This window comes from Balaenoptera acutorostrata, chromosome 16, assembly GCF_949987535.1.
Source record: "Balaenoptera acutorostrata chromosome 16, mBalAcu1.1, whole genome shotgun sequence".
NCBI lineage: Eukaryota > Metazoa > Chordata > Mammalia > Artiodactyla > Balaenopteridae > Balaenoptera > Balaenoptera acutorostrata.
In genome coordinates this window covers 64,242,953-64,454,539 of record NC_080079.1, presented here as the reverse complement: position 1 = coordinate 64,454,539, position 211,587 = coordinate 64,242,953, and the positions used below count along the sequence as shown (strand labels likewise).

The window sequence follows — 211,587 nt, the reverse complement described above, 5'->3', positions numbered from 1 at the left end:
ATTCACATACCATAAAATTAACTTTTTTTTTTTTTTTTTTTTTTTACTTATTATTATTTATTTTAGTTTTGGCTGCTTTGGGTCTTCGTTGGGTCTTCATTGCTGCGCGCGGGCTTTTCTCTGGTCGCGGCGAGCAGGGGCCACTCTTTGTTGCGGCGCGCAGGCTTCTCGTTGCGGTGGCTTCTCTTGTTGCGGAGCACGGGCTCTAGGCTCGCGGGATTCAGTAGTTGTGGCTCCTGGCCTCTAGAATGCAGGCTCAGTAGTTGTGGTGCACGGGCTCAGTTGCTCCGCGGCATGTGGGATCTTCCCAGACCAGGGCTCAAACCCATGTCCCCTGCATTGGCAGGCGGATTCTTAACCACTGCGCCACCAGGGAAGCCCAAAATTCATTCTTTTAAAGTGTAAAACTCAGTGGGGTTAAGGCTATGCAACCATCACCGTTACCTAACTCCAGGATATTTGTATCCCTCCAAAAAGAAACCCCATAACTCAGTAAGCAGTCCCTCCCCACTCCTCCCTCCACCCAGCCCCAGGTAACAACAATGATTGTTTCTGATGAAACAATCCCACCAGTACTCTTAGAAACGTAATAGCTAATATTTATCGAACACAGACTAAGTGCTTTGGATAGCTTCTCAAATTTACTTTTCACATGGGTCCTCCAAAGTAAGTTTTATTATCTCCATTTCACAGATGAGGAAACTGAAACTCATAAGCTAATAACCTAGCCAAAATCACACCGCTACTAAAGGAGAGGAGCTGGGCTTTGACCCTAAAGCCAGAAAAGCTGGCTCCTAAGGGAGCCGGAGGTCACTGAGCAGGCAAAGGAGAGTCTCAATGGTGTGTCAAGCAAGCATCAGAAACTTACAGAACATATGCCCTAGCCCTGTGGGAGACAGAGAGGTGAATAAGAGCGCTACAGCCTGCCCAGGGCAGGGACACAGCCCTGGGGCTTGGGAAAGTCAAGGGGAGTTTTGCAGAGGAACTGGGCCGAGACAGATGAAGTGGATTCCAATCGGCAGGGTACAAGGGAAGGACTCTTAAAATTGCAGCACAAACCTGAAGCTGGGAGGGAGGAGAGAGAGGCATGCAGTGGCCCATACTGGGCTTGAAGCATGGCTTGTAGAGCTGGTGTGGCCCATCTCCAAGAACCTGCCCCAAACCATGAAAACCATGGAAAGCGTCTGATTGTCATTCAGCACCTTCTTGGCAACCAGAGGACACCTTGATTCAAGAGAGGGGAGAGGATCTCAGTGCAACCCCTCTTGGCCCTTTCCCAGACACACCCCACATCACTCCTCCCTTCCCACTCAACAGTGTTCATAGCTTTGGCACCGAAAATCAGGGCTCCTTGCCTAACAAGGGACTTTCATCTTTGAATGTCCAGGTGCCAGGGGTAGCAGGGAGATACAGTTCGGATGCTGTAACGTTGGTAGTTCTGTGGAACTTTAATGATTAGTAGGAATGGCAGGCAGATTGTCTAACATCACAGAAGCTAAGAGGAGGAAACATTGCTGGCACTCAGCCAGGCCTGAAGACATTCCCTGGCAGCAACAGGTGACTCTACTGCTGGCTCCCAGGGCTGGGAGGAGCTCCAAGGTAGTGGGATCAACTCAGGGGCCCAGAGAAATAGAAGCTGTATGCCCACTTGAGGAAGAGACAACTCTTAACTTCATCTGAAGAGCCTGGTCAGTTTTAGCGAAATTCATAACCCTCAAACGACAGGGGGGCATTCCCCTGTTTCTTCTCTCCCTCTACATGTGGTTTGGCATAGTGCTCCCAGCTAGGGAAAAACTATACTCACGAGGATAGGTTCTACTGCTGTGACAAATGGACCCCCCCAATCTAATGGCTCAAATACAACAGAAGTACATTACTTGCCTGGGTTTCAGTACAGGCTAGTGAACTGGTTAATGAGGCTGCCCCATCCACACCATCATCCAGGGACCAGACTGAAGAGGCCATCTTTAACAAGTGGCTTCCAAGGTCTCTTTTAAGGGATGCCTCCACTCCCACCAGGGGCAGGGGGTAGGGTGCAGAGAAGGCCAGGTAGAAGGTTCTTATGGGCCAGGCCTGGAAGTGGCGCACCTCCCTTCTGCCCTTTGGAACTCACAGACACTCCTGACCGTGAGGGTGGCCAGGAGATGCAGTCTAGTGTATTGCCGGAAAGAAGAGAGGAAAAGAGTCTGGTGTCTGCCCTGCTGACCTAGGTCTTAGCTTCCCTGGTTTTCTTCCTGTGCCTCTGCTTGTCTCTTCTCAGCCCCCTTGCAGGCTCCGGCTCTGCCTCTGTCCCTTAAACACCGGTGGCCCCAGGCCCTTCACTGCACTTGCTCCCACAGCGGCCCCAGATGTTGCACGGCATGAGAAGATGATGGGCTCAAGCAGGTATTTGCTCTCTGGGCATTTAAGTGAGGAAATCTGATAATGGGGCATGTGACAAGGAGATCTAGAGATAAAAGGTCATGGAGAGAAGGGCCAGAAAGGCCAAACTGCACTTACGAGGAAGGAGAGACTCTGAGCGCCCAGGAGGCCAGAAGAGAGGGAATAAAGCAGAGAGGGATGCTGAGGCATCATTCACACCTAGTGGCCCCCAGAGCTTCCCCAGGCCAAGGAGCTTTCTGGCACCTGTGCGGGAGGGTCTGAACACTAAACCTACTTTGATTTTGGTAATACGAGTGAGTTTTTGTTCTTAAAGCAGCCCTAAAACAAGACCCAGCTTGGCACAGCCAGCCAGCTCTCCACAAAGGTCATTCTCCCCTTCTATGGCATCGGGGTCCTGCTGAGGAGCAGCTGCCCTGCCGGGGACTACGTTGCCCATCTCCCCCCACCCCCCCTTGCTTCTGGCCGGGGCCAAATTCTCACGGAAGGAACATGAGCAGGAGTTATATGTGTCACTTCTGGGCTGAAGCAGTTAAGAAGCAAGGGTGGCTTTCTTCCCTCTTCCTAATGAAGTCAAAAAAATCACGAGGCAGGCTTGTGCGGAGCAGTAATGGTGACCCGTATAAGGGCAGCATCAGAGCAGGGTGGCAGGGGCAGCCTGATGGGGTCAGAAGACTAGCCACATGCAAGGGATGGAGCAAACAAGCTAATATATTGAGGATAATGCAGCCGTGTTTCTCACTGACAGGAGGGAGGTACCCATATGAAAAGGGGAAAGCTAGAATGAACCTTATGGTATTGAACTTGTGGTATCAAATTGGAACTATCAGTGTTAACGCATGGCATGGCTTGCAACATATAGAGATAGAAATACATATAGATGTAAGGTCTGTCTACCGAGAGGGCCTGGGAGCAGCAACACCTCAGAGTAAGAAGCACACCTAGTACCTAGATCTTTGCTTCTAAATACCGTTCTCTAGTAAAAAGGACCCTGGAGAAGTGGCTGATTCCAGGGAAAGTACAAAGTAAGTCTAGAACATTTTGTTTTGAAGGAAGTGCTCAGAGAATGATGGGGAGATGTCAAAAGAACACAGAAGCTAGTTTGAAGGAGCTCTCACTGGCCAATATGGACAATTGGAGCATCAAAATAATGATAACAATAGATTATAATCCATTGAATAAACTATGAATCCATGATTCCACACAGATATAATTAAACAGAGAGGAGGGAAAGCTTTTACTTACAATAGAAAGCCAGTGAATAAATGTAGGAGGAAAAATGAAAATAAATATTTCCGTTTGGCAAACATTAAAGTTATTCAGCCAAGGGACATCAGTGGGTGATAAGCATAGTAGATGAAAGTGGGGTAGGGATATTTACATAGTCTCCAAATATTGCCACACAAATACTTATTAATTACAAAGAAAAAAAGGAACTCTACAGTGGAGAAACCTAGCAGGCACCGTCTTACTCAAATGATCAAGGTTATCATCTGTAATTTGACAAGTAAAGATCATGCGCCACCCAGTAGAACATGATGATAAGACAACATCACTAATGTTATATTCCAAAGATGTGTATCCCAAATCTAATCATGAGGAAGTGTGGACAAACCCAACCTAAGGCACATTCTGCAAAATGGCTGCCCTGTTTTCTGCAGGAAGGTCAAGGGCATCAAACTCAAGGAAAGCTTTAGGAGCTGCTCCAAGTCAAAGGGGAGAGAGCCATGGCAAGTGGGTAGAACTCATGATCCTAAATGAGGTCTCTTTGTTAACAAAGAACGTCTCTGGGGCATATGGCACAAATGGTATGGGGTGTCTGGGGGAAGGGTGTGTGGGGATTCTTGCTACTTTTCTGTAAGTTTAAAACTGCTTCAAAATAAAATCATTTTTTTAAAAAGAAGCAGGAATGTCTTCTCCTCTCTCTCTTCCCCCATCCACCATCCAGGTACAGAAGACCTGGCAGAGGATCTGAGGTCCCAGACCCAGTGACAGAGCCGCAAGAAGGAAGGAGCTCGGTCCCTCAACCACAACTGCACGGGAGCCACCCTCCCCTTCCTGGTCGGGTGCATGACTTTGGACTTTACGTGAGCAATAAACAAACTTCTATTGTCTTAAGCCACTGAGATGGGGAAGAGGGGACCTTTTATTGCGTTATTCTAACTCATCCACTTAACAGCCTGCTGTGCCTCTCTACTTGAGATCCCATGGACACCCAAGGAAACTTCTCGTCCCTAAATTTGTCAGCCACTCATCACTATCCTGGCTAGAGACCCAGCACCATTTGACCCTTTTCTCTCTCTCTGCATTGCCCCACATCCAGTCAGGTCCACCTCCTGTGTCATGCTTGATCTCTATGCCCACCAGGCCTGCTTTGGCCATCTTCCCCGTCACCAGGGCCATTGTCACTGGTTCCCCAGCCTCCATTCCAATCTCTTCTCCACTTAGCATGGCCAGACACACATGTAGTTTCACATTTCCTTGTCCCAGCTCCCACTGCCCTCAATCTGGACACCCTCCCCGTTTCCTGTTTCCATCTGGTAAACACCTACTCTCCCCTCAGGGTTCAGCGGGATGTCCTTGCCTGATCCTCCCTGCTCTGGGCCCCTGGACATGGTCTTCCACCTGAACAGGACAGAGACGCCCTGCTCATTCCACTAATGGGGTGACACACCAGTCTCCCCAGAATAGCCTGAGCTCCTCGGTACCCACACACGCTGGAATAAATCCTCCCCTTCCCACTTGCAGCCAAGTCAGAACTCAGCTCTCCCTCCCCACATCCATAAATTTACTACAGGATTTCTCTCAAGCTAACTTTGCCCTCTGGCCCCATTCCTAATCCACACAGAGGAGAACAACTGTCTCAGGGGTGTTCTGTGGTTGCCCAGAGCTGTGGGCGCTCAGCAAACAGATGTTAGAAACAAAGTACTCACAGCAATTCTCTCTGCTTAGATTAGCCCCCTCTCCCCCAGTCATTCCCAAACGGCATTCAACCTGTCAGTGATTTAACAATCATTTCTTGACGGCCTGCACAGGCGGGGCCCTGGACACACAGTGCATGCTCCTGACTCCCAGGGTTGGTCTTAGCTCCTAGGGCCTGCCTTGGCCTCATTCACCCTTGAACTCCCCAGCTCCCATCCATCCCAGGACCTGGCACAGGCCTGGGCCCATCCGGGCAGCCTGTAAACAGTTGCTGCCAGGCCAAGGCCACCACCATCTGCGATCTGCAAGCCCCACCCAGTGCTAACTGGCACCACGACCAGCTACCAGGACTAGTTTGGCGCAAGAGTGTCCCGTGAGATCAAACCCCCCTGAGAAAGCAGGACGGAAAGGTATATTTCTGTGCCTGGTGCTTTCCTATTCCCCACTCAACTCTCAAAACAAAGAAGGAAAAAAAAGAAGCTGATATATAGAAGTAGGTCCTGTCCCTCGTAGGTCCTGTTTATTCCCAAACCCCAACCAGACACATTCTACCCCTCCCCCCACGTCCCCACCCCCGACCCCTGAGAGCTACTTTACGGGCCAGAAGATTAAGGCACTGTGTCAGCGTGCCCCTGCAGGTCAGGGCACCTGACATATGAATAGCCGGGAGTCCTGGCTTCCGGGGACGCCACCGCTGGTCCAGCAGAACAGGAAGATGCTCTTTTCTTTCCGCCTCTGGTCTTCAGAGCAGGGCCTCTCTGCTGAGGTGTTCTGAGGAAGCCCCAGTGCTCTGTCAGCCCCATTCTAACCGAGAGCAGAGAGGAGCCAAGGCCCCAGGGAAGCCGCCGCTGCAGGCGGCCAGTGACCGTCAGGAGACAGGGAACCATGGCCGGGCCTGCCTTCCAGCCAACATCTGTCTGTCAGGACCAGATCTGTCTGTTGTACGGTTGGACTGGGCTCCCCAGAAGGGAAAAGAACAGAGCTGAGCCTAGTGTCGGGGGCAGAGAGAGGCGGCGGCTCGAGAAAGCACCCCAAAACCGGCTGCCAGGTAAGAGATCCATGGGGGCTAAAGAGAAGCTTGGTCCAGACTCCAGAGCTGAGCAAGGTGGGTGGTGATGGGGATGTAGCCTGGCTGGGGTGTGCCGTGTCAGGGTCCTCAGGCCACCAGCCCCCGCACTCCCCATGGCATCAGATGGTCGCTCTTCTCTCCAGAGGGGCGCCACAGCTTCAGAGCTTGCTCCGCGGGGCCTCTGCCAGGGGTCGCTGCAGCCGCCACACCACCCTCACCGGCTCGGGGGCGCGGTCCAGCTGGCGGAGGCCGCCCAGGTCGCCGGCCTGGCTGTACCGCTGCAGGGCCGGCTGGAGCACCGTGATGGGAATGCTGAAGTTCAGGTGGGGGTAGGTGGCCCCCGTGTTATTGTCCCGGGTGTTGCTGGCGACGATGCCTGTTCAGGAGCCAGAGAGGAAAAGAGGGTGAGAGCCAGGGGACAGGGGAGGGAGGCTCACCTCCACCCTGGAGGCCCCAGACCTGCCTGAAGCCCCCCTCGTAGTGACAGGCACCAGGCTTCATTCACGGACACGGGCTCCTCATGCCTCAGTCCTCCCTCCTGGCTTTACTTTCTCCCCAACACTATCAGCATCTAATACCCCATGTTTCACTTGTTTTGTTATCCCTCTCTCCGACTTCTGTTATCTTTCAGCTCCATGAGGGCAGGACTGCTGTGTTCTGTCCATGCAGTCTCCCCAGTACCCGGAACAGTGCCTGGCAGAGGACGACCTCAACAAACACTAGCTGAGTGACTGAATAAATGAATCAGACCCACACAGAGCTTCTGTTTGGCCTGCTCAGTGCGTGTGTATGAATTTTTTGAAGACAATTTTCGACTTAACAGAAGTCTTGCCAAAATAGTACAGAGTTCCTGTATACCCTTCACCCAGCTTTTCCTTATGTCACCATACAGCTTTCATCAAAACCAAGAAATTAACCTTGGTGAAATGCTATTAACTGAAGTACAGAACTCACTTGGATGTACCAGTGTTTGCACTAATGCTCTTTTTCTGATCCAGGATCCCACATGGCATTTAGTCGTCATGTCTCCTAGGTCTCCTCCCATCTGGGTCACTTCCACGGTCTCTCCTTATCTTTCATGGCCTTGACACTTTGAAGAGTACAGGTCAGTTATTCTGTAGAATGTCCCTCAATTTGGGTTTACCTGATGCTTTCTCATGATAAGATTGAGGTTATACATTATTGAGAAGAAAACCATAGAAGCCATGTGTCCTTTTCAGTGCATCCTATGAGGAAATCTGTGCTGACTATAAGCACTGCTTGCGATGTTAACCTTCATTACTTGGGTGGTATCTGCCAGGTTTCTCCGCTGTAGACTTACTATTACCCCCTTGGTAAGTACGAAATATTTTAGGATTATGCAGTTATCTTGTTTCTACTTAAACTTTTGCCTACTGATTCTGGCATCCATCGATGGATCCTGTCGGCAGCAGTTCCTACTGGGGTGTCCTAATAAGTGATTTTCTACTTCCCTCATTTCTTCTACATTCATTAATGGGAATTCTTCTGAAAACCAAAACTACTACTATTTGTTTTGCTGCTCAAGTTGTTCCAGTGGGAGCTCCTTCACATCAGCTCCTGATTCTTTCAACATTTGACGTGCCCATCATTTTGCTGCTGCTGCTGCTGTTGTTGTTACCCCTCCCTCCTTTCCAGCACCACAAGGCAGCCCTAGAGAATGACTCTTAGAAACCAAGATCTGAACTCTCGCTGTGTTCATTACAAATGGATGTCACTGCTTCTAGCCCCTCTCAGCAGACTGAGCTAGGAGTCACATATATATAACACATACACACACTAAGTCATGCATACACACATCTATGTTTATTTCTGTGTCCACTTATCTGTATATATCTTTTAAAAGGTCAACCAGTATATGGGAGAAAAATGGAATGCAGACTAGGACAAATGTACCTAACTGTATTTCAAATGAATCACATAACTATACTGAAGGGGAAGGGGAAGGAGCTAATTTAAGAAACTTTGGAAAAGAGCGTTTTGACTGGACACTTTAAGGCTAAAGATAAAAAGAACTGTACATGCTCAAACACTGTTCTCTAGCTGGTAAACTCGTTTCTCACAGGGGTGTGGTTAGGAATTCTGAAAAAAAAAAAAAAAAAAGGTTCACAGCTCCTTGTGAAAAATTGGAAAGTCAGCCAGCATTAGGCCCACATATCTTTGTAATGAGGCAACAATGTGCTAGAGCTGAGTGGTGTTCACCCCAGTTCCCCCTTGCCCTCCACTCACTGCTGTCTTCACTCACTCACTCACTCACTCACTCACTCATTCACTTTACCAGCCCAGCCTCTGTAGGCTTTTGAGTTTGTGACCCTTGGACTAATCCAACTCCTGAGTCTCACAGATCAAATGACATTAAGTGACTTACCCAAGGTTGTGCAGTGGCTCAGTGGCAGAGAAGCGACCAGAACCCAGATCTCTTCCCCACAAGCTCAGCATCTGACCCTCTCCACCCTCAGAAGCACAAGAGCCTGAAAACCTTGGCTAACTACCTCTGGGCATAAGGCTCACCATCTTTCCAGACAGAGGGGGGCTCCCAGGGCTGGAAACCAAGCACTCCCAGGATGGGACTGAGGCTCTGGCAAGGGGAAGGCTGGGAGAGGACCAAGGAGCTGGTTACCCAGGAGGTCCCCGGAGCAGGTGGAGAAGAGAGGTCCCCCACTGGAGCCACCATGCACAGCACACGTGGTCTGAAGCATCACTGGTGTGTCATCCACCTGCACCACAGCTGACAGGATGCCTGAGGTCACCGAGGGCCCGCAGGCCTGGCCAAAGACACCGAAGCCCACCACACTGACAGCCTCGCCTGTCAGGGAGGGAAGAAGGGTTAAGCTGGGGAGCCTCCTCTGTCTGGCAGGACTCACACACTCCCCAACCCCCTCCCTGTCCTCTCCAAATTTCCAAACCCTCTCTGCCCTTTGAGTTTCTGCTCAGATACTCTTGCCTCCATGAGAACTTTCCCCAGGCCCCCCACAGGAATAGGCCGGGACCTCCACTGAGCTCCCAGCACTGTATCTGCTCAACCACTTCTCTTCAGCATCAGGCTGTTCTCCAGCCCTCATTCCCCTGCTGGACTGGGTAGTCACTTTTCAGGATTCCCAGCACCTAGCCAGGGGTTCAATAAATGTCTGTGAAATTAACACCCACCTCCTGAGACTAAGAAGTCTCTTGGTAAAAATAAAATGGTGATGACGACTACAAAGCGGGCACCACCTTCCTTCACCAAGTGCTTTACAGACAATATCTCACCCACTCCTCACAAGGCCCAGGAGTAGGGAACATTATCCCCATTTTACAGATGTGGAAACTGAGGCAGAGTTCATTAAGTTGCCTAAGGACACGGGGCTAATAAGTGGCAGAAGATGCCAACGCAGAGAGCTTGTCATCCTTGTTATTACGTTATAGCATACGACATCCACAAAGCGAGACCTCTGGTACTTCTGTGGCAGCCGTCACAAAGCCTTTTACTCAAATCATGCCATTGGAGCCTCAGAAGTACACATCTCTCAGACCAGCCTGCAGTGTTATAAGGAGCCCCCAAGGCTCAACACACTACACTGCTGTGGGGCCTCAGGAAAAAGGCGTGCCTTACCCTTCGCTGGGAATTCCACATGCCCCCCAGGACCCTGGGCATGCTGGGCGTGAGCAGGGAGGCCTCCAAGAGCAACTCCAGCCAAAGCACTGTAACCAGGATGTAACAAGGTGCCAGCCTGACTCATTACTCCAGCAGGGGTGGGGAAGGGAGCTGACCTGGGGGACTGGCCCCTGATCTGCAGGGTTAGAGCGCCCAACACTGACTTTCCTTCCTGAGGTCCACCCCAGACCAGAGAACCCCTCTGTCCTTTACCTTCATGGAAACGCTCAGCGGGCACAGGTACAGGGACACCATCTAGGTCCTCCTCCAGGCTCACCACTGCTATATCATAGGGAGATGTCTCCTGGGTGGCAAATACCACATGTCCCCAGATGACGGCACTCCTGGGAACAAGGGAAACAAAATGACAGGCTAGCTTTCCGAACGTTCAGCACTGGGAGGAAGCAAAATAATGAGAGTGACAGTAAAAGTCATGAACTTGGGACTCAAAAGATTTGGTGTCAGCCCTGAAACATACCAGCATGCAACTCTGGGCACATCCACAGTGGAACTTCCAAACATGCTCTACCAACTGCAGGGTACTTCTATGTAAAGCTTCCTGTGTCTCACCGTCATCACAAACACCTGACACCTAGGGGGCACTGTGGGCCAGGCCTGGCGTTAATGTTCTATGGACATCATTTCATTTAGTCCTCACAGCTGCCCTATGAACTAGGCACTGGTATTATCTCCATTTTGGATGGTGCATTTGAGGCCCAGAGAGGTTGAGTAATTTCTCAAGGTCACACAGTTAGTGGCAGGAGCCAGGGCAAGCATTCTCAGCATTTTCCTTTACTGCCTCATTTGATACCAACAATCCTGTCAGTTGCGGGGGCAGACATGATACGAATTCATCCCTCTGGGTCCCTGTTTACATAAATGCCAGCACTTCTATAGCTCTTACTACTTGGCAGGCTGTTCCAAGACTTTACATGTCATGGGAAAGCAGCTTAGACAGATTCAGCAAATTGCCCAAGATTACACAGGGGCTTCCTACTACACACTCTGCAGGGGTAGCTTCCAGCAGACCTGTTGGGTTCCCTAGGACCAAGAGTACGCGGGGGTAGGTGGAGGGGTGAGGAATTGGGGACCACACACAGAGGAAAATTCTCATCATCAGTCTTCCCTATAAAGTCATGGCTGTCCAGGTGGCTGCCAGAGGGGACTCTATGGCAAAGCCGGGCTGGGTTAACCTCAGGAGTTCAATAGAGGCATCTGGAAAGGTCTGGGCTGAGAGGCTAAGCCAGGTACAGAACAACAGGCATTAACACCAAGGTGCTATAGTGTTTGCTTTGGCCTAAGTCAAGCACCTGGGACTACAGAAGAAACAGAACATGTATTAGAAAACCAAACCAGGAAGCCAAGGCTGCTGTCTCCACTGTCACAGCAAGTGAAAGTAAAGGAGGGCAACAGTGCTCTCCCTGCAGAGAGGGAACAAATGACTGTCTGAAGTCCCAACCTGGCTGCCAAGAGCATTCAATGATTGTTCAAACTATATTTGCCTGGCCCCCACTCCCATATTCTAATTAGGTGGAACCGCATATCTGTTCATGTTGATCCAGAAGGGAAGCTGATTAAGATCTAAGAGATAAATCAAGTAAGAGTAACAGGCTTCTCTCCTAACCCAGGAGGGTAGCATCCTGGGCCCCTGGGGCTTCACTACGGCATTCAGGGGCAAGAGGGCAGGGTTAGGAAGACTCTGTTCAAGGGCCTCTGGTGTGTGGGTGCAAGGCTGAGACAGAGAAGTTGCCCAGAAGGAATTCAGACTGGGAGGGGGGGCTCAAAGATGCCTAGCCAGGGATGCTGGACCACCCCACAGTTCCCCAGAGTTGCTTGTCATCTTGCCCAAGCCCCATTCACCCCTTGCCAGGAGGTCCAGAACCCCCTACTGTGGGGTTCTGGGTGCCAAGGATGAGGGGAGGGTCCCAGGTCTCTATCCACACTGCACCACCAAGCACGAGCGTGAAACCAGAAGGCCTCCATAATCCTCAGGATTATGACCCGAGACCTGGGATCCAGATACGACAGCTGGTGAGGGAGTGGAGTGGGGGCAACCTTGTGGGCCTTACTTGGGGGTGGTGGAGCGCACCAGGACCTTGGCCGCCTCCCGAGGGGCCACATGCCGGCAGGTCACCACGAGGCGGGGTGCCACGGCCACTCCGGAGCCCCAAACGGAACCGCACTCCACCAGCACGGCCGCAGCTGCCCAGGGGGGTCCGGGGTCTCGGAGAGGCAGGCCCCACGGGGCGCCCATCTCATGCGGTAGGAAGGCGGCCAGGGAGGCGGCGCCGGGGTGCAGGCGGCAGAGGGCCGCTCGGGCGGCGCAGAGGAGAGGGGCGGCGGCGCAGAGCAGCGTGAGGCCCACCCACTCGCGGGCCTTCCAGCAGAGGGGCGCCGCCACCAGCGCCACCAGCGCCCCCGCGGGCCGCGCCTCGAACACGCCGCCGCCCTCGGTGCCTGGCAGGCAGCGCGCGTCGGTGAGCAGCAGCGGGCCGGCCGAGTTGCTGAGCACGCCGCAGCTGAGCGTGTTGAGAAAGATGTCGGGGCAAAAGGCCCCGAACGGGGAGCCGCAGGCCAGCAGCGGCTCACCCTTGGGCACAGCCCCGAGAGGCGCCACGGCCAATACCGGTCCGCGCTCCTCCGCCTCCGCCTCCTTCTCCGGGTCCGGCCGCACGCGCAGCAGAGCGAACCAGCCCAGCGCTCTCAGCTGGTCTTCCTCCTCCTCCTCCGACACCTCGTCGTCCGGTGCGGCGCTCGCGAAGCTCCACTGCTTGGCCGTCTCGCCGCCGAAGAGGCGCGCGAAGTGGCCCCGGAAGGCCGGGCAGCTCAACAGCAGCAGCAGCTCGGCGGGGCGCGGGGGCTGCAGCAGCCGCCCGCGGAACCGGGCGGGCGGGCCGGGCTCCAGGCCGGCGCACTGGGGCGTGCACAGCCCCGGGCGGCCCCGCTCCGCGCGGCCTGCCGGACTCGCGGCCGTTGGGCCCCACTGCACGTGCAGGCGCAGGTCGTCGCCGCAACTGTCGCCGGGCAGGAAGGCGGCGCCGGCCGCGGTCAGCGCCCCGCTGCCGGCCCTCAGGAAGGGGGTGAAGATGCCCCCGTGGCACAGCACCAGGCCCAGGCGGCGGCTCAGGATCACCCCGCTGCAGCTCCACGAGCCCGCCTCGGGCTGCCCGGCCCGGGTGGCGCTCACCACGCAGCCCGCCTGCTCGGCCGCCCTCATGACTGGCCCCCACTGCCGCCCCATGGCCTCGGGGACGGCACACCAGGGGCTTCCCGTGGAACAAGCGAGCGAGCAAGGACCGCGGCCGGCACCAGCTGACCCCACGTAGCGCCACCCAAAGCTGGCAGCGAGAGGCGCAGGCACTATCCCAGGTCTTCCTCTTCCGGCCGGATTGGCTAAGCCCCAACTGGCCCGGCCCGATTGGCTGGGCTAGGGGCCGAGCCCTGATTGGCTGCTGAGGCTGACCCCGCCTTTCCGCGCCCTAGATGGTTCAGGTCATCTGTGCGACGTTGAGGGCGAAGCGGGACCGGAGGACGAGCCCCGGGAGAGTGATAGTAATGTGGCTTTACTGGGAGATAGGGGCGTGCTGGTCCCTCGGAGCCTAGTCTCGTCTCTGTTCGCTGAGCTGCAGGAAAGGGAACAGAAATGCGCCCTGAGGTGGCTAGACTTGCCCAGGCCTTGACAGGACCTGTCAGTATCTGCCCAGGTGTAGGAGACATCCGACCTCTGATCCCTGAGATAAGACAGGCAAAGAAGCCGTTCAGGGGACTTCCCTGGTGTCGCAGAGGTTAAGAATCTGCCAGCCAATGCAGGGGACACGGGTTCGAGCCCTGCTCCGGAAAGATCCCACATGCCGCGGAGCAACTATGCCTGTGCGCCACAACTACTGAGCCTGCGCTCTGGAGCCTGCGAGCCACAACTACTGAGCCCACATGCCACAACTACTGAGCCCGCTCGCCTAGAGCCCGTGCTCTGCAACAAGAGAAGCCACCGCAATGAGAAGCCCGCACACCGCAACGAAGGGTAGCCCCCGCTCGCAGCAACTAAAGAAAGCCCGCGTGCAGCAACAAAGACCCAACACAGCCAATAATTAATTAATTAATTAAAAAAAAAAGAAGCTGTTCAGTATTTTGAAACTTTGTAAGTAAACCGTACAGTAATCCACTAGGGGGGATAATGGAGCTCGTAAGATTACACCTCTGGTCTTCTGATGCCAAAGCCACACCCTACATATCTCATGGAAACTGGATTTGCTCCAAAAATTGCCTTTTAAAACTATGATAAACAGTAGCTGAAGTCAAAGTTTTAAATTACACAACCCTATAGTTTGCAGTATGCACATTTCATATAATGATTTATAACCATCACCCAGGATTTATCTAGATCAGGGGTCACTTTTTCTGTAAAGGGCCAGAGTGTAAATAAATAGCTGAGGTTTTGTGGGCCATACCTTCTTTGTCTTAAATACTCAGCTCTGCTGTTGTAGCATGCAAAAGCTAAAGAAATGGGGTGGCTGTGTTCAAATAAAATTTTACTTATGGGCCCTGAAATTTGAATTTTATATAATTGTGGCATGTCACAAAATTGCATTCTTTTTTAAAATTTTTCTCACAGGCCATACAGAAACAGACAGCAGGCCAGATCTGGACCACGAGCTGTCGTTTGCCATCCCTGCTCTACCCTGACATAAAACATCCTTACTTTTCCGATGAAGTCACCCTGAGGACAGAGGAACACGAACAAGTATGTTTTGGGGGGCTGCAGGATATCCCTGAAGCAGTCACCACAAGCTAGACATTTTATGAAGGTCTGTTTATCACAATGTCAACTAAAGTAATTTTAATAAGATTATTTTAATACATATTTATGTCAGCATTAATGAAAATATTCAATTACTACTTAAATTACATAATCTTTCTGCCTCAAATTTTTGAATAAACTAACACTGCTTGGTGTATCCCAAGCACAACACAGCGTAATGCTCAATGCTCCCAGTGACACAAACCTGTTTGAGAAAGGGAAATGATGATCCCTTAGAGTACGAGGCAGGACCGAAATCAGCAGTCTTCCTATAGCAGGTACTGTCTTCTTTTGGTTCTGTGACACAGAAGATGGCTTGATCGCAGTAAAACCTATTAACTATCCAACTTCCTAGCAATTGCTTCTCTCTGGAGTCCAGTGATTCTCCCTTAATGACGCCCAAGCCTCCAGCATGAACTGTTTGCGTGTTTTTCTGTTTACGGCACATCGCAGTGGAGTCCCAAGTCACAGTCAACAGCCAAGGTGAGACCCCCTAGTGCTGGGCTCATTGACTCAGCCTTTAATTTTCATGTTCCGCTCTGACTCAAATGACACAAACGAACCCATATAAGCGTAAAACCCATGGCATCATTCCACTGTATTTGTTTCAATCTCGATGCCTCCAGTAATTTAATACTCAGTCAAAAAGAACCTGTTGCATTTTGCTTCCCATTCTATTTTATTCCAGTACTTTAGTTTTAGAACTTCATTTGGGTTTTTTAAAAGCAAACCTTCCTACAAGCCTAGTAAATGCACAAGCACAGGTTTCATTCCTTCTATTTTGCCAAATGTAGCATTCAATGGATTCTCTCCAATTTTGTATCAAATGATGAAACACAGCTAAACTGGACCCAGTCCTTGCTAGCATGTTAACAGATTTTATTCAAAAGTTTGCCATGTCCTTCCTGTTGCAGAAATGACCACCAATCCTGGGACCAGTGCATGTTCCAAGGCTCTCAAACGGTACTAAATTTATTACTTCCAGCAGGATGTGTAAATTGGCCTGGCCTTTCCACCCACACCCCACGGCCCCCCGTAGCAAAGTCTGTCTCTCACCCCCATTGTAAATATTTCTTCCCGTAGTATGGAAGAACTTTTGCCCACCCCCCCCAACAAATGCCATGCTATGTTCATACTCAGAACAAACCAATGCCAAAAAAAGGGAGCAAGATAGCAAATTTGTTTTAACTTTTTATTAAAACACTTAGGATACAGATTGACTTTCTTTTGTAAATGACTGTTTTACTTTTCCTGAAATAGGACATATATGCACTCTGATAAAACAGAATGAAAAGTCTCAATTCATGGGAGTTCCAGTACAAAGCTCTGATACTGTCAGGAGCCAAGTTCCTCACAGCAGCTTCTTTCATCTATATTATTTCTGTGGGGCAAGAAATAGACTGCTGCCACTTGATTATTCAATCCCGACTCTTTCTCCAGTGGCCAAAATAAACCACCTTCACAAAGAGCTGCCCTGTGTAGAATCCACAGTTTTCTAGCTTGCTAAAAAGTGATTAGGGACAATATAAAAAAAAAAAAAACCCCAGAAAACTAACACTAAAGCAATCATACCTCTCGTATCTCTGGATAGAGAAGTATGGGTTACCTTTAGCCAAAGAAAATTAAAAGTATGCAAGTTAACTACCTAGTTCATTCACTGTTAGCTAGATTTGTTCACTTAAGGCTTTAACCCCTTTCCAAACCAGCTATGCTTGCTAATAAATGAAAGGCATGCTCTTCCCAGCTTTATACTTCACTGAGCCTCTGCATTTGGTACCTAGCAGTGAAAAAGTATGCTTTCCCAACAGGTGAATACTGAAGACTAACAATGGGAAATCCAACTAAAGAACGATACTCTCTCACCCCAGGAATACATTATCCACACCTTCCCCGCCCTCACATTAGAAGCAACAATCCACTGAATTTAGTTCAGGCCTCTGCAAATACGCCTCGGCATTACAATTTTCAGTTTTGAGGAAGATACCTCTTATCTTTCATTAAAGGAAAAATGAATGAAGATATCCTCCCACATGAAGACCATCTCCTATCCCTTCAACCTTTACTACAAGGGTAAAATATTGGTTAAGACCATGAAAATCCAATTTCACACGTGGCATTAGGAAAATGGAATGCTATAAAAATAATCCTCATCACACTACTGGGGATGCTGAGGCTTTTATACCAGGTGCTTACTGACAAGTGATGCTGGCCCAAAAGAACAGCTCGACACAAAGTTCTTGGCTTAGAGTTTCCCCAGATTATTTCTGGACTGGAGAAAGGCAATTTCCTAACACCCCCCACCCCACCCCAAAAAATCTGGAAAAGCTACAGATGTTAACCTTTAACACCAAAAATAAGTTGATAACCAATAAAAAAAAACAGAGCTCATGAAGAGTCCAATAAAGAAACCAAATTCTGAAAGTGGAAATTTTAAAGCCCAATGAGTGAATCTTTCCTAGATTCAAACAAATGCTACAATACCAGATTTTTAAGTTCTCAACTCACAGAATTAAGAGCCCTTAAGCTGTTAACTTCATCCTGTGTGACTCTCCTATCAGAAAAATTTCCCCTAGAATCTGCAAAAATGGCTGAGACACACCTGCAGTGTGTGACAACAAGGGATGTGTTCTCAAGTCTTTCATGAGGCAAAAGTCACTTTTTACAACTGAAAATGAAAAAGGTGCTAGAGGGAAATGAAATTTCACAACTGCATAAAAGTAAAGACTGGCTGAAATTTGTAACTTTATGAGTAAAAATAATAGCAATAACCCACTCTACAATTAAGTCCTCTGCAGTCAACAATCTGCTATGCATGCTGGGATGAGGAATGACGGTAGCCCGAGACTGTGGGAACTGGCCTCAACTGCAAGGCCGGGGTTCTGCCCTTTCCTAGTGCTCAGTGCACAAGGTGGTGCTACCTACTACAAGGCAGTTAGGGAGACGGGAGCCTCTCTCACCAGCCTGCTGTTCATTTGACTGAGCTCTGGCCTCCAACGTGTATCTGTGCATAATTTTATGAAGTATCTAAATGCCATTCACTAGTTAAAAAAAAAAAAAAGCAAACTCTGGACCAAGTAAATTGTGAACTCAAAAAGTTATTAGGAGGGTCACCAATTACACTAATAACACTTTCTTTAAAAAATAGAATCACTTTCTTTTGAAATCAACCACAGTGGTGAGACGTGTTTTTCTTTCCAGGTGCTCCATGATGGCACACAGCTCTACCCGGCAAATCCTGCCGCTTCCAAGTCCCGGGGTGCTGACCTGCACCAGCACGTGGGGCAGCGTTACCTCCCAACAGTGTGGAGAAGAGCACATGTCACCACTGGGCGATGAGAGAGCTGACAGAGACTCTTGGCTTCTCAACGCCAGACATGGTCGGAGAGCTTTCCTTGTTCTATTAGAAAAGTTCATGAGGAAGCTGTGAATAGGATCAGTCCAGAGAAGTAAAACTCTTTTATTTTCACTGTCCAAACATCAGTCAATATACTGGGAGAGCCAACGGAAGCCCTCGCCATAGCCTTGCCTCTTGAGCACACTGCACATGAACACTTCCATGGGGCGGGCGTTCAGCTCCTTCAGGGTCACATTCCCCTAGGGGAGGCAAAATCAAGAAAGGTCCATTAGCGTCTCCACGTGGAAAAGCTTGAAAGGTGACAACAAAAATCACTTTCTCTGTCCCTCAAAAGCAAATCTGAGTAGGGATTAATTACAGAAATGTGGTCAAGGCCATTGGGGTTTGTGCTTTCAGGACAGGTAAGCAGCACAGTCCTATTACCAGGTTCTCCCTCTCATTGTGAAGAGCCTTTGCTTTGAACACACCAACATGCATCTGGAAAGCTATGGCAGCAAACCAAGAAAAAGGCCACTGGGACCCACAGAACCAGCAGGCTCTTTCATGGACAAAAGAAGTCCAGGACTTCTTAGAAATAAGGACATCCTCATTAACACAAGCATTCAGAAATACACACTAATGACAGGTTACATTAAGAAAATTAAAAATTCATGTGCATGTAAGAGGGAAAACTTAATTAAAGGAAGCATTTCTAGAAAGAACCAGATAACCAAGAAGAGGCAAGACTAAGGAGCCATGCAAAAAAGTCACGAAGTTAAAGATCCCAGAAAAGGGCATTTTAAAAAATTAAATATGCCAAAACCCCAAGCTCAAAAGACCAGGATTCCTGTAATTATGGCCGATCTAGATTTTTCTCTCCCAAGCATACTTTTCTGCAACAGGGTTCTCCTTCCTACTGGAAACAGCATAACCTACTGACCTGGAAGACTTGGGTTCTATTCCTGATTTCATCACTGACTTGCTGTGTAGACCTGAGCCAGTAACTCTCAGAGTTTCCTCATCTTCAAAATAGGGGTAACAGTCCTACCTCTTTCAGCAAGGAGCACTGAGGATAACCCAGTGCTCTGATTTCAATGCTTGGAAAGTGATATAAATGATCACTCTTCATAACCTGAAATTTCCAGTGGAAAAAAACTTCTGGCTAAGGAGGCTTTCAAAATTGATTTCTCAGAACTGGATTTGAAAGACAGTCAGAAAATTCTTAAAATGACAAGTTTGCTTTTTCTACCATTTCCTTCATCCTTATATACCCGAGGAAACTCTCATTAGAAAACAGTTAAAAAAAGAACACGCTCCTGCCTTCAGAGAGTCTACAAATCACCTCTAGTTAAACAAATATTAAGCCCAGTTACTTTTGAAAGACAAGTAAAATCTAGATAGTACAACATGAATGTTTCACAAGCTGTGAATTTCCATTATAATATGTCCCCTGAAGATTTTTCTCTTGCCTTTCCTGTGGTCTGTCCATAAAGCCCAAATATCTCACGGAGTTTTTCTTCACTGATTGCATCTGTTCTGTCAATTTTGTTACCCAAGATAAGGATTGGCACGTTGGATATTGTTTCATCAGTCATTAAAGCCTAAAGACAAGATAAAAAAATGAGTTGAGTGAGGAATCTATAAAAGCCCACCAAATAATGAAAACAACTTTGACTTTCACTTGTCTATAAGGTATCAAATGTAAAGTGAAAATCTGACCATATTTATACCTGAGTGATTAACTAAAAGTTAATCTTGACATTATAGCCCCTAAAAATTACCTTGACGTTAGTTAGAAATCCCCTAACAGCTTCAAAACAATTATAATGTAAAGCTGTGTCTATTTGCAAGGCAGCAAAACTGCCCAACCTCAACTCTCAGCTAAATCACTCAGCCACAGGCCATCCTCAGCTCTCCCCTGAGCACTGTCCTAGAATAACAAAGCTCTGGCTACAGAGCCTCAAAGATGACTACCGGAGTCCCCAAATATCCACTAGATGCCCCATGTGTGCAAAGCACTATCTCCGACACTGAGAGGAAGACAAAAGGAAAGGTAAGACATATCCCTGGCTCAAGAAATCCTCACTCTATATTCATCTGTTAGCAAAGCAAGGCAAGTGGATGATTAAGTGTCGCAATGAATAGGAAGAGAATATAAATACTAAAAGACGTTCAGGAAAATAAAATGGCAATGTGGGCTTGAGGAAAGTCTTAGCAAAGATGTGGAAACAAAACTGGACTCTGAAGGAGGGGCAGGGTGTGGATAGGCAGAATCCAAAGAAGGAAGAATATAAGCAATGGCTTTACGGCAGGAAAAGAATTCAGGAAGCCACATGGAGTATCACCTGGCTGGATTAAAGCATTTATGGTGACATGTGTTGACAGAGTAAATGGGTTGGGAAGGGATGACAAGCATTATGGTGCCAGTCTGAGAAGTCAGCTACAATAGATCCCAAAGACCCCAAATCCAGAAATTATTAGATAGAATCTACACTTTTAGTACAATGAATTTGCAAATAGTATCTACCTGTGGTGCTCAGGTAAGGGATGATGATCTAGCCTAAGCTAGCAGCAGGTAATGAATAGTGCAGCAGGCATTCTGGAGAAAGAAGTGAAGAGACTGATATCTAAATGATAAGACAGACAACACAGGATTCGAAGCTGGCAGAGATTTCAAGCCTGGGAATCTATTTCACTGACAGGAAAAACTAGGAAAGAAGAGCAGAGTTGAAGAGAAACCTACTTTGAACATCTCAAGTTCCAGGAAATGTTATACAAAATCAGAGTAAGAATGTCATTCATTCATTAAATACTAACAAAGTGCGTATTATGTGCCCGAGGCTTTACTAGGTACAGGGGTTTCACAAAGAGATAAGACAAGGTCCCTAGCATCTAAGTTCACAGTCCGATGGGAGAGACCCTAAAAGAAAATCAGCAAAGACAACAGACACTGATAAGATGGAGAGTTTAACAGTCTGAGAGGTCAGAGAAGGCTTCCCAGAAGCAGTCATACCTGAACTCTGAAATCTCTTAAAAGGACATTTAGAAATTTACCAGCAAAAGGGGGTAAGGGTCAGGTGAGAAAACCAGGCAGAGACAGTTACTTCTGCATACGCAAGGGAGAACAAGTTGTTATCTATGTTTGGAATGTAGTTCAAGGTAGGCAATAGAGAGAAAAGCTGAAGAAATAAACGAGGAAAGATCAAGAAAGATCTTATGTGCTAAGCAAAAGATCTGTGGATTTTATCCCCAAAGTGGTAAGAGATCTATTCAAGGATATTAAGTAGGGCAAAGAAGTCTGAGTAAGTTCCTTCCAGAATTATAGTATTTGGCAGGGTGGTGGTGGAATCTACAGTAATTCACTGCATGTCCACGTAGATGAGGGAAAATGAACAGTTCCATTCTGGGAGAGCAGAAATGGTAGGTAGAGTTTCTAATAAGTAGCACTATGTATGAGGCTGGAGCACAAGAGAGGTTTAAACAAGAGAAATCCGTCTGGGGGTCACTGGCATGTGGGTTGCAGATGAAGGAATGGGAGAAGCCTGGACCAGCCTGGGAAAGCACCAAGATTTAAGGGCTAAGCAGGGGAACAGGTGCTTGTGAAAGACTCTGAGAAGTATCAGCCAGAGAGAAAGCACCAACACCAAGAATGTAAAGGGAAGTTTAGAGAGAGAATGACCAGTGCCAAGGGGTCAAGTAAGGGAAGGACTGCCCTGTAGGTGATTCTCCATGAGACTAGAGCTTCAACAAACATACTTAAACCTGAGAGGTTCAAATTGCCAGGAACAAAAATGCAGAGAGACAGTTGTAAATGAAAGAGAAAGAAGAGGCACAGGGTAACACAGTAGGCATTACAAAGGCAACATTACAGAAGTTATCAAGCCAAGAAAATGCAATGCTGAGAAAGGAAAAAACCTGAGGTGAGTCCTAGTTATTATCAAACACTGCACGTGACTGAAACTGAAGACAGAACAGACTATTAAGATCTGACAAGTCACTCAGTGCAAGAGTGGGCAGACACAACCTGAGAACACAGATTCAAGAACGCAAAGAATACTAATAGCTCCTTTAAGGTTTCACTATGCCAACACTTCATAAACAGTAAACATATGTGATATGTGAAAGGGAAAGACATTAATTATGCTGGGAAAACAGGCATTAACTGAGGAGTGTCCTGAGCAAACTGCACAAAGAGTCACCCTATGACAGATATAAGCAAAGTTAATTTACTCATGTTCGAGCCAAGTTTCCTCAGAGCATTGAAAAGCAATGTCTTAGATTTTAAAACACTTTCTTCCTGTAACTAGGACTTTTACCAAATGTTAACTGGAATGATTAAGTATTAGCACTACTGAGCTGTATTTCTTAAATAGAGGCCAAGAAAGGAAAAAAATATAAACATACATTAAGCTCAACTTTGGATTCCATGAGTCGAGGATGATCTGCACAGTCCACCAGAAAGACAATCCCATTAATTGCAGGGAGATAATTTTTCCAAACTCGACGGGCTAAAAGACAAAGTTTGCAGTTGCATCAATTTAAAAACATATATACTGAAAATGAATAACCTTATGGTCTATAAAGTAGACAAATCCTGGCCAGGTTTCAATAGCATTAGACTCTGTATAGATTCTCCAAGTCCTAGCCAGTATTAAGTCAGACAGAGGATATAAACTGATGGTCCACGAACTGAATCTGATGTTTTAAAATCTGAAAATCAGGGTTTTCTGCCTGACTTTCTGAAAAAGTACAACATCTGGCAATCCCATGCCTACCTATCCACATGCTGGATGGATAATAATCAGCTGGAACTGAGTGGTGGCTACCCTTTTAGATGAGGTCTCAGTTCTTCAGTCTGAAAAAGTTACCACCACTCCCTACTTACTCCCAATTTCACTCACTTAAATGACCTACCTCACCCCTGGAGCCATTTTAGTTTGCAACCTCTGAATTAAAATATCAGGATGCAAATTACTTTTCAATATAACTTTCGTCCCAAGTAACCAATGTGTTCCTAAGTAACCAATGTGTAAGCGTACTGACACATTCATCCACGCAGCCCATAGGGAGACTAGGCTTGACAGGTGGTTGAAGTTCCCAGGCCAGTTACCTCAGTTTCCTTATTTAACCCAGTGTGCCCTATAAATTTTATTTTTTTGTTTATGACATGAAGTGATAATAGTCTGGGAAGTAATGCTTTAATTGTATTATAATTTCTAAGCCATTCATTTCTGGTCCTTTCAATGGGATGATTAAGGAAGCATCTCTAGGTGTCTAAAATCATCAAACATTTAACAATGGTTACCTCTGAAGAGTGGGACTGGGAAGGGGAGGTCGGGGAATTTCACTTTTACCTCCCATATTTGAATACTGATTGTATACTGAATTTGTGACATTGAGCCTGGACTACTTGCATAAGTTAAAAATTTTTAAGTTATACCAAAAAAAAAAAAAAGGAAACCTCCAAATGTATAGCATTTTAGTAATTTGTGTAAAATGGTGGCTAGGTTATTATGAAAAAGTGTTTCTGTTAAGTAAATTTTCCTCAAACAAAACAAAACTATGTACAGATTTTTCTTGACTAACAATGGGGTTATGTCCCGATAAATCGATTGTAAACTGAAAATCTCGTAAGTCAAAAATGCATTTAATACACCTACCAGAGCTTAGCCTAGCCTACCTTAAAAGTGCTCAGAACACTTACATCAGCCTATGGTTGGGCAAAATCAACTAACACAAAACCTATTTTATAATGTGTTGAATCTCTCACGTAATTTATTGAACATCGTACTGAAAGTGGAAAACAGAATGGTTGCATGGGTGCAGAATGGTTGTAAGTATATCAGTTGTTTACCCTCGGGATCACATGGCTGACTGGGAGCTGCCCCGCATGATGAGAGACTATGTATGGTACAATACTATACGTGGTTAGCCTGGGAAAAGATCAAAATTCAAAATCTGAAGTACAGTTTCTACTAAATACGTATCACTTTTGCATCACCATAAAGTCAAAAAATCTTAAGTCAAACCATTATTAAGTTGGGGACCATCTGTACATAAACACATTTCCCTTCTCTATCAAAACCTGAAAGCTAAATTTATCACACCAAATAATACACAATTCCCAGTTCAGGTGTCTAAAAACACCTACTCCTTCTGCATTCTCCAGATGGTCTCAGTTCAGCTTATAACCGCGTTATCTCTGAATTTAAATTTGTAAGTAGTTACAAATACTTTTGAAAGAAGCAGAAAAGACACCACACACCCATCCCTACCCAAATGGAAATAATACAAGCTCATTACAGAAAAAAAGGAAGCAAGATAATCTATAATCCTCCATCAATACACAGCCACTACTAATGTTTCTGTGTATTTTCTTTCAATCTTCCTTCTGTATAGGTATTTTATGTGATGGTGAGCATACTACATAAATGATTTTGTAGGATGTAAATAATAAATATAAATGTAATTATACGTTAATGAAATCACTGACTGTAAAATTATTTGCATCTCTTCTCAGCCTTCTAGCTAAAATTATCTGACTTTACATTTACAATTACCAATATTCTATTTTTTTAAAACTATACTTTAAAAAAAACTGTATTAGGGCTTCCCTGGTGGCGCAGTGGTTGAGAATCTGCCTGCCAATGCAGAGAACGCGGGTTCGAGCCCTGGTCTGGGAAGATCCCACATGCCGCGGAGCAACTCGGCCCGTGAGCCACAATTACTGAGCCTGCGCGTCTGGAGCCTGTGCGCGGCAACGAGAGGCCGCGATAGTGAGAGGCCCACGCACCGCGATGAAGAGTGGCCCCCGCTTGCCACAACTAGAGAAAGCCCTCGCACAGAAACGAAGACCCAACACAGCCATACATACATACATACATACATACATACATACATACATAAAAAGAATGTAAGCAGACAAGAATATCATTAAAAAAAAAAAAAAAAAACAACTGTATTAGATTCAACCTAATAACATAATGCTCCAAAAGGAGACATCTCAACTCAATTTAATAACAAATGAGTAAACCTGACAGAATCTCAATAGGTTCTTTCTTCTACCTTCCCAGAATATTTATTCCCACATCTTAAATGTTTTACTCCTAAGCCTAGAGTCTTGCCAAATGTAAAGTGGGCATTGATCGGATAAAGATGCCCCATTCTGCATATCTCCAAAACACCTGACAAGAACTGGGAACCAAATGGAGAGCAAGAAGGCAGAAGAAAATGTTCCACCAACTGCCCCAAATGGGGAGAGTATACAAAAAATCAATTCAGATCACGGTGGTCACAAATAGTCACTGTATTCTTTTTGCTTTTATTTTTACTTCTGACAAATTTAAAATTACTTACAAATAACTTAATTTCCGACATACTTTAACTCCATTGAATAACTGATACAAGAAAGACATGATTAAATTCAATATGTGATATTGTAATGGATCTTGCATAAGAGGAAAAATGCTATAAAGGAGATTAGAACAAATGACAAAAAAAGGGAATATACACTATAGAGTAGACAAATAAAGCTTCCTGGGTCTGATAATTATTATGATTATACAAGGGAATATTCTTGTTATTAGGAAACATGCATTAAAGTATTTAAGGAATAAAAGAACATGATGAACTCACAAAAGGGTCAAGAAAAATAAATATTAACGAGTATTACACAGAGAGGGAGACTAATAAACTTGGGCAAAAGTTATAAAGGAGGAGAGTTCTCTGTATTATTTATGCAACTTTTGGCAAGTTTGAAATTACTTAAAAATAATAAGTGAATAAAACAACTTCATTAAGTAAGATCTCAAGCAATTTAAAAGGTATATATGACACACTGCTTTAAAAAAGAAGGGGAGGGACTTCCCTGGTGGTCCAGTGGTTGAGAATCTACCTTCCAGTGCGGGAGACGTGGGTTCGATCCCTGGTCGGGGAACTAAGATCCCACATGCTGTGGGGCAACTGAGCCCGTGTGCCGCAACTAAGACCCAACGCAGCCAAATAATAAAAAAATTTAAAAAAAAAAAAAAAAAAAAAAAAAAAAAAAAAAAGAAGGGGAACAAAATGAACCAGAAGTCAACCACCCTTCCACTGAATCATCTCTTACCTTGCTCATGCCCACCAAGATCAAAAGTTGTAAAAGTCATTCCAGCAATTGTCAGCTCTTCTGATGCTGAAAAATAAAGGAAGGAAATAAACTTCTCCATCCAACAAGGCCCAACTACCAGTATTCTAATCCAATACAAATGCAAAACCTAATGAAGCTTTCACTATGTAAAGAAAAGGATACAAGGGTGAAAACACTCTTAAATAATTCTAAAAAGCCAAGTCTCTTTTCCTCCAAGGTGTTTGCTGCTCCTTAGAAGTAGATATGGGAGATGTGTCCCATTGCAGGACTAGTGAGAACAGATAGTGACAAAGTTCCAGAGGTTTAGATTTATGGGTGTTTGACCTGAGTGTGTCCTATAAGGAATTTTTTTCAAGTAAGCTGTCTTTTGGGGCTTCAGTTAATAACAGAACTGAATCAACTTGGGATTCATCCTACAGCCCTGACACTGACCCTCAAATATCAAAAGGTCACCAGGTATTTTCAAACCTACTCGGATGTAATGTTGGAACATGTTGGCCCAATCTGTCATCTTTGAGCATGTGTAGAAGAGTGGTTTTGCCTGCATTGTCCAAACCCAAGAATACAAGTTTTCCAGATTTCTTGTAGAGTCCTAAAAAAGAAAAAAAAAAAGTTAACTTAATGTGCTCTCTACACACCAAAGCCTACTTGTATCAACATTTAAATGGTTACAGGAAATACACATAGTTTGAAACCTATGATATATTTCAAGGAAATGGCTTTACCTAGGAACTGGAGCACACTGCTGAAGCCATTGTAGAGCCACTCAAAGATGAAAGACATTATTAATGCTTACTACCTGTATAAAATAGGAAAGCAGCAAACATTAGCTTTCTGAATGCTAGTATATTTCTGGAGAAGTTAACTCTCATTTGCTGGCCCTGATGCATGTTTACAGTCCCATGTTTTGTGGCATAAGAAAACAAAGGATTGTGCACTCTGGAGGGAAGTCTCTGGGGTCCTCAGATCTGCACAAACTTCTGGTTTTCTAAGTTTTCAATCTATGATACTCAGAGACTAGGAGTTAAAGACATACTTTCCTCTTTTACTGTGTGATTCACTCCTCCAGGCAGCTGCTCATTTGCATTCCCTAGATACACCACTGCTGTCTACCAGTTAGCAAAACTTCTAGGAAATCAGCCCCATCAATAATCTGGATCAAACTGTCACACTGATGAACTAAGTAGAAAATAAGAATAAAGGCATATTAACCTGAATGAAAAAGCATATTAACCCAGCCTTGCAAACAACTCTAAAAAACAAGGTTACCAAAATCCTACTGGCTGGCACAATTTGCACTGCTCCATTTACCAATGCTATCTCTTCTTAATATTTGTTTAACCCCTCTTATAATATGTATCTCAACTTAAAAAAAGATGATATCACTATAATGGAGAGCCATGAAGAGATAAGAGAATCCGATCATAATGTGAATAATCAAGACCGACCTAACCCATTTTACAAATATGGACTTTCTTAAAATAAGAATACTCATTCAGGGCATAGAGGTAGGTTCCTAGACAAGTACATACCTCAATACTGATATTAACACCACTTTTTCTACTGCTTCCCATAAGCCTAGACAATACAGATGATGACCTGAAGCTCCTAAAAGGTCTACATACACTGGGGAATAAGCAAGAGGACCTCTGAATGTTAAGAGGGTAGGATCTACAGCCAATGGTGGGTGTTAAGGTCTCTCAGAGTCAGCATGTCCTGATCACACTGAACTTCTGTCTCAATATCTCAGATTTGGTGCAGAAAAAAGAATGATCCCCCATTTTCACTCCTCTCCATCAGCAAGAACACCTGAACACAAGGTGGCCAACTGCTATTAAACAAATTTGCTTAAGTTTTGTTTTTTTAAAAAAGTACACAGAAGTTTACTGTAAAAGGGTTAGACACAAAAACCCACCTATATTCTTCATTCAAAGAATGCTAGATGAAGAAGAAATTGAAAAATGGAGACAGTATGTGTTAATTTTCTTTTTCATCCAATTACTGCGTTTTTTTAAAAGCAGCCCTGTGGCCTGACATGTAAACTTTAGGGACTGCTTTAATGCTTATCTTCTATGGCTCTTACCATAGAAGGGCCAAATGAAGCTTGGGAGTTTGGGTGGGGTGGAGACTGAAGGAAAAAGCTTTTATAAAAAGATCCTAGGACTTCCCCAGTGGTCCAGTGGTTAAGACTCCATACTTCCACTGCAGGGGCACGGGTTCAATCCCTGTTCAGGGAAATTCTGCATGCCGCGCAGTGCGGCCAAAAAAAAGGATACTAAATAAGGTTTTTTTCCCCTCTTCAGTAACATCAAAATATATTTTGGCAGAAAAACCAAATTTAGTATGTTAAATAATAGTTTTGTCTGGAAACTTCGTCTCTACTTTAAGAAGTCCAATGACTTAAGTATACTTACAAAGTTCCTGTGCTTAAGTTTCCACTGTAGGTTAAGTAAAAGAACAATGTGCCTCTCCTCTGCAATCCCACCAAACCAGTCATCCTTCCCTATTTTCTCCGTCTACCACTTGGAGAAGCAGGGCTCGCCTTTAGAGAGCACCTCTCATTAAGGTCACTCCCAATGATTACGACTTTAAAACCCAGCACTTATATATTCATTTATACTACACTGGTTTGCAGTCATTACTTTCTAGATAGTCTGTAAAGTTTTACTACATCATTTTAGAAGTATTCCCAACTAGATAAATTCTCCCAACGTGACAAGGGGAAAAGCCCATTTTAGGGAATTTTTCACAGTTAACTGAACTACTTTGACTTTCCAATTTATTTTCCCTTGACATCCCTGCTTTAAAAGTCCCATAATTCTTCCCTCCAAAATGATACATGGAAAGTACTTGAAGAAACTCTTCAGGTGATGTTAAAAAATAATAAAGCCCCTTACTGGACCCAAAGAGTTGCACTGTATTGTTACCCAAAGTTAAGGAAATGTCTGATGGCTCCTCCATCCTTGAGATCTTAGGCTTCGTACCCCCTCGTGAGTAGTTTTTCAGTTTATACAGTGCCTGCACATGTATCTCATTTCAGCCTCACACCAACCCTATGAGGTAGAAATCCTTAGCCTCATTTAACAAGATGAGGATGCTGATGGTCCTAGATTAGCTAGCTTAACCAAGACTGCTCAGCTGAAAAAGTAACAATGCCAGGACTTAAACCCTCCTCTTTTAATGCCAAAGCCAAAGCTCTTCCTGTTAATATCACATAAAATTCCAACGCAAATCACAAAACTGCTTTATAAAAACATAAAGCTTCCTTAAACCACCAACTACACAGATGATAATCTACTGTTTTCTTCCTTACAACTCATCACAACTTCTGAACGATATGTTAATAACTAGCATTTTATTCCTTTTCTATCCTTGATCCACTTTACCACCTTATGGCAAATTAGACTACAATCTAAGGGCTCTAACTACCAACAAAAGCACTGCCAACGTACCTAAAACTAACATTTGCAAATTTCAGGACTGACTGATTCAAATAAATAAAAAGGAGGAGCACTAGACTGACAATTAACCAATAAAAAATCTATGCATCACGTCTTATACATACTCATTACTTCTTATTCATGCTCAGAGCAACTTGAAGACACCGTTTCAGACAGATCTGGGGGTAGCAAGCCGCTGGTTTTTAGCTAAGAAACTCTGCTTGGCTGCAGGGTAAACGTCAAAGGTCAGCCCCATTGCAAAACTCTGTAAAGCCCCCTGTCACAACCTAAGCAGATGCACCGCGGTAAAGGAGAAAAGACGAGAACAAGGGAGAATACTAACAGAGATTTTTTTCCATGCACTGAAGAGAAAGGGGAAAAAGGGGGAAGCGGAAGAAGAAAACACGGGGTTCGACCCAGGACAGCAGCAGATGATAACACACAGCTGAAGTGGGGATGGGGAGAGCCCTGGACTAGGAGCCAGGAGATCTGGTTCGAACGCTCACACTTGCTATCTGCGGGGCCTTGGGCAATTCACTGTGCCTCAACGAGCCTTAGTCCCCGAATCTGTAAAAAAAAAAAAAAAAGGATAATCATCAAGGACTTCAATCCACCCCACCGAGGGCTGAGGCTCATCTGAGACAGGGGATGTGAAGCCGATTCGTAAACCGGAGCGCACGGTTCCGACAGGAAAACTGTTATCCTGCAGCTGCAAGACCCCCGAGCGGAATGCTATGGACCCGATACCCGAGAGGCCGGCAGGGGACCGAGCAGACCCGGCCAAGCCGGCCCGTCCCCGCCCAGAATGAGTCCCGCGGCCCCACAGAACCGCCTGCGTGTCACTTCCCCCCCACAAACCCGCCTGCGCCGGCCTCCGCCCCGACCCTCTCCCCCGGCCACCCCATCCCCTCCGGCCCCGGCTCCCTCCTTCGCCGCGGCCCCCGACTCACGGCCTAAGGGGCTCCTCCGGCGGCGGCAGGCGGCTTGGACCCTCCCTCAGAGCACAGAGCCCAGAAGCACCCGGGACCGCCACCTACTCGCCGGATATACGTCACACCCCCTCCCCCGGGACTTCCGGGCGCGTGCTCGCCCCCGCCCCTTCGTAGCGTCACGGCGCTCTGACACCCGGTGCCGCCCTACCAGCGACTGGGACCGCGGAGGGGCGGGCCTCAGGCAAGACGCAGGCTCTCGGGGGCGGGCCCGACTTGGCCCCGTCTCCTCCCGTAGGGAGTGCGGGATCCGCGAGACGTGGCAGCGCCAAGGCCCGGAGGGTGGGGGCATCATCCTGGAGTCTCGCGGGGGACCTAGACGGCTTCAAATCCGACCGAGTGCGTTCCCAGACGCTGGGGGAAAATCAGAAGTGGCGACCAGCAGGTAGGTAGGTTCTCGGAAGGAAGAGTTGACCTCAGAGCCCTCGACCTAAGATGGAGCCCAGCGAGCTTCTGCGTTAAATCGCAGTTCCCTGGGATAGCCTGTTTTCTAGAAGAACAGCTAATATTCATTGAGTACTTATGTTCCAGTGCACTGAGTACTTTGCAGGCCTCATGTCATTTGACCCTTTCATTACGGCCCTGTGAAGCAGATACTATTGTTATCCCCAGTTTACAAATGAGGGAACCGAAGTTCAGAATACTGTGGTAACCAAGCCCGAGTTCATACCCTAGGAAGTGGCAAATCACTTCCAAACCAAATCATTGGTTCCTTCACCTGCATTTGCTCATTTAATTCTGAGGACAGCCCTATGAGATTGGTATTATTACTCCGATTTTACAGATAAGAAAACTGAGTCAAATGGAAAGATGAATGATGCTTTTGGATGGGAAGACTCAGTATCATAAAGATCTCAATTTTCTGTAAGTAAAATTACAAATTTAACATGATTCCTGTAAAAGAACTAATAGGATTAATTATTATGTGTGTGTTTTTATTACAATTTGTTTCCTCTGACAGGTTATGAGACAAACACCCCGTTTACTTGAGTTTTAAAAGGGTATTTCCTTTGCCCCACTTGAATGACCAATAAAGACAAGTCCAGTTGGCAAAGTGAAAGGGGAGTGTTATGTGTGTGTTTTTTAAACTACCCTGTTTGTTCCTAAAATTCAAATGGAAAAATAAACAAGAATAGTCAGAAAACAGGCTCTGAAGAAGAACAACAACGAGAGGGATCTAGCACTATCAGATATTAAAACATTATAGATCCTCAGTAATTAAAACAGTTTGGTACTAGTGCACAAAAAGGCACACAAACCAATGGAATGAAGTACAGATATAAACTCAGATACATGCAGAAATAAAATTAAGGTGGCACCTGGGTAGGGGGAGGGATAAACTGGGAGATTGGGATTGACATATACACACTACTATATATAAAATAGATAACTAATAAGGACCTACTGTATAGCACAGGGAACTCTACTCAATACTCTGTAATGACCTATATGGGAATAGACTCTAAAAAAGAGAGGATACATGTATATATATAACTGATTCACTTTGCTGTACAACAGAAACTAACACAGCATTGTAAATCAACTATATTCCAATAAAAGTTAATTTTATTTATTTTTTTATTTTTTGCCCACGCTGTGTGGCATGTGGGATCTTAGTTCCCCAGCCAGGGATCGAAGCTGCGCCCCCTGCATCGGAAGCAAGGAGTCTTAACCACTGGACCACCGGGGAAGTCCCCAAAAGTTAATTTTAAACAATAAAATTTTAAAAAGATAAAATGGCACCTGGCAACTCCAACAATACTCAGAGGGGGCTGGATAGGCAAGCTCACCACCTTCCCCCTCCTTTCATCCTTCTTCTTCTGCATTGAGTGTGAATCCCGCCCAGACACATTTGAAAGGGGTCGGGCTATGTTCTGAGGCCTCTCACCAACTTTGACTAAACCAGGGGAACTATGTCCAGAGGGCTTGGAACCCCGGTGTGCACACCTGGAGGCACAAGTTGGCCCTGTTGCAAGTTAATGGTGCAAGTTAATGCGTTGGACTACCGGGCCTTGTTAGAAGCCTGGCTGTAAGGTAAGAGGCTTCCAAACCACAAGGATGATTTGGGGGACTCAGGAGGAAGGAGGGAGCACATAGGCAGATTCTCAGGAGAGCTGCAAACTTCACTTACCAGCTGGGCAGCCTTGGTCAAGTTGACAAATGCCCCAAACCACAGTGCACCCACCTCTAAAATGGGTGAAAGAGGCATTGTTGTGCACGTAAGCAATTTTTTCAGAGTACGTTTTCAAGAAGTGTTTCAATTATGTGCTTAAAATAAATAAATAATAAAAGGGTTGGGACAGTTGGGTTGTCAAGAAAACGTAAAAGTTGAATTTATAAGTCACATGCCACATCAAGTAAGTTCCAAATGATTCAAAGATATATATGTTTAAAAATGACACCCTAAAAGTACTAGAAAAGTAGAAAAAAAGCATGGATGAATTCCTTATAATCCTGGAATAGAGAAGGCCTTTCTGGCTATGATTGAAAATCCAGAAGCCATAAAAGAAAAGATTGATAAATTTAACCACAGAAAAATAAAAATATTTTATATGGCAAAACAGCAATAGTGATGACACTGTAAACTCAAGACAGATGACAAGAAAAAATATGTGTAATCACATCATAGGCAAGTGAAAAATTAATATGAAAAAGACTGTTGTTAAAAAAAATAGACAAGGAGAGAATCAGATGATTATCAGGAAAGGAAATACATGGCTCTTAATCATAATAAACTCAAATATAATAGATACAGAAAATAACAAAAGTTAATAAATTTTTTTTAAAATTAATTAATTAATTTATTTATTTTTGGGTGTGTTGGGTCTTCGTTTCTGTGCGAGGGCTTTCTCTAGTTATGGCAAGCGGGGGCCACTCTTCATCGTGGTGCGCGGGCCTCTCACTGTCGCGGCCTCTCTTGTTGCAGAGCACAGGCTCCAGACGCGCAGGCTCAGTAGTTATGGCTCACGGGCCTAGTTGCTCCGCGGCATGTGGGATCTTCCCAGACCAGGGCTCGAACCCGTGTCCCCTGCATTGGCAGGCAGATTCTCAACCACTGCGCCACCAGGGAAGCCCCCAAAAGTTAATAAATTTAAAGCTCACTGAGATACCATTTTCACCCATCAGGTTGGCAAAAGTCGACCTGTTTATTGGTGGCGAGGCTGTTGTAGAGAGTAGTCAAGGAAGGCCCCACCAAGGTGCCATTTGGACAGGACCTGAAGGACATCTGGGGGTAAAATGTTCCAGGCTGACAACACAGCATGTGCAGAGGCCTCAAGGAGGAGTGTTCATGGCAGGTTCCAGGAACAGCTGGGAGGCCAGCATAGCCAGGCAGGGTGAAAAGGGAAGTAGTAGCAGGAGGTGAGGTGGGAAAGGTGTGGGGTAGGTGGTTAAGAATTGGGAAAGTTCTGAGACTTTACCTAATGAGTTAGCCAGGCACACTTCCATGGATACTGGCAAACACGAGACTACTGGGGCAGAGACAAAGGATTTTATCAAGCAAAGCATGAGCTTCATGTTTGTGTATTTTGCACTTGCCCCCCGACAAGTCCTCTGGGGTGATGCAGAGCAGCCCAGGTGGATGCTGCCCATAGAGTGGATTTGCATCACAGCTGAAGAACCCAGAGCTTAAGGAACGCCAGTCTTTCATAATAGACTGCAGGCAAACCTGGCTGACTTTCGACCCAGATGGAGACAGTATTACACTGGACAGCAGACAAAACTATCCCCTGCCTCAGATGGAGAGTCTCTTCCAAGGCTGTTCTTTATATAAACGTCCTTGAAAAGATAGTCGAAATAAAGACCTCCAGTACCTCTGCTCCAAGAAGTGCAGAAATACAAGAGATTCATAGAGAACTGTCTCCCAAAGGGGGCAAATCTTTAGAGCCTTGTAGGCCACTGTGAGGACTTTAGACTTTCTTGTGAGTGATCTGGAGATGGAGGGTTTGAGCAGAGGAGTTTTATGTAATTCTTCTCCCCACTCTATTCTTATTCCCCTATGCATGCTCAACATTAGGTCGACAGGCACTCAGAAACTGAAATGGAGGCTGAAAAGCAACTGTGTTAGGGTTCTCCAGAGAAAGAGAACCAATAGGATACATAGATTTGTATAAGAGGAGATACATTAAGGAACTGGCTCACTCAGTGATGGAGGCCGAGAAGTCCAACGAGCTTCTATCTGCAAGCTAAAGAGCCAGGAAAGTCGGTGGAATAGTTCAGTCTGACTCTGAAGGCCTGAGAATCAGGGGGCTGGTGGTGTAAGTCTTGGAGTCTGAAGGTCCTAGAGCAAGGAACTCTGATGTCCAAAGGCAGGAAGGTGGATGTCCCAGCTCAAGAAGAGAGAATTTGCCCTTCCTTTGTGTTTTTTTTGTTGCATTTGGGCCTTCAACAGATTGGATGATGCCCGTCGACGTTGGTGAGGGCACATCTCTTTACTCAGTGTACTGAAGCAAATGCGCACCTCTTCCAGAAACACAAGACACACCCAGAAATAATGTTTCACCAGCTATCTGGGTGTTTTTTATTCCAGTCAAGTTGACCCATAAAATTAACCACCTATTGGAATTGTCAACATGGGGGCCATGGGGACCCCCATGCAGTTTCAGGGGAGTAATGGGGATGGATGCTTTACTGGAGTGACCTAAGGAGAGACCGTGAGAGGAGGAAAGGGGGCAGTGACCCTGGCCAGTGCCATTAGAAATGTGGCTGTGAAGGAGAGGAGAGACCAGGGAGCCAAAAGGGCATGGATGCTGAAAATTAATGATCCCTTCCTGCATTGAGCATGGTAAAAACTGGAATACCATCTGTGTTAATACATAAAAATTCATTCAATTCTTGAGAAGAATGTAAATGTTTAGCCTTTTATCAGCTAGAGGATTTCATAAAATGTTGATTAGAAAAATCATTCTGAAAAGCAATCCATCTAAAATTTGAAGAGGTAAAAGTCTTAAGATTTCTAAATGTTTTCCCTTTGACATAATCTAGAGTGCAATTAGGAAAAAACCTTAATTCTTCTTAAACTAATTGTATGTTTCCTAGTTTGTGCACTGTTGGTGGGAATGTAAAATGGTGCATCCCCTATGGAAATCAATACGGGGGTTGCTCAAAAATAGGAAATAGAATTATCATATGATCCAGCAATTCTACTTCTGGGTATGTAACCCACAGAATTGAAAACAGGGTCTCAAAGAGATATTTGTATACTGATGTTCACAGCAGCAATGTTCACAACAGCCAAGAGGTGGAAGCAACCCACGTATCCATCAATGGATAAATGGATAAACAAAATGTGATATATACATGCAATGGATATTATTCAGCCTTAAAAAGGAAGGAAATTCTGATACATGCTACAACATGAATGAGCTTGGGGGACATGCTAAGTGAAATAAGCCAGTCACAAAAAGACAAATACTACATGATTCCACTTGTACCTAGAGTTCTCAACTTCCTAGAGACAGAAAGTAGAATGGTGCTTGCCATGGCCTGGGAAGGGGCGGAAATGGGGAATTGTTTAATGGTTATAAAGTTTCAGTTCTGCAAGATGAAAAGAATTTTGGAGATCTGTCGCACAACATTGTGAATGTACTTAACACTACTAAACTATACAGTACACTTAAAAATGGTTAAGATGGTAAATTTATGTTATGTGTATTTTACGACAATTAAAAAAAACAGGGGACTTTCCTGGCAGTCCAGTGGTTAAGAATCCGCCTTCCAATGCAGGGGACGCGGGTTCCATCCCTAGTCAGGGAACTAAGATCCCATGTGCCGCGGGGCAACTAAGCCCACGTGCCGCAACTACTGAGCCCGCACACCACAACAAAAGAGCCCGTGTGCCGCGACAAAGATCCCGAGTGTCGCAACTAAGACCTGATGCAGCCAAATAAATAAAAATAAATATTTTAAAAAAATTAAAAAAAAAAACAAAAACAGTTTTTGGTTTCACTTGGCACCTCCAGCACCTTCATCTTTCAGTTGTGGCATGCATGTGGGATCTAGTTTCCTGACCAAGGATCGAACCCGGGCCCCCTGCATTGGGAGGGTGGAGTCTTAGCCACTGTGCCACCAGGGAAGTCCCTCCACTTTTCTCTTTGGGTCCCTGCTCTCCCTTCTTTACAGGGGTCTTTTCAGGCTTGGGCTCTGGCTTTGGAGGCACAGGTTTAGCAGCTACTCTTGTATCTATTCATATTACAGGGTTAACCCAGCACCCACAACATACTCCCTTAATATTAGTAGAATAATTAATAATAGTTCGTAATTTAAAAACATTGGTCGAGGTCCCCAAGAAGCATTAAGGATGCAACAAAATAAAGATTCTTTCCTTACATTGCAGAAATTCCAACCCCCTCCATACGTGCAAAAAAGGAAAAGAAAAGAAAAAAGCCTGAATGTGGAAGCTTTACAAAATTTTTGACTATTTTGAATATTGAATTAGAGTTCTCAGGGAAGTCCAAAAATATACATTTTAGTTTGTGAATACCCAATTATAGTCATATTTTGCTACATATTTATTTCCCTTTAGGAAGCAATGAAAGAATTTGTATTTTTTAGATTAATTCATTCAATATTTATGAAGTACATGCTATATGTGAGGACATATGCTAGGTGCTCGGAATACAGAGGGGAACAGAAGAGATAGGGCTCCTGCCCTCATGAGTCTTGCAGTCTAGTGGTACTTGGAAATCATCTCCTAGATTTTTAATGGTCCCACTGGAGGGTGCTCTAGCACCTCCAGAGAGCCCTGGACCCTGCTTTGGAAGCCACTACACTTTGTACTCCCCTCCACTGCCTCCTATAGGGCCACCCAGCAAATGCTTGTGGAACATGTTCAAATGGCATATCACACCATGACCATTCCAGTATTTATAGAGGAGTCATGCATTCAGTAAATAGGCTTGGATATTTCCTAATGAGAAGGGTATGGCGGGGAGGGGGAGATATTATCAAACAGCATTGCAGATCACCAGGATTCCTTGAATACTTCTGTACCCATTACGGAAATAAGATAATAGTTCTTTCCAGTTTTAAAAACTGTTGGTGCCTCTTGAGGGCCTCCTAAAGTCCAGGGTCTCCTTAGCAAGGCCTTTCATTATCTGATCCTTGCCTACCTTTCTTGCCTGGCCCCCTTCTATTCTCCAACTTGTAATCAGCATCCCAGCTACCTACAACACATTAGATTTCAGGAACATGTCTCATGGAGTGGATTAAGAATATGTGTTGAACAATACATCTGTATTATCTTTACACCAGTTTAAAAGAATTAGGTAGCATCTATAAATAATAACATGAAATTTCAAAATGTATATAACTATGATCCCATACATGCTTAAAAAATACTAAATTGTATATTTATGTTCAGATATATGTGTGTAAAAGCATAGAGAAAAATCAAGAAAGATTCATACCGAACTGATAGTGGTTAATCTCTAAGAAGGGAGTAGGACTGACAGCAAGCAAGGAGGACTTTATCTGTAATTTTTGAATTTTTAACATTAAAATTTGTGTATCTTCTTTGGAGAAATGTCTATTTAAGTCTTCCACCCATTTTTTGATTGGGTTATTTGTTTTCTTTATATTGAGCTGCTTGCATATTTTGGAGATTAATCCTTTGTCAGTTGCTTCGCTTGCAAATATTTTCTCCTCCTACACTGTTGGTGGGAATGTAAATTGATACAGCCACTGTGGAAAACAGTATAGAGGTTCCTTAAAAAACTAAAAATAGAACTACCATATGACCCAGCAATCCCACTAGTGGGCATATACCCAGAGAAAACCATAATTCGAAAAGACACACGCACCCCAATGTTCATAGCAGCATTATTTGCAATAACCAGGACATGGAAGCAACCTAAATGTCCACCAACAGAGGAATCAATAAAGATGTGGTACATATAACAATGGAATATTAGTCAGCCATAAACAGGAACGAAATTGGGTCATTTGTAGAGACGTGGATGGACCTAGAGAGTGTCATACAGAGTGAAGTAAGTCAGAAAGAGAAAAACAAATATCGTATATTAACGCATATATGTGGAATCCAGAAAAATGGCGTAGATGATCTTATTTGCAAAGCAGAAATAGAGACAGAGATGTAGAGAACAAATGTATGGATACCAAGGGGGAAGAGGGAATGGAAGGAATTGGGAGATTAGGACTGACACATATACACTATTGATACTATGTATAAAATAGATAACTAATGAGACCATACTGTATAGCGCAGGGAACTCTACTTAATGCACTGTGGTGACCTAAATGGGAAGGAAATCCAAAAAAGAGGGGATATATATATATGTATAGCTGATTCATTTTGCTGTATGGTAGAAACTAACACAACATTGTAAAGCAATTATACTCCAAAAAAATTAATTTTAAAAATTTTGTGTAATTTTAAAAATAAATAAAATACATTAAATCGACAATATATTAAAAGGATCATACACCATGATCAAGTGGGATTTATCCCTGGGATGCAAGATGGTTCAACATCCACAAATCAGTCAGTGTGATGCACCACATTAACAAATTACAGAATGAAAATCATATGATCGTCTCAATAGATGCAGAAAAAGCTTTTGACAAAATTCAACATCCATTTATGATAAAAATTCTCAATAAAGTCGGTATACAGTGAACATAATAAAGGCCATATATGATAATAAAGGCCATATATGATAAACCTACGGCCAACATCTGTAGGTTTATCTGAACATAATAAAGGCCATATATGATAAACCTACAGCCAACATTAAACTCAATGGTGAAAAGCTGAAAGCATTTCCTCTAAGATGAGAAACAGGACAAGGATACCCACGAGAAGAAGCACATAGAGCCTATAGCATAGGGCCTGACGCTTAGGAAGTGTTCACAAATGGGAGCTATTATCATTTGCTGCTGTTGCTGTGATAGATGTTTGCTGGATTATCTCATGCTGATCATAACTACAACCCCATGAGAAATTTTTCCTGATCTCTGAAATTTATGACTAGAGCAGTGGTTTCAAACATAGGGGTATGTTAGAATCACCTGGGGAACTGGTTAAAAATTAGATTCCAGGGCTCAGTCCCTCCCAGTCCTTATTCTGTATGTCTAAAGTATATATATAATATATATATATGTATATATTATATATATACACATGTGTATATCCATATATAAGTATATATATTATATATATCATATATGTTACATATATATTATATATCGTATATATGTAACATATGATATATATAATATATATATTACATATATACACATATGTATACATATATATATAGAGAAAGGGAAGCCCCCTGCCACTAGCTGTGCTGAGCACTGTCCACTGCTGTCCTTCTCCTACTTCATTTGATTTTCTTTAAAAAAATTTAAAATTTTATACATGCTTTTAGAAAAACAATTCAATGAGCATAGAAGCTTACGGGCTTCCCTGGTGGTGCAGTGGTTAAGAATCCGCCTGCCAATGCAGGGGACATGGGTTCGAGCCCCGGTCCGGGAAGATCCCACATGCCGCGGAGCAACTAAGCCCGTGCACCACAACTACTGAGCCTGCACTCTAGAGCCCGCGAGCCACAACCACTGAGCCCATGTGCCACAACTACTGAAGCCCGTGCGCCTAGAGCCCATGCTCCACAACAAGAGAAGCCACTGCAATGAGAAGCCTGGGCACTGCAGCGAAGAGTAGCCCAAGCTTGCCTCAACTAGAGAAAGCCCGCACACAGCAACAAAGACCCAACACAGCCAAAAAGAAAAACAAATAAATAAATTAAATTAAAAAAAAAGCATAGGAGCTTACAAAGTGGAAGGAAACTCCATGGGCCTGACTTCTTCCGCACGTAACTCATTCCCACTCCCTGAGATAACCATTGTTGGCTGTGGTTTATTTTTGTTTGTTTGTCCCCAGAAATTGTCTATACCCATACAAGCATATCCATTAATGTGTCTCTTTCCCCACAGTGCTCCCTTTGTAAAAACACAAATAGGATCATAGGATAGAGCAGGGATTGGCAAATGGTTTTGGTAAAGGGTCAAATAGTAAATATTTTTGACTTTGCAGGTCATGTGGTCTCTATCCCAACTACTAAATTCTCTCTTCATTGTAGCTGGAAGGCAGTCAGAGCAATTCATAAATGAAAGGGTGTGACTGTGTTCCAATAAAGTGTTTTTACCAAACCTCTGGCAGGCTGGATTTGGCCCACAGGTCATAGCTGGCAGCTATAGAGTACTACAACTTTTTCTCTTTTCACTTAGGTATTTTGAACATCTTTTCCATATCAGCCCATGCAGTGACTTCATTGACTGCTACATGTACGAATATTTAGCCATTCCTCAACTGGACTGCTAGATATTTTTCCAGGTTTTGCCATACTTAACAAAGCTGCCATAGGCTGTGTGCCCGGTTGACTATTCTTAGTCAACTAGAATGAATTCTTAGAGCAGAATTGCTGACTCAAAGTATAAAGACAAATTTAAAATTTTGATAGAGATTGCCAAATTGCTCTCAGGCTTTTTTAAAAATTCAGATTGCCACATACCCTTGTGGTGTTCATTGCTTAATCTTATTTCTGGTGAATATTTTCTGTTAATTTAAAGGTTTTGTAATAACTAAGGGAAAGATCCCAAAAAGAGACAGAGGGAGCAATAAACTCTGTGGCAATCGACTCGAGTTAGTAACTCTTCAATAAATACTTGCCATCATGAAGCAATTCGCACAGCATTCTTGTCAGTGTAAAGGCAAATTCCCTTTGGCCTAGACTCCCAGAAAGCAGTAAGGGCAGCTGTTCTAAATGTAAAGAACATTCTGTGCAAAAGCACAATATAAGCTGTTGCGTAGCAAATATGCTGATTAGATTGGACATAATTGCCATTAGAGCTGCACCACCTGGGCTCAGGGATGGTGAAAATGAATTTTGAATTTCTAATTGGAGTTCTCATTCAGACCCTTTATACAACTGGGCCAACGCTTCAGATTCCCTTACCTGAAAATCTGCATTGATCATGCAGTGTTGCTGAGATTACATTTAAAAATTTTTTTTAATTTAATTTTTATTTTATATTGGAGTGTAGTTGATTTACAATGTTGTGTTAGTTTCAGGTGTACAGCAAAGTGATTCAGTTATACATATACATATATCCATTCTTTTTCAGATTATTTTCCCATATAGGTTATTACAGAATACTGAGTAGAGTTTCCTGTGCTGTACAGTAGGTTGTTGTTGATTATCTGTTTTATATATAATAGTGTGTATATGTTAATCCCAAACCCCTAATTTATCCCTCCCCTCCACCTTTCCCCTTTGGTAACCATAAGTTTGTTTTCCAAGTCTGTGAGTCTGTTTCTGTTTTGTAAATAAGTTCATTTGTATCATTTTTTTAGATTCCACATATAAGTGATAACATATGATGTTTGTCTTTCTCTGTCTGACTTACTTCACTTAGTATGATAATCTTTAGGTCCATCCATGTTGCTGCAAATGGCATTATTTCATTGTTTTTTTTTTTATGGCTAAGTATATTCCATTGTATAAATGTACCACATCTTCTTTAGCCATTCCTCTGTCAATGGACATTTAGGTTGCTTCCATATCTTGGCTATTGTAAATAGTGCTGCAGTGAACACTGGGGTGCATGTATCTTTTTTTTTTTATAGGAAGAACCATTGTGTCGTATACTTTATTTTATTTTTCAATTTATTTTATTTTTTAAAATCTTTGGCTGCGTTGGGTCTTCATTGCTGCGCACGGGCTTTCTCTAGCTGTGGCGAGCGGGGGCTACTCTTTGTTGCAGTGAGTGGGCTTCTTGTTGTGGAGCACAGGCTCTAGGCGCGTGGGCTTCAGTAGTCGCAGCACATGCGCTCAGTAGTTGTGGCTCGCAGGCTCTAGAGCGCAGGCTCAGTAGTTGTGGTGCATGGGCTCAGTTGCTCCGTGGCATGTGGGATCTTCCTGGACCAGGGCTCGAACCCGTGTCCCCTGCATTTGCAGGCGGATCCTTAACCACTGCACTACCAGGGAAGCCCTGACTGATGTTCGTATTTTTTTCTTTTTGGCCGTGCCACACAACCTGTGGTTCCCGGACTAGGGATTGAATCCGGGCCCACGGCAGTGAAAGCACAGTCCTAACCACTGGACCCCAGGGAATTCTTTCCCCTGATGTCCTTATAAGGGGAAATTTGGAAACAAGCACACAGGGAGAACACCCTGTGTACATTAGGGTTATGCTGCCACAAGCCAGGAACTATCAAAAGCAGGGAGAGGCCTGGAACAGATCCTTCCCAATAGCCTTCAGAGGGAGCATGGGCCTGCTGATACCTGGATCTCGGACTTCTAGCTTCCAGAACAGTGAGGCAATACATTTCTCTTGTTTAGCCCATCCAGTTTGTGGTACTTGGTTATGGTAGCCTAGCAAGTGAATACAAGAGTATTTCACATTCCTTACCTGAACAGAGGAGCGGAAGCTTTCTACAGAGGATCTCACACAGGAGAACTATTGCTGACATTTCTTCTGACTAGTGTTCTATCCCCTTTCCTTTCCATAAATTTGGGCGGATGATTCCTACTTATTGGACCGATACTTGTGAAGTCCCCCACTTTGTATAGTCTTTCATTAGAAAACATATTTCTTTTTTTTAAAAATTTATTTATTTTTATTTGTGGCTGCGTGTGTCTTCGTTGCTGCGCGCAGGCTTTCTCTAGTTGTGGCGAGCGGGGGCTACTCTTTGTTGCGGTGCACAGGTTTCTCATTGTGGTGCCTTCTCTTGTTGCGGAGCACGGGCTCTAGGCACGTGGGCTTCAGTAGTTGTGGTGCATGGGCTGAGTAGTTGAGGTGCACGGGCTCAGTAACTGTGGCTCGCGGGCTCTAGAGCGCAGGCTCAGTAGTTGTGGCGCACGGGCTTAGTTGCTCCGCGGCATGTGGGATCTTCCCGGACCAGGGTTCGAACCCGTGTCCCCTGCATTGGCAGGTGGCTTCTTAACCACTGCGCCACCAGGGAAGTCCCTAGAAAACATATTTCTTATCCTAACAAATCACTTCAGAAATCACATATTACAATGACTGAGGCAGCATTTAAAAACAGATCTTATAAAAGGAATAAGAGAAATATTACTACAGTCTGAATGCTGATGTTTCTGGTGCTGGACCAGACAAGAAGGCATAGACCTGTTTTTCTCTACTTCTCCTGCTAAGCACAGCTATAAACCCTGGAGATGACAAGACACAACCAAGAACTCTGAAAGGTGCTAAGAAGGTGAGCTGGTTTGGGCCCCCAGGACCAGAGAACAGCAGTGACAGGGCACATGCATCCTACCACCACCAGGAGGAGGAGCAGAGTCCTTCCCAACCCCTAACCTAGCAACAGAAGGCAGTCCAGATAGGCTCATTCCTCCACCTCCCCCATAGGGAATGGGGGTCCCTCTGGTGGGCATGACACTACCTGGCAAGGGGGCTCACTGGGAGCCCAGGCAGAAATAAACAACCAGGGAGGCACTCTCCTTCCCCACAAGGCCTGAGACTCCCCTTTTCCACCAAGAGTTACCTAGGTAGGCGGGTGAGCTGAGCCTGAGGGAGAAATCCAGCTATAATGGGTAGACCAGTTCAGGAAGCTTCTTTATCCCTGTAGCCTAAGACTCTCCTCCTCCACCAAGAGATACTCAGCCCCCCTCAGGCAGCACCAGCAGGAACCAACAGAAGCCCCAGTGGCACCAGATAAACCAAGCTGACCAAAATAACACTGCAAAGCTGCTGAAAATTAAACTGCCATTGAAACCACAGTCCACAAAAGCAGGCCAAGACCCATGTGCTAACCCTAAATAGAGTGATGCCTGGTAAAAGATTTAAATGGATCCTAGTGTCTCCTAACATAACAGACAAAATGTCTAGGATATTATTAACAATCACCCATCATACCAACAACCAAGAAAATCACAACTTGATTGAGAAAACACAGTCAGTGGATGCCAACGCTGACCTGAGATTATAGAGCTAAATAAGTAGACGGGCTAGGATTAAAAACTCAGGTCTGCACAGCTCCAAAGCCACGAATTTAATCACAAAACTATCTTGGCTGATGGCTCACAATGGGATGATAGGAATTAGGTAAGAGTATAGTATCAAGACTGCTGTAAATATAAGGGATTTCATTTTCAGGTGCCTACAAATAAAGTCAGTTTTAGTCTAATAAATAAAAGTGAATTATAAGATCATTCACAGAAAACAAATACCAAACAGCACCCAAGCCTGCTTGGTAGTGTTAGGCTTCAGATTAAAATAAAAATATCATAAACCAAGTTTCAACAAAATAATTTTATTTCCTAACACATGGCAAACATATACATCCAATACGTATTTATCTTGGACATTTATTCACAGATGACTTCCAAACTACAACTGTCTTGATATTTAAGCAGGAACTAAAAGTTATCTTAGTTGATATGAAAGATGCTTTTAGATGGATAACAGTATGGATATATTGGATTGGTCACAGCAGAATTTGATTGATTAGTTCTATAAATTTAAAGCTTGGAAAAGTTACTACTTTTGCATCTAATGCTTTCAGACGAAAAGGATGCAGCAATATCAGCTTGTATTCCAGAGAAATTTCCTTAGTTTTTCTGGTGATGGAACCATTTATCCACTGTAGTCAGAGAAAAGAAAAAATTAGAATCCCTGTTAGGAATCAAAATTACACCCAACATATAACAATGAATAATATATTTGCTTTAAGGTATCCTCCTATGGATTACATTAAAACAAACCTACATACATACAAAGCTTCACTACACAAAACCAGGTAATTTCCCAGTGTTTTCTTTTGGGCTTCTTTACTCTTGATGCTGATCCTATGGACATGCAATTCTCACCAGAGGAACCTTACAGAGAATTCTAACATCTAAAGGTGGAAAGAACTGTTTCCTGGGTGAAGCAGCCTGGGGCCAGATGGGGACGAAGAGCCCAGCCTGCTCCAACCTCCACAAGGCATCTACCAGGAGCTCTGAGAACAGTGGGTCATGGTCATGCTGTCACATGGGTGGCACTAAAGGTGGTATGTACAGCCATCTTTCTTCCCACATGTGCTACAGAACTCTAAAAATGCTTCTTCTCCCCGTCCTTCTCTTTCTCTGTATGTATGTGGTATGTAAGAGGTATCTATAGATATAGATGTAATTTTCCCACACATATGCATAATGTTTAATGTAATTTTACTAGATATAGATCTTACCATCTGTTGGTATTGTGCAGGCAGATTCACATGGTGGTGGTAACTAAAATAAAATGTTAAAATGTATTAGTCTAATCCCAGAAAAAGAATAAGCTAAGAAAGTATACTGATACAAAAATTAAAAGGAATCTAAACAGAAGACAAGTATCCCAATTTTTAGGTTCTAAAAATAATTTACAATAGATAGTAACAATGCAAAACTTGCTCTGCTGCTAAGAAATGCTAACAAATTCAAACCTCTTAGCTTTTAATGACATACAGGAGAATAAATAATAAAAATAAATTTGTTACAGCAGAAACTAACACAACATTGTAAAGCAACTATACTCCAATAAAAAAAAACTGCTTTTGAAATAAAGAATTAAAAAACCAACATATGTATATATAAAGGTTTTATATATACACACATATATATAAAATGTAGGCAGAATGTTCTCATTGAAAAGTTATGATTGTTAACTAATGGCTTTTCCCTTCCAATTTATCTTATTCATCTCAACTTTGTCAAAATTCATATATAAATAAAAATAAATGTAAATGTATTGGCTTCATCATTAAATTGTCCTTTTCCCTTGTATTACCCTGTTTACAAGGCTGTAAAGTCAGACCTCATTTTCTTTTGTTTTCCTTATTTAATATTGTAAATGAGAATAATTTTAGACAATCTTCAGTCTTTAGGTTAATACAAATCAGATCATTAAAAATAATACAAAAACAAAATTATTTCTTTGATGGACAGTTTACTTCCTCACATGAAATTCTCCTCTAAGACTATAAACCACTCCTGCAATGGCACCTGAAATTTGGTAACTTTCTCATTCCTTGCTATGACCAAGTCAAATAAGTTCCCATTGGTACTTCTGTGAAAAATGGCTTATGATAAGTACCCAGGCACTTGGGTTACTTAGAACATTCTGGAGTCATTTTGATTTTTACAAATTGTCCTACTTTATTATCTGCCCAGTATAGTGTTGGCTAGGACCCTCCTCAGGTTTCCCCTCAGTCAAATGTCTACTTGTATTTATGGTTTGTAATTTCAAGATCTCACATTGTAATATGTGTATAGGACATCCTCAAATATTTATTGAAGGTACTTTCCCTCCCCATTCAACACCATATTTTTTGGCCACCAGGCGTGTTCTTTTTCAAGGAAACCTTTACTTACAGCCTCCACAATGGCTTTGGCGGCATCAGGATCACACTGGAAGGGGCTCTCAAACACTGTGGTATTCATGCTGTTGAACAAAGGAAAGTTGTCATGAGTCACAGTAACAAAAACTTCTCTCTTATTAAAACTCTCTCTTGTTAAAAATAACAAGTTGAAGGTGGTAGGCCAGATGAGATTCAAGTCTGGCTTAGTTGAAAGCTTTCTCACCTATATTAAATATTCTAATTATTTAATATACAGCTATTCTTGTGGTCAATTTTACTCAAATCCCTTAACAAGTTCAGATTTTAAAGTATGTGATTGAATGCAGTGTAATTCTCAATGAAAGAGCTAAGATGCAAATGAAAATGACAAACATATCTTTCCTAATTAGATAAAATGAAAAAAACAAAAAACAAAAAATCCAGTTTCTGTTAGTGTTGACATCTGAGATAGACACTCCTGGCAGGAGTAACACCTGGTTCAATATTCCTGAAAAATAATCTGGTAAAATGTGTCCACAACAAAATAATAAAAGAAAAAGTAAGAGAAAAATATAAAAAAACAAACAAAAAAATGTGTCTAAAACCTTTTAAAAAGCACATACTCTTTGACAGATAAATTCCACATCTCGGAACTCAGAGATTTAAACTATGATGTACAAAGATGTTCAACATACACGATTTCACTCTTGGTAAGAGTGGAAACTTGGAAGTAACCAAAATGTCCAACAACAGGGATGACTAAAAATGATTTATTCATGAGATGGAATATTACACTGATGGAATGTTATATAGTATAAAAGTATTATATTCTTAATGACATGAGAAATGCTTATAGTGTTAACTTTTTTAAACCATAAAACAAATTGTATATACAATATGATCCTAATTATTTTTGAAAATAGTATACTTGTACACAAAGGACTGTAAAAAGAAAAAACTAAATGTTAATAAGAGTATCTATTACTCTTATTAACTGTGATTAATAAGAAAAACTGTGATTAAAATGATTTTTTAAAAACATTTTTGGTTAACTATAGTTCAAAATTTCCTATGTATTAAATTATTGTGTATTATTATAACATGGGTATGAACAGAAATATTCTATTAAAATGAAAAAGAAATATCTTCAGTTACCTGCCACTTAACATGCATTAAGCCCATTTCCATAGAAATAATAGGACACCACAAAATAGAGAAGTTATTAAAAGCAAAGTCTCATGATTGTACATTTTCACACAAATGTGTAAGTGTGCTCAGTTTTTCTTATGTTTGTGGAGAGACAATGTTTGCATTTTACAGGACATTATCCTGACTTACAGAACAGAAGATTCCTGAGAATTATTTTTACATTAGGATTTTCTCATAATCAGAAAAAAATCTTACTACCCAGATAAACTGACATTTATAAAAAAAAAGTAATACACATATGTAGTTAGAAAATTCAGAAAGTCACAAATTGAAAGCCTCTCTCCCTCCCATCTCCAAATGGTTGTCTCCAAAGGCAATCATTATCTATAGTTCGTTTCCCTCCAGAAAAAAAAATTTAAATATAAACAGATGCTGGGGTGTGTGTGTGTATCTCACCTTGCATAAATGGGATCATACTAGATATACTACTATGGACTTTGCTTTTCTCACTTAATATATTTTGGTCGTCTTTCCTTATCAACATATAGAGAATTTTTTTTTTTACTGTGACATATACTGTTCTATTATATGGATATGCTTAACCATTTACATTTTGGTTGTTTCTAACTTTTTGCTATTATAAATGACACTGCAATGAACATCCTTATACATAAATCTTTTGGGACTATATCTATAGAATACATTCCTAGTAGTGGTTCTACAAAGAAATACATGCATTTAAAATTTTGGGCTGAATATTGTCAAATTGCCCTTCACAAAGGTTGTACCCATTTAAACTCTCACCAACCATGTACATAGATAGATAGATAGATAGATAGATAGATAGATAGATAGATAGATAGATAGATAGAGATAGAGATATTCTTGCCATCCCGGCTATCATTTAATTTTTAAAAATTTTGCAAATCTACTGGGGGATAACACTATCTTTCTGAGCTGCATTTTAAATTATAAAATGAGGACTTCCCTGGTGGCGCAGTGGTTAAGAATCCGCCTGCCAATGCAGCGGACAGAGGTTCAATCTCTGGTCTGGGAAGATCCCACATGCCGCGGAGCAACTAAGTCCATGCACCACAACTACTGAGCCTGCACTCTAGAGCCCACGTGCTGCACCTACTGAGCCCGCGTGCTGCAACTACTGAAGCCCACATGCCTAGAGCCCATGCTCTGCAACAAGAGAAGCCACCGCAATGAGAAGCCTGTGCACCGCAACGAACAGTAGCCCCCGCTCGCCACAACTAGAGAAAGCCTGCGCGCAGCAATGAAGACCCAACACAGCCAAAAAAAAAAAAAAAAGAATAAACTAATTCCACTACTAATGAAATAAACAAATCTTGAAAGATTTTATTTTAAAAAATTACATAAAATAACACCACAAATAAATCTTTCTTTTATGGATTTTGAGTTTGTCTTCTGTTTGGAAAGTTCTTCCCTACTACAAGCTAATGAATAAATTCACCTATACTTTTTCTAGAATTTTCTCACATTACAATTTATCTGTCTGGAATTAAATGCTGATGTAAGACTAGGGTTACAAACCCTAGTTTGCAGCCAGCACCCAGTTAACATGTGGATATAAAGTAGTTGGAGGTAAGAACACTGGTGCTGGGTTGCTTGCACAGGGCCCTCGTGGAGCACCGGCCCGGTTACAGCACCTTTCCAAAATGAAACGGCCACAGCCATGAGGGTGGTTGCCAGTGTGTATATCTGGCATAAGGCATGTAAGGAGCAAGAGAGAGATCTAGTCTTATTTTCTTCCTAAACAGGCAGTTGGTCCAAACACTCATTTAAAATACCTTCTTTATTATAAATTGAATTCCCATACATCTTTAGATCTACTTTAGGTCTATCAAACTCTAACAGAACTGAATAATTTGACTTTCTTCTTCAGTACCAAATTCTTAGTAAAACAATACTACTAAACAGTACCAAAATAATTAACACTCTTCCTCACCACAACTACCCTTACTTTTTTCAGAATTTCCCTCGTTATTCTGAGATGCAGATTTTTTCTAGATGAAACTGAATGTTATTCATGAATATATATTATACCTTTCTATTTAACATCTTTTATATTTCTCAATAGAGTCTTAAACTTTTCTTCTGGGACCTTCAGTTTTCTTATTTATACTGTGTTTTTTGTTTTTGTTTTTTAAATTAATTAATTAATTTTTGGCTGTGTTGGGTCTTCGTTTCTGTGCGAGGGCTTTCTCTAGTTGTGGCAAGCGGGGGCCACTCTTCATCGCGGTGCGCGGGCCTCTCACTATCGCGGCCTCTCTTGTTGCAGAGCACAGGTTCCAGACACGCAGGCTCAGTAGTTGTGGCTCACGGGCCTAGTTGCTCCGAGGCATGTAGGATCTTCCCAGACCAGGGCTCGAACCCGTGTCCCCTGCATTAGCAGGCAGATTCTCAACCACTGCGCCACCAGGGAAGCCCCTGTGTTTTGTTTTTAAATACTATTCTACATGAGATCTTTTCCTCCATTATAGTTTCTGTTACACTTCATATAGAAAGCTAGCAATGTACATATATACTCATTTTGTAATCATTCACCTTGCTGAATTCTTTTTTCTAGGGTTTTCTGGGTACACAATCATATCATCTGCAACAATTTGCTTCCCCTTTTCTAATATTCCTGCATCTTCTTTCTCTTATTTACCTCATCAACTAGTATTTCCAGAACAACACTAGTTAAGTGGTAATGGTGGGCATTCTCTTATAATCTTTAAAAGAGGAAGTACTGTACTAAAAATGATCTGGGGCCAGACAGACTTGGATGCGAGTCCTAACTCCAAAACGCTTACTGTGGTATGACTTTGGTTAAGTTTAATCTCCCTGCATCTGTGTTGCAGGCTTGGCAAATATTAACTGCTCAATCATATTAGCTATTATTATTAGTAGTAGTTAATTCAGTGTGCATAGTAGATCCTGGTTTAGTTGTAATGAACCTTACGTGTTCACATCAGAGAATACCAACCCTTGAACTCAACCTGATTATACCCATCCCATTCTGAGCACCCTGATGCTAGGCAGGTTTTCCCAGTTAGCCTTACAAAGCTCTGATCTCACTGTGCCCTTTATAGTTTTAGTTTGTACTTATTCAGAGAGTATCTTGTGGCATTTTTCAGTTGTTTATATAGTTACCTTCTGTAAAGAAAAAAAATGTTGCCTGCCATTCCAGTTCTACAAGGATCAAGCCATTAGCCACTACAGTCACCCACGGACAGTGAGCCCTGAGGAGAATTCAGGATGGAGAAAACCAGGAAACATTTGGGTATATTGGCCCCTAGATAGTTAACATGCATTTCTAAGAAAAAATTTCACATGACCCCAGATTCTTGCCTCTTCCCATACATAGAAAAACACTAAAATCATTAACTTGAGAGGTCTCTTCTTTATGAATAGCAGTAATCTTTTTATGCTTGACTACATGTTTTCCCAGCAAAAAAGTTCATATATATCTTGGCTCCTCCCTTATCTCTCCGGAGCAGTTCCTCAGAGCTATCTGAGAGGCTGTCTTCCAGGCTATAGTCCTCGAATAAAACTTAACTCACAACCTTCCCGTTGTGTGGTTTTTCTTTCAGTCTACACTTCCTACTGACTTAAGCACTGACAAAACCAGTCTCTTTCCCTAAGTGAATGGAACGGTGGAGTATGTTAAGGTAATTAAAACCTCTGGAGTAAGCTAGTCTGCTTTGTGTGTTAAACATGCAGAAAAGAGTTAATGCTTACCAACTGATTCCTTTTCCATCAGTTTTCTTAGTCACTAATGCTCTCCAATAGTCATGAGTGCTTTTAATAATATCAATTGCAAAGTCCTATAATTTGAAGAGATATACGTTAGAATAATAGAAACGTGTTCTTTTCTTATTCTCAATATTTTCCCAAGCCTGATAACTTTGTCTCTTTTGAATCACTTCTTTGTATCAAAAATGGAAGAAAACATTTAAATGAATAAATCAACATCAGGCCTGTGGTGTGTCTTTAGACATCTGTTTTACGATCATATTGTCTTTAGATGGTAACAATATGGTTAAATTATAAGTCTCAATACAAATAGGCCTAAAGCTACAGTTCTGAGTGACACATTACCTTATCTTTAAATTCTGCGTTGAAAGCAAACTGGTTCTCAGGTTTTCCATCAGGAACCTTGTACCTTCTAAACCAGTCCACAGTAGCTTCCAGGTAGCCAGGTTTCAGCCGCTTGACATCATTAATATCTAAGAAGAGAATAAGATTCTCTTCTCAGATTGCAAGATGTGTATGTAATTATTTATGCATTCAATAAAAATATCAAGTGCTTACTTTGAAAGAGCTACGGGATGGATTATCAAAAACTTTCAAGACAATGTTAGAGCTAACACCTTGTTAAGAAGAGAACACATACACACATTAAAAGGAAATCGGTGGCGCAGTGGTTGAGAATCTGCCTGCCAATGCAGGGGACACGGGTTCGAGCCCTGGTCTGGGAAGATCCCACATGCCGCGGAGCAACTAGGCCCGTGAGCCACAACTACTGAGCCTGCGCGTCTGGAGCCTGTGCTCCGCAACAAGAGAGGCCGCGATAGTGAGAGGCCCGCGCATCGCGATGAAGAGTGGCCCCCGCTTGCCGCAACTGGAGAAAGCCCTCGCACAAAAACGAAGACCCAACACAGCCATAAATAAATAAATAAATAAATTTAAAATTAAAAAAAAAAAAAAAAAGGAAATCATCAGGGCTTCCGTGGTGGCGCAGTGGTTAAGAATCCGCCTGCCAATGCAGCGGACACGGGTTTGAGCCCTGATCTGGGAAGATCCCACATGTCGCAGAGCAACTAAGCCCATGCACCACAACTACTGAGCCTGCACCCTAGAGCCCTTGAGCCACAACTACTGAGCCCTTGCACCACAACTACTGAAGCCTGCACGCCTAGAGCCCATGCTCCACAACAAGAGTAGCCACCACAGTAAGAAGCCTGGGCACTGCAGCGAAGAGTAGCCCCCATTCGCCTCAACTAGAGAAAGCCCGCGAAGCAACTAAGACCCAACGCAGCCAAAAATAAATTAAATAAATAAATAAATAAATAAAAGGAAATCATCTAGTGTCTTAAAATAGCTCTGACATTAAGTATATTAAGAGAACAATCAGTACCATAGTGACTCCTATTAGATAAGAGAAGGGAGAAATAACTGGCAGCTACATAATGAGAATAGTTTGGCAGGTGTACATAATTTCTAAGAGACGGACAGAAGATACCAAAAGACAGGTTGAGGCTGTATTCGAGGATCACACCCAAATTACATACAAAAAGACAAGAAAAATGCATTACACATATTCATTGATAGGTTACATATTAAATGTGAATAGGCTTTTCTAACTCTACAGTATAGGCATTCAGTATCACAATACTTTAGTTCTGGCCAACAAAAAAAAGTGTCCTGTGTAAAAAAACTTTTAAAAGTTTCTGTACAGCCATTAACAGTGCCTAGCCTCAATGTCATCAAACTCAAGTTTAAATAACTAAACTGCTTCTCCATGCAAACAAATATTAGATACATGTGCAAAAAAAAAAAATCCATCAGGAAAATTGTAATTGGAAGGAGGGATACATTCAACAACAGCTTATTTATATTTCTATAAAATAACTTTGCTTAAGCCCAGTTTATAATCTACATAGTTAAAGAATACCATGCATTTTATTATCAGGGTACCACTAAAAGTATGGAAAGGTTACAAAGTGAACTGGGAAATGTTTAAACACTGATAAATTTCAAGGAACTTAGAATTCATATAAAACGTATCACCTGATACAGAAATAGTTTGAAAATCCAGAAATCCAAAATACAAGTGTAGGGTATCTTCCAACAAATTTTCCATCCAGTTCTATTCCTTAGGAATACCAACTGGGTGTCCGACAATTCAATTCAATAATGACACTATCTAACTGGAGTTAGCATCAGGTCCCACAGTCAGAACGTTCAGTTCCACAAGACTGATCCCACTTCAGACGCTGGTCGCAAGTCCCTGGCCACCCACACTTCTGACCAACAGCTATAAATCAGAGTTTCCTACAACTCTCTCCTCAGGTTTGATAATTTGCTAGAAAGACTCACAAAGCTCAAGAAAACACTGTGCTATGTTTACTGGTTTAGTATAAAGGATACAACTCAGGAACAGTCCAATGGAGGAGATGCATAGGGCACGGTATGCGGGGTGCATAGTTTCCATGCCCTCTGGTGGGGAGGCGTGCCACCCTCCCAGCAATTCAGTGTGTTCACCAACTTACAAGTGCTCTACATCTCGTGACTCCAGACTTTTTATGGAGCCTCCCCTCCCGATCCCAGAGGTCAGTGGTTGGGGCTGGAGGTTCCCACTCTCTAATCATTCAGTTTTTCTATTGACTGAACTGGTCTGAGGCTAGCTAGGGGCCCCACCGTAAGTCACCTTATTAGCATAAACTCAGGGGTGATGAAAGGGGCTCATCATGAATAAAAAAGACACTCGGCACTCAGGAAAGTCCAAGTGTTTTAGGAGTTCCTTGCCAGGAGCTGGAGAAAAAGATCAAACATATTTTTGTATTATATTGCAGCAAGGAAAAATATAAGAGTTGATTAACTCACTGACTGTGAACCAGGTACTGAAAGGTATGCTGGATCCTGACTAGGGAACCGTGAACACCAGACCCAGAGGAAAAAAGTAGGAAAAAAGAACTCAGTCAATTTTTGTTCCTCCAGTTGTACATTATACACATACAGACAAAGCCAGTGGTCTGCAGAGCTCCCTGAACTGCCTCCTGATGCCACATCAAGATCCTACCAAAGACATGGACTTCCCTGGCAGTCCAGTGGTTAGGACTCTGCTTTCATTGCCAAGGGCCCGGGTTCACTCCCTGGTCAGGGAACTAAGATCCCACAAACCACATGGCAAAAAAACCCACAAAAAACAACCCCAGGATTAAAATATAAAAATAGCCCCCCCAAAAGTCATTGAATTTCAGAATAAAATAAATTAAAAAAAAAAAAAAGATCCTACCAAAGACAGCACCAATTCTGTGCTGTTCCCTGGGTTCAGCCTCTAACCAGCCCGCAACCATGAGCATAAAATGCTCAATTTCCTGATGCCCACAACTGAGGCAGAAGGGTTACTGGCCATCGTGGGCCCACAATAACAAAGGGGATCAACATGGCCAACTTGGTTGCTTTACCGGGTAGGCCATCCTCTTCCATGGCTCTGTGTGTATCCCTCCCAAAGCTGTGGCTTGTCAAGAGTTCTACTCTTAGTTAGTTCTACCTAATACTCTTCCACTTATAACTGATGACGGACATTGCCTTAGGTTGACATTTAAGGAAAGCTGCATACTGCTTGCATCATGGGGCCAGCCCCCCAGAGAAAATTTTAGGGTCCTAATAACCTCTACTGCAGGGAAATGACACCCAGAAAATTGTGCAGATGTAATGATGGCGTGGCTTCATTAACTGTGGCCAAAGCATGCTATTTAGCATGTGCACTCTTGTGTAAATAGCACATGTGAAAATGGACACACATTCCTACATTTAGAATCAGAGGTAAATGTAGGAATGCATTCTCATTGTACAAAATTTAGTCAATACAGAAGTATCTGAAACAAAAAGTCAGACTCTTTTCATCTTTCTTCCCATTGTACTATTAAAGGTTGGTGTTGAGTCCTTTTAAAATGAGTTTACATATAAATTTGCATATATTTAAATATACATGAGATCGTACTCTGTAAAACAGCAGAAAGAAATAATGTAAGAGCTATATTTATAAAATTCTTAGAAGGAAACGTAACTAAATCTTTGTGACCTTGGATTAGGCAATGGTTTCTTAGATAATGATAGCAAAAGCACAAGCAATAAAAAAATAGACTACATCAAAACGAAAAACTTGAGTGCTTCAAAGGATACCATTAAGAAAATGAAAGGACAAATCCACAAAATGGAAGAAACTACAGACAAATCATATATCTGATAAAGGTTTAGTATCCAAAACATATAAGTACTCTTATAACTCAAAAATAAAAAGACACACCCGACTAGAAGGGTTATAATTTAAGAAGATAAATAACAACTAGTGCTGGCAAAGAAGTAGAAAAACTGGACCCTTATGCACTGCTGGCAGGACTGTAAGATGGTGCCGCCGCTTTGGAAAAAAGTTTGGCAGTTCCTCAAGAGGCTAAACATAAGAGTTTCCATATGACTCAGGAACTCCACTCCTAGGTATATACACCCAAGAGGATTAAAAACACACGTCCACACAAAAGCTTGTACAGGAATGTTCATAGCAGCTGCATTATTCCTAACAGCCAAAAACAATCCAAATGTCCATCAACAGATGAATGGATAAACAAAATGTGATATATATCTATATAATAGAATATAACTCAGCCATTAAAAAAATGAGTACTGATACATGCTACAACATGGATGAACCTAGAAAACCTTATGCTAAGTAAAAGAAACCTGATACAAAAAGACCACATATTTTACAATTCCATGTATATGAAATATCCAGAATAGGCAAATTCATAGACACAGAAAGCAGATTACTGGTTGTCGGGTCCTGGGAGGAGGAGGGAACAGGGAGTGACTACTTAAAGGTACAGAGTTTCTCTTTGGGGTGATGTAAATGTTCTAGAATGAGATAAGTGGTGAGTTGCACAACACTGTGACTGCACTACATGCCACTGAATTGTACACTTTAAAATAGTTCAAATGGTGAATTTTATGTTATGTTAATTTTACCACCAAAAAAAAAAGGGAATGAAGTACTGATACACGTTACAATGTGGATGAACCTTGAAACCAGTTTTCTAACTGAAAGAAGCTGGATATCATGCGACCCCATTTATGTGAAATTTTCAGAATAGGCAAATCCATAAAGACAGACAATAGACTGGTAGTTGTCAGGGACTGAGCGATGTGGGGATAGGGGACTGCTAATGGATATGGGGCTTCCTGTCAGAGTGGTGAAAATGTTCTGGAATTAGACAGTGGTGATGGTTAACAGACTAGTGTATGTATCAAAAACCATAGAACTGTACACTTTAAAATGGTGAATTTTATGGCATGTGGATTATATCTCAGTTTTCAAATTTTTAAAAATAAATAAATAGAGCAACTAAGTGTTAGCATGTGGGGAAGGAAAGAAGAAAACAAGAAATACAAACTACCAGATTTTTAATACAAACTACCAGATTTTTTCTTTCCTGGAATGAAGGAGAAAGTTTACTTAGTTAGCCACAGAAGTTCAGTAGTAGAAATAACAATGCTTTGTCAAATGTTTTGCTCCTCCATTCTTTCACAGTTTGACGGCATGGGCTTACAACTCTGTCATTACAGGTTAAGTTTGGTGCTGGGTAAGATTTAGGTATAAAGACTTCAGACCCTACAAATATTTCTTACCATTATAATTGGCTGCATCAGGATCATCCACATTAATGGCAATGACTTTCCAGTCGGTTTCCCCTTCATCGATCATAGCCAGTATGCCCAGAACTTTCACCCTGATTATTTCCCCTCTTGCACATACCTGAAAGTCAAAAAACCACAGCCAGGTCAATACTACAGAATGAAACTTTGGAAGAAAAGTTTTACTTGGTGGATAATAGGAAATGAGGAGGATGCCAAATTTCTGCAAACTTAAGATTGTTCTTTAAGCAATTTTTAAAAAGCTAGGAGGGACCTTCAAGATGGCAGAGGAGGAAGATGTGGAGATCCACCTTCCTCCCCACAAATACATCAAAACTACATCTACATGTGGAACAACTCCTACAGAACACCTACTGAATGCTGGCAGAAGACCTCAGACTTCCCAAAAGGGTCTCGGTGCTCCAGCCAGGTGTCAGGCCTGAGCCTCTGAGGTGGGAGAGCTGAGTTCAGGACATTGGACCACCAGAGACCTCCTGGCCCCACGTAATATCAATCGGCAAAAGCTCTCCCAGAGATCTCTGTCTCAAAGCTAAGACCCAGCTCCACTCAATGACCAGCAAGCTCCAGTGCTGGACACCCCATGACAAACAACTAGCAAGACAGGAACACAACCCCACCCATTAGCAGAGAGGCTGCCTAAAATCATACTAAGTTCACAGACACCCCAAAACACACCACCAGATGTGGTCCTGCCCACCAGAAAGACAAGATCCAGCCTCATCCACCAGAACACAGGCACCAGTCCTCTCCACCAGGAAGCCTACACAAGCCACTGAACCAATCTTACCCACTGGGCGCAGACACCAAAAACAACGGGAACTACGAACCTGCAGCCTGTGAAAAGGAGACCCCAAACACCATAAGTTAAGCAAAATGAGAAGACAGAGAAATACGCAGCAGATGAAGGAGGAAGGTAAAAACCCACCAGACCAAACAAATGAAGAGGAAATAGGCAGTCTACCTGAAAAAGAATTCAGAGTGATGATAGTAAAGATGATCCAAAATCTTGGAAATAGAATGGAGAAAATACAAGAAATGTTTAACAAGGACCTAGAAGAACTAAAGAGCAAACAAACAATGACAAACAACACAATAAATGAAATTAAAAATTCTCTAGAAGGAGTCAATAGCAGAATAACGGAGGCAGCAGAACGAATAAGTGACCTGGAAGATAAAATAGTGGAAATAACTACTGCAGAGCAGAATAAAGAAAAAAGAATGAAAAGAATTGAGGACAGTCTCAGAGACCTCTGGGACAACATTAAATGCACCAACATTCGAATTATAGGGGTCCCAGAAGAAGAAGAGAAAAAGAAAGGGACTGAGAAAATATTTGAAGAGATTATAGTTAAAAATTTCCCTAATATGGGAAAGGAGATAGTCAATCAAGTCCAGGAAGCACAGAGAGTCCCATACAGGATAAATCCAAGGAGAAACACACCAAGACACATATTAATCAAACTATCAAAAATTAAATACAAAGAAAAAATATTAAAAGCAGCAAGGGAGGGCTTCTCTGGTGGTGTAGTGGTTAAGAATCCGCCTGCCAATGCAGGAGACACGGGTTCGAGCCCTGGTCCAGGAAGATCTCACATGCTGCGAAGCAACTAAGCCCGTGCACCACAACTACTGAGCCTGCGCTCTAAAGCCTTCGAGCCACAGCTACTGAAGCCCGTGTGCCTAGAGCCCATGCTCCACAACAAGAGAAGCCACCACAGTGAGAATCCCGTGCACCGCAACAAAGAGTAGCCCCCACTCACCGCAACTAGAGAAAGCCCACGCACAGCAACAAAGACACAACGCAGCCCAAAATAAATAAATTTATTTATTTTAAAAAAAAGCAGCAAGGGAAAAGCAACAAATAACATACAAAGAAATCCCCATAAGGTTAACAGCTGATCTTTCAGCAGAAACTCTGCAAGCCAGAAGGGAGTGGCAGGACACATTTAAAGTGATGAAAGGGAAAAACCTACAATCAAGATTACTCTACCCAGCAAGGATCTCATCCAGATTCGATGGAGAAATTAAAACCTTTACAGACAAGCAAAAGCTAAGAGAATTCAGCACCACCAAACCAGCTTTACAACAAATGCTAAAGGAACTTCTCTAGGCAGGAAACACAAGAGAAGGAAAAGACCTAAAATAACAAACCCAAAAGAATTAAGAAAATGGAAATAGGAACATACATATGGATAATTACCTTAAATGTAAATGGATTAAATGCTCCAACCAAAAGACATAGACTGGCTGAATGGATACAAAAACAAGACCCGTATATATGCTGTCTGCAAGAGACCCATTTCAGACCTAGGGTCATACACAGACTGAAAGTGAGTGGATGGAAAAAGATATTCCATGCAAATGGAAATCAAAAGAAAGCTGGAGGAGCAATTCTCATATCAGACAAAACAGACTTTAAAATAAAGACTATTACAAGAGACAAAGAAGAACACTGCATAATGATCAAGGGATCAGACCAAGAGGATATAACAATTGTAAATACTTATGCACCCAACATAGAAGCACCTCAATACATAAGGCAAATGCTAACAGCCATAAGAGGGGAAATCGACAGTAACACAATAATAGTAGGGGACTTTAACACCCCACTTTCACCAATGGACAGATCAACCAAAATGAAAATAAATAAGGAAATACAAGCTTTAAATGATACATTAAACAAGATGGACTTAACTGATATTTATAGGACATTCCATCCAAAAACAACAGAATACACTTTCTTCTCAAGTGTTCATGGAAGATTCTCCAGGATAGATCATATCTTGGGTTACAAATCAAGCCTTGGTAAATTTAAGAAAACTGAAAATGTATCAAGTACCTTTTCCGACCACAACGCTGTGAGACTGGATACCAATTACAGGAAAAAAACTGTAAAAAATACGAACACATGGAGGCTAAACAATATGCTACTAAATAACCAAGAAATCACTGAAGAAATCAAAGAGGAAATAAAAAAATACCTAGAAACAAATGACAATGAAAACACGATGACCCAAAACCTATGCGATGCAGCAAAAGCAGTTCTAAGAGGGAAGTTTATAGCAATACAATCCTACCTCAAGAAACAAGAAAAATCTCAAATAAACAACCTAACCTTACACCTAAAGCAATTAGAGAAGGAAGAACAAAAAAACCCTCAAAGTTAGCAGAAGGAAAGAAATCATACAGATCAGATCAGAAATAAATGAAAAAGAAATGAAGGAAACGATAGCAAAGATCAATAAAACTAAAAGCTGGTTCTTTGAGAAGATAAACAAAATTGATAAACCATTAGCCAGACTCATCAAGAAAAAAAGGGAGAAGACTCAAATCAACAGAATTAGAAGTAACAACTGACACTGCAGAAATACAAAGGATCATGAGAGATTACTACAAGCAACTATATGCCAATAAAATGGACAACCTGGAAGAAATGGACAAATTCTTAGAAAAGCACAACCTTCTGAGACTGAACTAGGAAGAAATAGAAAAAATAAACAGACCAATCACAAGCACTGAAATTGAAACCGTGGTTAAAAATCTTCCAACAAACAAAAGCCCAGGACCAGATGGCTTCACAGGCGAATTCTATCAAACATTTAGAGAAGAGCTAACACCTATCCTTCTCAAACTCTTCCAAAATATAGCAGAGGGTGGAACACTCCCAAACTCATTCTATGAGGCCACCATCACTCTGGTACCAAAACCAGACAAACATGTCACAAAGAAAGAAAACTACAGGCCAATATCACTGATGAACATAGATGCCAAAATCCTCAACAAAATACTAGCAAAAAGAATCCAGCAGCACATTAAAAGGATCATACACCATGATCAAGTGGGGTTTATCCCAGGAATGCAAGGATTCTTCAATATACGCAAATCAGTCAATGTGATATACCATATTAACAAACTGAAGGATAAAAACCATATGATAATCTCAATAGATGCAGAAAAACCTTCTGACAAAATTCAACACCCATTTATGATAAAAATCCTCCAGAAAGTAGGCATAGAGGGAACTTACCTCAACATAATAAAGGCCATATATGACAAATCCACAGCAAACATCGTTCTCAATGGTGAAAAACTGAAACCACTTCCACTAAGATCAGGAACAAGACAAGGCTGCCCACTCTCACCACTATTATTCAACATAGTTTTGGAAGTTTTAGCCACAGCAATCAGAGAAGAAAAAGAAATAAAAGGAATCCAAACCGGAAAAGAAGAAGTAAAGCTGTCACTGCTTGCAGATGACATGATACTATACATAGAGAATCCTAAAGATGTTACCAGAAAACTACTAGAGCTAATCAATGAATTTGGTAAAGTAGCAGGATACAAAATTAATGCACAGAAATCTCTTGCATTCCTGTACACTAATGATGAAAAATATGAAAAAGAAATTAAGGAAACACTCCCATTTACCATTGCAACAAAAAGGATAAAATATCTAGGAATAACCCTACCTAAGGAGACAAACGACCTGTATGCAGAAAACTATAAGACACTGATGAAAGAAATTAAAGATGATACAAACAGATCAAGAGATAGACCATGTTCCTGGATTGGAAGAATCAACATTGTGAAAATGACTCTACTACCCAAAGCAATCTACAGATTCAGTGCAATCCCTATCAAACTACCACTGGCATTTTTCACAGAACTAGAACAAAAAATTTCACAATTTGTATGGAAACACAAAAGACCCCGAATAGCCAAAGTAATCTTGAGAAAGAAAAACAGAGCTGGAGGAATCAGGCTCCTGGACTTCAGACTATACTACAAAGCTACAGTAATCAAGACAGTATGGTACTGGCACAAAAACAGAAATACAGATCAGTGGAACAGGATAGAAAGCCCAGAGAAAAACCCACGCACATATGGTCACCTTATCTTTGATAAAGGAGGCAAGAATATACAATAGAGAAAAGACAGCCTCTTCAATAAGTGGTGCTGGGAAAACTGGACAGATACATGTAAAAGAATGAAATTAGGGGGCTTCTCTGGTGGCACAGTGGTTGACAATCTGCCTGCCAATGCAGGGGACACGGGTTCGAGCCCTGGTCTGGGAAGATCCCACATGCCGCGGAGCAACTAGGCCCGTGAGCCACAATTACTGAGCCTGCGTGTCTGGAGCCTGTGCTCCGCAACAAGAGAGGCCGCGATAATGAGAGGCCCGCGCACCGCGATGAAGAGTGGCCCCCACTTGCCGCAACTAGAGAAAGCCCTCACACAGAAACGAAGACCCAACACAGCCATAAATAAATAAATAAATGAACCCAAAGTTTAAAAAAAAAAAAGAATGAAATTAGAACACTCCCTAACACCATACACAAAAATAAACTCCAAATGGATTAAAGACCTAAATGTAAGGCCAGATACTATAAAACTCTTAGAGGAGAACATAGGCAGAACACTCTATGACATAAATCACAGCAAGATCCTTTTTGACCCACCTCCTAGAGAAATGGAAATAAAAACAAAAATAAATGGGACCTAACGAAACTTAAAAGCTTTTGCACAGCAAAGGAAACCGTAAACAAGACGAAAAGACAACCCTCAGAATGGGAGAAAATATTTGCAAATGAAGCAGCTGACAAAGGATTAACCTCCAAAATACAAGCAGCTCATGCAGCTCAATATCAAAAAAACAAACAACCCAATCCAAAAATGGGCAGAAAACCTAAATAGACATTCCTCCAAAGATATACAGATTGCCAACAAACACATGAAAGGATGCTCAACGTCACTAATCATTAGAGAAATGCAAATCAAAACTACCATGAGGTATCATCTCACACCGGTCAGAATGGCCATCATCAAAAAATCTACAAACAATAAATGCTGGAGAGGTTGTGGAGAAAAGGGAACCCTCTTGCACTGTTGGTGGGAATGTAAATTGATACAGCCACTATGGAGAACAGTATGGAGGTTCCTTTAAAAACTAAAAATAGAACTACCATATGACCCAGCAATCCCACTACTGGGCATATATCCTGAGAAAATCATAATTCAAAAAGAGTCATGTACCACAATGTTCACTGCAGCACTATTTACAATAGCCAGGACATGGAAGCAACCTAAGTGTCCATCAACAGATGAATGGATAAAGAAGATGTGGCACATATATACAATGGAATATTACTCAGCCATAAAAAGAAACGAAATTGAGTTATTTGTAGTGAGGTGGATGGGCCTAGAGTCTGTCATACAGAGTGAAGTAAGTCAGAAAGAGAAAAACAAATACCGTATGCTAACACATATATATGGAATCTAAAAAAAAAAAAAAAAGGTTCTGAAGAACCTATGGGCAAGACAGGAATAAAGATGCAGACGTAGAGAATGGACTTGAGGACACGGGGAGGGGGCAGGGTAAGCTGAGACGAAGTGAGAGAGTGGCATTGACATATATACACTACCGAATGTAAAACAGATAGCTAGTGGGAACCAGCTGCATAGCACAGGGAGATCAGCTTGGTGCTTTGTGACCACCTAGAGGGGTGGGATAGGGAGGGAGGGAGGGAGACTCAAGAGGGAGGGGATATGGGGATATTAAGTATACATATAGCTGATTCATTTTGTTATACAGCAGAAACTAACACAACAATGTAAAGCAATTATACTCCAATAAAGATGTTAAAAAAAAAAAGCTAAACAAGTGTCCATTAGTCCCATCAGAGTTGAGGGTAATTAATGTTTTTTAAACTGTCATCGATTGTGCTGAAGAATAAGTCCTCCATAATTTATTTCAAATAGCTATTTTAATGTACTTTCTTTACCTTTTATTTTATAGAAGTCACTGAGTTAGGCAAGTCATACAATATGCCTGAACTTGATGACTTAAGCAACTGAATGACAACTTTCTTTTCAGTCACTTAATATTTTCTTGAGCCTGGGAAAGATCATAAAGAAAATAACTATAGTCAGAATCTTAGAGCAACCCTACTTGAGAGAGGAATCCCTACCATAAATCTCCAACTCATGAGGTTACCTGGTTTGGGCCAATTCACTGGTCACTCCAAATCCTTAGGCAAGGTTTGCCTTGTTGCCTCCTGGTAGCCTTCATCTATTGACTACTCATCTGCCTTCTAAAGCAATGCAGAACATGTCCAGTTTTTCCACACACATGCATACAATACACATTTTTTTCTAGGCTAGGTTTAAATGTACAAATTATAATGTAGAAATGCTTAGAATGGAAAGGAAGCTTTTGTCACCCAAAGAGACCCATCATTACTTCACTAATATTCATATATTTTATTTACAGTATTTTTAAAAGTATGAAGTTTGTATATTTCATTGATATTGTCTCAACTCTACAGAAAAATATTTCAGATTCCGTTACCTTGCTTCCAATTTCACACACATCAATTGGGTCATTGTCACCACAGCAGCCGGTGTGTTCGTCATTGTGTCTTGGGTCTTCCCAAGTCTAAAAAAAAAAAAAGACACAGTATATCATTCCTGTATATGCTAATGACAAAGTGGATCATGTTGGCATTGAAAGATAACATCCCACGATATTTCTGCAAAAATATGAATCTTCAGCTATTTATTCTCATTAAAAAGAATTCTTTTTTTTTTTTTTAAAGAATTCTTTATTCACATCTAAGAATCTTAACTACACACAATAATCTTAACTAAACGCTGGGCTCCTATTAAGCGCATAATGCGGAACTAAATTTAATCTTTAAAATGGATAATGATGCTATTTTAAACAAACAAAACCCAACTAGCTAATAACTGAGACAATATGCAAACACAAATGTAGACCCAGATGTTCACTTAAAAAATATAGTAAAAGAAAACTGCTTTGATGAACTTTTAGTACTTACTATCTTCTACTAACCAGATTTTCTTTAAAATAAATCTCCAAGCAGAGATGGGTAGGTGGTAATATTAAGATGGAAATGACGTGTGCTGGTGGCAAAAATGTCATCGCTGACCAGGAGCCAAGAATAAAAAGTTTAATCAGGATTTGCTGAAGCTTTAAATTGCTGGGTTTCTTCCCTGCTAAACTGCAAGACAGAGTCCTTGCAGAGCAGCTCACAGAAGAAGCGATGGCCTGTGCCTGCCAGGAAGTTCAGTTTAAAGTGTAGCTGTTGTTTTGGTTCTTTTCCCTCCCAATCTGGAACATATTTCTTGGATTTGTTTGCTTACTCAGCTGGAGTAAAGGCAGAGAGATAAAAGTAAAGGGGGAAAAGGAAGACTGGACCCAACAAAGCCAAATCCAACCTACAGAAGAGTAAGTATTTCAGCAATGTGTTCCCAGAGGGATGATATTTCAAGGCTAAATAGTGAATCAACTGAAGCTCAAGGTGAAGTGCTATAACGAAAGCAAACGACTTTGTGACTACCTAGCAAGCTAGATGGGTTTGACCTATGTTTTAGTAACTTACAGATTGTTTCACAATAGATTCCACTTAATAGACTTAATGGTTAATAAAAACAAACCATTTATCAACAGGAAGAAAATAAATTGAATATTTCATTTAAAGATCCTAAGTGCCACAGCATTAGCTTAACCAAACCAGAATTAAATATACGTTATTTACTCATAGTAGACATGATTCTAGTGATTCTTCATTCAGATATTAAATAAGAGTCTACTACACACAGGTATTGTGCTGGGGATAAATTGGTAAACAATGCAGATATCCCCCCTCCTCAAAGCTTTGACTGTTTAGGAAACAGAATCCCATTATTACTTTACCACAAAGAGCTTGGCACAAAGAAAGTAATCAGGACTATAGAGATACTAGTCAGCAGCTGTGAGAACTTACATGCGCCAGGTACTAAGTGCTTTATTCCTCAAATAGCCACACAAGCTATGTGCTAGGAATATCCCAGGAGAAAATATTAACATCTCAGGGAGGAAGAAGCAGAGGCAAGTTAGATAAGCTTTCGCAGACAGTTTAGATTTATTTCCAGTTTTAGTGAGGGCCACTGGTAGGTTTTAAGCTGGGACGTGATATCGAATCTGATTTAAGCTTTAGAAGGTTGCAGCTGGGACTTCCCCGGCAGTCCAGTGGTTAAGGCTTTGCCTCCCAACGCAGGGGGTGCAGGTTCAATGGGGGAGTTAAGATCCCACATGCCTCCCGGCCAAAAAACCAAAACATAAAACAGAAGGAATATTGTAACAAATTCAATAAAGACTTTTTAAATGGTCCACATCAAAAAAAATCTAAGAAAAAAAAAGAAAGTGGCAGACTTGGGATTTGCACCCTCATCTGTGTGGTACCATAGGATCAGTGCTTTTAAGCACTAGTCTACACGGCCTCTCTCAATAGATACGCCACTCGTTCTGTAAAGAAAGAATTTGTGTAGTTTATAACCAGTCCATATAAAAAAATATTCCAGAAGAGAACAGACTTTCAAATGTGAATTCAAACATTGTAAATATTTACCTTTTAGCTCATCTTGAAAATAAGTTATTTAAGGAAGTATTAAAATGAGTTAATTACCCCTTATGTTTTTATAATCTACTACAGCAAAAACTTTTTGAAGGTGTTGAAATCTTTTTTACTAACAGTAGTAGGTTAAATTTTTGTAAGCTGAAAAGTACATTTCTAGCAACTGCACAGAGACATACCTGAGGGATGGCACCATAGTTCCAGATATATCCTTTATAAGGGAACAAATTTGCAACATAACGGAGTTTTCCTTTTTTCACATCTTGTTTAATTGGGTTTAAAGGATCCTTTGTAGCAATCTGAAATAAAAAATTTCAAATCATTGTATATTTGTATGTGAAATACTATTCAAATAGGGATTTAAGGAAATGAATTATGAAATGCACGAGTTCCACTTTAATGATATATTTTTACCCCTAACACTTTTATAATTTGAAATAAGTTTCTCCATAATCAGCCTTTAAGTGGAAAACATTTGAGGTATACAGGAACTATCAAGAAGGGAAAAAGAACATTTACTAATTCCAGAAAGCAAAAATTAGCTGGAATAAATCCTAACATTTGAGAAAATATCTAACTTCGGCTTTCCTTTAAAACATTTAATATTATTCAAATATTTGACTGTCTATTACATGTGAAGTGTTGTTACTGTCAGAAAGCATTATTACGTGACAGAAAATGTTACAAATATCCATAACGAAAAGTCAAATCTATTAGGTATCATCAGAAATAAATTAACAGGGACTTCCCTGGTGGCGCAGTGGTTAAGAATCCCCCTGCCAATTCAGGGGACGTGGGTTCGAGCCCTGGTCCGGGAAGATCCCACATGCCGCGGAGCAACTAAGCCCGTGCTCCACAACTACTGAGCCCTCATGCCACAACTACTGAAGCCCATGCGCCTAGAGCCTGTGCTCTGGAACAGGAGAAGCCACCGCAATGAGAAGCCCGCGCACTGCAACAAAGACCCAACGCAGCCAAAAATAAATAAATAACTAAAAATTTTTAAAAATAAATAAATTAACAAAATGTGACAAAAATTCCAATAAAATCATTTATGGCTGGAGTGACTGAAGCAAGCGTGTTGACTACATGGAGGAGTCAACAATGGAATTAAAGGGAAGAAGACAGAAGAGAAAAAGGTAATTCTAGGCTTTGGGAATGCCGGAAGGAAAGTCTGTAGCATATTTGTAAATAGTAAATGGTTGAGTTTAGTCGGAGCACAGAGAGAAGACTGGCAGGCAATGGGAGATACAGCTGGAAAATAGATTGGGACTAAAAAGAGGACAACCTTGGACATTAGTTGTTTAACCCTTGAGCAAATCGGTGCAACTAGATCAAAACTAATATCCTACATCTGACTAGCAAAGGTGAAACATACCTCCATTTTTGCATTCGACCAGCGTGGTACTTCAACCACCATGTGGAACACATCCTGAAAAACACAGAGAAGGTGAGATGGTCACAGGAGTTCATTTATTGTATTACTTCATTGAGTATGCCCCAGTCCTTCCAAAGTTAAACTGCTCATTGTATCAAATCTTTGAAGTCACGGACTTTCAACAAAATGCATCAAAAAGTAAGGCAGGCTGATGGATGAAGAGATAAAGCAAATACAGCAAAATAATTGTAGAATGAAAGTAGTGGGTGTATGATTGTTCACTGTATTTTTCTTTAAAGTTTTTGTTTGTTTTAATAAACATAGTAAATTTTTCATAATAAAATGTTGAGAGGGTGGGGTGGAAAGAATGTTCCTATAAAGAACGGAAACAGTTTTAAACATAGCAGAACTTGTATCTCTGAGGAGGGCCATCTTCAAAGCAACTGTCTCCAAAGGCTACGCATATCCTCCAGTGACAGTGCATTTACTCAGAATGTTTTTGGAACTTCTATTTCAGAGGTGGTTTATAAGACAAACCCCAAATCAGAAAATTTATTTGTCATACTTTAGTTTTAGCCTCAAACAAAATCAATCAGCTTGATTACCCACATTATTCTCCCAATTAGGCTGTTTTTAAAAATCAGGTACTCCTCAAAAAGATAAGAAGTTTGATACTGAAGATAAAATATTATGTTCCAAAAATATTTTAACCAATGGCAGTTCTATTGTAATTAGTTTACAGCCTTAAATTGACTAATTGAAATTGGATGACATATTAAAAAATTCTCAGATGCTTACTGCTTAAAAACCCAATTAATGAAAAATCACACTTTGTCATCTCCTTTGCACACCAGAGTCAAATACCAAGTTGAAATACATTTTGTAATTAAAACTGAGCTTTAAATGGTCAGAAAATTATTTTTGCCAAGGAATAAAACTAAGTTCAGTTTTTCAGTTTAAAACCCCTACAAAGGGCACACATGAAGCCAACTCTGCCATTACTTTTATAAAATGCATATTTTAAACAGTTGATTTAAAATGAAAATCACTTAGTTACACACTTGTTAGAATTACTTCTTTGCCACTTTGCATCAAAAAACAGGGACTGATAAGCTACTGAATACAAGGGAATAAGTCAAAGGTTTCCAGACAATAATTAGCTTGTTGCTATTTTAGCCAAGCAGAAAGCTCCACAGATTTGCATTCAAGAGGCTAAAACTTCTGTCACTTACTGAGGGAGACTATAGTATTCCATAGTTTCTGCTCCAAGCCTCCTGACATCTGCCTACTCCATACAACATAAAAACCACAATGAATGGAGACATTGTTTAAATCCAGGACTGAATAAACTGCTCTATCCCTGTAAAGTCATAACTGGGTGGTTTTAGAAAAAGTAACACATTGTTCATGGGTAGGAAACCTCAGACCCAATCTTCGATTACATTTCATTCTACTCACTGTAAGCGAGACCTGTGTCTATCTAGCACCACCCCTACGCCTCAGGTGTTAAAATGAAAGATCTGCACGTCCACCAACAAGTCAGAACTTAAAAGCGTACAGCAGTAATACCCTAAAGGTCCACGAGATAGAGCTGTTACTACATGAAAGGTCACCTGAGAAGAGAAAACCAAGGAAACTGGCTAGATGTTTAAAAGAAAATATTACCAAATGAATAAATTGCCTCAAGAAAAAAGTAGCAAATAAAGCTAAAGTCACTGATTCAAAGTTTGGAAACTATACTGAACACTTTAATGAAATTAAATGATAAATACATAGAGATCCTCAAAAACCACATTACCTAATATTACAAACCTACATAACTAATAGGAAAGCAGAAGAAAAGAAAAGAAAGAGAAAGAGGAGAAAGAACCAACATTACAGGAAAGAAAACATCTTTCAGGAAAACACTCTACTGCAAATAGAAGAACTCCGAAAGCCTGAGGGTTTGGTACTTTTTAGAAATTAGCTGGGCCAAAAATAGCAAGGAGTATCCTGCAAGGAGCCTCAGAGACAATTCATTCATTTTTGCCAACATATATTTATTCAGCACCACTGTTTTGTGCCAGATACTAGCAGTGAACAGAATTAAAGCTCTTTTAACTCCCTAAGAGTTGGATCGCCAAACCAGGTCATTTCAGCTTGCAGGCCTCAGGCTGTAGCCTGGGGTCCACAAATCTAGGTGAGGGATTAGTCTGTAAAATGAATGTTTAGCATATTTTCAAGTGTATGTAGATACCGTAGTGATTACTGGATCTTTTTAAAAATTAATTAATTAATTAATTAATTATTTTTGGCTGGTTGGGTCTTCGTTGCTGCGCGTGGGCGTTCTCCAGTTGTGGCGAGTGGGGGCTACTCTTCATTGCGGTGCGCGGGCTTCTCATGGCGGTGGCTTCTCTTGTTGCGGAGCACGGGCTCTAGAGTGCAAGCTCATTAGTTGTGGCGCACGGGCTTAGTTGCTCTGCAGCATGTGGGATCTTCCCAGACCAGGGATCGAACCCATGTCCCCTGCATTGGCAGGCAGATTCTTAACCACTGTGCCACCGGGGAAGTCCCTGTATCTTTTTTTAAAGCAATGAATGTGTAGTAATTTTGTCACTACTTTCCCCATCAATCATTATCAAAACAGAGGGTTTTTTTTTTATTATTTTGATATTAAAAAGGGCGGATGTTCTTATTCTTTAGAAGGAACTACTAGTAAAGGACAGTTTATTTCTCCTAGACACCATGGCTACAATTCAGGGAGTTGCCACTAGGTACACAATGATACTTAGGATTTTCAGGGCAACTGACATGAGAATTTCAACCAATCACTCCATTGCTACTAGAAAAAAAACACCTTTACTGTTAAAACATTATGCATTCTATTTGGAACTCTTGTGCACTGTTGGTAGGAATGTAAAATGGTATAGCCACTGTGGAAAACAGTATGGTGGTTCCTCAAAAAATTAAAAATAGAATTACCATATGATCCAGCAATTCCACTTCTGGGTATATACCCCCCAAAATTGAAAGCTGGGTCTTGAAGAGATATCTGTACACCCATGTTCATGGCAGCATTATTCAAAATAGCTAAAATGCAGAAGCAACCCAAGTGTCCATCAAAGGATGAATGGATAAGCAAAATGTGGTACGTACATACAATGGAATATTATTCAGCCTTAAAAAGGAAATGCTGACATGTGGTACAACATGGATGAACCTTGAGGACATTATGCTAAGTGAAATAAGCCAGTCACAAAAAAGACAAATGACTATATGATTCCACTTACATGAGGTATCTAGAGAAGTCGAATTCATAGCGACAGAAAGCAGAATGGTGGTTGCCAGGGGATTGGGGAATTAATGTTTAATGCATATGGAATGTAAGTTTTGCAAGATGAAAGGAGTTCTGGAGATGAAGGAGGGTGATGGTTGCACAACAATATGAATGTACTTAATACCTCCAAACTGCATACTTTAAAATAGTTAGGATGGTAGATTTTATGCTTTATGTATTTTACATTAAAAAACTGGAAAAAATTATGCATTCTAATATTTCCAATGTTTATGGCATTTAAAAGAATGAGACAAGATTTTAGGAAATTTAGTACTACCTAGTTAAAAATTCATGCCTTCTTTCTCTAATCCTAACTGGTTTAAACTATTACTTAGCTCAATCCTGGATTTAGTGTCTTATTATTCCCATTGTTAGGACTTCTCAGAACTGTTCTCCACTTCTACTATGCTCTGGATTCTCAATCCCTGCTCTGGCACCAAGCTTTCAGCTCCCTGTTTACAGTTTCAGAGAAAGGAAGGAAGACGTTGGTATCCCTAGAAGGATGATGCTGACAAGGCTGCAGGAGGCAGGGGAAAGGCAAAGCGTAGCTCTAAGCTCTGACTTCCAAAGTCAGAGACACAGCAATCAGTCTGACTTCCCAGATTTACAGTCATTTCAACAGGAAGACAAGAATGTTAATGTTATAGATGTCCAGATTCTAAGGAGATTAGAAACTTAAGTCTAAATCATAGCATTCCGTTAATCAAAAAGATTTAAAATAAAATTGTTTTACCGATAGAAGAAATATAACCTATATCTTGATCGAGCTTTTAACTTCATTGATGAAACAGGAGTATCACAGTAGTACAGTGATCAATAGGTCTCATCTCCAAACTGGTTAGTTTCCTTGTGGATCAAGTCAGTAGTCTGACAAGTCATTTACTAATGAATAGGCTATGGCTACTTGGTAGGCTATTATTTCTAATATCATTAAGTACATATACAGGGAACATACTCTTAATTACATCCCATCTCTGAATCTTAGTAGTAAAGTTAAATGTGTCTTTATTGGGAGACTTATGAACACCTCATGACTTATGATCTTTTCCCAACACTGGAAGTTGACTCTTCATGTGTTTCTCTAGATAACTTCAGAAACCAAGTAAAATAAATACCAGACTTACGAAGAAATACAAAATCATCCTGATTTCACCATCCTTTCTTTTATTTTTCCATTTTGCAATAAAATTTGGAGAAAAACAGTGGTGGTAGAGAGGATTTTCTTCTAAATTTATCTAGAGATTAGATATAAAGCAAGAGGCTAATAGAAAACAAGGGCAGCTTGCCTTTTTTTTTAATCTCTAGAGTATTTTTGGAGAATAAAATTCCTATCAGAAGAGCTCATGTAGTTAGTAAGGAAATGCTCTACTCCTGTAAAGGTGCTTTTGTAAAGATTTAGCAGATTTCATCATTTCCAAGAGTATTTTTATCCTATTAAGTGCTCACCAAGTAACACTTGGTTTTAAGTTTTGGCTTCAAAGCCAGTTCTATGATAACAGGACATATTCTAAGTTGTTAAAAGCAAATGGGTTCCTCCTGTGCAGTGTCAATGGGATTGTAAATTGGTGCACCATTATGGAAAACAGCATGGCAGTTCCTCAAAACACAAAATAAGAACTACCATATGATCCAGCAATCCCACTTCTGGGTATTTATCTAAAAGAAATTAAATCAGAATCTCAAAGAAATATCTGCACTTCCATGTTCGCTGCAGCATTATTCACAATAGCCAAGATACGGAAACAACCTAAGTGTCCATCAGTGGATGATGGATAAAGAAGACGTGATACATACATACACACACACACGCATGCACAAACACACTGGAATATTCAGCCTTTTAAAAAAAGATAAAAGGAAACCCTGCCATTTGTGACAACACGGATAAATGTGGAAGATATTATGCTAAGTGAAATAAGTCAGACAGAGAAAGACAAATACTACATAATCTCACTTGTATGTGGAATCTAAAACAGTTGAACTTATAGAAACAGAAAGTAGAAAAATGGTTGTCAAAGGCTGGAGGGGTGGGAGAAATGGGGGGATGTTGATCAAAGGGTACAAACTTTCAGTTATAAGTGATAAGTTCTGGAAACCTAATGTACAGTATGGCTCTATGAAAGTTGCTAAGAGAGTAGATCTTAAGTGTTCTCACCATACACACAACCAAAATAAATATGTGAGGTGATAGAGGTTAACGTGATTAGTGGGATCATTTCACAATGTGTACATATATCACAACATCACACTGAACACCTTAAATACAATGACTATTTGTCAATCATACCTTAATAAAGCTGAAAAATAAATTTTTAAAAAAATTTTGAAGAAAAAATAAATGGGCTCCTGACTTCTTTCAGTGAGAAGTGACAAATGTCTATTGGAGAAGCTGACACAGAAGAAATATGATGACCGAAGTTCACACTGTGTGCTTCTTATTCATTTAGAATTATAACTTCACAAAGGAAAACATGATTTATACCAACCCCCCCAAAAATTGCTCAACAAATTGTTGAGCAGGGGAGATAGTTAAAAAACAAACACCTTTCAGTAATGCTCATTTGTTTTCCAATCACACAGATGTTCTACTCATGGCAGTTTCAACAAACTATTTTATTTGGTAATGCATACTGCCATATGCCACATACACAGAAAGTAATCAAACTTAATTGACACGTCATAACTAAGAATAAGCTCCTATTTTTTCCCCTCAGATGAGCTTTAAGATGACTCAATTTTGAAAATAGATATTCTAACCATAATCTGTTTACTTTCTTATCTTTATAAAATCAAGCAAGAGTCTGCATTTCCAGCTGTCAACATCTTCTATGATCTGCAATGACTAAGAATTTTCACCATAGAACCTTTTCCAAGAAAAATGCACATTTACACCAAATTGCAATTTCAGAGAGAACTCAGAACCTCAGAAACCCATCGATGAGTACTCCAGGGTCTCGGGGCCACCAAGAATTCCTGGACTAGAAGACTTTATAGCTTTCCCGAATGAAGGAAGTTCTTACTCATTTCCCTTGAATTCTAAGCGTTAAAAAAAAAAAAAAAAATTATAAGCAAGCCTTTTTTTTTCTTTTTTTCTTTGTAAATATCAAAGAGATAGTTACTGTAGAAAATTTGGAAAATACCAAAAAGCACAAAGTAAAATCCACCACCCTTTATCACTCGAGGCAGTGTGGCTCAGTGGCTAACACCACAGGTTCTGAACCAGAATGCCTGGGTCTGAATCCTGCCTCTACCGCTTATGAATTCTAGTTGGTAATCCTGGATAATTAAGTTACTGAAAGAACCCAGCTCACAGATTGGAATGATGGCTAAAGGAGAAAATCCACATAAGGGCTTTCGCATAGTGCTAAATGTAATCTAAAACACCCACTAAGACCAACAGTGCTCAGAGGTAAAGCAACTTGCTCAATATGGCAAAGCCAGTTAGTGGTAAAACCAGGACTATAACCAAGGTTTCTTACTCCCGGTTCAGTGATCTTTACTCTACACAATAGAGCTCTGAAAGGCTTCAGACACAGCCAGTCTTGTGGTTAACATCATCATCCTAGTGTGGGGGTTTTTTTGTTTTTTGTTTTTGGTTTTTGTATACTGAGACTTTACAAGCCAGGCATTGTGTCTGCACATTACATGCATATTTAATCAACACAACTTTTTTTTTAGTCAAAGCTATCCAAAAAACTTTTGCCTTTTTACTTATTTTTTGATTGAAGTATAATTGACTTAAAATATTATACAAGTTTCAGCTGTACCACATGGTGATTTGATATTTCTATACATTACAGAATCATCACTACAGTAAGTCTAGTTACCATCTGTCACCATACAAAGTTACTACAATATTGACTATATTCCCCACGCTGTACACTACATCCCCATGACTTATTTTATAACTGGAAGATTTACCTCTTAATCTCCCACACCTATTTCCCTCATCCCCGCCTCTGGCAACCACCTCTGGCAACCACCAGTTTGTTCTCTTTACGTATGAGTCTGTTTCTGTTTTGTTAAGTTTGTTTTACAACTTTATCTTTTTGACAAAATTGTTAAACCACAGATATTATGGTTAGAATATCTGTTTTCAAAATTTAGTCACCTTAAAGCTCATCTGAGGGGAAAAAATAGGAGTTTATTCTTAGTTATGACATGCCAATTAAGTTTGTTATCAGTTTTCATCTATGCTGCCAGTTCTAACTTTGGTGTGGAAAACATAAAACAAAACCCCAACCATTCTATATACATATAAAGTTGGAGAAAACCAACAGTATTTAAATGATTAATTTGGTGACATTTTTTTAAGTTCCATTTATAGAACTGTCTACAAAAAGAAATAGAAAATTCAAAACAAAGCAAACCCTGTAGGGAAGTGAGTACTGCTGACCCCTGAACAACACAGGTATGAACTGTGTGGGTCCACTTATACATGGATTTTTTTCAATAGTAAATACTACAGAACTACATGATCTGTCGGTTGACTCTCCAGATATGGAGTAATCTCAGATACAGGAGGCCAACTGTAAATTATACGGTAGTCAGGGCCCCTAACCCCCGCATTGTTCAAGATTCAGCCATAATTTAAAAAGCATCTACTTGGGTGGCATATCTCCTCTAAAAGTTTCAGGTACAGTAAGATAGTATCTTTAAAAATTTAAGAAGGATACACAACTGCAAAAGATATCCTATTCAGTTTCTGAAGCACCCACCTATTTGACTAGTAGCTTGACTTTTTTTTTATAGGAGAAAAGTTCCATATTTATATATTCCCCCAACAGTCAGCTGAAAAACATTACAGAAGCCTATATTGTTAGAACTAGTATTTAACATGGAAGTTTAAGATATAGAATAGAAAATACTAAACTTCTAAAATTAGAACATCAAGTCATGATACTTGAGTACTCTAAGATTTAGATAAAGCTTTTAATCTACCCAGTGTTTCACACTGTTTATGCTCATTATGTTCTGGATTCTTAAATTTTCTGTTATCTCAGAAGTTTTATGTCAGAAGACACTTTGAGCTACAGGTGTTTTTATATTTGATTCCAAAATAGACCCAAAGAAAAGAACAGCCCTACAATATATATACATCCAGTGAGTCCTTGCCTTTGCCTTCTTTCACCCAGTGGATTTGGAAATAACCCAAGTAGGGTATCTGAGTCACAAGGATTTCCAGAACTGGCTGGATGGATTACCTAATAACACATATACTAAATCAAATGCTGTCCACATTGAAAGGTTCTGATGTGGAGTAGAATATAAGCCTTTGGGCATTTTTTCCTTATAGAGCTGAGTTGTGTTAAAGGCACATTCCCTCATTATCACCCCTCAAATGACTGACCATATTAGGGATAAAGTCGATGGCTACCCACACAAAAATGTATTTACATAAACTTAATCACATTGAAATTTCTTTTTTTCAAAAACCATACTCTTCTGTAACCAACGGAATTAATCAGATCTTTTATTTAGGCTAGAATCCAAAATAGGTTATGTGTACCACACCCTTATTTGTGCTTTGTATAAACTAAACTTCCTTAAAAACAAAACAAAAAGAACTCTTTCCTGCCTCTGAGGCAGGAATCTGAAGTGCTGAAGTTCACTGAGGTCTGGACCACTGGTGAAATCCAGAGTCATTGCAAGAGCTTGTACTTTTGAGCCAGCCCAATGTGGTACAAAGGGCAGATTCTTCATTTGAGTAATCCCAGATTACAGATACAACCAGTCCTGTAAAAGACTTCAAGGAGTTGCAGAGTAACCTGAGTGAAGATGTTTTACACGACACCAAACTGTAGTCTCAGCTTCCTATTTTGGGGTAACTTGCAGCAGCAACAAGATTAGGCACCATAACTGCTATGATTCTTCTGGTCCTTGGCTAGAATATTGTCCAATAACTTCAGGCTATGGTCTGAATGTTTGTGTCCCTCCAAAACTCATATGTTGGAATCCTAACCCTCAAAGGTGATGGTATAGTAGGTGGGACTTTTAAGAAATGCTTAAGACGTGAGGGTAGAACCCTCATAAATGGGATAAGTGCCTTATAAAAGAGGCTCCAGGGAGATCCCTAGCCCCTTCCACCACATAAGGAAACAGCTAGAAGTCTGTGACCAGAAGAGGGCCCTCACCCAACCATGCTGGCACCCTGATCTCAGAGTTCCAGCCTCCAGAACTGTAAGCAATAAATTTCTGCTGTTTATAAGCTACCCAGTCTATAGTATTTTGTTATAGCAGCCCAAACAGGCTAAGACACTTATGAATGCAAAGAAACCCAGCTACAGGTCAAGAAAATGTTTCCCTTCCTTAGTACAGCTGTATGCCAAGGTACCATCAGTAAACTTAGGGTCATCATTTTATACCTCTTCATTATTCAAAATGGTCTGAGATGTTACTGCAAAGTACTTTGATATACATACTAATTATACAACAGCTAATTTAAGCCAACCAAATGATGCCAATTCAAGAGGAAGGAAGGATTCTGCAGTTCTTGTCAACTCCCAGGGAATCAGATGTAACAAATTAAAAGTTTCTGAATAAATACAGCTTTGAGAATCCCACAGGACAACACATGCCAATTAGTGGTCCCTCCTGTAACTGTGGCACATAACTGCCCTCGGGCTGTTTGCTCCACTGTCTCCAGCTAGAGCCCAGCTCAGGCAGGCTGCTCAGAAGCAACATTCAGGTTAGATTTTCTGCCAGTGTCCAAGTGTCAGTGCAGAACTGTAGCAATCTTCCTGGTAGAAGTACATGAATTTATCTATTTCTGATAGTCAAGCACAGAAAAAAAGTAAGACTCAGCACACACAAGGATAAGATTTCATCTTTATTATTCTAGACATGCACTGGAATGTGATATTCACATGTATTACATATTGACATCTAGCTAAGGAAGATCAATAACCTATGAAGCTTTTAAGACTCAAAAAGATTTGCACTCAGTGTGGATCCTTCCTGGTTGAATGAAAAAAAATTTTAAGGTATAAAAAAGAATCAGACATTTGTCCTTGTGTCAGTTCCTAAATATAGCACAAACTTCTCTTATTGGGAGGGAGGCTAAAAGAAGCAATGGCTTTTTAAAAAAATAACTATTTAAATTTGCACCAACAATGCATGATCTTTGTAAAAAAATATAGGAAATATAAAAAGGCAAAAATGAAAATAAAAACAAAAAGAGTTACCAGCAATTCTGGGTGATTCTTTTTTAACCAAGGCAGCTTTAAAACATTTGTTTCTGTTCCTCTACTCCTTCTCCAAATTATAGTTGCTTCTTCTAACCAAATAATCTGGATTTAAGACTGTCTCCTTATTTAGTCAATGCACCTTTAACTCACAGCACAATGAGGCATTTTAAGCACTTGTTAAGACATATAAGAAAATCCGTATGTGGAACTAACTGATCTGAGCAATGAGACTATGGTCAGAGAAGGATGTCTTACCTTATCTGCATAAATTGGAATATCATGAAATGGAGATATATATTGTCCTTTTTCATTTTCTGCAAAATTAATTAGAAAAAGTTATTGCTTCTATTGGTTAATTATATTTCCAGATGCATGAAGTACACATTTTTTAAGACTTTTTTTTTTTTAAGAGAATTTTTAGGCTTACAATAAAATTCAGAAGGTACCAAGATTTCCCACATACCCTCTCTCCTCCCATTATCAACACCACTCACCAGATTTTATTCCCACCCCAGAAAAACTGGCTATATACGTCACCTTCCTGACTGCTCCAAGATCAGGTTAGGTTTTCATCCTACATGTTCCTTAGGGGTCTAAAAGGTACTAACCTCTATGGTGAGGGTGGAGACTGCCTTACAAGCCTTTGTATCACAGAGCCTAGCAGTGCCTGGTATACAAAAGGCAACCAAATTGTTTGATTTTATACCGGTTAACAGTTAACAGAGCTAATGAAATACTTGGGCTCTGGGAGAAGGCAGGGGACCAATTTGCCAAATTATAAACCATGTTGCTTTAAGTGGTGTTCCAGGGAGACAGAGCCATCTTAGATTAGGATTTTTCTTAAGGATAATCTAGCTGTAACAGCACTTTCACAGGTAATTTCTGTATTCTAGAGACCTAACTACCATATCCAAAAAGTAATTTTAAAACTTCCTTACTATTCTTTAGGAAACCTTAAGGGTCAGTCCACATTGCATCCCTTCACGATTAAAACTCAAAGTGGAGGGAATTCCCTGGCAGTCCAGTGGTTAGGACTCTGTGCTCTCACGGTGAAAGGGCCGGGTTCGATTCCTGGTTGGGGAACTAAGATCCTGCACGCCGCAGGATCTTAGTTTTTGGCGTGGCCAAAAAAAAAAAAGACAAAAAAACTCAAAGTGGAATAGGCAAAATTGATCTGTGACCATCCCCAATGGCATACTGGTCCCTTCAGTGTCAATAGTGACTTGCGATCCAACCCACTATCAGTTTTAAAGAGATTGGCAAATGTAACATTATAGAGGTAAAAATCTTCTATTAAGGAAGGATATTAAGAAATCTATGATTTTTAAATTAAAATTATATAGTACTCACTACCAATACATAATCTAAGTAAAAACTGTATTTGTTCTGCAAATATAGCTTGAAAACAATTACCCTAATCATCCCCCCCACACCTACAAACTAGAGGGTCACCTCTCTAAATCCCTCCTACAGAGAAATTCTGGAGCCAACACTAACTCCAGAAAAACAGTTCAGGGAACTATTTGTCAAAAGTTCCTGCACTGCCCTTGTTGCTGAATTCTGAAATTAAATAAAATGGGTGGGGGAGGTCCCACACGTCACTGGATTTTAAATGGCAATCTAAACTTTAGTTGTGTAACTTTATAGTTCACTTTCCTTTTCCTCTCACACCAGCCTATTTTTTGCTAGGAGCTTTGTCCTTTCAGTATTACCATTCATCCCCTCCTCCTCTCTCTTTACTGCCCTTCATACATCAGAACTCATAGAATTCAAGGCACCTGCCCATTTCCTTGGGAACAAAATTGTAAAGAAGTTAAAATAGAAACGCCTCCGTTATCTCTAATAATCTTTTGGGGGCGGGGGGCGGGGAGGTGGTAAGAGGATAAAGATAAACCCGATGTAGCTTTCCCCCATCTACAAGGCTAAAGGTGGTGCAGCAAGGAAAGCGGAGCCTGCGGCCTCCTCGGCTCTAAACGCAGACTTAGGGGAGGTACCCCTTAGACGCGATCCGCTGCACAGGGGCCAAAATTTGGCACTTTCTTATTCATGCTTCCCAGATTGACGTCACCTGTTTAACTGGAGGGGAACAGATTTCTGTTTCAAAAGGCGTTTTCCCAGCATCAGTGCTACTGGAAAGCATGCGTCAGGGAGGCAGGAGCGCTACTGGGGCCCCAGAGGGATGGGTCCAGTCCTCCACCGATCGCTCCAGACCTGGGCCTCAGTTTCCCCGTCTGTCGGACGAGGGCCTGGACTTGACCCCGCGACGTGCCCACAATCTGAGCTATAGTGGAGGAATTAAGGTCTTAGGGAGTCACCACCATCACCTCCTCCCCCTCGCCACGCCGTTCCTCCAAACTGAATAATCCTCTTACGGGGATTAGTTTACCCCCAGACACCTTTTCTAGGGTGACTCAGTGGTTTCCTTTTCCCATCAGACACTGCCCAAGCCGGACACCTGCAAAACTAGCCTGGCCCAGGTTCAGGTCCAATCGAGCATGTGAAAGAGGAACGCCGACCCACGCCGTCCTGGCCGCGAGCGGGACGTGTGAAATGAGAGGGCCAGGCCCGCCCAGGCCCCCGGGACCGGCCCGAGGAGCCCGGCCGGCGCCCGGGACAAGGTGCCGAGCGCGGGCCGCAGCCGCCGGGGCGGGAGGGGAGGCGAGGCCCAGGAATGAATGGGCGGGCGGGCAGGGAGGGACCGCGGGCCTCCGACACTCACTGAGGAAGACTCGGTACTCGAGGGTGAAGGGCGCGGCGCGCTCCTCGCTGCTGAAGCCGCTCATGATGCCGGAGACCAGCCGCCGCTGCCGCCGCTGCTACAAAGCCACTAGCCAGCACGCGACGCCAACTGACAAGGAGTAAGCTCTGCGCCTGCGCACTGCGGTGACTAGACCGGCCAGCAGGGCGGGGAGCAGCCTTTAACGCTGCTGGCGCTCGCGAGCCCACCCCGCGCGCAGGCGCACTCCGTAGGGCCCGCGAGTCTCAGCGCCCCAGCCCCGCCCCCTCGGGCCGCGCCTCCGCGAACCTCCCCTCAGCTCCCAGGCTGGGCCACGTGGCTGGCGGCCGGCTCTGGCTGAGTGATCCGTCTGGGCTGGCGGGCTTTGGGGCTCTGACGGAGGTGGGTAACACGTTCTCAGCTTCGACAGGCTAAGAATTGACCGTCGACCTTTCGCCTCTCACGCACACTGGGAATTCACCTTTGCCTCACACACCCTTCTCCGCAGAGTAATTCCTTATCTCAAAAGACGTTTAGGAGTCGGCTGCTTTACCTGGCAATCCCTGCCAAGCAGTCTTAAAGGTGAGCGGTTTTCTGATCCGTTTAAGCAAAGTTAAGACATATTACTGACACCTGTAATGGCTACCGGCTAGGTAGCAGCTCCCACTTTGTAGTGTATGACATCAAGCAAATTGCTGTTAACCTCTGTGACTCAGTTTCTCACCTGGGAAATGGAGATGTTAATAGTAACGATTTCAAGGGTTGCTGGGATGATGAACTGAGCTGATACACGTCAAGAGCTGGAGGAAGAGCCTGGCTTGTTGTAAGCACTCGGGAAGTGTAAATTGTTATTCCCACTCTCCCCAGTGGAGGATTCAGTCTGCTCCCCCGGCTTGCCCAACCCTCCCCACGTCCCCTAGGACTTTAGATGGAAGCATTGGGAAAGTCCAGGCGTGAGCTCAGAGTCCCCTGAGGACATTTCCTCAGGTGCAAGCTCCTTGAAGCTTGTTTTTATACCACTGTTTCATGGTGTCAGGCCAGACCCCAAAAGCTAAAGTCGGTTGAGGTTGTGGGCAGATATTTGCATCACTTACTTCCCCAGTTCTATGTGTTTTGTTTTTTTTTACTGTATATTTCAGAATCCTCAAATTAGGCAATTATTATTCACGAATTTGATTACAAAATTATTTCGAAAAATGCCTAGTTTTATTTTAAATTTTTGATGGGCTGGTCTTCTTTAAATGATCTTGATTTTCTGGAGCATTAAAGATAATGTGCCTCTATGACATTTTGACTTAAACTCTTTTTTTTTTCAAATCAATATCTATTATATAAAATGAGGTGCTCCCTGTACTAAATGAAAACGTAGTAAGATAATTTTCCAGTTAGAGTGTTCCTCCCTTATCTCCAGCCAGACTCCCATTAATCTTCAGAAGGTCATGACTCACTGACCTTTTGAACACTACACCACACATCTTTACTGTAGTTAGAACACAAGGGCAGGAAAAAAAAAAAAGTAGAGCAGTAGTTTAGTCAGTAATGCAACACATTACTGAAAGCTAAGGGAATCTCTGCAGAGTGAACACTAAGTAGGCTCATGTTCGGAGAGTTTCTTAAAAGGATGCGCTTCCAAAAATAAATAAATAAATAAATAAAAGGATGCTCTTCCGACTGAACTGTGCTGTCAGTTTTCTACCTTTGAGCAGATGGTGCTAGTTTTCTTAGAAAACCCCAGAATCTCATCTGTGACTGACTTGTGAACAGACAGAAATGATGCAATAGTGTGTGACACGCACTTTCCCTTTTGCTTCCTGCCAGCTCAGAGCAAGCAAATAAAGTCTTGCTGACCTCTGGACTTGCATGCTAGCTCTTATATTGAATGTATTCAGAGAGCCAATAAGTACCAACTCCAGTAAAAAGCCAAGCCCTGCCTAAGCTGGGGCAGAAGTCAGTGCTTTGTAACTTTCCCTTGCAGGCAAGGTTGGTGAACCCCACAGGACCTTTGGACCTTGTTCTCTTTCTCATGTCCCCCTGGGGCCTAGCACAGTACCTGGCCTAGAGTAGGTGTTTAATGACTCTTTGCTGAACCAATAGATAGAGGAATTAATGAAAAAGAGGGCAAAAATACCTTCTTAAGTATAACAGTTTGACAAAGGATGAACCCAACTGTTCTCAAAGGTTGTCTTTCTTGCTCTGTAACCAAACCAGTGGCACTTTTCAGTCCATATCCTTTTTGCTGTGGTGGACCCTGTTAGGCACTTCCAATTTCCTGATGCAGTCTCTCTTCCTTGGCTTGTGACTACATGTCCTTCTGACATCCCTCCTACTTCTCCGGCCACTCATTTCTCATTTTCCCCTTTAGCCTTCTCTGCATCCTTTCATCTTTTTTTTTTTTTCTTCTATTTTTGGCCGCACCGCACTGGTATGTGGGATCTTAGTTCTCCGACCAGGGATCAAACTGGTGCCCCCTGCAGTGGAAGCTTGGAGTCCTAACCACTGGACCGCCAAGGAAGTCCCATTCATCCCTTCATCTTGATCATCACTGTCTTTCTAACGTCTCATGTTCTCTCTCTCTAGAGATACCCTCTCCCTAGGTTACCTTATGTATATATTTGGTGTCAACTACCACCTCTAGGTCCTATAACAGGAAAACTTTCAAATCTGTAACTGTTTTATTTAACACTTGTGACTATTGTCTGTGCTAGGTGGTAGGGATGTAGTGCTTCGAAAGGTATGGTTTGGGCCCTCACAGAACTTATAGTTTGAAGGGAAGACAGTCTTCAGCAAATACGTCCAAAAAGTTTGGATAAGTAGAGGGAGTTCCCTGGTGGCCTAGTGGTTGGGATTCCAAGCTTTCACTGCCGCGGCCCGGGTTCAATCCCTGGTCAAGGAACTGAGATCCCACAAGCTGTGGGGTGCTGCCCAAAAAATGGTTTGGATAAGTAGAGTGATAAAGGAAGTACAAAGCATTGCCTTGTGGGAGCAGAGAACCTCTCCAAGGAAGTGACCCTTAATCTGTGACCTGAAAGATGACAAGGGGTTAATAAAGCAAAAGGGACAAGGTAGAAGACAGAAAGAGACTATGAAGAGATGTGGTCAGAGTTAAATGGTGGAGGGCCTTGGAAGGCATGACATGAGGGTTGAACTTTTTCCAAAAGAGAAATGAAAAACCTAGAAGGGGTTTTTAGCAGGAAAGTGACATGTCAGAATTGCTTTTAAAAGTGGCTCTGTTAGCAGCTTGAAGCCTGGATTGAATTTTAGCAAGAACAGAGGCAGGGAGAACAATGAGAAGGCTGCTGCAGCGGCCCAGGTAAAAGATGATGGTGGTGCCCTGGACTTGGGTGGCAAAAGACATGAGTGATTACAGAGCTATGTTCAAGGTAGAATCAATGGAATTGATCATTGGTTAGACAGAGTAGAAGATGAGGAAGATGGATTTGAGGATGATTTCTAGGTTTCTGGCTACGACAACTGGTTGAATGGTGTGTCATTTACTGAGATAGTTTGGTTAGGATGGAGGGTAAGCAAAATGATGGCTTTAGTTTTGAATATTATAGCAAACACTGCTAGTTGCCTGCCCAATAACCATATTACCTCCTCCTTTCTAAAAGAATCCTAAATGTGTTCAGGAATCTACTCCTCTATACATACCTTTGCTTCAGGGCAGCCAGCCCCTCCACTGTCTTCAAGGAATGCATTTTATTTTATTATTCTTTTTATTGAAATCTAGTTGATTTACAATGTTGTATTAGTTTCAGGTGTACAGCAAAGTGATTCAGTTATACATATATGTCTATTCTTTTTCAGCTGCTTTCCCCTTATAGATTATTACAAAATATTGAGTATAGCTCCTCGTGCTATACAGTCTAAATCCTTGTTGGTTATCTATTTTATATACAGTAGTGTATATATGTTAATCCCAAACTCCTAATTTATCCCTCCGCCCTCCCCCTGCAAAGGAATGCATTTTAAATAAGCTAAGACAATCATGGTTGTCAGTACTTGTTTCAGGCATGCAAATGTGATACAATTCTGTCCAATGGGATGAAGGGAAGGTTGCCCAGTGTTTCCAGAAAAGGTTTTATCTTAAAAGGAGAGTATATTCCTGAATGCTTGTTGTTTGAAGCCACAGAAATTTTAGAGGTTGTTATAGCAGCATAATCTAGCCAAAGCTCTGCTAACACAAATAACTGAAACTGCTGCAGCCCTCTTATGAGGCATTAACCACCAAGAGAGTTTGCCTGAGAACCAAGCTGACATGCAGAGATTAGCAAAGCAAATGATGGAAAGAACTTGAATTCTTAAGATATCTTTGAGCTATTGACTTAACCAAGCCTGGAGTTACTTTTCCTCTGAATCTCTTATTGCATTGGATAACAAATTTCATAGAGTTTAAACCAGTTAAATTGGGTATTTCTGTTACTTGAAGTCAAAATATCTTGGCTAAAATAGACTAATAGCCTGAAAAAGGAATGAAATCCTAACACATGCTACAGCAGAGAGGAAGACAGAGGGCAGTGGGGAGTGATTATTCCTCAAACAGAGAGTGATTTAACACTACCACTGGCTATGTGACAGATAAGCTAATTTGCCCAAATCACCAAGCTTGGGTTTTTCCACCCACATTCATTTGGTTGCTTGCACATGACAACAGCAGCATTTGTTGGTTATGGGATTCAAAGGCCTGGGCATTGCAGTTACTAAGAGAACACAAACAACTCAAGGTGGGACCTGACAGCCAGTTCAGCAACTTTCACCTCATCAGTGACCACAAGGCAGAGTCCAAAGGATGATTTCTTTCAGCCCATGGCTGCCAGGAAGGCTTGATGTGGTATTGGATCAGACTAAATGCACATCGTTTACTTAAACTGCTGGTATTCCTTCCATCTCAGATCTGTGGAAGCCACTGAATGTGATGGAAATGTGGTCTTATGGCTAAAACAGCAGTCTGGAGCCTGTGGCTGGCTGGTTTTATTTTTAGGATTAAAGGGGATCTCCATCAAGCCTCTTTTATTCTGAACCTCAGTTTCCCAAATATAGGAAGGAGAATTCACAGCAGCTTGAGGGAGTGGCAAAAATCTGGGCTTCCTGGTCAGACACGCCAAGATTTGAGTCAGCTTCAGCACCATCTAGTTATATGACCTTCGGTAAGTTACTTAACTCTTTGAGACTTGGTTTTTCCATCTATAATATGGGAATAATAAGAAATACCTGTTTATGTAATTACTTCATTCATTCAACCGACATTTATTGGGTGTCTCCTACTTACGAGGCAGTGTCCTAGATCTGAGTCCACAAAAGTGAGTGAAATAGACATAGCTCCTGTTCTCATGGAGCTTATGCTCTGTTGTGAGAAATAAATAACAGACACAAAGCACTTAGTACTGTGCCTGGCGTTTAACAAGCACTCAGTAAATGTTTTGAGTTGACCAGAAATGTAATTATTGAAATTCAGTACCATTTTGATGTGCATGACCTCCTTTCTCATGCTCCCTCTCCTATCTCAGGGCCTTTGCACATGATATTCTCAGTCTGGGTTGTTCTTTCCTCAGCTATTCACATGCTCCCTCTCTCACTTCATTCATATCTATATTCAGATCTCGCCTCCTCAGAGAGGCCATTCCTAATCACTTATTAAAGTAGCCCTCCACCCCTACCACATTCTATCCACAGGATCCTTTCAAAGGATCTATCTTGCTTTAAACCCATTCTTTTTTTTTTTTTTTTAAATAATGTGAGTTGTTTTTTTTTAAAATTTTATTTATTTATTTATTTATTTATGGCTGTGTTGGGTCTTCGTTTCTGTGCGAGGGCTTTCTCTAGTTGTGGCAAGCGGGGGCCACTCTTCATCGCGGTGCGCGGGCCTCTCATTATCACGGCCTCTCTTGTTGCGGAGCACAGGCTCCAGACGCGCAGGCTCAGTAATTGTGGCTCACGGGCCCATTTGCTCCGTGGCATGTGGGATCCTCCCGGACCAGGGCTCGAACCCGCGTCCCCCGCACTGGCAGGCAGATTCTCAACCACTGCGCCACCAGGGAAGCCCCTTAAACCCATTCTTGATGGGTTTAAAAATCCTCCATTAGTGATAAATTCCTCTTAGATTCAGGGCAAAGTTTTGTACTAAAGTCTCTACAATGTAATCATATCGTATAATTACATTTCAATATAATCATATTTCTAAAGATAGGTTTCGAAACACTTTAAATAAAATAAGAATGACCAATAAGCATATGAAAAGATGCCCAGCATCCCTAGTCATCAGGAAAGTTTTTTATTTTTTTTTTAATTTTTATTTATTTTTGGCTGCGTTGGGTCGTCATTGCTGCGCGCGGGCTTTTCTCTAGTTGCGGTGAGCGGGGCTACTCTTCATTGAGGTTGCGCGGGCTTCTCATTGCGGTGGCTTCTCTTGTTGCGGAGCACAGGCTCTAGGCGTGGGCTTCAGTAGTTGTGGCTCGCGGGTTCTAGAGCACAGGCTCAGTAGTTGTGGCTCATGGGCTTAGCTGCTCCGCGGCATGTGGGATCTTCCCGGACCAGGGCTCGAACCCATGTCCCCTGCATTGGCAGGCGGATTCTTAACCACTGCACCATCAGGGAAGCCCCAGGAAAGTTTTTCAAACACTGATTCTATTAAGTGTTGGCAAGAACAGCTAGAATTCTCATACACTGCTGATGGGAATGCAAAATGGCACATCAACTTTGGAAAACACTTCGGCAGTTTCTTGCGTAGTTAAACTATACACTTACAACGCAGCCAACCCACTCCTAGGTATTTACCCAAGAGAACCGAAAACATATATACATATAAAGACATATATGAATGTTCATAGCAGCATTATTCATAATTCATAAATTCATAAAAACTGGTAACAACCTAAATGTCTATCAACTGATGAATAGACAAATAAAATATCATATAGCCATACAATGGAATACTACCCAGCAATAAAAAGGAACAAACTACTGATTCATGCTGCAACATGGATGAAACTCAAAAGCATTATTCTTAGTGAAAGAAGCCAGACTCAAAAAGCTACACACCATATTGTTCCAAGTATATGACCTTCCAAAATCAGATGAGTAGTTATCTGGGGCAGGGAGGAGGGGAGACGGTTGACTACAAATTGGCACAAGGGAATTTTGGGGGGATGCTGGAAGTATCTTGATTGTAGTGGTGATTACACAACTGTATACAATAGCTAAAACTCATCAAAATGTACAGTTAAGATGGGTGAATTTTATGGTATACAAATTATGCCTTAATAAAGCTGTTATAAAATTTTAAAACATATATATGCATAGAAAATGATTCCCTACTTACCTCTTGTGGTGGGATTTGGGTGCTTTTTTTTTTTTTTTTAAAGGAATTCCTTTACTTTTATTTTTTATTTATTTATTTATTTATTTTTGGCTGTGTTGGGTCTTCGTTTCTGTGCAAGGGCTTTCTCTAGTTGCGGCAAGCGGGGGCCACTCTTAATCGCGGTGCACGGGCCTCTCACTATCGCGGCCTCTCGTTGCGGAGCACAAGCTCCAGACGCGCAGGCTCAGTAGTTGTGGCTCACGGGCCTAGTTGCTCCGTGGCATGTGGGATCTTCCCAGACCAGGGCTCGAACCCGTGTCCCCTGCATTGGCAGGCAGATTCTCAACCACCGCGCCACCAGGGAAGCCCTTGGGTGCTTTTTATTTTCTTCTCTTCCCTTATCTAAATTTTGTAAAATTTCCACAATGGAGTATTTGTGTAGAGAGAAAAAAACACCAACAATAAAATTCCAGAAACATAAATAATTGGCTTATTCAACAAGAAGTCTATTGCTGATTCCACATTGTTTGCTTGCAGTGAAGCCCATTTGGGTCACCTCCTTCTCATCTATCTTTCCTCAGTGGCACTTCTGAGGGGTGAGCTGAGGAAACAGATGCAAAAAGGTACAGAGCTTAATAGGAATGCTTTGTCCATCCAGCTCTCAGTTTGGCTGTCACCTGGATTTTTGGATGAATACACAGTAGACTAATGATAGGGGGGCTCTCATCCTAGTTGCCAGCTCTGCCCTCCATTCCAACCTAAGTCAACTCGTGTCCTCCAGGCCCCAAGAGAAAGTCCTCGGCAGAGGGCTGGGCAGATTGTGGTTTGTGGGGTCCAGGCCGGGAGTCCACCTCCAGCTCATGGTCTGTTGAGTGCTGCATGGTCTTGGTCAAGTCAAGAGGCCATTCCTCAGTGGAGACCCATGATTAGAATGATCGCTCATGCTGCAAATGGCAGGACAGGACACGGAGTCCCTTCAAGAGCTTCGCTGGGGTGGGGATGCTCAGGGTCAACAGGCCTCTGGCCCTTTTCCCCTATCACACATCCAATTCATTTCCAAACTTGCTGCCTATGAAAGGGCAGTCACCTTAGGCGACCCAACCAGCTTGTAGGCAAAGGATGGCACATGGGGTGAAGTCCATATTGCTTGCCCTTGTGTGCCTTGGGGTAACTGGACAAGGCCCCTGACAGGGCCCAGGTGTTGGGTCACAGGATTCCAGCCAGGATAATAAACCTACACTTATAAAAATACCTTCATAAAATATGACCTCATGGAGGGAGCATACAATTTTCTAGCTACTCTAGTCAAGAAGTAAAGCCCAACAGAAGCTCAGAGCAGCTGGGTGGGCACAGGGGAATGAGACAAATCATAGCTTTCCCTGAGCCTCCGCTTCATCACCCATAAATGCCAAGTTGGGAAAGATTCTGGGTCCCAACCTGCGGCATCTGTTCTCAGGGCTCACACACACCCTATTTTCAGGAGCTACTTCCAATATCTTAAAACTCCACACATTATTCACTATAGTCAAAATGAGGAAGCAACCCAAATGTCCATCGATGGATGAATGGATAATGACTGGCATATACATATAATGGAATATTATGCAGCCTTTGAAAGGAAGGAAATTATGCACCTACTACAATATGGATGAACCTTGAAGACATTACGCTAAGTGAAATAAGCCGATCACAAAAGAACAAATCCTGTATGATTTCACCTGCATGAGGTACCTAGAGTAATCACATTCACTGAGACAGAAAGTGGAATGGTGGTTACCAGGGGCAGGGAGGAATGGGGAGTTATTGTTTAATGGGTACAGAATTGCAGTTTGGGATGTTAAAAAAATTCTGGAAACGGATAGTGATGATGGTTACACAGCAATGCAAAGGCACTTAATGCCACTGAACTGTACACTTAAAAATGGTTACATGGTAACTTTTATGTTGTATATATTTTGCCACATACACAAAAAACCAGACATTCCACAGGTACCCACAAGGCCTCACCCCTCATGAAAGCATCAAATCAATGCCTAATTCAAATCAAATCTGAACCAGCAGGCATAGCCTTTGACAGATTTTTTTTAAAGAAATAAAAATAACGGCAAATGTATGAATTATGGCCTAGTGCAGGTTTTGTTTTTTGTTTTGGCAGGCCCAATCTTTCAAAGCATGGCATCTTTGGGGGGAAGTAAAACAAAGGGGCCTTGATAGAAGTTTGGCTTGGGTGAGTGCCCCGGTCTCCCCCCAGCTGTAAAGGCTGTGATTTTGTGGTTGGGGAGACCATGCGAAGGGAGAAACACACCAGAGGAGAGACCAGACAGTGTCTCCCAACAGATTCCCCCCTGCCACAGGGACAAGCATTTGGGTTTAAGAGGGCCCTTGCTCTGGTCTATTTTTAGAGCCTGGAGTCAAGAGTTCTTTACAGCAAGCAGCCAGGAATCCTCTGGCCTATGTGACACAGAACACTGATACAGCACCAGAAATGGGGCCCACACATGCACTACCTAATGAGGGACAGGATAGCACACGCTTTCCTAAGACCCTCATCCATCACTCCCAGACACCGTGACCAGGGTGGGGTCATGATGGATCTTGGCAGCCTGCTCAATACATGGGTCATAGAGAGCATACACAGAACAGCTCAGGCCAGATATTACGAGAGTAAATACAATAGACTCTCATTTCCCAGACCAAGAGCTTGAGGGTGGGGATTCTGGTTCTGTGAGCATTCTGGTCCACCATCAGGCAAAAAGTCTTTGTGGGTATTTCCAGCTCTCCTCCCCAATCCACCTTCCTTGAGAGGAAGGAAGGGGCCTGGGAAGAAACCAGAAGACAAATTCTAACCCAAACCCTGCCCCTCTGTGGCTCGTGACCTTGGTCCCTTTGAGCCTCAGTTACTTTGTAAAACAGCAACATCTCCTTCAGCCTCATTTGTATGGATCAAATGAGACAGTGTCTGGCGACATGCTTGGAGAACACACTGTACAGTGGCTTAGGAATTTTCTTCTGCCCCTACATCTAGTACTTAGAATGGAGTAAACAGGGTTAAGTCTTAAGTCATCGTGTGTCGATCAAGGAGACTACTGGAGCCTCAGAGTCACATTTTCTCTGCCCTGGAAATGTTTCCTTTTTATTCACTAAAATTCTGGCAGCAGTGCATTTTCTATAGAGATGAGGGGGAATACCCAGTTAACTGCAGATTACTGGAGCCGTGCAAGGATCACAAGGTGATCTCAATTCCTCCCGCCTCCTGGAGAGAAGCCTCTGTCTTCAAGGTGATGCAGATATGCTGGGTGAGAGCCAGAGCAAACAAGGGATGGTCTCCATCCCTTTTTAGGGCACACAAATTATCCATGCCAGGGAGAGGTTTAGTGTTTGTCATCCCAGAGGCCCCAGAGGACACCATAGCTTTGGTTGGCCAACTTCTCCCCTGCAGTCCCCTGGAGGGAGCAGGGGAAAAGGCCTTGGGGAAGGATTATACTTGCAGCTCCAGTGAGCAGATGTGTTTCGGAAGGCTGAAAGTGGGTGCTATGCCCTCCTTTCCTCCTGTCCATGAATAAATAAACTGATGCCTCTTGTGGCCTTGCAGCTGCCTGTCCCACTGTGAGCTCTCACCTGGGCCGCCGTGATGGTGGTGGGCCCTATGAGGAGAGGAGGGAGGACAGAGACCCCCCCTTCTCTGGGCTCAGACCCAGAGCCTGCAACTGATGCAGGCTCCCCAGGGCTAGTTCCGCAGCTGCTCAGGCATGACGTCCTGTAAACGGTACTTTGGGGAGAAAAGAATGGCCCTGGACACTTCTGGAACAAACAAGACAAACCTACACAGAACACACTATGTTCTCCTGGGAAGGGGTCAGGGGAGCAGCTTCAATCATACATACAGGACACCAGGACGTGGACACCAAGCATCCAATGGACAGGCCAGCCTTGCTGTTCGCTTCTTCCCAGCTGCCTAATTAGGATTTACACTTTTCACTGTGTTCGCCTTACGGGGGTCCTTCTGGAGACAGCTGGAGATGGTCAAAACCATCAGGCACTGGAGTCACACAGACTCCTGTAGGGTTTCCAGCTGAGACTGGGCTAGCCTCATCTCTTCTAGCCTCAGTTTCACATCTTTAGAATGGGGATGAAAAACCCCTGTTCCGAAAGCGTTTTGAGAATTCAGTGAGATGATGCCGGCGGCTTCTACCACACAGAAGGGTTTTGGGGGAACAAGGCTCCTCTCCCCTTACCCGCCTTTGCCTCTGTCTGAGGGGGAGGTGGCAGAGAAGATTCCACTAGCAACTAACTGCTCACTGCCTTGTATTTGAGAGGGAGGCACATGGCACCCTCTCCCAACACCACACCAGGCCGCTAGCATGCCTGGGTGTCACGTGTCCAGCCGGGGCCCTCGGGTTCAGGGGCCTGCCCTCCATGTCCCACTCAAACGTCCCAGGCTGGTATGGTGAGGGGCATATGGGAAAAGCCGGGACCCTCGGCGGCCAAGCCAGGGGGCGCCACGCGGCCATTGTGCAGCGGGAGGTGGCCGGGCCTGGGGGCCCCGCTGCTCGGGCCCGACTCGGAGGCTAGGCCCGAGTCGCTGGGCTGCACCTCCACGAAGACCCGCGTGCGCAGGAGCCCGCTGGGACGCCTCCCGGTGGCTCCCCCACGGCGGCGGGCAGAGCTGGGCGCGGAAGGCGGCCTGGAAGCCGCGGCGGAAGTTCTCGTTGAAGTAGCCGTAGATGATGGGGTTGGCGCTGCTGTTGAAGAAGGCCAGCCAGTGGGCTAAGGGGAAGGCGTAGACGGTGACCAGGTGCAGCTGCGGCTCGCTCAGCTGCCCGTAGTCGATGAGCAGCAGCAGGGCCCAGAGAGGCAGCCAGGACAGCGTGAAGAACAGCGCCACCATGACCAGCATGTGCACCACCCGGGCCCTGCGCCGGGCGCCGCGGCCGCCCTCCCCGGCCGCCTCCTCGCCGGCGCGCGCGGGCCCTGGGGCCTTGCACAGCTTGCGGGCGATGCGCGCGTACATGCCCACGATCAGCGCCAGCGGCGCCAGGTAGATGTGCGAGAAGAGCACGGCCGTGTAGACCCTGCGCATGCCCTTCTCGGGCCAGGCCTCCCAGCACGAGTAGAGCGGGTAGGAGCGGTTGCGGGCGTCCACCATGAAGTGGTGCTCCTCGCGCGTAACGGTCAGCGTGACGGCCGAGGGGCACATGATGAGCAGGGCCAGGGTCCAGATGACCGCGATGGTGGCCAGCGCCTTCCGCAGGGTCAGCTTCTCGCGGAAAGGGTGCACGATGCAGCGGAACCTGCGGCGACGGAGGAAAGAGAAGCGGGGGTCTGGGCGGGTCCCAGGGGTCCCAGTGGCCCCAGGGATGAGAGCCATCCCCGACTGAGGGCGGAGGGCTGGGAGCGGGGTAGGGGCACTCCACCTTCGACGTCGCACCTTAGGTGGCATCAAAGAAGGCTCAGATGTTAATTACGTTCGTTTGCAAGCAAACTGGTTTCTCACCTGTTGGGGAGTCAGCTCCTCAGCTGAGTAGCCACGCAACAAAGGCAAAAGGAGGGTTTTACAGGAGCTGAATCCTGTTTGTGCCCTTCTGGGGATAAACATTATCTGGCAGGTAGCAGAGCCATAAGTCCACACATTCTGTCCTTGAGTAGGCCGATCGGGTAGGTGTATCAGAGAAAACAATTTTTAGCTGTTTATGGCTTCTCCAGAAAATCTTGGGAGTTCACGTGTAGAGTCTACGTGACAGGTTGTCCCTATGTCACCTTGGCCAGCGTCCTTCCCACAGTGCCTCCACAGAATTAGGACAGACCTGCGCCATTTCCTCATTAGGATGTCTCAGCAGTGATTATTATTACACCCTTAATTTACATCTGAGGAAACTGGGATTCAGAGGTGATAAGTAACTGGCTCAAGGTCACACAGCTAGAAACTGGCAAGGACCAGCCTTGAACCCAGATTTGTGTTGCTCCACTGTGCCATATAAACCTGCGGCTGTAAACCCTCGCTGTGCATTAGAATCTCCTGAAGCATTTTAAAAAATACCTGTGCCCAGTTCTCCTGGTCGAAGATGCCAATCTAATTAGTCTAAGAAAGTCATGGGGCAGTTTAGGAACTGAACCTAGACTAGAACACAGGCCTAGAGCTGACTCCCAGCCATGTTGCTCTTTCTACTTCAGCAGACTGTGTCCTGCTCTCCCGACTCCCCACCCTTTCCCCTGCCTGACAACACTTTCTACTTTTCCCACAGCCAGTCTCAAGCCTTGTTTTCTCAACCTACCTGACTTTGGCCTACTGGTCTCATAGCATCACATACTTAAGGAATTGCCAGAGAACAAATAATTCTTAAAGCACATAGTACTGGCTGTAAGTGCAATAGCACTTAATGGATGGAGGGGAATCCTGGGGCAGACCAGGAAGGCTTCCTGGAGGAGACAGGAACTTGAAGAATACTCCAAACACTACTGGGAGACACTGCACACTCACCTATCGTTAACGATGACAACAAAATGAAGATCAGTGAAGGAGGACTTCCCCCACCATCAGTGGCCTTGCAGACAGGAACCCAGTTCTATCTCCCCAGCTGCCTACTTCACTGGGTCACAAAAGACTGGGTTTGATGAGGGCCAAAGTGGAGAGAGGATGAAGACACTAGATTCTAGAAAGGGTGGAGCTAGTAGGTGCCCATGTTGGGAAGAGGACAAGGAGGAGGGTGTGGGTGTAAGGAAGAAATAGAATAATATTAACAGCTGACATTTGGTCTCTGTGCCAGGTGATGTGTATCAGCTTTACAAACAGAAGTTCACTGAAGCCTCCCAGCCACCCTGTAGGATATTTACCATTTTACAGATGAGAAAACTGAGACTCAGAGCAGTTAAGTGACTTAACCAAGGTCATGCAGCTAGGCAGCCCTCCAGCTTACCTGCCTGCCTCCCTTACCCTGGGGGAAGTGCCTGGAGTGAACCCTTATTGAAAGGGCTCACTGAGAGGGAGGATGGGGAGGAGGACCTATTGCAGTTGGGTTAGTTGTGTTGCCTGCAAAGAAAGCCTCCTTGGTCCCTGGCTCCGTTCCATTAGCAGACCCATGCTTATCAGAGAATCTGATGGAATCTGAGGCGGAAAGACCAGAAGTAGCTGGACACGGTGGAGATGGGGAGTCAGGGACCAGCAAGGAGGCCTGCTGCTCAGGAAACAAGGACTGCCCCCAAGCTCCTCTTAGGGCCCAGGAATCCCTCTTAAACCTCCTCAGGAGCTGCCTCCGGGCCTTCCAGAAGGAGGTGGCAGTGTCCTCTGCAGTCCCCCAAGTCTAGAAGGCAGCCAGCCCCACAACCCTTCCCTCTGTGGCTCAGGATTCAGCCCCACCGACCACAGAGCAGCCCCGGCCTCCTGGCAGGCCCAGCAGTGGAGACAGCAGCTTGTCCTAGTGCCAGGCCCGGGATAACCAGACAGGAACCTTCTCACCTTTCCACGGCAATGGCCACCAGTGTGAAAACAGAAGCTGACACGGACATGCCCTGCGCCAAGCCGCTCATCTTGCACGTGGCGTTGTCGAAGGGCCACCCTGCAATGACAGAAGCCACCAGAGTGAGAGATGCCTCATTCGCAGAGAGCCAGAGACCTCCGGCCATCGGGGCCAGTCCCCTCTGGCTTGCATCTTTCCTCCATGTCCTGCCAGGTCGTCATCCTGCCTCTGCTTACACACTTCCAGGAGTGAGGAACTCAGCAGCCAATACCACCGTGGACAGTCCTATTACAGACAGTCTTTATACTGACCAGCGATTTCTCTCTACGAACTTTAGATCCATCCAGCCCTGCCTGGCTTTCTGCTCCCATAGCCCTGTTCCAGGTTCTAGGCCAGTGGTTCTCAACCCTGGCTGCTCACTAGAATCAGCGGAGAACTTGGAAAAGGACCAGTGCCCAGGCTCACACCAGACAACCGTATTTTCCAAATCTACCCAGGAGATTTGAGTGGCAGCCAAAGTTGGAAACCACCAGCACAGATCAAGCCTGACTGTCAAGTAGGGGGAGGTATAAGCAGCTCTAGCCCCTCCTACCTGATGTCCTCACTCTGATCCCCAAGCTTCTGCTTTCTCATGAGACCTGGGTCCCACCTGCTCTCAGGACTAGTAGCCAGGTCCACATCTTGGCTACCTGAGGCTGTGTGTTGGTAACTGCCTAGTGTTTCTGCCCCGCTAGGCCTGGGGGCAGGGCGGTGGGGGGCCCACCTTGTTCTTGTCTGTTGTGCCTGCAGACAGGAGTCATCTTCCAAGGCTGGGGTCTTCTTTCACCAGCGGCCTCCCCCATGTTGATTTTCTGCCTGCACACTTACTAGATGCCAGGCACTGGCTCACTCAATCCTCACAGCAGCCCCATTATCCTTTCCTTTTTACAGATGTGAAGAGGGGGAGACTAATTGATTTACAGTCTCTTTGTCCCTAAATCACTATGGATTAGTGGTGAGAGTTTGGTCTGGGTGCCAGGGAGTTTAAATGTCATGGAAAGTCAATATCGCTGTAGAGAGCAGACTGAGAAACATATGAAAAAAATGTTCAAACCTCATTCATAATTTTAAAAATGCAAATGATATTTGCTGTGGAGAAATAGGAGCTCTCAGACATCGGTTGTGGGAATGAAAACCGATACAGTCCTTCTGGAGGGGAACTAGGCGATGCCTAACCTATGCACTTATCTTTTGATCTTACTCTATCCTGAATATACACCTCTGATGACACAAAATACATATGCACAGAGTTATTCATTGTAGCATTGTTGTAACTGCAAAATATCAGAAACAATCTAAATGCCCATATAAAGAAGTTGTTGAATAAATTATGGTACATCTACACAGAAGAGTATTATACAGCTGTAAAAAAGAATAAGGAAGACCTCTATGAACTGATATGAAGAGGTTTTCAAAATATACTGCTAAATGCAAAAAGCACAGTGCAAAGAGTATCTATAGTATATTACCCTTCATGTAAGAAAGAAGGGGATATAGGAAAATATACACTTATCTGCTCTTTTGTACAAAGGAAGTGTAGGAAGGTAGATCAGAAAATAACGAGATTGGCTACCTATACAGGGAGGCGGTAAGAATGAGGAAGAATCGGGTAGTAGAGATGACAGAGGAGTGACTCTTCTCTGAGTATATCTTTTTGTATGGATCTGACTCTTTAGAATTATGGCAATGTTTCACATCCTCAAAAAATAAGTTAATTAACATCAGGATGTGGGGGAAACCCAAAGTGGGACACAAACAATAACAAATGAACCTAAATGCATTACAAATGAATAAAATAACCACATTGAAGGGGAATGGGGAAGCAAGAAACTAACCTCAGTAATTTTGGAAAACAGTATTTTGACCGTATACTATAAGATTACAAAAAGAACTATACACGTACACTGTACTCTCATTAATAAATGTGTTTCTCACAAGGGTATGGGTTAGCAATACTGAATCTACCTTATGTGTATACCAAGATTGAACAAATAAGTAAATATACTGTGGATAAATAGAGTTAGATTTCTCACTGTTAGAGAAAGAAGTTACAGGTGAGGAAAAGAGGAAAGTTAAAATGATCCTGTAATATTAGATTGGAATCAGAGGCATAATAGTTTTCAATATACATACAGATGGATAGATATAGAAATAAAGATGCACATGTTAAGTATGTGTGTGTTAGCACACATATATTTCCTAGCTCTGTCCCTCGAGAGGGCCTAGAAGCAATGAAACCCCAGTGCCAACGATCACATCTAGTGCCAAGGTCTTGGTTTCTAAATGCTATTCTCCAATATAAGGAACCAGACCTTCTTAGAGAAATTGTTGATTGATTCTAGGGCTGGAGCAGGGAACATACAAGGTGAGCCTGGAACACTTTATGGTGCCAGAAAGTAAGGAGATAACAAAAAAATCCATGGTGGCATGTCAAAAGGACACAGGAGCCAAATTGAAAGAGCTCCCAATAGTCAAAACTGGGGGAAATTTAAGCAACAAAATAATGATAAAACTGGGTTATAACCCATAGAGTAAAATAAATGTAGGAGGAATGATGTTAAGTAGAAGATCAACACTGAGGAAATATAACAGTAATAACTGTTGCAGGTAGGAACCATCCAATGGATGCTTTTAGTGAGTAAAACTATAGTGAGAAACAAGGCATTTGCATAGTCTCAAAGTATCTCCCTATGAGATACTTATTAATTATAAAGGGGAAAATGGTAGCTTTATAATGGAAAAATCTGGCAGACACCACATTAACCAAGTGATCAATATTAACACCACCATTAATACATATTGATAGTGTGTGCCTTATCAGTATGTCTTCTGGAGTATTCTCATCAAATATGCATAAACTAAATCTAATTGTAAGAAAACATAAGGCAAACCCAAGTTTCTGGGGTTTCTGCAAAATAACTGATCAGTATTCTTAAAACATGTCAAGGTCAGGAAAGTTGAGAACCAAGGAACAGTCACAGGTTGGAGAAAACAAACAAACAAAAAACAAATACAATGTATGGCCCTCGGTTGGATCCTGGACTAGAAAAGGACTCCAGGGGACTCCTTTGTGGGGAAAGGAGTGAAATTCAAATAAAGTCTGCAGATTAGTTAATAGTATTGTATCAATACTAATTTCCAGGTTTCAATCATTATACTATGGTTATTTAGGATATTAACATTAAGGGCAGTTAGAATGGGCATCATCAGCAAATCTAACAACAAATGCTGGAGAGGGTTTGGAGAAAAGGGAACCCTCTTGCACTATTGGTGGGAATGTAAATTGATACAGCCACTATGGAGAACAGTATGGAGGTTCCTTAAAAAACTAAAAATAGAACTACCATGTGACCCAGCAATCCCACTACTGGGCATATACCCAGAGAAAGCCATAATTCAAAATGACACATGCACCCCAGGGCTTCCCTGGTGGAGCAGTGGTTAAGAATCCACCTGCTAATACAGGGGACACAGGTTTGAGCCCTGGTCCGGAAAGATCCCACATGTCGCAGAGCAACTAAGCCTGTGAGCCACAACTACTGAGCCTGCCCTCTAGAGCCCGTGAGCCACAACTACTGAAGCCTTCATGCCTAGAGCCCGTGCTCCTTAACAAGAGAAGCCACTGCAATGAGAAGCCCGCACATGGCAATGAAGAGTAGCCCCCGCTCGCCACAACTAGAGAAGGCCAGTGTGAAGCAACGAAGACCCAACACAGCCCAAAATTAATTAATTAATTAATTAATTTAAAAAAAAGACACATGCACCCCAATGTTCACTGCAGCACTATTTACAACAGCCAGGTCATGGAAGCAACCGAAGTGTCCATCAACAGAGGAATGGATAAAGAAGATGTAGTACATATATACAATGGAATATTACTCAGCCATAAAAAGGAATGAAACTGGGTCATTTGTACAAACGTGGATGGACCCAGAGACTGTCATACAGAGTGAAGTAAGTCAGAAAGAGAAAAACAAATATAGTATATTAACGCATATATGTGGAATCTAGAAAAATGGTACAGATGAACCAGTTTGCAAGGCAGAAATAGAGACACAGATGTAGAGAACAAATGTATGGACACCAAGCAGGGAAAGCAGGGAGTGCGGGGGGTGGGTGGTGGGATGAATTGGGAGGTTGGGATTGACATATATACACTAACATGTATAAAATAGATAACTAATAAGAACCTGCTGTATAAATAATAAATAAATAAAAGAAATTTAAAAGAAATAAAAGCTTAATCTCCAGAAAAAAAAAAAATAACATTAAGGGAAGGTAGGTGAAGAGTATATAGGAACACTCTACCATTTTTGCAACTTTCCGGTACATCTATCTAAAATTATTTCAAAATAGAAAGTAAAAGAAAGCAAAACAAAACACACCCAGATTCAAAAGGCTACATACTGTATGATTCCATTTATATAATATTCTTGCAAAGGCAAAACGATATTTTCTGTCCCTACAGGAAAACAGACCAATGGTGCCAGTGAGTAGAGGGAAGAAGCAACTACAAATGAACAAGGGGGACTTTTGGGGGACAATGAAGTTGTTCTATATCTTGATTGTAACTACATGACTGTATATGTTTGTCAAAACTTGTGGAACTGTACACTAAAAAGGGTGGATTTTTTGTATGTTAAATTATACCTTAACAAAATATTTAAATATAAAACATGCACACATGTACAATGCACATTTTGTAAGAATGCATGCAAATCACAAATCACAAACATTACATTTAATAATATGTTTGCCTATCAGTGGGGGAGGGGGTTTGGAGTGGGGTAAGGGTACAGAAGGGAATGAATAAAGATAAACAAGGGGCTTCCCAACACAGTGAAGTCACATAGTGCCAGGAACAGTGGATGCGAATAATTCAACTCTCTGCCCCTGAATTCAAAAAAACAGAAACAAAAACAAAGAAGGAAAAACTATGTGAAGTTTTCTTTTCTTGCAGAAGATTCTATTAGAAACAACGTAAATACCCATCAAAAAGAGATTGGTTGAATAAATTGTAGTACATCTATACAATGGAATTCTAAACAGTTGTAAAAAAAGAATAAAAACCTCTTTCATTTATTAGTATGGAGTAACTTACTCTACGTAAGTTAATTTTAATGAATCCTATTTACAAATTACATGCTACATTTTTTTTTTAACAAATTTATTTATTTTATTTATTTATTTTTGGCTGCACTGGGTCTTCGTTGCTGCGCACGGGCTCTCTCCAGTTGCGGCGAGCGGGGGCCACTCTTCCCTGTGGTGCGTGTGCTTCCCACCGCGGTGGCCTCTCTTGCTACGGAGCACAGGCTCTAGTCATGCGGGCTTCAGCAGTTATGGCTCGCGGGCTCTAGCGCGCAGGCCCAGCAGCCATGGCGCACGGGCCCAGTTGCTCTGCAGCATGTGGGATCCTCCCGGACCAGGGATCAAACCCGTGACCCCTGCATTGGCAGGCAGATTCTCAACCACTGTGCCACCAGGGAAGTCCCACATGCTACATTTTTAAGCAGGAAAAAAGTAAAGGTGCAGAACTGACCAGTTAGAAACTTAGCATTTCCTTAATTTGCTTGTACTTATATAAAATATTTTTGGAAAGTGCTTGTACTTACACTAAGTATTTTGGGGAAGAGATACAAGACACTGGCAGCATCGGTTCCCTCCCAGGAGAGAGCCGGAAGGCCAGAGCACAGGGGTGGAAGGAACACTTTTCACTGGATACCTTTTGTTAGCTTTTGACCATTGAACCGTGTGAATGTGCTGTCAATTTAAACAATTTTTAAAATTTACACATGTGAAAAGGACCGGCAGACACCACCTTAACCCACTAGTGACCTCACCATATCATTGTTAACTGGTGTGTGTGTGCGTGCGTGCACCTGTGTGTGCACCTCTGCACATGTGTGCCTGCATGCATATGTTTGCCTATGTGTTTTGGGAAGAAGGATGCAGTTTCTGTTCAGCAGCCCTGAAAGAACCTGGGATTCAGCTGTGATTAAAGATGCCACCAGGCACAGCCAGTACAGCCGAGGGGAAGCTGGCAGCCCTGGCTCCACTTTCTGGGTCCTGGAACCTACAGAAACACAGGCTACTAGTCCCCCAGCCTCAAGTTAACTAAGTCACTCCAAATGGGGCTGTCCGTTTGAATCCTGAGCTCCTGGGAGCTCTGAGCTCAGAACCTGCAGGCGCAGACCTCTAGGGGTCTCCACAGCTCTGGAAACTAGTCCTTCCCACCAGTTAGTCTGTGGAGGCTTATTCTGAAATAAGAAAGGCGAATCACAGGAGAGAGAATAGAAGACGGTAGGATCCTTCTGATATTTGCAGGATGACAGGCAGGAATATAGAGGTCGGGTGGTCTAGTTCTGCTTGAATCCCTTCTACAAAATCCCTGCTAAACAGCCAGCCACTCCCTACTTAGACACTCCCAGTGACAGCGAGCACAATACCTGTACGAGAGAACACTCTTTTGTTGGAGAACATCTCAAATAAGTTTTTAGGTCCTTATTCAAAGGAAACCTGCCTCCCTCCCACTTCTTCCGGTTGGTTCTAGTTCTGCCCAAGGGAGCTCCCTGGGAGAGTAGGATTGAACAGTGTAGTGGTTAGAAATATAGATGTGAGAATGTGGGACTTGACACTTAGCCATGTAAACTACACACCTGCCCCTTTAATCACTCTGAGCATCAGTTTTCTCATCCATAAATTGGGGATAACAACGCATACTTCATTGGATTGTCGTGAGGATTAGTTAAGATCATGCAGGAAGAGTAAATCACACAATGCCTGGAACATAGAAAATGATTAATTCGTTATATCTATTATTGCTAGTCTAATCCCTCAGCCACAAGGCTGTCTTGAGATTCTGAGACAATGGTATCTTGGCCAAGAGACCAGGCCAGCCGTGATTTCAGGGGTGGGGGCACTCCTGCTGCCTCTAGCGCTGCCACTCACCAGTGATGAGGTTGTCCACAAGGGTGGTGGGCATGCAGAAAATGCCCACCAGCAGGTCGCTGACGGCCAGGTTGAGGATAAACATGTTGGTGACGGTGCGCATGTGCCGGTTCTTGAGCACAATGAAGCAGACCAGGGTGTTGCCCACCATGCAGAGGAGGAAGATGAGCACGTAGGCCACAATGAACATGGCAGCCACCAGGGAGGAGTGCTGGTAGTAGGAGCAGAAGGTGAGGTTTGCAGCGGGGTTGGCCTCAGCATCACTCCCATTCTGGCATGGGGGCCGGCTGCTGTTGGAAGGCTGGGAGGGCTCCCCTAGGAGCAAAGGAGCACACGGGTCAGGACCCTAGGCGAAGAAGAGATGACTGCCTTCTCACCGCTGGCGAGATCCTTCTGTGCTCCAAACCCTGCCCCTGCCCTAATACCCAGATCGTGTACTCAACTCCAACTGCAACTGGATGCACTGATTCAAGACTTCCATCCCACAGCCACTCAAACCCTGATCTCACACCTCCCACCCCGTCTTGTCCACCACTCATTTCATTTCCCAATGTTGGCTCTTCTCCATTTGCACACAATCCCCCTCTGCCCCATATAGGCTCCATCCTTCTCAGCCCCGCACTCTGCCCCAGAGGCTGACTTCTCAGGATTACATTACATCAGGACTATATGACCCAAGTTCTCTTGCCCTCTGGGTTGTTTGCTTGTTTGTTTGTTTATTGGCATATAGTTGATTTACAATGTTGTGTTAGTTTCTGCTGTACAGCAAAGTGAGTCAGTTATACGTATACATATACCCACGCTTTTTTAGATTCTATTCCCTGCCCTCTGGTTTTTGACTGGGTTCAGCCAATGGGAGGCACTGAAGGAGCTTGAAGGAATGGAGGAGAGAGAGGTCAGGGTATTCATCTCCTGACTCCGTCCCTGCCTGGACCAGGTCTCCTGTGGGACTGTCTTTATGGGCACAGCTCCTGCTGGGTGACTCCTCTCCCACGGCGCCAGCTCTTGCAGAGCCGCAGTGACACCGTTGCCTCTCTGCACTGACTGCTTCCTGTGACTGCCAGTCGCTGGGTGCGTCACCATCCCATGCTGGTTCTCTTGCCTTCCCCTGCCCACTGTAAAGTCTCTCTATTAAACTCTCTTCTGTTAAACCCTTTCTGAGTGCACCACTTGTTTTCTTCTGGGATCCTAACTATGAGACCCTCAAAATCTTTGATGTCCCTCCTCATCATCTCCACAGAACTTTAGTTGGGGAGGCAAGAAGGCAGTAGAGGGAGAGAGAACGAAAGGGGACTCTGAACCAGGGCTGAGGATCAAAGAAGGCACACGTTAAATTCTCCGGAAGACCATCCAAAGCCAAGGCCACCACCCACCCTTTACCTCCTCCCATGGTGGTGTCAGCTGCCTCATTTGCACAGCATTTAACAAAGCGCTTCCGTGTCTATTATTTGATCTAACCCTCTCCATTACCCCATGAGGTAAACAGGTTAGGTACTAGCCCCATTTGAAATGGGTAGAACTGGGATCAGAGGGGTTCCCAGACTCTCTCAAGGGGGCACAGGTGCCTGCAACAGAGTTGGCCCTGCTCTGTGTGTCTCTAATTCATCCCAGGCTTCAGTGTGTGTCTCTCTAGACACGTATGGAAGGGAGCGGCTGAGTGTCCAACCACAGCTCTTCTGGGAAGTCATTAGTTATGGTGACTCATGATGTCATCTTGTAAACTCTCCTCCTGCCTTCCTCCGGGATTGAATGTGGCCTGTTCCAGGAGATGAGGAGTTTTTGGGGGAATCTTCTGTTGCATCCAGAGCTCAGCCACTGGCCTGGAGGCCGGCCAGAGGCTTGGGACCTGGAGGCTAGAAAGACCCTGGGGGAGCACAGGCCGATGACCTGGCACAGTGGGGGCCCCAGGGACCAGCAGGTGCAGCGGGGCACTCGGGAGGGGGGTGGAGGGACTGCCAGTGGAGGGGGAGAAACTGGAAGATTTGGGTGCACAGTGAGAAGAGGAAATAATATTCCCCTGCTTAGGCCCTCCAGGGGCATCCAGTTGTACCCAAACATCTTTATTTTAATATGTCAAACATGTACAAGAGAGAATGTAATAGTGAATATATACAAGAGTATATAGTTTAACGAACCATGACAAGAGAGAAGAGTATAAAGAACCCCCATGTATACATCATCCACCTTCAACAATTACCATCTCAAGGCCAATTTTGTTTCAGCCATACCCACACCTCTCTTTGGATTATTCTGAGGCACAATCACATCACTTCCTTTCATTCATAAATATTTCAGATTGTATCTCAAAATTAGGACTCAAGAAAAATCCATAACCCAGTATCATTATCACACCTAACAAAATTAACCATTATGTCACAATATTATCAATTATCCAGCATTCAAAATTCTCTCATTGTTACAGAATTTTAAAAATAATTGGTTTGTTTGAGTGAGGATCCAAACAAGGTTTCTGTTTCTATTCCGTATTTTGTGGTGAACCACCCCAAAATCTAGTGACATGGCACTGTGGTTTAGTAATCTGAGTGGCCCTTATGCAGGTCTCTCTTGGGATCACTCATGCAGCTGTGGTCATCTGATGGCTCAGCTGGGGCTGGCAGGTCCAAGATGACCTCCCTCACATGGCTGGTGGTTGGTGCTATGGTGTCTTAGTTCTCCTCCATATGGCCTCTCATCTTCCAAGAGGCTAGACTGGGCTTTTTCATGAGAGGCTAGCTTGGCGGTCTCAGGGTTCCAAGACAACAAGGGAAGAAGCCACAGGCTTCTTAAGATCTAAGCTCCAGAATTTTCATATCATCACTTCTGCCACATTCTGTTGGCCAAGGCAAGTCACAAAGTCAGTCCAGATTCAAGCCAAAGGAGAAACATTTTCCACCTCTTGATAGAAGGAGTGGCAACATTACATTGCAAAAGGGGTGTGGAGCAGGAATCGTGATTCATGGAGGTCTGTTATTGTAAAATCTATCACCATCTCCACATTGCATTTGGTTAATGTGACTCTTAAGTCTCTCTTAGTTTCTAGGTTTTCCCTCTGTTTCTTTTTGGCCCCCTGCAATTTATTTGTCGTATAAATGTCTGCATCATTTGTCTGTAGAATTTCTCACAGACTGGATTTTGCTGATTGTTCCCTCTTGATGTAATTTTACACGTTCTACTCTCTGTCCCCTGTATTTCCTATAAATGATAATTAGATCTAGAGGCTTGATCTGATTATGTCTGGTGGTCTCTCTCTCTCTATTTTTGTTTTTTTTTTTGGCCACGCGACTTGCAGAATCCTGGGCTGCGGCAGTGAAAGCCCGGAATCCTAACCACTAGGCCGCCTGGTGGTCTCTTTCTTAACGCTAAGATTGATCAGTGGGCTTAGGTGATGTCAGCCTGATCCCTCCACTGTCAAGTTCCCCATTTGCTTTTCACCAATGTTTTCAGCAGGAGCCACTAACAATTATTGCCTAGACTCCTCATCGCATCTCGAATACAATCCAAACTCTTTACTGCATGGTCTGATTCCTGTTGTCATCACTGGCCTCACCCCCTGCTACTCTCCCCTTTGCCCTTTGTGCTCTGGTCACCTCGTGATGCCTCCAACACATTCTTGCTCTTTCCAATCTCAATGCCTTTATCTCTTCCTATTCCCTCTGCCTCTTCCCCTCCTTTAGCTTTCAATTAAACGGTGTCTTTCAGAGAAGCCTGTACCTGATTACTCTATTTAGTTTAGGTGCCCCACTATTATCTCTCACAGCATCCTGCTTATTTTCTTCAATCTGCCAATATTTTATTTCTTTCCAGGTTTACTGGTTTTTTTCCTCCACCTTTGAAAGTCAGGTCCTGGAGAGCAGGGATCTTCACTCTTTCATTGGTGGTCATATCCCCAGCATCTCATCAGGACCTGACAATTGTAAATGGTTGTTGAATGGATAAATATTTGTATGAGGAGAAAAAGGAAAGAAAGACAAATCCCGACATCAGGTGACAGGGTCCTGCTCAAGGCTGGCATTTCTGGTGTTGGAAGACTTTCTCCAGGGTCCTCTGGAAAGAAACCCCATCACAGAGTCTGCTGGGAGCCTCCCTAGATAGCTCACCCTTGCTGAGCCTCAAAATCAACCCGCATGACTTGGGGAAATCTGTGGGTGCAGATGGGTAGAGGAAACTGCCAGAACCTGCCCAGCTAAACTCTAGTCTGCCTGTTTCCCCCACTGCCTTTCATTCGGCCCTGAGAAGTGTCTGGGAGCAACCCTGCCCGTCCCTGGACCCTCGGCTGAGCCTGAGCATCAGTCTCTACACTTAGGCCAGTTTCCGGCATTTATTCTCAAGGAGGAAAAACCGCTTCCTATTCCTGGCAACTCCCCTGGCCTGTGGTGAGATGGGTTGGAGGCAGGGAGGCCTCCCACCCCACCTGGGCCCCAAGCCAGCAGCCGGAGACCTCATTAACACCTGGACTCGTCCTTCCTGGGATCTGCCTGGTGCCCTGTGGATACACTACAGCCTGTGAAAATTTCATCCGCTGAACCCAATTAAGCCATTCCTCTACTCGGGGAGCTTCCTGGAGGTCTCAGGGTATAATAATGGTTATCTCCAGGGCATTCTGATGATCTGAGAGATCAAGCTGTGAGCCACTGAAAGTCTGGGGCCAGAGAGAAGATGGGGGTGCGCTGGTTCTCAGTGTGTGGTCCCTGGCCAGCAGCATCAGCTTCTCCTGGAACTTGCTAGAAATGCAGATTCTCAGGAATCACCCCCGATCTAGGGAACCAGAAACCAGGTATCTCTGGTTTAACGCGTCCTCCAGGTGACTCTGATGGACACTCCAGTCTGGGAACCACAGATAAAGGAGTTGGACCAAAGACCCTGAAGGTAGTGGATGCACACAGACTGGGAAATCCCAGCTCTCCTGCCTGGTGACTTCAGGCAATAGATGGAATATCTGTGTCCCCTCAAAATTCATATGCTATAACCTTTTCCCCAGTGTGATGGTATTTGGAAGTAGGGCCTTTGGGAGGTATAGTTGACCCTTGAACAACACATGGGGTGGTTAGGGGCTCGGACCCCTGTGCAGTCGAAAATCCGAATATAACTTTACAGTCAGCCCTCCGTATCTGTGGATCCACATCCATGGATTCAACGAGCCACAGATCGTTCAGTACTGTAGTATGCATCTACTGAAAAAAAAATCTGGGTATAAGTGGACTAACGCAGTTCAGACCTGTGTTTTTCAAGGGTCAACTGTAATTAGGTCATGAGGGAAAGCTCTCATGAATGGGATTAGCGCCTTTGTAAAAGAGACCTCAGAGAGTTCCCTTGCCCCTTCCACCACCTGAGGACACAGGGAGCCTGTGTGTGAACTAAGAAGCGGGTCCTCACCAGACACTGGATTTGCACCTTGATCTTGGACTTCCCAACCTCCAGAACTGTAAGAAGTAAATTTCAGTTGTTTATAAGCCACCCAGTCTATGGTATTTTGTTACAGCAGCCCAAGCTGACTAAGACATCTCCTCATCTATGTGGGAACTTATTGTTCTCAGCTTTAAAGTGGAAACACACAATTCCTGGCTATGACCTCGGGTAAGTCATCTCCTCTCTGGAAACCAAAGTCTTCACTGGCAAAATGGAGATAAGCTCACACTTACTGAAAAGAGTGAGATAACATATGAAGAGAACTCAGCAAAATGTGGGACACATGGCACTCAATACATGTTAGCCCAGCAGCAGCCCTACTGACAGTATTAAACTGCACAATGAATCTGAGCGTGATACTTTTATAATACTTTTAGTGTGGGCCTCCCTGCAAAGCCTGAAAGATGCATGAGAGATAAATCTACACCAAAATGAAGTTCCTGAGCAGAGAATCCGTCTGGGTACTCCTCTGAGTTCACAGCTCTCCCACTAATACCTTCATCGTTATAGCCACCTGCTTGTCTGCCCTGGTACCACCACCTAGGAGCTCAGCCCCAGACTAGAGACCTGGGTTCACCATTCAGCACCCACTTCCCAAGAGCCTCCTGGGTGAACACAGCCTGGGCCGTGAGCCACTGGAGACCCACAGAAGAACACAGCACAACACAGTACAAATGACTAATGAACACATGAGACAAAAAAGTTCGTTTGTAATCAAAGAAATGCAATTTTAAAAGAACACAGGGGTAAGCTTTCCATCAATCAGGTTCACAGAGAGGAAGAGCGCTCAGTGACGCCAGAGAGTGGCTGTGCGCTGCGGGGCGTGGGAGAGACACCCATCGCTCAGCCTTTGCAACTGGGGCACATCCATTCAGCACCCTGACACCACACCCACACCCGGAGCCAGGCGTTCCACTTCTAGGGATTCACCTAAGGAACAGAACAAGTTCTGATGGTGTGAGGGAAAATACTGGCCAAGGTTGAAATGCTTACAAAATAGTACGTACACGTATTATCAACTGTATTCCGTATAAAAGTGTGTGTGTGTCATTCCAAACAAATGACAAAAAATAAAAAAACGTCAACAGTGTATATTCACAGCGGGTGTTTTAAGTGACTCTTATTTTCCTTTTCACTAACCTGAGTTTTAACCCTTCTAATCAGAAGGAAGCTCTGATAAATATGATTAAAATACTCACTACATCAGTGGGTCTCAACTCTGACAGTGTCTCTGGCAGCATTTCTGGGGGCACGGAAAAGCAGAGCCCACCTGGACTTCCAAGAAGCTTCTGTGTCCCGTGCTGGAGGGACACCAGCTAGCTATTTCCTGTCCCCTCCTCTCTCCGGTGACCTTCCCCCACATGGGCCACTTCCCCACAAGTCACCCACCGCCAGGCAGTGTGAGCAGAGATCCTCCCAGCCTCTGGCCTCCCTCTGCCATGGAGCTCCCAGGCCGGGCAGGCAGCTGTGGAGGCTTCCAGGGGCCTGAGGACGCCGCTAGACTGGGGTTGGGCTGGGACTGGGGCGGGGACTGCTGTCCTCTGCTGTCTCACTGCACAGCATACCACGCAGCCAAGGCCCAGGGTGGAAGGCCTGAGGGGGACCACTGCCCACTGACCCCAGCAGCTCTGCAGGAGGCTGGGCAGACTGCGGTGTCTGTCTGCAAGCCCTCAGAGACCATCCAGATCCTATTTTTGGGCCAGCCACCCAAGAATACCTCCTTCTGCCCTCCAGTCAGTAATCCGGCCAGTCCGTGACCCTTGCTCAATGAGACCTGGTAAGCACACAGCTTCTAGGCCAACTCTGAGTGACAGAAGGTTCTTCCTGTTGTTGAGTTGAGTTGTCTTACTGTAACTTGTCCCCACCTGCCCCAGTTCTGCTCCCTGGCGCCACACAGAACAAGAATGGGCACCTGTCGCCAAGGTCATCCCCCTCTCCCTGCCTTTTTTCCCACCCTGAACATCTCAGTGTCTCTTCAGCAAGCAGGATTCTAGATCCATCTCACTGTCAATCCATGTTGATCTCCCCAGAAACCTTCCTCAAGATTGCAAGCCAGATCTCCCCTATTTGAAATGTACGCAATTGATTTTGGGGGGGATCTAAATTCAGGACTTTGCATTTCACTTCCATTTGCATTTCACTTTCTTGGTTTTGATCCAGCATTCCAGAATGTTAAGATACCCTTCATTTAAATCTTGAACTGTTGCCGTGTGGGTGTTATGGCTCTTATCCACAGATTTGATGAGCATGCCTTTTATTTTCCCTCTAAATTATTTAATGTCATGTCAAGGTCAGAGTCCGAGGGACCTCTAAGCTGCATTAAAGTCTTAATGGAAGCCCTGCCATCAGTCCTCCAGCCCCCTTCCCGCAACTCTCCATCAGTTCACAGGGCTCTCATGAGAGAACTTAGCAGGGTCCTGCTGAAATCTCGTTAATTCATCTTTCTACCTCTTGGAAACCCAGTCTGAAAGAGGAAATTTGGTAGGTTTAGCCTGGTCTGTTCTTAGTGAGCACTAATATGTTCCTAATGACCACTACGTTATTTTCTTTCTTTTTGAAAAAGATTGTTTTGTTTTTATAAAAAAACAACGTGCTTACTATAAAGCAGTTCTGAGCACGACGAAAGAAGAGAGTAAAATAAACATCCCTGAAATTTCACACCCAGAGATGACCCCCATGGCCGATGCGTTTGTGATGCTCCCAGACACATCCCAAAGATTCTGGCTGGGTGGACAGCTCCCTGAGCTTCCAGCGCCTAATCAAGCCTGCACCAGGGCTCTCTCTGGTTTGCTTTCTTTGAAGCCACAAACGGGAACAACCTAGAAGTGTGGGACTACAGCCAGTGGAGAGGAACAAAGAGCAGTCAGCTCCCCATCTTGCGTGGCGAAAATCTCAGGTGCATTCTGCACTTTTCTCAGAAGGCGACCAGAGAGAGAGAACCCTACTGGCCCATAGCTGAACCCAGCTCGTCCACACAACTGGTTCTGGTTCTTGCCTTTTCTCCCTTTCCCATCTTACTCTCCTGACCTCTGCTTCCAGGCATAAGCTCTCTTAGGGTATGCTTTCAGAAGCAGGAGCACCCAAAGATGTTAGTGACCATCTCTTTGCTTATACTTTACATATACATCCAATAATAAGCCTATGTAATTTTGCATAAAGGGGATCATACTAAACATGTGTTCTAAAACCTGCTTTTTAATAAATTACTCACAGTAGGAAGTAAACATATTTTCGTGCCAGTAAATAAAATCCTAAACACAATTCTTAGTGTCTATACAGCATGCCGTTGCAGGTGTTCTCATCATTTAATTTACTTAATTTATGGACATCTGGATGATTCCCAATTTTGCAGTGTGATGAAAATGCTTGGGCACATATCTTTGCAAGCGTACAGGATGGCATCCTTTGAAAAATATTCTTAGATGTGTGATTGCTTTATTGTCTCCTAAGTGTTCACTATATGTTTGATAATTTATTCTGGAATTTTAATAGAGGTCAATATCAATCTGAGCAGTTTAGGGTTTTTTTAAATCTACCTTTTCTTCCTTTCTGAAAATCAGGACATTTGCCCATCTTCAGTTTTCTGGCACTTCCTTCATTCTCTGTCATTTGCTCTTAAGGCAATAATTATATCTGCAAATGGCTCCAGGTCCCTGGGATGTCATTTGTCTGGGCTTGGATTGTATGTGGCTTGACGCCTTATCCAATCACCTATCTTGGGCTTCAATTTCCTCCTTATGCTCCTCATTCCACCATTTGAAGTAAAATTGCCTGTGCCCTGCGCTGGCTGCTCTCCCTTGTGCGTAAAGGTTACAAGCACCACACGCCCAAGCCCCGAGCAGGTTCATTTGCTATCCTTACGCAGACTTTGAAAGCTCTTTGCTCTGTCTTCGCCAGTTTTCCTTGGCTTCTGTTCACTGACACTTCGGTTCTGCATTTCTCATTGTATCTCATTGTATCTCATTTCTCATTGTGTTGTGTGTGTGCACTTTTCAACCCTAGCTCACTGGAAAGCTACAAGTGCAGCTGCACACAATGTTCTGTAAAACTCCCTTTTCTTTCTTGCCAGCAGTGTTTGCAATGCCTTGCTTGCCATTTCTGGGTTTTATTACCTCCTGGAGCAGCCTTCTTTTACAGGTATGATTTTGTTCACATCTTGTCTTATTTTACCCTCACAGCCACTCTGTGAAGCCAGCTGAATGTAAGTTTCTCCATTCAAGAGATGGGTAACCAATAGCACGGAGAGGTTTAGGCAAAACCCCAAAGACACCCAGCAAGCCAGTGGACCAGCCCTCAGTCCTCCAGTTTCTTTGCCCAAGTATGGTTTCCCTTCCCACACTGGCTGAGAGGGGCGTCTGGACCCCCACCTGGTAAGGCTGGAGGAAGCAGCCTTATGCCTTGGGTCCCTATCCCTTAAAGTCCTGGAGGTCAGGTCCATAGTTCCCTCTCCTTTCTCCTAGGGAGGGAAATTCTGCATTGAGGAGATCTTGTGTAGAATTCCATCTCTGCGACTTTGCCTGCTGGAAGGGATGGCAATTACTCTAAAGCTAATAGGTAAGCTGTCCTCAGCCGGTTTCAAAGGATCCCCTGCCCAGGCAGGAGGGAGCGTCCTATGCACACAGGGACAGAGGCTTCCAGGTCTTTCCCCGCCTCCCTCTCTCTCTCAGTTTCTCACACATACATATTCACGCACACACACTACAGAGCACTCTAGGTCTTTCTCTCTCTCTCTCAATGTGTGTCTGTCACACACACACATACACACAGTGTCACAGTGTCGGGCTCTGGACAGCCCCCCATCAGACCCCCAGTCCCTTTCCTCTCTCTTGGCTCACTGCTCCTTAGTCGGTACCCACCCACCCCCAGCCCCAGCCCCAGCCCCGGGGTCACTCACCCTCCATGCTGCCCACTCCGGCCCGCTCTGGGACAGTCACCGACGGGGGGAGGCAGCGGGCCCCTGTGAGCCGGCAGGGGACCGGGGGGCTCCGGCGCTGGGCTGCTGGCGCGCGCCCCAGCCTCTGCGCTTGGCGGTTCTAGCCCAGGGCCCGGCGGAAGCGGGCAGAGGGGCGTGCGCTCGCAGGCCCCAGCCCTGCGCGGGGTCTCGCTCCCCTTGCCGCCCGGAGGCGGCCGGGCAGCGGCCGGGGCTGAAGGCTCCCGAGCAGCGCAGCTACCCTCCCGGCTCTACTGCCCGCTGCCCGCTGCCCGCCCTCCCCGTCCAGAGGGAGGGGGCTCGTGCCGCGCCGCGCCGTCGCCATGGCACCCGGCACACGTTTGCCTGCGCAGCGCCCCCTGCCCGCAGCATGTGTCCGAGCCTGGGCGCCCCGGGTCGCCTCCCAGATGTGACTCCCTCCGCAGGGACGGAGCACCCGTCCAAAGTAGAGGACAGCCCACTGACAACTGCAGCCCTGGCAGCGACATCCGAGAACTCTGTGTCCCTCTCCCCGTGACTCCCATCCCAGCGCCACTCCTCGTCCTCGTCTCACCCCAGCCTGACCCCCAGCCACCCAGCCTGGTGTCCAGGACCCTGAGGCCCTCCTGAGAAGGGGATGGAGGCAGCTGTGATACACAGGAGGGCAAGGAGAGCAGGGACAATGTGTCAGTAGATGACCACTGACTCTGGAATTAACTGGCCAGGCGCTCACCAGATGTCTACCCTTGGGCAAGTGTCTTACCTGCACCTGAGCCTCAGTTTCTGCATTTGTGAAATGGCTTTGAGGGAAGTAAATGAGATGACGTCAAAGTTTCTGCCCAGCATGTAGTAGATGCCCAACAAATGGTCCGTTGAGCTGGATAGGAGGCCATCTCCCTCTCACCATTCCAGCCCCTGTCAGGCACCACCATAGACTTTTGTCATATGAATGATGATCCCAGGTTCCAGGCAGATGGAAGAGAGTGAACGTCCCATTCTTCCCATTATTGGGGATTAGGGGTTTATTCTGGGGGGACTCTGGGGAAACGGTTCCCACCAGGCTTCTTCCTAGTCTCCCTTCTCCCTCTAGCCTGTCCTCTGCCCCAAATGACTGGCAGAGTCTCAGGACTGGAAAGGCCTTAGAGGTCACTGAGTGTAACCCTGACCTGGGCAGGTGTCCCCATCCTAATGCCCAGCAGTGGGTTCTTCTGCCTTCAGGTCACTCTATTTTCCCCAGGACAGCCCTTCAGAGAGCTGGAGGGAGGGAGGGCACCCTCTCAAGTCTGCCCTTCCGCAGGTGAAACACCTGAGTTTCTTTGGGCTTTTTGCTTCCTGTGATTTGCCTCAGTTTCATCTGTAAAATGGGGATAATGCCTATCCCCTAGAGTTATTGTGAAGATGAAAGGAGTTCCTCTGTGTAAAGCTCTTGGAATAGTGCCTGGCTCAGAGTAAGAGCTCAATAAAAGTTAGTTATCATATCATTACTATCTTGAGTCCACCTTCCTGTGGAAGTGCTCGCAGTTCTTGAAGTCTCCCTGATAGGACCCAGAACTGCGACAAGTCACATCAAGCCCCCTTGACCAATGCAGAGTTCAGGACAAGGCTGTAAAATCTGCATAGTCCTGCACTGCCACTTATTGTATGTGTGACTTTGGGAAATTTATATAACCTCTTTGTGCCTCAGTTTCCCTTCATCTAAAAAGTAGGGATAATAATAGTGCCTACCATATAGCAAAGCACTTACAACAGTGCCTAACATAGAAGGTGCTCAATAAATATGAGCTATATTTCTGTGGGCACTAGGCTTTGAATAGTTCAGTCTCACCTTTTCTTGGTTCCTCCTTCTTTTTCCCCTCCCTTTCTTCTTTCTTTAACAGCCACATCATTCTGGTGCATTAACTTAAGCTTGTGGTCAATTCCCCCACCTGGTCTTTTTTACGTAAATCATTCTGGATCACAGAGCCTCTTTTCCTTCCTTCTCCCTCCTCTTCTGCAGACTTCTTTCTTTCACCGTCGGAACCTTTGTACTGTGCCCAAGTACACGTGGAACCATTCAAAACAAACTCAGTGGTCCAGCCTTTGAGGGCCAGGCAGGGCAGTGCCGTGGATAGAAAGACCTAGGTGTGAATTCTGTCTCCACCATTTATTATCTGTGTGGCCCTGCGTAAGTCGCTTAAGCCCTCTAACCTCATTTTCCCCATCTGTAAAATGGGATTTGTCATCTTCTTCTCAAGACTGCTGTGAGGATAAAAAGGCAAGTACCACTGACACAGTGTCCTTCCTTATCCCCAAAGTTATGGGTGGAGGCTACACAGATAGATTGGGTAAAGGTCTTTCTATGAAGATTTAAAAAGTTTCTCCTCTCACTCCCCTCCCTCCTCCAAAGGGCCTCCCGGGAAAGCTGACTGCCACTGCTCTATTTCAGATCATGCCTCCTCCCAGGTTCACCTGCCCGTCAGTTTGGGGTACTGCCCAGCCCCGAACCTTCAGTCAAGCAGGCATCGTCACTCTTCTTTTACAGGTGAAGCCACTAAGGTTAATGACTTACCCAATATTACACAGCTGGACAGTGGAGGAAAGAGGCAGAACATTCCTCTGGACCCCTAAGGCATTGGCCCTGCTGCCCCCCACCCCAGCCTACCCTCAAGGTTCTTGGTCCTCTGGGAGCATCTGAGAAACTGTGAGTGCAGTCATCCAGGGCACAGAAGCAATCCCTGTTCATCTCGAGGAGCCCCACCACTTCCTTGCCCTTCAAGGTTTCCCGCTCTGCCCATTCTGGCCAAGCCCTTGGCCTCGCCCCTCATGCTCAGGGGAGCTGCTCCCCATCCCACCCCACCCCCAACAGATGTGGCTGGGTTCAAGTGCTGTGTCCCAGGGAGTCTTTGCACAGACAGCCTCACCTTCCTTGGAACTGATTTCCATCTGAAAAGCTGGATGCCAGGAACTGGCAGGAGGGCAGTGGGATTGAGAAGGTCCTTGAAGGGAGGAGCGCTTCCTGTGCTAACTGGAATCGATGTGGACCCCTGCTTGGAGAAGGGTCTGAAGGGAAGGGTGGGGGAGAAGGTGAAGGGTGATCTTCTTAAATCAAGCTTTCTGGGGGCACTGAGGGAGGTCAGGGGGCAATCACATGACTGAAGGACTGCCTTTCTCCTTGGAGAAAGCAAAACAGGAACCGCCAGCCAAGGGAGGGAAGGTTTAATGGGCTGTGGTGAATTTGGAGGAACTGAGGTTTAGCCAAGCAACCTGGCTGAAGTCCAGGCTGGCAGTGTGCCATGTGTTAGGCTGTGTGATGCTGTGTCTGGGAGTCAGGAGTCTCCGGTTCTAGAACAAGTTCTGCTTACTGTGTAACCTTGAGCAAGTTACACAGTTGCTTAAGTCCACATTCTTGGCATCAATGTGAAAACGGAGGTGGGATTAGAAGCAAATCATTTGGTGATCACTAATCTGGTCTCCTAGTACTCACATTCCTAGCTCCCAGTAGACACAACCTGGAAATCCCACCTCTTTTTAAATCGGCTCATCATTCCTCCCCTGCCCTGCTGGCCGCTCCTCCTGCTGTGCTGTCCTCCTAGGGAAAGACACCCCTCTGCACAGGCTGAACATTAACCAGGTGTCAGACTTGGGGGCCTACAGGGGCGGGGCAGGTGAGGCCAATGCATAAATGAATGTGGCCAGGTGTGGCCACTAGGGCACTCCTGCCTGGCTTCCAGATCCAGGAGATCACTGCCGTCAGAATGTAGGCTCAGGGTTGCCAGCTTTTCTGATTTTTCAGAAGCCAGAAACCCAGATTTTTTCATGAAAAATTTCAGCTCCCAATTTACAATTACTGAGAAACTAACTCAAAATTACTTCTAAACATTGTGCAGGCCAAACAAAATACATCTGTGGGCTGAATTCAGCTCAGGGTCCTTTTGCAACTTCTTTCTTTTTTTTATTAATTAACTTATTTATTTATTCTTGGCTGCTTTGGGTCTTCTTTGCTGCGCGCGGGCTTTCTCTAGTTTTTGGCGAGCGGAGGCTACTCTTCGTTGTGGTGCGCGGGCTTCTCATTGCGGTGGCTTCTCTTGTTGTGGAGCACGGGCTCTGGGTGCGTGGGCTTCAGTAGTTGTGGCTCGCGGGCTCAGTAGTTGTGGCACACAGGCTTAGTTGCTCCGCGGCATGTGGGATCTTCCCAGACCAGGGCTCGAACCCATGTCCCCTGCATTGGCAGGCGGATTCTTAACCATGGCGCTACCAGGGAAGCCCGGCAACTTCTTAAATCTCTACAGGCCAGTGGTTCTCAACCTTGGCCGCACCTTAGAATCACACAAGGGAGCTTTTAAGAAAAAAACCACCAGTGCTGGGACCCAGTGCAGACCAACTGAATCGGAGTTTCTGGCAGGCAGGGCTTAGGAATCAGTACTTTTTCAAAACTTTGCAGGTGATCCTAATATGCAGGCAAGGCAGAGACCCACTGCAAGACCCACTGCAAGTACCAAAATTACACTTTGGCACTGCCTATCACAGGGACTCTGAGAAGGTGAGAGGGGATCACAGAGTCATCAAAAGCCAAGCTTCTCAAACTTTAGCATGCCCATGGATCATGTGGGGGGGTTAAAATGCAGATTCCGATTCAGAAGGTATGGGGAGGGACCCAGCCTCTGCAGGTGTAACATGCCCCCAGGTGCTCTTGATGCTGCTCAGCTGAGAATCACGCCCTGAGGAGCGAGAGCCCCATCCAACCTCTCAGCTTTGTCTATAGGAATCCCCTTCGCAATCCTGGCAAAGGCTGGAATAGGATCTCAGGGAGAGGGTGATGCTAAGCCAAAAGCAATGCTCTCCTTCTGGTGGGATTTCAGGCACAGTGACAGGCTAGTGGGGGAGACTGGGGGAGGCCCATCCTCCCTCAGGTCATGCATGCTGGCCATCCGCCGCTCCAAGGGATGGAGGAACAGCGGGAGGCCAGCGTGCCCGGAGTACAGTGAAGAAGGGGGAAGTAGTGAAGACCAGAGACGTAATGGAGGGAAGACCATGCCAGGTCTTAAAGTCCATTGTGAGGCCTTGGCTTTTCCACTGAAGTGCCATGGAGAGCCCCTGTGGGACCTGGGCAGACAGTGACTTAGGATTTAAAAGGATCCTCCGGAGAATTCCCTGGCCGTCCAGTGGTTAGGACTCCGCACTTTTGCTGCCGAGGGCCTGGGTTCAATCCCTGGTCGGGGAACCAAGATCCCACAAGCCATGCAGCACGGCCAAAATAAGTAAACAAAAATAAAAGGATCCTCTGGGGGCTGTGTGAGGGAGAAACAGAGACTCGTTAAGGTGCAGAGGTGTGGGCCCTGCTTTGAGTCTGGTTTACTGAGGCTCACGTGGGCCTGGAATCTGCATCTAAAAAGATCCTAGTGACTGAATGAATCTCTTATATAGTCCAGACATCCCTTGTACAACTCCCGGAGCCCATGCACGTTATTTTCTAGGTAACTGGTGTCGATAAGCTAGAATGCATTTTTTTTTTATTAGTGATTTAGTTAATCATGAATCAGGCATCACGTTTCTTTTTTTTTTTTTTAATTTATTTTTATTATTATTTTTTTTTAAATGAAATCTGCAGGGTTTTTATTTATTTATTTATTTATTTATTTATTTATTTATGGCTGTGTTGGGTCTTCGTTTCTGTGCGAGGGCTTTCTCTAGTTGTGGCAAGCGGGGGCCACTCTTCATCGCGGTGCGCGGGCCTCTCACTATCGCAGCCTCTCTTGTTGCGAAGCACAGGCTCCAGACGCGCAGGCTCAGCAATTGTGGCTCACGGGCCCAGTTGCTCCGCGGCATGTGGGATCCTCCCAGACCAGGGCTCGAACCCGTGTCCCCTGCATTGGCAGGCAGATTCTCAACCACTGCGCCACCAGGGAAGCCCTTAATTTATTTATTATTTATTTTTGGCTGTGTTGGGTCTTCGTTTCTGTGCGAGGGCTTTCTCCAGTTGCAGCAAGCGGAGGCCACTCTTCATTGCGGTGCGCGGGCCTCTCACTGTCGTGCCCTCTCTTGTTGTGGAGCACAGGCTCCAGACGCGCAGGCTCAGTAGTTGTGGCTCACGGGCCTAGTTGCTCCGCGGCATGTGGGATCTTCCCAGACCAGGGCTCGAACCCGTGTCCCCTGCATTGGCAGGCAGATTCTCAACCACTGCGCCACCAGGGAAGCCCTAGAATGCATTTTGATTGGCACCACTGGAGTTGTGTGGTGTGGCGGTCCTGCAGGGTCCACCCCTGAAGACACCCTAATTTAAGTGCTTCCCATCTACAGGAGAGAGGGTGCCAGGGTGCTCTTGGCTGGTAAGAATCTGGATGTACACAGAGTAGCATGAGCCCCAGCTGGCTCCTGGCCAAGGCCTTGAATGCCTCATTGTCCTGAGTTATTAGCTGTCCTTGGCAGCCCGAGGCAGAACTTCATAGATCCCTGAACTGTGAAGATGGGGGGAGCGATGAGCTGTCAGTCTTCTCATTCCCTGTGGAATTAAATCTCCTCTCAGCATCCAGATGTGCCCCAGGGATGTGTGACAAACAGCTCTGTGCTCGCCTGAGAGAGGCAAGGTTCTTGTCAGGGCACTAAAGCTGTCCACACAAGGGCAGGTGTAAGCAGATGGGCGAGGAAGCTCTCGGGTGTGTGAAATGGACATAATGCTGATCACCAAGGGCTACTTACCTACACCACCTGTGGCATTATAGGAGGCAGTCTTTGCACCCATTTTACAGATGAGGAAAGCAAGGCTCAGAGGCTCTTCATAGGAATGTGATGGGAGAAGGAACATGTGAGTTGGAAAAAGCAATTGCTTCTCCCACCCGAGCCAGCCTCCCAGTTCAAACCCCAGCTCTGCTCCTTCCGAGCTACACGCCAACCCCCAAGCCCTACGCCTGTCCTCATCTGCAGAGTGAGCACCAAGAGGCTGTTGCTGATAGTAAACGAGAAAACCTGCAAGTGCTGGCCCAGTGCTGATAAACAGTAGGCGCTCAGTGAGTGCTCCTGCTCGGACCTAAAGCATCTGGGCTTGTGTGCCTTTTCTGAGGGATGGGTCCAGCCCACCCGGCCCTGAGGCACGTGTCCACAGCATGGTCCGGCTGCCCCTGGGCCCGGCCCAGCCCATGAGCTGCCCAGCGATCCAGTGACATGGTCTCTCAGGCCTGCCCTCCCTGGCCTTGGCAACTCTCCCAGTGCTCTGGCCAGGGCTTCTGGGCCCCTGCCAATGCTCACCCTTCCAGGAACTGGTCCCCGCCCAGGGCCAGCTTTCTGAGAAGGGACAGGCATGTTTCATGTAAATGGCAGCTCCAAAGTAAGGTCCTTTCATCCAACACTGAATTTGGGAGAGCCTGAGGATCAAAACCCTTTATGTGTGGTGATGGATGTTAATAGACTTATTGTGATGGTCATTTTGCAGTATATACACATATTGAATCATTGTTATACACAAGAAGCTAATATAATGTTAGCTGTATTCTCAAACAAAACAAAACAAAACGACCCTCTAGTCCCATACAGCTTACTGTCGACATTAATAAGTCTTTGTATCCCATCCTCTTCGACATAACAGTACTATTCCAGGAAACTCTTGCCCAGGAAGTAAAAGTCGTAAATCATTGTATTGTTCATTCTAGGAAATTCCAGAAAGAACCATTTAAATGAACATCAAACTGCCCGACTCTTCAGTAAATAGCATCAAAAGGGAGCTTAAGACTTAAGCTTAAGACTCTTTGAACCCCTCGCCTTAAAACATCTCTTTGTTGCGTCCACCGATCCTAAACTATATCACAATCTTTATGCAATCCTAGTCAAGGCGTCCTCCCCTGCACTGAAAGCCCCACCTGAAACCAGACTCTGAAATCTCCTCACTACCATGACTTTGCCCTCCCCATGCTGACACGCTGGGAAGACGTAGTAAAGCTGTCCCTTACTGGGAGAAGAGTCGGCTCAGCTTTGTCTGACCAACAGGTCAATCTGTGATACTTCTGGTGAGCCAGCATTCAGCAAGAAGAAACGGAGTCAGGGGGAGTCTTCTGCTTGACCTTTGGGGTGGGGATGGGCAGCAGCCTGAGCCCAGGCTAGTCCACTGCAGACAGCTAGAGCAGAGCCCCCACAATCAGAGAGACAGTGACCAGGGGAGTTCTGGAAAGGTGCTCAGGGACCTCCTAGTACAGCCCCTTCCCTTACAGACAGCAATCGGGGTCCAGAGAGGGGAAAAGGATTTGTCCAACTCACAGAGCTCACTGTGGCTTTTCGATGGATTAAATGAGTTAATATCTGTAACGTGCTTAGCCACTGCCTGGTATGCACTAAGCTCTATATGTGTTTGTTAAATAAAAATGATGGAGAGTCTAGCCTAAAACTCAAGGCAAACTCAGGCTGACCCCCCAGATTTAGAAAACAAAAACTGACTTAAACCTTGAACCCAGAAGCTGTTTCTAACTTGCATCAGAACACGTGGAGGGCTTGTTAAAGCCGAGTGCTGGGCCCCACCTCCAGAGCATCTGATTCTGTAGATATGGGGGTTGGGGGGAGCTCTCTAACCCGCTCCCTGGATGCTGCTGCTGGTCCAGAGACGCCTCCTTCAGAACTTCGGACCCTGAGAAATCAATCGCTAAGGGTAGAATTTCTGGCATCAGTCAGGGAGAAATGGGGGCACAGCAGGTCCCTTCATCCTTCCGCAGGTACCGGGTCTCCCCCAGCTGATATTTAGCGCTCTGCAGCAGCACAGCGTCAGGGCAGGCGTCAACTCTGCCTGGCCGTGCCTCCGCCCACTGTGAATGTTCCAAGCCTCACCCCAGCCGAGCTGCTTTACCTCATGCTTCCAGCAAGAGGGGCAGCCCCTCCTCTTCGCTGGTGGTGGGATCAACACTCTGGCCGCGAGAGGTGTGTGCCGTGAGAATAAATCAAACACCAAGAGGCAGATGAAACCAACGTGTTCTTTATTGCAGACTGAAACTAAGGGCTCATTCACACAGTGGGCTTTGATTTGGGGCCATCTCTGACGCCCAAGCTTCCCCAGCAGGCAAGGGCAAACTCTCCAAGCAGAGTAGAAAACAGCTTCCAGAAGCATCCCCTTCAAAGGGCTTGAGGCGAGGACCTGGGGAAGCAGCGGCTTAGCATGCAGAGGTTACCCGGAAAGGCAGGGCTCCAGAGGGCCAGGCAAACCCAGCCCTCCTCTCCTGGTGGCTTTGGGTCAGTCCCTTCACTGGGAGTGCCACACAGACTCTGAAAAGATCGAAGAGGCCCAAGGTCTCTGGGGACTGCTTTAGGGAGGGGGATGAACACAGACTCGGACCCCTGACAGGGCAGGGGGAGAGCTGAGAACCTTCACCCTCCACTCTGAGGACATCCCGAGGGTCACCCCAGGCCTCTGCTTTTCAAACAGTAAAGTGCTCGTAGGAATCACCTGGGGATCTTTTGAAATGCAGGTTCTGATTCCGGAGGTCTGCGGTGGGGCCTGGGATTCTGCGTTTCTAACGAGCTCCCGTGGACGCCAATGCTGCTGGCCCACAGACCATACTTGAGTTGCAAAGTTCTAGCCATACAATGCCTTTGTGCATGTCGGAAAAGTACGCCCCTTCTTTGACAAGGCGAAACCCCACTCCGGGACACAGGCTGGGGGGTAGGGGGTACCAGGACAGCTTAGGCTAGACTGCAGACTCACTTGTCCCCAGCGTCCATGGCTGAACTCGGAAGCCCTAGAAGATCCCGTTTCAGCCTCCTCACCCTGAAAACCCTTTTTTCCAGAGCTTCACCAACCAGGCCTTGGGAGATGAGCAGAGTGAACATGAACACCGAGCGCTCAGCGACGGGCCAACAATGGCCCAACCTGTCAGCCTCTCGCCGAGAGACAGAAGGCCTGAGCGGGGGCGGGCCTTGGAGCTGGAGAGGGGGAACGGGACTGGGAGCGTTCTGATAAAGGGTTAGTGCTCTGAGCGGTGGTCTGAGCTCTGAACAGCCTAACCTTAGGAGTGGAAGACTGGCCACTGGTCCACAAATGTAGGATCTGGGTAGCCTGGCTTGCTCCAAGCCCTGGGGCCTCAGGTGTCTCCCACAGACCAGGCAAGGTGGGCTCTGAGCCTGCTTGCTCCACAGATGAGAAGGTGGGAGGTAGATACCTGGGGATCAAGGGGTCAGAGGTTCTCCAAACCACAGGTGTTGTCAGGAAGCAAGAGCCCCAGGCTCTCTCCTGGTAGAGGGACCAGTTGCCCCTGTTTGCCGGGTGTCATCCCAGTGTTTGCACTGAAAGTTCCACGTCCCAGGAAACCCCTCAGTCCCGGGCAAACAGAGATGGTTGGTCACGCAATTACCTGGCCACACCCTAGACTCCAGGTTGAGGGCCTAGAGATGACTAGGTCATCAGGGCTCTGGGTGGTGGCCTGGGAGCTGGCTGGCCACGAACCCAATGGTCCATAGTGCCTTCTGCCCCGTGTGGACCAGTGACAAGGCAGCCAGACTCCTGCCAGAGGGAGACTGTTGAGGGTGGCACAGGTGCAAATGGCTTTGCTTCTCTCTGGGCCACCTCTCCTGCAGCAGAAGGGCTGATGTCAGGCACCCCCGCTCACTCCCAGGGGAGGGATGGGGCACTCCTGACTTCCTACCCCACCGATTTCTTAGGCATGAGGAAGGACAGAGCCTACTTGATTTGCTCTCCACTTGCCAGCCTGCTGGTTCTTGGGCTCCTATACAAACGTTCTCAACCCTGCTACAGTGTCAGGCCACACTGCCTCCACAGCTTTCCCATGACTCCTGGTTCAGGTTCCTGCCAATCCAGGGACCCACAGGGCTGAGGACGGGGCACTGTGGAAGGCCTCATCCTGGTCGGTTCTCAGGAATCAATAAATAGATGGAGATTGTCTTCTGTCCCTCTTACGGCAGCCACTGGCTTTCAGCACTAGAAACAAGGCCTCGAACCCACAAGGGCCTGGAAAATGCTCAGCGATGCTCATCCGTGGGCCCAGAAGGTACCAATGATTTGAAGGTAACTTGGAGGCATGTGTTCCCCCAAAAGCCTTCAGGGAGCCCAAAGGAGGCAAAAGCCCCTGCCATTGCCCCTTTCCTCAGATTGTAAGGCTCAGAGCATCTGCCCAGGTTTGCACAGAAGCTGTGAGTGCCCAGAGTCTGGGCTCCAGCCCCGTCCTCGCCTCCTCCCTCCGGGCATTCCAGGGCCCACTACTGCTCTACGCTATCTATCCTGGACCGCCACACCCCTCCCGCCACATGCTATTCAGCCCGCCCGCCCCCAACCCCCCAAACTTGGCCTCCCATGGGCGCGTAGGACTCCCTCCCCTCAGGGCGCCAGGCCAGGTGGCCTCTGTCCCTTGCTGGGCGGGCATGAGGAGGGAAGCCTAGGGTGGGGAGGCCCGCGCATCCTCCGGAGACATGAGCATGTCGAATTTGATGAGCGGCGGGGCGATGACACGCACCTCCGCATTCAGCGGGTTGAAGCGCAGGTTGATGCTGCGCAAGGCGGGCATGGCGGCCAGCTTCTCCACGGGCACGTCTGTCAGGGAGAGAGGGACAGATTAGGGGGCTGGAGCCAAGCGGGCAGAGAAGAAGGAGGATGCATCACCCGATGCACATGGGCTCAGTGCCCGGCACCCGGCCCTGTGTGAGGGGCCATTGGGGCCCACCAGGGCATTACAACCACATGCAGAAAAGCATCCTAAAAAATAAAGTTACTGTGCTCCGCAACAAGAGAAGCCACCGCAATGAGAAGCCCGCGCACTGCAAAGAAGAGTAGCCCCTGCTCACCGCAACTAGAGAAAGCCCGCGCGCGGCAAGGAAGACCCAACGCAGCCAAAAAAAAAAAAAAAAAGTTAAACACCGATTACCACTTATCCCAGCCATGCCACTCTTGAGTGGAACTCACAGACTGCAAACAGGTATTCAAATACGTGCACACGTGTTTACAGCAGCACTATTCACAACAGCCAATGTCCACCAACGAATGGATAAACAACAAGTGGTATAGCCAAACAATGGAATATTAGTCAGCCTGACACATGCTACAACATAGATGAACCTGGAAAACCTTATGCTGAATGAAAGAAGTCAGACACAAAAGGTCACAGAGTATATGATTCTATTCATATTAAGTGTCCAGAATAGGCAAAGCCATAGGGGCGGAAAGTAGATTAGTGGCTGCCAGAGGCTGGGGTGAGGGGACTGGAGAGTGACTGCTTAACGGGTGCAGGGTCTCCTTTGGGGAGATGAAAGTATTCTGGAACTAGAGTTGACAGGTGCAGAACATTGTGAATGCACTAAATGCCACTGAATTGTACACTTTTAAATGGTTAATTTTATCTCAATTAAAAAAAAAAAAAAAAAAAGGACCAGAACAGGCAGCAGCTATACTAATACTTGATAACATTTACGGTTCCTCACACCTAATCTTTAGGATCACTCAGTCTCTGGTTCAAGTCCCAGGTCAGCCACATAACAACTGCGTACCTAAAGCAAATTATTAAACTTCATATCATATATCTGGAAAAGACGAAAACTCTAATTTGAAAAGATACATGCACCGTGATGTTCATAGCAGCACTATTTACAGTAGCCAAGACATGGAAGCAACCTAAGTGTCCATCAACAGATGAATGGATAAAGGAGATGTAGTACATATATACAATGGAATATTACTAAGCCATAAAAAAAGAATGAAATAATGCCATTTGCAGCAACATGGATGGACCTAGAGATTATCATACTGAGTGAAGTCAGACAGAGAAAGACAAATATCATATGATATCAATTCTAAGTGGAATCTAAAATATGATACAAATGAACTTATTTACAAAACAGAAACAGGCTCACAGACATAGAAAACAAACTCATGGTTACCAAAGGGGAAAGGTGGGGTCGGGGAGGGACAAATTAGGGATTTTGGATTAACAGATACACACCACTATATATAAAATAGATAACAAGGATTTACTGTAGAGCACAGGGAACTATATTCAACCTATATGGGAAAGAATGTAATAACCTATATGGCAAAGAATCTGAAAAAAATATATATGTATAGCTGAATCACTTTGCTATATACCTACAACTAACACAATATTGTAAATCAACTATCCTTCAATTAAAAACATAATAAAATAAACTTCATATCAGGGTAATAATAGTATATACCTCACAGGGTTGTTTAAGGATGAATGAGAGAATATCTGTGCAGTGATTCCTCGGAGATATTGCGGGTTTCGTTCCAGACCACAGCAATAAAGTGAATATCAAAACAAAGCGAGTCACATGAATTTTTTTTGGTTTCCCAGCGCATATAAAAGTTATGTTACCCTACACTGTAGTCTATTAAGTATGCAATAGCATTATGTTTAAAAAAACAATGTACATACCTTAACTTTAAAATACTTTATTGCTAAGAAAATGTTCACCATCATGTGAGCCTTCAGCAAGTCACAGTCTTTTTGCAATAGTAACATCAAAGATCGCTGATCACAGATCACGGGAGTTTGCCCTCCCTTAGCACCTTGGGGTGAGTGGCTCTGAGCTCCCTGGGGGCTGGCTCTGTTCGTTAGACCAAGGGTCCAGTGCTGGAGGCAGGGGCAACTCTTAACCTCCTGAGAGCAGAGTCTTTCTTTGTCCTTGAATTCCCAGGGCCAAACACTATATCTGGCACATAGACATTGTGGGCACAAAAACACGTTCTGGGCAGCCGGCAGGGAGTTACTAGGGTGGGTCGTGGTCGGGAGCTGGGTCCCAAGTGAGACTGGCTATAGTGCGGCGAGTGGGGATCTTGTTTGACAGGCAGGAACCTGCATGATGGATGAGAGGACAGGAGCCGTGAAGGAGGCGATGGGGAGGGACCCAGAGCCCAAGGCAAACGTGGAGGCTCAGGTAGGGAAAGAAGCAGAGATAAGGCGTTTCTAGAATGCAAGGTTATGACCAGATGCTACTCCTGGGAGGGGAGGAAAAGCAAGATCAACCGCTCTCAGTTCCTGCTCACCTTCTGCTTCCTCTGGAGCTCATCCGCATGCTAATGTCACATTACACAGCTGCCAGCAGCCTGCTCCTCTATGCCCCTTACTGGGTGGGGCGGCTGCTGGAGTGGGGGCTGAAGGAAGGGGTTGCCTGGGGCATTTCTTGTCTTTATTCATGGAAAGTGGGCCCCCAATTTCCCTACCAGTTAATGGCTGGGAAGAGAAGGGCTAATGACTTGGAAGCTTCCCCTTCTCCACATTAGCACATTAGCTTTGTAATGGCCAACAGCACAGCCAGCAGCTGGGCAGGCCGGACAGACACACCATCCCCTCTGCCCCTGATCGCCCAGATAAGAAAATCCTCTTGCCTTGGGCTCTTAAGAAGTCAGATCATTTCACAGGGTATTATACCCCCATGTGACACAGGAGGAAATCAAAGCCCAGGGAGGTTAACACCTTGTTAAAATGGGCCCAAGGGACTTCCCTGGCAGTCCAGTGGTTAAGACTCCACACTTCCGATGCAGGGGACGCAGGTTCCATCCCTGGTCGGGGAACTAAGATTCCCACATCCGCGGGGCACAGCCAATTGAAAAAAAAAAAAGGGCCCAAGAAAGGAGGCTGCTTCTAGGAACTGATATTTGAGGGCCTGTGCTAGGTGGTTCTTCATAATGACCCATTTGGCAGATAAGGAAACTGGGCCTCGGATTCTCCAGGCTGACAATGATCCTCTAACTCTGCTCCAGCTCCCCTGGATTTTTCAACTAGGCCTGACTTTTGTGCTTCAGTGTTCATCTCTCATTGTCTAATTTTAGCAAGAATTCTGCTAAGTTGGTTTAGCCAGAATCCTCCACCCTCGATACCTAATCAGGTTCCTCACCGTCCACTATCCCCTAGGTGATGTCAGATCACCCTGGCCTGCCTTCAAGCAAGAACTAGGGGTTGCTAAGGACTTTCTCTCTCTGGACTCCGTGACTCCTCCACCCCTCAGCCAGGGAGGCCTGCGGGCTGCAGAGGGGCCGGTGCTCCTGAGATGGGGAGGAGGGTCTCCCTGTGACGCCCCTGCTCTGCTGAGGTTTGCTGGGCGTGGCACGAAGACCAGCTGCAGCCCAGGCTTGGAGCAAATCCCCGTGACTCCAGGCCTAGAGACAGCAGCGCTGCCTGAGTTCTCAGCCTGTCTTTTCCAAGTACCACTCACTGAGCTGGCCTCTTCAGGGTCTGCAGCGTTCCCCAAACCACTCTGCTGAAGGACAGTGATGGCGGGGATTAAGTGTCTCTCCTTCCCCTGATTTAACCGCTAAAGTTGCTGGAGCAGCTTAGAGGAAGGAGCAATGGGGCCACCAGACTGCGTCAAAGCTGGCAGAATCAACAAACTGGAGCAGCCAAGCTAGCAAGCAACAAGCCCAAGAGGCCAATCGGGAGTTTCTGGATAAAGCTTAAAAGAGAACATTTACGCTCAGAGCATCCTGACAAGAGCAGGAGATGGCTGGAGGGTGGAGAGGAGGATGTGAAATGATCTGCGTTGTGTGGGTGGGGAAACTGAAGCTTGAAGAGGTTACATAAGGTTCCTAGGGCTACAAGACACATTGGCGTCATGGTGGTAATGGAAGCCAGGTCCCTGGGCTTTGGCACACCTGGAGAGGAAGAGGAGCCCAGCTCTGCCCTCTCCCCTAGGCCACGCCTTCATCCCCATTCGCCCATGTCCTGTGGATCCTCATATTCCAGCTCAGAGGCCCCTTCCTCTGTCACTCCCTCTGGTCCGCATCCAAAGTCCCATAACCCTTTATACGAGACTCATATCACGCATCACACTCTGGGACTATGTTCACCCTAGAAGTGCAGTACCTGGCACAGTGCTCACAGGTGCTCAATAGCTATTTGTTGGATGAATGAGTGAACGAACAAATGAATGAATATTTTACCTCTTGAACTAGATCGTAAGTTCCTTCAGGCTCAGAACCACCCTGGGCTGGGCACACAGTGGACCCACCACCAACACCACTTGATTAAGCAACTCTGACCTCAATACATTCAAGAGTTGGGGCCCTTCCCCTGACCTGACCCATTCTGGGCACCTTTGCCAGTCAGGGCCAGGCCTCTGTGGGCCAAGGCTGTGATAGGTTACTGGCCCTTTAGTGCAATAATCCAATTTAGAAAATGAGAAAATATTGACGAGCAGAAATAAAATCACCCACGTCTCACCACGCAGAACCAATCACTGTTAATGTGAGGTACATGGCCTTACCAACTTTTAAACATGCGTGCGTGTGTGTGTGTGTGTGTGTGTGTGTGTGTGCATACACAACTATGTTTCAAAAATGGCCTCCTAGATACTATGCCATAACATGCTTTTCTTGATGACACATTGTGAACATCTTTTCAGGTTACAAGTCTGTGACATTATTATGGCCACGTGGTAGTCCATGGAATGGCAGGATCACACTTTGGCTCATGTTTCTACTGTTAGACATTTAGTTTGTTTCCAGCTTTCACTATTACAGACAATGAGAGATGGATCCAACCCTCTTCCCACCGCAGACTGCCCTCCCAGACTCCTGCCTATGTCTGTGGAAGCTTAAAATAATCAATAAGAGCAGAATCAGAGTGGGCAGTATTTAGAGAAAATTACTTCTCCAAGGTCAGCTTGACCTCCCTTCACTAATCATTGGCACTATTGACTGGAAAACTTGTTTCATGCCAGTGGGAAAAGCTAGAGGCAAGATGATAAAAATGATCGCTTCAGAGCACGATTCATCATACGCGTGGTACCCATGGTCTGAAAGGAGGCTGAGAGGAGGAGGGGTCTGGGCCCAGGGAAGTGGTAAGGGGTACTGAGTGAGCTTCCCAGCACAGAGGTAACCCAGCAGAGACCAGTGACTTCTGATTCCTGCTTTGGGTGGAGCTGAGTCCCATGACATCTAAGGTCCCATCTGGAATTGGGATGAGAGGCTCCCCAACCTGGTGGCCTCGGGCCCCAGTTCCCCGGCTTCCTTGGCAGCTTAGAAACAAATCATGGCGCCCTGTTGGCCGCCCAGGCTGGTGCAACACAACGGTTTACACAAGGCTGGCTGTCTCACTTCTGATCCAGGTGGTCTCCTTCCAGCCAGAATGCCGGATTTTTCAGGATTTTTCAGCTTCTCTGCCTCCAATCCCCAAAGGATCCCGACCAGTGAGCGTGGAGCCTGAGGCCTCCTTACGATGGGACCTGGGGTGCTGGGTAAAGATGCAGAGGCAGCGCCCCAGCCCTAGTGCCTCAGGCCTGTGGGCAGCACGTGGGAGGCTGCCTTAGCCTCCCCAGGGGGCTGTGGGCACATTCGTGCTCGAGAATTCAGGCTGGCCTGACATCAGCCTTGACACAGCTCTTGGTGCCTGGTGCCTCAACAGCGAAGATCAAGGATGCTGAGCTGAGCTGAGCTTCACGCCCCACTCGAAATGCCACAAGACACAAGCAGGCAAACTATGGTAACCTGGCGGGACAGAGAATTGTGCCTGTAACAGGAGGCTCCCGGGCCACACTCACGGCTGGGTCTGTCCCTTCAGAAGCCCGGGGGTGGGGGCAGTGACCGAGCTCCCCCACTGCACAGAGCCCTGGCCCGAGCCCTGGTTGTCAGGGGGATGTACGCAGGAAGAAAGCAGCAGCAGCCCTTGCGCTCAGGAAGCACAGAGAACACTGCATGCCCTTGACAGTCCTGCAGGCTGAGTCCCTCAAGGAAGGCTGTTTGGCTCGGGGAGTTCTAAGTCCTCTGGTGAAAGAGAGGCCAGCTGGGGGAGTGGATGGGGCAGAGACCCAGGCCCTGACCTCGGATCTGCCACTTGGAGTCGTGCAACCTCAGGCAGGCCCCTAACCCCGGTGAACCTCCACCTCCCATCTTTAAACGGTCCTCTGCTTCATGGGGCCACGGGGGCTGGCAGAAGGGACCACGCAGCGCTCCCCAAGGAGGTGCAGAGAGTGTGGCGGGCACCCCGTCAAGAGGATGGGGAGCACAGAGTGTTTTAGGGAATACATTAATGAACCTTAAGTGCAGGCTGTGGGGAAAGAAAAACAAAGGGGGAGAAAAGCCCCCACTGTGATTTCCTTCTCCTCCGCACCTCAGACTGGCCAGCAAGGTGGGCCCATGGGCTCCCAGTGCGGCCACCTGCCAGCACCGCCACCTCCTGCACGCTCCCCCGCCCGGATCCAACGTGCAGTCAAAGCCGGGTCAGAACACGGTCCCCTTACTGGCTGCTCTGGAGACAGCCAAGTAAGTAACTCGGATTGCCTGGCCCAAGCCTGGCATTTGTCTACCCAGTCAGATTCCCCATTTTGCTCCCCTGTGCCCACCGCCCCTCCCCCCTGAAGGCCCCCCACCCCTGCTGCTCTGCTCCTCCAGCTGCTTCAGTTAGATACTCCGGGAGGGCCTCGGGAAAGAAGGGCAGTTTTGCCATGGCCTCCCATGAAGTGTCTGCCGGTCCCTCCCTCACAGCTGAAGGTATGTGTCTATAACACTCACAAGGAAGATTAGAGCTGCCTCATCTGCTGTGTGTACAGCCAGAGTCTGGAAGTGAGGGGTGAAGGACGCATGGGATGGAAAAGTAATCGCCTCCGCTACAGGCTCTTCTCCTGGGTGGGGCGGACACGTGAATAGCTCCTTTGTAAATCTTCTCCATGCTTGGAACCTAAGGTCTTTGCCACCAACTTTACAACTCTTTCTACTCAGGCTTAAGATCATTGTCAGAGAAATAAGACCTCCGTTATAATTGGAAAAATAAGAAGAAAAGCTCCTAAGATAAGCACCAGATGGGAGTGAATTAGGTAGGGCCTCACCAGGGAAACCAGCTTCTGAGAAACAAAATGAGTGGAAGGTGGTGGTGGAGGGGAAGTGGTGGAGTGGTCAGGACACCAGCAAGGAAGTGGTGTGCTGGCTAATGTTTAACAATCCACTTCCTGGAGGGAAACATCCCTGATTTGTGGCATTTGCCAATTTTTCGCGGTGTAAATATTCCTACCGTGGCCAATTTCAAGCTACCAAGGTGAGGTCACTGAACTTGAGGAAGCACCTCCAGTAATGGTGAGCCAAGTCAAGTAGCCCAGGCAGGACCACAGGCTCCTGAGCACAGGGTGTCAGAGCTCAGGCCAACTCCTGTCCACCTACACTAGGATTCTTTGGAATAAACTTGAACTTTGGGAACTGGCCCACTGTTTTGCTGTCTGCATGTTCTCAGTTGCCTCTGGCTCACTGATAAAGTTCCTTCTGAAAATGCCAGGTGAGCGGGCTGTGCTACAGGGAAATCACAAGTGGGGGGTTTGTGGGCACTGTGGCAGCAGAGCCACTGTGCCCAGGGTCCAGGGGACAGTAGGGTCCGTGGGAAAGAGGAACCCTGAGCAAAGAGGCAAGTCCACAGAGCTCACCTCTGCCACCCTCCCAGCCAACCATCAGCTCTCACGGCTGGGCTGACTGCTCTTCTCATTCTGATGTAGCTACACACGTACACACACGCAACAGACACTGAGAGAAGGATGAAAGAGGCTACAGCTTCTTCAGGGATGGAATGTGCTTGTTGATGGAAGGTTCTGGTTTAGCTCCATGGTTCTATCTTGCCTGCACATTGGAATCATCCGGGGAGCTTTAAAAAATCATCAAGCCCCAAACCCACCATCAGAGATTCTGACTTAATTGGCATGGGGTATGGCCTGGACACAGGTGTTTTTAAAATCTCCCAGATGATCTGAATGCACAGCTAGTTTGAGTACCACTGGTCTTCCCAGTGAGGCTTAATGAGAGAATCTGGTGAAAACGCTCATATAGCACTTCCATCCTAGGATGTTGCCCACCTGCTTCACTGTGTGGGGGAGAGCTGTCAAGAGCTAGGCTGATTGCCTGCATTCGTGGCATAGGGAATCCTGCCTCATCACCTTACACTGTTCTCTCCACCCCAAGGAAGTTTCCCTCCAACCAAAGTTACGTGCTCCAGCCATAACTTTCCTGTGGCTTTCAATCTCCCTCCAGCTATATGCAAAAATTGTCTCTCCTTATGCAAAGCACTGTCCTCAATAGCTGGGGTTCTGGAGCAAGACTGCCTGGGTTGGAACCCTGGTTTTGTCCAGGCAGCATGACCTTGGCCAAGTTACTTAACTTCCCTGAGCCTCAGTTTCCTCACCTGGGGAGAATAATAGTACCTGCTTCATAAGGTTGTCGTGAGCGTTAAATAAGAGCACACTTGAAAATGGTTAGAGAAGATCCAGATATGAAATAAATGGCCACTAAGTATCAGCTAGTGTAACTGACCATGACATGAGCCCCGTGAGAACAGGGAGCGGGCTTTGTCCATCTCCATCTCCAGCACAGCGCCTAGCGCACAGCAAGCTGCTCAATCAAAAAACGACAACTGTCGAATGAACATTTCCCAAATGCCTAAATCCGTGTTCGTGACCCTGCGAGCCTCTTACTCCCTGAATAAGGCCCTTGCAAGGCTGAGCTTTGAGAGTCAGAGCATCTGGGCTGCTCTCCAGCACTCTGGACAGAGACAGGGACAGACAATCCCTTAGACTGGCTTGTCTAAGGGAGCAAGAAAGTATTTTGTTTTAAGCAAATGTCAAAGAACTTTTCCTGCTGTTCACCTGTGTGCTACCAGCAGAGTGCTACCAGCACCCTGGAGAACTGGAGGTTCTGTGGGTAATCAAGGTTTTACCACTCAGTGGCTGGCACAGAGAATGCCATTTGGACAGAGACCAAGCGTGTGAAATGTCTTCTGCCCAGAGACCCGGCTTGCTACTTCCCTTCTGGCAGACGCATGTGGGCAGGAGCTGCAACAGGAGCTTCCCTCCCCTCTATGTCTGGGGACCATGTCTAATTTGCACTAATTGCCATTGAAGACTGTTTGCTCACTCCTAACCTCTCCCTCAAGTGGCTCCACAGCCAGCAAGCGCTCCTACACTGTGTCTAGTGATGGCTTCACGATCAATGCCTGTACCGACTGCTCACTACCCGTGGGTACGGGGCAGCACTCTGCTGGTGCTGGACAAGGGCGTTCTGGGCAGATGGCATGAGTCTGCCGTGCCAAGCAGGCAGCTGCCACCTTGGAGGGTGAATCGTCTTCCCCTGGGCACTGTGACACTCAGCGCTTGGAGGGCAGGGAAAGGCTCAGAGTCTCGCCAGCTGGCTGTGCTCGGGACGGGGTGGGGGTGGTGGTGGAGGTAATTCAAACCCAATGTCCAGGGATCCATCCATTTCTCCCCAGATGGGCTTGGAGCCCAAGATGGGCAGGAGGAATGTGTCAGGGGTTTGACATTGTCTTCCCAGACCTGCTCTGCTTTGACCTGTCTTAGGGTCTAACAGCCTTCTCTGGCAGGCAGGGAGCTACAGGAAGTGTGCTTGCCAATCAGCCCCTCGTAAATACCAGCTAAAAGGCCGCTCACAGGGAGAGCTCCTTTCTCTGCAACCGCAGGGCTCCTGCCAGGGCTGAGCGAGGCCAGTATAAGAAAACTCTGCCCTTGTGACCTGGCCAGTAGCTTACCAGTGCTACCAGACGTGTGACACCCAACCTGCTGCCCCAGGCGCCATCCACACCCTCCTCTCCCGTCACATGAAGACCTGGCAGGCTCCGGAACACCAAAGACACGTGGGCCCAGGCGCGCCAAAGACCTGGGTTCACATCCTGCCTCCACCAGGCCCCTGTGCCGTCTGCTTAATCTCTCTGAGCCTCTCTCTTAGCCGTCAAGTGGAGGTAACGCCCCCTATCCAGAAGAGAGGCCTGAGCAGATTAAATGAGACGATTACAGAGGAGCAGTGTCAAGCAGCCATAGCTGTTAGGTTTTGAAGTCTGTGCGATTTTATCTTTTCAGATCAAATAGAGCATTATTTCTACTTCTGCTTTCCTAGGGTTTCCTCTGTTTAAAAACTATTTTCTGGGCTCCAGTGAAAGAACTCTCCTCCTGTCCCCCCCCAGAGGCACAGAGGGGGTGTGACGGGGAACAATAGGACCAGGTCTCGCTCACTCCCGCTCCCCGGGAAGCCCTCCCCAGCCCAGCTTCCTCGTGTACCACTCACTCAGCACTTGGTACTCAGTGCTTGTGGCTCATGCCCCCAGCCACAGGAGAGTTCCAAGAGCAAAGACAGCCTGCAGAACCTCTCACTAAGGGGCAGCTTGGTAGAGCCCCAAAGTGAAATAAAGCCACATCTCTCTGCCCCTGTGATGCTGATCGATTTAGTCTGTGAAACAGGGTGGAACAGTGATGTCAATGTCAGGGAAGGGCGATCCCGAGGTCCTAGTGGGCATTTGTGCCCCAGGCTAAGGGAGGATATCCTGGAGAATCTCTTCTATTGATGGAGACCAGAGTGAAGCTGCGAGTCCCTGGAGGGATCTGCCCCTCCCCCGCCTGCCCAGAGAAGGGAGAAGTTGCTGTGATACAGGGCCTGGGCCCCCAGTGATACACTGGGCTGTGGCAGGGGTGCAGGTGCCCCCTTGGGCCAGGTGTGCTCCCTCTAAGTCTCCACAGTGCCCCCAAACCATCCTTGTAGCCCAGGGGACAAGGGTCCTGTACTTTGTGGAAACCTTGGGTACCCTGAGGAATTTGTGAGGCTTAAGGAGCAGTTGTGCTTGGGAGGACGGTGCGGCCATTAGCACAGTCAGCTGCCCGGAGGTGGCACCTGGTGCTTTAGGAAAAGGCCCTGCGCTTCTCAGGCCCTGCTGTGCATAGAAAGCACTTGGGGTTCTTGCTCAGGTACAGGTTCTGATTTTCAGGAGGTTGGAGGTGGAGCCTGAGGTTCTGAATTTCTAACAGGTTCCCAGGTGATGCCCGCACTATTGCTGGTCTGTGGATGACACTTTGAGAAGCCAGAGCCTCGACAGGGGTTCTCAAACTTCAGCATGCGTCCGCATCACCTGGGGGGGAACTTATTAAAACTAACTGCTAGGGAATTCCCTGGTGGCCCAGTGGTTAGGACTCGGTGCTTTCACTGCTGTGGCCCAGGTTCAGTCCCTGGTCCGGAACTGAGATCCCATAAGCCAAGTGGCACGGCCAAAAAAAAAAAAAAAAAAAAAAAAAAAAACAGATGCACAAATTGCTGTCTGCCCCCACTCCCCCAGTTTCTGATTGAGGAGGTCTGGGGAGGGGCCTAAGAATATGTATTTCTAACAAGTTCTCAGATGATGCTGCTGGTCCTGGGACCCCCCCCCCCACTCTGAGAACTATTGGCCTTGACAGTAAGAAGTGAAACTGTGTGAACACAGAATTAAGTAAATGCAGCCCAAAGCATCCCTACGTGATACAGGTACAGATGTCCCCCGCTATCTGAAAGTAGAGCATTCCTATAAAAGCTTTCGTAAGCAGAAATGGCATAAAGTGAAGAAGCAATTACCTTAGGATACATCTTATTAACGGACACACAAAATAAACTGAGATAAAGCACATGGCGGCTTGATGCTGAGATGTGGTTCTGGGGAAGGAGCTTGGCAGGGCCACTCTCTCTGCTCGGGGCACAAACTTCCTCTGTTAACACTCGCTGCAAAATAAACGCTGAATGCGATTTGCGCTTTTCCTATTTTTTCATAAAAGTGAAAATCCTCTTCGGATTTCCTTGATTAGCGAAAACAGGTACCAGTGCAGGTCTTTCGTAAAAGTGAAGTGGTGTAAAGCAAACTTTCGAAAAGCAGGGGATACCTGTACTTTTCCTTTTAAGAGTGCTATTGCTCTATTTGTTAAATTCTTAACAAGCTTTTGTTTCCCTATGATCTCTCGCTCTTTCTGGAACAGTGGTTGCACGGGGTAAAAAACCCAGCGAATTGAGGGTGACGGAAAGTTAAATTCTAGCTTAACCAAAACAGTCTCCTGCTTAAGCAAAATGAAGTCTCTGAAATATCAGTACTCGGTCTCCCCTTCACCCCACGTGTTCCAGGAACGTGTTGAACTGCTCTGCAGCATCGAGTAATTGTTAAGGTCTTAGGAGTGAACGCTGCTCCCGCGCCCACCTTCAAGGCCTGTGTGATGGCTGCTGGGGTAAAGAACTGACTCCCTGGTTTTAACAGGATGGGTGACCCATCTTCTGCCCACGTCACCACTCACAGACTAAATGCTTCTACCTCCTGCAAAGCCTTTCCAGGGCTCTCTGGGGAACCCCACCTCTCAAGGACACGTGGACAGCCACCCTCTGCCTGGGAGCCTTCCCCTGGCTCCTCAGCACTTCTGACCTTGTCTTACCTTGTAGCTTACTCTCCGCTTCCACTCAGACTTTCCCTACAGCCTGTAAGCAGCTTAAGGTCAGGGCCTGCATCTCATTCATCTCTGTCGCCCTTATTTCTGCAGAGACTCTCTCTCCCCAGGCAGTCTTGTTTATACACACTCAGAAGCTTCCATATACCAGAGGCTCCTTCTGGTTTGGAAAATATAAGGACCATCCCATATCCCAGAAACTTGTAAGTCACTGTTGTCAGAATAAATACTCTAAGCTACAAACCCTTTCCTCCCTCCTGGAAGTGCCTGGCAGGTTTGTCCCCAGGGACCCAGGAAGCCTCCCATCTGGATGGGGGCACTTGCTATGTGTGTGCCAGGGCCCAGCTTGGCGGGGGGGGGAGGGGGTGCGGTGGAGGAGAGGCCTGTGACCTGCACCACTTCCTGTTCATCTGTACCAGGCCCAGACCTACAGATTCAGGGGGTTAGGACAAAAGCAGAGAAAATGGTAAGACATGAGGCAGGACTTCTGGACTGAGAGCTTGGCCGTGCAGGGTGGCTGAGGTGCGATGGGGTGGAGATAAAGAGTCAGACGGCATTGAACCTGTCATCCACCTGGCTCCACACTCGGGTGAGAGGAGAGCTCATCCCCTTAGCCGAGGCATCACTGCCCATCCTCACGACACCCTCACCATCCAGTCACCCTGAGGATGCAGTGGTGGCGACCACGATGGACAGAGATGCGGGTGGAGATGAGAGGAGGGAAGAGTGCAGCGTAGTTGAGGGGTGAGAGCTGAAGGACAGGGAGCTGGCTGGCTGAGCACAGACCCCAAGTCTCTGTGGGACAACTCATGGAAGAGGCTTTCAATATTTTTTCATCATGACTCACTGTAAGAAATTCATTTTAGGAATTCCCTGGCGGTCCAGTGGTTGGGACTCCGCGCTTTCACTGCCGAGGGTGTGGGTTTGATCCCTGATCAGGGAACTAAGATCCCGCAAGCTGCGTGGCGAGGCCAAAAAAAAAAAAAAGAAAAAAAAAAAACATTTTACAGCATGACCCAGTACCTATATCTGTGCGGGTACGTAGCCAAACTAAAATAAAAAGTCGCAAAGCAGTATGTACCACGCTACAGGTGATGTACTCCAGCACACGCTGGTTTCACAACTTATTAGTGGGTCATGGCTGGCAACTCGAAACAACCTGCCCTATTATGTGTCAGTCATTTCGGAGGGCCTTGGAGCCTTTGGAATTCCCGCTCTGTACTGCGCTCCCGACCAACTGCGCGCCCGCTGTATGCAGACGCCACGCTTGCGCTGGGTGGGGGTGGGGAGCAGATGGCTCCAGAGGCGAGAGCACAGGGAGGCCACATCACACACACGGGCTGGAGGGCCACGAGGCCGCCACGTGCTAACCCAGATCCTCGACCTGAGGGCATTCAGCTACTGGTGAGCACCAAGGACGGGCACCCTCCCCACCCTGCCCACCGGCGGTTGGACCAGAAAACAGAGGGCAGTGTCCCTGCCTCTCCCAGCCTGCATACCCTGATGAGGTCCTGTGCCTTCTCCCCTCCATGGACTGGAGCCCTCTCTCCTCTCCCTGCATCGTGGTCCAGAGAGTGGAGGAAGACTGGGCAGCGGCACTGTTCAGAAACAAGATGCTGCTGCCGCCCTCGGCAACTTCCAGGCCTTCCTGAGGCCAGGCTGGAGGCATCTTTTGAGCAGGTCCCTTCAGAGGCTCCTTCGGATGCACCTGGGGGCTTGCTTCAGAGCTGCTTGTTCTCTACTTACTGAACTAAAGCTTTAAGGCAACTCATGCATCTCCAATTTATTTCTTTAAAAAACGATTTTTAAAAAATTTTCCAATCCTCTCTGAGGGCTCTAAAGGGGAAAAATAAGCCACTCTTAAGGCATCCTAAGCTCCAACTACAATTATCCCAATGAGCTCCTGCAGGAGATCGGCTACAACTGGTGAAGAGTGCAAAGCTATTTCCATAATGAAGGACTTTTCAGCCCTCACCTTCTTCACTGTGACTACGGCTCCCTTCCCTCCAATTGGGCTGCGAAGGCTGTGGCCCGGCCTTCCACTGGTTTGGGAGTTAGAAAGCCATCCAAGTAACTAGGATGGATGGGAGACAGGTAGAAAATAAAAGTGAGGACCCTCCTGCAAGGGAACCATAGCTGCCGCCGTGTGCCCCTCTTTCCACCTGGTTGGGGGAGAGCACCCAGGCGTCCCGCAATGGAGCAGGCCCTGGGGTCAGCCAAGCACCTCGAGGAGCCGCTGGACACTTGGGGAAAACTAGAAGGCAGGGGCAGTCCCCGACATCTCCATGTCCCCCAGGCCTGGCCCAGGCTGGGCAGCAGGGGGCTCTGTCACAGACTGAACTGACTGAGACAGTTCAGTGGCTGATGTCTCTTTTACCTGGCCAGGTGTGCAACAGACACTTGACCATGAAGGCTGGGGGAATGTCTTAGTGCCTCAGTCTCTACATCTATCAGATGGGATGATCACCCTGTTGCCTTGGGCCTGCACACGAGCACTCTTGGTAAGCTGTAAGATGCTTCCATGTGTAGAGTTATTACTGTCACTCTGCAGAAAGGTAGAGATACGTGTACAAAAGAAGAAGTCAAAACAGCCGATCTCTGCTCTGGGAGCTGTTGCTGCTAAGGACTGTTGTCAGCCTTGTGGGAGGGGAAAGATGAGGGAATCTGTGCCACCCTGTACTTCCCACTTTGGGGAGAGTCACCTCTTGTACTGCAGCCAGCATAGACCACTCACCCAGTTCCCCGGCTGGGGGTGCGGGGAAGCCACCTTCTGGGGTGGGGGGCTGGGGAGCGGGGGAGAACCTCCATTTGAAAGCTGAGAAGAGCTGAAGCTCAGAGAAGGGGATGTGAGTCTTTCAAAGCTGCAGTTAGGAAGTGGGGAAGCCAATGGCCAATACTTGTCCTGACCTGCCTGCCTGCAGCTACCCACCCAGCTCTGGTCTTGGTATCAGCCTGAAGTAGCCCCTGCTTGGTTACTGCCCCATTTAGATAAGCAGCAGAAGGAGGTGGAGGCATCAGGAATGGCCTCAAAGAACAAGAGGCGGAGGAGGAAGGGCCCAGCAAGGAGAGCCTGGCTGCGAATGAAGAGCTCAGGGCGAGACCCCGGGTGGTCAGGACAGCACAGGAGGAACTGCACAGTGAAAAGGCACTTCTGGGCATGCTCCTTCCGCTTAAAGACAGAACAAGGGCCCAAGTGACCAGGCGGGCCAACGCAGGGGTCAGCCACTCAGTGATCCTGGTCTTGGGAGGCAAGACTGACCCAGAGCCCACCCCCAGGGCCTTCCCACAGGCCAGGCAAGGGAACCCCACTCCAGGCACAGGGCCGAGTTTTAGAATCATGTATTCTTATCCCGGCACTTCTGTGGTCTCACTGTGCCACCCGATGCTCTCTCATAACCTCCCTGAGCCTCAGTTTACTCATCTCTAAAAGGATGGACCCAGAAGTTCAGAGCTTAGCTGGTCCCACCTCCCACTCAGCCAGGACCAGGGCCCTGCAGGCAGCAGCCCCGATAGAAGGAACGCTCGCCGGCGCACAAGGCAGGCTGCTCTTCATCGAGCAGCTCCAAACCACTAGAGACCTCTTCCTTTTAATCAAATGGCATAATGGCTGTGAAAGAGCTTACGAAAATAAAAGCATAATTGAAGGGGGTTATTATTAACCATCAACATTAGAGGCAACGTGAGAGAGGACGAAATGGGGCTGGAGATGGGCTTCCGGAGCCCCCCAAGGCAGCTGCAGAAGGAGCCGAGGAGGAGGAGCGCAAAAGGACCCTGTGAGTGCCGGGCTCTCTCTGGGGAGGTCAGACAGCAGCTGCAGAGGTGCTCAGGTCCTGATGAGACCGACAGGCGTGTAACTGCTACAAAAGGAAGAAAGGAACCCCTACTCCACCTCAGAGGAACCCAGCTCGCTGGGATCTGCTGTTTGCAGGAGGCACGTCTCCAACCCAGACGGGAAGACCCTCTGGTTCCCTGCGGGGAGCATATCTGTACTGGAAGGCACAGAGACACTGTTCTGAACACCTTTGCCTAGTGGCTCCTGCTTAATAATGGCAAAGAGCTCACTGTGACGCCAGGGAGGGAGAGTCGGGGACTCTGCCAGGAGTCAATGCATAGAGGGTCCCAGCTGAAGGGTCGCAGAGGCACCTGAGGCCGGCAGATGGAGACGCGAGAGGGAGAGCCTGTGGCACAAAGTGGCCCAGCCAGTTCAGGGCTCGCTGTGGGGAAAGCCAAGACCTCCTACCTGCCAGGTGAAAGCAAGTGTCTGACCTGGCCCCCGGCAGGTGGCAGGGCCTCGTAATGGTTACCCTCCTAGGCTCAGTGCCCTGTACTCGGGAATCTCAGACCAGAAAGCACAACCTTGCGCTCTTGTCTATGAAACTCTGAGTCCAGAGGCCCACGCTTTGTGCCCTGTGAGGCCCTGTGAACCTCACTCAGGAAAGGGAGCTCAGGGGAGGCTCTGTAGATACAGGGAGGTGAGGGGCCTGGTGGGCTGGGTCCACTCACCCACGATCTCGTTCTCCTCCAGATTGATGGTCTCCAGTGCAGGCAGGGTGGTGAGCTGCTCAGGGAAGTCGTGGAACTGGTTCCGGGACAGGTCGATGGCCTTGAGGTGCCGTAGGGTGCTGACCTCGTTGGGGAGGTCCTGCAGGAAGTTCCCTTCCAGGTGGAGCTCTGCCAGGTGGGGAGGAAGAGTTAAGGAGAGGGGGAAGGGGAGCAACCCAGAGGTCACAGTGACTGCTGGCCTCCTGGGCCAGGAAGGCGGCAAGGAAGGAAGCCCCCCAAGGGGCGAACTCCATATTAATGCAAAAGGAGGGGTAACCCCTACCACTGCCACCCATCATTCCAGCTGGGCTCCCTGCTGTTGGCTTTCGAATGGAAGGCTCTGCCCAGCAGAGGTCGCTCACCCCTGCTCAGGGTGGCACATCTGGGGTCATTCCTAAGGCTGGTTTAGGCTGGTTCACATCCTTGAACTGAGGCATCCAGAATGACCAGAGAGGCTTTCCTTACTGCAGCTCAATCAGGCTTGCCTCTCGATTTTGTTCCCCCCAAACACATCCTTAGGACAGAAGCGGTCCCTCTGACCTGGACCACTCTGGCAGCCTCCTCCCTGGCTTCCTGCCTCCAGCCCCTCTCCAATCAACGCTGCACAGTGGGACCTATTTAACCTCATGAGCGCAGCCCTGAGCTCACAAACCTTCAGTGGCTCCCCAAGGCCTCCTCCCTAGGCAATCAAGGCCCTTTGTGATCAGGCCCCTGCAGCTCTCTGCTCCTGCAGGTCCAGCACTCACACCTGGGTCTGTGCCCTGGCTACCCTGGAACGTCCTCTGGGATGATCTCGAGCAAAGAGACACATCACAGGAGAAGTCACACAACATCATCTTGCTGGACTCCTGCATGGTTCTGCACCCCATAAAGAAGTAGTAACAAGAGCTCTCTTTTTCTTTTTGGGGGGGGCCTACTCTGAGTCCCACACACTGCCAGGAGCTGATGCTAAGTGTCTCATCTGATCCTCAGAACAGCTCTGCAAGATTTGTCTTATTCTGCTCCATCTGACAGAACCAGAAATGGTGGCTCAGAGAGGTTAAGCAATTTGCCCAAGATCACACCACCAAGTGGCAGGGAAGCCAGGATTGGGATGACCTGGATGACTCGATGCTGGTCACAAAACATGGGACAAAGGGGCTGGTGACAGAGGCAACAGGAGAGGCAGGTGTGAATATTTAACGAGTGATGCTATGTCCCAGGCAATGTATTAGTCGTTCATGAAATCTCATATAATCCTCCCAACAAATTTCTCTCCCAATTTACGGATGAGAACACTGAGGCTCACAGAGGTCAAGTAACCTGCCCCAGGGCACACACACCTAGCAGTTCCCCATGTTCCCTGAGATTCACAGATAAGGGAGGGAAGTGGGGAATGGAATGACAGTCCCATTTCCTCAGGGAAGTGGGGCTGGGGAGGGGTCCATCCAGACACCAACATCAGGGCAGGGCTGGGTGGAACCTTCAGGAAGCAGAGTCTCTGGAGGAGGCCGAAAACACTTCCATGTGAAGCCCAGTCTGCACATCTTGCTGGGGAGATGTGCCTGGAATCAGCCGGGGGGCATCTCCACAGTTGGGAAACCGAAAAGCTTTTCATCTAACTGCTATCATTTTAATGAAAGCTCAGTGTGGCCTCCCAGGTTTCTTTCCCTGCTGTTCAATAGCTTTTCTATATGTCTCTGTCTTACTGCATTCATGACTCAAAGGCTCTGCAAATCTCCTGCCCTTGTGTGAGGCTACAATGAACATTATCCCGAGGTTTCTGTATGATCACATCCACTCCTCTCAGGGCTGAGGGAGAAGCAGGAGGGCAGGGACCCTTTCTGCCCAGGCTCAGAGCCTGACGGACCCATGGGAGACTTAATCTTCCAAGCTTTACAAACCAGCGTCAACTCACTACCTTCTGACACGTGTCAGAAAGCCAAGATTGCTCCCTTGCCCAGTGAGGTTAATTAAAAGTCCAAGCCAAACAAGGCATTCCTGCTCCAGAAGTATTTGCTCAAGAACCACTCTGAACAGCGGACTCTTCTTCCGGAGCTCTTTTGCCCCTCATGACTTTCCAGCTTGATTCCATCTGGTTGGACCCCATTCTGGAAAAGGGCAACTTTCACTCCTATCACATTACAGACTACTTGCTCACTAGGTGGTCCATCCCAAAAGTACAGTGGATCCTCCTGACAAGCTCTGTCTGGATTCCTCAGGTCAGTGTTCTCGGGAGGAGCAGGCAGGGTCTGGACACGACTACGCGGGGGACCTGCTACAGAATGACAGAGAGAGCAAACCCTCTTGAGCACTCACCACACGCTAGTACCCTCTTTTCAGTGTTTAACCATGTTTTACCTCAACTTAATCCTTACGATGACCCACTGAAGTTGCATAGAATGGATCCCGTTTTACAGATCAGGACATTAGAAATGGCAGAGCCAGGTTCTGACCTCAGGCCAGTGTGGCTCCCAGGTCCGCAATTTTATCCATGCCACTTACTGATTCTCCACACCCTGACACACACAAGGCTGCTCAGCTAGCTACCATGGACAATGTTTGCAGCTGGTTTGTCTTGGAGAAGCTTCAGAAAGATGCACTGCTTAAAATTAGATGCTTTTGCCGAAATTTGTTATCACCAAGGGAGATTTTTGTTTTCACTGATTTAATATTTTCCCCACTCTGTGCATAGCCCTCCTGGGCCTTGTTTGTGCTGAGTTATCTGTTTGAGAAAATTCAGGTCCAGTCCTCCATCACCACTGAAGGCAGCAGGTCGCCTAGCCCTCAGGCACGTGAACAGTGCCAATAACCATAACAGAAACCCAACACTATCCCAACCGTAAATACAAGATTTTGTTTTTTGAAGCCACTGAGATTTGAAATTATTTGTTCCTAATGTAAAACTGGCCTATCCTGACTGATGCAGTTTGTTTCGCTTTAAATGCATTTTCTACTTACAAAAGCAATGCATGCTCACTGTAAAAACAGAGACATCACAAAAATATGGAACACAGGAAAATGAAAATCCTGCGTGTTTCCCCCCACCCAGAACCATTGTTGTTTGGTATTCATTCTTCTATATTTTTCTATGTACATGCTTATGGATGGATGGATGGACCGATATTGTTTTTAAAAACCAAATGGAATCATAGACTATATACTCTTTTGAGAACTGCTTTTTTTACTCAGTAAAGCTGAGGCAGCTTTCCAAGTCATTGCTTTGTGTATCCTTCTCTGGAGATCACTACTCTCAAGACTGAGACTTGCGGATACAAAATCATGCCCCTGCCCAGCATCTCGTTTCCCAGGGAAGGCTGCTCTCGGAAGTCCAGCCCTTCTTCAGCAGCAGGCTCTAAGGAGATGCTCAGCTGCAAGGAGGAGGAGCTGAATCTGCGTGAAAGGCGGCCTCTTCCCCAGCTCAGAAGCACTTCTGAGAAGCAAAAGGCGCAGACGGAGTCATGGCTGGGCAGGCAGGGCTTGCACCCTTGGTGTTCAGCTCCTTGACTGCATTAGGGTAATCAGAGGGGCCGTGTTGAAATTGGGAAGGAAGGGAGAGCTTTCCATTACTGAGCTTCAAAGGGAGCCCAGATCTGCTCTGGAAAGGCAGTGTCAACCGATACCCAGCCGCGCTGGGTCTGGGGCTTAGACCAAAACCGAATAATAATGGCTAACATCTAATGAGCGGCACTATGCTCCAGGTGCTTGTTCTCTGGAGTTTACACGCAATCATCATTTTAATTTTACTATAACCCATTACCTCCAACTTACAGAGAGATGAAATAACTTGCCTAAGGTCACACAAACCCCAACCTCTCCCCCAGTTAATCTGACCTTCCTCTCCCAACCTCCAAACCAGGATGTGAACCCCAGCCAGCCTCCCCAAGAGAAGTGGGCCATGCCGGCCACCTGCTTTTTCCGGTTTTGCACCTCTAATCCCTGCAGCACCTGTCCTCGGAGTAGATACTCAGCAAATCCCTGCTTATTTAGTGGTGAATGAATGATGGGGGAAAAACCAGGACGACCTGGTTCTGATCTAACTCATCATGTGTCCTTGGGCCCATCCTCTCCCTGGACAGCCTCCACGAGAAGGTCCTCCCTGCCCATTTACAGCAGGGCTGTGAGAATGAGTTGAGAGTGTCGTGAAAAGCAGGATGTGCTGCACGATACAGATATGTATTAAGCACCTACTACACGCTCAGCCCTATGCTTGAACATGAAAAGGATAATCTTTGAAAAGTAAAAGCACTGTTTCTGTTAGAGGGGTACAAGATCCATGAGACTTAATTACGGGATTATGGAGCTTTTTGTGGAAAAAAAGCCTGAAAGCTATCATTAAAGGCAGGAATCAAAAGATAAAATAAGAGAAGGTAGATGCCGCTGGGACATATGGCTTGGAGGAAAGTCAATCAGACTTTCACAATTATGCCCAGGGTCTCACTGCCCTCTTGTCGCAGGGTGGAGGGGGTTGTGTGTGGCTGTATTAGGGGAGCTCCAGATGTTTCTTCCTGCCCTCTTACACCAAGGTTCAGAGTCAAACAACCTAGGCTCCCAGGATGGACAGGGTCTCTGGGAGAAGACCTTACTCCATCCCACTCCCAGGACTGTCCCCAGCCTGAGAGCAGCCAGGCATGACATCCCCTTATTTATTATCCCTTCTGAACTGTGGTTTCTGGAGCCTGCTAAATGGATCTCTCCTTCCCCAAGTTCCCCTTATTACTTCCTCATCATCCTTATCTTGGACAATTGTCAGGGCTGACTCAGAGGCCTCAGACTGACCCCAGCGGAGAGACAAGGCCAGCTGATTACATTAAGGGACAGATGAGGCTGGCCTGCAGTAATTACGCAGCCTGGTAGCAAAGGAATGTGCCAACTCCAAAAATACCTGCCCACTGAGGGTCAATCAGCACCTTGGCTGCGACACTGCATCAATGAGCAATTACTTTCCCACCTGCAAGGGCCCTCCTGCAGGGCAGAGTCAGTGGGTCACGTGGAACAATAATTGTCCTTCAAGTGGCCCATACTCAGCACTGCAGGCTCTTCACACAGAGACAGTTGCTGCCCACGGGGAACAGAGGGGAAAGAAGTGAAGTTTCCGAAAGCCACATCCACTCCTTGGGTGGACAGAGGGAAGGGGTGAGAAAACTCTTCTAACCGAGGAGTCTGGGACAGACTAAAATGAAGTGCTAGCCATTCTGCCCCCATGAAAAGGATAGGTGGCTCTCACTCTACCAACGTGAACCAGTTCCTAAAATATATTGCTAAGTAAAAGGGGCAAGTTGCAAAAGTGTGCGTACACTTCACTCCCATTAGTAGTTTGTAAAGGAGCTCTGGATCTGGACCCCCAGTCCTGACCCTATTCTCTCTCACTGTGTGACCTCAGGCAAGTTACTTAAGCTCTCTGTGCTGCAGTTTCCTCATGTAAAACAAAGATAATAAGAGGACTGACCTCACAGAGTCACCAGACTTTGAGTAAATGTGCCCTCACATTATAAAGTGGTTGTCTGCTCCTACACCTGCCTCCCTGAGAGACTGTGGGCTCCTCAAGGACCAGGTCTAGGTCTTGGTTTCCTTATCCTTCCCAGACGTCGGTGCTATGAGGATTAGATGAGATGATGTGTGTAAAACCCTCAGTGTGCAGCTGGTGGGGGTTAAATGCCCAGCCAATTTGGGCTTTCCTGTTATTACCTGTTCATGCTCACGCCAGGCTTAAACAGACGCTCAGGATGAACTAATGAATTGAGTTGAAAGGCAGGCTGTGAGAGACTGAATATACACACAGACAATGGCCAGACCAAGTATAAAAATAGAACTGGGACTCATAACCTGAAGCATCCTGCCCAAGAAAACAAACCATTAGTAAAGCAGCCAGCCCAGGAAGCTAGTCTTCTGTAAGTCAGGCTTGTAGGACGTCAGACTACTATCTCCATCGAAAATCCTGGAAGCCAAAGAATACCCCCTGTAACAGTTGGCCCCAAATGGCTGGGACTTGATCACTAACTGACAGTTTCCCTAAATTTTTGTCCCAACATCCCACTCAGGACCAACCAGAGACAGCCAGATGCGCATCCTAACCAATCCCATAGGACGCCCTGCTGCTGGCTGGCCCGCCCGCCTCCAGCTTCCCCAGGCCAATAGCCTGCCATCAGGCCCACCTGAAGCCTTCTCCCTTTCATCCACTACGAAGCTTTCCCATTCCTCTGCCTGCCTTTGAGTCTCTGCCAAATGCAAGTGACAGTGGCGGACTCCCTGGCTAGAGCAAACTCTGAATGAACGGCCTCTGCTGGTTCTCATTTGGGTGGTCTTTGTCTGTTTCTGCAGGTGTGTCTTACACACCTCTGGCCTGGCAGGCCCAGGACACACTCAGTAGGAAGAGCTGAACGACTTGCATCCGGAGGAAGTGGGGAGATGGGAACCCAGGAGGAGAGGGGCCAGGGGAGCCACAGCCAGACCTCAGGATCCACTCTCCGCAGAACCGATATGCCCTTCCGACAGATTCCATTTTCCCGCCATAAGACGGGTGAAGGATATCAAGGGGATGTCATCATTTAAAGACCACCCAACTCTGAGGCGGCTGTGACCCCAGCAGCAGAAAGTCCCCAGGGTACCCACAGGAGACAACTTGGCAGGCAGGGAGCAAGCAGGTGGCTCTCTCCCCAGCACCCAGGCAGCCCACCCGCTCTGTCAAGAATCCAGAAGACAACGCTAGCAGCCAGTGCGGAGCCCAGCACAGCCTATTCAAGTCTCCTCTTCACACATAAAAGGAGAGGGTTTTTTTACGTGAAAGAGAAACCACAACAAAGGCTGGGGTCCAGAGCCAGGTGGGTCTCTCAGCTCCAGCCCCTCCCTGCCTGGTCACCAACCCTCGTCCACGGCTGCCTCTGTGAAATCCAATTACTGGGCACATAGCAGCCTTGCCTTTGTAATCGGAGGTGGCGTGGGGGGAGCCAGGAGCCACCAGAGCACAGGAGGGGGTTCAAACGGCATTCTTCAACAGACTTCTGATGGAAGGGTATCATGATGCATCACGAATCCAGGGGCCCTAAGTGTGTTTCTCCCACACTTGCTGCTGTGTCCCCGGAGACGGCTTACTTACTTATCCCACAAGGCACTGCCATGTCAAGTCCTCTCCAGGTCCTTGGGCTCATGCAGGTGGCCTGGAAAGGTAGCCCTGGCTGCAGGGTGGGTGACCTGGGTGTACGGCTCTGACAGCCTGGACAAGTGCCTTCTCGCCCTGACCTTCCTTCTCCACCCGTGAGGTGAGATGGCAGTGACAGCTCTAATGTTTTATGGGAGATTCTCCTAACTGGTGGCCCACAGGCTAAGTCTAGCTTGCAAAATGTGTTCTATTGGCTTCCAGATTAAAATAAAAATTAAGTAAAAATGGATAAAATTCACATAAATATCCACCTTTCCAGCTTCAACTGAATAAAACTATCAGAACAAACCCGTGGCACGTCTGCCAGAAGCTGAGTAGGGCACGTACCAGGGGCCACAGTCCCCACCACTCCCTCTTGTCCCATGCCCAATCTGAGTCACTCATTACCTACATGCTAATCTCTTAGGCGTTGGTGTTTATAACCCCTGAACTATGGTCTCGATCTTGACTGCCGGCACTTTAGAACGACTGATATTGATGTTAACAGATGCCTAGGCCCAGGCCCACACCCAGACATTCTGATTCAACTGGTCTTGGGGTAGAGCCAAGGCAATGCTGTTTGTAGAAAAACTCCTCAGTTAATTCTAATTTCAGCCAGGCCGAGAGCTGCTGGTCCAAGGGCCCCGGCAGCTGGGAGGACCCGTCTCACCTGTGTAAAGAAGCAGCCACCGGGCTTCCCTGGTGGCGCAGTGGTTGAGAATCTGCCTGCTAATGCAGGGGACACGGGTTCGAGCCCTGGTCTGGGAGGATCCCACATGCCGCGGAGCGACTAGGCCCGTGAGCCACAATTACTGAGCCTGCGTGTCTGGAGCCTGTGCTCCGCAACAAGAGAGGCCGGCGCACCGCGATGAAGAGTGGCCCCCGCTTGCTGCAACTAGAGAAAGTCCTCACACAGAAACGAAGACCCAACACAGCCAAAAATATAAATAAATAAATTAATAAATTAAAAAAAAAAAAAAGCAGCCACCAGAAAAAGAAGGACGGGAAAAGTGGGCCTGGTCAAAAGCACCCACAGGTGCCGCTGGGGAAACACGTCTTGCCCTGGGATCCCCTCCACCCCCAACATAAGCACTTTAGCTTTTTAGGCACGAACGCAATGAGCTTTGTGAGCTTCGGTCAGAACCGACAACACAGACCAATCCCTCTTGCTTGCCCTGGTGTTTGCGCCCAGTCTAGGTCCCGCCTGTAGCTCCCTCCTGAGCCGCTGTCCGAGCCGCTTCCTCTCCCTGGACTGGGTCTGCCAATTCACCCCTCCCCACTCCCCTCCTGACTCCGCCCAGCGCTCGCACCTCCTGTGGGAAGCTGCATGAAATATGCTCCTCAAGTCCCGCAGGTTCCATCAGCATTTTACGTATTGGTTTCTCTAAACAGGCTCTTAGACTCCTTTCATGCCCCTATCAGATAGAGAATTCCAGAAGGCAGGAATCACTTCTCCTGTGCCCCCTGTGCCCTCCCCAATTCTCCCACCCCACCATTTCATGAACACACACCAAGCGCCCAGGCTGCAACTCCATCCCACGGGTCACTGAGTGGCAGTGGACTCTTGCAGAAGGATGGAGGGGCTACCTGGAGAGTGGAGAGCGGGCACTGCCGCCTGCTTGTCTACCTGGAGGAGCCATTTCAACCTGCCAGCCTCCTGCCCACCTCCCTGCCGAGCACCCGTGTCTGCTTGCTGTACGTGTGCACAGCACAGGAAACAACAGCCCTGGCGTCTGTCACTCCTGAACTGAGAAAGCAACATGGGAGAACAATGCTAGGTTGCAGGGGGGTTGGGGCATGGCGGTCAGAAGGGGGCTCGTACAAGTCTACTGAAAAATAACTACTCCTGAGCTGCAGGACCCCAAATACCCTACTGGTCTGTTCAAAACAAGAGAATCACTCCGGGACCCACACCCTTGACCATGAGTCAATCTGATTCACAGTCAGCTAGAGGCAGGAGTGGCACTTAGAGATTTCCAGAGAACACAGGTCCACCCTTAGAGCCTCCCCTTGGGAATGATCTCCTGAGACTAGCTGACTGGGGACTAGCCCTGGTGACATTCCCCAGACAGGGTCGGAGCCTGAGGGATGAGGGTCAGCATGCCCTCCTGGCCTCAGCTGACCAGGGCCTACCTTGGAGCTGACGGAACGTGGTCATGAACTTGCTGGTGAGGGACTTGAGCTCGTTGTTGGCCAGCGTGATGAGGTGGATCTGGTCGGTGACATTTCGCAGGATCTTGTAGATGCCGATGGGGAAGGAAACCAGCTTGCACTCGGCCAGGTCTGCAGCCAAAGGACAAAGACCAGAGTTAGCAGCCACAGCTGCCCATGGACTTGCCCCAAACCCCACAGACCCGACCCTGTCTCTCCTCCCGGCCTCCTCTGTCTCCTACCTGTCTTCCCTGTGCCAGGCTCAAGACCCTGCCGTCCCTCCTCCAAGAGCCTTCATCACCATTCATCACACTGGGACACACACACTGTGTCCCAGTCTCACACACTGAACCTAACGGCTTATTCTACACCTTCTCTAACAGCACAGCGTGCTAGCTGGAATGCAAAAGACAGAGCTCTGATGACCAGCACTCACAGCCGTGTGCTTGAGGCCCTGAAGGATCCACAAGCCCCTCCAGGATCATCAGACTCAACGGCGAAGCCAGGGTCTTAAGAATACTTTATAATAGTCTACTTCTTTGAAAACAGGCAATTCACACAGACTTTGTGGTTTGACCTTCTTCCCCATCCTGTCACTCTGAAGACAGGTCTGTCTAAGAGGTAGCAGGGAAGCCTCTGTGGAGAACAGTCTGGCAGTTCCTCGAATGGTTAAACCTAGTTATTGTATGACCCAGCAATTCCACTCCTGGGTATATACCTGGGAAAAATGAAACCATGTGTCCACACAAAACAGTACACATGAATGTTCACAGCAGCATTATTCGTAATAGCCAAAAAGTGGAAACAACCCATGTGTCCACCCACAGACGAATGGATAAGCAAAATGTTTATATCCATAAAAAGGAATATTGCTTGGCAATAAAAAGAAATGAAGTATCAATATATACTACAACATAGACAGGCCTTGAAAACGTTATGGTAAGTGAAAGAAGCCAGTCACCAAGGACAATACATTGTATGAGGCCATTTATATGAAATGTCCAGAACAGGCAAATGTACAGAGACAGGAAGTAGACTAGTGGTTACCTAGGGCTGGGGGTATTGAGGGATGGCAACTAAGGGGTGAGGGGCTTCTTTGTTGGAGTAATGCAAATGTTCTAAAATTGGATGTGGTAATAGTTGCACAGCTCTGTGAATATACTCAAACCACTGAACTGTACACCCTAAACTGTATGGTATGTGAATTATATCTCAATAAACCTGTTTCATATATATGGCAGCAGAGAGACACTGAAAGCATGGAGGCTCAGAGATTAGGCTGTCCAGCTCATCTCAGTCACTTAAGTTTCCTGAGCTTCAGTTTTCTCATCTGTAAAAATGGGGGTATCGTTTTCTACCTAGCAAGGCTGTCAGGAAAAGTAAATATAATAAAAAGTACTCAATGTACTAACCAAGTGCCTGGCAGATAAGTAGTGGGAATGCTAAATACAAATGTTGTTTCCCTACTCACCTTCCACTTTGCTCTCCCCTTCCCACCCTACCCAAATCGTCTCCATGCTTCAAGGCCAGTTCCCATCCCACCTCTTCTGGAAATCTTCCTGGATCACCCCCATTACTGGTGATTGCCCCCGCAACCCCGTTCAGGAGCACTCACCAACTCAGACAGCACTGCCCCATCTCTCAACAAACTCTTGTCTTTTCCCCAAAGAGGCCGGGCTTCCCCAGGCACCTCTAAGCCTTTGAAGATTGTTCCAATATTAATATACAAAATTCAATAATATTCCTATATGCCAGCAATAAAATACAGTTTCTAAAGATCCTATTCTGAACAGCACCAATAATGCAAAGTCTATAGAAATAATCAAAATTGAAGCCCTTCTCCCTTATCTGCTTCACAGAATTTCTACTCTGGCTCTAATACCAGCTCAAATGTCACCTCCTCCACGAAGCCTTCCCTGACAGCCCTAAGCTCCAGCCTCTGAGTCTCATATGGTATAAATGAGACCTCTTCATCCTGTATTGTATTAACCTCCTTTTGTGTCTGCTTTCCCACTGGACTGGGAAGACCCCCAGAGCACAGTGTCAGCAGAGGTCCACCAGGCTTGGAGGGCAGGGCAGGGTTACTGGTGACCTCATTAAGCCGGTTTAAGGAAAGAAAGGGGACAGGTGGGGGTAAGGGCAAAAGTCCAAAAGACTGAGGAACCATAGGGGTAGGACATCCTGTTAAGAAGTGTCTTTAGGGAATTCCCTGTTGGCCCAATGGTTAGGACACCGAGCTTCCACTGCAGGGGGCTTGAGTTCGACCCCTGGTCGGGGAACTAAGATCCCACAAGCCGCGTGGTGTGGCCAAAAAGAAAAGAAAAGAAGTGTCTTTACTGTTTCCTCTGGTCCAGGGCTATGTTAGGTGACCCCAGCCCTGCGTACCAGTCCAACGTCAGGTACCTGCTCTTATTATCAGCAAGTGGGGTTTGCAGAAGAGAGTGCAAGGTCCTGCCGGGAAGAACGAATGCCCAGAGGTCAGACTTCCAGTAAAAATAGATCAAGGGCTGGAACCAGACCATCTCTGTAGGCTTGAAGTTTGGGGCAAGCTGAGGATTCTTCAAAGAGCAAACACTTCCAAACAATGAGCCCCCTAGTGCTTTGTGCCAGATGCACAAAGGTCTAGAAAGGAATCTTGTTGTGGTTGTGAATCACAACAGCCCCTTTGGCTAAAAGCAACAGATCTCAGACCTGCTAGGAACAACATCAAGGAAAATGTCAGAAGCTTTCCCTTTAAAACAAAGAGCAAAATAAGGATGCCTTCCATCATCGGTGTCCCTGAATATGGTCTTAGAAGTTCCGGCCAAAGAAATAGAAAGCATAAACATTAGAAACAGACAAAATGATTATTATGTGCATGTGAGATGACTGCATAACCTCAACAAAGCAGTCATCTGACAAAGTACACAAATTAAAAAGATCTCAGCAAAGTGGCTAATTAAAAGTGCAAAACTCAATAATATTGAATTGCCTATATGCCAGCAATAAATATAGCTTTTAGGATCCTATTCCAAACAGCAATATAATATAAAATATAGAGATAATCATAATGGAAAATATATCTGACCAATATTAAGAAAAGTAGTTCTATTTTTAGTTTTTTAAGGAACCTGCATACTGTTCCCCATAGTGGCTGTATCAATTTACATTCCTACCAACAGTGTAGGAGGGTTCCCTTTTCTCCACACCCCCTCCAGCAATTATTGTTTCTAGCTTTTTTGATAATGGCCATTCTGACCGGTGTGAGGTGATACCTCATTGTAGTTTTGATTTGCATTTCTCTAATAGGTAGTGAGGTGGATGGACCTAGAGTCTGTCATACAGAGTGAAGTACGTCAGAAAGAGAAAAACAAATACCGTATGCTAACGCATATAAATGGAATCTAAAAAGAAAAAAGAAAAAAAACGGTACTGATGAACCTAGTTGTAGGGCAGGAACAAAGAGGTAGACATAGAGAATGGACTTGATGACATGGGGTGGGAGGGGGAAGCTGGGGCGAAGTGAGAGTAGCATCGACATACATACACTACCGAATGTAAAATAGTTGGCTGGTGGGAAGCAGCAGCATAGCACAGGGAGATCGGCTCGGTGCTTTGCAATGACCTAGAGGGGTGGGATAGGAAGGATGGGAGGGAGGCTCAAGAGGGAGGGAATATGAGGATATGTGTATGCATATGGCTGATTCACTTTGTTGTGTGACGGAAACTAACACGGTACTGTGAAGCAATTATACTCCAATAAAGATCTATTTTAAAAAAAGATTAAAAAAAAGAAAAGTAGAAAAGTTCACAAAGATATTTTTATAAATGGGAGGACTTCCCTGGTGGCGCAGTGGTTGAGACTCCGCCTGGCAATGCAGGGGACACAGATTTGATCCCTGGTCTGGGAAGATCCCACATGCCGCAGAGCAACTAAGCCCGTGTGCCACAACTACTCAGCCTGCGCGCTAGAGCCCGCGAGCCACAACTACGGAGCCCACACGCTGCAACTACTGAGCCCACATGCTGCAACTACTGAAGCCCGCGCACCTAGAGCCCGTGCACCGCAACAAAGAGTAGCCCCCGCTCACCGCAACTAGAGAAAGCCTGCGCACAGCAACAAAGACACAATGCAGCCAAAAAACTAAGTAAAAAATAAAAAAATAAAAAAATAATAAACAAATAAAAATGGGTTTATACATGGAGATATATAGCATTCGTTGACAACAAGTTAAAATATTGAAATAACGGTGATTTTTTAAAGAAGTTAATTTAAAGATTGTTTAATGCAATTCCTACTCCAAGCCCAAAAAGTTTTTTTTTTAAACTTGATGAAATGGTTTTAAATTTCAACTGGGGAATAAGCAAGCAAGACTCTCTAAAAGAGAAGAAGGTGGAGTGATAACCAATTTTATAAGGCTGCACTGATTAAAACAGAGGGTAATAGGAAAAATAGATCATAGAAAGAAAATACAGTAACTACATAGAAAGAAAATACAGATCTATAGTCCAGAAAATACAGTCCATAAATAGTATGTTATAGTTTAATAAACACTAAAATGGAGGCCTCACAAATAAATTAGGGAAGGGAAGGATTAATAAATGATGTCAGAATAACCAATTAACAATATTGGGAAAATAAGAGAAAGAGACTCTCAATTAACCTAAGAATCAAAAAAAAAAACTAGATAAAATTACACTTTAAATATTTTTTGAAATCAAATCAAAAAATCAGAAGTAAACAGACTTATACAACCTCTTAAGTGAGGAACACTTACTCAACCTAGGAGCCATGAAGAATCACAAAGGAACAGATCAACAAACCTAACTATAAAAAAATATGAAACACCTGGATGCTTAGAAGAAAATAAGGCAAGCAACAGATTGTGAAAAAGGATCTATAAATAGGATACCTAAGTTGTTATCTTGATTATTTTAAATACTCAATATAACTCAATTTTAAAAAGGCCACCAGGGCTTCCCTGGTGGCGCAGTGGTTGAGAGTCTGCCTGCCAATGCAGGGGACACGGGTTCGTGCCCTGGTCTGGGAGGATCCCACATGCCGCAGAGCAACTGGGCCCGTGAGCCGCAATTACTGAGCCTGCGCGTCTGGAGCTTGTGCTCCGCAACAAGAGAGGCCGCGATAGTGAGAGGCCCGCGCACCGCGATGAAGAGTGGCCCCCGCTTGCCACAACTAGAGAAAGCTCTCGCACAGAAACGAAGACCCAACACAGCCATAAATAAATTAAAAAAAAAAAAAAAGGCCACCAGATGATAGATATTCACCAGGGAGAAAATATAATTAGTAAATAAATACACAGCCACTGATATGTGTTGCCAAACTGCTTTCCAGGATATTTATACCAATTTACATATATTCTAGCCAACAAGTAAGAGGATCATTAAAAAAATCCTTGCTAATATGATCAGGGAAAATGGTATCCCTTGCTTTCATGAGACTGATTATCTTTCATGGTTAATTAACCATTTTTATTTCCCTGGTGGAAAATCTTGTTCAGGTCTCTTGCTATTTTTCTATTTGGAGTTCTGGCATTCCACCCACTCCATCACCCCCCTAGGTGTTGGTAGAGCTCCCTAAATAATATTATCAATCTATGTCTGTTCATTGTTTTTCTTGTTTAATAGTTCAAGTTATAGCATTTAGGTGTTTTCTTTAAGCAGAATATAAAAATTATGTGCACACAGTAATTCCAACTATGTAGAAAAGTATACATGTCTGGGAAAGAAGACCAAAAGGAAAATAACCAGAATGTTAAATGGTTATTACAAAGGATTTGAGCAATTTATTACTATTTATAGTCCTGCTGTTTGTTTATTTTGTACAAAATAAGTACCACTATTTATCTGCATAAAAATATTTTAAGTATATATGGTGATACTTTACTTTTAAAATAGAAAAATAAACGTATCATAAAAATAGCTTTTATTGGAAAAAAATAACCTGGCATGTTCAAGGATAAACTGAAGCCAGCAGCTCATCAATCTGAGAAACAGAGAAGCAGACCCATGAAAGAAAGACAGTAGCTCTCTGTACTGGACTGAAGAAGAAGTTATGAGTTGGCACTTTCAGCACTCAGGCACTACTGAAGAATCATATAATGTGCCCTGCTCCCCAAAGCGGGGACAGAAAGTGCTCAAAATGAAGGCCGAAGAGACATAACGCCACTCAGGTTATTTCCAAGGATCCTCAAAGCAGCTGTCTTCCAGAGGAGATCAGCTCAGAAACGCCCAGCCCACAGCCTTGTTCCTCCCACCTGGGCTGCCCACGCACCATCCCAACTGTACACCACCCCACTCTCCCAGTCCCCAGTGCAAGCAACACATGGCCTCTGCGGCCTCACTTGCCCACCGACACAGTCACAGAAGCACATGGCCCGGCATCTGGGGTGGGGGGGAGGGGGCTGAGTACCCGAAATGCATCCACACCTGCTGCTTTCATTTATCTTCCACAAATAGCTACTGAGGTCCTACTGTGTGCCAGGCACTGTTCCGCATTGTGCCCTGTGGCTTCCCTATGATTTTTTTGTTCTTGGGGACTCCGTCTGTTCTCTCCATCCTTTGACTGGTGTTCGGGTAGGAGTGTGCACCATGGAGCTCCTGCTCAGAACAGTCTGGCTGCCTCTGATGGCAAAGGCCCCCAAGGGTTCCTACAAAGTGCCCTGCTGGGATGTGATGCAAACACCCCCATCCAAGCCACGTCACCAGCCACTAACACTGACTGTGAACTCCCATCCCAACTGGGAGGACAGGCCCGTGATCTCCGGCACAGCTCTCCATGGTCCCTGGGTCAAGAATATGGAGATCCAGGTACCCAGACCTTGCCCAGTCACCTTCCCATCTGTACAGATGGAGCAAAACACTTCATGTCCATTCCCTGGGTGGGGTGGGGATAATAATAATAACCATAAATAGCACCACTCACTACTTCATGTGAGCTAGGCTGTCAGAACTATCCTCTCTGTACACATGAGGAAACTGCAAGTAAGTGACTTGCCCAAGGTCATTCAGCTAAATGTAGGGGAGTAAGATTTGGATACAGGTTAGGCTGATCAGGCAGCCAGGGGTACTAACCATTTTGCTATCCTGCCCCACTGAGTCAAGAACGTGCCCAGTTGTCTCTAGGCCAGAGAAAGTGGAGTCTCTGCTGAGTAGCTCAATGGGACACCAGGGCCTTGGCTACAAACTCCTGTAGGCCTTTCCAGTTCAGCACCTGCGATCTGGGGACAGAGGCCCCGCAGCCTTCTCCATGAGCCTTTTGTCCTCAGGAACTTCTTCTCCAGGTCTGATTCAAAGGATGGGCAACTTCTATACCCACTATGCCTGTGTGTAGTAGAGAAAAGCCCCCAGGGTTGAGCCAAGTCCACTGCTCATGAGGGCAGACAGCACGACTTCCAGAAGACACAGCCAGGATGTAGCTGGGGGCCAGGTCCCACTAAGGGAGAGGGGGACCCTACCCAGGGAAGAGAAGACCCAGGCTGGAGACAGGCAAGTCATCCTCCAGAGCCATGGGATGTCACCGAGAGTCCCATTCTCTATGGGTCCTCAGAGCTGACAGGACGGGGGCTAGTTCAGCAGTCATAAGGAAAAGGTTCCATGTGAGGAAGTAAGTGCAGCGTCATGGGGTGATCAGGCAGGGTCACCACTGAGAGGATTCCTGAACCAGACGGAGGCTGGGTGATCTCAAAGTTCTCATTCAACTCAAAGAAACAGGCATAGCTAGCATCACGAGTACTGACTACGTGACAGGCACAGTAGCAGACGCTGTTTATGTATTAATCATGAGTTACCCTCACAGGTGGAAAATAAGGACTGTGTTGATAGGTAAATTGTCCAAGGTCATTTGGGGGAGATGATAGAGTGCAAAGAATCGGAATGCAAAGATTCCAGTAGGGTGACCAACTTGTTTTGGTTTGCCTGGGACATTCCCAATTTTAGTACCAAAAGCCCTGCATCCTGGGGGACCCCTCTTTTAGCCCCAGACAACTCAGGGCAATTGGTCGCCTAGGTTCAGGCTGCACACTGATGGATGAGAGGTTACTAGAATCAGAGAGGAAAGAGGGACGGCAACCCAGGCATAGGCCATGGCATGAGCAAAAGCCCAGAGAACCTTCATTTCCTCTGGGGCTCCACCTTTGAGCCTTGGCTCCTCCTGCAATTTTCTGGAGCCTCGCCAGAGAGGAAGGAATCATTTCATGCTACTTGGTGGTGCGTTCACGCCCACAGACCCCATCAGGGGCTGGGGTTACTAACACAGGGTCCTCTGTCAACATCTGGATGGCAGCTGGATTCAAGTGTGCCTTTCCTCAGTGCCCCCGGCACCGACACTTGAGCTATAGTAGAGAACAGAGACCCTTGGGGGGAAGGCACTGTAATAAACACAAGGCATAATTATCCTCATAATCATAATTATTATCACAAGGCCAAACTGCATGTCCCCAAACCTCTAATTAGAATAGTACTTCATGTTAATAAAGAAGCTCTTTAATTCAAAATGCATGGGTCCTTCATTAAAGGTTATCTCGTAAATTCTAACAAATGCCTAATGAAAAGTAACTGGTGGGCGAAAACAGGGCAGAAAAAGCAAAATCCAAGCAGTAAACAGAACGTTCTGCGGGAAGTCAGGAGGGCTGAGTCAAGCTTGTGTTGTTCCTTAGAAACAGAACTCTGACCCCTGCTCAGTTCCTGCTGAGAGGTGGACCTGGTGACAGGGCCCTGTGCAGGGAGCGCAGAGGATCATGGAGCCCCTGGCAACCAAGCCACAGGACCTGAGGAGAAAGTGTCGCGGACTCAGGCTGGCGGGTGCGTGGGCTCTGTGGTCTGACCAAGATGCCAGACTCCCCAGGCTGCAGGAGGAAATCTGCCACCAGTGTGACCCAGTCCCACCCAGAATGTCTTGTTTTCACAAAATATCTCTTTTCACAAACGTCTTTTTTCGTGGACTCTTTTTTTTCAGGATTAGAAGGAGGCTGAAGGCCATTTAGCCCATGTTTTCCAAATTTCCCAGTAAGAAGCATCTGGAGAGGCGGGTCCTAGGCCCCTACTCCTGAGGTTCTGCCTCAGTGGGTCTGGAATGGCGCCAGGGAATTTGCATTTTTTAACAAGTATTCCCAGGTGATTCTTACCAATAAGCAAACTTGGGAAATACTGAGTAAAAGCAGCCTCCAATCTCAGACCTGAAATTCTCTCAATGTCTCCACCGGAGAGCACAGAGTTCTTCTGCAACACCTCTGATGATGGGGAGCTCCCCTCCCCTCCACAGAATGGTTTGAACTGTTAGAGAGTTCTTTCATGAACCATATGATAACTGCTACCCTGCCACGACCTAGTGGTCCTTCTGCCCTATTGGATCACGCATAGATATCTGCTCCCACGTGACAATGCTTTACATATATGAGGATGAAGGACATGATAAGCTTTACTCCAGGCAAAACATCTCAGAAACCTCAATCTCCATGGTTTTAGATGCTCCCTTCAGAGAGTCTGGAACAGCCCAGCTCAAACCCTGCCCCAGCCAGAACTTACTACTGTAAGTTCTTCTGTCTGTGACATATGACCACAGCCACCATTGGGTCCAAAACTGCTCAGGGCCTCAGACCTACAATCTCATCTGCTCCTCACAACTACCCTGTAAGGTCAGTTCTATACTTACCCCCATTTAACAAAGGAGGAAACTGAATCATAGAGAAGTTAAAAGATTGGATTGCTCAAGGTCATATGATTTATTCAAGGTCACTCAGTTAATGAAATAATAATCAACATTTATAGAGTGCTTCCTATGTACAAGTCAGTGATCTCAGCATTGTCATATTAACTTTTAAATTTCTTAAATTTATTTTTAATTTTAATTTTTTTTATTGAGGTATAGCTGATATACAATATTTTATGTTTCAAGTGTACAACATAGTGATTCACAATTTTTAAAGGTTATATTCCTTCCATTTGTAGTTATAACATATTGGCTATATTCCCTGTGCTTATGTATTTTATACATAGTAGTTTGTACCTCTTAATTCCCTACCCCTATCTTGCCCCTCCCCCTCCCCTCTCCCCACTGGTAACCATTAGTTTGTTTTCTATATCTGTGAGTCTATTTTTCTGTTGTTGTTATATACATTAGATTGTTTTATTTTTCAGATTAAGCAATATCATAAGTATTTGTCTTTCTCTGACTTATTTCACAAAGCATAATACCCCCCAAGACCATCCATGTTGTTGCAGATGGCAAAATTTCATCCTTTTTTATGGCTCAGTAGTATCATATTAACTCTTAATCCTCACAACAGCCTCATGAGATGGGAACTATTATCACCATCTTTGCTTTTAGATGAAGAATCTGAGACACAGACCTGCGGGCTTGTTAGTAAAGGGCATAGCTGGCCCTGAGCTCGTGCTCCTAACCACTATGTACACAGCCTCCCTACAATATGTAACTGTCACTTGGGATGGTCAGCTGCTCTGAAACAAGAGATCTTGAGTTCCAATGAGCAGACAGGCCTTCCAAGATTTACAATGAATTCCTGTGGACACTGGTATACTGCAGTTACCATGGAGCTATATTAAGGAGGCTTAGAGTTGAAAGAGCTGGTGAAAGAATTATCCAGAGCCTGGATGTGTCACTTAATTGGCTGTGGGACCTCAGGCAGGACCCTTCGGGTCTTAAGCCCTTGGTGTGCATCTCTGGTAAATGCCAAGGTTGGAGCTGATCATCTCTGAGACCCCTCCTGGCTGCCACTGAATTCTAGCTGGTGGTTCTCAGACTTGGCGACACACTGGGCCAGTCACCCGGGGAGCTTTACAGACTCTTGATACCTGAGTCTCGTTCGCAGAGATTCTGACTTAATTAGTGTGAGCTGGGGCTTGGGAATCAGGGGTTCCCAAGCTCTCCTGGTGATCCTAACATGCAGCCAGGGTAGAGAACTCTGCACTACGCCATCACCTCTCAAACTATAATGTGCCAACAGATTAGCTGGGGATCCTGCTAAGATGAGGCTTCTGATGCTACAGGTCTCGGGCGGGACCTGAGATCCTGCATTTCTACCAGGCAGGTCCAAGGACCACTCTCAGTGGCAAGGGGGGTCTGGGGCATCAGCATCTCCCCAGAACCTGTTGGAAATGCACATTCTCAGGCCCCACCCCAGACCTACAGAATCAGAAGCTCTGGGGGCGGGGCCCAGCCATCTGTGTTTTAACAAGCCCTCCAACTTGAGTTTGAGAATTACTGGCTTAGAGAGACTGGGCCTCCACCAGCTGCGGTTTCTTGGCCCTGACTGATGGTGATAATGGTGACAAAAATGACAGCAATTCACATTAACTAAGTGCTGGCTGGTCCATGCCTGTGCAGGGGCTTTAAGTTTGCTCACTCGTGGAAAGTTATTTTGCCCTGGGTGCCTCCCGATTCCCCTCAGACTGGGCTATTTCAAGACAGAGCCACCGTCTCTTCATTCTTCTCTCTTGCTTGTGCATGTTTCTGGCTCTGAAAGAGGCACAGGTGACCGTCAGTGTGGAAGCAGCTGGGCTGGGCTCAGGAGGCCCATGTTCTCGTCCCGGTCCCTCTGCTATTAGCTGTGGGGTCTCAGGGAAACAACTTCTCTGGGGGCCTTGGCTCCTCTTCTGTAAATGAGGGTTTACACCATGGTATTTGGGGGGTCTCAACCAGGCTGGACATTCTGTGACTCCGTGATTCTACAGAGCAAAGAGCTCTGGCCAGTGCTCCTGTCAAAGAGGAGAGGCTGCAAGCTGCCGCCAAGGGTTCTAGAATTGTCTGTGCCTTAGAACACGCTGGAACATGCAGTAGAATGGTGGGATCTGAGGCTCAGGGAAGTTGGTCACCCAGGCCCATGAGTAGAGAGCTGGGATTTGAACCAAGAGTAACCCAACTCCGATGCCCATGGTCTTTCTACGACCCTACATCAGTCTACACCACGCTATGCTCCCTCCTCCTACTACCGTCAGAAGATAGTCCTAAAAAAAGGTGATATAATAATAGCTTACCCTTGTATGGCACTTCCTATGTGCCTGAGACTTTCTTAAATATTTGACACACTTTATCTAATTTAATCTTCACAACAACCCCATGAAGTAGGTAGTATTACGTTCATTCCCATCTTATCATTGTAGAAACACAGGCTTAGCAGGTAAATAGAAGAACTGTGATTTGAACCCAGGCGGTCTACCCTGAGAGAGCTCAGTTTAGCAAAACAACACATGGGATTGTGTGAGGGCCTCAGATCAGAGGCCCTGGGTGGGATGAGACTCTCATTCAGGAGCCTGGTATAGAGAAAATAGATTCTTCTGGAACATGAAAATGAAAACTGAGGCGTGGGCCTGCTGGGAAGAGCCAGCACCCCTTCCAGAAGATCAAACTCCCAGCACCTCCATGTATATTCAAGGGCTAGGGGCTGGGAGCTGGCATCCTGGCGTAAGAAGCCAAAGGGCTGCCGGTCTCTGAAATGCTGTTTGATCTCCAGAGCTGGGAGGTGTGGGGTGCAGAGAGCAAGCAAAACAACTCATCAAGGACTGGTATCAACGCACCAGTGCACACAATTAGGCTGGATTCTGTTATCTGCGCACAGTGTTTATAGAGCTAACTAGCTCTAGAAGGTTTAAGAGGAAAAAGAGCCCTGGCCCACCTCCTGGAAAATCCCCTTCCCCAGACAAAACTGCTTTGGGGATTGTCGGGGATTTTGCTGGTGTTTAACTCCCAGTTTCTAGAGCAGCCTTTTCCTGCCCTTTCCCCATCTGTCTCGTGCCACCTGGAGAGGAAAGGTCACAGGAAGAGCTCACCAAGCACTGCAGAAGTCCAGAAAGTTCCACCACAACAGCAGTTATACTGGGCCCTGGCGGGGAGTTAGAGAAGGGCAGAAAGGTGCCCAGGAAAGGGGAAATGTGCATGGCATCTTCTGGGAACATGGCGAGACCACTGAACATGGCCATGCTTTTGGGGGTGTTATTTCTTCTACTACCTACTTTATAGATCTCTGTATTGTGTGATATTTTTACAACAAGCACTTACTACTTCTTACAAATATCCTCAGTTTAAAGAAAGTAACATCCTTAACATCCAGCTATCCATGGGGAACAGGCTAAGGAGGCTGGGTCAGTGGAGATCCATCCTGATGGTTACATGGGGAATGGGGTAAAATCCCACCAGGACCAAGCTCAGAGGGGCTACTGCAGAGCACAGCCGACAGCCCAACAACAAATGCTGCACACGTGAGACTCTGGAACTCAGAGGTGCTTTCTCCGTGACCTACTGCAGAAGTCCCAGCCTCTCTGGGAAATGATGGAACTGCAGAGTGCCTGCCTCCACAAACAAAGCTGAGCTTCTGGTCCCCCGTCAGTGGCCATCACACCCAACAGTCAGGATGTGCTCTAACCACACAAGAACAGCCAGAGACCTAAAAAAGGAAGAGGTACCTACAGTGTGGGCCTGAGAGCACTCTCTTCCTCCAGATCCAAACGGAGGCCTTTCTTGGGCTGGGGCTTTCTTGCTATGGGATCTCAGGGAAGTCACTTAACCCCAGCCTCAGTTTCCCCCTCCATAAAAAGAGAACAAGAATTCACACAAAATCCTCTACATGCATGTTCATAGCAGCATCATTTGCAATAGCCAAACGTAGAAATAGCTCAAATGTGTATCAACTGAGGAATGGATAAGCAAAATGTGGTAGCTCCCTACACTGGAATATCACTTGGCCATAAAAGGGAATGAAGTACTGATACAATATGGATGAACCTCAAAAACATTGTGCTAAGTGAAAGAAGCCAACCACAAGAGGCCACATACTGGGTGATTCCCTTTATATAAAATGTCTAGAATAAGCAAATCCATAGAGACAAAAGGAGAATGGTGGTTGCCAGGGGCTGGGGGAGATTTGAGAAATCTGGAGTAATTGCTTAGTGGTACAGGGTTCCTTTTTGGGGTGATGAAAATGTTCTAAAATTGATCGTGGTGATGGTTACACAATCTTGTAAATATATAAAAAGCCAGAGAATGTTACACTTTAAAATGGTGAATTTTATGGTATGTGAATTATTCCTCAACTTAAAAAAAAATGAGGACAAGATGATCTAACTAACAGGGCTGTTCTGAGCATGAAATAAAAGGTCCACAAGGGGCCCAGCACAGCATGGCAGACAGTGTGCACTCAGTAACTAAGAGATGCTGTTATGAGGATGAAAAGACATTGTTTTGATGCGAGAATTCATTACAAGGATGTGCTTCAGCTCCGTTGCTCCTTGAAGGATGAAGAGGACCCCTGGCAGTCACTTATTCCAACAACATCACAACAAGGAGACAACCATATTTGTGTGTTATTGTGGGATGTGGGACTTGCCAAAACAATCCCTGCTTCTTCCTGGCAAGCCAGCCAATCACTTTAAAAAAAAAAATCCTGTATTTAATTAAAACCAAAATTTAATCCCACACAGAATACAACCAAGTGATGCACAGTCACTGATTTGAGACATTAAATTACTTCATTCAGTCAATGACTCATCACTAACACGTAGAACAAAAGGGAACAGAAACGGCAGCCACACTGATGCGGAAAGCGTGGCCACCAACAGCTCTGAGGCGATCACAGCCGGTCTGAGTAGAGGCCACACGCTGAGCCAGGTCTTGGAGAGGCCCCGGCAGGCTCTGAGGTCTTCTACAAGGACAACAGCAGCCAACACTGACTGAGCATCATCTAATTTAATCCTGACAACAACCTCTGAGGAAGGGCAGTAGTGTCAGTACCCTTTTGCAGATAAGGAAACTAAGGCCCAGAGAGGTAAAGAATGTGCTCAAGGTCACACAGTAAGTAAAGATGGGAAGGAGCCAAGCTTGGCTCGGCTTCCCATCCTCTCAAGGATGTTGCCCTGCAGAGCCCGTCTGGAGACCTGGATTCTGATCTGCTGCTGCTCTTAACTCATCAAGTGACCTTGGGCAGGTCACTCTTGGACCTTAACCTCCTCATGCATAAAACACAGAGACTGAACTGAGCCCATCTCTCTCCAAGTGCGTAACTCACAAATCTGGCGACAAAAGACCAGATTTCTCAAATTGTAATGTGCCCATGAATTACATGGAGATTTTGTTAGGATGCAGGTTTTTTTGTTGTTTTTTTAAAAATTTATGTATTTATTTTGGCTGCACCAGGTCTTAGTTGTGGCGGGGGGGATCTTTGCTGTGGCATGCGGGATCTTTAGTTGTGGCACGTGGACTTCTTAGTTGCAGCATGTGGACTCAGTTGCGGCATGCACGCGGGATCTAGTTCCTGGACCAGGGATCAAACCCGGGCCCCCTGCATTGGGAGCGCGGAGTCTTAACCACTGGACCACCAAGGAAGTCCCAGGATGCAGGTTCTGATTCAGCAGATCTGGGATGGGGCCTAAGGATCTGCATTTCTAACAAGCCCCCCAGAGATGCTGGTGCTGCTGGTCCTCAGACCACACTTTGAGAAGGACTTAGGTGGTGATCACTGTACAAATAACAATCAGCCACACGGTGAGAAAGTCCCATTTCAAATTCTCAGTCCTCTAGTCCTTGCTTTACCCCCTCTTTAATGGGGAAGCAGATTCAAGCCTAACCTAAGATTTCATAACGGTGTTCTGTTTTCATCTTTGTTTTTATGGTTATCAACTATTAATGAAAAATTATGTTGACTTTCCATTTACAGTAATGATATAAAGTTCTTTTTAAATTGTATCTATGCTAAATTTATTTAAAGAAAAATGTTAAGTAATAATAATCATAGTTAATACTCATAGCACTGAGCATATGCTGGCCACCATTCTAAACATTTATGGGCATTATCCAATTTTCATCCTCACAACTCTAGAAAGTAAGGACCTTTTAGACATGAGAAAACAGAGATTTAACTCAGATCAGACTTAACTTGATCAGAGAGATCAAGTAACTTGCCCAAGGTCACAAAGCTAATGAGTGGCTGAGCCAGGCTTCAAACCAGGGCAGCCTGACTTGAGAGTCAATCACGTTACTCCACCTGTGACTGAGAGTACATCTGGCCCTCTGACATGGCCAAAACCGTGAACATCACATGCACATGGTTAAAGGGAGGCGAACACTTGTTCCTTGCAGGCAGGGACAGTGTCCTTTCACCTCTCATCCTCCCCAACGCCCCCAGTGCTCGGCACAATGCCTGGCCCACAGGAGGAGCCAATGCATGTCCCAGAATATATTTCCCTGGTCTAACTTGCTGGGCAGAGTAAGACTCTGGCAGACCTGACAGTACTCTTGCCATAGCAGAAGCCCACGTGTGCATGTGGGCTTCTCCAGGGGTGACGAGATGCCAGACGACTCAGTTAGCCTGGAGCCGGCTTCTGAGCAGAGCAGAGAGCAAGGGGGCTGCAGCTGACAGCTGGGGAGACTGCACTTACCGAACAAAGGCAGCGCCCAGGCACAAAAGAGCTGCAGTTACTGACTGGATTTTTACAATGCCTTTTCTCCTCCTCAAACAATCACTCAGGCTTGAAATAATAAAGAATCCTGCCCTGTAAGGCATGCTTTCTCAGAGGAGTAAGTGGGCTTCCTGAGGTCACAGCTGAACAACTGAATGGACCCAGGAAGTGGCAGCAAACGCCTCCAAGCAGCACCGTGGGCTCAGCATCTGACCCAGCCAAACACCAGGGCCTGGCCGCCGGCTGCACACCTCACCGCAACCACCCACCTGCCAGTCCTCGAGCTCACTCATCACCCAGACTTGGCTCATGCCATTCCCACAGTCCAGAATGCCCTTCCCTCTCCGCTCTGCCCCTATATCTCCTCCTGCCAGCCCAGCCCCACCTCCCCCAGGAACGGTGTCCCAACCACCTCACCTTCAACCTCAGGACGCCTGCCTTCATGCTTGTGCTGGACCATCTTCCCCCAACTGGTAAATATCCGCAGACTTGCCTACAGGATCCGTGAGCAATGAACCTGACTGGAGGAGCACGTGCCCTCCTGCTGACTACCCCTCAGGCCCAGCTCAGAGCTGGGCGAACACTTCTGAACGTAACCATACCCCTCATCCCTGGCAAGCTGTGTTTTGGGATCCCCCTCTATAAAATGGGGGTTCAAATGCCCTTTCGGGGAATGAAGAAAAGAATGAGCTAATATCTGTTTAGGGTTTGAACTCATGGCAAGAACCGTGCTGTCTGTGGCAAAGATGTGATTACTCGAATATGGTTTTACTGTTACCTAAAAGAAACCAGCTTAACAACCCTGAAATCCACCTTGACAATGACCATGGCCGCTTCTTCACTGAGGAATCTCTCCACACCCTGCCCCCACCCTTCCATACCCATCACCTGAATACCTCTCTCCATTCAAGAATGGACTCCCCATGCCACACAGAATGAACCCATCCTCTGCAGCTCAGCAATCCCACCGAGGGATCCGGGTCCGATCTCCCTTTTTAGGTATCCTGCTTGCGACTCTGCTTCCACCTTCTGGCCGAGCCAGACTACTCATTGTTCCCTGCAAATTCCCTTTATTTTCCCACCTCTGTATTTTTGCTGGTGCCCTTCCCATTAAGTAGAATGTGCCCCTTATCCTCAACATCCTCTCCCAGCAACACCATGTTACAAGGTCTTGTCTAAAGGCCACCTCTCCAAGAAGCCTCAGCTCAAGTCCTCAACTGACAGAACTGCTCCCGCCCTTAAGCTGCCGGTGTGTGTTTGCCGCCTCTGTCAGGGCCCCTCGCCTGTTTGTCTTCCATAAGAATGACTAATGTGTTTGTCTCACTCTTCCTGGCAGGGCGGAGAGCTCCTTGAGGGCAAGGATTAGGTCCCAATGAGGCGGGTGGCCTGTTGCAGAGGGCGAGGGAGGCCAAGAGACTCGAGTTTAAATTCCAGCACAAGATTTGCTGGCTGTGAGAATCTGGGTAAACCACTACAGCTCTCGAAGCCTCGGTTTCCCCTTCTGTAAGTGACACGAAAACACCACCCGTCCAGAGCAGTTGAGAAAATCAGATGCAGTCATTCATATGACAAAGATTTCCTGAGTATTCAGTACATGGTAGCACAGTCCAAGGGTACAGTGATGAGCAAGACAGAGTCCCTGGCCTCGAGGAGCTTACACGCCAGCCTGGGGAGAAGAGTGGTAAATACAGAGGCAAATACCTGAAAGAATGTCAGGCAATGACACTGCTCTCCAAAAAATAAAACGGTGTAATGGGGAGCAGGTAACTGAGGCAGGGGCAAGGGCAGCAACCCTCACTAGGGCTTCTCGGAGGAAGTGGCATTTAGCTGAGACAAGAATAAAAAAGAAGGAGCAGGGCATGCAAAGATCTGGGCAAAGGACGATCCAGGCAGCAATACCAGCAAGTGCACGGCCTAATGGGACACCTGCCGGAGCTCAGTAATCAGCGCCCTTCTCCTCCTCTCACCTCCCCATCCTCTGCAGAGCGTGATACAGACAGACACGGCACACAGTGAATACACGTCTGCTGACGTGAACTTGACAGAATAAGGAATCCCAGCAATACACTGAAGCACGACAAAAGTATGCATCTTAGCAAAACACAGTCAACCACGATGAGGCAGATGCCAATTAAGCAGCTCTTAATTCAACCTCATCTTTAATGATAATGACCTTTGGCAGCACCTGTCTCTGAATAAACTACAATTTCCTAACGTCTAAAGGTGAGCACAGATCACTCATTTCAGCCTGGGTCACCACACTTACAGCTCGGGGTGTGTCGGGACTCCATTCCAGAATGACTGGCTTTGCCAGGCCCCTGCATCACCTCCCTCCATCCCCAGCTGCCTTGTCAGCCAGAGCCATGTTTGCATTTCTGGAAGCATTTGATTTTAATAACCTCCTCAGCCTTGCTAAATCACCTCCTCAAGGCTAACATCCTCATACTTGGGCGACACAAGCTTTTGATGCCACCAAATTATCTCTTCGATTATCTCTCTGAAGCAGAACATTTTTGTTCTTCCACCAACATACATTTTTTAAAGCTGAATAATTATCCATGTGGTTTCAAAGAAGATTTCTCTTTGCCTTCAAAAAAATGCTTCTTCAGTGCCAGTGACACAGTGCAGCCTGGCAGCCTATTTAACCACCTGCTTCTTGGGGTGTCTGCTGGTCTGTGCTGGTAGGAGGGGTGAAGGATGCACTGGGGCTGTCAGGGACCCCAGAACTAGGGCCCCTCTGGGGCAGCAGCACTTCTGCAGACATCTTCATTTCTAGCTGGCTATGCCCATACTGCCCTGCTATGTGCTTCTTCAGGGGTGTCCCTTGGGGACCCCAAATCATCAGAATCCCCTTATCCACCCAAACGGCCCAGGCCTCCCCAGTTTACATGATGACCAGGTTTCAAACTGTACGCCAGCCAATCGGCTGCCCAGCCCCTCCCGCAGCCTCTCCTTCCTCACGTCCTCCTCCCACTGGTCTGACTCGGGACAAGGCCACACCAGCACAGGCCCGGCACATGGAAGGTGCCTCTTCCCTGCTATCCCTTCCATGGTTTCGCATCCATCCCGTGCCCAGCGGTACTCTTCCGAAACCTGGCCCGGATCACGTCACTCCCTGCTCAGAACCTGCCAGGGGTCCCCCACTGCTGTCCAGATCAGGTACAGCCGAGGCAGCTTGGGCCCCCATTTAACTTGCTGAACTCAGATGCTGATTGTGACTCTAGTGTTTTTGAAGGTACATGGTTCCCTACAGCCTGGGTGTGCTATCTGCGAGCCGGCAACCTCACCTGGTCCCCGACCATCAAAACAGTCTGTCCCAGGCTGCGGGTTAACACAGGGCTAAGAATGTAGGCTCTGCAGTCGGAGCACTTGGGTGCAAATCCCCCCGGCTTGGGGAAGTTGCTTAGTCTTTCAGTGCCTCAGTTTCCTCCTCTGTGAAATGGGGACAATAACAGCAGCTACGTGCTAAGGCTGAGCGATGATTAAATCACCCGGTTGTTTTTTTTCATGGGTCATTTGACTCTAGGTGATCTTCACTGTTCAGGCTCTCTTTAGAACCTAACCTCTGTGTAAGCTAGGACTTTACTGTAGGAACTACTTAAGGTGACACTCAAGGCCCTCTGAGATCTGGGCCAGCCCCTACCTCCCCTCCTGCCTCAGCTCCCTTTGCTCTCCCGTGTTGCTATTCCCATCACAAGCACTTGCCTGCATGCTGCCCCACCTTTGCTCAGACACCCTCACCTAGAACGCCTTCCCCTCACTCCTGTCCCACACCTACACCCCTAAACCTGCTCCGTCCTTTAAGGTTCAGCTGAAATGCCGCCTCTTCTGTGCAACCCCCTTAATACGGATGCTAAACCAACACCCGGTGTGTACACAACTCAAGACAGGAGAAGGGGAACTCATCCTCACTTAGTTCACTTTAGGTTCTGCAAGCATTCCACACACCATGCAATCAGCTGGCCGCCTGGCGGCCTGTCTCCAGGGCTTGCGGCATTTCCACAAGTCACCGCGCCATCTAGGGCCCAGTCTCCCTGCTGTGATGAGACCTCCACCTCCCACTGGGCTTCCCTGGAGGCCCCTCAGGGCTGGACCGGTTCTCATGGCTGGGGTGATTTCTGCAGACCGAACAATGAACAGGAGAGAAAACTAAGGAAAGAAGACTGAGCGATTTGTACCTGTGGGATGAGGGAATTCCTCCATCCATCCGACACATGACTTCTGAGCACCACCGCTGTGTCAGGGCAGCATCACAGCAAACAGGGACCCAAGGAACAGGTGTGCTGTGCTTAAGAATGTCCACCACAGACCCCCCACTCTTATCCTCCCTCCTTCCAGAAGACTGAGGCCCAAGGTGGGGCTGGGATGGAGATGGGTGGGGCTCGTGGCCATTGGAGCTTCCAAAGTTCTAGAAGGGGACTCAGGGACTCCCCCCCCACCAACAGAGAGACCTGAGCCCCAACCAAAGGGCTTTGGGGTTCTGTCCCATCACTGCTACAGAAACAACTTCAGGACACAGCTCACCATCCTCATCCTTTAGCAACTCTAGAGTTAGCCAGCGTAACCTCGCAACTGTTCCTCTAGTTCCACAAGACACTGTGCCAGGGGGAAGGGACCAGTGGACCAGAAGACAGGGTGGGAGGAAGCCTGGCCTCTCGTTTACCCTTTGGGCCTTGTGCTTTGTGCACTAGGCACAGGTGATACATACTGGGGTTTTTTTAATATAAATTTATTTATTTATTTATTTTTGGCTGCACTGGGTCTTCGTTGCTGCACGCGGGCTTTCTCTAGTTGTGGCGAGCAGAGGCTACTCTTCGTTACGGTGGCGGGCTTCTCATTGCGGTGTCTTCTCTTGTTGCGGAGCACAGGCTCTGGGCACGCGAGCTTCAGTAGTTGTAGCACGCAGGCTCAGTAGTTGTGGCGCACGGGCTTAGTTGCTCCGCGGCATATGGGATCTTCCCGGACCAGGGCTCGAACCCATGTCCCCTGCATTGGCAGACGGATTCTTAACCACTGCGCCACCAAGGAAGCCCTGTTTTTTAAGTTAAACACATATAGTTTTAAAAGTATTCCGCAGAGTGCAAATGCCTAGGCTGGAGCCACAGAACAAATTTTCTCTCTCTCCATCCCAAGAGCCGCTTTCCAATACTGAGCTGTTCTCTTTCCCTCCACGGCCCCTTCTACACCTGAGGCTGGGGGTCCATACAGGACCCCAACGAGCCCATAGCGACCTGGACACAAAGAGGCAATGCCAGACCACAGCCTGGTGTAAAAGGATTTCCAGGGACTTCCCTGGCGGTCCAGTGGTTAAGACTCCACGCTTCCAATGCAGGGGGCGCGGGTTCGATCCCTGGTCGGGGAACTAAGATCCCACAAGCCGTGCAGTGCAGCCAAAAAAAAAAGAGAGAGAGAGAAATAAAAGGATTTCCAGAAATGCCCACCAGGGCCCCTCCTCACCTGCCTGAACAATGGGCTCAGTGCTACCTGCCTGGACACGGCCATATGTGTCCACCTCTCTGGGGCCAGTTCAGAAGCAGCCAGGACTCCACAGGCACACTGGGCTGAGCTGACACCAACCACTTGCCTCTGAAATGAGAAGGGCACGCCGGGTGCAGGCCCTGCATTTCTGCGCCACAGGCTACTGCACTGTGCCAACTCAGTACCAGTGAAACCCTCGGGCTCTCTGAAAGCTCTACTGGTTTCCCTTTGTATACTGGTTATGTGCCTCTGAATGGTACCCTCACACACTAGCCCCTGCCAGGGTCTCACCTCCACCCCTTTCTCTGCACTGGTACATCCTGCCAAGCAAGACCTCCTGATCCCCCACCCCCAACGCCCACAGTCTGCTCTCTCCAATACCCAAGGGCCAGGAAAATGAAAGGAAAGCAAGATCAAACTAAAGAAAGGAAGGAAAAGCTTACCACAACAGTTGGGATGGTGGCTACCTCTGGGGGTGGGAGCGGCTTCTGGAGGTTCTGGCAATGTTCCATGTCTAGACCTGGATGGTAGTTACGTGAGTATTCGTTTTACAAATTATCTGCTGAACTAAGTATATATGATTTTATGGACTTTGCTACCTGTGTATGCCTTTTCATAACTTCTTCTTCTTCTTCTTTTTTTTAAAGAAAAATGACTGGGTGAAGGCCACTTAGAAAGGAAAGTCAGAGAGGTCTCTCTATAGACGAAACATTTAGGCTGAACCTTAACGTATGAGAAGGGCCCAGCCATGAAGAACAAGGAAGAGCATCCCGGACAAAGGGAACAGCAGTGTGCAAAGGCCCTGAGGCTGGAAAGGGTTTAGCAATTCAAGGAACTGAAAGGTGGCCTGTCGGCAGATTTGAGGCTTCCAGCCCTCGCGGTAAAGAGACAAGTGGCCCTGGCCAGGCTGAGGGCTGCCCTGTGACAGACAGCCTGTTCCCTCCTCCATGCCTTCAGAGCTGACCTGTACCTGGCTGGTCCTCAAGACTCCCCAGGCCAGGAGACATGGCAGCAAAACACACACCCCTCCCCTACGACCAGCACCAGCCTCCTGGGCTCTGGGCCAGGAACTGTAGACCCACAAGCCCCTCCTGGGGCCAAAAAAGACTGCTCCCACCACAAACCCTGGCTGCCCCCCTCCCTCGGGACATGTGTGTGAGTATGTGTGTGTGTCTGTCTCCCCCTCCAGACTGGGCACTTCTGGGACACTTGGGTCCTCCAGGGAAGGTACACACAGTAGGTGTTCAATGTGTGTTTGTTGACAAAGGAGCCGGTGGCAGTGTCTGACCCAAGGGAAGATGTTATTCTGTCCAGTGAGTATGTATCGAGTGCTTCCTGATACTGCACTTACTCAGCACCCTTGCTCAAGAAAGGGGCTGCAAAATCAAATCACTGTGGAGTCAGCTAGGAATGTAGACACAGGATGTGAGCCGGCCAGGGTGTGGAAGCCCTTGTCGGGACCCGGCCCTCACACCCTGGCCAAGTCCCTGACTCAGCTGCCTGTCACCAGGTCGGCTGGTGACGGGGTGCCATCTGCTGGTGAGACAGGAGAAAAGTGGCCAAAGCATGAGTGAGCCTGAGAGGAGGGAGGGAGGGCCGGAGGGGAAGGGGGAAAGGAGGGGAAGGGGGAGAGCAGGGAACAACATATCCCTTCTCTCACTAGCCTTGGTCTCCTCACTTGGTTATCTCACAGCGCCCAGCCTAGCCGCTCAGTTCCCTGAGGATGGATCAAGTCCATGTTCATATTCATTCCCTCTCTCTCTCTCTGTCACACACACACACACAGAAATCCAGAGGCCTGCCCAGACAACACCACCCACCCTCACCCCACCCTACCCCTGCCACCCAGCCCTCCAGAACCCACCAGGAGAAGGAAGTTCCAGATTGTAAATAGTAAGCCAGTGGCTCCCAAAATTCGAGGCAGGGAAGAATCATACAGGGTCCCCATTAACATGCAGGTCACCATGCCCAACCTCTGAGATTCCACTGTGAAAGCTCTAGAGTGGGGTCCATGATCTGCATGTAAGCAGAAGCAGCCCACGGGGGCTGCCCCCTTCTCCTTACCACCTGAGGCATCTTTTTTTTTTAATATTTATTTTTATTTATTATCATTTTTATTTTTGGCTGCATTGGGTCTTCATTGCTGCACGCGGGCTTTCTCTAGTTGCGGCGAGCGGGGGCTACTCTTCATTGCGGTGCGCGGGCTTCTCATTGCGGTGGCTTCTCTTGTTGTGGAGCACGGGCTCTAGGCACGCGGGCCCACCTGAGGCATCTTAAATGCCCAGTATGGCAGCCTGACACACAGCAGGCCCCAGATAAATGCTAGCTCCTTTCCTTCCCAGCTCACCTTGTTTTTTCCTTCTTCCCATCTTTGCTAGTGCCTCTATCTCAGCCAGCCAAGCCCTCCCTTCCCACACTCTCCCAAGCCTTTCCAAATCCTGCTCTTCTGCAGTAATGATCAGTTTTTTAAAGTCATCCCCCCAAACCTGGGAGCCTCCCCCTGGAAAGGAGAGGGTGCAGAGTAGCCTGGCCTGATGGTCCACTGGCTGGACGTGCTGCCATCTGATGCCAGGGAGGGAAGGGTGAGGTCAGAAGCCCCTCAGGGGTGCAAGGACCCAGCGAAGTCCAGGTGGGCATGAGGCCTTTAAAAAGAGGAAAAACTAACTTGGGGAAACAAGGGGGGCATAGAGAGGAGTGCCTCGTGTGTGGGGGGGGAGTCTGAGTACAGGGCAGAGTTCCCAACTCTTTGCAAGCTCATCCGAAAAGTCTAGCAGATGATGCTGAGGAGGGGTGAGGGGCTGGAAGAAAGTGGCTTCAACTCAAACCTAGGGGCAGACCAGAGGCCAGGTGGAAAGAAGCCTACTTCTTGGGGGTCAAGAGGCCTGGAGTGAGGCAACAAGGGCTGTGAACCAAAGCTCAGGTTACAGGAGGAGCAAGCCTGGCTCTGGAGTGCACCCGTGAGCGGCCGAGGCAGCGCGAGTGATGTTTCCCAGGGTTACCTACCTGAGTAAGGTGAGAGCCTGTAATCGAGCTCTCCCCAGCCCAGCCTCTGCAGGGATCTCCCACTCTACAGCATTGGAGCAGACATCCCACCGGGCCTGAGCCCCCAGCCTGTGCACAGGGAGGCAAGCTGGGGAACCCAGCAGAAGGGGAGAAGCCAGGGAAGCTCATTCCACACCCAGGGGCAGGGGCTTAGAGCAGGAGCTACTCCCTTAACTCCTGTACCTCTTGTCTGCTGTTGGGAAGTGGGTTTTACTTTCACTTTCTAGAGTGGCAGGTGGTCCTTTCCCTAAAATCTATTCTTCTCTGCTTGTGAGAGTAATATGTTCATCATAGAACATTCAGAAAATGAAGAATAGTATTTTCTAACATCCATTTGTATCTTATTTCTTTCCAATTTTTATCTATGTATATACACATTGAACATAATTGGCATCTTACTGTCTATAGAGTTTGGGATCCTTGTTCTTTTCCAATTCACATTATACATGAGAATTTGCCAGTCCTCATTCAAGCACGTAATGAAATTTTACACACCATGGTTAATAGCTACATAAATTGCATTACATAGCTGTAACAAAAGTTCTTTAAGCAATTTTCCAGTACTGGCTTTTTAGTTGCTTCAGATTGTTTGCTCTTTTACATGAGAACCATATCGGGTTACTTCACCTATCTTTCAAGACCCACATCAATTCCCACCTCGTCCAGAAAGCCTTCCCAGACTCCTTCAACACCCAGCAACATCTCCCACCTCTGAATTACCACCACCTGTAGTCCATCTGACACGGCTCAGCACGGAGCCCGTGCGTCAGTCACTGCTGTCCCAGTGGCGGGCCAGTCTCAGGTCCAGAACTCCACTGCACATATCCCTGGGAGCCCCCCAGCACCGTGCACACAGCAGGTGCTCAATATGTGCTGACTGCTGACCCCTCACATTGCATGAACCTGATGAGCTCCACCTGCCAAAGGGTCAGGATTGCAGGCGCCCAAAGTGGCCTGCTCTGACATTCTGCTTCTTTGCTGGGCACTGAAGAAGTTAAAAGGCCCCCTCTCATTCAGCCCTGAGTTTAAAGACCCAGCCACCTCCATGTGAAAGTCTCGAGCTTCAGCCAAGACCACCAAGGCCCAAGCATTTAACTCCTCTCCCAAGTTTACCGGCGATCAGCAACCATCTGACCCCCACCCCAGAACAGAGAGGGCCCAGGCGCCGGTGCCAGCCAGTTAGGGTTCCAATCCCAGGCACTGCAGTGGCCAGGCAGGGCTGCCAGAGGCCTGGCTTGAGTTTTTCAGTGGGCATGACCCGGGCAGAGAGAGAAACTGGTTGCAGAGCGCCCTACCCTAGACACCCTGCACGCTTCACTCCAGGCAGGGCGTCCACTCTGTTCACAGAAATCCCCACCTGGCCTGCGGAGGCAACTGAATTTGCAATCTCTGGTCCTCAGACATTGAAGTCTAGACTCAACACAGCCTTGCAGGCTCTCCGCCTGCCAGTGGCATCCCTCATCTCTCCCCTCCCCAGGGGCAACTCTGCAGCAGCCTCGCCCCCACTCAGGCGCAGCCCTCCCGGTGCCTGGGGCACCCACCTCCTCACTGCTGCCTCCTGACATCCTCCCTCAGACAGCACGTCCCCCGGGAGGTCAGAATTCCACTCTCCCCCCTCTGCTGCTCCTCCACCCTGCCCCCTTCACACATCTGGATAAGAATGAGCTGCATATGTGTCTCTCTCCCGTGCACCATTTTAAGGTAGGGGTAGGTTATTCACCACAGAGATCCGTTGATTTGCACTGAACTCCCCATCCCAAGGCAAGTGGGGACACCCAGCCAGGTGACTGGCTGACACCTGGAGGAGGTGCGTTTGTGGTGGGGGAGGGGAGGGACTTAGGCCCCACCTCCAGCCCTTGGAGATGAGAAAAATTAAAAATAATAGCGGGCTTCCCTGGTGGCGCAGTGGTTGAGAATCTGCCTGCCAATGCAGGGGACACAGGTTCGAGCCCTGGTCTGGGAAGATCCCACATGCTGCAGAGCAGCTAAGCCCGTGCGCCACAACTACTGAGCCTGTGCTTTAGAGCCTGCGAGCCACAACTACTGATTCAATAAGGCAACACTCGGGAGGCACCAGCACAGTGCAGTGCCAGCTACTGCCACCTGGTCCAAGGGCACATACACACTTGGAGTCATCGGCAGTCTGAGGGCAGGCAGACATGCTCCCAGCAGATGGAAGCCCTACTCAGTGCTTTTCAAACCTCTTTGAACTATGACCCATAGTAAGAAATACATCTTACGCTGGGACCCCGTATACACAAACTAAACACAACTGCAATAAAAAGTCCATGGAGGGACTTCCATGGTGGTGCAGTGGTTAAGAATCCACCTGCCAATGCAGGGGACACGGGTTCGATCCCTGGTCCGGGAAGATCCCACATGCTGCAGAGCAACTAAGCCCATACGCCACAACTACTGAGCCTGAGCTCTGGAGCCTTCGCGCCACAACTACTGAGCCTGCATGCTGCAAATACTGAAGCCCGCGCTCCTAGAGCCCGTGCTCTGCAACAAGAGAAGCCACCGCAATAAGAAGCCCGCGCACCACAATGAAGAGTAGCCCCCGCTCGCTGCAACTAGAGAAAGCCTGTGCGCAGCAACGAAGACCCAAAACAGCCAAAAATATATATAAAAAAAACAAAAGTCCATGGAACACAGCTCCTCACGCCGAGGGGTGCATGCTGATACTGTGCCTTTCACCTTCTCTTTCTATCTCATTTCCAAACTGATTCAATAAACCATGTACAGGGTGCCCTACAGCTGGAAAAGCCGTGCCCTCACTCACCCAGGGTGTCGGAGCCGCTCTCCACTGTCTCGTTGACCTTCCTCGCAACTCTGGCCACGGCCTCACCCATCTTCCTCAGCATGCAGACTCAGGTGTCCTGCCGCCAGCCACCAGGCTGGTCTGCTGCTCATAAAGGGACCTGTGCTTGGGGAAGACAAAGGGCCATGAAGTGCCTGCCCACCACCAGCCAGGGACCCACCCCTGACCCACCCTCCCCCGGGGACGCAGGCTGCAGGAAGCACACAGGGAGGGGCCCAGGCCACTCACCTCCTCCTGAGGGGCCCAGAGCCCAGGCCACATCCGGCTCAGCCTTCAGAGTGGCTGATCTGCCCATCAGTCCAGCCCTACCAGTTTCCTGGGAGAATTGACACCTATGTCCTCGCCAGGGCTTGAACCAGTGGCCAGGCGGGTGTGAGGATTTAGGTGTGTGCTGGCCTGTGACTCACTTAACAGGCAGAGCAGTGGGGAGAAGGCGGGGTACAGCCAAGTGCAAGGAGAGACACCTGTCCCTCCATCCCACAGGCTCGGAGCCAGTCCACAGGACAACTGCTCCAGCTCCCAGTTCTCCTCAGCCACCTCTGCCAGGTTCCTCCCGCAGGCGGGAAGTGGGGACACAAAGGCAAATGAAACACAGCCCTGCCTGGTCAGAGCTCACTGTCTGGCTGGTGGGTGGTTTCTAAGAATTCCCTTTCCATGCAGCAATACGGAGGGAAAGTTACAGTTTTAGCCACAGATCTGATTGTTAGCCTGATGCTGAGTTTATTGGCGAGACCCCAAGGAAAAAGGAAGGGGGGCAGGACCACTGGGGAGAAAAGGCTTAAAGAAGGGTGAGGACACAATCAAAACGATCAGGTGTAGAAGACATAAGGGACTCGGGAAATGTCTCCAACTCCTTTTTATTAGAGAAGGAAACTGAGGCAGAGAGAGGGACTCAATGACCTGGCCAAGGTCAAAGTAAGTAAATGGCACTAACCTGGCCCAACTCTACATCCAGTGCTCACTTCTTTACAAAAGTCACCCACATCACTAGCGGCAACACCCCATGCAGATGATGAATTTGAGGCCAACATCAGTGCTCTTTCTTGCTCCTGGATCCCAATCCGAGATCCACAGACAGCTCAAGGAGCTCTAATGAACACATCTGAGGGTCAAAGGCAGAAGAATGTGAAGGGCAGAGAGAAGGGGGTGAGGGTACAAACAGATACCAAGAAAAAGTCCACATGTGCTCAACTGGACAGGAAGGCCGAGTCAAGCCCACTCAGGTGCTCAGGGAGAGTTAGTGATGAGTTCAGTATGTGCCTGCATCTTGCCAAGGAAGAAGAGAGGCCTAATGCCCAACTCTGACATTTATTAGTTGAGAAGCCTTGGGAAAGATTCTGAACTACTCTGAGCCCCAGTTTCTTCATCTGAGTAGGAGATCTAGTAACACCTGCTGCAGTGGGTTCATATGAGGATTGAACAAAAAATACATACCTTTCTAGACCAGGGCTCAGGACACATAAGTTACTTAATAAATGCTAGCTGAAATGATGAAACAGTACACGTGCAGATACGATGCCAGCACTTAATCCCAGTTACATACCCATATGACTCAAACAAACAAGTCAGTGGAACTCATCTTTAAGGAATGAGTAGAACTTCCACCTCTCCACCTCCAGGAAGTCTTCCCGGATCGCCCCAGCCCTCAGTGTTCTCTCCTCGCTAAGTTTCAGTAGCACGCAATGCCTTAGCTCAAGCCACTTGGGTTATTTATGAGCTTTTAAAAATATACATACTTATCGCCCGCAGCTGGCCTGCAGACAGCTTAAGGCAGGGAGCAGATATATACTATGCTTTCCCCCTGCACTTCATACCACATACTGAAACAGATGTTCAGTTAGTTTCCCCCAATGGTGATGATGATCAACAGCCATCATTTGGGTTTCAAATCTAAATACAAGTCAACTGACTCTTACAACAAAGATACCATCTAAATGAGAAGGGTCATAAGTCCTAACAATGCCAGGTGGATAACTTGCAGAAGGTGGTCCAGGGTAGAACAGCAGGGAATAGTGAGGACTATGGAAAACTGGACCCAACACCTTCATCATGCTACCTTTAAGACCAACCCCCTAAGCCTGAGTCACAGCAATGTTGCTGGAATCTTGGTGACTCAGTCTAATGCCTTTATGAATGAGAACACTGAGGACCCAAGAAGGGAAGTAAATCAGCCAAACAGAAACGAAAAACCTAGGTCTCCTAACTCCCAGCCCAGGATTCTTCCTACATACCATGCTCCCTCCTTCTCCTATCTCCAGTATTCATCATCAGTAACCACAAACATGTGTTGAGCATCTACTAGGAACAGGGCATAAGAATGAAGAGGGAGGAAGGAAATATAGGAAATAGCTCTGACTTATGAGCTTCTGATGAAGCAGACCTTTCTAAGGAACATCACTGAGGCAATCCTGGCCTCACAACAGAGAGGAAAGGGAAGGTAAATCTCCAAGCTACCCAGGGTCTGTGCTAACCCTGGTGAGATTGCATAGGCTACTTTCAATCAGGCACTATGCCTGCAATTCTACTAGCTGCCACCAGGTGGGAGCAGTGGTGCCTTAAGCTAAAGAGCCCATTGAAGAAAACTAGTCAAATTAAAAACCTTACCCCTGGTGGTAAGCTCAGACACCCTATAGTGTGGGTCAGAGATTGGACATTGAAGCAGGAACAGCCTGTAAAGTCTAGGTGTCAGAGTAAGTCACTAGGAGGACAGGCCCCTTACAGGCCCCAGAGGATGCTCTGGATACAGCACAGATGTGCCCTAGGCCCCCAAGGGGTTCTGGCTACCTAAAATCACCAACCCCACTAACTGGCTAGGAAACCACTCTCCCTTCACCTAAAACTACCCATTCCCCAAGGGAGAATTTCTTATAAATTCCAGCTGACAGTCCCTCTCCCAGGTCAGGTGACCAAGGCCTGTCACTTTTTGGCATAGGCAGGGCTGAAATGGGAGGGTGGCAGGGCCATATGTGGTATAAGCCCCAAGATGGGGTAGGAGGGCCCCAGAACTGAGGGGAGAACAAACTTGAGATGACGAGAGTCTGGAGTGGGTCCCCAAAAGAGGTCCTACAAGGTTGTCCAACTTTGCTGACTGCTCCTTCCAGCCCCAACCCAACACTGGACCTCTCTGACCAAAAAGTAGCAAGAATTTATTGAGCATGTAACAGGAGCCCTCAGAGACAGGGGGCGGGGGGGAAATAAGGCAAGCTGCTCTTCCTTTCTTTGGTTTTAAACTGTTTTTAAGAAAAATAGAGAATTGTCTGAGTCACATATGAGTGATGGAGAGAACTATGGACCCACTCCTCACTGAGTGAGAAGCCTCCTAGGCAGGGCCACCCTAGGACATGAGGGGCCCCTATCTATGCAAATAATTTGAGTCAACCAAAATCAGCATGTCAGCACCATTCTGGCTGCCCAGTCTCATGCACTTCCATGAAAGAAAGACCTTGCCGGCCAGTGGGAGCAATCAGCACGCAAGGCAGCCCTCCTGGAACCAGACCACAACCACAGGGCCCCAAGACAACCCAACCCTGCAGGCAGGCTCCTTGAGGCATCTGGTCAACCCCACAGGCAGGGGTAGTAGTAGCAGAAAATCAGAGAGTGTCCCAAAGCGGGGAAACAGGAACCACCAGCCCATATGGGTCTGTTCTGGGTTTGGGGTCCCAGTCATGAGAGGTCAGCCTTAGAAAACTGCTCCAAAGTGCTCCAAATCCTGGAGACCCTTCAACACAGTGTCCAAACTCATACTCACACTGCTGCTGTCTCAGCAATACATCCCTCTCCACATCCCTCCCCAACTCCTCTTTCTTCAGAGTGTGCATCATAGTCCTAGGAAATGTTTAAATCCAACAAACATGTCCTGGGCCCTTCTATAAGGCCCTCACTGGAAGAGTTAAGGTACAGAGACAGGGCTTGGGCCAGAATAAGCTTCCCATCAGGTAAGAGAGACTCAGTGACAAAAGGCAGAATGAGCCAGATGCTGGAGGCCACAACGCCAGGCCCAAGGACCACGTGTGCCTTCTGCCATGAAGGCACATGGCATGGCTGGGAAGAGGGAACAGAGGCAGGGGCTGAGCAGAAGTACCCAAATGATGAGAGAAAGAGGGAGACAGGAAGCCAGTCTGTCCCCAGATTACTGGGGGAGGGGCTGGAGGCCACCCTGTAAGTCTGTCCTCTGTTTCTCTTCAGGGAACTATGAAAGGTTTTTTGAGGAGAGCAGCCTAATCCAACCAGAGTTTTGGAAAATTATCACTGTTGTGAGCAGTCCCATTGTCAGCTGGAAATACCACCCTCCTCACTGGGTTGTTTTGAGAAGTAAATGACATATAACTTTTGAGAAATCTTTGCAAACTGTTAAGCATTTCCCACACCAACGCATTACTGATATGTGATTAAACCGCTACAGATGGTAAGTTAGGATATAATAAATGGAATGTCAGAAAAGAAGTTGTCCTGCTTTGTGAGAGCTGGCAATAGAGTCCTCCTGTATCTATAACCTGGTTTCACCTGGACACAGGTTTGGGGGGGATGATTTTTGCTTAAACACTGACCCTAACCCTCTGCCAGGGCTCCAGCCCTCATCAGTGAGAACTCTACCTTATCTGAAGCCCCGAGATCTGTGCAAAGGAGCTGCTGTGACACCTCGTCCGCACCAGCTGCTCCTATATTTAGTTACTGGTGTGGGCACTTGGGAACTTTAGAGCCTGGCAGCCACTCTGAAGGGCAACTCGAGCCTCTTGCTCCATGTGTGCGAGCTCCCCCCACTCCCACCCCCACTGGCTGCAGCGGGTCCTCTGGACCGCGCAAGCTAAGGAGCCACTGCGGAAGTGCGAAGCAGTCGGCTGGATCGGACCCAAGTAGCCCCGAAGGCCCACTCGAGCCCAGACAGAGTTGACCCACTTTTCCACCCAAGGGAAAGAAGCCCGCTGGGGCGAGAGCGGCACGGACTGGCCCCCTGTTTTTGAGCCATGAGGTTCCCAGAGCCGCGTGCGTGCTTCTGTATGCGCATCTAAGCATCCTCGGGCTGCGCCTCCCAGGACTGAGCGCGGTGGCCAGGCCAGGGTCCCCACGCCTCGCGCTAGGGGACCGCCTCACCGTCTTCCCCACCCCCCGGCGCCCGCAGCCAATGGCTCCTCGTCGCCGGCCCTCCGCTCGCCAGGCAGGCGGAGACTGGGGAGAATAAAGCAGGCAGAGAGGAGAACGCTGGTGATCGCTGAGGGCCGGGGACTCCCGCGCTACCCGGAGGCCGAGAGGAACGCTCTGGGACAGGCGTCTGCAGCTCCCCGGAGGGGAAGCAAACCCCGAAAAGTGTGGCTTCAGGGACGAAATTTACAACAGCCTCTCCCAGCAGGGGCGCCTCCCGCGGGGAACGGAGGCCCCCTCGGGACGGCTTCCCCAGGCTCCCTATTCCCTGGTACCTCGGCACCTGCTCCCCCGAGCCAGCCAGGGTCCAGCCGCAGTCTGCAAGCCAGAGCCGGCGCGGCGCCGGGCCCCTTGGCACTGCAGAAGCCGCAGCTGGTGCACCGCTGCTCCTTCCGCGGGGTGACTTGGGGGAGGGGAGGGTACACTACGGAAACGGGGACATTTCTCTCCCTCTCTCCCCCAGCCCCTCCAGCGCTTAGCCTCAGACTACGTTTACTTTGCGGGGCACGAAGGTGGGGCCCCGTTCCGGGCCGCTCTCTGCTCCACTTACGGCGACAATGCCTCCTAGCGCCCTGCGCAGCGCAGTCACGCTCCCTCGGCCGCCGGCGGCGCCCCATGCAGCAGCGGCGAGCTGGAACTGGCCGGGAGGGGGCAGAGGAGCTGCGGTCTCTGAGCGCACGGTCGCCCGGCCAATCGCCGCGCCAGGAGCCGCCCCGGGGCGGGAGTAGGCAGCCGCGCGCAACCAATTAGTGCGCGGGTCCTCACGAGGCGCCCCCGGAAAAGCGGCCTGTGCGCTCTCGTCCGCAGGGTGGATCCGCTTTGTGTTCGGCTTCTGGAGGAAAAACGCTTTGGACGGCGGGAGTGTAGACCGGAACGTGCAACAGATCCCAGGATTAATAGAACTGAGTCTCCAGATTTGTTTTTCTCGAGGGAGCAGAGTTGAATTAGCCAGATCAGGGGTACTTTGAGAAAGGTGAAGATGGGGACTAGGAAGCTTTTCCCGTGGTGCCTTCAAGGCGCCCATTCAGGTTTTTAGAGGCAATAATTCTGGGTACGCTAAGTTACTTAACCTCTCTAAATCCCAGTGTTTTTCTCTATCAAATAAGAATTAAAATGTATAAATACCTACTTCACAGGGTCATTGTGAGGATTAATACCTGAAAAGTTTAGTGCAGTGCCCGGCATGATGGTTCAGGGAAGGGTAGCTGCTTCGCAGGCCTACGTTTACAGAGGATTCCCCATAGACTCTTTACTAGGCACTGTGGGGAGGACCAAAGAGATGAGGCCCCTAACTCAACCAGCGATGGTGGTCAATGAGTCAAATGCTCTAATAAACAGAAGCATGTGTTAAATATGTGGGAGTCCTGAAGAAAGAACATTTAATTCTGCCCCTGGGGATTGGGGTAGTTAGATAAGGAACACACATTCACTTGGGTCTTGATGGATATTATGAGTTAAATTGTGTCTCCCCCCCAAAAAAGATATGTTGAAGTCTTAACCCCCAGTACCTCAGAATGTGGCCTTATTTGGAAATATGGTCATTGCAGGTATAATTAGTTAAGATGAGGTCCTACTGGCATAGGCTGTGACTGGTGTTCCTATAAGAAGAGAAGAGACACATCGACACAAAGGGAGAAGGCCATGTGAAGATGGAGGCGGAGTAGGGTGATGTGTCCACAAGCCAAGGAATCCCAGGGATTGTGGGCAAGGATCAGAAATTAAGAAGAGGCAAGGAACGGATTCTCCCTCAGAGCCTCCGAAAAGGAACCAGTTCCGCTGACACCTTGATTTCAGACTTCTAGCCTCCAGAACTGTGAGAATAAGTTTCTCTTGTTTTCAGCTACCTAGTTTGTGGCAATTTGTTGCAACAGCCCTGGGAAACTGCTACAGTAGGTGAGTCGGAATAAAGGGAAGGGGACGAGAAACACCTCCAAGAAAGTCTTTCAAAACTGAATGCCTGGGCTGCGCTGGCCTGGCCTGGCCTGGCTGAGGGGAGGTGGCGGGAGGGCGCTATGGCGGAGGCTGGGCCACAGGCGCCGCCGCCCCCGGGCACCCCAAGCCGGCACGAGAAGAGTTTGGAACTTCTCACTACCAAGTTGGTGTCGCTTCTGCAGGAGGCAAAGGACGGCGTGCTTGACCTCAAGCTGGCAGCTGACACCCTAGCTGTTTGCCGGAAGTGGCGGATTTATGACATTACTAATGTGCTGGAAGGTATCGGGCTGATGGAGAAAAAATCCAAGAATAGCATCCAGTAGAAGGGCGTGGGGCCTGGCTGCAATACCCGGGAGATTGCGGACAAGTTGACTGAGCTCAAGGCAGAGATCGAGGAGCTGCAGCAGCGAGAGCAAGAACTAGACCAGCACAAGGTGTGGGTGCAGCAGACCATCCGGAACATCACAGAGGACGTGCAGAACAGCTGCTTGGCCTACGTGACTCATGAGGACATCTGCAGATGCTTTGCTGGAGATGCCATCCAGGCCCCGTCGGGCACCAGCCTGGAGGTGCCCATCCCAGAGAGCCTCAATGGGCAGAAGAAGTACCAGATTCACCTGAAGAGTGTAAGTGGCCCCATCGAGGTGCTGCTGGTGAACAAGGAGGCATGGAGCTCAACACCTGTGGTGGTGCCTATGCCGCCACCCGAAGATCTACTCCAGAGCCCACCTGCTGTCTCTCCCCCTCCACCTCTGCCCAAGCCTGCTCTGGCCCAGCCCCAGAATGCCTCACGCCCAAGCAGTCCCCAGGTGACCACCCCCAACCCTGTTCCCGGCAGTACCGAAGCCCAGGGGGTGGCCAGTCCAGCAGCTGAGATCATAGTGAGTGGTGGCCCTGGAACTGATAGCAAGGACAGTGGTGAGCTCAGCTCCCTCCCGCTGGGCCTGACAGCACTGGACACCCGGCCGCTGCAGTCCTCTGCCCTGTTGGACAGCAGCAGCAGCAACAGCAGTTCATCCGGGCCCAACCCTTCTACCGCCTTTGAGCCCATCAAGGCAGACCCCACAGGTGTTCTGGAGCTCCCCAAAGAGCTGTTAGAAATGTTTGATCCCACTCGAGAGTGCATGAGCTCAGAGCTCTTGGAGGAGCTGATGTCCTCAGAAGTGTTTGCACCCCTCCTCCTCCTTTCTCCACCCCCTGGAAACCATGATTACATCTACAACCTGGATGAGAGTGAAGGTGTCTGTGACCTCTTTGATGTGCCTGTTCCCAACCTCTGATTGACAGGGGTATGCCCTTTGTGGCTGGGACACAGACTGTCTAACCTGGGGGCCGCCTGGGGACCTTCCCCCACCCCACCCCTACACAGCTTGAGAGCCGCAGACTCCTGGCTTCCCCAGCCTTCCCTCACTGTGCAGTTCTGGCCACAAGTCCCACTCCTGCACCAACACCTGTTCTGTGCTGGGAGAGCAGGGGAAAGGGGCTTAGCCCGCTCCACTGTGGAGCCAGAGTGTTTGCCACTCCTTTTTTGGGGACTTCCCCTATCTGGTAGCCTCCCCCCACCCTCCCAGAGTTCAGTTTCAGCTGCCACCCAGTGGCACAGATCCAAGGACCCTCCGTCACCCTCCTAGGGCAGCTCGTCCAGCCCCACCGCCCTGTACCTGCCAGCCCACCCCCCTCCAGGAGGAAGCATGGGGTGGGGCTGGGCACTTGCCAGCACCTAGCCTAGCCTCCTTCACTTCTCCCCATGCAGATCACACAGCTCCTCTGTACCACTCACGTACCCCCTTTCTGCTGGACCCGTGGCCCTGAGAACATGTTGGGGGTGGGGTGAGGAGCAGGTTGCTAACAGGAGGAATGGAGATATCTAGCTAGGAATCTGGGTGGGAGAGTCCCTGAGGATTGGCCCAGCCTCTGTCTGACCTGCAGCTCCCCTCTTGTTTCTTGCAGGGTTTTTTTGAATTTTTGAATTTTATTTTATTTATTTTTTTATACAGCAGGTTCTTATTAGTTATCCATTTTAGACATATTAGTGTATATATGTCAATCCCAATCTCCCAATTCATCACACCACCACCACCCCCCTCCACTGCTTTCCCTGCTTGGTGTCCATATGTTTGTTTTCTACATCTGTGTCTCAGTTTCTGCCCTGCAAACCGGTTCATCTGTACCATTTTTCTAGGTTCCACATATAGGCGTTAATAGACGATATTTGTTTTTCTATTTCTGACTTACTTCACTCTGTATGACAGTCTCTAGATTCATCTACATCTCTACAAATGACCCAATTTCGTTCCTTTTTATACCTGAGTAACATTCCGTTGTATATATGTACCACATCTTCTTTATCCATTCATCTGTCGATGGGCATTTAGGTTGCTTCCATGACCTGGCTATTGTAAATAGTGGTGCAATGAACATTGGGGTGCATGTGTCTTTGTGAATTATGGTTTTCTCTGGGTATATGCCCAGTAGTGGGATTGCTGGATCATATGGTAATTCTATTTTTAGTTTTTTAAGGAACCTCCACACTGTTCTCCATAGTGGCTGTATCAATTTACATTCCCACCAACAGTGCAAGAGGGTTCCCTTTTGTCCACACCCTCTCCAGCATTTGTTGTTTGTAGATTTTCTGATGATGCCCATTGTAACTGGTGTGAGGTGATACCTCGTAATTTTGATTTGTATTTCTCTAATAATTAGTGATGTTGAGCAGCTTTTTGTGTGCTTCTTGGCCATCTGTATGTCTTCTTTGGAGAAAAGTCTATTTGGATCTTCTGCCCATTTTTAGATTGGGTTGTTTGTTTTTTTAATATTGAGCTGCATGAGCTGTTTATATATTTTGGAGATTAATCCTTTGTCCATTGATTCATTTGCAAATATTTTCTCCCATTCTGAGGGTTATCTTTTTGTTTTGTTTGTAGTTTCCTTTGCTTGCAAAAGCTTTTAAGCTTCATTAGGTCCCATTTGTTTATTTTTGTTTTTATTTCCATTACTCTAGGAGGTGGATCAAAAAAGATCTTGCTGTGATTTATGTCAAAGAGTGTTCTTCCTATGTTTTCCTCTAAGAGTTTTATAGTGTCCAGTCTTACATTTAGGTCTCTAATCCATTTTGAGTTTATTTTTGTGTATGGTTTTAGGGAGTGTTCTAATTTCATTCTTTTACATGTAGCTGTGCAGTTTTCCCAGCACCAGTTATTGAAGAGACTGTCTTTTCTCCATTGTATATCCTTGCCTCCTTTGTCATAGATTAGTTGACTATAGGTGTGTGAGTTTATCTCTGGGCTTCCTATCCTGTTCCATTGATCTGTATTTCTGTTTTTGTGCCAGTACCATATTGTCTTGATTACTGTAGCTTTGTAATATAGTCTGAAGTCAGGGAGTCTGATTCTTCCAGCTCCGTTTTTTTCCCTCAAGACTGCTTTGGCTATTCGGGGTCTTTTGTGTCTCCATACAAATTTTAAGATTTTGTGTTCTAGTTCTGTAAAAAATGCCATTGGTAATTTGATAGGGATTGCATTGAATCTGTAGATTGCTTTGGGTAGTATAGTCATTTTTACAATACTGATTCTTCCAATCCAAGAACATGGTATATCTCTCCAACTGTTTGTATCATCTTTAATTTCTTTCATCAGTGTCTTATAGTTTTCTGCATACAGGTGTTTTGTCTCCCTAGGTAGGTTTATTCCTAGGTATTTTATTCTTTTTGTTGCTATGGTAAATGGGAGTGTTTCCTTAATTTCTCTTTCAGATTTTTCATCATTAGTGTATAGGAATGCAAGAGATTTCTCTGCATTAATTTTGTATCCTGCAACTTTACTAAATTCATTGATTAGCTCTAGTAGTTTTCTGGTGGCATCTTTAGGATTCTCTATGTATAGTATCATGTCATCTGCAAACAGTGACTGTTTTACTTCTTCTTTTCCAATTTGTATTCATTTTATTTCTTTTTCTTCTCTGATTACCGTGGCTAGGACTTCCAAAACTATGTTGAATAATAGTGGCGAGAGTGGACATCCTTGTCTTGTTCCTGATCTTAGTGGAAATGCTTTCAGTTTTTCACCATTGAGAATGATGTTTACTGTGGGTTTGTCGTATACGGCCTTTATTATGTTGAGGTGGGTTCCCTCTATGCCCACTTTCTGGAGAGTTTTTATCATAAATGGGTGTTGAATTTTGTCAAAAGCTTTTTCTGCATCTATTGAGATAATCATTTGGTTTTTATTCTTCAATTTGTTAATATGGTGTATCACATTGATTGATTTGCGTATATTGAAGAATCTTTGCATCCCTGGGATAAATCCCGCTTGATCATGGTGTGTGATCCTTTTAATGTGTTGTTGGCGTCTGTTTGCTAGTATCTTGTTGAGGAGTTTTGCATCTATATTCATCAGTGATATTGGTCTGTAATTTTCTTTCTTTGTAGTATCTTTGTCTGGTTTTGGTATCAGGGTGATGGTGGCCTCATAGAATGGGTTTGGGAGTGTTCCTTTCTCTGCAGTTTTTTGGAAGAGTTTGAGAAGGATGGGTGTTAGCTCTTCTCTAAATGTTTGATAGAATATCACCTGTGAAGCCATCTGGTCCTGGACTTTTGTTTGTTGGAAGATTTTTAACCATGGTTTCAATTTCAGTGCTTGTGATTGGTCTGTTCCTATTTTCTATTTCTTCCTGGTTCGGTCTTGGAAGCTTATACCTCTCTAAGAATTTGTCCATTTCTTCCAGATTGTCCATTTTATTGGCATAGAGTTGCTTGTAGTAGTCTCTTAGAATGCTTTGTATTTCTGTGGTGTCTGTTGTAACTTCTCATTATTCATTTCTAATTTTATTGATTTGAGTCCTCTCCCTCTTTTTCTTGATGAGTCTGGCTAATGGTTTATCAATTTTGTTTATCTTCTCAAAGAACCAGCTTTTAGTTTTATTGATCTTTGCTATTGTTTTCTTTGTTTCTATTTCATTTATTTCTGCTCTGATCTTTATGATTTCTTTCCTTCTGCTAACTTTGGGTTTTGTTTGTTCTTCTTTCTCTAGTTCCTTTAGGTGTAAGGTTAGATTGTTTATTTGAGATTTTTCTTGTTTCTTGAGGTAGGCTTGTATTGCTATAAACTTCCCTCTTAGAACTGCTTTTGCTGCATCCTATAGGTTTTGGATCGTCGTGTTTTCATTGTCATTTGCCTCTAGGTATTTTTTGATTTCCTCTGATTTTTTCAGTGATCTCTTGGTTATTTAGTAACGTATTGTTTAGCCTCCATGTGTTTGTGTTTTTAGGTTTTTTTCCCTGTAATTGATTTCTAATCTCATAGTGTTGTGGTCAGAAAAGATGCTTGATGTGATTTCAATTTTCTTAAATTTACTGAGGCTTGATTTGTGACCCAAGATGTGATCTATCCTGGAGAATGTTCCATGTGCCCTTGAGAAGAAAGTGTAATCTGCTGTTTTGGGATGGAATGTCCTGTAAATATCAAATCTGTCTGGTCTATTGTGTCATTTAAAGCTTGTGTTTCCTTTTTAATTTTCTGTTTGGATGACCTGTCCATTGGTGTAAGTGAGGTGTTAAAGTCCCCCACTATTATTGTGTTATTGTCAATTTCCTCTTTTATAGCTGTTAGCAGTTGCCTTATGTATTGAGGTGCTCCTATGTTGGGTGCATATATATTTATAATTGTTATATCTTCTTCTTGGATTGATCCCTTGATCATTATGTAGTGTCCTTCCTTGTGTCTTGTAACATTCTTTATTTCGAAGTCTATTTTATCTGATATGAGTATTGCTACTCCAGCTTTCTTTTGATTTCCATTTGCATGGAATATCTTTTTCCATCCCCTCACTTTCAGTCTGTATGTGTCCCTAGGTCTGAAGGGGGTCTCTTGTAGACAGCATATATATGGGTCTTGTTTTTGTATCCATTCAGCGAGCCTGTGTTTTTTGGTTGGAGCATTTAATCTATTCATGTTTAAGGTAATTATCGATATGTATGTTCCTATGACCATTTTCTTAATTGTTTTGGGTTTGTTTTTGTAGGTCCTTTTCTTCTCTGTGTTTCCCACTTAGAGAAGTTCCTTTAGCATTTGTTGTAGAGCTGGTTTGGTAGTGCTGAATTCTCTTAGCTTTTGCTTGTCTGTAAAGCTTTTGATTTCTCCATTGAATCTGAATGAGATCCTTGCCTGGTAAAGTAATCTTAGTTGTAGGTTCTTCCCTTTCATCACTTTAAATGTGTCATGCCACTCCCTTCTGGATTGTAGAGTTTCTGCTGAGAAATCAGCTGTTAACCTTATGAGAATTCCCTTGTATGTTATTTGTCTTTTTTCCTTTGTTCCTTTCAATAATTTTTCTTTGTCTTTAATTTTTGCCAACTTGATTACTATGTGTCTCAGCGTGTTTCTCCTTGGGTTTATCCTGTACTGGACTCTCTGCACTTCCTGGACTTGGATGGCTATTTCCTTTCCCATGTTAGGGAAGTTTTCGACCATAATCTCTTCAAATTTTTTGTCAGGTCCCCTTATAATGTTGTTGCGTTTAATGTTGTCCCAGAGGTCTCTTAGGCTGTCTTCATTTCTTTTCATTCTTTTTTCTTTATTCTGTTCCGCAGCAGTGAATTCCACCATTCTGTCTTCCAGGTCACTTATCCGTTCTTCTGCCTCAGTTATTCTGCTATTGATTCCTTCTTGTGTATTTTTCATTTCAGTTATTGTATTCATCTCTGTTTGTTTGTTCTTTAATTCTTCTAGGTGTTTGTTCTTTAATTCTTCTAGGTCTTTGTTAAACATTTCTTGCATCATCTCGATCTTTGCCTCCATTCTTATTCCGAGGTCCTGGATCATCTTCACTATCATTATTCTGAATTCTTTTTCTGGAAGCTTGCCTATCTCCACTTCATTTAGTTGTTTTTCTGGGGTTTTATCTTTTTCCTTCATCTGGTACATAGCCCTCTGCCTTTTCCTCTTGTCTATCTTTCTGAGAATGTGGTTTTTTTCCCACAGGCTGCAGGATTGTAGTTCTTCTTGCTTCTGCTGTCTGCCCTCTGGTGGATGAGGCTATCTAAGAGGCTTGTGCAAGTTTCCTGATGGGAGGGACTGGTGATGGGTAGAGCTGGCTATGGCTCTGGTGGGCAGAGCTCAGTAAAACTTTAATCTGCTTATCTGTTGTTGGGTGGGGCTGGGTTCCCTCCCTGTTGGTCATTTGGCCTGAGGCGACCCAACACTGGAGCCTACCCGGGCTCTTTGGTGGGGCTAATGGCGGACTCTGGGAGGGCTCATGCCAAGGAGTACTTCCCAGAACTTCTGCTGCCAGTGTCCTTCTCCTCACAATGAGACACAGCCACCCCCCGCCTCTGCAGGAGACCCTCCAACACTAGCAGGTAGGTCTGGTTCAGTCTCCTATGGGGTCACTGCTCCTTCCCCTGGGTCCCAATGTGCACACTACTTTGTGTGTGCCCTCCAAGAGTGGAGTCTGTGTTTCCCCCAGTCCTGTCAAAGTCCTGCAATCAAATCCCACTATCCTTCAAAGTTTGATTCTCTAGGAATTCCTCCTCCCATTGCCAGACCCCCAGGTTGGGAAGCCTGATGTGGGGCTCAGAACCTTCACTCCAGTGGTTGGACTTCTGTGGTATAGGTGTTCTCCAGTTTGTGAGTCACCCACCCAGCAGTTATGGGATTTGATTTTATTGTGATTGCGCCCCTCCTACAATCTCATTGTGGCTTCTCCTTTGTCTTTGGATGTGGGATATCTTTTTTGGTGAGTTCCAGTGTCTTCCTGTCGATGATTGTTCAGCAGTTGGTTGTGATTCCGGTGCTCTCGCAAGAGAGAGTGAGAGCACGTCCTTCTACTCCGCCATTTTGAACCAATCTCCAGCACCTCTCTTGTTTATTCATTTATCCTCATTTAGAGCCATTTGCAGAGATTTAGAAAGATTTGCAGTAACGAATGGATTCCTATATAAAGATTATTTTTATACTTTTTGCAACAAAAGGAAATTGTAATATTTGTACAGTGTCCAAGTGAATAAAGACCATGCCTAAGGCAAAAAACAAACAAACAATAACCCTGAATGCCTAGTGTACGCAAGGCCTTGTGTCATGGGGTGTACCGAAGTGAATAGATCACAGACTCTGCCCTCAAGAGATTACCACTCATGGCGGGTGGGGGGGGGGGGTGATGTGGGCGGCAAGCAGCCATGTTTTCTGACTCCTCGTGCCTTCCTGGGAAGATTACGAAGGCCTCTTCCCAACCTCATCATCACCCCATCCCTGCCACACACATACCAGGTACCAGATATAAATAACAAATCAGTCAAGTCGCATTCTGCCCAAGCCGAGATCCTCACTGCTCTGGACAAAGCAGACTCTGCTACTTCTGTTTCATTTAAAACCAGCCTGACGTTTCTGGCCAACTTCTACACATGGTTGCCGAAAACTCGGCCTCTGTTCACCAGTGGCGAACAGAAATGCAGAGACAGAGCTTTGGAGGAGTAGAAGAGAGTAGCTTCATTACTTTGCCAGGCAAAGGGGGCCACAGCAGGCTAACACCCTCAAGGCTGTGCCCCCGTTCCTGGGAAATAGGAAGGTGTCTTATAGTTTCAGAGTGGAAGATAGGGCTGTAGATTAGGATCGGGACTGATGTCGCTTGCATTCTTCTTTCCTCCTGGAGACACTGAGATCATCAGGGCTGGCGTCAGGCGGTTCCAGAGCAGGTTCTGGTGCTCTGGAATTGAGGTTATCGTTATGTGACCTTCTTTCTGGAATGAAGAATGCTCACAGAGGAAAGGAGTGTTAGGGAGTGTTGTCTTAGAGAAGTAAACATCAGGGACATAGTACAACTTTAGCTAGGGGGCAATCATTTTCAGAGTGCAATTAAGCAAGAAAGAGAGGGGGGATAAAACATCTATAGGAGACCGGTTGAACGGGCAGAAAGAACAAGGGCTAACATAATGGGGGTGCCTCAACTAGTTTCTGCTACAGCAATATGGATGTCTTCTCTCCCCTGCTAGGCCTTATGCAGACCTGGGATAGCGTGTGTAGTGCATTGCACAAGGTAAGCACTCAATAAATACCACTGATGGCCCCAGCCTGGGATTTCCCACTTTCATGCCTCACCTCTCCTCCTCTCTCAGGAATTTCATCCGGGGACCGCCTACTCCACATGGACATGACTCCTCCCCAGCTCAAATGCCACCTCTTCTATTCCTGGTGTGTTTGCTCTCCAGAGCACTTCCTGCATCACACCCATTAATATGACACATCTGCACAGGTCTTTGCTCCCAAGACTCTGCCTGATTTCAAATAGACAAGAGCCAGAGCTTGGCATGTGGTAAGTGCTTGTATCAGTCAGTACTTTTTTCTTTTTCTTCTGCATAATAGAATACCCCAAAACTTAGGAATGACTTTAAAAAATATTTATTTAGTTCATGATTTTGTGGGTCAGGATTTTAGGTTTGGCTCAGCTGGGCAGTTCTTCTGGTCTCAGCTGGACCCTCTCATGCTGCTGGGGTAGTTGCTAGGCAGCCAGAGGCTCTACTTCTTGGGGGTGGCTGTCACCGGAGGTAACTGGGCCACACGTTACTCATGCACCAGCAGTCTAGCCCAGGCTGGTTCACATGGAGCTGCAGGTTTCCAAGAGCAAGACTGGAATGATGCAGGTTTTTCAAGGCCTAGGCTCAAAACTGGCACTGTGTCACTTCCGTAGTTGTACTGACTAAACTATGTCACAACAGCACCCAGATTCAAGGGTGGGGAAATAGACTCCATCTCCTGATGGCAGGAGCAGCAAAGTCACGTTGAAAGGAACACGGATACAGGGATGGATAGAGAATTGGGGCTAGTTTTGCAATCTACTGCAGTACTCAAAAATATTCCCACAATATCTACCACATAGTGGGTACTCAGTAAGTATTTATTGACAGTGCTAAGATTTTCAATCACAATGTTTACAGACTTAATTAATTAATTGGCAAAATTTTAGCCCTCATTCATAAGCTATCCATTACTACCTTCAGTTTCAGAATAGCAAATGAGGAGGTCAGGAATACAGGCCTGTGCGAGGGGAAAACCCACTGAGGCTTCCCTGGGAAGGAGTTCAGCTGGCCCCAAACAGCCTCCTCTGAAGGGATCCAGAGCATCTTTAGAGAACTGGGTCCCCTAGGGACCTGGTCCAAACATGGTCACGTGGTTGGAAGCCATACATCTTTACCTGTGAACAGAGAGAGACTTAGATGTTAGTCAGGGCTCGAACACAGCCCCCGTTAAGCCTGATTGCCTTGCAAGCTGCCTGCCAGATAGGAAGCAATTTTGTGTGATGACAAAATTGTTATCTGGCTGTTTCCTGGAGGGTCTATGCCTCCACTGAGCAGGATAAATTCTCAGGGCACCTGTGGAAGGGACATATCTTTTTTTTTTTTTTTTTTTTTTTTTAAAGAGCACAGTTCACTCGTAGTGGGAAGCACGCCTGCTCTTTTTTTTTTTTTCTTTAATTATTTATTTATTTATTTATTTATGGCTGTGTTGGGTCTTCGTTTCTGTGCGAGGGCTTTCTCTAGTAGTGGCAAGCGGGGGCCACTCTTCATCGCGGTGCGCGGGCCTCTCACTATCGCGGCCTCTCTTGTTGCGGAGCACAGACTCCAGACGCGCAGGCTCAGTAATTGTGGCTCACGGGCCTAGTTGCTCCGCGGCATGTGGGATCTTCCCAGACCAGGGCTCGAACCCGTGTCCCCTGCATTAGCAGGCAGATTCTCAACCGCTGCGCCACCAGGGAAGCCCGGAAGGGACATATCTTGTGGACAGAGCCCGCAGCTCAATTCCTATGACTGAGAGCCCTGATGGGGAACGCTTCCCATCAGAGAATTACTAGAATCAATCTCCAGGCCTGCTGTGGTTTGAATTGTGTAAAAGGTATGTTGGAATCTTAACCCCAGTGCCTCAGATTGCGACCTTATAGAGATAATCAAATTAAAATGAGGTCAACAGATATCCTTGTAAAAGGGGTAAATTTGGTCACAGACAGACACGCATAAAGGGAAGACAATGTGAAGGGGCACAGGGAGAAGAGGGCCACCTACAAGCCAAGGGTTGAGAGCTGGGACAGATCCTTCCCTCACGGCTCTCACCTTGATTTGTCAACCCTGCTAACACCTGGTTTCAGACTTCGAGTCTCCAGAACTGGGCGATAGTAAACTACTGTTGCTAAGCCACCCAGTTTGTGGTACTCTGCTACAAAACTAATACAAGGCCTTCAATTTCTCCTTTTCCATTCTGTTCTCCTCGTATTTACCCTTATCATACACCCCTTGAGGGGAAAATACATTTAGGTAGAAATAAAACATGAAGTCTCAGGGACATGGATGAGCCAGACCCCATGTATCATTCTTTGCCTCCCTGAGTCCTCCACCTGGGGCCACACCTCTGCCTGGAGCTAAGTTACCAATAGCCAGGATCTCAAGGTCAGTCCAAGTTACTGCCATCCTAAACAGAAGAGCAGTTCACCCCAGTCCCTCTTCCAGAAAGTTCAGCCTGGAGCCCCCCTCTAGATACTGCAGGGTTTGCAAAGATGATCAAGAAGCAGTCAGTTCCCTCAAGATGCTTGCAGTTTGCCGTGGGGAATAAGACTCACATAAAAAGTAACCGTAATAAAGTGTTTCTCAAGCTTCAGCCATTGCCATACCACTTTCTGGATATTCGCTATATCTGAGCCCCACCCAGCAGTGACTTGAGTCACTTATATGGACTCAGAGTGTCCATGTAAGTCCTGCACATCTTTTTCCAACTCTGCATTTAGTGGCATCCTGTAGGTTATTGGAAACAGGCATGGTGAGAGAATTTACAGCATGAAAACCAGCACACACTACAAATCAGGACTTTTGCGGGGGGGAGATACAGCTTACTTACTTTTTCCTTTAAATTGACTCACTTTTTAACTTAAAAATGTTTATTTTATAGCCATGACATGGAAGCAACCTAAATGTCCATTGACAGATGAACGGATAAAGAAGATATGGTATATACATATGGAATACTACTCAGCCATAAAAAGAATGAAATACTGCCATTTGCAGCAACATGGATGGACCTAGAGATTACCATACTAAGTGAAGTAAGTCAGACAGAGAAAGACAAATATCGTATGATATCATTTATATGTGGAATCTAAAAGAACGATACAAATTAACTTATTTACAAAATGGAAATAGACTCACAGACTTAGAAAACAAATTATGGTTACCAAAGGGGAAGAGGGGGGAGGGAGGGATAAATTAGGAGTTTGGGATTAACAGATACACACTATTATATATAAAATAGATAGAGCTACCATATGATCCAGCAATCCCACTGCTGGGCAGACTTCTGGAGAAAACCATAATTCAAAAGGATGCATGCACCCCGATGTTCATTGCAGCACTATTTACAACAGCCAGGACATGGAAGCAACCTAAATGTCCATCAACAGAGGAATGGATAAAGAAGATGTGGTACATATATATAATGGACTATTACCCAGCCATTAAAAAGGAATGAAATAATGCCATTTGCAGCAACATGGATGGACCTAGAGATTGTCATACGAGTGAAGTAAGTCAGAAAGAGAAAGACAAATACCATATAACATCGCTTATATATGGAATCTAGAAAAATGGTACAGATGAACTTATTTGCAAAGCAGAAATAGAGTCACAGATGTAGAAAACAAACTTATGGTTACCAAGAGGGGAAAGTGGGGGGTGGATACAGGGAGGAGCATTCCTGAGGCTTGGAGTGGGGGGTAAGGAGATTGGGATTGACATATACACACTACTATATATAAAATAGATAACTAATGAGAACCTACTGTATAGCACAGGGAACTCTACTCAATGCTCTGTGGTGACCTAAATGAGAAGGGAATCTAAGAAAGAGTATATATATGTATATGTATAACTGATTCACTTTGCTGTACAGCAGAAACTAATACAACATTGTAAAGCAACTATACTCCAATAAAAATTAATGAAAATAAAATAAATAGATAAACAACAAGGACCTACAGTATAGCACAGGAACTATATTCAACATCTTATAATAACCTATAACGGAAAAGAATCTGAAAAAGAATATATATATATATATGAATCACTTTGCTGTATACCTGAAACTAGCACAACATTGTAAATCAACTATACTTCAATTTTTTTAAATGCTTATTTTAAAAGGAAACTTTGTATCATTACTGTAAATGGAAACCAGTATCATTTGCCATAGATAGAAAGTAACCTTAAAAATAAACAGTAAGTCAATTATATCTCAATAAAAGTGGAAAACATTAAAAAATATAATTAAAATGAATCACTGTTATTAAATTATAGCAAATTATTGTTGCCTGCTAAAGGCCTGCTTCTGGGGCTGTTCTTTTTGTTATAAAAGGATTCTAGCAAGTGTTAGAGAGATTGTAAAGCATACCAGTGCCTTGGTTAATTCAAAATGATTGAACAAGATTTGAAAAGGCAATAACTCTCACATCAGTGCTCCTGGAGCTCCAAGAATCAGCTCCTTGGGAAAGACTGTTGTATTGAAACAAAGAGAAATTTGAGTTCAGCAGTACCAAGTAAAGAGTTTCAAGGACAGGCTGCTCCCAGCGTGCCCACCAACTGCAGGAAAAAAAATGATACTTGAATAAATCTTAAAGGATGGACTGGATTTCAATAAGCAGAGAGGAGCAAGAAGGGGGTGAGAGTGGGAAAGGAGTAGCGAGGAGAAGACAATTCCCGGAGAAGGGCTCAGCTTGAGCAAAGGCTTAGAAGTCAGGGAGCACAGAGGGCATTCCTGAGGCTTGGGGTGGGGGGTAAGGAAGCAGTGGCAATAGTAGGAAAGGGTGCACTGAGCTGTCCATGAGAGCCTTTGCTGCCAGAATGATGAGGGGGTACTTGATTTCGATTTACTGGGTGTTTCAGTTAGCTCCTGCTTTGCAACAAACCTCCCTGAGAGTTAGTGGCTTACAACCACAAATGTGTATTATTTCTCTCAATTCTGTAGGTCAGCTGGGCAGTTCCATCTGAACTGGCTTGGCTGGTCTCTGCAGTCAGCTGGCACCTGGCTGGGGCTGGCTGGTCTAGGACGGCTTTACTCCTGTGTCTGGCAGTAGGCAGGCTGTGGGTTGAGGGGCCTCTGCTCCACATGGTCTCTTATCTCCCAGGGGGCCAGCCCAGGCTAAAAGGCAAACACACAGCGAAAGCACTTTTTTTTTTTTTTTATTCATTTATTTATTTTTTGGCTGCGTTGGGTCTTCGTTGCTGTGTGCGGGTTTTCTCTAGTTGGGGTAAGTGGGGGATACTCTTTGTTGCAGTGCGCGGGCTTCTCATTGTCGTGGCTTCTCTTGCTGCGGAGCACGGGCTCTAGGCGCGTAGGCTTCAGTAGTTGTGGCATGTGGGCTCAGTAGTTGTGGCGCACGGGCTTAGTTGCTCCACGGCATGTGGGATCTTCCCAGGCCAGGGCTTGAACCTGTGTTCCTTGTGTTGGCAGGCAGATTCTTAACGGCTGCGCCACCAGGGAAGCCCCGAAAGCACTTTTTAAGCCTCTGCTAGTGGCACAGATTTTCTATTATCCGATTAACCAAAACATGGCCAAGCCTGGAGTCAATACGGACACCAAGGGCACCAAGGGTGTGGATACGGGGAGGAGTAAACATATTGGGACCATAGCTGCATCAGTCTCCCACAGTAGATAATGGAAGAGCTTTGAAAGCCTTTGAGCAAGGGAGTGGTGTGATTATGGAAGCATCATGGGAGGAAGGAACAGAGCATGGGATGATTTGAAATAATAATGATAACAATAACAATGATGGTTTATACCTAAAATGTCACTTTTTCCACCCAGCACCCTATTTTATCTATTCAGTCTTTACATACATACATACATACATACACAAACACACACACACACACACACACACACACACACACACACCTGTTAGTAGCCCCATTTTAAAGATGAGTAAACCAAGCCATGGAGAAGTTAAAGAGCTTGTCAAAGGTCATGCAGCTACTAAGTGGTAGAATTAGGATTCAATTTCAGGTAGCTTAACTCCATATCCTGCATGTATAAACACTGAACTGTCGACTGAAAAAAATGCAGTACCTAAAAGTTGAGAGTTATGTTTTATTCGGTGGACATTCTTAGGACTTCAAACCCAGGAGGCAGCATCTCAAATAATGCTGAGAGACTGCTCTGAAGAGGAAACGGGGATGCCAGAACATATGGAAGTTTTTGCAACAAAACCAGGTAGTCAGAACATTAAAGATTACTGTTAATAAAAGAAAACCAGATATCTCAAGTTAAGGAATTTAGCACTTTCCTATGTATGGAAAGATGCAAGAGCGTGGGCTCACTGAAATCATTCCTTTGATATGCACCTCAGCTATCTGGGGCCGGTAGCCTGTGTTTTCTCATCCTGAGCTTCCTCAGGTGCACCGTTGGGGGTGGCTGCAGCAGCTGACTGCTAGATGGGCTTGGCAGTGGGCAGCCCCTTTGTCTCCATCCTGAGTTCTCTCAGGGCGGCTGTATTGTAATGGCTTGATGGCTGCAACATCCTTTGTTTACTGATATGGCAGGCAATATTTTCGTTCTCAAAACCATGCAAGGACCCATGAGAAAGCCCTTTTGGTGGTCTGTGTGAGGAAGACAGGGCCAAATTTAGGGTAGTTGTAAAGGGGACAAAAAAAGGACAGATTCAAGAGATGCTTCTGAGATAGACTCTGCAGCACTTGGAAATTGATGCAGGGATGAAGGAGGAAAGTGTATGGGAGAGGTGTCAGGTGTGGGGGACTAGGCTGTGCCCTGCACAGGATTAAAGTACCAGGAGGGGGGCTTACCTGGTGGTCCAGTGGTTAAGACTTTGCACTTCCACTTCAGGGGCACAGGTTCGATCCCTGGTTGGGGAACTAAGATCCTGCATGCCCCGTGGCGCGGCCAAAAAAAAAAGACAAAGGTACCAGGAGGACTTGCTGGTCTAGGGTGAATAAAGAGGAGGAGGATTTAGGGGATGTTGAGAAGGATGTTAAGGGGATGTCCATTTGGAGCTGTCCAACAAAGTCTTGGAAGTAGAGGTCAGGAGATCCAGAGGGCTGGAGGTCAAGGCTGCAGTTTCATAGGTCAGAGGCCCTTGTTGAAAGCATGTGAGAGAAGGATCCTCAGAGAGCAGGGAGGGGAGGGCACAGTGAGAAGTGGCAAGGTCTGAGGAGGAAGACTAGAGGAACATCTGCAGGTGGACGCTGAGGGTGAGAGAAGAGAAGTCAGCCGGCTAGAGAGGGCAGAGTGGGCTCCCAAAAGGTGTGGGTCTGGAGAGCTTCCATGGAGACTTGGGCAGCAGAGCCAGGTGCTGCAGGGAGGTGAGGAGGGGAAGAACTGAGGAAAACCACTGGCTTTCATAATTTGTAAGTTGTTGATGAACACTGCTAGGGGCAGGACCAGACAACTATAACAAAACAACAGGAATAACAACACATAGCACTTAGTATGCATCAGGCACCATTCTAAGCATTTTACACATATTTACTCATTTACTCCTTACAATAGCCCTTGTCATCCTCCCCCCTCCCCTACTCCCAGCCTCCTGAGTAATCCCCAGACTCTAACCACAGTGGAAATAAGATATGGCTGCTTTGATCCTTCTCCTGAGCAGAGCTCTTCGTGGGCACATCCTCTCTCTTCCAAGCCTTTCTGGGTACAGAAATCCCTTTGGATCCTCCTGTGAAGGCAGTGTTTTCCCCTAAAAGGACCCCACAACCAGGATATCTCTGTGCTCATCACAATGGACTATCTCAGCCTGGGTGAACCTCTCATTTACTTCTACTGTCTTTGAACTCTGCCCCAGAAATACATGCATCCTATTAAATTTTCAGATCCTCAAAAAACACTAAAAGCTGTTTAAAGGCAATGACTGGGACTTATTCCTCTTCGAATCTCTCTTTGATGCCCAGCACAGTACTTGCATCTGGAACTAAATCAGTGTTTTCAAATTTATAGGTCAATACTCATCAGCAGGTTGAGAAGCCAATTTAGTAACTGTATTAGTTATCTATTGATGCATAACAAATTACCCAAAATTTAGTGGCTAAAACATTTATCGTATCGTGGTTTCTATGGGTCAAGAATCTGGGCGTGGCTTAGCTGGGTCCCTCGGCTCTGATTCTCTCACTGTCTCTCACTGTCTCTGGAGGCTTGACTGGGAAGAATCCTCTTTTTTAAAATTAATTAATTAATTAGTTAATTTTTGCTGTGTCGGGTCTTAGTTGCGGTACGCAGGATCTTTGTTGCGGCCTGCAGGATCTAGTTCCCCGACCAGGGATTGAACCCGGGTTCCCTGCATTGGGAGCACAGAGTCTTACCCACTAGACCACCAGGGAAGTCCCAGAATCCTCTTAATCCTGTTGGACTAAGACCTCAAATCCTCAGAAGTTGTTGGCAAGAACCTCCCTCCGTTCTTTGCTACGTGGCCTTTCCATAGCACATCCCTCAACATAGCAGCTTGCTTTATCTAAGCAAGCCAGTAAGAGGGCAAGAGGGAGTGTCAGCAAGAGAGAGTGCTAGCAAGACGGAAGTTGCAGTCTTTCTTAACCTAATCCTGGAAGTGACATCTCATCATGTTTGCTGTTTTCTGTTCATTAGATGCAGGTCAGTTGGTCCAGCCCACACTCAAAGGGAGGGGGTTACATAGGTATGAATATCAGGAGGTTGGAAACATTGCGAGCCATTTCGGAAACTGCCAACCACAGTGGGTAATATCAACATTTCTTATGAATAGAATAGAATAGAATACAACAGGGAGATTCACATGTGGTAAGGGTATTATTTAACAAAACTTTTGTTTCAGTTTTATACATGTGTATGAACGTACTGAGTCATGATACAAGTGTGGGATTTTTAAACTGTAAATCAATGTCAAAAATGCTTATGAGCCACTGTACTAGGTGATGGCTCAGTTCTTTCAGCATTTTTTTAAATTGAAGTATGGAAATAGAATTACAGATATAGAAAACAAACTTATGGTTACTACGGAGTGAGGGGGTGTGGGTAGGGATAAATTGGAAGATTGGGATTGACATATACACACTGCTATATATAAAATACTATGCCCCAATAAAATTTTTAAAAATAAGTAAATGAATAAATAAATTGAAATATAGTTGATTTACAATGTTGTGTTAGTTTCAGGTGTACAGTAAAGTGATTCAGTTATACATATATATATTCTTTTTCAGATTCTTTTCCATTATAGGTAATATATATATATGTGTTATAGATATTGAATATAGTTCCCTTTGCTATAAAGTAGGTCCTTGTTGTTTATTTTATATATAGTAGGGTGTATCTGTTAATCCTAAACTCCAAATTTATCCCTTCCCTCCTTCAGCAGTTTTTAAATTTCAGCTTTATAGAATTATATATGATATATAAAATTGTAAGATATTTAAAGCATACATCGTAGTGACTTGGTATAGATATACATTGTGAAATGTTTCCCCCATCTAGTTAATTAACACATCCATTACCTCACATATTTATCCTCTTCTTTTTTATGTGTGACAACATTTAAGTTCAATTCTCTTAACAAGTTTTAATTTTACAATACAGTATTATCAACTAAAATCACCACCTTTTACATTAGATCCCCACCTTTCAACGTTTTGAGTCAATGTGCATAAATGTTCAGTGAACATTAGATGAAATGATGGATGGACAGTTGGGCAAGTGGGTGGATGGATGAGTGAATAAATGGATTGATGGGTGGATTGCTATATGGGTAGATGGATAGATAGATGGATGTTTACTGCTCTTCCAAGGTGATTTATCAGGTCAAACTAGCCCAGAATAAATTCTCACTGATCCAAATTCCTATACCATTTACTGCAAGTTTGTTTGTTTGTTTATTTATTTAATTTAATGTTCCTAAGGGGGCTATATTTTTTTAATTATTTAAAAATATTTTAATATTTATTTATTTATTTGGCTGTGCAAGGTCTTAGCTGAGGCACGGGCATATGGGATCTTCGTTGCAGCATGCAGGCTCTTTTTAGTTGGCATGTGGGTTCTTAGTTGTGGCATGCAGGATCTAGTTCCCTGACCAGGGATTGAACCCAGGCTCCCTGCACTGGGCGCATGGAGTCTTAACCACTGGACCACCAGGGAAATCCCTACTGCAAGTTTATATAGCACATATACTAACATTCAGAGATGTTTTATTCTGATATTTAACTAATTCTTCTAACAAATATTGTATTTCATGTACACTTTGCCCCAAGTACTGTACTAGGTGTTGTGGATACAGTATTTAGCAAAAGAAACATGGTCCCTGCTTTCCTGGAGTGTTTAATTTGGTATTAGAGACAGACACTAAAAGAACATACAGGGACTTCCCTGGTGGCACAGTGGTTAAGAATTCGCCTGCCAATGCAGGGGACACAGGTTTGAACCCTGGTCTGGGAAGATCCCACATGCCACGGAGCAACTAACTCCGTGTGCCACAACTACTGAGCCTGCGCTCTAGAGCCCACGAGCCACAACTACTGAGCCTGGGAGCCACAACTACTGAGCCTGCGCTCTAGAGCCCACGAGCCACAACTACTGAGCCTGGGAGCCACAACTACTGAAGCCCACACACCTAGAGCCTGTGCTCCGCAACAAAGAGAAGCCACCACAATGAGAAGCCCGCGCACCGCAACGAAGAGTAGCCCCCACTCTCGCAACCAGAGAAAGCCCGTGAGCAGCAACAAAAACCCAATGCGGCCAAAAATAAATAAATAAATAAATTTATATATTTAAAAAAAGGGAACATACAAATAAATTTTGATCAGGATAGTTTGTGAAAAGGGCCTTGAAGGAAAGTACAGGGAAGGAGAGTAGCAGGAGGGCCTGATTTAGACTGGGTGTTAGGAGGAGCCTCTTTGGGGAAACTACATTTAGGCTGGGGCTTGAAAAAGATTGTGGGTGAACAGAGCCGGGACAAGGAGGGGAGAAGTGTGTCCCAGGCAGAGGACACAGCACATGCCAAGCCACTGAAGGTGCAAAGAGCTGGTGATTTCAGGAACCAAGAGAAGGTCTGTGAGGCTGGCATGCAGTGGGAGAGTGGGTGAAGGATGAGGGTGGTAGAGTGAGCAGGGGCAGACCAGGATGGGCTTGGTAACCTGATATGGTCTAAATGCACCTGGAAGTCATAAAGGGTTTTGAACAGGGGAGTGACAAGACCTGATTTGTATTTTAAGATCTCTGCCTGCAATGTGGAGAAGGGGGCCAAGAGTGCGCATGGGAAGAATAATCAGGAGGCTCACTCAGTCTTCCAGGGGAGAGATGATGGTGACGGGAGAGAGGAGGATGTAAGATAGTTAGAAGATAGAACCCCCAGCACTTGGAGATGGATTGAATTTGGAGACTGAAAGAGAGGTATCAAGGATGACACCCTGGCTTCTGGCTTGAGCCTTTACTGGATGGTGCCCTGGCCCGAAGAGGAACCGGTTGTGGGGAGGGGGACGATCAGGAGTTCAGCGTGTCCAATGCTGAATGTGTTTGAGACATGGGACACACATCCACCGGGGTGTCAGTAACAATGTCAACACCTGCCTCTGTTGGGTCACCTCGTGCCAGACTGGGAGCCACGCTTCACATGCATCTTCTTACTGGCTCCAGAAAAGACCACTGTGCAGTAACTTCCAGTGTTATCTCCATTTTAAGGATGTGAAAATTGAGCACAGAGATGAAATGACTTGCCCAGAGTCACATGGCTTGTACCTGGCAGAGTCAGGGATTCAAACCCTGCCCACCAGACTCCATCCACAAGGGTGTCAATTCCGTGAGCTACCCCTGGGAATGAGTTGGGGGAGGAGGTAGAAGTTGGGGAGGGGCCTTTAAGGCCTACACCCCTACTTTATTCTCATATCCCCTCCCGCAGTGCCCTCAGAGAAGACAGCACCCCTGACAGGCTTGTCCCAACCTGTCTGTAGATTCAGATATGCCTGGGCATGTCTGTCTGTCTGAGAGCTTTGTGGGCTGAGACTCTGTGGGGCTATTGGCATAAGGGATAAGAAAGCCTCATGGGAAAGTGCTGCCCAGAAGGAAAGAGTACAGCAACGTGCTTAGCCCAAGCACGATGGGTCACTCAGAAAAGAGGGACAGTTTAAAAACATTTTAAATAATGTTATTTTTTCCCCTAACTACAAAAATATTACTTGCCGAGTGCAGAAAATTTGCAAAACACACACACATACACAAAGCACAATGGAAAAAAATCACCCATAACCCTATCTCTCAAAGAGAGATAACCTCTGTTATCATTTGGATGCATGTCCTTCCAGTCTTATATTTACGTATATGATCATTTTGTACACATGGTTTACAGCCCTGCTCGTTTATTTCCATAGGAAGAATTCCTAGCCGTGAATTCCTAGCAATTAGGACAAAGAACAAGCATATATTTAAGTTTTTTAATGAAAATGCTATGATTCCTGGCAGAGTTGAGACTAGGCAAAGGTACCAAAGGTTCCCAAGATACAAAATTTAAGGAGGGCTCATGTGCCCACAGCTGCAGAAGGCCAAACTCTGACAGCAGGTATTTGCAGCAAAGTATGGGTTTATTTGCAGGATGCCCAGCAAGGGAGTGGGAGACACGTCTCAGATCCACTCCAGCTCGGTCTTTGAGTGAGGGATGTTTTAAGGGGGAAGAACAAAGAGGCTGGATTAATCATCGTCTTGTGACATTTCTTAATCATGGTTTCGGGAGTCAGGATGTCTCTGGTTTACAGTTCTTGGCCAGGTGGTCCATGGCTCAGGGGTCTGTGAGCTCATCTTGCCTTGGAGAAACAGCCTGAGTTTATACGTCAGTGATTTCTACAACAGCAATTTTAGTACATTAATGATGTTATCGGCAGCAGCAATCTTAGTCATCTGACTCTGGTTAATGGGTGTTCAGTTAGCACAGGACTGAGGTTAGAGGGTACAAGAAAGGGACTGAGTTCAGAGGAGACAAGCAAGGGAATCAAGTTTTGGATAGAGAGATTAATCATAAACTCGGGAAGGGGACTCGGTTTTAGGGGGGCTCAGTTTCACACTCTCTGCTGCCAATCCTACACAGGCACAGCCTGAAAGTGCCTCTTTAGGTCTTGCACCACCCGAGCCCCACCCCTATCTCTGGGTCCCAGTGAGAAACTGAAAACCAGAGACAGGATTGACTTGGAAACGAAGCATATGTAGCCTACATCAGAGTGGAGAGTATTCCCCCTAACAGTGTTGAAGGACAAGTATATCTGAAAATACACATGGGACACCCCTACTTTATTCTCAGGGAGTATATCAGTTAGGGTACATCCAGGCTGCTGTAAAAAAGACCTCAAATACTTCAGCTTAAATAAAATAGTTTCTCTCCTATGAAACAGGTGATCTAGGGAAGCTCTGCTCCAAAAGGTCATCTAGAAATCAAGATGGCCAGTTACTCTGTCATCTTCAAAACATTCCTTCCCTCTCTGGGTCCAAGGCTACTATTGCAGTTATACTATTTCTGAACTAGCAGGAAGAGGAAAAGAAAGTGTCTAGAGCAAACCACTTTGCCTTTAAGGACATGACCCAGATGTTACACGTAGCACTCTCTTTTGCATCCCGTGGCCAGGACTTGGTCCTGGTCACACCTAAGTACAAGGGAGGCTGGAAAATGTAGTCCATGTCTGAGTGTTCATATGCCCAGCTAAAGCTTGTGAATTTTATTGCTAAAAAGAAGGGGAAAATGGACACTGGAGAACGATTAGTGATCTCTGCCCAAGGGAGGGATTTGGGGTAGGGGTTCCTACATTTTAACAGGTGGAGACTAAGCCGAAGAAATAAATCTTGTTTTTCATGTTCAAACTACTGGGGTCCAGGAAAATATGATTTATAAATAAAGATTTTGTGTCCAGAGTCTAATTATGAAGGGTTGAGACTGACTGTGGAAGTATCCTCTACATGGCACAGGGCTGCAGACCCTACCTGCTTAGGAAGTGTTTATTGATCAAACATTCATTTATCAGCAGGCCAGGAAATCATTAATTCATCCATTCTCTTCATACTGTCTTGTAGATCAGCTTGTCTTGCCTCTGACTCTCCAGGATGTTGTTTGATGCTATCGGTTGCTAGTCCAACATCCACCCCCTTCTTTTTTCTCATCAATAGAATCCACTTTTGTTTGGGGCAGCAATATGCCAACTACACACTCGCTTTCTGTGCCTCTCTTGAAACTAGGGGAAACCTTGTGTCATGGTCTGGTCAACTGTATCAGTTTCCTAGAGCTGCCATAACAGGGTACCATGGATTGGGTGGCTTAAACAATGGAAATTTATTGTCTCACAGTTCTGGAGACTACAAGTCTGAAATCAAGTTGTCTGATTTCCAGAAGGAAATCTGGTTCCTTCTGAGGGCCGGGAGGGAAGGATCTACTCCAGTCTCTCTCCTTGGCCTGTAGATGGCCATCTTCTCCCAATGTACCTTTACATCGCCTTCCCTTTGTGCCTTCCCTCTGTGTCCAAGTTTCCCCTTTTTACAAGGACACCCTATTGGATTAGAACCCACCCTAATGACCTCATTTTAACTTGCTTGCCTCTTTAAAGATACAATCTTCAGGGAATTCCCTGGCAGTCCACTGGTTAGGACTCTGCACTTTCACTGCTGAGGGCTCGGGTTCGATCCCTGGTTGGTGAACGAAGATCCCACATACCAGTGCAGTGCAGCCAAAAAAAAAAAAAAAGATACAATCTTCAAATGAGGTCACATTCTGAGGTACTGGGAGTTAGGACTCCAACATATCTTTTCTTGGGAGGACACCATTCCACTCATAACACTAATGAAATAAAAACAGAAGTCAGCTGGGGGTATTTGGGCAAGTGTTTACTTTCCTGATACAGTGAGACAACTTTCTTCCTGCCTTGAATGTAAATGTAATAGCTGCAGCCTTGGGTGCCATCTTCTGACCATGACACAGGGACCCTGAATCAACTCCAGCAACCTCAGAGCTCTGGGCATCTTATTATGTGGCTTTTATTCAGGCTTTTGAGGAGAGTTTTTTTATTACCTGCAGCTGAATGCATTCTTAACTGGTCCACCATCTCCCTGGACTGTCTTTAGCTCACCTGCACTTGTTAGGGGACCTTCAGAATCTTATATAAGAACATCCTACTCATCTATCTTCTGATGTCTTATTCTAAAGTTCATGTAACTTCCAGAGCAACGGCAAGACACAGGCACACATAGTCTTTACTGAAATGCCTGAGAAGGCTCTTTGAAGAGACACGCTATTGGAATGCAGTGGGCCTCATAGCTAAAGGCTGAGCTGGAGGGGTATTAGAAACAGCATGGTGATTGGGGTGAATGAGAAAGGGAAGTGAGAAAAGAGGCAAAAAGCAGATGAGTTTAGTAATGCTTCCTATTGAGGAGACTAGGGAAGGTGGATTTACTAGGATTGGTCAGAAGGGAGAACCTAGAGGAAGTCCCAAGGGAATTTCCTCCATTGCCTAAATACAATAATGTAAAATCACAGGCTGCATGAAAACTTGAGAATATCTGGTTTAGGTATAGCAAACTCAGATGCTTCTGGGGTCCAGGCAGTAGCATGAGTGAGTGAAGTAGGCAGGTGAAGACTGGAAGGTGGTCCACCAGATGGGGCAGCGGTAAATCAGCGTCCAGTCTTGATGCTCTGCTCTGGGCCAAGAATTATTAAATCTGATTTTTCAAGAAAAGCTAGAGATCCACTTTTTATGTTGAAATCTCTAGGTTTTTATTGTGGAAAACTCATTAGGTGGTTTTGAACCATATGTGAGCCAAATAAAATACATCTGTGAGCTAGATGTGGTCAACCAGAGTGCCACCTCTGGTCCAGCCCTACCTCATACCGAAAGCAGTAGACCCCACTACAGTATCCTGCACAAGGGCTCCCCAAACCTCACCTTGAATGCCTCCAGTGACACAAGAGTTCATTAAAAATCCACCAAATCCTACAGTTCCAGACATCAACCCACATCTCTATTGCAGCTTAAAAAAAAGCATGAGACCGCGTCCTCCATGCATCCAATACCCTTTTCTCTTTGCCTGGTTAAAAAAAAAAAAAAAAAAAAAGTGCCATACAGAGACAACAGGTACATCAGAATCTTTCAGGCTCT

The 211,587-nt window shown here is 46.0% G+C and overlaps 6 protein-coding genes, 1 long non-coding RNA gene and 1 other non-coding gene across 15 annotated transcripts; 2 read left to right on the top strand and 6 right to left on the bottom strand.

Moving 5' to 3' along the window:
• Nucleotides 1-5,882: 5,882 nt before the first annotated feature.
• On the bottom strand, nucleotides 5,883-13,419 carry TYSND1 (trypsin like peroxisomal matrix peptidase 1). Of its 4 annotated transcripts, XR_009005727.1 has the most exons (5): nucleotides 12,092-13,419; nucleotides 10,236-10,366; nucleotides 9,009-9,194; nucleotides 7,325-7,460; nucleotides 6,609-6,746 (listed from the first exon to the last, which is right to left on the bottom strand). XR_009005727.1 is itself a non-coding variant. In XM_057531495.1 (4 exons), exons 1-4 carry the CDS (start codon nucleotides 13,261-13,263, stop codon nucleotides 6,529-6,531), a joined length of 1,707 nt encoding a protein of 568 aa, XP_057387478.1. In that variant the 5' UTR covers nucleotides 13,264-13,418; the 3' UTR covers nucleotides 5,883-6,528. The 4 variants fall into 4 exon arrangements, 3 of the variants coding, with proteins under 3 accessions (XP_057387478.1, XP_057387479.1, XP_057387480.1); XM_057531495.1 differs by lacking the exon at nucleotides 7,325-7,460 and having other exon boundaries at nucleotides 5,883-6,746; nucleotides 12,092-13,418; XM_057531497.1 differs by lacking the exons at nucleotides 6,609-6,746; nucleotides 7,325-7,460 and adding an exon at nucleotides 7,474-8,470.
• Nucleotides 13,420-18,257: 4,838 nt separating this feature from the next.
• SAR1A (secretion associated Ras related GTPase 1A) lies at nucleotides 18,258-30,801 on the bottom strand. Of its 5 annotated transcripts, none has more exons than XM_007167739.3 (9): nucleotides 30,673-30,801; nucleotides 30,229-30,289; nucleotides 27,319-27,461; nucleotides 27,008-27,081; nucleotides 26,755-26,874; nucleotides 26,262-26,327; nucleotides 22,559-22,662; nucleotides 19,624-19,755; nucleotides 18,258-18,414 (listed from the first exon to the last, which is right to left on the bottom strand). In XM_007167739.3, exons 4-9 carry the CDS (start codon nucleotides 27,063-27,065, stop codon nucleotides 18,298-18,300), a joined length of 597 nt encoding a protein of 198 aa, XP_007167801.1. In that variant the 5' UTR covers nucleotides 27,066-27,081; nucleotides 27,319-27,461; nucleotides 30,229-30,289; nucleotides 30,673-30,801; the 3' UTR covers nucleotides 18,258-18,297. The 5 variants fall into 5 exon arrangements, with proteins under 5 accessions (XP_007167801.1, XP_057387084.1, XP_007167803.1 ...); XM_057531101.1 differs by having other exon boundaries at nucleotides 27,008-27,077; XM_007167741.3 differs by lacking the exon at nucleotides 27,319-27,461.
• A 114-nt stretch (nucleotides 30,802-30,915) lies between these two features.
• Nucleotides 30,916-31,966, top strand: LOC103017582 (uncharacterized). Its single transcript, XR_003622102.2, has 3 exons — nucleotides 30,916-31,096; nucleotides 31,496-31,575; nucleotides 31,673-31,966. It is a non-coding gene; the product is annotated as an uncharacterized LOC103017582 (long non-coding RNA).
• LOC114236074 (small nucleolar RNA SNORA27) lies at nucleotides 31,655-31,779 on the bottom strand. The gene has a single exon (XR_003622110.1). It is a non-coding gene; the product is annotated as a small nucleolar RNA SNORA27 (small nucleolar RNA).
• A 13,021-nt stretch (nucleotides 31,967-44,987) lies between the features above and the next one.
• Nucleotides 44,988-81,856, bottom strand: PPA1 (inorganic pyrophosphatase 1). Its single transcript, XM_007167737.2, has 11 exons — nucleotides 81,669-81,856; nucleotides 79,205-79,263; nucleotides 68,447-68,500; nucleotides 67,248-67,367; nucleotides 65,001-65,087; nucleotides 57,626-57,752; nucleotides 52,316-52,443; nucleotides 51,956-52,041; nucleotides 47,088-47,157; nucleotides 45,923-45,965; nucleotides 44,988-45,337 (listed from the first exon to the last, which is right to left on the bottom strand). The coding sequence occupies exons 1-11, from the start codon at nucleotides 81,730-81,732 to the stop codon at nucleotides 45,306-45,308; spliced, it is 870 nt and encodes a 289-aa protein (XP_007167799.1). The 5' UTR covers nucleotides 81,733-81,856; the 3' UTR covers nucleotides 44,988-45,305.
• An 11,453-nt stretch (nucleotides 81,857-93,309) lies between these two features.
• On the bottom strand, nucleotides 93,310-113,970 carry NPFFR1 (neuropeptide FF receptor 1). Its single transcript, XM_057531214.1, is given in 5 exon segments — nucleotides 93,310-93,595; nucleotides 93,597-94,253; nucleotides 96,416-96,515; nucleotides 103,404-103,718; nucleotides 113,704-113,970. Coding segments are annotated over 5 exon segments (1,287 nt in total). The 5' UTR covers nucleotides 113,711-113,970; the 3' UTR covers nucleotides 93,310-93,387.
• Nucleotides 113,971-122,631: 8,661 nt separating this feature from the next.
• On the bottom strand, nucleotides 122,632-185,218 carry LRRC20 (leucine rich repeat containing 20). Its single transcript, XM_007167736.2, has 5 exons — nucleotides 185,083-185,218; nucleotides 179,355-179,493; nucleotides 151,631-151,780; nucleotides 142,342-142,509; nucleotides 122,632-125,212 (listed from the first exon to the last, which is right to left on the bottom strand). The coding sequence occupies exons 2-5, from the start codon at nucleotides 179,434-179,436 to the stop codon at nucleotides 125,058-125,060; spliced, it is 555 nt and encodes a 184-aa protein (XP_007167798.1). The 5' UTR covers nucleotides 179,437-179,493; nucleotides 185,083-185,218; the 3' UTR covers nucleotides 122,632-125,057.
• A 162-nt stretch (nucleotides 185,219-185,380) lies between these two features.
• Nucleotides 185,381-187,931, top strand: LOC103017306 (transcription factor E2F4-like). The gene is given in 2 exon segments (XM_057531161.1): nucleotides 185,381-185,505; nucleotides 186,080-187,931. A coding segment is annotated over 1 exon segment (1,200 nt). The 5' UTR covers nucleotides 185,381-185,505; nucleotides 186,080-186,544; the 3' UTR covers nucleotides 187,745-187,931.
• Nucleotides 187,932-211,587: the final 23,656 nt, after the last annotated feature.

Excerpts from the sequence above, each read along its gene's own strand:
- TYSND1 (XM_057531495.1), bottom strand. The coding sequence starts at position 13,263 with ATGGGGCGGCAGTGGGGGCCAGTCATGAGGGCGGCCGAGCAGGCGGGC. Across the intron at positions 9,195-10,235 it reads CGCTGAGCGTTTCCATGAAG|GCGAGGCTGTCAGTGTGGTG; the intron begins GTAAAGGACAGA and ends CCTCCCTGACAG. Across the intron at positions 6,747-9,008 it reads CTGCTCCGGGGACCTCCTGG|GCATCGTCGCCAGCAACACC; the intron begins GTAACCAGCTCC and ends GCTCCTGAACAG.
- LRRC20 (XM_007167736.2), bottom strand. The coding sequence starts at position 179,436 with ATGCTGAGGAAGATGGGTGAGGCCGTGGCCAGAGTTGCGAGGAAGGTC. Across the intron at positions 151,781-179,354 it reads GAGCGGCTCCGACACCCTGG|ACCTGGCCGAGTGCAAGCTG; the intron begins GTGAGTGAGGGC and ends CTTTGGCTGCAG. Across the intron at positions 125,213-142,341 it reads GGAGGAGAACGAGATCGTGG|ACGTGCCCGTGGAGAAGCTG; the intron begins GTGAGTGGACCC and ends TCTCCCTGACAG.
- SAR1A (XM_007167739.3), bottom strand. The coding sequence starts at position 27,065 with ATGTCTTTCATCTTTGAGTGGCTCTACAATGGCTTCAGCAGTGTGCTC. Across the intron at positions 22,663-26,261 it reads TCTTGGTGGGCATGAGCAAG|CCCGTCGAGTTTGGAAAAAT; the intron begins GTAAGAGATGAT and ends TTTGTCTTTTAG. Across the intron at positions 18,415-19,623 it reads ATGGACAGACCACAGGAAAG|GGGAATGTGACCCTGAAGGA; the intron begins GCAAGAGAAAAA and ends TGCCTCCCCTAG.
- PPA1 (XM_007167737.2), bottom strand. The coding sequence starts at position 81,732 with ATGAGCGGCTTCAGCAGCGAGGAGCGCGCCGCGCCCTTCACCCTCGAG. Across the intron at positions 52,444-57,625 it reads TGATGCAGCCAATTATAATG|ATATTAATGATGTCAAGCGG; the intron begins GTAAGAAATATT and ends TTCTCTTCTTAG. Across the intron at positions 45,966-47,087 it reads CCAAAGCCATTGTGGAGGCT|TTACCACCACCATGTGAATC; the intron begins GTAAGTAAAGGT and ends ATTTTATTTTAG.